Raw genomic sequence first — 288,358 nt, forward strand, 5'->3', positions numbered from 1 at the left:
AATATAGGCAGATGCTAAAAGGAAAATGTTGAAGTTGTACAGGTTAAATGTTAAGCTCATATCTCATAACAACAAAAACAGAGGTTCCTGTGACAGTAGGGCAAATTTCTGGTTACTTGGGTCTCCAGAGTTGCTCCCTTATTACCACACAGTCCCTGACAAGTGACTCCTAAGCAGTTTGTGCACTAGGGAATATCCATTTAGATGTCTTGGAGATGTGTTTTGGGCCCCTGGGCATATGACGTATTTTTCTCTCACTTGTCAGTACATGAAATCAGCCCTTCTGTATCAGATGATCATTTCCTAAGCATTTTCTGGAAGGAGGTAAATCCCTTAACTGCCTTGGAATAAATCTGCAAGACATTAGGCATCTCAAGGGGACACGGGGCTCCAGCTGTGCCAGGATGGAAGGCAGCGCTCCATCCAGGCTTGGCTAAGCAAGAAAATGGACAGACATCTTTTTACCTAAGCCTGAAGAAGCAAGATACAAACACAATACTGTCTGATCATCTTTCATTTTTATTTTTGTTTGGCTACAGCCCAACTAGTTTTTATTTGATATGATTTGGGTGTTGTTGTTTTTTTTCCAGTCTCATCAGTTAACAGGAATTAAACCATAGGGAAGGTCCCGTGCATTTGATCAACCCACCCACGCAGTTTTGTAAACATCCAGTGAATCTACATGTGGTATCACTCAGTTAATAAATAGAAGCTCATGCTTTCACCATCCCTGTCACTATGCAGTGTCCTGAAAGGCAATGTAGTGCACGAGCTCTGAACACGCAAGAAATAGGACGCTTTTTTTTTTTCTTTTTGTTCTTTTCTTTTTCTGAAAAACTGCAGCTAATGTAGAATTGGAGCTCAAGAGAGCAGAGATTGAAAATAATGATTTCATGACATCTTCGAAGACACCTCTGCAAATATGTGCATGTTTAGATTGATGCAGCAGTGTCTTTGATGTGCTTTCACCTCTCTGTTTCAGAGGCCACTTTCCACCCTAGATCCACCATGTCATAAAGGAGTCATATCCCCATTATCTGCAAAATCCTGAAGAACAAAGGAGCTCAAGGCTATATGGGGAAAGTTTTGCCTTTGGTTAGATCTTATACTGCTTGCAGCTCATGAGGTTCACTTTTGACTGCTCCATATGACACCTAGCTAAAAATACTGATTGCTTCTTCTGTGTTTGTTAGCTGGCATAATAATAACCTCTCTAAACATGTCATCCCTCTGCTGGCTGCACCTGCACTGCTCAATGCATAGGGCCCAATGAGCAAAGAAGAAAATGCCGGAACTCCTGACTCGCTAGTACAGATCTACTCATTTTCTTCAGCTCCCACATTGCAGGGCATAAATGTTCACATGGGTACAGATGAAGATTCAGCATAGTGTATTTCGCTGGATAGAACTCGGATAGCTGGTGCTGTCTGTATTTTCCTGTCCCACCACCTTGCAGATGCATGGTTTTCAGCAGGATCACTTGCAATGCTCTTGACAAAACACCTTTTCATTAGAAAATGCCAATTTGCAGAAATTCAAATATTCTACGTAAAACATAAAAATGTTTCTCCCAACAGTAACCTGATAAGCAGCTAATGTTTACAGATGTTCCCACCTCAGAGCTTCTACACGATGAGGACTTCCTCAGAGCTAAAAGCCAGGGATTTGAAGAAACACGGGAAGCTGTATGAACTCCAGCTACGCAGCTGGCTTGAGCCTGGGCCCCTGGAAAATCCCAATTTCCTGGCAGGTGGGCATGGATGCCTGTGCTCTCCTCCTTTGAGCATCTGGGGGTCTGCACAGTGGCAAGCATGTCAGCAGGGCTTTTCAAGTCCTCAGCAGGTCTGGAAATCCCATTTTTCTGGCCTTCTTACTATTTTCTGCCCATGGACCAGAAATTCCCTGTGGTCTTGAGAATCAGTATTGCCCCCAAATCCTCCAGAGTTGATCTGGAAAATGCTGTGGAATCCACAGGCAGATGTGCTCTTTTGTTCAAACAACAAGAAAGAGAGGGAGATAGATGGAGATAAATGTTTTTAAAAACTCCATACAAACTGAACAGAGAATAAATCTGACAATTTTCCATGTTTAACATCACCCCTCTGCAGGAAATGGACATTAATTCATATTTATTTTCTGGTCTGGAATAAAAGGTTTTTCCAGAGATCAGTTTGTTCTGACTCTTCAGGCTCTGAGATCTGTCCAAGCCAGATGAGATGTTTGCCTGTCATCCCTCTCTGAGACCCAGTGATGGACCTGAGTGGGCAGCACTCACGGAGTCAATGGCCTGGAAGTAAAGCTCCTCTGTGATGAACCCCAAACTTTATTTTCTGGCATGCATGTTCATTTCTAGCAGCTTTCTCATTGCTGTTCCTTTACAACCCATCCACTTCCACTGAGGTCTTGGGTTTGCAATGAACCTATTAACCTGCTAGCAGAGACATCACATTAGGGTGCTGGCACCTGTGGACCCCTAGCTGTTGGAGATGTGGTAGGCAGGCCCCCAGCTGGACTTTTCACTCCTTTGAGGGTGGTGGTGCCTTGCCCTTTGGCTTTAGCAGCAGCCTCAGGGAATATGAGCCCTCCAGCCATGCTTCCTGCAGTGCCCTAATCCTATCTTGTCTCTGCCCTGCCCTGAAGGACTTCTGCTTTCTACTCACAGCTGAGAGATGTGTGGCCCCCTTCTGAAAAAACAACCACTTAAAATGTTCCTGAATGGCAAGTTTCAGGCTGTGAAGATGCTGTCAGCACTAATCCTCATGGGTTTTGAACTGCTGCTTTAACATGAGCTACTTAAAATTGTGGTAAATAATCATATGTTAAGAATATTCACGTGTACCTGAGTGATGTATATTGATGGTATTCCATGTATCAGATTTTCTCTACTGATAACTGCAGGAGAGGGTATTACAGACTTTCTAAGGCTGTATTCACTATAGAGATTCTGGTTCTATCAGTGGCAAAACAAAACCAATACATCATGTATTTTGTACTCCCTGGATTGCCATTATGATGTCTAAATTATCAATAAAATCTATTTTGAGTTCCCAGATGCAGGCAGCAGCATTTCTATTAAGATGGGACAACCAGACTGACTCAATGTTTTTCTGTTGTTTTCAGTATGTGTGTGTATATATATACACACACACGTGTATGTATACATATATATCTGTGTGTGCGTGTGTGTCTGTTTTTTTTCAGAACTTTTTTTTACATGCAAATGTCAAACGTTCAGAGAAAAGGGTAGGGTCTCTGGCACAGGCCAGAGGAGTTACCCTGTGAAGAGATATGTGTTAAGCCGGACTAAGGGACTTGGCAAAGGGCTAGGGGAAGGTCCCAGCATTACAGAGCTGTAACGAGATGATAACAGGGATTATAAGTACCCATGTGAAAGGTGATGTCTCAGCCTGTGAAGGGCTATGAGTAGATACAAGCCGACCGCTTTTCCAAAGATAGGCCATGGGCTATCTTCCATCACTCTGCCAAGGAGCAAACACTTAAGCTTGTAATTTTATATAATTTGTATAATTTTATTCAACTCCATGCTTCCTGTGATGTTAAATGGGGACTTCCCACAGAAAGCTGAGTTACACTAGCGTGCACCTTTCCACAGGCCTCCAGCTGAAAATACAGCAAACAGGCCCAGGCCTAGACTAGCTGAGGGTGCGGCCACCACTAGGGCCTCCGGTCACACTCCCAGCTGCAGGCTCCCCACCATCTTCCAGTTTTCTTGTGGGGGCATAGGGTGATCCTTCCTTGCCCTGGCTGCAGGCCCTCACCCCCCCAACTTCTCTCCCACAGCCTCCCTGCTGATGGGCTTGGTACCGGCCTTGCTTGTGCTGCAATGGTACCGTGGGCCTCAAGAGTTTGTTGTGTTCTCTGCCCTTCGTCTGGCTCATGCCACATCACCGCAGTACTGGTGGCAAAAGCAGTCCTGCCTAAAGCAGGTTTCAGAGCCAGAATGCCAGAACCTATATTTCACCTACAGTGAGACCTAAGATTTGGAAAATACTGGTAGCACAGAACCTGTCCCTGTTCCTGCCCCTGCCTCCTCCTACGCCCCCCGTCCCCCCCCCCCCCCCTTTTTTAAACATTGTCCCTTTTCCTGTCACCACTGTGAACTATATAATAAAAATAAGCTAGATTAGAGAGTGATTTGAAGCTCTAACTCCTATCATCTCTCTTAGTTAATTCAAGAAAAAGAAAGGCTCTGGGGAGGTGGAAAGTCTTTCTGCAAGCCGCGGGAGTCCTCCTTCAAGCTCCTGGTTATCATCGATACCCATTGTAATGACACAGGTCCTCATGAAGCTACATTAAATAATCTTTAACAGGATGTTCTTTAAACAGAAAGTCAGCAAAAAGCAATGCACTCAGCAAACAGTATGAAAATACAGTGTTTTGCCAGTACCTGAAGAAATGTGTGTGAAATTTTTAGAGCTGCAAACAAATTCATTTGCGTTTACAGAGCAAAAACTTGCCAACAAAATCAAGTCATTTGATTGATTTTAGTTTATATTGTCATCCAACAATAGTCTTCATTTAAAATCCATTGTAATTTCATTTATTAAACATTAAAAAAAAAAACACATACAAGCAGATGCCATACTCCTAAATTTCTTGAAGCTACAATTGACTTGTAATAAAATCCCCCTGTGCATTACAAAACAGGGCTGTCAAGTTGTAACAGCTCTATTACAGCTTCTGCTTCAGTCTTTGCTAGTCTTTGTACAGACTGCCAAAATTTTCACCTACCCAAGGGAAGTTATATTCAACAACAGGGAAGAGGAAATTGTGCTCAAATGAGTTGTTCTCTTGCTGAACAGATTGCACAGGTTGTTCTCTCGTTACTAAAATTGTGAGGGTGGAGGACTGAGAGAAAGTGAGAGAAAAGCTACGGATTGATGAGCAGCAGGAGAGCAATGTGCAATTTTGCTTTTTCCCCACTTTGCGACTCCAATACTTTGTCAGTATGTTGTAATAATAACCTTGCAAGGCAGAACAGCCCAGTGGCAGAGGGATCAGACTGGGTGGGAATCAGCCATGATTCAGACATCAACATTAATGACCATATGAGATACTTTCAACAGGTCTTACTGTCTGTCTGTGCCCAGCATACCAGGAAAATGGGAAGGATGATATTTGTCTTTTATTCCAAGGACTTTTCAAGAGTTTGGGTGCGAACTGCAGTATAACTATGGGTCGAATCGGCCAGTCTGAAGCTGTAAAGACCCTGAGAAGATTTCTGCCTCTGGCCATGCCTCTGTTACACCAAATGATTTCTGTGACATCCCATTCTATCACCTCCTTGAAAGACTTTACTGACAGAGGCTTCATAACTGCTTTTGCTGCTGATTTTGTAGAGTAGTTAGTGTGCAAGTGAAAACCTCTGAATTATTCAGCGGCTACAGCCATCACTGTATTTGTCTTCCTGTTCGCTATGATTTAATGGAAACATTTGCGCCTTCCCTATAAGTCTGACCTGAGGCATGTTAAGAAGTTTGAACAGAAGGCAAACAATATCCACTTAAATTAAAAAGTAAGTAGGTCCAAGATGTTCAAAATACCATGAATAAACAATGAGAACCAAAGCTGTTGAGGTGTTTAGCAAAGACTGTGCTACTATCTTAGTTTGCCTCTGAAGCCAAGGCACAATAACCAACATAAAAAGAGAATGAAATCTCAGGGGCTTCAAATTATGAGCATTTACATTAATAAAGCATCCTACCACTGCTCACTATTTTGTATTGCCAAAACTGACAGTGCCCCAGTGAGGACTGGAGATTTGTTGGGCCAGGTGCTGGTAACCCACAGGAAATCCTGACACCAGGCTTCCAATTTTACAGCTTGAATGAAATCTCTTCCCTCACCACCACCCCCACGCAGCTGCTACTTTGGGCCCTTGATCCCTCCCCTCCCTGTGACAGAGCAAAGCCTTCCTACTGCCGGGAAGCTGGCTGGGAAATCCCAGCCCCAGCAGTGAAACTGCGGCCTTTGGCCAAGGCACCGTGGTGCATGATGCCATGTGGTGTGGTGACTGGGACTCACCACCAGCAGCAGGAGCCTTCACCTTCAGCTATGCTGACCTGATGACACAAAGGGGCATGTCTGACCCAAGAAGATTGAAATGAAAGAAAAAAAACACCCCAATATTATATATATATATATATATTTCCATCTGAGGGTTGGATAAAGTGCTCATGGTCTAAAAAGAAAAATATGTGTACATTACTCTAAGCTTATAATGGTAGTAATGTCTCATGGGTGCTTCTCCGAGTCACAGTTGAACTTTTACAATATACAGAACCCACTTTTAAGGCATCTCATTCTATTTTCTCACAAATGCAAAGTGCTAGGCAATTATTGCAAAGCTGGAAATGCCTCAACCCTTAAATGACACGAGAGTCAACATATTTTTCTTCCAAGAATCTTACACTCCTATGCTCTGCAAAGAGATTTATAACGCACTGTTCCCATTGCACATGCAAGACCCTGCAAAACATCTCTGGAGAGAGCAGTAACTTTAGCCCTGTGTCCACACTCAGCTAAGGCTAAATGAAGGAAACAGGAATGCTTCCCCTGAGTCCCCTACTTCTGCCTCTGATTTTACTGAGCTTGGTATTTCAGGTACTCAACCAGACTTTTTTTCCCCCCCCCACCCTCCCATTGGAAAATTAATCAGTTCTTCACAAACTGTAGGTGAAATTTCTGACAACTCTCCTGAGCTCTGTTGGATTCTTTTGCTCTGGAAGATATAGTTTTTCTCTGCATACTAGTGGCAATCTCTCCCTTAAGAAAAAGTGCTAACGTTCAGCCTAAAACACTAGGTGTATGTCATATGTCTGTTGATCCAAGCCTATGCCATTTTTATTGGGAGAATATTTTTAAAATGTTAGTCTCAGTATCACAGTAACACAGACTGCTTACACCTAGACATGCCTATCACAGCAAGCTCCATGTTTTACAGTGTGACAAGGACTGTTATTTGAGGAAAGAAACAAGTCTTACCTGTTTATTAAATGGTAGAAAATGAGTGATCCATTTTGAAAGTTTCTTTTGGGTAGGCTGCTAAGTCATTTTTGACCATCAGTTCATTTAGATTTACTGTACAAACACCAAGGGTATGGGCTAGGGAAGTGTCTGATCTGGATCCCACATCGTTTCAAGTAAGTTCAGGAAGAAAATTTTCAAGTTGCTTTTTTCACTAATTTCTCACCATTCTGGTTTGATTTGAACAGTATTTTTTCTTGTGGAGCAGGGTCTGCTGTGACCCACAAGATCTTGCTTTTGAGAGTGGTGTAATTTTACTGCTCTCCTAACAGGCGCTTAGCAACAGAAGGATATAGCCAAAAATCGTTTTACAGTCTCATTAGGAGGCCATATAACATCTAGTGATTGCCTATACTAAACTTAAAGATTTGGGCCAAGAAAGTAATACCGGGAAAGAGGTTCAAATAAAAAGATATCAAACAAATACCAGTGAAAACCATCAGGTCATTGAAGCAGGTAGATTAGGGGGAAAAGAGGGATTCTTTTGGTATCACACTTACCATAGTTATAAACAGATGAGATGCACACTATCAGATGTTTTTTGAAGCTTGGTCCTAAAGGCACTTTGGCCTAAGAGCACTTAGAAATCAAACAACACTAATCACAGAATCACGGAATCATCTAGGTTGGAAGAGACCTCCAAGATCACCTAGTCCAACCTCTGACCTAGCACTAACAAGTCCTCCACTAAACTATATCACCAAGCTCTACATCTAAACGTCTCTTAAAGACCTCCAGGGATGGTGACTCAACCACCTCCCTGGGCAGCCCATTCCAATGCCTAACAACCCTTTCAGTAAAGAAGTTCTTCCTAACATCCAACCTAAACCTCCCCTGGAGCAACTTTAGCCCATTCCCCCTCGTCCTGTCACCAGGCATGTGGGAGAATAGACCAACCCCCACCTCTCTACAGCCTCCTTTAAGGTACCTATAGAGAGCGATAAGGTCACCCCTGAGCCTCCTCTTCTGCAGGCTGAACAATCCCAGCTCCCTCAGCCGCTCCTCATAAGACTTGTTCTCCAGACCCCTAAGTAAAATGGCAGCCAAAGAGACTAAGCTGAAGAACCACTTGTATCCATAACAGTCATACACTTTATAAACAAAAAAGCAGAATTGAGTTAACAGAGCCCAGAGTACTTACCACAGACCTAGATCACCATTTAGCATCAGCAACTCTATCTAATTAAGCACTAATAGCAGAGGATAGGGTTAACATGTGGGTGCCATTAAATAGTGTTTTTTTTTTTTTTTAATACAAATGCATACTTCAATCAGCATTTGTGTGGCAGAAAATACACAGTCTAGAAACCACATGAGAAGGGTAAAACTGAGCTGTAGTTTTGCACATAAAGGCCAGCAAAGGTCTGTGACTTTTTTAGCCCTGTGCTTCATGGTGTCTTCCTTCTGCCTGGGGAAGGCGGCACTTACCTGGCCCGCATAAGCACCAGAAAAGTTATAAAACCATGTTACAGGGTACAGGGTTTGGTTGGCAGCAGGGACAGAGGTTTACTTTGATTTGACCTCTCTTTTATTTTATATTATTTTATATTGTATGTCTGTTTAAAGGAACCTAATTATTTCTTTGGCTTCCTTATGGTTCTTTATATAGTCCATGATGAGGTGTTCATGTGTTTTTGGTCCCTTTGTTATAGATGCTTTTACAACAAAATATATCCCCCTATATGAAGAGAATAGCTTATAGACGAGGAAGATGCAAAAAGGGACAGAAAAATAATTCCTCTGTGGGCCAACTCCTTCTATTTCCCAAAGCCCACATGCACAACGACAGAACGAAAGGTGGGAATGAAGAGAAAGAGAAATGAAACAAGTAATGACAGAAGAGAAAAAGAGCAACCAAGTAAAGCATCTATATCTAAACCTCCGAAAGAGAATTTATTTGTTCATATTGTTTCCTATTTCCATTTGGCTTCCCTGGCAGGTAGCCCAGTGCTCCATCAGTTAGAGGAAAGGAAGTTACAGTATCACATTGTTGTAGGGATTGAATTTTATTGCTTTGCTATTACAATTAGGCAAGTATTAACTGAGTTAATGAGGCATAACTTTTTTTAAAAAAGTATATACAACTGGGGATTGTGGATTAGTTCTTCACCAAAGCCCCAAACAAAAAACTTTATGAGAGCAAAGGAAAGAGATTAAAAATAGTGAAATACTAAAAGGTGATGCAACTTTAAAGGGGAACACTAAAAGCAGGGAATCATTAGTGTTGATTAGCTGACAACCAGCCTGAGGGAGGCTGCATGCTTTTGCAGTGACCAAACCTTCTAGCAAATATCCAGCTAGCCATGCAAAAAGACACCCAGATACCAAACAAGAGAAAGGGGGAACAATCGTGGAGCCATACTTTACTGGCCTGTGTGCAGGATACCTTTTCGTTGTCCAGATTTTGAACTTGGGATGCATTACCTCTCCCAGTAACCTGGATTTTTTTTTCCTATTCTTTTGTCTTAAGCATCATCTATTCCTACTAAAATGATACCTTTCTCTGGCTAAAATTATTATTCTACCACTCTAAATCCTAAGTGGGAAGAAATGTCTACACGGAACATGATTTATGGGGGAAACATTACAGGCAAATTTAAATGTCTGGTGGGAATCCACATAGTTAAACTTACATTGCAAGAGATCAGGAATGAAAAGCATAGCGAGGCAGGCAACTAACACGGCAACTTTTGAAATATTGCTTTGGTCATCTCCTAGCCTGAGTTCTGGATTCTCTGGCTGGTTGGGCTGTGGGCCATGGTGGATTGGGGGCCTCCATGGGGCTCGTGCCAGCATGGGGGAAAGGGGTGGGGGGAGGGTTGGTACGATGCTTGCTGGGTACAGAGTGGGATGGAGGCACCAAGAGAAGTCTGAAGGAGGAAGGTGTGCTTTGATTTGCAAAACATTTGTGGTTTGAGCCTACGCTTGGGGCCTGCTGCGCTGCTGAGGGAAGATGGGAGCTCTGAGAGTAATAAAAGGACTACGTGAAGGGAGCGAGCCACCCTGTGAAATTGCTTCAAGCTGTAAAATACACTCAAGGAGTCGTTCCTGCTGCGAAGAGGGGGACAGGAAAATTGGCCTCAGAGATGCTTATTTGAATCCCTGGCCAGAGTGTGGCACAAAGGTACCAGACCTCTAGTTTCTTTTTTTTTTTTATTATTATTATTACTATTTTTTTATTCAGACAAATCGTTTTTAGCATATATATGTTTTTCCTGGCTTCATTTCAGCTCAGTGCCTTAAAATTAAATGTTATACTCCGTGCTGTCAGTGAGACTAAACACTTGGTTTTTCGTCCTCATGGGCTTTGTGCCAGGAGGAGAAATCCAGCCCTGGGGGGTGAGCTGGCCTAGGGCCCGTGCCGTGTTTTGGGGTGAAGACCATGTTGCTCCCAAGGTGGATGTTGTTTTGGCTGGACTGTTGGTGAAGGCTGCTCAGCAGGTCAGAGGCACTTGAACTTCAACAGTTGAGGGGTAGTCTCTACATATATCTACAGCACAGCTTCTTCTGGGATTTACATTCAATATGTATTAAAGGAGCAGCAGTTTACACGCACAGGATGATGACACTTATGGGTGCCTGAGATCTCACACCTGGTGCTTTATGCCAAGATATGCTTTACTGCTGCTGAAATGGTAATTTCAGCTACATTTCATGGCTTAGCAATGAATCATATGAGCTCAAAATCTGCTTCCCTAAATCCCCCAATACCAAGAATGTTTCACAAAGCTCTGATTATTTCACACTGTCTTGCACATGTACACTTCTGAAAGGGTTAGAAGCCCTCCTCAGTATTAATTACAAATCCATGGTGGGTAAGCTCAAGTGGGTCACTTTACTAAAGAGATTTAGAAATGGAGCTTTCTAATAACGTTCGGATAAACTGAATTGAAGAGGGGCAGAGATAAAGGATATTTTCCCCCTTATATCAGCAGCAGTAGAATGAATTAACAGATTTCTAATGATCCCAGACAGTGGATCTCAACTACCTTCTGTCATGGTTTTGGCTGGGACAGAGTTAATTTTCTTTGTAGAGGCTAACACAATGCTGTGTTTTTGATTTTTTATTAAAACAATAGTGCTAACAGTGATGTTTGTAGTTGTTGCAGAGCAGTGCTTACACAGAGCCGAGGACTTTTCAGTTCTAGTGAGGAGGCTGGGGGCACACCAGGAGCTGAGGGGACACAGCCAGGACAGCTGGCCCAGATTGACCAAAGGCATGTCCCATGCTGCGTGGAGTCATGCTCAGAAATAAAGCTGGGGTAAAGGAGGAGGAAGGGTGGGAAGTTCAGAGAGATGGCATTTGTCTTCCCAAGAAACCATTCTGCATGATGAGCCCTGCTGTCCTGGGAGTGGCTGAGCACCTGCCTGCCGGTGGGAAGTAGTGAATGCATTCCTTTTTTGCTCTCCTTGTGCTTTTACTTTACCTAGTAAACTGTCTTTATCTCAAACTATGAGCTCTTGCACTTTCACCTTTCCAATTCTTTCCCCAATCCCACCTGGGGAGAGTGAACAAGCACTGAGTGGGGCTGAGCTGTCTGCCAGGGCTAAGCCACAGCACCTGCATAGGATGCTTGACTCAAAGTCATACAGCAGTGATGAACCTGACTGTTCAGCCTAAGTAAAAACAAATAAAGAAATTTGCTGATCAACCAGATGTTACTACATATTTCTTTAATGGCGACTCTTAGTTACTTTCTTGCTTGCAAAAGTTCAAGACACAAGCTTAAATCCTGGGCATGCAGTAAAAGCATTTGCCCATATGTATTGTACTTTTATTTTAGAATTAGGAATCCTCAGAGTCAGAACAAGTGATTGATGCTCTCAGGTTGTCAGTCTATGAGAATTACTGTAGTAAACTTGAAGAACTAGTCCAAGGGTAGCCACCGGCTATTCTTAGAGGTCAGCAGACTGGAGAGGAGCAAAGATCATAGCGACCTTTAAAAAGGGGAGAGAAGCAGAGCCAGGCAATTTCAGACTAGGTATGCTAACCTTGCAATACATTTCTATGCAGCTTGAGAATTACAAGGCCTTAAGAAGCCAACTAAGATTTCCTGTCAAAAATAAACAGATCATGTCAAACCAGCCTAATTTATTTCTGTGACGGGATAATCTAAAAACAAGTAGATGTGATTTATCTTGTCTTTTGTAAGACTTCTGGTGCTGTCCCACATGACGTTGCCATGAGCTAACTGGGGAAATATGGGCTATTATGAAATCACTGTAATGTGAACGCATAGCGAGCTGAAAAATCTTACTGACTTACCGAGTACTTATTGTTTATCAGAGGTTCTCTGGCCATCTGAAAAGCATAACAAAGAAGGCAAGAGAAGGCTCATCTCCATGTTTCACAGTTTGCATTAGTAATCAGCACGATGAGCACGTGTATGGTTATATGATGTGTGAATGAAACAAGGTTGAAAGAATTATTTCTCTTAGAAATATTTTAAAATTACAAGATTAAAATCCATTTAGAATTACACAAAAAAATTGGACTGAGGACTGAAAAAAGAACTGACAGCACACATACAAATGGGGTATTACTGGTGAGGCAGTGATAGCTTGGAAAGGATCTGAGGAATTACAGGGGCTCACAAAATGAAGGGAAGCGTGGATATATGTATTAACAGGAGTGGTATATGTAAGACAGCAGAAGTAATTGCCTGACTTCGCTTGGCACTCCTAAAGCTTTTACTGGTTTAGATAGGTAGGTCTGGACATCATCCTTAAGAAGGAATGCAAAGTGGAAAAAAAAAGTCACTTAGACATTCAAAAAAAAAAAAAGGTGTATCTGTATTTATGGAACTGATTATCAGCAATTTATCCACCCAGATTTGAGCTGAGATGGTGGTGGGCTGGAAGACATTTGCTTGTTCTGCCGCTGTTCATTTCAACATATCCTACTGTTATTTCAGAATTGGCTGTGAACACTAACACCATTTTGCAGCAAATGCAACAGTTATAAAAACGTTAATATCCACTGTGTTGTTGGGGATATAATGCAAACACAATGCATCAGGTCAGGCTAAAGGGACAGACACAAGTCACCGTAACACAACTGCTGGAGTGAAACCCATTTGCACTGCAAACAGTTTGCACGCAGTATAGATGGGACCAACAGAGCTGCGTCCCTGTCCTGCAAGTCGAGCATTTAAATCCCTTCATTAGGATTTAAAATGACACCAGATGTACCCGCTGCAGAACAGCGTGAGGCATGCTGCTGTTAAGAAGGAAAAGCGTGTTTCAATCCAGCTGTTGCCGTTTAAAGTTAAGTCCAATTTTTGTCTGTATATTCTGGGTAGCTGCTTTCGGTGATTTCCCCCTTCTGCTAAAGATACCAAGATGAAATGCCAAAACAAAACCCGTATGTTTCATTCACATCCATAAAGTTTATCAACTTACACACTCCAGAACAGGTATATCATTCATTGTTTTGCACCGGTAAGCGCAGTAATATACAAAAGCATGCACAATCATTTATGGTACAGAAAGATCCTATAACTTGAAGAGTAAAGTAATTTTAACTGGTTTTGGCAAACATTCAAACCACTCATATTTTTCTGGGAAGATAATTCCTGAGATGCAGAGCTGAGTTGTATGTTGGCATTTTCAAAGATGCTGTACTTCAGTGAAGCATACAGAAACAACTCGGTAGGGACACAACAAAACAGGAGCAAAATATTATCTCACACAGATACTCAGAGGCAAGAAATGATCATGGGGTTAAACTACTGTAAGCGGTGGGCTTTTTTATTTTGTTGAAAAGTACATCTATTACTGGATCCAACATAGTTATAAGATGAAAAGAGGTCCACTGGCAAGGGAAGAAAAAAAAGCTGAAGTTTGGAAATACTTGACACAACTGAAATAAATGACAGCTTTTTCAGTATCCCATAGGCAGGCTGTAGTAGATGATGCTTTCCTGTATCCATGGAGAAATAAAGTCTTTGACTGATGTAAGTCAGTTTAGCACAAATGCTGGTCTGTCTATTTAAAACCTGCACTACTTATTTCTTTTAATAGATAATATAGGCAATATCTAGCTTTCACTCTGAACCCATGCTTTAACACTCAGAATTTATCCATATTTAATTACAATTTTATCACACTTTTCTAATCAAATAAATTTACTTTGTCTTCCAAGCAATCACCTCAGTATTCCAGTATGTAAAAAATACTTTCATTATGTTTATTATAAAAATATAAATGTTTCCACTACAAATCATTTTACATTAGTAAGAGGCCATCTACAATTGCACAATATATAAACTAAATGAGTAAGTAATGCTTTAAAATACAAGTTAAAGTAAATACATATTGCCAATCAAATCACATCTATACATTGCTTATTGAATGCTAAGTAACAGCACAAAACTAGATATGTTAACAGAAATAAATAAAATGGAAACTATATTTAAAGATACAAAACCAATAATATGGTATGACATTTTATGAGCAGTTGCATTTTGCTTGATGTCAATAACCAATGCAAGTCCTGTACAGGAAGATGGCCACACGAATTCTAGTATCTCTACTCCACAATGAAGAATTGTACACTGCTATGTATACATATGTACACGGGGAAAGGGAGTATAGGATGCTTGCAACAGAGGCCACTTACAGTACAAATCAGCTTTTGACGGGGAGAAATAACTAAATGTATTTTAAAACACTCTACACTCCTAAGAGCAAAGAAAAGCAAAATTGACTTTCTTTTTTTCCCAAGCATCAGTGAGATTGGTTTTTTTTGTTTTGTTTTATGCTGAGCATGCTCAAACAGTGGGCAAGGAACATGACGTGGTACTATGAGAAAATCGAGAGTGGTTGGTGCAAATTTTTCAGTAGTAACCTAAAACTCTATGAACTGGTTCTGTGTTTTCGGAAGCATTTCTCAGATCTCTTCCCCCTACCCCAGCCCACTCTCCAGCATGAAGCTGAAGAGAAAAGTCACGAGGAAACTGTTACAAAATGCTGTCCCCACACATATTGTCAGCAAATGGATTCTGGTGAATTTTTAAATTCACTGACAATGTCTGATAGTCTCAAACAGGAAAAGAAAGATTCTGAATGAGTTAAGTAACTGAAAATACAGCTTTTGTATTTAGCACGTTGTATGTCAAGATAGATTGGAGTAGATACGAAGTGTTCTTTACTACTTAAGTGCTTCCTATTTTCTTCCATTTTTCATTTTTTATTTCAACTTACTTTAAAACCCATTCATTTTTCTTTCAGAAAACATTACTAAATATTATCCCGTGAGTGCATTTCAAATGCAATCCTTTACAGCACGTTCACTGCCCCTAATTTTGCTCCTATTTTAGTAATGTGTGATAAATTCTGTCTCTCTATATTTTATAAGTCTTGTACCCATGAAGAGCAATTTAAAAGCTGATTCAGCCACACAAATCCCAGGAACTGATTTCTCCCTTATTTATGTGCCCTATGCTAGCTACAAAGAGCTTCAAAAACAAGACCAACATGACAAAAAACACGGCTAGTTAGCTTCTTTTGCACACACAGCAGAAGGTGGCATGCCACACAGTCATCTGCCTCACCTACAGTCTTGGACTGCCAGGGACTCACTGGTACTCATCGGAATCAGGTTTAAACTAAAGGATGGGGAGCTAGAAATCCAGGGTGGTTTAAAATAATGGCCAGAGCCTGACAACACATCAAGAACATTAAGAAACTGACACTGGAAGTGCCTCACACTGAGATTTAAACCATTCAATTTCAGTTGAAAGAGCTGTGTCTGCTCAGAGCCAGGACAGACATGCTCAGGAGCTTAAGAGCTCACTATTGGGAAGATGCTGAAGATGGGGGAGGACTCAAATCCCCTCCCGGAGGCCTATTTTTCCACTGGGAACTGTGAATGCTCTTCTATAGATATGCTCTTTTCTGCTTTCTTTCAAGGAACCACACAGAGTTTACTCTTCTCTTTTAAAACACCACAGTCTGCCTCGCTCCTTGACTCACCTTGTAGAAGGAAGAGCCATCCATAACTACCTCCTGTGTGGAGCCTGGTGGTTTTGGTTACAGCAAGACACCTACCAGAGCACACCTGTGCACGGGCTGCAGTTTCTGGGCTCTCAAATCACCATGAGACAGGTTTCGAGCTTTTTAGCCCTGTTGAGACTGGGGTGGCTCTTGCCATGTGGCGCCAAGCACGTTCCCAAGGAACCTGAGCCAAAAAGCAAGGCCCCTGCAGGATCACAGCGGCTGGACAGAAGTATTCTGGATCAGACTTAGGCAAAATTACAGACCAAAGCCCCATTGCATGACCTTAAATCATCCTTGCCAGCTATCCAACTAACCTTGGCTGCAAATCACCATCTCAGTGGCTGTCTGCATGGTCATACAACTCCCAGTTACCAGCACTGGGAGCAGAGCCCATGAGACGGAAGACAGAAATGGGTCGTTCCTCAGAAACCACACTCAGTTCACTCAAGATGCACTCGCTCCTAACTCTTCTTATGTTTTCTAGGCAAATCTCCCACCTGAACAGCATCTGTGAGCAGTGGTCCTTGCTGTGCCTGACATGAAACCAGGCCTTTGGGAAGTAACGAAATGTATGTGCCTGATCAGGCCAGGCATTGATCAGGAGATCAAGGGGCACACAGTTCTGCCAGAATTCAAGCCTGGGTTAAAATACCACTCACTGCAATGGGAAGGAATCTCAGCAAGTCCAGATGCTTTGCCTAGTGTCAGACCTGGAAAAAAAGACCATCTTTCTTTCCTTTTGTATTTCATATATGATACTGTGAGCATAAAATATCTAGTAATTAACCCTCATACAATTTCTCAGGTTAAACCAATGAAGTTTTGATAACATTTGGCACTTGGCAATAATACAGCCAGGTTAAGGTATTTAAGCATAAATATAAACAATAATTGAAAAAAAGGAAATAAATAAGTCTTTTAAAAATGAAGACTTTTTTTTCTATTTAAATGAACACAATTAGGGAAGCTAACATAACGGTGAAAATCTTTTGTCAACTAACTGAAAGTCACTGCAAACTTTATTTCTGTATTCCTTTCTGAAGTTGAAATAGCATGTTACAATGACATTATAGTAAATATGGCCAGACAGGTTGTGAGGTATAGTCCTCTATTTTCCTTGCATTTAAAGAAATAAAATACCTGTTACAGATCTCTTCTGTATAAAAATACTGCAAGTCTTTCTTTCTTCTTGTTTGCTGTGTAGATCAAATACACAGCTTTTGTGTCCTTGGGTTTTTCATGTTATTCAGTCACTTAATATTCAAATGGCTCTAGGTTTTAGTATCACTGTTTTTACTTGGAAGGATTTTTTTTTTTTTAACATTTTTTTTTCCTTTATGAAATTTACTATCTGCATTAACAGTCAGTTAAAAGCACCCACCCTTTAGGATTAACAGATAGAAAACAAGTTCGCTCCTATTTTAAGGCATTTATACTCAGTATTTGAGTGTCTTAGTGGGTTTGAAATTTCAACCATTATGTTTCCGGAGCTGTTGCAAAGAAGTCCTTTAAATGATTCCATTTATCAGCCATCACTTTTGCCCTTAGACGCAACTTTTCTTTTCTGTCCTCAGCAACACCATTTTGGTACCTTACACAGGAACAGGGCTGGTCTTTGTATGAGTTTCTAGAGCCTTGATACTGCTGACAATCTTCTTTTGAGGCCCCACAACGGTAACGCCGATTTTCTTCGTGTCCCTGGAAAAAAGAGAACACGCACCAGGTGAGCGAGCATCCTGCCTCTGCGCTTCCTAGAGCTGCTGATGTGAGCACACAGCAATCAACTCGCTCGTCTTTTATTGCTGTGTTGGATGCGCCTCCAGGTATGGCAATACAGCTGAAACACAAAACCTGGAGTGACGACTATTGAGAGCTATGAAAACAGCAGGAGGCTGCAAAAAAAGTAAAATCTCATTTAGCCCTGTTGTATTTGCTTCCCTGGAAGCAAGGACAACAAAGCAGTGTTTGCCACCGGCATACGCACTGGGGCTTAGGGGCGAGGGGCCCACTTCTGGGCCAGCTGTAATCTTGAGCTCCTCTACCTCCTCCATCCCCCTATCAGTCTGATTGTTCTTCCTGACCAGCGGGCATCTCGCCATTATGTGCTGAGCCCTCTGAACAACTGCCTCCACCCAGGTATCAGCTCTGGGATTAACGGCTATGTGGCCAAGCATCCCGGTCTATTGCTGTTTTTCACCCCTTATTTCTGCAGGCAGCCAGTTCTCTTTGTTCCTTGTGCAACACAGAAGTGGTTTAACACTTGCCAAGGGCTCATTAACCAGTGGCTCACAGGAAATTGGGCATTCCTGGAGGATTTCTGTACTGTCCCCAAAGGGTAATTGCCATAAAAAACCATTATCAGCCTTTTTATAGTTGCAATAATACACTAATTAACAGCATTGATGTGTTTAATTATCAACCCTGCAGCTGTTGGCTACTTCTTCATAACTGGTTCTGTATCCACTGAGCCCAATGGGGAGTCAGATTTTTCTGTTCAGTAAATTCATAACTGTACTTGATACCTTTTCAGGTGCAGAGAACATCACCACACTCTTCCTCATCACGCTGCATTTGAACGTAATGAACTTTCAAGTTTTAAGTTTCCAAGCTTCGCTCGATTAAACATCAAAAGGGGAGGCAGGTGGGAATTTGGCCCCTGAATAATTATTAGTATGTAGGAGGAAAGATTCTACGTAGTGCTTGTTCTGTGTCACATGGGTTGATGGAATACTGGATGGGCAAAGAAAGAAAAGATCGGCACACAAGCCAATTGTGGGGAAAGAACCGATAAAGGGCAGATTATAAATGCACAAAGCAATTACTAAACGCTGAATGAAGGCAAGAAATGCTTGTGTACCAGACTATGCACAGTGTTACTGTATCAGAAGAAATTGTGATTTCCTTGACGTTAGTGAGAAAAAGATATGGGACAATGGCCTTCACAAAATCAACACAGGTTTCCTTCATGTGTATCAAAGCTACTACAATACTTTACAGTTATCCCTTTAAACATAAGATTATTTTAGCTAACAAATGTAAGCTGAGTATAAAAATGCCACTCATGCTTATTTAAATGTGTACCTCCAGTCGAAACTGGTAACAAGGGGCTGTGGTTATTTCAAACTTACTCTGTGGAAATCTTGGCTATTGTATCACAGGAGCTGTACTCCACGCCCGTGAAAATGTCTTTGCACTGTCCTGTCCGAAAACCATTGAGCCAATCACCTGTTGAGCGGAAGGCTGAAATGTCAACGTTACTTTGGTCCAGGAGAAGATTTGATGGCCTGAAATGAAAAAGAATATGATGAAAGTTATGGATCAAGTACAGGTATAGATTTATTTTGTCTAAACTTATCACTGGCAGCAGAAAGAGCTTCCATGCTACATGCAGCTTTTCTTCTCGTCTGTGGAATTTATCTGCCACTGAGGCCACATGCACTCATGCTGTCAGCTTTGACAAACACTGTGTAATCACCTCGCTTAAGAGCTCCAGCTTCTCATGCCCAGGTTTTAAATCACTGAAGCACCACCAATTCATGAAGCGCACCATTACATTACAATTTAATGTGTTTAAGCATTAGCAAAGACGAGCCTAATTTAGATTATGTTTATGTGATTCACCTAATCCCAAACAACATACTAGCCAGTACAACAATGTGCACTCTAAACTTCAAATTGAGTGTACTGGTAGAATTTACACATGTTCAGAGTACTGCAGCCCACTGAAAAATCTTAAGTGGTGCTATTAAGTGGTGCTATTTATGTGCTTCTAAGCACATAAAATAAGACACTAGGAGATCTTAAAAAAAATTGTTATCAAGTCTAAAAATGAAATGGTAAGTGAATTGTGAGATAAACGTAACCACAAAAGACTGGTATTCTGCAGCGTGCAGAGGCAGAAATGAGGTAATTTGTTATTACATACACGTAGCCAAATTGAAATGTAATTGCCTTGTCCAGTTTAAAGATGGTGCTCATTCTAAGACTGAAACTTCCATAAGGATATCATACAAATAATCTGAAAGTGCGAACTGAATTACTGTCTGCCTTTGAAATGAACTTGGTGCTCATGAAGGATGCTGAATTGACCTGACTTGCATCCAAGTTCTCTACTTAGAAAACAATCAAGAAATCAATAAGAAACAAAATCAAGTCAAGGAATCAAACAAAACACGTCTCCATGCTTCTTTGCCCATTTAAATGTTTTTTCCATAAGTGTAAGTCTACCTAGAAGCTATTGGGAAGAAAACACCCTTCTGAAAATAAAAACAAAGCTCAAATATGTAATTTTCTAACAAGGAGGAATATATTGTAGCTGACCCTGCACTTTGCATATTGCATACAGCAGCAGTGGCTGCTCCTAAAATTGATCCAGAAAATCAGTTCTGTCGTGTATGAGGGCTCTTGTTTTCGTAGTCTTGTGAGCCTATGGCGGCATCAAGGTTAAAAATAAAGGTCAGTCCTTCTCTGTAATGTCACACGAGTCAGTCTCAACCTCACCTTGTTTTAGCCATCTAGAAACACAGTGGCTATGCCCGAGTAGCTTTCTGAACTATTTGCTGCAGTCCATGGAGAGATGCACATATTTCCAGGCAGGGGATTCATCCACTCTGCAAGAGGCCTTCCCGGCAGGCTGCTTGGATGAGACATCCAGCTCTCTGTCCTCAGCAGCCTCTCCTCACTGACCTGCTCTCTTTTTTTTTTTTAGTGGTAAGGAAGCCCCTGAATAGCAATGCAATCAGTAACTTCTTTCTGCTGACAAGACACCTTACTAATTCCAATTTCCTTTCTCTCTCAGTGCTAATTAGTACAATAATGGCTTCCTCAACTAGTCAGATGCTATTAGAGACATCGACTCTATTTCTACATTTATTTCCTCCACTGACACACATATGCCAATACCAGGCAGCTTTTTAGCCCCCATTCAGAAATATGCACGCTCCATTTTAAGTCAAATATAGAATCACAGAATCATTAAGGTTGCAAAAGACCTCCAAGATCATCTGGTCCAACCATCACCCTGCCACCAATATCATCCAGTAAACCATTCCCTAAGCACCACGTCCAACCTTTCCTTAAACACCCCCAGGAACGGTGACGCCACCACCTCCCTGGGCAATCCATACCCTATAAGTACCTTATAGGTGTCTTGTCTCAGGCTTAAACCTAAGCATGTGCTTAGCTGTCATTTCCTGATGCTGCTACTCATGAGCACAGGAGACTGACCTAGAAGATTATTGCTACAACTTTACAGACTGTTTTCTGCCCATGGTTCTAGTGAATATCACCTGAAAAATAATTTGACTACAACAGCTAAATCCATCTGAAATTACTTTTGTCACTGGAAAAAAATGAAAATGAGAAGTGGTTAGACTAACGTATTTGAAGATCACGATGATGCAGAGTAGCGAGTAGGTTACAGTTCTGGTACTGGAGAACTGATCTGGAGTGTAAAACACACTCTTCACCCTAAAACCAACCTATTTCTGAGCACTGGAAAAAGGCAAAGGGAGAGCTTGTAAAGGCCTCAAAGAGAACCAAATGTTTAAATACCAGTGAATTTAAACTTCCTTAAGAAGCCTAGAAAATCCAAACAAAGCTTTTCTATCCCAATTCAAGTCTTTATTAGGTTTCATTGGGATCAGTAGCACTGGAATAACATAGTCTGGCAGTAGATCTGACTCGCACTGGGATAAGAAAAATGCCACGTCAGTGACACTGAGACTTTTACCTTTCACCTTGGATGAAAAGAATAATGCAGCCTTGCGATACAGCAGCTCCTGGAACTGGCTACATATTAAACAGCTCTTGATGTTTTGCCAACCCTTTCCATCAGCTGATTTCTTGGAGGGCCAGGAAATGATTTTAACACCTGCTTCCCTTCCGGGATGACATGACATGCCTGAAGAGCTCATTGGGTGCTTGAAAATTTTAGCTTCCAAATCACAAAAGGACACGCTCCGCTGCAGATCGAGCCCCAGCCTTCATCAGGTCTCAGAGCAGGGCTGTCGCTGCCTGGGCACCCTTCCTCACTCCTTGCTCCTCGGAGACCAGCCAAGGACAGGGGCTGCTGCTTCCTACAAGGGACTTTGGGGTTGCCAGGTCCTGCACCTCTACTGCTGCAGACAACTGCAGCCACTGACGCTAACTGCAGACCCCACGTCCTAGGAGCAGCGGTGGGTGGAAAGGAAGGTGACAGAAGACATCAGAAGCCTGCTCTGCCCCCCAAAACCCTAAAGCAGGGAAAATGTGGCAAGCAACACAGAACCAAAGACTGAGCTGAGGACAGATGATATAGTACACTTCATGTTACTGTTCTCACGCTAACACCAGATCTTATTAGGCACCTACATGATAGGCAGCTTTAAACACCCATCAATTTAAGGCTCAGGTTGGATAATCAGGCCCAAGATATTTTTATTCAGTAGCTGTAAAACCTGCATCTCCCCAACTACTGTTTGTCCCACAAAAAGCCAATGTTTTTTATTTATAGTTTTCTGGATATAGTGTCTGGAATCCCAAGACATTTATTAAGAGTATTTATGATGTGTTCTTAATGATAAAGCATGGAGATTTATTTTTTTTTTCAGCCCAGTATGCCTTTTCAACTTAAAACTATTAAAATAAGGCCCGACACAAGAATCATTAATTGAAAAAAAAAAAAAAGGCATAAACAAGTTGAGATAGAACAGGTCACCAGGATTAGGAATTAGAGTAGCCCGAAAGAGCTTTTATGTTTATTACTTGGATCAAAGTATCATCAGGACAAAAAATACGACCTAATTTTAATGTAAGTGACCTCAGAATAACCAGCACTGTAAAGTATCATTTTTCTCCTTGTAGAATGCCAAACAAAAATTAGTTACTTTCCTCCTCAGAGAGGACATCTGGACAGTTTATCAATGAACAGGAATTTGTCTCACAGCAAAGAGCCTGTGATGTCTCCTCGCATGCACCAAGGGAAAGCTGGGCTTTCAGAGCATCTGCACACATTGGTGTTTTTTTCCCCTGACCCAGCCCCTAGACAGAAGGTCTGAACATGAAATTTATGGGCTGGGTGATGTGCGCCATGAGCTCACACTTTACCAGACAAATTAGATGGGTTGCAATCCGTGCAGCTGTAAACGACGTCCTGCAGGGTTCCACCTGATCTTTTACAGCTTTTCATAAATCAGTACCTACTAGCTTCAGAAGAGAGTCATTAAAAAGAAATCATGGAAATTACATGTTTGCTCAGGGGAAGTGAAATAGAACATTTCCCTCTGTCTTGTCTTTTCTCCTCCCCCCTCTCTTTTTTTTTTAACTCTCTTTATTTTGTTTCTTTGACCAACGATGATATACCCCATTGCGTTATCTTTCAACAGAACAGAAAGACTTCCTATCCTGTCCATCCCAACTGTGTGTCTACCTACAGAGTTGTATTTACTGACATGTTGTGCCCTGAAAAAAAATCAGCCAGACTTGGGTTAGAGAGACAAATTTAACAGTGAGATGCCAGTTGCAAAATGTCCTGTTGCTGAAAGCTTTCTCTGGATGTGCCCATTATATTAACAGTTGGAATTAACCTTTGAGTCATTCGCAGCAGCAAGGAGAGCTATACTTTGTTAACATTAGCACAGCTTTTTGTCACAACGTGGGGAAACATTTGTTGCACCATATAACAAAGACTGCATAAAACATCATTAGAGCCCTCCTGATACAACCTCCTCTCTAGACTGCTGCTGTCTGGCTAGAAAGGGATACATTAACTTGTAAAATTCGAGAACCACGATAAAATACAAGCAAAATGTTCCATCACTTCTGCATGAAGGGAGGCATTCTGCGAATGCACAGAGGACATCTGCACGCATGAGCCTAGTCTTCATGTTGTAGGTCTTTCCTTCCTCCAAACAACACAACCAACCTCCAGCTTTAAAATCTGGACTTCCCCTTCCATAGTCAGATTTGTTTAAAAGGGAAAACATCTAAAAAACAAAGTAATTTCCTGTGGCAAACTTTAAGATGATTTTGTAAAGTGAAATTGCTCCATGGGGAGGGAAGCAGGCTTGAGCACAAATGCTACGTGCTTTATAATTATGACAATCTGAAGTGCAGAATTCTGGTCTAGCAATAAGGATATCTCCTATTTCAATAACAACAACAAGAAAACACATAAAAATGAACAGCTGGCGCACAGGGCAAAATCTACTTGTATCTTCTACAACAAACAGAATCATAAGTACACCAGCGTGACAACAGGAGACCAGGAAATAAATGACATGTTGAGGAGAAGTAAAGACCTCATGTTTACTTGGCTGTCCCTACAAGTTAAGGTAAGCACCTCTGGAGTTCCACCTCTTCAAGCCCATTTTTTGTAGTACCTGTAGCAAAATTTGTTACTTAGTCCCTAAAATACAATTCACATCTTAGGGAGGTCCATTTGCTTTTTCTCAGGAGGGCTCATATCATGTTTGCACAGTTTGACAGGAAGCAGGCTGTGACTCCTCTTTGAAGTGAAAATAGAGCTGGAGAAATAAAGAGGGGTAATACAAATAATCAACAGGGGAAAAGAATGCAAGTCAGGCTGCTGGCTTGTAGCAAAATGATATGTCTCTCTAAATGTCACACTGGACTTATTTTCTAGCTCCGTGCTGTCCACTGGCAAAAGAGCTGCCACAGTTTCCTCTAGGATAACAAGCCAATAAAATTTCATCTGCCCCAGATGTCAGCCCTCCAGTCTTTCATACTCCTCTGGCTGCCCCTCAGAACATGGTTTTCAAGGGGCTTCTATCTTTTTTAGAATCCTGGGGATGGGAATAAATCATATGCCTGGGTGTAACAATGCTCCTCTATTCACTTTTTTTCTCACCAAAACCAGTGAAGGCAAAAAATACCAGTGTGGTGCTGAAAGGCTTTTCTCTTTCCCATAAAACAGCTTAAGCTGTACTTTTAAGCAGCAGAAGTAATGTCACGCAGACATTTCCTGGGATTCAGAGCTGGCCCAGAGATGGACCCTTAACAACAACCAGTCATTATTGTTCGGACAGTCTAGGGGCTTTTCAAAAAGGGGAGAAAAAAATGCCTTAGAGAGCTTTTAAAATGCTTTTTCTGGCTCATTGTGTCTACCATTTGGTGTATATGACCTGCCCTTATATCCCACATTTAGCTGTGCTGTGAATTTCTGCTGACATCCACTATGGCCCTTGCTGCCGGCTTCGTGCCATTTCTTCAGCATGCCCATTCTCCAGCATTGCTATTAACACTAACGAGGGCTTCACATAGTAAACCCAATGCACTGAGCTGAGAACAGCCGAACAAAATTCCGCAGGAGCACAAGCAACAGCACGTGCTCAAAATAAGGTCACACGCTGATCCGTTCACATTTAAATTCTAACTACATAACTCAGCCTGCTGCAGAATTCGTGTCTGAGTTGCATCAGCAGCATCAAGCTAGAGGTGCGATAGATATTAGATAGATAGATAGATGTTTTACTGTATGTGTGAACAGTGAGCCCTCACAATTCTTAATTTGGAAGGAACAGTGGTTCATTCGTGTCTACCTCAGGCATTAGTCAGATGAAGATACTTTTTTTCTGTGTCTAACATGATAAATAACTGAAGTTCCTAAAATCTCTTCAGTTTAATGCCTGAATTCCACATGAAACCCAAATTATGATTAGACATCAGCAAGTACTGATTTGAACACAGTCTGACATTTTTCTGTGTGATTTGTAGTTTAGCTTCCCCCCCATCCATAAATTCAGTGTTTTGTGTTTAACAGACTTTTGAAAGAGAGCTATCATACTGGGGTTACAGAATATGGATTCTTTTAGAGCTTTTTAGGTCACAGACTATATCGTTGCTGTATTTTGAGCGTGGCTAAAAATTTTTCGTGGACTTCTGTTACGCGGCATTCAGCCAAACCCAGATCCTGTTTGTAATACCTAGACAAGTACAGAGCCTAAGCCCTCTCTGAAATGCTCAGAATTAAGCCGACAGCTCTGTCCTTCAATCCAAATGTCCCTAACAGGGAGAAGCAAGCAAGCAATATGACAGCAGGTCAGCAATATATTTAAAGCACCTAAAACCATCCAAACTGAATGGCAGAAAAAAGAAACTGTTCAATAAAATGTTCAGCCAACACAAACAGTAGTTTTGTTGCAAGTATTACTGTAAAAACAGGCCCAGAACTATGCTGCAAAATTGAGCAGACTGAATTTTTGTTTTGACCTGTTTGCTGCTCCTACTGAGCTTAATTTTCACAAATATCCTCTCAAGCTATCACACTAGAGTTTCCAGAGAATCATCAGGTTTTAAGTGGAAACAAGCTTTCTGAGAAGAAAACTTCAAATTTTTAATTGCAAATGATGGCTCTGTATGTTTAAGAACAAACACGCTTCACACCAGCGAGAATGCCCCAATGAGGGCCAACAACGCCAATTTTCTGATGCTAATGCTTACTATCAACTACTCACAAATAACAAATAGGCCAAAAGATGCTAAAGAAATTACTCCAGTGAATAATTCAAGGAAGACTTCAAGCTCAGGAAAATCAGGATAGGGATGTAAACAACTTGTTAACACATGAAAGTATGTATGAGGAATTATTCACGCACATTTTTCAACACTTTCAGATTTTCATCTGGAAGGCCATCTAACCTTGGCCTCTTGAATTTCCTGGACTATATTAAAAGAATTTCAACTATGCTTCTTCTGAAAATAATAAGCTTTTTTCTTTCTTTTTAGCTTGAGATTTAACAATACTAGCAGAACTCATACTTTAAATGGAGAACTCCTAATATGTACAAGAGATCTGAAACCAAATCTACTTTCTATGCTGAAGTGCACTCCAGAAATAATGCTTTTTTTAAAAAAATATATTTATATATATATATATATATCCATCATCAGGCATGCTGCTTCCTCTTCACAGAACTGCAACTTGGAAAATAATGTAAGACGTGAAATTGTCTAATAGTACTGGATATACAGTCGTATACCTCCTCTGTACCACTGAGCAATGGCCAGTTTCTTCCTTTTTTTTGTTTTTGTCAGGGCAGTGGAGTTACACAGACACACCTACATATTTTGCAAACTTCAGTTTCAGAGCCTCCCATTAAATTATAAAAGGTTTTATACGTGTATCATCATTGTCATTCATAAACACAAATAACTTCTAATTGCATATTCATTATTTAAAGCAAGAATAACCTGACTGAGCTTTATGAAGTACCTTTGGATGTATATCTATATTCTGGAATTTTTATTTAAGTTCTACCCATGGAAAAATTGCATAGTAGGAAGTTGCAAGCAGGACTTGACACTGACTTTCACTTTACCAAAAGGTTGTAGGAAAAAAAATGCACAAATACAGAAGCAAATGAAGTATTTGTCTGCATGGACTCCTTCCCAATTTTGAAATCAATCTCAGACCTGGTAGAAATTCAGAATTTCTGAATAATATGTGTTGGAATTAGAACATTTTTCAATTTTTTGAAAAGTGACTTCAGTTGGCTCCTGCATCACAGATATGAATGAACACAGCACCAAGTTCACCACTGCAGCTACAGGAAGGCTGCCATAATACCTGGGCTGCCTGAATCCCACATCAGAACCCTTATACCTAAACGTCACACCATCTTCTAACAGCATAATTCGCTTTGGGGCAAAGAAATGCTTTAAATATAATTCTAAATATACACCATATTTTAAGCAATCTTTTTCAAATGGCTGGGTAACGTAGAGTAAGCTTCATATACCTAAAATGATAATATACACTGTAACTCTAGAGCTATCATGTGTATATACATACACACACATGAGAAATGCTTTGTTCAGAAACCAATTGGAAATAATAAAAGAAAAAAGTTTAAATAGATAAAGACACCAAAGAGGTACGAGTCCATTTAAGAGTTGTAGTGTACACCAGATATTTTTCAGTTGTGTGACTGTTGGGTTATATTTTTTTCCACACAGCTGAAATGAAAACTACTAATTCCTTGTAGATCACAGCTTCATCAACTGGTTAGCAGGTGGGTGAAGTGACTCTGTCTCTCCTATTCAAGTTTAGAAAAATTTCCATCTGCTTTGTATCTGCACGAAATATTCACAAATGTGAAGCAATACACAGCGGACTGAAAAATAATAAGCTCGAGAAGAAAAATAATAAAACTGATCAGAGCTGGAAGAACTATGAACTCACTTCCACCCTAAAGATATCTAAACAATCTAAAGACTCTGTTATAAAAATGAACATAATGCTCAGAAAACAAGAAAGAACAGCAAGACATAAATCAAATAAAAATATCATGCGGTTGTGGCTTAGAAAACTGCATGACTTGTACAACTCAGTGTGTACCACATTCTGCTTCTACAGTCGTTTACAGAGCTGGATAATTCAAGGCTGCCTGAAGGACACAAAACACCCACGTGTCCGTAACCAGTGCAGGCCTTGTTAGGAAGAACTCAAGGCGGCCACCTAATTAAAAGGTGGATGTTGACAGACGAGAAAGCAATCAGCCATATTCTATACCTTGCAAGGAATAGGAAAGGGATTTTCAAGTGAATTCGAGATGAAGCACAACATGAGGAAAAGGTATCATGAAACATTCGCTGCGCTAAGGTTACAAAAAGATTCCTTTGAAGCAAGGTTCACAAGCACGTAGCAAAGTCTGCAAAGAGACAATCAATAAGGATAGAAACATCCTCTCGGGTATCAAGAAATTATTAGATGCCATGGAGTGGCCAGAAGGGATAGAAAACCAAAAAGGAAATGCAGCAGTGAAGGCTTTGACTCCTCTCCTGTATTCCTATGAGATATTAGTATAAAATGTGCTGGGGCTGTGGCCTTGGCATCAGACATACAGCTGAGCACATCCCTCAGTTGCAGGCAGTTAAAAGCAGCGTACCAGAGAACAGGGATATCTTATGTACCTCCAGAAACGTGCTTGCAAGTAGGACACAACCCTGCTGTGACTATTTTAAATAAACATCAACTTGAAAATCTGTAAGAGACAGACTTCACCTCTGCAACAGACATCATCAGGTTAAACATTTTTCCTGACCAAGTACATTCTGAACACCTAAGAACATGTGTTGGGCATAAAGCTCTAGCATTCTTCCAGTAGCAGTACAGACATGGGTAAAAGAGAGCTGGGACCTCCATAATTTAGATTAATTGCTTATATTGGGTATGGGGAAAGGTGCAGGGGGAATACTACAGCCTCAAATAACAACTGACAGCAGTAAGGGAAGGAGGGAAGAGGATAAAAACCACCTTTGACGTTCCCCTCAGAAACGTGCATCAGCCTGCCACCAGGAGCATTTTACTCGGAGCTCACCTAAAGCAGCTGTGAGAAGTCCCCTACGTTCCTTCCCCACGAGCAGCACGCACAGCATCGCAGCAGGACAGGGCCACCACCACCGCTGCCCGTGCCAGTAAAACAGATCACAACATTGGAGCAAAGACAGCAAGGCAGGAGAGAGCAATGCTGCAGTGCTCCTGTGCACTACTTGGACCAAATTTAGGCCTCGCAAAGGATATCAGCTTTTACTTGCTCCGAACTGGTAACTGGAAATGACAGTTAATATTTTCCACTCTGCTGTGGTTCAGCTCCCTCATTGCGAGGACAATAATCAGGGAACATTTTGCTGTTGTTTGACTGGTTTCTACAATCACAATCCCAAACCAAAATGGTAGTCGTGATTCCCTGCTCCCCTAATCCAGCGAACTGCTCCAGTATATCCCTACAAAATAACTATAGAATCATAGAATCACAGAATATCCTGAGCTGGAAGGGACCCATAAGGATCATCAAGTCCAACTCCTAGCACCGCACAGGTCTGCCCAAAAGTTCAGACCATGTGACTAAGTGCACAGTCCAAACACTTCTTAAATTCAGACAGGCTCGGTGCAGTGACTACTTCCCTGGGGAGCCTGTTCCAGTGTGCAACCACCCTCTCTGTGAAGAACCTCTTCCTGATGCCCAGCCTAAACTTCCCCTGCCTCAACTTAACACCGTTCCCACGGGTCCTGTCACTGGTGATAACGGAGAATAGGTCACCTGCCTCTCCACTCCCCCACACGAGGAAGTTGTAGACTGCGATGAGCTCTCCCCTCAGCCTCCTCTTCTCCAGGCTGAACAGGCCCCGTGCCCTCAGCCACTCCTCATACGTCTTCCCCTCTAGGCCCTTCACCATCTTTGTCGCCCTCCTCTGGACACTCTCCAACAGTTTAATGTTCTTCTTGTACTGCGGTGCCCAGAACTGCACACAGTACTCGAGGTGAGGCCGCACCAGCTCAGAGTAGAGCGGGACAATCACCTCCCTCGACCGACTAGCGATGCCGTGCTTGATGCACCCCAGGATACGGTTGGCCCTCCTGGCTGCCAGGGCACACTGCTGGCTCATATTCAACTTGCTGTCAACCACAACCCCCAGATCCCTCTCTGCGGGGCTAATCTCCAGCGTCTCGTCACCCAGTCTGTACGTATAGCCAGGGTTTCCCCGTCCCAGGTGCAGGACCCGGCACTTGCTTTTGTTAAGCTTCATGTGGTTGGTGATCGCCCAGCTCTCCAATCTGTCCAGATCTCTCTGCAAGGCCTTTCCACCCTCATCCGAGTCCACAACTCCAAGTTTGGTGTCGTTGGCAAATTTGCTCAGAACACCTTCTAGTCCTACATCCAAATCATTTATAAAAACATTGAAGAGGACTGGCCCTAAAATGGAGCCTTGAGGGACCCCACTAGTGACCATCCGCCAGCCAGATGTGGCCCCATTTACCACAACCCTTTGAGCCCTGCCCGTCAGCCAATTGCTCACCCATCGTATGATGTTTTTGTTTAGCTGTATGCTGGACATTTTGTCCAGTAAGATCCTATGGGAAACCGTGTCAAAAGCTTTGCTGAAGTCCAAAAAGATCACATCAGCTGGTTTCCCTTGATCGACTAGATGGGTGATCTTATCATAAAAAGAAATCAATTTTTGAGGCAGGACCTACCCTTCATGAACCGATGTTGGCTGGGACCAATGACTGCATTGTCCCCCAGGTGCACTTCAATAACTTCAAGGATCATCCTCTCCATAATTTTACCAGGCACTGACGTTAGACTGACAGGCCTGTAATTGCTAGGGTCTTCTTTCTTACCCTTCTTGAAAATTGGCACAACATTTGCCAACTTCCATTCCAATGGGACCTCCCCAGATTCCCAAGATCATTGAAAAATAATTGAGAGAGGTCCCGCGATGACATCAGCCAGCTCTCTGAGCACCCTGGGATGGATCCCATCCGGACCCATGGACTTGTATGGATCCAGGTGGAGCAGCAAATTCCACACACGTTCAGGGTTGGTTGGGAGTTTGTCCAATTATTTGCACCAAACATTTCCCAAATGGGGGTGTAAGATGTTTAGAAGAAATCTGCTTGACTGAGAAAACAATGCTTAAGGAACTTTGATTTTTTCCAAGCAGTCACCTAGCAGGAAACAGAAATAACTGCCTTGCTAAGCATGTTGGTTTAATGTATGTTAAATGCTCACCAGTTAAATTATTAAATATAATTACCGTGCAAGCAGCCTTCCCTCATTATATATTTCTAGTAGCAAAGCCCATCAACATAGCTGCCTTCCTCCTCCCACCTCTGCATTCCTTCTGATGCCTCTGGTGTGGCAGCAGGAGGCGATGAGGATGGCCAGCCTCTAGCTCAGGATGCAGCACAATGCTGGATATGGGAAAAAGAAGGCAAGGCCTACGCAATCTGCCCAGCAGCCCAAGTCCTAGTGCAGCTCTCCAAGCCGCACTGCCTTACCTCTGTTTGCCTCTGCACTTTCCCGTTAGACTGCTATGACAAGAAATGAGCTGTGCCAGACATAAAGGTCTGGGAGGAGTTTTGTTGCCTTCATTTGGAAGGCTCGCCTCATGGCAGACTCTGGTCTGTCCCCTGACACAGCCCTTCAAGTCCTGGATCTGAAGCAGCAGAGCAGATGTGTGCGCTTCCCCCAACTCTGTCTGCTTTGAGGATGGAGGATTCTTTTCGCTAGTATTTGTGCTAAAAATAATTTTACATCCCTTCAGATCACTGAAGTAGAAGTACATTTTGTGCATTATACAAACCAATTTACTTAAACCAAACCAAAGCTCTTATTTCATCACACCCTCATTACGTCCTTAGGTGTCAACACACTCTTCATTTTCTCTCAACGATATAATTCTTATCTCATCATAGAGATGTTCCAGAGTGTGTTGAATAACCAGGATTATAAATGAATGTTGTTAATGCAATTAGGAATATTGCATGGGTTGGAAATGAATTCCTAGCTAAGGCATTTATCAAACAAGGAATGTAACTGCATTTTTAATTTTGTCAGTCCTACTAAAAACAAAAAGATTATTCATATGATTAAACTTAAGGTGACTTGTCAGAGCAAAGTGTAAGAGTGTATGATATGTTTGGACCCGATTCAGAACAATACTTAGGAACATGGCTAGCTGTGACCTATGAAACACTAAGCACTTAAAGCACAACATAAGATCAGAAGAGGAAAAAGGAAGATCACATGATGACATCTTTCATCTGTGTCTCTCTCACAAACCTCTGCTCAGCCTTATGATGGGTTTCACAACCATAACATACCAGCTTTACAAAATTTGCATACATTTTAGTACATCATTAATACAAATAACAGCAATAATAAAATAATATTGAATAATTCTCCAAACTGGACAATTAGAAAGCTTCCTGTAGCCTTCCAGATCGCAAATAGCTATGGTTAGAAGTTGAAGAAGTGGGTGAAGAAATTAAACAAATTGTAATTATGGAAGATGAAGAAATCATAGACATTTAGTCATGTGTAATGTAAAATCTAATATGTCACCTTGCTGCCGCGTTGGTGATTATTTTCAGACTGCTGGGATTACGGATCAGCTTATCCAGGATGCTGACAATCTGCTCGAACTTGGGTCTGTTGTTTCTGTCTTTCTGCCAACAGTCCAGCATCAGCTGATACAAGGCAGCTGGGCAGTCCATAGGAGGTGGCAAGCGGTACCCTTCATCAACAGCCTTAATTACCTGCACAAGGATAAAAGTTTTTGAGAACTTGGAGGCACTTAAATCAACTTGTTTTTATCAGTTCTGTGAACTACATTAACGTGGACATTCTGTGTTTAAACAAATGTGTTTATTCACTAATTGTCTTGCAGTGCAATGCTCTTGGTTTATCTGCAAAGTAAACCAGGCAGTAAATTAGGCATACAAAAAGGGCTGTAGGAAAGTTAAGATACAGTATGTGACTTTGAGGAAGTTGAGACTCTAAAAAAGATCTCCAAAACTCACATTTGATTGAACTAACTCTGTAAATAAAAGCTAGTTAGTAAGCTGCCTGCTTAACTATGCCAAACTTCAAAAGGTCTTGAATGTCACTGATCCTTAGCAACACGTATCCCACACTCTCCAGTGGACACTGCATGCTGCAGAAGATCAGCCAACCTTCTCAAGGGAGTCCTTGCCCTGCAAGGTAGGAAGTCAGTTACAAAAGTGAGTCTGTAATTAATCTCAGTGTCAGAAAATACTTTAAAAACTTATCATGAGGTAAGTATGTACTTCCTATTAGGAAGTAGCCCCATTTTCTTTGTCATTTATCTAGATGCAGGGTCAATGAGATCAAAACCATCATCTGACAAAACAAAATTTAGCCCAGTATTTACAGTGTTATGAAACTTTTTTAATACAAGCTTTTCACAAGAGTATAATGCCTCTTGATTAGTTGTACTATATCTTTTGCACCATGAGTCAAAAAAAACAACATATTCTAAGTAGAAAATGATAAAGGACTATTTTGTTATCCTTTTTGCTTTATCTGGATCAGTTAATCAAAAAAGCAGGGAAAAACTATTCTGAATCAGAACAGGGATAAGAAAAAATCCACAGTTAAAATGGTCACAAAGCCAAAACACATAAATGGATAAATATTTCTGTTTCTGATTTCAGTGTGAACAGCTACTATGAAAGGCATTCCCCTAGTACATCAGCCTTTGTAACACAATTCATTAATCTCCACCAACAACTGTAAAGCTTTCATGGCTAATTAAAAGAAATATAGAGCTTGCTGCAGACTTGCATTCCAGAGGTGCTCATTTCAAAGGAGAAATATATATATATATATATTTTTTTTGTATTTCATATAAAGTAACATAAACAATGTATGACTACAACTATGATACTGGCTTTCTTGAATATAGTACTAGTAATGATATATGCCAACCCTTTGGAAAATCTGTATATGTTACTGACTGTACTACAAAAAAACTTGGTTCATAACTCCTATGGAATAAATCTAGGATTAGTGAGGCAACAGAAAAAAAAAAACACCACCAAAAAACAGATATAAGAACTTATTTCAGGAAATGTTATGCTTCTTACAGAAATACTGTGAGAGATACATTAATCGTTTGGATTGCAGACTTGGACTGTTCACTAATGTTGCAAAGAAGCCTTTATTGGAAGTCTTCTAATCAAATAGTCTACTTCTCTATTTTATCCGTTGATTATTTCCAGAAGTATTTTGGTTTTATTAAACTCTTAGTAGAAATGCTCTGCTCCTCTTTTTCACAGGCTCCAAGAGCAATTTATTCTGTGTATTTGACATTTATGGAAAACTTCTATGCAATATTATAGAAGTGGAACCAAAGGGCATCCACAGAAATTTAGAAGGGTTTTCTAACAATAAGCTAAGGAATGTAAAAGGGAATGACATCATTGCAGTGGAACTGTTTGAATCATCCTATAGAAAACCACCAGAGTGATAAAATCCTCTTAGTTTGCTCCTACAGAGATCCAAAATACCCTGTTAAAAAGATGTTAGCTTTTTGTTAAGTTCATTTTACCTGACCAGGGACATGTGGAAATTTTCATTTCTAAATCATCTTCTACGTCAAAAACTCAGAGCCACCTGGTTTCATTATGCTTCACTTACTTTCACAGTCTGATCCTCTGTTTGAGAACATAACTCAGATAACACCATACTCACATCCTGGTTGGACATCTCCCAGTATGGTCTTTCTCCATAAGACATCACCTCCCAGAGAACAATCCCATAGCTCCACGCATCACTGGCTGATGTGAACTTCCGGTATGCAATGGCTTCTGGTGATGTCCATCGGATAGGAATCTTGCCCCCCTGGGAGCAAAATCAAATAAAAAAGTCCATTTTTACTGTGATACAATGAATAGAATTTTGTATGATTAGTTATTTTAAATGTATCTCTGAGATTATCATTATATCAGTGTAAAAAAAAAAACACAACAGCATAAGGTGGAAAATGCTATTGCCATTTGTTATGATAGCATCTTGGACACTCTACAGGGTAAAATACATTACAGTGCAAAACCTATTGAAGCTATAGGTATATAGTATAGTATACATACCGCATATGCATGTACTTCAGTATATACACATATATTTATATAGAGTATAATACACAAAAATTGGAAGTTAACTATAGTTGATTTTCAGTTATAAAGTGTTTGGGAAATGTTGGTGAGACAGTCATACAGAATTAAGGATGAGTACATTGGTACCAGGTCCTTGCTTACATCCTAGATCCCTTTGCACTGAACAAATTGCCCACTCCAGGCAAAGCCGGCAGAGAGTCACAGAAAGAGAGATTCAGATGGTGTTGTTTGTGCAGAGAAGAGTATGAAAATGCCATCTGAGGAAGTGGTTTTAAGCTTTTTTTTTTTTTTTTTACAGTCACAAGAGAAGCAAACCATCATTAAATGATTCTAAACTTGAAAAGAATTAAAGCTACCATTACAATTAATATTTTAGCTAGAGGAACCTCTCTCTCTGATTATGGCCAATATTTGGTGCCGTACGTCAAATCAGTAAAATGCACACAAGCAGCCTTGGGCTGAGTTTCTGCAATCTAAGAATTAGAAGGAATAGCCAGTTTCCAGTGGGGCCAGATTTGACATAGGGCTTTAAGACTCTGATTTGTGGGTCACATAGGAGAAAAAAAGTCCTAAAAGACAGCAGTGCAAAGCTTCCTACTTGGCAATCTGAAGTGAATATATTTGAATGCGGAAAATGGTGAGAATTTAAAGTTGTTTCCAGCTCCAGGGATGTACAACATATACAGAGATATTTTCTGAAGATATCACACCAGCCTGTAGCTATTTGAGGTACCTCTGCAAACCCCTTCATACTACAGTCAGATCACGCACCTATCTTCACCATAACCTGTGTGGGAAAGGAGTGCTATTATTTCCACTATTCAGTGGAAATATTCCACTAAGCAGCAAGAAATAAAGCATAAAGATATTAAGACTTTGCCTACACTTCCATAAAATGTACCTGCACTGAGAGCAGGCATACACTCACCAACTTTAGTTCAACTAGCCTGATTAACAATAGAAATATGGACATGAAGTGTTCATTAGAAACCTAAATACAGCCCATGTTGGAGCCTAAGCATCTGCAATTTCACAGTTAATATTGCACAAATTAGCTTAAATATAGGAAACACAGGTGCATTTTGCTCAGGCTGCAATTCAGACCTCCAAAATGTCACCAGAGATGTCTTAGAAGCTCGACAAAGGTCAGAAAGAGGATCCAACCTGACATACACCTTTTTTTTTTTTTAAATTCAAACCCATGCTATTTAGCAGACTCCCTTCCTTAACCAAAAGGACAAACCTTCATTTCACACAAAATCATTACCATTAGGTAAACACTGAATTTCCACGTTACTTGTGGACCAACAAATAGGACAAAGAAAATACACAGGGGTATTTCAAAACGCTGTTCCGTCAAAGAAACCAGGCTGGAGAGCCCGATGTCTGTCTCTTTCAGACTGGGAAATCTATAATAAAATGTCCTTTAGTCACAAAAAGCACATTTTCTATTCATTATATGTTATCCATAATTCCCAGTGCTTCTGTATAACAGTACCAAGAGCATAACAGTGATTTTGTTTTTCTCTTACCCTATTGAGAAACAATGCTATATGCATTTTACAAAGGTCCAGAATCCCTCAGAGATGTCCAAGGTGCAGCTGAAATTGCAAAACTCTCCTGTGTGCCAGGGTTTTAACAAAAAATCAATTTGCCCTTTAAGATGTTGGAATGATAAAGAAATCGGTCCCATTTTTTCAACCTTTTTTCTATGTGTACTAGTAGACTGAACTTTGTTTTCTTCTCCAACAGGTCACACAATAAGGAATGCGAATACTAGGGGGAAAACCATATCCTAAACTTATAAGAACAAAACCCCACCACCACAAACAGGAAGAGCTTCCAAGGCAAGAAAACATCTTCCACTCATCCCACAGGCTCAGAAGTCATCTGCAAGTCTGAGCAGACTCAAAGTGCAGCAGAAAGGCTGAACAAGCAGCAGGTCATACAAGAGGAGAACAACACTGATGTTTAGTTGGAGAGAAGTTTTGACTTCCTGGTCAGGTGGAGATGTGAAAGAGAGAACTGTTGATCCTTGCTGCTGACATGGCAGTGGTGCAACCTCCAGACAAGTCCCAAGCCTTGTCTCACCTCTGTTGATTCCTTTCCTTGTGCCCAGAGACATCGGCACTGCTGGGAAGCAAACTGTTCCACCCGAATGGACAGAAACTGAGATAAAGGAACAAATATCCTCAGTGGACCCATGGCAATGTAAGCCAAGTTGCGCCTCATTGTCCAGCAATTGCTTTGACTACATTTTCAAAAGAGAGATGGCAGAACGTAAACTTACAATGTTCCATGTAAGAAAGTCCTTGAGGCAGTGAATAGTGATGCTGTTTTTCTTACATTGGCATAATAGCTGGTTTTCTGAAACACAGAAGTATCACTTCAGAATACTCAGAATCCTACTCTCTTGAAATTTGAATTTCCACGGGTGGCTTCAGGCTCACTTTTTCAATTTTGTGTTAAGATGTGAAAATGGAACCTTTTTTGCTGAACCATAAAGAAATAATTGTCAGATGCCACATGGAAAAATGTGCTTGTGGCCAGAACATGAGCACTTTGTGCAAGGGCAGGAAATATCATTTTTGATAGAAGGCCTTTATAATCTTGTAGGAAGTCATTTATACAATTGGAGGAAAACATTTACACAAAGTGATGTTAATTAGTCTCCAAGTATTTTAGAACTGCCTTATTGCAGGGTAAGGAAGATTATAAGCTCAATGAAACAAAGTTCTTCTGGCTGTGTTTGTTTTAGTTAAAAAAAAAAAAAATGAAAGTACATCAACCCTATGCTCCATTACAAGGAAATACATTTTCTTTGCTAAGTCTTAGCTGCAACTCTATACAACTCTGCAGACACATGTAGCATTACCATAAACAAGAGTAAAATAAGAAGAGTATTAAAACGTAGCTAAAAAAGAAATCAACTGCCACTGATCATAGTATAAAAACTGTAATTTTGCTATTCTGCTCTCCAATTTGTCATAAAAATGTCAATCTTCTCTTTGTATTTAAAAGGGGACTTTGTTGACTCATTTCATGAATAATTCAAGAGCAAGAACAGCAAGCAAAGTTCTGGTAAATATTTTTTAGACACATAAGCATTTTAACACAAAAACAATTCCTCCCAAAGGACTATGTAACACACACATTTTAGCAGATGTTCAAATATCAATATATGTAGAAAATCTGAAGAGTTGTATCAAACTAAATGCATGACATTCTATCACTATTACCTTTGAAAACGTTAAGGCTTACTGTGATTTAAAAAGTCTATTTGCAATTCCAAAAACATGTGGTCATTCAGCATTAGAAAATCCCTTCTCACTTATCTCCATCATCTTAAAGAAATACATATCTCATTTGAACATGTAGCACCTCTTCCATTTTCTTCTTTGTCAGGATTGAAGATATCTTACATGAATTACCATGCATAAATAAAACTGAATACTTTCTCCTAGACCACATGTTTGGAGCTAGGAACACTACACTTTGCTACTTGTTTCTTTATCCGTCTCTTGTTTGGTACACCCTTTCCCCAGTCTCTCTATATTTAAAATGAATATGACGACTCCTACTCTACAAACTGCTGTAATGAAAGCGCTAAGAAACCCTGCTTACATGTTTTGTTACACGATGTGTGTCCATTAGGATTTCGTACAATTTAGTCTTCTTTATCTATATGGCCTCACTAAGGGCAAATCATACTTGATGATTGGGTTACAGCATTGGTGGTTAAGGGAAGATCAACTGATGTCATCTACATAGACTTGTGCAAAGCATTTGATACTGTCCTGCATGACATCCTTGTCTCTAAAATGAAGAGACATGGCTTTGATGAATAGATCACTTGGTGGATAAGGAATTGCACTCAAAGTGTTGCAGTCAGTGGCTTGATATCCAAATGGAGACCAGTGACAAGTTGTGTCCCTCGATGGCCTGTATTGCATCCAGTATTAACATCTTTGTTGGCGATATAGACAGTTATATTATCTATATAAGCCTATATATATCTATTTATATCTATATATACCTATCTAGGCTTATTGCCTAGGAAAAAGGTTTACTCACATTTGTTCAAAATGGGCTTATAAAGAGAAATCTATGTGTGCGCGAATCATTAGCTAGTAGCAACACATTTACTGATTATTTTCTGAGGATAAATGCAAGTTGTATATATTTTTGTCATGGTCTCCCTTTAAGGATATGCTTAGCATGAGGGCAGATAAGCTGCCTGAATCTGAGCAGAAAGAAAGTCTTGGTATTAGAGATGGCTGGAGTTTGTTATTACAGCTCCAAATCCCAGGCAGCCTAGGTCAGAAAGCCACTCTCAGGGTTTGAAATTAGTAAGCCAGCAGCAACTGAAGGTCTTATCTGGTCTAGATGGAGCTGTGATTCCTACAGTATCTGGCTTTTCCGTGTAATTTGTCTCAAGCCAATGAAGTCCCCACTTCTTTTGTCGCATGCCTAGCACACTGTCACAAGGCAGCTGATTCCAGGCCTTCGCACCCCTCCCAGTACTGTGATTTATTTCCTGTACGGTGTGTCTGCCGCAGGCCCAGAAAGAAAAGAATCAAGAAAAATAGGTTCTAACAGAAAAATTAGAACATTTTTTGCAGGAAAACCTAAAGATAAAAGCCTGGCTTTAATTAATTACCTGAGGACTTCGGCTATTCAGGAGACACCTTACTACTGCTGAGCAAGATGGTTTCACGTGAGTGAGATGAGCCTGGCTTACCCTCATAAGCACCTGAAAATTACATGACCTTACTGCTTCATCCCTTTCTAATGAATATTTTATCTTGAATCTACCTCCCTCCTTCTGAAGTGGTAAATGGTAACAGAACATTGCTTCTCTCTCACATGCTTATCAGGGAAGAGAATTCGAGGTGTTTTTTTTTTTGTTTGTTTTTTTTGCGACATTCCTCAGCAGATTCTGTCTGCATTACAGTGTTTGCACATTCAGAAAAAAAGGAATGAGCCACAAATAACTTCTAGCAAAAAGCGGTTGCAATAACAGGTGCAATGCAAGGACTTTTCTCAACAGAGCACTTCCTTTGGCACACCAGAGAGCAGTGCCTCGCTGTGCTCTCCCTGCTCTGTCACGGTTACCTGGGGACATGGTTATCAAGGTACTTGTCACCAAAGCACAATACTTCTCGAGTCATGCAGATTTAAGGAGAAGTGGGTTATGCATGCAAACATAGTAAAACTGGACAGCATTTTACATTGAAGTGCCATGAACACCACTGATGTGCCCAAGGATGAACTTAAATAGTCTAAATTCATCTACTGATTACCCAAATATTATGCCTCTGAGAGAGATAATTACAGTCCTTCTACATGTGTGATGGCTTAAATTTATTTCCAGTTCATACTGTATGATTAGTCCACCCACTTGTCATACAGACATCTAAAAATAATAAGAATAGAAAAGACCAATTTGACAATGACAATTTTAATACAGCCTTGGCCTTTCAATTAAAATCAAATAGGTATGGAGAACATAGATAATTACAGTACATCCCCTCTGGCACATTTAGTCAGCCTAGCACAGACGCTGGTTTCTGCTTCTGTAAGCAGGCAGACCTCAGGCTGCTGAAGGCCTTTTGTGATATGAAAGCAGTGACAGTAATTCAAGAGCTAAATTATGACCCTGCCAGGTAGAAAAGTTTTCTTATAAATCCTGATTCCCCGTATTTCATAGATACACCTGCGATCTTCGTACTTCAGAGCTCTTGTACAATAGCACGAATATCATGGATTGTGTATTGAAAAAGGACACGTTATATCCTTTAAGCAAAACTTCAGACACAGCTTCTGAGAACAGAACAAAGTAAAATTTCACCCAGTCAATGTTTTATGAAAGCCTAAATGGCTGACTGGGCTTTTTTGGGGTATACCAATCCAGCACTATGCAATTATGAATTAAAATGATGTAATCGTTCCCAGGCTTTGACATTTCCAGGTAGAAAGTAGGGACAGAAGAGGAAGCTAAATACATAAAAGATTTATCTTCACGACTATGTCTATAAATTTGCCTAGTACTTCTGACATTAAACAAAGAACACCATCTTTAACGTTTGAACATTTGGAAATGTGGCTATATCATGCTTTTGTTTTTCTCTCTTCAAAGATCCTACTGAACAGTAGGTACCATGAATTGCCCAGCTTTCTGCCAGTGACTCACAGTGCTGTCTCACAGAGAGCTTAGGGCAGCGGTCAGAGGCAGCTGAGCATCACTAGGAGGTACAATGGGAACAGCCCAGGTCTTAAACACAGTGAGGACATACCTCCACTGAGGGGAAATGTGCCCTGTGGAGTGCTTTCACGACCATGATTACCAGTTTTTTAAGCTGGGGACCAAACAAACCTCAGGGACACACTACCTGGACATGTGTATGACATTCACTTCAAAGGACATTTGAGCAGAGAGACAAGCAGCAAATACCTTTGTCCTTCTCTCAGAGCCAGGACGTGGCTGAGGTATATTCAGTGACTACTTTTGAAGGAAATTAAATTGCCCTAGGTTGTATTTGAAGGTTGTAATTATCTGAGCATCTCCCTGCAGCAGTTTGCATATACACCATAAATGCCAGATGGAGTTTACTGAACACAGATGAATATACTTCACAAAATAGTTTCTTCCCATCGCATTTCATTATCTAAATGTAAATAGGAAGGTATGCTTAGAAAATAGGTGTCAGAAAGAGAAGAAGAAAAAAATTTCAACACTGCACTTGGTCACAGGAAATTTAGATGTAACATTGGCAGAAAACAGTGACACCTTGTGCACCCTGGTTTGTTGTAGCCCACCCAGGGGTATAAGCCATTTATGTGCACTCCATTTTTATGGAAGTCCACCTCTCTTATACAGCCGTATGCTACGCAGTTTTTTGGGAAGCCAGTTTTTCTGTCTATACAACTTTTTTTCATTTAGGTTAACTAGGACTCAAAGGTATCCTCAGCTTTTAATGTGAGTACACAAAATGCACTCACTAAATTATAGATCAGTTTGCATGCCCAGATGAATTTTGGAACATGAAAATTTACCTTTGAAGTCTGACAAAGGCATGTGTCACAAGGTTAAGTTGCGCTGGGGGTGGGAGGAGAAATACAGAGTCCTAAACCCATGGAGATACTAACAGAAATTGCACATGCATGAAGCAAGAGATAAATATGCTATGCCTGGTGCTACGGATTGATTGTATCCAGTTTTGGGCATTGCACTTAAGGAAAATGTAAACATGAAAAGAGTCTGAACAAGACCAGCAAGAACAGTCAAGTTCGCAAAAAATGCTTAGAGAAGAAAAGATTGGAGGGATGTGTGTGAAGAGCATGTCAGTCTCCATGCACGTGAGTGGCTGCTTTAAAGAGAGGATTGATCACTGGCCGATGAGCAAGCATACGTTCTGGGGGAGGGAGGTTAAATATTAGACTACATGTACAGTGTGTCTGAAGCTGTTTAGCTTGGAAACACTAACACATTATTTTCACAGGAGGTTTTTAAGAGGAGGTCAGGCAAATATATCTGACAAAGCAACAGACCTCTGTGGTTGAACTATAGATGATTTTCTTTTAAGGAACTCCTCTGTTGTATTAATATTTAACTGTGGATGTTGCACCTATACTGAGCATGAAAGCTGCTTTCTCCTACTAAAGTCTCTTCGTATTAACCATGTGAGACCTCTGTGAACAGTTTTTTAAAGCAGTATACATTGCCTGCTTCTAACAACACGCCAAAGCTTATCAAAAATCCAAGAAAGCACAGAAAGGTCAAGTAAAGAATAATGCCATTATATGTGGTAAATTATGAAGATATGATTGATAAATATACATAAACATGAATATACATGTGCATATATGTATGGATATATGTGTTAAACCAAACAGATAGAGTTTCTTAACTTGTTTTTCACCTATTTTATTTCAGTCATGAAGAGGATAGCATGCACACTGCCACAATAATTGATTGCTCCTGTCTGTGATCAGGAATGAAGGAAACCCTAGAAAACCCATATTAAGATTCCGCTGATACATTCTACTCTAATCTGGTTGGTACAGTGACGAAGAGACTATTACTAGGCTTCAGTACAAATTACACTCGAGTAAGATACTGGATATTAATGACACTTTTTCTGAAGTTAATAAAATCCACTTGCAATAGCATTAAGCGAACAACTGGGCATAATCCCAGTGTAATATCGAGATACACAAAGCTAAATGTATGCCTTCAAGGTTTTCGCAACAAAACAGACAGAAGTGTTATTCAACTGAGAACAAGAGGTGCAACAAAGCTGTACTTAGAAGACAATGTGTTTTTTTTCTAAGGCTCCTGACTAAGCAAATAGAGTACCTTCCAGGTAGCTTTTCAGTCAAGATGAAATCCAGAAAGAAAAAAGAAGCAGGCTACCCTATGGGGTAGCCAAAAAGAAGAAAGCACAGGAAGTTTAATTATATCGTTAAGGAAGACTTCTTTTCTTGTTTTACTCAAGATTTTGCTCAGTTAGAGGTACAACAGCAAGCATGACTGATGTACCCTTTATAGAACAGTGATCTCAGTACGCTCCAATCAAGACACACATCTCATCATACTAGAAGATATAAAAACATAAAGGGAAAAAGCTTTTTTTTTTTTTTTTTTTCTGAGTGGGATTTTTTTTTTTAAACTGTGTAGGAGTCGAATCACCAGTGTGACAAAACCTGCACACATCAAGTCTTAGATCACTGTGTACTGTTGTGGTATTCTTTCCTTGACACACTCAGCAGAAAGAAACCAAGCCACAAATTTTGCACACTGTAAGAAAAATAATCTATCAACACAAACTGTGTTTTTTGCCTTCCGTCTTCCCTGAGACATGACTACAAATATAGCTATGATATGTTTATGCTTTATCGAACACCTCTGGCCAAGAAAGATTGGATAGCCTCTGCAACACAGAGTATAAGCCTCAGGGACTCCCTCAGCTTTCAGACTAACTTTGCCACAACAAACAGCAATGATTTTAAAAGGATAAACACAAACTCACCCTTGTTGTGTACGCAGCTTCTGGGTCATCTTCCAGCACACGAGAAAGACCAAAATCGGAGACTTTGCACACCAAGTTACTATTGATGAGGATATTACGAGCAGCTAGATCTCGATGGACATAACCCATATCTGACAAATATTTCATGCCAGATGCGATCCCCCGAAGCATGCCTACTAGTTGAATGACTGTGAACTGGGCATCGTGTTTCTGGAAAACATTTGAAATGTCATTTCTGAGATTGTGCTCCTTCTTGCACAGGATTTTTGATAAGACCCCAGAAATTCCTTGGGTGAAGAGCTCAAGTCAGGGATCAAGAGTTAAATACCACACATTGAACTACTTTGATCTGTAGAGAATAATCTTCCCATCAGCTGAGGGTAAAGGGGCACATTTTCAATTCAGATAAAAATTCAGTTTTCATGTTCTCGCTCTCATTAGAATTTTAATTTCCTAGATGGGACTTGTATATAAGTGGCACATAAATCTCAGTTGCGTGTGCCCCTGAGACTGGAATGTCAGGACATTAGGGAAACAGATGTCTGGTTTCTCTTAAAGGCCATAGGAACTGGTAGTGAAAATCCCAGCCTTAGCCAATGGCCTAATGAAAGTTTTCTATTGCTTTTTTTTTTTTCCCCAATAGTAACAAATGCTGTTTTGATTCATTGGTTTTCAAACGCCCCTCAAATTTCAACTCATTCCTCAAGATTTTCCTCAACTTCATGAACACAAAATTACTTAAGCACAATGTGACTTAGCCTAAAAACCAACAGATGCACAGATTCCTAATTGTATACTTCTAGACATATGTTTTAAATCTTCCAGCTCTTACTAACACTGTTTGTTAACACTAAGCATTGGTATTGATATATGGATACATAGAAAACAAGACAACAGTATGACCTACAACAGCTCTCAAATGAATCCCCCATTGCCATAAATGTATCATCATGGGCAACTCTCCAGCTCTTCCTGCTGCTTCTTCCAGAATTTTATTAAATACATTAGAGTTGGCTCTGCCATGTAGGGTGAGCTCACATGAATCAGCCTGCAAGACTGATTGCATTCATTTCATTTCTGATTAATATACTTAAGGGCAATGTTAGCACTGTAAACATTAGATAAATATATTGCACAGAGGATGCTTAAAGATCCTCTCAGAATTCTCTTTAATGAAGAAATTTATTACTATTAAAGACTCTTAGCAATTCTCTGCTATGAAACTGTCTTAACTAGAGCCAACACAAGACGGTTTATGTAGGCCCTGGAAAAGATTTAGCTAGGAATCACAAGGTTTGTAATCATGAAAGGAATGAGATCCTGAGATAGCCTTTCAATGGCAGTGGGGAAGGCAAACTAACTAGTTTTAAGAAGCATTTATAAGGTGGGTTACATAGCCTGTGTTGCCTTTGATATTAATGAGTCACAAAGTTCTTAATCTATGTTTCCATGCCACAACAGCAAAAAAAAAAAAAAAAAAATCACACTCAAATGACCGAACAAGCTGAACAACCGTTTCCTACAGTCAGAAATTATTCTCCTGTCCTCAGAGCTTTCTTCAAGGATTTCTAGCCTAAACAAAATATATATCGTTCAGTATAGGTATATTTCATTCAGATACACTGACACATTATTTATATATATTTTACATGCTTCAGTGGACTTCATAACATATACAGTACATACTGAAACTAAGGTTGACAATATGTCCCCTTTTGGGGTTAAACGTCTAGTTCAGTGTTATGAATTTGGGGGATAATGTCATTCAACCGTGGCAGAACCAAAGCAGTCTCCCAGCGACAGCTGAGTTTGCCCTAACAAATTAAAATTAAACTAGTGTTTCCCCTCAGAAGGGATTTCATTTCTGCTACACTTCTTGTTTTGCCACAAGTAAATCTTGGTGACACAGGGAGCGTTCAAATTTTTTTAGGCTCGCTACCAACTTCGACAGAAAACAAAGATAAATCAACAACAGTATCAGTATGCCTAAGGTTGTGGAAAGAAAACAGGCTAATAAAGTTTGCTAGCAAAACATTTCAAACACCCCCATGTAAGGGCTTATTCCCTAAACTGTTCACATTTAGGGAAATGGCCCTTGGTTCACTATTACTGGTTTACCAATAACATTTCCACAAATTCATTTGCTTTGGAAATCACTTGTAAGACATACGGGCTGCCAACCAAAATGCGCAACGGCATTACAGTGGTAATTCTGCCCTAAGAAAAATAATCTTCATTTTAGTGTGCCAGATTTATTTTAATAGAAATGATATATTAATAAAAAAAAAAAAAATCTAGTTAATTTTGGAATAGTAGCGACAACAGTCAAAACGTAACAGCAGATCCTTGCCTAGCTTTCTGAGCAGATCACAATGCACACAAAACCCAGTGGAAATAATGAAATATCAAGCAACAAGAGCTCATGATGCATCAGAGCAGAGTGGCTCCACATTCATAACAAGTTCAGAACAAGAGACGGTCATGCCCCACGTAGTTATCTATTGCGCTTACCCGCAGAAAGCTGTCCAAGGAACCATTTTCCATATATTCAGTAACAATCATAACTGGTTTACCTGCAAAAACGTTACAGGGGTCAGGTATTTAAAATGAACACATGAATACAGTAAAAAAGGCATTTCAGAAAGGTGTCCAAATTTACCAAATCCCAAGGATAATTTTACCTTTAAAATAGAAAGCAAAAAGATACATGCGCAAAAATTGCTGTGCACACCATGTAATGGTGATTGCACTGAAAAAAAACAGAAATGCTTCAGCATAAGCTGATACTATTTTTAGCAGGTGAAGCATCCTGCATTTTCAGTGCACTGTGCCTGATCCAGTAGTTGTGCAGAATGGTTGCATTTATGCAACAAAGCAGGTGTATTCTGCCAGGCTACCCAACACTTCTTCCAGAAGGGAACTGGGCACAGGCTATGGAAGAGCCACAGCCAGAGCTTCTCTCCACAGGTGCCCTGGTCTGCACAATGGAGGGACAAGGGCTGTACCCCTGGGACACAGTCAACACATTCCCCACATTATGAGGTACCTGAGAGCTGCAACACGCTCCCTAACGTAGCAGCCCTGTGTCCCTGAAAAGCCTCACGTATCTGAAAACTCATTTGGAGAGAGTCAGATCAGTTTGTGAAACTGCTTCATCTACCCTAAGTTATCTTGTAACATGCCCAAGGTTTTATATACAACTCTGACATGCTGGAGAGAAATGAACACAAAATTAATGTGATTATGGTGAAGTTTCCACACAAAGGTCATTGCCCTGCTAATATTTTACTCATCATGTGGATTTTATTATTTCATAATATTTTCTAAAGCTTTGTTTATTTTCTCTTTGTGGTAGAGAGAAAGGTGGGTAGGAGCATGAAGTTATTTAAGGAGATGAATTATTATTTCACATATAATACAGGAAGACTTCTGACCATAAAAGCATGACGAAGGCCTGCATATTGTACAGCTGGTGATACTTAGCTTCAAAAATCGAACAGCATGAGACTTGAAGAAGTACCCAGTATAATTTAAGAAAAACATTTAATTCAAAGAATTTGAAAATTCTTTTAAGAACTTTTAGAAGAAAATCCCATGTCCTCTTTGCATGGGTTACGGGGTGAAATACTTTTCTTCTGCTCTGCAACTGATGCACTATACTGTGGGAGACATACTACTGGGCAACCCACTGTCATCCATTAAGTAGTGGGAACAAACTCTTTATTCAAAGCATTGATCTCAAACTGTATAAGATATGGGACAGATAAAAGAACTAATGACGTACAATCTCCAAAAGAAATTCTGTTGCTTGCTTACTCTTGTAAGCAAGAAATATGCAGTGCTCTTGTACTCATCAGTACCTTACGATGTACATGTAACATTAGCCCCAAGGCATTTCTGGTAATGCATAGAAAGTGCTGCTGGACCTTTAAGGTACAGGACAGTGCTCTAGTAGGGCTATCCAAAACTTTCCATGATAAATCCATATACTTAGAAAACAAGAGACAGTTGCCTGGTTTCTGTATAAACTCAATTTTATGACACACCAGAAGACTGAAATTAGAGTAAGAAGATCCGTCTTTCAAATTCTTAGGAAAGCATCCTCCTGACTTGCTCACTCATATTAAGAAAGCCCTAAGTGCAGGGTTTTGCTCACATCCAGTTGGAAATGTGTTCATAATAAGAAGCATGTGCTCTGAAGCAACACTGTGCACTTTTAAAAGCACACTCTGCATTCATTTATCAAAGCACAGCCGTTCATACACGATAACAACTTGTGTCAACAGTGTTGCCGAAATTTATTACACTAACAGGCTACAAATTGCTGTAAATTATTAGTAAACTAAGCAGAACATGTGTGCTGGTTATTAGGACTACTGCCTAGAGCGCGCCTGGGAGACCAGCGTAGCAGGAAAACTCAGAACCGAAATCAAACTGTAGTCGTATCTGGTGAGTGCCCCTCTCTCTTATTGCCAACGTGTCATCAGGCAAATCACAGCCACCACAGCTGGAGAACTTCTCATACCAAGCGGTCCTGCTACAGGAATCGTGGCCATTGCAGCTACTATGAGTTGCTTCAGAAGAGGTGCTTAGTATGAGTAGTGAGTTCACTGCTAAGGGCCACCTGTCAAAGGAGTTTAGTTAATGAAGAAAAGGTCATATTGCCCGCTTATCTGTATTGGGAGTGATCCAGCAAATGCTTCGCAGATTTTCTCCAAACTTTGTATATAAATCAACATTTCTGAGTGCGATTTAACAGCCATCATAAAAAAAAAAAGAACACTTGATAATTTGTTATTACAATATACTGGTCTGGTTTAAAAATAATAATAAAAAAAAAAAACAAAAAACACCAAAACACAAAGAACAAAACCCACCTTTTTACCCTTCTATCACCTTAACGAATGTTAGAGAAAAATTGATGATTACCGTTGCTTGCATTTATGCCATATAATTTTACCCAGAAAGTACTTCCAGAACAGTTTTCTCAAGTCCCATATTGCTATTCCAGCTATCTGGAGAGGGGGATGAATCCCTGATGCCTATATTGACTTCAGTTGGGAATACTTAGACCTTGCTCTCTCATACTTGAAGGTGATAGACAGCTAGCACTCCCAAACACCCCTGAGACAGATAGCAAATATGCTGTGAGTACAGCTGAGGGGCAAACTTACTAATATTCTTCTATAGAAGAATATATGAATACAGAATTAGCAACGCACATTTAAAAGCAGTGCAAAGAATCCTGAATGCAGAGCAGTAAATCATTTTCTGAAGTGCCTCAGAAATAGAAAATGTAACAAAACAGATTTTAGCTCTGCTGTGTACAGACTGACATTGGTGTTTCAAGAAATTCATGGATTGTAAATATTATTTTGACTGTACAAAGCATGTGTCATTAGAAAGCAGGAGATAACTTGAATTTATACAGGCAGATTTGGCAGCCCTTTCCCAATGGGAACTGTGAGGCGTAAGTTGAATAATATTTTTTTTAATCTAAATCAGCAAAACAGACTTGCATGAATAACACCTAAAGAAAACATTATAATTGTAACTGTTTCTTCATAACATATAGGGCTTTACTGCACTTTCGTTAGTTATTATTAAACATATATGCATATATATATTTCTTTTACTTTGTTGCACTAAGCTGTGAAATTCTTTTGTGCCTTTTTTGTTTGTGAAACCTTGAACCACCAATTTTAAAAAAACAAGATTCTTTAGAAACAACAAAACCATCTACTTAAAAACAAACTGGGGTATACTCTAGTTAAACTGAAAGTGTCCTCAGCGCACTCCAAGGAGCTCTTCATTCTAAAGACCTGTTTTAACAGCAGTCCTCTGGGATGAACTAGAAAACGTGCTACGCATTTCTTCTGCTCCCCTGAAGAATTTCAGAGCACTCCTGAATCTTTTTCATTTTTCAATTTTTTAAGAATAACTCATATAAAGTTTTATTGATCTCCTACTTAACAATTACTACAGGACTTCGCTCATTGAATATATTGCCTCGTGCTGCAATGGAAACAATGCAGATGAAGTCTCTGAATTTATGTCTCTCAGAACACGCTTAGATGTCATGCCTCTTTTCTAGTACCAACTATTTCTGTCTTTGCATCCCAAGATAGAGGCCAACCAGCAGCACAAGCAACGAGAGCCAGAACTCTCCTAAACAAGGCAGCATCACAAGCAGAAGATCCCACCAGCTGCTTGTAAGATGAAGGGCATGTGGCTCTTGGCAGCTGGATGGAAGAGGCGACTGCAGCTGCCATAGGAGAGCTTGCAAGAGCTTTAAGACAAACAGCAGCATTCAGGAATGCCTGTTACAACATGCTGTTATCTTATATAAAGTGGTGCTGGAGATGGTTCTTCAAATAGATTACCGTCCTGGACAAGTAATCTAAGTGTGGATAGTTTTCAATTACCATTTTGTCTCAGAAGAGACTGAGTTGTTACCATAAACATTGACAACAATATGCTTTAAAAACAAAACAAAACACCCACAACCCAAAGGCAGATTTATAAAACGCCCATTAGCAAAAATAACAATATTAACAAAGAAATAAGATTAATTTTATTACCAATAGCTTAAATCTCCAAGATGTTTTAGGTTTTTTACTAAGGGGTATTAATTCTGGAGGACCCATGCTGGTACATATAGAATATCACACAGAGTATTTTTCCTGCATGAAAACCATGCCGGAAAAAGGTTGGACTTATATACTAGCATTTGTTCTGGTAGCCAGGTAGGCTGTTCATTAATTTGTGCTAATGATAAAGTCTAATGATTTAGTGGAAAGCAGGACATATTGCTTCACTGCAATTAGGGAACCTTAGGACATCAGACTCCAGAACTCCTAACAGATTATCAGCAAGTGCCTCTTGGCCACTTTGCAGCAATTTATAGCTCCAGAGTATTAAATAGGTTCCTAAAATCTGCCAGTTCATTAGTTAGCTGCAATGTTCTTCAGAAACGCTCCTTTTTCTCCACATTATCTATATCGTTTTCAAGCAGAGTATCTTTATTCCCCATTTTTCCCTATCTCATTAACCCAGGGTGCTGTTTTTAAGTCCTTAGCATCCTGAGAGCAGCAAGGCAGAGAAGGTCCTGCAGTTTCACTGCAGGCAATTGCCTCTAATACTGCTCTTTATTGGATCCATCAGCATGAGCTTCCACACGGGTAATTTTTTTCCCTGCTTTTGAGGAAATAAAATACACATTGCAAAAGTCAAGCTATGTGTTTCCTTTGTTATCTCTTTTGAAGGATATTTGGTACATATTATCAAGGTTAGGACAAATATCTCTTGAAGGATTTGCAGAGCATAAACACTGATGATTCATTCTTTTCCTCTCTTTTGCTTTTTCTCAAAAGATTAGATGATCACAGAAATAGTATGGATTGGAGGGACCTTGGGAGGCCACCTTGTGACACTTCCCATACTAAACAGATGCCCCCCTCAAATCTTACTTTTAGTGACAACGCCCTCCAGTCGAATTATATTAGGGTGGTCAAATTGTCCCATGATGCTTGCTTCTCCCAGGAAATCCCTCCTCTGTTTTTCTGTGTAGCCAACTTTCAGGGTTTTGATAGCCACTGAAATTTCCTTTTTAGAAGGCAGCTTTAGGCGCCCACTGCACACTTCTCCAAATTCCCCTAAAAAAAAAAAAGTGGAAAAAAGACAAAATATTAAATGCAGTTATTTCATGAGATTTTAAGAAAGAATGCACAATGTTCAGCCAAAGTCCCTGAAGTGCAATGTCTACTGAAAGGCCACAGACCTGAGCTCAGAGGAGGCCTTCAGACCACTCACTACTTAACATTTCCAGGCTTCTTTTCTCTGGCTGTTACACTGGACAATGTCACTCATTTACACTGCATATTTAGATGACTGCAGAGCAGAGGAATGCATTAATGTCACTAGAAAATTCCTTTTTTTTTTTTTCTCCAGTTGATGCACTTTGAGACAATAATAGGAGGTCAAACTGATTAACAGAAAGTATCAGAACAGTTGTGCATTTTTGTGAACGTCATACTAATTTCTACCAGAGACAGTTCAGTTCCCAATTATTTTTATTTCAATTAAAGTAGCAATATAATTTATAAGGAATAAATTTGTCTACACAAACGCCTGATGGTAAAAGCAAGTCATACAGATTTCCTTTGTTCCATCATTATTCAGATGGATCTGTGTAAATACACACTGTTGCTACGGGTCTATAGGACATGACAGTCCACCACGAATAATTGTGCCCACTATGAATTGTATGAGATCCTTAAATAGAAAATGGCAGAGATTACCAAATGCCTACTTTTATACAATGTGGTTTATCCTTTGCTATGCAACAGCAAAGAGGAGACAAGACTTATCCTAGCATTCAAATGAGCATGTATAAAGCATGTTAACAGATTGCTGGAAGAAAACATCTCACTTGGAAATTTCTATATTTACTTAATGACACCAAGCATGTAAGAAAATTTCAGTATCTCAGAAAACATTTGAGCTGCAACCGACTTTTGATTCCCAATTATCCACCCCCTCATCTTAGATTTCATATAATAAACTGCACAGAGCAACCAAGTTAAAATAACATTAATAACTTTTTGATTCCTTGTTTGAAAGACAAAATAGTTGAAATAATGAAAATACAATACAAATGGAGAACGGATGAAACGTACAAGCGATATGAGTGCAAGAATTACCCTAAATGTTTATTTATAATTAGAGATAAAAACAAAACCAAAAAACCCTAGACAATAGAGGGTGTTGCTGAAGGGTTTTAACCCTCATTTTCTGTCAATTAATGGGTATTCTGTGTTTTTTTTTCTTCAAAATATGTGAGATCTAAATGTAAATAGCCCTTCATATGCCATACTGTATTTTGTCAAGTGGTCTCGTGCAGAAAGTTTGACTTGGAAAGCAACAAGCCCTATAAATCTAAATCTAGGCAACATCATTTTTATGCAAATTGTGAATGTTCTCTGTTTTTGTCAGTAAAACATAAAGGAAAAAGTGGTTACACTTTTTATATACGAGCTTTTTCCCAACTTTATGCTTAATAATCCTAAATGCATTAGCATTGCTTTACTTCTAAAGAACAAAGGCTTTTGGAGTTCCATGATACTCTCTTTACCTGTGCAGCTGACTGTTTACATTAAGCAACATCTGTGAAAAATAAAAATATCCCAAAAGCATATAAATAAGGTATTTCTGATGAGCAAATTGAAATCACATTACTCTTCATGGATTTAAAGCTCAAAAAAGTGTGATGGATTGGCATCCCTCTATTGAAATACTCCTGCACTATTGACTTCAGAGATGATACCACACGCGATATGTTTTAAAATTTACCTTCAACCCATTTATTTATGGATTATTGTACTTATATGTAAATTGAAATTATTCTTCCATCAATTTGCCACCTATATGTTTGGCATTAGAGTCCATGTCCCATCAGGAGTACTGCAATTTAGGAAGGATGAAGGGAATAATAGCAATGACCAGAACCTTAAAAGCCAGGGCTGTGTATTCCTGTTCATAGCTGAAGAAATTGGGGCTGTTTATTTACAATAAGGACTTGAGAAACGGGAGAGATGACAATGGTTCTGGCATATCAACATAATGGCTCTAAGATGGGCACTGACTCCTTTTTCTATACATGAGAGGGAAAAAAAAAAAAGAGTAGATGTAAATTAAATTACGGGAAAGGTAAGTTAGATCAGGAAAAAAAAATCTACCACTAAGGACACTTGGACAGCAGATTTTTTTTTTTTTTTTTCTAGGGAGGCTATGAACTCTTTTATCTTGGAGATTGTAAAGAATAAGCATCTGTCAAGAAAAGTACCTAACAAGATCAGTTTTGGGCAAGGGCACAGACTTAATGACCTCTCGAGGTCACTTTCCAGCTTTATTTTCTAAGGTTTCTCTGTCAGACAGATAATTTAACAACAACAACAACAAAAAAAAACCTGAACAAATGTGTCAAAGGGCAACAACCTTTCTCTGCTGGTAACCCATGCTAGAGTTGAGTCAACAATAAAGTGAAAGTCACCATATCTTATTACCAAGTTTGCTGAGCTGCTTCGTTCTTCAGGCATGATATTGTGCTATTAATGTAATAAACCCAAAATTAAAAACAGGGCATATCTTGATATAAAATTGCACTTACATTACATCCGCTATTTCTACTGTTATTTGTAATTTCAGGCTGCCAAGACAGGCGAATGCTCAGAGAATGCATGATAAAATCTACTACTAGTACACTAACAAGTGTTGAGTTTCTCTCAGACTTCTTAATTAAAAATATTCAACCTGCAAGCTAAGATGACTGGTATGCTCTACCAAGAGCAAACACTTCTTTCGTTCAAACACTAATCCCAGCTCTATCCTGCCAGAACACAAAGAGAAAGACAAAAGCACATATTTAAAACAGGAGGAAGGAGAAAAAAAGTATTTAAAATAAATCTTGTAATGTTCAGCTTTGTATTCCCTTTTCTCTATGCTTTAATGGTACAACAAGCTGTAAGTCTCTAACCTCTTAAAACTGTTGGTCAGTTACTGTCAATAAAGAGTGTATCTGTGATTGCAGCAAGCAGTCTGGGCAATCAATCCTTCATTTCAGTCTGGAATCATAAATCTGGTATTTGTTTGGCTTTTGGGAAGGAAAAGGTTATGGCTGATGTCCATCAACATGGTCCCATTTAGCCATGGCTGCACAATTTAGAGCTTGGGTGATTAATCAGATTCCACAAGTGCCTCAAGGCCAGTAGATGCTACAGGAGACTGAAAATCAGACCCTTCGTAGCAATGAAGCTCCCTGGTGTCTGGGAATATGACATGAGTTTACTTTCTTGGGGAAAAAAAAAAACAACAACAAAAAAAACATAATTCTTCATCAACGTGTAAATATTACCTTAGTTGTCAAAATTTTGAGAAGCATAAACTACTCTGAGTAAGCTGGAAGAAACTCAGCAGACAATCTAAATATGTTTGGTTCCTTCATATACATGGCCATATGGATGCAGCATAAGTTTGTCTGGCCAACACCCATAATGATATGCACTTATACTACATTTTTTTGCTGAAAATCGCTACTATAAGGTCCCAGAAATAAATGGACTTGGGACATCTGTATATAAAGAAACAGTATCTCATCAGATATTGTTTGGGGGGAATAATACATTGTGTATACGTTGGAAGGTGGAAAAACTGGCACTGAGTTTAAGAGATGACGTTGATGGCTTTTTACGTAAAGCCCTTCTGAAGAACTCATTTTTAATTATGCTACGCCCATAAACATTGTATAGCCTGTCCTGCAGACTGATGAATCTCTTTATATGTGGAAAACAAATAGATATTATTAGGAGGGCTACTTATGATATAAAGATCTCCAGATTTATTTTTTTTTAATGGGCTGCTTACTGCATCAGTAAATGCTATTCGCCATGCATTTAGACCCAGGGGACAAGGAAGAGATGAATCTGTGAAATTGGCTGCTCCATTAACTTAGCTTTGTTTTAAATACTGATGGTACTGCTGTGCACAGGACTGCCTCAGAATTGGAGGGACAGCTAAGCTGACTGTTCACAAACCTTGTGAACCTCAGAAATATTACAGCAGTACACCATACGACCTGAGACACTGTGAACCCTCGTGATAAGGTAACGCAGCTGGCCCCAAAATATTAGAAATACTTAGACCAACAAGATGCCACACTACAAGTATGTTTAAACTTTGAAAGAAAAACACATGCATGCTCTAATGTTCAGCGAAGTACAATCTTATGTCAATTCCAAATCAAGAAAGCATTTTCCATAGTATTCTCCTGTGATCCAACTGGATTTAAAGTTTTTAAGTGGTTTGCTGAACTGGATCCATAAAAACAAATGAGCTTTTTTTAAAAGAAGGAATTATTGTAAAGAAAAACCTGAAAACGTGGCTCCAGACCTCAATTTTATTATGCTTAGCCTCTAACTAAAATCCCCTGTGTTTTTCTTGAGGTTCTTTTGGACAAGAGCATTTCCTTATTGCATTTGAGCATGTTCTGAAAGCTATGTAAGCTGCCCTCTGTTCTCTCAGAGAGTTCTGGCTAAGGCTGTGAAAAACTATTTGGGAAAAAAAAAAAAAAAATACCAAAATTACTTCTCTTGCTTGAAGATCTCATTACTTCTGTCACACTTGAATGCAGTTAAATGAATCCCTTCCTCTCAAATCTCTATCTTTTTATAATTTCATTCACACTTTCATTTGTAAAGGAGAAGGCAGGAAAAGAGTCCTTCACTCAAGTACGTCATTGACTCAAGTAAGAGACAGGAAATGCCTTTCTGCTTTGTGGGAGGAAGGAAGGTGGTGCTCCTGCAGAAACAGCCTAGGAGGAACTCACCGCTGTTCACGTGTCTTCAATAGTGCTCCAAATGCATGAGCTACCATGTGCTGAACATGAGGTCAGCGCGAAGTGATGCTACAAATGCATTTTGGAAGATCCCACCACTGCATAACCCACTTCTCATCCGTGCTTCCCCTTCCAATTCCTATCTTTAATGACCATTAATAGGAAACACTAACTGTAATGCCACATGTAGAGTTTAGGCTGCATGAATCTGAGCCATGGGCTCCAAACAAACAGCTTTGTAATGTATATTAAGTCACAGCTTCAATGCAGAGGACCTGCAGGTTTCGATGTTGAAGCTATCAACACTGTCACTGGAGTAGAGCATAGGGACTTATTTTTAAACCACCTGGCTCTTTTAGAACATTTAGGACTTTTAGGACAGCTTTTTTGAAGCTTCTCAGAAAACTATTCCTCCATTTTCAGAGCTCATATTTGTCCAGCTTCGGTTTACCTCTCATTTTCATGTGCACTCGGAGTTAAAAATATGTCCAAAAATGAGTTATAAAGCAGGATATATTGTTGATTCTTAGAGATTTGCTTTCTGCATTCATACACTGTACAACACAAGTTTAGGAAGCGTACATTTGTGAATGAAGACTCCTTAAAGACTCATAATGAAATATACTGCTCTTGGACTTAGCTTTTCAATAACACCCTTCTCTATCTATACTCATTCTCTATTGTGTGGTAAGCAGAGCTTTGCTGCCTTTACTGAAGATGATGGAGAACAGTGCACTCTTGTGGGGCAAAATTAAAACCAGCAAGAAACAAAACTACCTTTGCAGAAAACAACTTAAGTTCCTACAAGCAGCTGAGTAGCTGCAGTAAGAGAGAGTGAATAGTGTTTCCTTTTACGGGGCTATTCAGGAGATGCACTGAGCACAGAAGCTTGCTTCTACATTTTTTTTTCCAAATGAAAATCTTTTGCTGTGCACTAGGAGTCTGTCTCTCTCACATCTCATGATTTTAATTCAAACAGTAAATTTAGAGAGAAGCAAAAAAAAAAATCAATAATAAAAGAACTACTAATTTTCAATGGATTAAAAATCAATAGTATTTCTCTCATAAATGCTTTAATTTAGCAGGAAAGCTAACACTTCATGATCATCTGGCTCAATGAAACAATCTGCCACTTCACTTCAAGGAGCAAGCACGCATCCTGTCAAGAGCTCCATGCTGCATTGCAACATGGATAACTCGGTGTGACGAGGCTTTCTGTAATCTGGCTCCTCTGCTATAAAATCTGCTCATTTCAACAGTTTGTTTTCAGTAAACCCAACAGTCTACGGCGTCTGCATGGCCCAGACAATCGGTTATCAGACAGACAACCCTTTCCTGCTAAATCAATAATTCAAATCCAAAGCAGTGATCAAAATCAATCTAATGGCCAAAGGTCACTGCAGTCTGATGGATGTGTGGTGACTGGTATGAAATGAGTTTGTGCTTTCACTCAAGGCATAATAGTCACCATTCCATTTAAGGAAAACATAGAATGCATCTTCACAGTTGATACCTTTTTCTGTGCTGACAGATTTTAAAGAGAAGCACAGAAGTGAGGCTGAAGTCTCTTTTCACTCTTAACCATACTGTGTCCAAGAGTGGGCTGTGTGGTGTCATTTGAAAAATGGTCTAGTTATCTGCTTTCTTTAGGAAAAAAGTAGATGTGTGTGCCACTAACTATTCATATGTACAGAAGTCAGATATAAATATGATCTAGGAAGTTGCAGACCTGAGAAAATTTCCTTTCCAGTCATAAGTATAAAGTCAATGATGTAAAACAGTACACACGGTAAAAAGATATCTTCAGTTCAATATATCTGATGTTTATTACCTGCTCCGACAACTTTATCAATGGATATATTGGAAGCATCTAGTTCCTTGGCAAATTCATGCACAGCTTGATTGGGATCCTCATATGTATGTGGATCTACATAAGTTCGCAGGCCTGGGAGTTTTACTGTGTAAAAAAAAAATCAGAGAGAAAATGTTACTTAGACTTAACTAATCCTTCTAGAGAAAGCAAATGAGACAACAGAAATCAAATCAACAGCAGAAAAAGGTATGCTGCTAATTCATATCAAACAGCCTTTGATAAGTCTCCACAAATCTTAATATAGAGTGAAACCAAAGACACTGATGCAGTTATTGCACAGAAGTTTGAAAAACACTGCACTTGCCATATCTAACTGCTTTTCAAATATTAAAATACTACCTGCCCCTCCCAGCTTGCTCTGTTTAGATGTTGCCTGATAGTATTTTTTTTTAAAGAATTGCAATGAGACATGAAACTAAATGGGTGATGCCACAGTCAACCTGAAAAGTTCTTAGGAATATACTACGGAGAGCACTTGAAATCACACTTTTTCTTTCTGATTCCTCCAGCAAGATGCATAAAAAAAGAAAACTACACATGAATAAATGCGTGCCCCCCCAGTCCCTATGCTAATGCTGTACAAGGATGGCATCCAATTGTTCTTAGCATTAAAGTTGGGATCTAGCGCTAAGTCACCCTAGCATCGATGCCATTATTTTGTCCCCTTGTACAGTCCCCTGGCCAGAGGTTCCTCTGTTTGCCAGAGGCAAGCACTAGTTCTAATGACTGAATGATTTTAAAGGCAGTTTCAAGCTGTCCACAACTCCTCCTCCAGCAGGATTGGAAGCGGAAGCATATTATCATTCCCAACCCTTCTCTCCACAAAGATGCTGAAAGCAAACCATTCCACCACCCCAGTTCAAGCCCATGCTTGTGCTCGTACCTGGTAACTCATGTGTTTGCCTCTGAATTCATTTTAGAATGCAAAGATGTTTCTCTCTAAAAAATAGTGAAACACCCATTACATCTGTCTTGATGTTTGCTGCTTCTACCACAAAACCTGAGCTCCTGGCTGGACACGTATTCTGGCTTTTCCTAATTGAATCAGTTGGTTGTGTAAAAGATATTAACTCCTCCTCCAAACATAGCCTTAACCCACCTAGTAATATCCTTTCCAGCTTGGCATGATTATCCTGCACCCAACTGTTGAGTGCTAGCATACTTAAACACAATTTGCTATGGCTTGACGGATGGGAAAAAAATACCTTTCCACCATTAGTTATAGCTTGCCATTGTTTTGTCACACAATCCCAAGTGTATGTGAAAAAAAAATCCATTTTATGGAGATTTATTGGCCTCAGAATTGACAAAGAAATAATGAAACCGAGTTCCCAAGCTAATTGCCACAAAAAACAAGGCAAACTAAGAACCCCGCTCTTAACAGAAGGGCTGCGTGTGCACAGCATTAAATGCCGAGTGTGTTTCCTTCAAGAGTCTGATGATTACAGAATTACTTGCAAGTAAAACAAAAAGTAATTGGCTGTATATTGCTGTTGGTTAAAAACCTTGTAAATGCTCCTTTCCGTCCATGCTGAATGTACGTTACCGGCTCCCTCATACCCCCAATAAAAATAACAACAATTAAAAGCTTCTGCTCTGTGGGGATTTTGGCTGCAGATTTTTAATGCTGACCCCAGAGGTTCCCAAGATCAGGTGATGGTGACTGCAAGGAGAATAATCCCTTCACACCAATAATTAAGGGCAGCCTGTATAGTAACTGGGTTCTGTCATGAAAAACAGATAATAAACACATGCACATGTGTTAAGCTGTACTACTTTACAGCTCATTCTGTGCAAACATAATAATTTACATTTTCATTTTACCAGCATGAATTGCCCTAAGGGTAGCAAAAAAATAAAAAGGGTCTAGCCAAAGAAGGCAAAGGGAGAGGATCTGAGGAGGTGAAACACATTTTTGCTCCTTTGAAGTAATATTATAGGATTTGTAATAAGGCTGCAGGGAATAGTTCATGGCTGGAGCCTTTTTTAAAGTAATTCAGAATAAACTGACTGAAATAAACCAGCTGCTGTATTTGAGATGCTGAAAGTTTACGACAGCCAGGGAAGTTACTTGACCCATTTTTAGTTCATAGGAGCTATTTTCTTGTTCTTTGAGGAAGACAAGTTTAGCAGAATAATAAAGCTTCAACAGCCATTGTATGCATACACACAAATCCTAACAGATAAATGTCTGCAAAATCAATAAATCATTTTCAAGAATTTCTAACAGAAATACCAGATTCATGATCAGCTCTGCTCTGACTACACAGTGTATCAGCATGGTGCTGCTCAGAAAACAGTACATAAATATCTAAAGCCAAATTAAAAGGAATTTAATCCACAGGAATTTAACTGCACTGACATGTTTAAGAATAGTGATTGCAACTTTCCATTGTGTGGGAGTAAGGAGAGCAAACTCTGACCTGTTATTTGTCTTCGACACTTTTTTTACTGGCTGCTTTTATTTTATAACCTCATTAAATTTGGATGATGAAGCATTAATTCTATGGGCCACATGTAACCGTACAGATTTTTTTTTTTCAGGCTAGTTGGTTAGCTGTTGATGGGCCGTACAAGGCAAACCTGTGGCTATAGCTTGTGTATCCCTTGACAGTGCAGGGGAAGGAGCACACGTTTGTGGATACAGCTCTCTGGAGATAAGGAAGGGCTCCAAACTTAAAATAATATGAACAGTCAGAGAACAGTTATTCCACTGCCACTGGGATTAGGAAGCAGTTCTCATTTCCAACTACTGCTGGTAAATCCCTTATTAAAATGTTAATTCAATTATATTTGGTGGGGAGGCATATTTGGGGGGTTGGGATGCTGATACCAACGGCTGTCTTCTTGAGGATGGTACAGAGTCACTGTCATGTGCAAAAGGATATGCACGGAAGGAAAATGCTTAAGCATAAACCACATTAAACTTACAATATGACAAATAATAGAAATACACAGTTCAATGTGGTTTACATAGTATAGCAGGGTTCTTGGCTGGAGCTGAAGCAGCTTTAAAGACAAACTGATGCTTCTTGTTAAAGGCATGCTCATTAGACACCAAGAATTCTGTGGGTGGAAAAAAAGGAGTTTCCAGTCCTGGTGTTTATGAATGGCATTGTCTGCTCTCTGCAAAGATGAAAAAAAATCCAAAATTCATGTTTTTTTTAATCACTGCATTTTCCCCCATTCCTAATCAGGAATTTTAAACCATCACCTTCCTCTCCCTTAAACTTTTCCTCCAAAATTAATTTATTCCTATTTTGAAGAGGTTATGGGCAGAGCTTTGATCATGACCTCGCTTTCACAATCCACAACTCCTCTGCTGTGGAAAAGCACTTCTGGTTTATCCACCTCGCAGAGCTAGGCATGGAGAGGAGCTGCCATACTGCAGCAAGACCTCTTCCTCCAACTACGGCCATAGCAAGTGACTTCTTCTTGGTAACCACAAATCACTCCTGGGCTCAGAAAATCAGTTCCTCCCTCGAGCACCTCCTGGATGGGACCTTGTTGCACGCTGTTCCTTTCACAGGACACAGCCAAATGACCCAGGAATGAAGGGACATTTAGCCTCAGTAAAAATTGGTGTGAAAACATCAAAAATGGATATGCTTTGGGTTTGGGAGAAGTTTCAAGAGTAACCCAGATTCCTCAGGATGAGCATTAACTATTTACATTTTTTGTGATTCAAAGACAATATAAGTCAGCAGAAAGGCTCTCTTCCTAGCTGTGGTGAGACCCACAGACAGCACAGAGATATGCACTCTTGCAAGTGGAAAATCAGGTCTTGAACAAAGCACAATCATAAAGAAAGCTGGATTAAGAAATCCCATTAATTTGTGGGATGTTTGTTTAGTAGTTATTCTTAATTTAAGAAGCTACACCAAATCACTTTTCAGCCTATGCTTACAATAATTCCCAACTAAATTTATTATCAGGTCATCTTTGTTAAGCAAGCAGTTTTCATGGTCCCTTCAGCAGTCATCAAGACCCGTTTCATTGATTTTATATTTAGCTTTAAGAAAAAAATGTCTTTGCTTAGATGCTATGCAGTTGATAAGGAGGAAGTTGAAGTTACACTCTGCATTTCAGTAATGCACAGCAGAATCAATATCATACTGCTAACCACATGCTTTGTTTGAACATAGACTGCAATGTTTTGCTCATTACTAACCTGAACAAATGAATGAATCTGAGGCTAAGACTGATTGTTTGGGGAAAATCTGCTTACCCACAAGAGAAGAGATAATTCTCTTCCCAATTTCACTTTGGTTTAAGTGAGTTATGGCTTTTTTCTCCCCACCCCCCCCACCCCCCCCCCCCCCCTTTAAATTGAAAAACAACAATTATCTAGGGGATGAATTCAAAAGATCTGGAAGCATTAGAAGGCTTCAGTAACTTACAGTGGCCATTCCCAAAATGTAGTCTTTTCTCATCAGCCCCATGTTTAGACTTCTTGTATCCACAGAATCTAGAAGCAACAGAGGGAAAAAAAAATGAATATAGAGAATTGTATACATTAACTGCAGGTGGAAAAAGAATAAAATGTTTTTCCTCCACAATTAAATGCCTGTTTGAAAGTTTAATGATATTTACATTCTCCGTACCCTATAGAGGCATGTTATGTTCTCAGGGAATTTGAGGAAATTGGCTAATGAGAGGATTTGTTGATTTTTGACCCCTACAGTTTAATTTTACAATTGCCTAAGAATGTGTTTATAGCATTTTTTAACAACTGCTGCATGATTGGGGTTGCGAACGTTAGCGGGCTCATTACCAAGCATAAAGCAGTGCTCAGAGCTCCGGGGGCAGCAGACAAAGGAGAAGGTGCAAACCAGCCACGCTCCCCCTGACGATGCCTGATTTGCCATGCTCATCAAGGCCCCACCGGGAAATGCAGGAAGGAGTAAATGTGCAAAACAGAGGACAAACTAACCTCCCAATCAGGACGTACACTACAACCGTGAGGAGAATGATGGCAACTGCGGCTGAAATGGCAATCATTACCACCTGGCTATTCTCACTGGAAATGGAGAATGCTGGAAAGTTAACACAAAAATATATAAATAACCCCCCCACGCACAAAACATTAATTACACCACAATTGACAATCATATAGGGAACAGACAGATTGAGTCATCACTATATAGCATTTGGTTTCCCGCCAAATATTTAATCTGCTATGTAATTTTTCATCAGACAAATAAATACAAGGGAAGAAAATGAAAGAAATATTTTCTTTGAAAATTTACATGAGTTGTTGCTCCTACTGCTGATTTTTACTATTGCTGATTGTAGTAACAGCTGTTAAACTGATTCTTACACATACATATATACACAGAAACATACATACCATGACACACACATTGTTTTGTTACAGAAAATAAGGAATTTTTCCTCTGTAAGAAATCCCAGCCAGTCAATAATAACCAACCTTACTCTCACTTACATGTGATGGAAAGTGCTTTAATGAATTAGGCATTACGATTAAGCCTAACAGTATCACTGAAGTACAGATTCTATCCACGTATACAAGGATTAACTAGGTTAATCAGTGCCTACAGAAGAAAAGAAGGGCTTTTTTCTCCTTACAGTGGATACTTCTCTGCAGTGCCTAAGCCTGGAGTTTGGGCCCACTAGGCTGCCATAGACTGGACACCTTTAGATCTTTGGTATGGTGAAGCATCTTCAGTAGACACCTATCTATCTTCTCCGAGTAAGCAGAATTAGGCACCTCACCATAACACTTCAAGTTAGCTGTCCACAGTGAGGTGAAAGATAGCCCTCCTGTTCCCCACAAATTGGGCAGTTTGTCTGTGTGACTGCCTGGAATCACACCTGTCCCCATGGGGAGAACTGCACTTGCGTTACTATGACATGGCAGCAGTTAACTCAGTTATGTGAGTTGGTGTTTATCTGTATAATTTGTATGTTCTTTATTGAGATACATGCAACACTGTCTGCTGACACCTTCCACATTTTTGGTTAGCTACTCTACCTTTTCTCCCTTTTTCTTTTATCTTTTCAAACTCCTATTTTAAAATTGCTTTAAAAGCTCATCAACTTCCAAGTTATGATATCTTTTATCACAACAGATTTCTTCTCCTTGTACTCTGTCCTATCATGAGTTTCATCCATTATGCCAATACTGCATGTAATCATAAAAGTAATTGTTAATTTTTTTTTCCATAAACAAGGACCTCATTTGATTATTTGATTTCCAGAAAGCTGAGGTGGGGGAAGAATAAGGGGAAAATGAAATACTTAAAATATCTCAAAAATACGTAGATGTTAAGTGCAAGACCAATAGGCTCATGCTTCTCTTCTTAGTTAAGAATTTATTTTAGCAGAGCATTTCTCACACCATGGGTTCTCAAGCCTTATCATGAGTACATGAAAAAGCCTTACGAGTCCATATCAGAATTATAGTCCTGAGTTGTCTTACAACTCTAAACAGGAGATACAACTCTGCCTGTCTTCCAAATATTAAACAGTCTTTAATTATGCAGCATCAGCCTACATTGGTAACCGGTTAGCTAAACAAAGGCAGACTTTTTGATGCATTAAGCCACTTTCACCTTCTAGCAAAGAGAAGGTCTGATTTACTATGTAGTACGAAGTGATGAGAATGTAACAATTAGGATGAAGAGCACCATTAAAAATTTTTCTGATGTAACAACAAAACTTGTGAAGAATACCAATAAGGTCATCAGGTAAGCAAGTGCTACTATCTAGGCATTAGAGAAAAGAAAAAGGCAAGTAAATCTAGCAAGAGAGAGAAGGGAGTTAAACCACCCAGCTCTGGGACCAGCTGCTTAACTGAACGCATTAGTTTCACCTGAAGGCTGCAGAGGAGACATCAGCTGCACAGAAACGTGGAGAATTACACCTTGACCCACTGGAGTAATGGACCAATATAATATTAATTCTCTTGGGGCACAGGGTTTAAAGTCCATGGGGTCCAGGCCACAAACTGTGAATAGGTATTATACCTAGCCCTCCCTCAGTGGGAGTTGCAGCCTAGGAAGGTATTGATTCTGGCATCAGGCTGCAGTAGGGTACAGACTGGAGGAAAATACCACCTGTGACATTTGTGGTATATTCTTTACAGCATATTTCAATTTTAATGATAAAACATAAAGTTATATAGTAATGCTACCCAGAAAGACACATCATAAATAGTTATGAGGTGCATTTACTAAACCAGAAAGGGAATGAAAAGAGCCACTCAAATCAGTCAGAAACTGGCCAGGGAGTCAATTTAAACCATTTGAACAAATACATACAATCTGGACTGGTTTCAAATTCAAACTTGCGGCTGTTTGTCCCATATCCAGCTGCAGTTCGGGCTCGAATTTGGAAGACATAGGTGGTATCAGGTTTGAGGCCGCTGATAGTAACGTTGGTGCCCTTAGCTCTCAGAATAGTATAGCTTGTCTCTTGCTCCTGCTTTTGGGAAAAGAAATTATCAGATTACAACCACACCCTAAGAAACAGAAACAAGAGGTGTTTGGTACAAAACGACTACAAATCACCCGGAGAGCACCGGCATATTTTTTGAATATTTATAGCCTGACAAATGCTTGCACAGCCATTCATTTTCAATCAACTAAAAATCTGTTGATTAGCAAGAAATCTAAATCATTAGAGCTCCTACGGCCTTGCACTGTAAATCAAATCCTAGACATGCTGAGCATAAGACATTTCGTTAAATGGCTTTGTACCATTTTGTCCATACCCTGTAATACAACAAGAAAAATGAAGATTACAATTTTATTTAAAAACCATAAAACAGATTTGCCTACTGCACTCAACTGGAAGTTGTAACAGGCCAATTTAGAGCTTTTAGGGCCCTGCAGAGCTATTGCAGGACTCAGTTTTTACTGCTTCGTGTTTTACAAGACAGTGTGTACCCTTGTAACAGTCAGAACAGCAGTCTGCCCAGACTCCTTAGCCGAGCTCTGTGAACAGGCTAATATAACCAGTTTACTATTATGCCATAAAAACTATGAGCCTGATGCGTCAGTCCTCATTTGGGCGAAACCCCACCGAACTTGTTCCTGAACACGTCTAGGACTTCAGTAGCCAGGAAGGACACGCATGTTTGCTCCATATGGTTTTTTGCTGAAGAACAAGGAGAGCATCCAGTACAGACGATATCCTCACAAATAGCCACGTATTTCTGACATACTCATTTTTTATATTAAATAAGAAATAGAGGACTTCATAACTTAGTAAGTTTGGATACTTTTCATACTGTGTAAAAAGCTAATTATGACAAAAGTATGTCTCAGTCCCCCTCTAAGCGCATAGTCTAAAAAGTTAAGCATGCATTTGGGGCCTGAGGTATTGCTTATTTTATTAAAGCCATTCTGTACCAAAAGAGCATTTTTGGCTTTCTGAAAATGGCAGCTGGAAGTGCCTCAGAAAGACTTGGATAGTAGCCACACGTGGGGAGCCACGAGAATCTCAGTTGTTCAGGCTTGTGACAAGGAATTTCTTTATTTTAGAGGTGATGGGGATTTCATCTGCTGTCCATTTACTTTGAACACTCTGAAATACACTCAGATTGTTGAGTTTTGCCTGGGTGAAAAGTAGAATGTGAGTTAGGTTAATGTATGTTGAACGCAAAGAATCTCACTCAATTTCCGCTATGTTTTATGGTATTGTCTTAGCTTTTAACTTTGGCAATGCTGTACTGAGGCCAGGCAGGTTGGAAAACACTCCACTTACTCTGAGATTGTCAAAGCCAGCTCTCCTTTATGTATGTGAGCAAAGTGAGTGGAGCTGTTTTAGCCTGTTTGCTCTGTAGTACTGTCCAGAACAAGTTAGGACTATTTTAAGTTTGCAGTTTGGTATCAGAAATTATTCCCCTCTTTGGTGCTACAGAAGTCTAACTAATTCTTGGAAATCTTTGACAGAGAGAGAAACAGAGACATTTGTACCATAGTTAGGGAAACTGCCAAAATTTTTTACATAATATCCAACATTATGCGCATAAGTATTCACACTGGGGAAAAAAAAAAAAGAGAAAAAAATGCTAAGCTTCTGTCTAAAAGTTACCATCCAGAATCAAAACCTCAAATAGGATGAGCTGGACCTATTCTTGAAAGACTGTCTATAAAAATGTTTATCATGGTCTGTTTTCTTTGCACCCTAAGTATTAAAAGGAAATCAGCATCGGATTTTCTTGTGGTTTTCTGATACTTCTCTGAAAAAGTTTTTGGTTATAGATTCCAGGGAGAAAATAAGGAAGACATTCTAAAGAGCTAACAGGTTTGCCTAAAATATGTATTTTTGAACTAACAAAGGCCTAGTATTATAATTTACAGTCTTATCTCATCATTCAGTTGAAATTAAAGTCATTGCCTACATTCAAAGACATAATAATCTTGTCTTTAAAACATAAGATCTTTTGTGTATGCTGTGACTGGACATTCATTTTGATCTCACTTCAGGCTGTTTTTATGAAATGCAAACATTTCCCTCTTGTGCAGATACATATGTGCAAAGGAAAATATAGTCATGGCCTTGTCTGTTAATAATCCACAATGGAACTTGGAAAATAAATGTTTAAAACAACGGTATGGAGGATGTCATGGTATCTTAGTTTATGGCAAGCTTTTTACACACATATTTTGAAAGTCATTTTTTATGTTAATAGTAATCAAATCACTGAAACACCACATAAAAGCCCAAGTTTATCTTTCCTGAGGATGAAGTAAAACTTCAGAGATACAGTGCTAGAGTTGCCATAAGCAGAAGGGATATACAAATGGAGAGTCACTATTTGCCAAGCCGAACTTTAATCAAACACTCTGTTTGATGATAAATTTGAACTTGGATGCAGAACGCATATTCTTCTTGATCATTTCTACATAGTTTATGAGACACAATCTTTACTGGGAAGCAAATCCCACTACTGTTAGTGTCTCATATGCAAATGAAATTTTATAATTATAAACTATGCTTCACAAAAGACATTTTTTGGATCCATTTAGCATTTATAGTGGCAGCACTAGCAAGAGTGAATGGTATGTTCTTTTCAGATAAGTACAGTGAGTGTTTACACTACATGAGGAAGAACATTTTCTCTGTTGGCAGCATGTACGCAGGAGAGGCCAAACCCAGGCTGCACATCTTTGGGAGGAACCCTTGGTTCCAGCACTGCCTCCTCGCATTGCTGGAGACAACTGTTTGTCAATATGACAGCTCCTACAAAGCTCACTGAGTATACATGGCCTGCCCTTAAAGCCCTAACAATAAGAGTTTAAAAGCAACTAAGTGCATTTGCATTTAATTTACTTCTTCAGCCTCAGAAAGATCACAAACTGGATATAGTTATTTGTTTGCTTTAACCAGTCTACTGAGCCTTGATTTCAATGATAGCAAAGGCAAATCCAGTTTAGCAATGTAAGACTGCAATTAAATTTCACTCATTGTTTTGAACAGAACTTCACCCTTACAAAGACTGTGGGATTTATTTATCACAATTATTACCCACATATTTAAATGAAGCAATTAATAATTTTCATGGGATATTTTGTCTTTGCATGATAAAGCACTCCTTTGAGAGAACTTAATTAGGTGAGCAAGGACAAAAGGAAAAAAAAAAGTATCTGCTTGTGTAAGAAGAAAATTTGACTTCTGTTATATGAGCACTTTGTTGGCTGACACTCTCAAAATCCAGCACAGCATTATATATGGACGGACTAAACTAGGGTGTCATTTTGTACCTCTAACGTACCATAAAATATCATGCCTTTCCATAAAGAAGATGAGTAGATGTTTCATATGGTATTCATTTTTATACCTGAAAGAAGAATTTATTTCTTTTAAATGCTTTAAATAAATAGTAACTGGTCAAATAACCTCATAATCAGGCCGTATACGTTTTTACAGAAAATGCAATTCTCTTCCAAACACTGAGTATAAAAACCTATCATTCTCTGTTCATAGTGTTAAGCATAAAACCCCATAAGTTCACTCCAATATAGTTTCCCAGAACTGCAATCCTAATTTCTCTAGAAACATCATACAGAGCTCTATTCTTTCTTGGGTACACAGGTGAAATCACTGGTGATAAAAATGGAAGAGATTAGTTACATTTTCTGAAAACAAGTATTTTCCACATACTTTATATGCCAATAATGCATTAGAAAAACTAAAAGATGTAATCATTTAGATACAGGAAGCCCTATTTTTCAATCCAAATCTATTTATTGTAACACGCTGAAAATCAGTAACATTTACTTACCCCAAAATATCACTTATTCTTCAAAATATATCAACAACCCAGCAAAGTCAAACAGAAATTTGCATGGTCAAAAGTGCATGATGGAATTGGGCTGACTCGTAATAATCTATTAATACTGTATATCTTAATTTATGAGAGGTATTGTGAGTAAAAACAAGCAGGAGGGAAAACAATGGCTCAACATAAATCATCTATCAGCAATCATGTACGAGTTGTCAGCAGAAATACCCAGACTGCTAACTGTGAAGGGTTTATATCCTAGCAGCTGCCACTTAACAACAGTGTTTTTCTATGAGCACAACCAAGATGACTTCAAAAAGACTGGGCCATTTTAAAAAGCAAGCCTTCTTTTCAGAAGAGGAGAGGAAGGGACTGCTCAGTGATCTCAGACTGAAAAGCAACATCTCCCCAAGGGAGGACTGAAATGTCACCACCCAGCACCGGCTGGCCCAGCTCTAGGTAAGTTTAACCTGTCTATAGCAGTAATTTTCAACATTTTCTGATTTGCAGACTTAAAGAGGGCAATGGATTAAAGCCTCCTGACTACAGACTTGCTTTTCTTCGTTAACTTCCATAAACCCTGAGGAATAGGCTTCTGACTCCCAGAGGGGCTGCAGACCACACATTAAAAGCAGTGGTGTCGGAAGGTTGTTTTTTTAAAGCCCCTTGGCTCTGAATGGTCTGGCTCCTATTGTTAAGCAATTGGCTCTTTGGTTTAAGAAAGCTGTCTGGTGCGTATGAACGCTTGATCACAGACTTCAAAGGGAAGAAACACATGTGCATGATCAGCCTCATAAGGCTGGTTGTCTCATGAAGCTGTCTTACAACAAGCAGTTGCTCCACAAGACTGGATATACACAGCGGGAATAGCAGCCACATGCCTAAACTGTGCGTACCCTTGTACTGAAGGGTGACAATTTTCTTGAATAAAACAAGCCAATTTCAGTGCAGAATGATCAAAACACCAAAAAAAAAAAAAAAAAAACCAAACACCCACAAACACCCCACAGATACACAAATATAACTTGGTGATAGTTCAAATAAAATGAACTATATGCTCACAAGGAGAAAATTCTTTCCCTTCGGGACAGCTAACAGCAAACAGGTCAACCTTATGCCAGGGCAAGCAACACACCTGAGTGTCACATCCCTTGCCCCACGAGACTTGAGAGAGCCACCCAGTACAGGACTTCCACTTGGAAAGGCTGGAGGAGGAGCTGAGATGGGGCTGCTGCAGCTCTTGGGAAACAAGGGGCCAGCCAAGGGCAGCAAGAGCAGCCAAGGGCTCAGATGAAATTCAAGTTAAGCCTACAGGCAAATAACCTGGCCTGTTCAAAAAAAAAAAAAAAAAAAAGGAAGTTCCTGCATGTTTGTACTGCTGAGGGTGTACTGTACAATTAAAGACAATCTGATGTATGAACTGGTGCTCTTTTACTTCTCCTCAAGCCCAGGATCTGGGCTTAATCTTGTTCCCATTGAAATTAACAGAAAAAAAAAAAAACACAAAGTGAATGTTTACAGGCTACTGCTCTCTAAGATGAGACTGAATGAAGATGTTTAAGAAGCTATCTTTTTATCCTTTTATCTGTAATACTACATATGTTTAGAAATTTACCAAAAAAACCTCACCACCACCAAAACACCCCAAAATCAGATGGCACGCTAATTTGGGAGAAATCTGTTAAGAATATAGACTTCCACTCCGCATTCTTTGGCTGAAAATCAGGTGTGGACTATCAACACCCCATTGTCCCACTGGAAAGCTCCATGAAGAAACTTTCTAAAGCCTAACCGAATAGCTGTGGAATCTTTTCAACACTAGTTTCTAAGTGGATACTGGCACCAAGAATTCCCACGTATGCATGAAAACTAAGCCTGATTTCTAGATATGAACACCATTAGTAAATACTATATTAAACCATTATTCCTGCCATTTTTTCAAAGTTTTCCCAGTTTCAGTAGCAATATATTCCGTCAGAAGTCCTATCTGATCAATCTACAAATGGCCAATACCATTCTTCACAATCTTTGCAACAATTAATGGTATTTTCAATTCTACCTGCAAGATGTAGAAAAAACTATTTGGTTATGAACATTTAATTTTTTACTAAATCCAAATCTATATATGAGGTAGCAATAAACAGCTGTAAGTACAAAAAAATGTTTGTACAGAACATATTTAATGGCAGATTTTCTTTGGTTTGCAGTTATCTACATATAATTTATGAGAAATTCAGTTATTTATGAAAAGTGGGAACTTTCACAGTGCAAAGCTGTCCCTGAAAGGATAGTCCATTTCTTTTCCACGTTGTCTTTGTGTAACAGAGGTTTGTGAAAGCACCAACACACGGATGCTGACAAATTACTCTATGAATATTGACAGCATAATAGAACTCAGTAAATAAATTTTACTTAAGACAAAAAAAAAAAAGTATTGCACCATTTCAGAATTAGTCCACATTTGTTCTGATGCATTTAGGGATGAAGTTCATAGACAACATTACTTAATGGTTTCATTTCATATTTTTATGATGTTCTGCTTCCCAAAAACAGAAGGGTTTCATCACTACTGAGGCAGATAGTGAGTGAATAGGGGTGTCTCTGAACCCTTGACTTAAGCAAGACTTAATAACTACATCACTAGCATAAGAACCTCCCCGTCAGTGTTTCTTCCCACCTTTTCGTAGTATTTGACCTCATAGTCCAAGATGATCCCATTTGGATGCTCAGGTTCCTGCCAAGACAGAGACACGCTGTTCCTGGACGTCCGGTCCTTCCTTATCACTGTGATGGGGGATGGAGCTGTATAGGGGATGGGGGGAGCAAGGAGGAGAAAAAAGCAAACCCAGGTTATCTCTGTTCCAATCCTTGGCAAAGAGTACTGTTTCCATTTGAAAGACTCATGAGCATAGGTCTGGACTTGTATCAACATTCAGCAGCTGGATTATCGTCCTGGTACACATGCCTTACAGTGCGCCGGCCTCAAAGAAAATGAGCTGAGATTTTCTGTTAGACTGGCTGACTAGTGGCAAGACGGCAGATGGTTTCAATCTGCTACTACAGTGTAAGCAATGAAATACATTTGATGTACTAGAAGAGAACAAAACAACAGTACTACCTATTTGTTGTAATGCTGACGTATTATCATTACCAGGCTCTGCAGAACTATGATATTCATTTCATAAGCAAGTGTAAAACAGTGCTGGGATGCCCCATGCACCACTGCTAACTGCTTCCTGCAGAATAGAGCCTCTTTTATAACATTATTTGGTAAGTTCTCCAGATACAAATTGCTCCCATATACCGCTTTTCCTTTACCACACTGCTTTGAAAATGAAATCTGAAGAAAAAAAATACCTAAACTGCAGAATAACCTCATTTCTGATCTGCATTAATCATGGTTAGGCATGACAATTGGTTGCATGCTACAGAGTCGCCCACCACCCAAAACTTGGAAGTACTATCAACGTCAAGGAAAAAGACGATAATTACCTAAGATCCTTTAACACGGGTTCATCTTCAGACCACCCAGCTCTACGGGCTGTTCCAAGACCAGGCCTAGGTTTCCTAGACTCACTGAGAGCTATGCAAGTTTTTATTTATTTATATTTTTTTTCCCCCACTTCTCACGGGTTCGCTTCCTACTCCAAATGCCTCTCGTCCGTGGTTTTGGCCAAAATTCATCAGATGATAACTTACAGATCACACATTAAAGGTTGTAACTGTCTTTAAAAAGAAAAATCTTTTACCAATAAACAGTCTTTTATCTTAACATGTAAAACAAATGTGTTTATAAGTTCACATTGTGCTATCCTAATAAAAAGGCTATAGCTGATCTAAACAATTCAATTTCAGCTGAATCCTATGAAGTTTTTACTGTTCATATAAAACTGGTTGCACTTTACAGGCTTTACACATTTGCATGCATTAGCCAGTGCCCTGTGTGTTTGGATTTTCATCCCCCCAAATTCATGCTGTGCTTGGTTTTGCTAAACTTCCACTAAAATGTACCTCCTAGTCTTGCATCATAACCTAACAGCCTCCTTTAGCTGAGTAGAGCATCAAGGAAGCTGCATCCGCCCACATAAGACATATCTATATACACACTTTCACATCCGTTCCGGGCTGAAATGCATCCTTTGGACAGCATTTTTACATACCACATGGTTCCCAACAGCTTCCTGACAAGACTAAAAAGTTGCCAAAATCCTTTTTTTTTTTTTCTCTCACTAAACACGAAGAATTTCTCCTGAATTTAAATTATTGAAGATTATTTATTTATTTATTTTTAAAGTGCAATGGGAAAGAGTCTCTTGATTTTACTTAATCTCACCAGACCCATGCTAGCTGAAGAGCCAAAAGGCACTAGTGCAAGGTATACAGGACTGGCTGGTAATGAACATCCTTCAGCAATTCCACTCGAATTTCACTAGGGCACAAACCATCGCTGGAGCCAAAACACAAAGCAGCAAGCTGGCTGGACTGCTCGGCCCTAGCCAGCTCTATGCTAACTCATAGACCCACGCCTGCTGCTTTTATGCTCCTGTAAGTCATTTTTATATCTTCTCTTTAAGTCAAACTACTTATCTTTTTCTGTGTTTGAATAGAGTGCCAAGCCCAGTACCCAGCTGGTAACACTTCCCATTAAGGTAACATTAATACAGATTTTATGAATAATTAATATATGATTAACAGAAATGGCTCTTCCCCTAATAAATTATGGTAATTTGTGCTATAACACACTCTCAGGGCAGGCTGAAATAATCTTATATGCACCAATACAGATGTGCCTTAAAAAAAGCTTTCTTCCAACACAGCATTAATTATTTTAAGCTAATTTACACACATCTTTGCAGATGCTACCAGTAACTTATCTCACAGCGGCTTACTAGAAAAGCGTCTGCTCTGCAGTTATCAATAACATTATAAAACATTCATACACCTCTTCTGATCCCTAGGGTTCTCAAAGCTGCTTAGAAATCACACATATACAGTGTCTGAAAGAGACAGCATCCCAGAGCACGGGTGGGTGGAGGGGAGACTGATGATCCCAGGGAACAAAAAGTTTCAGGGCCCTTCAGTCCCACACACAGAGCGGATCTGGTTTCTGCAGCATGGCGCTGCACTCCACCAGCTGCTGGACTGTTGAGCTATGGAAATTATGTATATAAACACACATATATATGAAATATATATATATACACAAATCTGTTTAAATCATCATCTTAACTATATGTGTGACAGAAGTTATCTAGATTTACGTAGCCTTCAGTGCATAAAGGAACAGTTCCCCCAGGTAATTTTGTGGTGCATTATCTGCTTCCAGAGGACACACCACACTATTTCTATTCAGAGGGAAAGATGTTTGTAATTTCATTTTTAATTTTTTAATCGTTTTGTATATTATCTTTTCATTATCTTGTTTAACCACCTTATACATCATCTGAGCATTTTAACTTCGGAGCACACACGATTTTGAAAATAAAGACTCAACGTCTGGGTGGGGATTTAATTTTCCTGCTGTTCCCATCACCTCTATGTGTTCACATTGGATTTCACGTGCAATAGTTGACTTTGGAGTGTCCCCCTCATCTCTGCCGCAGGAAGCAGAGCCCTGGAGAGGACCCCCCTATCAGGGACCTCTCCCAGCAGCCAGACAAGCTTTCCCAACACCAGTCTTTGCAGCAAGCTGAGATGTAGGTGACCTGGCTTCTGCTGCACCTGCTGCCTTGCATAACATGTGTCTCTGTCTGTACTTACTCTGTTTTTTACTTGGCAGTTATAGGTCTAGCTCTGTTTCCTCCACTAAAACAAGACTAAGTGAAGAACACATACCAGTTATCCTTTGGTTTGACCAAGTTAAGATAGAAAGCAAAAATTACCACCACGGTTCATGGTTCAAGCTTCCTTTGCTTGTCTGAAAGAGTCTGAACTATTCAAGTTTTAAATCTCAACGCAAACGTTTTTGGTTTTCTGCTGTATCTGTTGCATAGGTAGGTTTGAAAGTGTTAGAAGTCCTTCAACCCTAACATAAGTAAACATCTTGTTCAGACCAATTTAAAGTTTATGCTTAGATCTACTGTAATCCATGGATTTAAGATGTGGTTAAAGTTAAGGCAACCTCTAAGAATGTATTGTTCTGCATGGGGATAGTCGTGTGAAAACACAAGTGCCTTTGCCACCTCATGCTCAGGTCTGGGGTGCATTTAGAAAGAATAACTTGACATTTGGACCATAGAATTAATTTCATTTTTTGTACACTTCCCTAGAATACAATGCTATAAACAAAACAAACAAACATCATATAAACTGTGCTCTAAGTAAGTGTCTTTTGATATGCACTTATCTTCTTTTTTCCCCTTAAGTGTTCTTGAATATACCCTCTGAAGCAGAAAAGGACTACCTCCAACCAAGCCCAGGAAGCTCTGATAACCTCAAAACAGCCATTTCTGGCCCAAAGCAGAAGTCAGCCTTAATTTCCATATTGTAAGACAACTAATCCTCCCTTCTCACCAGAAAGGCTCTGTGTTTTATTGCCTCCTCTGAAGAGACTGAAGTTCTAGCAAAGAGACAAACTCCTGTTGAAGGAAGTCAACATGATAAACCATTAAACAACAGAGCTATCACCAAGAGCAGTGCTGCGTATTAGTCTCTTGGATGAGGAAGATAAGAGACGAGTTTCTTGTTTCCTGAAGACCATTAAATAGCTACAGTAGGATGAGACAGAATTCAAAATCAGGTTACGGAAAGGAATAGAATTATTCCATACTTAAATTCTCCATTTTTCATTGCAGTCTCAGGATTTTCCTTTCTTAAAAGTGAAAAATAACGACATAGTGCAGCAACAAGAACACTAGAACAAATCTTCTAAATGGCTGTTGCTCCCATTGACAAAATCAAGGTTGTTACTACAGGATAGCAACAAATGACATATTATAAAGCATTTTTAGATAAGCAGAATTTTGTCAGAATAACGTTAAAGAACCAGCATCAACACAAAGATAGGTTGAATTAATTATCACTTAGAGAACATGAGTTTCAAAGCAAAACTTAAGGAGAATACTTTTTTTTTAGACTGAAGATTTGAATAGACAGCATTTCAGTGACTGTTGGATAAATCCTGTTGATCATAGGCCTCTATGTATTTACATTTTTATTGGTGTTGTGATTTACGTATTAGCACTCCTTCACTGGGTTGTTTGTTTTGCTTTTATAATTAACTTTAGGCGTGTGTGGCCATGCATGGACAGGTTATGTCATTTTTTTCTTCAGCAAGAAAGTGTTTATTCTCAGTCGTCACATGCAACCTATACAGGGACATTTTTATGCATCAGATGGTTACTATTGCTCCGGTACTACAGTCTAACTGGTTTATGACTAGTTTAAGCAGTTAATATGAACATTCAAAACTCCCTAGAGCTACAAGGGGAAATGTACTTTGAGCGCTCAGTACTGTTAGGTAGCATTTGTGACAACTGGGAATGTGGATGTTGAAAAGGTAACGAATGCAATGATCCAGAGAGCTTAGGCTCACAAGTGTAAAACCCTCCTCACTCACAACTATTAAAGGTGCAAGCAAATAACATGAAGGATCTAGCAGAGAGGACAATAAAACTTTGCTCAAATTGATTTCCCAGAGAAACTGACCCCAACAGATCATTTGTTTTCCTCCAGTTTAATAGCAGCTGTATATAAATCTCCTTATTGACTTTTTCTTATTCCTTGGTTATTGTTTTCATATGTGACTGGCTTACAGATGTATATACTGGAAGCAAATTCCCTGTCCTGTGGCAGAGAGAACTCAGTATTAACTTTGGGAAGCCATGTGTGTACAACTGCTGAAATATTTAGAGTCGCATTGTTTCTTGCTTAGGTCTCTAGATCACAAATTAAATTTTTAGGGAAAGCCTTGTAGAGCTCTGCAGGATTTCATTCTATAAATGTCTGTGGTCTGCTCACTTCCAGCTTTTGGTTGCAACCAGCTATCAGTATCAGACAGTAAAATATTCCCAGTTATGCTGAGAGATAGTGATCACGGACAAATCTGAGCCAGCAAAACTGACTGTATTACCCAAATTGCAACTTCTTCTGCACTGTTGAATAAGTGGAAGGCTTGCTCCTTTTTCTTTCTTTAGAAAACTGTTGATTTTATTATCTAATCATACTGCTGTCATCTGATACAACATATAAATTTTCTTGAATGCCCCTAGGAGGTAATGTGGAACCAGAACAGTAAATAAAGATCACAATCTCAGAATGAGAGCTGCAGTCTCTGACAGTAGGATCCACTGGGATCCAAACCCAAATCTGTAAGTCTTAGAGCACCAGTTCCAAACCACAAAACCGTCATACAGTGCCAAGCATAAAGACCAAGGTCTGAATGAATAAACCAATCTCTCGCTTAGAGGCAGTTTCTCTCAAAATCTGAAGTCACATCCACAAAGTGAGGACGTGTGGCAGCACTTACCCAGCTGCAAGCATCGTGTGCCCATGTTCAGCTGGATCCAGCACAGCCAGACACCCTGCACGTACATGCTACCTCCAAGCAACAAGAACCCAACACCTGGGTTTTTAAGTATTGCCTTTCTATCTTCAGGTTTACCCAACCATTCCACTCTAAAACAGCATTCAGCCTGTGCCAGAGACCAAAGTAACAGACTCATTGCAAATCAGTACAATGACACATCTCCGTGATATGATCACATTATGTTTGTATGAACTGCTGCACTTACCCTTGGACCCTTTACATCTCCAGCGTCTAGCCTGTGGATTAACATCTAGGTAGTTTATTACAGAAGACTGCTCACAGAAAGCAGCAGTTGCAGTATTTTAAGACTTGTTGGATTGCGCTACTACTATTTACTTTCCTCGCTGAGCACAGTTACACGCGCTGCCAGCCCCCACGCTGCTGTGCTACAGCAAGTAGGGATGGGGCTGGTCCCACAAGCATATTCCAAAAAGGCATGGCCAGAGTGGGGTCCCCAGGGGCTCCCAGGGCATGGGGCAGAAAGGGGAAACAGCTACACTTTAACAACATTTTGGAAACCTGCTAAACCCGCATCCTCCTCCTCCAGATGCAATTACCCACCTCTTGGCTGGGTGTGCAGACACAGTCCTTTGCTCTTTAATCTCCAGGGCACGCAGTTAAACCAGCAAGGTACGTTTGCATGTGCTCTTGCACCTTTTGCTCGAGCTGCAGCAGACTCAATATAGTTTTATGACTTGCGCTGTAAAATGTCATCTGATTCTGCAACATCGTTAGGCGACTGTCAGCCAGAATGCAGTGCACCTTTCCTGTCACCAGAGACGAGGATTTAGTGTACCTATCCATCCCAACAGCAAGAGGCCTGTGGCAGCATACAGGGCTGTTTCACCGGATTCAGGCTGGATCCGAGTAGCATGCAATCAAAGGTTCACCCTTTATGTGAGAGGGCTACCAAGACCTGGGCATTTACACAAGTCAAAATGAGGAAAACATGAGGAGAAAACTTTTAGGGTAAAATAGAAGCAGGTTAACTTTGAATGAAACAAAGCAGTGTGGGGCAGCTGTTTCTGCCAGAAAAGGGATACAATATTTTGGAGACTAACTGGTTTGTGATTATTTTAATGGATGATTTCCTGCATTGTGGCTGAAGCACTCCACTGCATCTGGAAGCTGGTGGACTCTAGCCTGTGGTTACAGACTCCAGAGCGGCTGCACGCATCGCACAGGTGCCACGAAGAAAAGAAAGCAGGGAACTGAAAAAGGGAGATCGCTCAGCTTCAGCAGGAATTGCACTAAAAGGCAGCTGCTTGATTTCCCTCTCAAGTGCAGAGAAAGGCAACCTTCTGGGCAGCAGCTGTCACTGGAAAAGTGATTGTCAAAGCTCATTTCTCACTCTTACAAATAAATTCTAAATTAAAAGCAAACTTCATTAAGTGGTGCACATTCATGTTCTCATCTCTCCCCCTTTTTATTAAGAGAGATAGCAAATGCCTTCCATAGAGCGAACCAAACGTTAGACTTACTCATATGTTTAACACGTGTGTAATAAATCATGGAAACGCCATGTCCATTTGGGAAGTATCAGACTGCACAAGGCACTCGCCTCAGAAACTGAAAATTATGGTGCCATGGCGCTCACAGCTGTTATTTCACAGAGGAGACAAATGCCGTATATGCTTTCACAAGGATTCGGCCCAAAGGTACTCAAATATAAATGTTATTCTTTCTGTTCTCTGTTTGAGATGGTGATGGTGGGAGCTTATCAATACTTCATATTTTTCACTGTATGTGTTTAAGAGCATATCGGTTTAAAATAAACAGTTTTGCTTTGCCTTTCCCACCCCATTGTTACGTTACTTTATAGGATGTTAGCATCTCAGGCTTCCTGGTGTGCAGTTTTCAGAAAGAACAATTTATTCCCCATGACTGTGATGTCAACTGTCAGATGCGGAGTAGGCTTTCCCCTTCCAAGGAAGTTATTACCTCAACCAAAGAAATGCCACTCACCATTTAAGAAGTTTATTTCAGAGCCATCTCTAGAAATACCAGTATCCAAAACCACAGAAGACAACAATTGTATTCAGATAAGTAATTTCTGCTATAAAATATTTTTCTCCTTTTAAGTAGCTACCATGAGCTCTTGAACAGATCTGTCAGTAAGTTCCAAAGAAATCTTTTCAACCTGGTGAGAAAACACTGAATGGGAAGAGTATTTCTCAAATCCCTGGCCCTGTCATTCCTTGATAGTTTCACAGTCAGCCGGAGACGAAATGATTTTGTAAAGGCTAACCAGAACATGAGAATCTGATGGAATAGACCTGAAAGGTGATCACATCTCCATTCACTTTCTTTTGGAGTTTGGGATGATTTTACTGTTATCTTTCTTTTTAACCAGTTTTTTTATATGTAACAGCATACTTTACTAGAAGGATATGTATTCTGCTAAAATTCTTTATTTTAAAATGCTTTTAAAAATAAATATCACATAAATAATTCCCATTGACAGGAATAGTCCCCAAACCTGAAGAAAAAGCTACCTTTTCTTTTCAGCTCTCACTGCCTGCAAATTGTCTAGATGGAGGAGCTTCAAGAAGCAAGGGGAGTTGACAGCTTTGCTTACAGTCAAGAGGGACAGAGATTATTTCTCTCTGTGATCACTCAGAATGCTAGCACAGGTAAAGCAGAGCCAGGAAACTAAGGAATTGTATTTAACTGAGGTCTAAGTATCCTGTTTATTCGCGTTTTTCTTTTCATTATTTTACCAAACCAAGATATTAAATGAGAACCCACATGTAGCCTCACATTAAAGACTGATAGAAGTGGTAGAGAAAAACATTATCCACCATTTCACCATGACTTCTGAAAAAGGTAAAGTGGGTTGCTAAAAGCACAAAAGGGGAAAACACTGCCTGAGCCCAAACTTCACCTTTGAACTTCCCCTAAGGTCACGAGCCTTTACACAAGGACCATGTTCGCACAGAAGAGACCAATGTATGTCAGAGACTTTGAATCCTCAGCATAGTTTCCTCCACATCCAGGGGAAAAGGGATCAAAGGCTTTGCAGGCAGAGCGTCTCTAGCTAATAACAGGCTATGCATGGAGTGACATTGTTAAAACACTTCCCTTTTATATCCCTAAAGGAGGAATTTTATTGAGTTAAAACGATCCTTGAATAGCCTCTGGGCTGAACTGTAAAACACATTTGAAAAGCGTAAAATCTTTATTTATGCCAGGAATGTTTGAAACTCAAAAGATAAATGTCATTCAAAAAACAAGCATGTCCTAGGTATTCAGTACGTAATGGGGCACAGCTGTAATAACAGTCAATGAACCAGAGACTCCCTACATCATGTCATTAGCTCACTTTTAATAAGTCTATCTTCTTATCCTTTTCATAAGGACCATAGGGAAAGAAAGAAATATATCATGCACCAAACATCTGTGGCTTTCTCAAATTGTCTCTCTTCAAAGATATATCTACTTAAGGGACCTGTCTTGGGATATAGATTGTAAAGTGCACACAACCCTTTCTAAATATGGATTTTATTTAACCAGGGAGCATCACACGTCATTTCTAAGTTGTGGAAGACTGTGCAGTCTAGTCTGACAGAAAGAAGGCTGAATGCAGAAATAGCGTCACAGTCCTCACAATCAGAGACCCATATTCAAATAAAGCTTGGTGCCCAACTTGGTGTTGAATTTATTCCCTTGAAGTAACAGATTTCAAGCAAGCAGAACTCCAGTTCTGAGGAGGTTTGAACAGCTTTCCCCGGGAGCCAAGTAAGTCTTTGCCTTCAACAGACCCGAAAACTTCTGATTTCTTCTTTATTTTAAATGTTTTTCCCCCAAGGTGAAGCTGAATAGATGGCTTGAAATTTTCTGTCTACAAATGACACACATAGATCAAGATATTACAAACCAGCTACACCTACCCTTTAAGACACTCCTCCCAGCAATCCTAATTTCTGTGCCTAGTGGCCAGTTTTGTTCTCAAAGCTTTTTTTTTTTTTTTTTGAATATTTGTTGATACTAGCCCCTCACAAGAGCTCCCTTACTGCCTCACCTGTTACCTTCTTCTTTAACTAGCTTATCCCTGCTGCATTTGAAAACTGCTACTTTTGGCAGCTAATACATTTAAGGAAGAGATAGAAAGAGGAATAAAACTAAATTTGATTAAATATATGTAACAGAATGGTCTGTATGTTTACATCTGAAGTAACTATCTGGTTGCTGTGGTTTTATCACATCGTTATTCATTAATCCAGAATGAATGAGAGAGAAAACTGGATTAGAGTCCTCTCCCAGAAGCGATACTGCCACACCGAGGTGCACAGGAGCAGCAACTATTGCAGCCATCTGTTTTCCTGCACCTTTTCATGCATGGTTTTAAGTGATTAAGCAAAAACAGACTAAAAAAATTGTTCTGCTTTTTTTTTTTTTGAATGAAATATGAAAGATAGAAGGAGGAGGTTTCTGATAATCAGTCCACTACTCTTTTTGGAAATCCTAAAATTATATGTGGGGTATCTTTTTATTATTATTCTTTATGCTGTAGATGTGCATAGATGCCTCAGCTTGGATTCAGGAATGGTTTAAGTTTCCTGTATGAAGAAACCTGTGCAGAGGAAGAAATAATCATTTCACAACTGCAAAACTTTACTGTGAAGAGACCAAAACCCAGGTTTAGGCTTTGTTAGTCACTTAATGGAGGAGCATAATCACTTAATCATAAACACAGGTAGAAGTTAGCCCACAAAATATGACGGCAGAGTCTGAGGAGGTCTCCTGTCAGGACACATCCCCTTTGCTCCTCTCCTGATGCTAGGATGCACAGCACACAAAGCTTGTTGGATTTGATTCAGTGGTGACACCAGCTTCTTGGCACTGAGCTCAGCTGCTATCGCCGGCTCGCAGCTGCACTGTGGAGACTTTGGAGGTTTACAAGGCCTTAACTCCTTAAGAACTAATCAAACATAAAACTACCTCTAAAGCTGTTACGCTGTGCTTTTAGTGATTAAAAGAAAACAATCTATTTTATTATCAAGCAGGCACATAGTAAAGACACAAGGTATTAAAAGCCAAATGTTTGGGCATCAGCACAGGTTTACTTGGAAAATACAAAAGCTGTAATTATTGACAATGAACTTGCTTGCTAATATTATTTTCCAAGAATCCTGGACTCTCTGAATCTTATTGGAAATAATTGAAGGAAAATACACTTAGAGAGTTTGGGTTTGGAGCCAGAATATTTAGCTTGACATGCAGAAGCTGCTGGATCCACAAAACCGCTGGTGCAGAAAAAAGGCCATAGGCAAAACCTCTTGTTCCCACCTACCCTCTACAGATTTTTGACTTCGTTCTCTTTTCTCTGTCCCTGTGGCCCCTATGATCTAAACTGGACAACAGGATTTGCTACCTACTTGGTGACCCAAAGCTATCTGAATACAGTACATGGAAAATAAAAATATAACTGCACACAATCTCTCTTGGGACAACACTTCAATTTTCCAGACCTTAAGCAGTTCTTGCAGCTAGGAAGCCCAAAGACATTCTCAAACATAAATTAACTCTCTCCTTAGTAAAACTGTACTAATGTAATGTAAACTTGTTTATAAACCAACTTGATTAGACCAGAGCAAATCCCACATTGGGGCACTCTTGCTGTAGAAGTTCCCAATTAATTTAACATTATAAAGTAGGAAAAAAATCCTTCTTGCACTAAGTGGGACTATGCAGAGGTTTGCAGCAGTTTTACTGGAATGCTCACATGGGATTTAAAACTGCTTTTCCCCATTATCAGGCATCCTAATATTCATGTGGGGAAAGCTAGTTAGTGGAAAGTAGGTCTCAATTTACTCCCTGCTGACTCTAAGGGGGGGAACCATAGCTGTTGAACAGAATACAACAATGATGTACAATACACTGAAGAGTAAGAACGGATACTGAGGGGTCTCTGATGAAAACGCTTAGGAGGGAGGCATTAACCCACAGGCAATTTATCTAAATCAAATCTCCTCCTTTAAAGCTATCTGTTCTTATAGAGGTGTTCTGCAGAGTAATCTAATCCTACTGCAGTTTCTCCTGTTCATATATGCATAAACTTTATGTACTATGACAAATGGTAAGAGATTTGAAGTTATATTTGCTAAATAGCAAAACAAATGATTCAGTAACACTCTCTTGAATTTCTTTGAAACAAGGATAGAGGTTGACAGCCCCTCCACACCCACAGGCCTTACTCTCTCCAAACTGAGTACATGTATGTGGAGTTTACTCCCCCCAATTTCATTGAGAAGGCCTAGTTCTATGAATGAAAAGTTGAAGGTGAAAAGACAAGGACAATTACTGATCAGTCCCTTCCAGCTGCTGCTATCCCCCTTTGCACACAATCACAGAAGGACTGAGGTGGGAAGGTGCCTTGCAGAAGCAGGGTCAGTTGGAGGAGGTTGCCCAGGTCCCCCATTAGTTGGGTTTTGAATACCTCGACAGATGGAGATGCCACCATCTCTTTGGACAACTGTTCCAGTGTTTAATCACACAGTAAAAATGTTTGTTGTCTATGCTTAAACAGAATTTCTCATATTTCAGTCTGTGCCCAATGGCTCATCCTGTCACTGGACACCACTAATAAGAGGAGCCTGGTTCCACCTTCTCTACACCCTCCCATTAGGAGTTTGTACACATGGATAAGATCCCCCTGGGCCTTCTCTCCTTCAAGATAAACAGTCCCAGCTGTCTCCACTTCTCCTCACATGGCAGAAGTTCCTGTCCCTTACATGTGTAAGGGACACATGTAAGGCCCGTCTCTGGGCTCGCTTTGCTCTGCCCACGTCTCTCTTTGTACCGCAGGTGGGCCAAGCTGGACACACCACACACGGCCTCACCAAGGCTGAGCAGAGGGGAAAGGTCACCTCCCTCGGCCTGCTGGCAATGCTCTTCCTATTACAGCTCCAGGTGCTGTTGGTTTTCATAGCTGCCAGGGCATGTAGCTGGCCCATGGTCAACTTGGCATCCATCAGAACCCCCAGGTCCTTTCCTGGAAAGCTGCTTTCCAGCCAGTTGGCCTCCAGCATCTCCTGGCATATGGGGTTATTCCTCTCCAGGTGCAGGAGGCAATCAGCTACAGAAATGGGGACGGCACTGGGACACAAGGGACAGAAAAGGCTTCCTAAGACCTACCTGACAGATCAGCATCTGCTAGTGATGCAGATTTCTGCAGGTTCTGCAAGTTCTCCTTGTCTCCTTTGGATTGCAGAGATCACTGCAGATTATATGTCTATTTAAAGTGCAGCTAAGTCAATTAAGTACTTGGTTAAAATATCAACATTTTGCTCAGCATTCCTGAGTCAATTCGCATGACACTATGTGATACCATAAAAACACTGACATGGCAGAAAAAAAACATTACTTTCCCGTGCAGTATCAGCAAAACATGTTCAGCACAGGTATTTCCCTGACCCACTGGCTGTGTTTTGCATTGGAAAACCTCCTCCTTCAGTGCTGTAAAATGATGATCTAGTAGCATGACTGTGCTCTCCCTACCAAATCTTAGCCTTTCTTGAGTCAGTTTCACACCCTGTATCCCTTTAAAACCTCTTTGGGCTCCAGTGGGAGTTTTGTGCTTGCTACAGCCCAAAGCCAGTAAATACAGCGCTGCCCTGACCTGGAATGAACAACTTTTGCCATTGGGTTCTTTATAACGCTCCAAGGAAGATTCCTCTTTCTGGTTTTACAGATACTAAAAACCAAACAAACAAAAAAGCACAAACTGTGACCAGAAAACCTAATGAACCTATATCTGTGCACAGGCACCTGATCACTCCAGCAGCAAGCCAGGCAGTGTGGCACAGCTGTCAGTCCCCCTGCATGGCACATTCACAATTAGCACACCACCTCGAGGGACACTGAATTCCAGACAACCTCCTGTAGCAGTCAGTGACCCTTTCTAAATGGGGTTGATTGGTATTATTAGGAGATAACATCTGTGTGGTGCAACATACTGATGTGAGGTGAGAGCCTCAGAGTGCTTCAATATAATTTGGAGGAGGCCTTATCAAGCAGCAACTGAAGGCATGTATTACAGTGCAATCAAAGAGGATGATCAACAAGCTAAATTAAATAGAAATGTGTGCCCTTTCTCTTATTTTAGCTCCAAGGACAGAAAGACTTGACAGGATTAGAAACATTGCAGTGTCATGTCTGTCTGTCTAGCCATATTTTGCAAGATACTTTTTCTTTTTTTCAGACGTGTCTGCTCATTCATTCACCTTCACTGGAAGGAAAGGAAAACAAGGTGTGGTAAAAATTATGACAGACAGAAAGAAGAAAAAAGCCCAATCCATTTCAAAAAATGATTTTGAATTTCCCTCAGTGCAGGCAACTAGATCTTGGTTTTACACCAGTTTTGTACTGTAAAATGTCTTAACTTTCTTGAATTTTCAATGCCAGCAGAATCAGAGGCTGGATGTTTCAAACGTCACCACCGACAACAAAGAACACCTTTTCTTTACTTCCAGATCAGGTTTGAAACTCTCTAGTAAAATCTTGCTATGGCTTTTAGCTACAGATTCTAGAGTTCAGAAACACTGCATAGGCATCAGAGATTTTTTCAGCAACATTTAAAGTGTGTATCTGCAAGCATATGCAAATTACAAATATGTGCATGCATGTGTGTATATGATGTGTTTACATTTAAAAATGGAGCTGCTGTGAAAGCTGACTGACTTGTTAACATATCAGCTGAATTTACTTTAACACACACTGGCAGATCTCCCAATTGCCACATTACAGAAAATTAGTATTATGTATATTCTGATCTATTAAGCTGGTGATGAATGCGTAGGAAGAAACACCCATTTGTACATTGAGAAGCATGGAGAGAAAGGTTTGTTCACTTTTCAGTGGGACTTTGCAATTCAGAGACTCAGCAAACATAATACAGCTGATATGTCTCTTGTACAGAGCTTGTCTGAAGATGTGCAATGTATGATTTTTACCTCCAAGAGAATTGCCATAAGCATCTCATTTTTGTCATTAGAAAATCTAAACCATTCTCCAGGTCTGCCTGTGGCTCTTGGAAACTCATACACTCAGATGACAGTGTTTTATGAGTGTGAAGATGTTCTGCAGAACAGTTTTCACTAAGTTGGGACGGACCCTGACAGCAGGTGAAAGAAGAACATGGATACTGAATCTCCAGCATTAAAACTGTAACTTCATCATGTCCATTGCAAGGGCACAGGGCTCTCAAATCATGGCTGGCAGAAGATAAAGAGCCTGGATTCAGGAGATCCCAGAGAAGAGTTATGGACCTTCTGTACTTCAATCCTCTCTGCAAAATTCACAGCCTGCTGACTAACACCTTTCCCTCCCTGGGCTTGCCATTGGCTCTGTCCCCAGGATCTGTCTGGCCATCCTGAGCTGCACCACCATGTGTGATACCCCATCCACACAACAACTCCCAAAGCAATATGCCCCTTCTCCTGTCTTGGGTCCAGCACAGCGTAGCTATTTAACCAAAGTTTTATCCAACTAGTAGGTACCTCTGTCCTTGAAAGAAAAGTACCTCTAAGCCAGACAGTACAAATTACAGTGCTGGAGTCATGACTGGCTTTCGGGTCTTCTGGTTTCTTCCAGATCCAGCTCAACAGTGCTTTAAATCTTTTTTTGAAATGCCCCCTCAGTTAAATGTTATATTACAATGCAGTCTAAGATGTTCAGACTTTCTCTCCCCCCTCCCAGTTGTTTATGTATAACATGAACCAAAAATATGCCTCAGGTGTGTCCCTTTTATGATCTAACCAGGAAGGGAATGCTAGAGAAATTGCGTTCTTTTAATCATGCTTAGAAAGATGACTTATATGGGTATTTAAGGTCTAATTTTAGCAACTTACATAACTTCTAGTGGAAATCTAACAAAGTAAATCAATCATCACGATCAAGAGACAGCACAATTAAACCTCTAATAACCTACATCACCTAAAAGTACTTAAAGCAAAAATGTGTACAAATAGAAAACAAACAACTTGCTTAACCAGTCCGTAGGTTGCATTAAACAAAATTGCTGTTGCCAGAAAGGCATTGACCCTGACAACCATGTCACAGGAGTCATGCATTCCAAAACAAAATCAAAATCTACCTTACATTGTAGTGCAAAGGCAGCCAGCTCTGGGCCCTAGGGAAGCGCATTGCAAAGCAGAAGACCTTTGCAGAGAAATACCTTTCACGGATCCTAGAGAGTTCGTTTAATGAAGTGTCCCCAGGTGATTTCTATCTGCTACAATGATGAACAGGCTGAAAGGCAATATCTCTGATACAGAAAACAGAAGCAGAGAGAGCAACTAAACAAAGGCTGCTCAAGGCACTGACACAAATATCCCCCAAAAACAACATTAGCAAATTATTTGGAATGGACATAAAATGCATGTTTCAGAGCTGAAGTCAATGTCTAGATGAGAAAGAGATCACGAGAAGACAGTTCAACTGGGTAGATTCGCCTCTATGTGCCTACCGCATAGTTAGACAGTTCTCCAGAGCATTTGGAAATTTACTGACTGCTGTCAGAAAACCGTCTGTTCTCATATCTTTATGCCTCCCACTAGAGCAGATCTGTGATCTCAGGAGAAGAGACATAGCCTCCCTGGCGAAAAACATTGCGATAACATAGCTTGCTGGGAGAACGTCTACTTAGAATGATGTTAACTTGGTTTGTGCTTTGAGGAAGACAGAAGTGTAGGTATTTTAGGGATGTGGTGTGGGATGGGAGGAGGTGGGAGCAGACTTATCTCATACACACATGCTTTTAGCACAAAGCTTCCTGATGGTGAACAGCGGGAGTAGGACTACTGAAATTTCAGCATTTAGTCTCTCTCTTTACTGGCAAACAGGGCTCCAGCCTTGGTATCTAAACAAATGCTAGAGAAGAGCCTAGATTCTCCACATCTTTCAGATAAATGAAACCTTGTCAAAGGAGAAGCAAATGGTAGAATAGCACAGCAGTGACAAAAGCTCTGATCCGACAGTCTGGGCAGACTGCTGTGCTCATGCAGGGCCTCAATGACTTTAATAAGCCTTCACAGAAGCAGAGCAGTCCCTTTGCATACTGTCAACCACGAGCCCAGGACCTAATTCAGTATGCAGCTCCACACCCCCATCATGTTGGCAGTAAGTCAGAATTGGTGAGACAACTTGCAAAGGAAAAAAAAAAAGCAACATTTTAAACCTAATTTAATGTTAGCTTTTGATGTGACTAATATCAAAGCATTTTTTCACTTCTATTTAATCAAAATTAATCACTAAGATTACTACAGTAATTTATGTTGGAGATTATTGAAATGAGTGTTTTATTAAAATCTGGTTTTATTAATAAAACACATTCTGGCTATGGGATCGTACAAGTCTGCTATTAGAGACTATTAACTGGGGACTGGGAGTTAATCATAACAGCCATGCTGCCAGGTCCTTTGACAGCAACACACACTGGGTTTGTTTCTGCTTTTACTTTTACTAGCATATTCAAGGCAATTAGTTACCCCAGCACAAGAGCAGAGTAACTCCTGTAAAGCAGGGAACAGAGACAAAGGTACATGTGTCTCAGTAGTTTTGAGCAAAGAAACGGTAATCAGAAGGAGACTCACCAGCCTGATTAGTCGTGATGCTGACAGCAGCAAATTGTCTGGAAAGTGTACTCAAGTCGGATACCCCATTGACTGCATCAATCTCAAAAGTGTAATTAGTATGTGCCAAAAGGTCCACTACTGTCACCGTGGTGTTGGTGAGGCCAGTCTGACCGGGTAAGAATCGCACGTTGTCACTACATGGCTCACACAGCTTGCTGCTTCCTCCACATTTTTTGCAAATGATGTTGAAAGTGACATCTTTCCGACCTCCCGTGTCAAGGGGCCAGCTCCAGTCCAGGATAACAGACGTCTCATTGATGTTAGAGATAACGTTTCTTGGAGCAGAGGGTGGTCCTACAAAAGGAAAGCAAAGGCATGTGTTTTTCTGTAGTGTGCGAAGATGGGGGTAACAAGGATGCAAAAATACAAAAGCAAGTAACATAAATAACCAAGCTCCTCTAGTCATTCCTGTAGAGACTCCTGTAATACTCCACTGGACTACAGGTCTAGACTCTCAAGGACCATGTTTTGGTATACACAATTAGTACTCTTAGAGAACAATTCAGGAATAAGGGCTGGTCTACTAGAGTTGTGCAGGACAGCTACTGGTAATTGCACTTGGATTTTGCTGAAGATATTGCGAACAGTTGAAAAATACTAGCTCTCCTTTTGGGGTGAGACAGAGAATAACGAGGAGAAAGTGAAAAGAAAAAGGCATAAATCCAGCCCAAGAATCTTTGGTAGACTGTCCAACACGTAAGAAAACATGGGAGGCAGTGGATGGTTGACTGCAATGGAACATGAGAGGAAGCAAGCAAGCTGCTCAGATACAGATGGAGGAGCAAGAACGACAGCCCCGAGCACAATGATGCTACTCACTGGTGCAAGCCATGGATGGAGGGTCTTTCTCAGAGCGAAAGTAATTCTTTTCACACCTGCAGTTCAGAGACGCGTCTTCATAGGTAGAGCTGTGAGGTGGGCACTTAGCACACTTCACATTGCCAGCAGAGGCTTTGTAGAACCCAGGTCGACAGGCTGCAAAATGATAAGAGTGGAGTTTTAAATTCCATGGATATCTCCATTTTAACAGGTGATCTAGTTATTATCCTGGAATCTATCCATATGTAGATCACATTCTGTGGGTGTTTATGGTCTAAAAAACATAGAGTTTTCTCATAATGAGAAAGCTGATAGAAATAAAACCTCTTAGTAGAATGAAGCTCTTCACAAATCAACTTAGATTTGTATTTAATTTTCCCTGTATAACAAAACAGAATATTGCACCTCCAAGAAGCAACGTTTTCTGTATTGCATTATGAGAACTTCACTTTTTTTTTTCCTCCTTCTCTTCTGGTTAATTTACCAAAACATGGGCCCTGTCCTGCATAAGAAGCTAACTTTATCCTCTCTCTGTTGCCAAGGTTTGCCAACAAGGGGATGCTAATTATAACCTATGTCTATTCAGTTCAGCATGACTAAGCCAGCCAAAAGGAAGAAAATAACCTAAACAGTATAAAATGTATTCCGTTTCTGAAGGACTATGCATCAAACTCAAAGAGCTGCTTCTGATCCTGATTGACTATTGGGAACTTTCATGGTCTGTACTATGAGGATGCTTTTTGCATTACCCAGTTCTCTAAGGATAGAGCTTGAACCCACAAATCTGCTTTTGACAAAGCCCTGGTAGTGATGTTTCATTAACATTTGCACACACCCTCTGTTTTGGCTCCTGTTGCATTTCAGACTGATTCATTGCCACATTTGCATCAGATGAAAACAGCCTTTGAAATAAGTTACAGAAATGAACAATCAAGTAAATAGCTTTTTATGAAAAACTCATGTAGTCAAATAACATGGTTGACTTCTTTCCGCTAAGATGATCTCACCATCTGAAAATCAAAAAAAATATATTAAACCCAAACCAGATAACACCACTCAGACTCTACTGTTCAGCTGCAGTTTCTCTCCAAGGCACGCGTTCTTCTCCGAACAGCATTTACCCAGTACAGTCGCACTGCTGACACCGGTCACCCTCAGGTCTGTACCCACAGCTACAACAGCAGCACACAAACAGACGACATAACAGAAGTGAACACATCTGAAAATATGTTCACTACGTTTTACTACGTTTCTCTTCCACAGGAAACACTGCCTAATGCACTATCATGCTAGGAAAACTGCTTTTTGTGTCTGGGGTCCAGACAGTCAAGCTTGAATAAAATGGCCCTGGACCTGTCATTGATTTAAATGTTCATTTGAAGCCAAAGGTCTATCATCTTAGCATGAGGCTAAGCAGGCACACCTTGTTCATTTTTGCTTATGAACATGAGCTGATTGATAAATGTAGTATGCAGGATCGCATTCATTCATGTACTGCCCAAAGAGAAGAAAAAAAAAAGTTCAGATAAGCAGTTTCAGGTGAAAAAATACCAGAATAAGTACCCCAACACCTTCGTAAGGGATGGAGGAGAGAGAGAAGCTACAGCATTAAAATGGCCATTCAGCTTCCACGTCACCATCCATAACTAAATCCTAACTGAACTTCTGGGCTAAGCTAAAGCTAACTTGGTCATTAGTTCCCAGTGCCAAACACCCGAGTGGAACACGCTGAAGGGAAAATCAAAACCCAGCGCAGCCACACGTCCTGTTCTGATACATCTTAATAAAGAAAAACCTCCTTGCACGGCACCGAGCCTGGCTTGAGGAGTATGAAATGTTTCACAAAGAAGCGCTAATCTCAGCCACCCTTCAGCACCTTCCCAGTCCTTGCAAATAGATTTTGCCTGGCTGCAGCTGCTACCTCCTACTGCCACAGTACTGAAACAGCTGAGAAAGACATCTCCCGCTTCACAATCTCTCCTGCAAGCCCTAATGAAATAATCCCCAGGTTCAGCCTCTGATGCGTGGTGCCACCAGGCAATCTGTGAAAGCAGAATTGCTAAAAATGACCTCACAGCAGAGTTTGCAGAGTCTAACACCAATCTGTAGGATCTGGCACAGCCTGCCCTCCTTCAGTCAGGGCTGTTTTTGTTTCCATCTCCTCTGACGCTGCAAGGGTCTTTGGAGACTTTTGTTTGCTTAACTTGAGAAGAATAAAGGAAACCTTGACCCCTCTTAAACACCTCCGCTAGGAGGAAATACAGCCGAAACCAGAGTTGGCTTCTGGGGTTTTGTTGCTGTAGTAGTCCTCAGATCTCATCCCCTCCCAGCTATTGCCCCATGACAAGCAGGTCACACTTAGAGCAAGTCTCTATTCTCCCTCCTGCTGACAGAGGAGCTTCTGATTATTTTATTGCCTTGTGGCACAGAATGGCCGTTCCTGGCCCACAGAAAAGAAGCGATTTCAACCCCGTCCTTACCAGCACCACTCACCGAGAAAGGACATAAAAAACAAGCATCATGCTGCCTCTATGTATACATTCACACAGCATGCCCATCAAAACTTCCTATGGAAACTCAAAACCAGTTATTAAACACTTAACCATATCTACTTAGCTTGAAGGGACATTTTTAACTCATGGGAAAGCATACACCAGACAAAGACGTATTTATAAGTACATACAGCATAAATCTTATTTTTTTTCTAATAATCGTATATACTAGCTTAACATAAAGACTAGAAAACAACTAATAACGTAAAACTGAACCTTTGTCATGTGCTTGGTCTTTCTACAAGACCCAATTTCAACTGCTTATGAAACATAATTTATTCATAGCATTGTTAACACCTGAGCATTCATTCATGGAATGCAACTACATTAAGATCGCTTATTTTGGGACACATTCAAAGCACCACCAACATTTTAATATGATAATGAATTAAACATCAGTAAACAAGCTTGCACAAGCAGTAGACTTATTTTGTGGTGTAAGGATGAGAAAGGAAGGAATCAAATTGCTCCATTAAGAAGTGGCTCATATGAAAACCTGCAGAACCCATTTAAAAAAGTTGGTGGTTGTGTGGGGAAGGAGAAGAAACAAAGAAGCAGGAGTATGCAGGAGGCATTCTGCTTGAGCCAGATCAGGCTTTTTCTCTTCCAGAGGGACAGAGAGGTCCCTGTTTCAGGTTGCTGCCACCACTGCACTGAGCGAGTAGTTGGGTTGGTGGGAGGCGCTGCTTGAACCCTGCCGTCCCTGCACATCCTAGCGAGGGCATCCCAGTCTCAGAGCTTCCCCTCGGGCTGTCTTGTGCTTGCTGTCTCTGTCTGTCAGACTAGTTTAAGATTATTCAGCACTACAGCCCACAGGAGAAAAAAAAAAAAGCAATTATATTTGAAATTGAAGCCTGGAATGGGGCTGTGCCAATAAGAAGCCATCTCAATGCATTTACTATTATTATTTTCCTAATAATTTCTTATTTCTGGTATATAAAAGAGCCAAAGTCTTTAATTCAAAAGGCATTCCTCTTTATGTTAGAAAAACTGGATTACATGAACTAATGGAAGAAAGTTTGGCTTTTTTAGGTGAACAGCTTCGATTTCAGTCAAGTTGAAAATAAAAGCACTAGCACACCAAGTCTTCACTGAATCTGTAATTTCAGCATGGGAACCAGTTGTGAGAAGCACTTGATTTTCCTTAACGTTTTCTTTTAGAAGTCAAGGAATTTTTCTTTCCCTCACTTCCACGTTGTTTTCAAGTGGAAGACAAAAATGAGGCTATCCATTTCTTTAGTTGCTTAATATACTCAGTTTAGTAACAGGTTAGTGTTTTAAAAGAAAAAAAAAATGGGGGAGGAGGGCACCACGAGCCTATATTTGTGTGTTTTTCATGTCAAGCATTCAAAGCCATCCAAATTCTTGGTAGCAGTAGTGTGGACACAGGGCTGGCAGAAGAGCTGCTTGCAGCTGACTCTAGACCCTGGTGCTGCCACCACTGCTGTGGCCCCAGTGCCTGCTCCCTTCTTCAGAAGTGTTCAGAGCAGGGGGTGGTGAGAAATTGTCTCCAGGGTCCTTCATTGCCACTGCTGGGTGGTGTGGAGGAGAGCAAGGAGCCTCCTCCCCACCGCCTGCAGCTGTCACTGGTGAGAACTAACCTCCAGAGCAGGCTGGTGGAGGGGGAAGACATGAGAGCAAATATGAGCAATAGGCCAGGAATAAAAACCTCTCAAGACACCAAAAGGGAGTAAAAGAAAATTTGAGGGTCTCTATATATGCGATGTACACCATACAGCAAGGCTGTTTGGTTTTGCTTCTTAAGATCTCCTCAAGTCAGATGCCCGATACCTGTTGGCACTGGTACCTCCTGCGCTAACTCCAATCAGAAATAATTTAAAATTGTATTTGGTCTGACTTCAGTCTCTCCTGCATGAGTGAGAGCTACACTGGCATCATTGAAGCTGCCTGCTGGTAAGAGTTTCAGGACTGCAGTTGTCTTCATTAATGTGTAAAAATGAGTTCCCTTAAGCTAAAGTTGATAAGTGTCTTAGAGACCGGGGAAAGTTACTTCAGTGAAAGAAAAATAAATGTATGCAGCAATCCCTGGTAGTTACTGCTAAAAGAAATGAGACTGTCTTTTCAACAGCCAGGTAAGCTTTGCCTCTGCCTGATGTGTTTGACTTAGAGAGGAAAACACGTTCCTAATTAAAGGTTAAACGATTGGCTTCAACTTGAATTAACTTGAAATTAAAATCTAAAGCCGTCAGGGGCATTTCAGCATTCAGAAATGCTCATGAAACACCTCATGGCTCTACCGCACCAGCCCTGGAAGGGCCCCTTGGTAGGCACAAGGGCACCACAGCTGCCCCTTGCTCCTCGTGTCACTGGGCCTCCCTCCGCTCCTTGTGCCAGGAATGGAGGTGCCAGGCTTCGGGGCAAGGCCTAGGCCATGCAGCGTGCTAGAGGTAGATATGGCTGCGGCCACCAAGCGATCAGAGTTCCCCTGTTGTTTGAGAAGACAGCCCGAGGGCAAAATGCCACTGTGGCACTGAACCACAGCACTTGGCATGTAAGGGAAGGTAAAGCACCTTCACACCCATACACCTGTGTGCGCACAAAATGAGATGTGACACAGCTGTCAGCTTGTGAAAACGGATGACATAACCAGCAGCATAGATTAACCTTATAAAACTCTTAAAACCATTTTGTTTTCCTTGGGCAAGTCATCTCTTTCCCTTCCTGCACTTGTTTATACCTCTGGTAAACAACAAAAAGATGAAAACCAGGATTAACTTTAAATGAAGACGACTTCACAACTGCTCATTTCACACTTCCATCACAAATTATATCCAGCCATATGTGTCGTTCATGCCCTATATTAAAAATAACACCATGTAGATGTGCTATAGTTCTGGCTCAGATATATGAGGAGTAGGAAATGAAGGTAAAATTCTGCCTTGACTCATCCCATCACCAGTTTCTATCACACATCATTCACTACACGGAAAATGTGTCATTTTCTCCTCCCTTGCTCATTACAGCACCCTGCTTAGCAGGAAACACTGCATTATAATGTAGATTTCCTGCAAAATCCTTCAGAGCAGGGAAACAATCTTCAGCAGATCTCACTGTTCATTAGCATATGAAAAGCCACTTAATCTATGACATTACATAGGTGCACATCTTTTCTCTTTCTGGGCCTCTAGGTATCTTCTTGCATAGCTACATAACCCAGACAGGTTTCTAAAAACTACAACATATTTTCAATTCTTATTTCTATTGGACTTAAGACAAGCTTTTTGTCATTGGCTCTGAATAAACAGTATGATACCACTTAAGGGAGCAAGCCTCAGAGCCAAGTATTACACCTTACAGTAGGAACAGAGGCAGAGACCTGAATGTCACTGTTCCATTGTACATCAACAACTCCCTCTACCTGCTGAGGAGGAGGAGAAGGAAGAGGAAGAGGGAAGGCTCTCCCATCTGGTGGGGATGCCCACTATGGGCTGCTGCACCAGCAGCGCATGTTTTCTCTTTGTTGGGCTGTGGTGCTGGTATAAACTCTGTGCCGACCATTCTGCTTGTTGGGGAAATAAAATCTTACAATTATTCTTTCACCAAGACGTAACAGACACCATCTTTGCTGCAGCCTTCGCCATGCTATACATAATACCTGAAATAATTACAAAACTGGCCAGCAGAAAAAGCAACCCAGCCATTTTTGTTAAGCATTATCAGCAAATCAATAAAGTCCCATATTGTATTTTCTGTGCACAAGACATACATTTTACTCTGAAAATGCAGACAGAAAATTAAGAGTTGCATTTTAAATATTAAACTGATTTACCAGCACTATTTCCGTTATTAGCTTTGCAATAGCTCTGGAAAAATGCAGCTATATATTACTATAACTTATCTTCTTGGGGGAAGACCACTGCAGAAGGAAACATGGATCGTGTACGCTTGCATCTGTTGACGGAAAAATACAGGAATCACAGCCAAAGCTGTTGGCAGATGTGAAAAACTACTTCAGCTGTCCACAACTAGAAGAGATCAACAATTAACAAGACCAACACAATTCCTTTCCTATCACTAGACCTCCTCCGACAGCAAGAGGTCCACAACCCGAGGGTTCAGGAAATGCTCTCTTCTCTCCACCATTTCCTACCCCTTCAGACCCTCTCCCTGTGCATGCAGCAAGGATTCGCTTCAGTGTGACACTGCAATGCCATGCAATGCCTCTAGAAAAATCATCTCTGGAATGAGCACTTTCCTTTTTTTTTTTTTTTTTGCACCTGAAAGCTGCTGCCAGCACAAAAAAAAAAAAAAAACATATTCAGTAGCATTTAATCTTACTCATGAGTAAATTTCTGCTTTTTCCTCCCCACTTCATATTTTATAGTGATCTGTAACCTTAATGTATTTTAATCAGATGCTTTTTAAATTGGCTTTACTCCCAGGTCAAGTCATTCAGCAGAAACAATTCCTGTTCTTTGTTTAATAACTGTTACTGGCAGACATATTAATTATATGTACATAAGAGATAGCTTTATCCTAAGGGAATAACACTGCACCTTTCAACCACAGTCTGTAATAGTTTCATGTTATGCCTTGCAGGCTTTTGCATCTCTTTTTATGAAGTGCATTACGGCCATGATTGCTACCAACAGTATTGTTAGAAGTGCAACGTCAAAGATAGTCGGTCTTAAATGCAGCATTACAGTACAGATGTACTTGGTTGTGGGTACGCAAATATCTTGCTCTAAAATGCATAAGACATTTCAGCTCGTTCACAGGCATTTTTTTTTTGAGAAAAATAAATCTTTCATTAACAGGAAAACACTGAGAACCACAGCCTTGATTCAGAATTTAAAGAAAATAAACAAAGTTCTACCTTAATTCCACCCATACTTAGTGAATCACTTGAGCAAGTATTTAAACAGAGAATTTAATAAACCCATGTTTATAAGCAGTGTCTTTCACTTTCCCTAAACAAGATGTTTTCCCGAAGCAGAGCCTGGACATGCTGAGATATATTAAACTGTCATTTTGTCAAACAAAGAAATCCCATGTTCTGTTTCTTTAGAAGTTAATTTAATCCACACAGAGATGAAAAATAACTTCCTAATTAAGAAGCATTTCCCCCCAAAAAAGTAAATTAAAGAAATACCAGAAAAAAATACCCACCATCAGCTTCAATGGGGGGAGGGAGAGAGGAGGTTGTAGAAACACACACACACAAAGAAATCTGAGAGTTTTAAATGACCATTTGGCAAGGATAGAAAGTCATGAGATACTTTTTCCTTGAACTAAAATTACACTATGGACTCCTCCAAGGCAAAGGAGTTGTAGGATCCCAACAGCTTCAAACAAGGAACATTTCTTAACATCAGCGTATGAAATACAGGCCCCTCCATGCCACAAAAGGCACAAGCTCTTGGAAAGATGTTTCCTTTCCAGCTCGGTGGAATTGGTGGACACTGCACACACATTGCTCTTGTCAGAGAATGAAAAGCAAGACAGTGCCCAGTAAACCTCCCAGACTAGATTTAGGTAGTAAGTGAAAACCAACTTCGATCGCTTTACTTAGTGATGTTTAATTGCTCTGATCCCAATCTGGGCCAGGTTAACAGGTTAGTGATACGAATGTTCAATGAATGTTGAATGTTGCTGAAATAATAAATGAATTGCCAAACAAATTACATCTAACCCAAAGTCTTATCCTTTGGCTACCTTGCATCTAATGGTAGTATCATATGAAAGTGCAAGAGAAAGGAAGATACAGGACACTCATTTGTCCTCCCTCTTTTTTTTTTTTTTTTTAAAACTCTTATCACTAAAGCCTAGGTTATCATTTCACAGTCCCAGAGCAAAAGGTTCAATAGAACCTCTTATTTAACAAAGATTAATTATGATAACCCTCAATATTACTGTCCTACATATAAAATAGCCAATGTTTTTTTTGCTAAATCTTGGTCTCAATACATTTTTCCGACATTCCTGTCCAGTTGTTCACGGCAATATACATATCTTGAGCCAAAACAGCTCAGAAGTACAAAAAGTCTGCCTTTTCTCTCTGGGATGGAGGGAAGATGAATCTGCATTTTCCAAGGCTGAATGTTCTTTTGAAGCCTTCCACCTTTGCTAACACGTGCGGGGGAACATCACTGTCCCCATTTTACAGGTGAGGAAATTAATGCCAAATAGGCTCTGAATCCTTTCTTCCACTGACACCTCCTAATCACAGCACTGCCTGGTGGGTTGTGTGATGTTAAGACAAGCTCCCAGATGACACAAGTCCACTACTGCAATTAGCATGAATTAGTACTTTTGTTAGTAGTCTCAGCAGAGCTGTCAAATTAATTGGAAAAGAAATTTAACAAATATCTTTCCCCTTAGAGATACTCTTTCAGGTCAGGGTTGAGGCATATTGATTGAGCAGTGTGGGGGATGCTTATGTGTCACATGCCCTCACCGAACCTGCTTTGTTGATGAAACAGCGGACTTTGGCTTTGGGGGCTGTTAATCTGGTACCTGTCACAAGCAGTACATGGACACAAAAAGAGAAAACTGATTGTACAACCCTGAGAAACAGTCCAGCTGATGGTAAAAATAAATTAATTAAGAGGCTTGATTAAGGGACAGTGGCTAGAATATATATACATTTGTTTTTGGCCTAATCATGTTTTCTTATACCTTAGAGTTAGTTCTTTCCGTTTATCTCCAATTTACTGAGGCACCCATAAATAGCGCACTGTTTCCCCAATTTTAAACAATTTCTGAATTCAACCACTGCAAGCAAAACATGGCTAGTCCCATACAATCCATAAGGGTTAGGAAGCAAGCACTGGAAATGGCATACAGTTCTTCCATAACACACTCACACCAAAAAAAAAAAAGGGGGGGGGCATTTTTAAGCACTCTGATTAACAGGAGACCAAACATTAAAATCATGTGTCTACGCCTCATTCAATGACGGCTACTGAATTTCTTACTGTTAGTTTCACTGCCAGTCGTTGACACATTGCTGCTTGAATTCATGGAGAGGTGGAGCTGGGAAAGGGAAGCTCTTAAGAAGAGAAATGGTGCATCAACAGCAGGAGCTGAAAGCTGTATGAAAAATTTCCTATGGTTTAAGTTGCTGTTATTACTTGCTGACATAAGTTTGGGATGCAATTTAGTGTATCAGAATGTACTTGTAATTTGTAACAGCATGTAAGAAATTGCCCTTGCTTTGCTGGTAACGCTGTTAATGTCACTTAATGGGTGCATCTACATAAGCATTTTAGTTCAAGATTTGGAAAGCATTTTTAAAGCAAAATCCCAGTTGATCCTTCATGTTGTGATTTGTTTTACAATCTTCTCTCTAGAGCATGTGAATAGGTCAACTGGAAGGTGCTACATGCATTCTACATGACCAGACTAGAGACAATCTGGAGTAAAAACCAGCAAAATGGGTATGGTATTGGTATAGGTATATATATCACATCAACTGCTTATCTCTACAGATCTGCTCCTACTGGGCCACACTACCTGCTAATGTAGACATAACTCACAATTACCAGCTTTCAAATATCTCAGTGCAGTCAGCATTGCTCAAATTGTTAGATATTTACATAACAAAGATTTAAAAAGCCCTGGTAATGAAAAAAAAAATATGATTTTATTAAAGCCATTAGGCATATAACTACAAACAAACACACATTATCTGCTGTATTTTACCACATTTACTAGGACATGGAATGGGCACAAAGGGAGATTTCAGTGATTATTAATGTAAGGTTTTAACCAGAAGAACAAGACATTACGGCTTCATCATCTTCACAACCACCTCTCTTCTTCATGTGCCTTTTTCACTGACTGCAATTTCATCCTTCCATAAGAAACTCTGAAAATTAACCAGTTATGGCCTCTGGGGACATCTGTGCCCTAACAATCTTCTTCTCACAGCTGAAAGGAAAAGCCCAAGGCTTTTGCAAAACTATCTTACCACTCAAGTGCAATATTTATATATTGTATGCTTTAGCTTTTATCTGGACTTCCTTGGTATTTTGCCATTTTAAAAAACTCTTAATTACTTAACATGCATTTTCTATGCACGTATTAAAAAAATGTCTAGCTTTGCAGAGTAAGCAATTATCTGCTGAACAAAAACCCAATTAAATGTAAATGGAAAAAAAAACAGTTCAGCATTTTTATTCGCTCACCTGATACCTATGTGAATATAAGGAGGGTAGGAACTCAGATGTTTAGAAAACAAACCATCTGATGCAATGCTGCAGAACTAAATCTCTTCCTGTAGTGGGGAAGCCTTACCCATGGTAAAAGCAACAAGAACTCAATATTCCTCAACAGCACTCACTTTGCAATGTGGAAAATTAATCAGAAGGAAAAGGGAACTAAGTTCTCAGTCTTGCATTCTGTAGATATTTACTCCAGCAAGTGCCACTGTGTGCTAGTATAAAACACCACCTGTTTAAGTAACAGTTCTCAATTCTACTGAAGCTCGACACTAGCAGCAGGTTGGCACCACTGTACACTATGGAGAAAAAGAACTACAGAACAGCATTAAAATCTATTTCATGATTCTGCACTGCTTTATACAAAAGCTTTTGCTGTCTAGACGTCATACAAGTTTTTGACTGAAGAAAGAATAAAGATAAGGAGAAATCATAATAATCAAAGAATTTAATGACACCATTGTTTATATTTTATTTTTTTAACTTCTTGCTTGAACAACTCAAAAGCAGAAATCAAGGAGGCTGAAAGGACATACAACCCCCTCACAAGACAAAAGCATTTAGGCAAATCCACCAGGAGATACGAAATTCTGCATCCATCAGTCCCCCAAGTAATGGAGAAGAAGGGTTGTAGTGTTTTGCTGCTGACAGCTCAGCCTTCTAGAAATATTCGCACCTACTCCCACTACAATCCCATGGATTTGACTGGGAATCTTGAGCCACACAGTCTGCAGTTAAACTGAAATGATTTTTCAGCTTTGTATTGAAAATAGGGAAGTCATGTTATGGCTGGTTACATTTGCTTAGCCAAACTCAAAGTTATGCTTCTATGAGATCTCTTTTACTTCTGATCAAACCAGACCATAAAACCTGATGCCACTTTTGTTATCAAAGTAAATTATATGCTAGGATATTGAACCAAAATTGGATCTTTGTAGGTCAGGGCAGTCCATTGCTGTCTTGATTATATGTGATATACCATCACCTTGATGTATATAAAACACAGGAAATTGTTGCATATTAATAGAGCAGTAGTTCAAATCAGCCCTATGAACAATATCCAATATATTCAAGCACAGACATATTTTGATCTGGTTGTAAAAATCGTGAAAGGACTATATTTTACCATTTAATAAAACCTTACAACCCTTTTAGTACGTGCAAAAATTAAAACATGTTACAGCCATATAAAGTAGAGGAAATCTCAAGAGAGTGAAGAGTGCATTCTTCTTTCTTGGCTAAGTTGCATATTCAAAAAGTGTATATATTTATATTATTTTAAAGAATAAAAAAAATCACCTGGAAGAAAGCACTCTGCACTCTCTAAGCTTACAGCCAAACAGTACAAAATAGCACAAAGAACCAAAAAATATCATGTGGGACTGGACACAAAATATGTTTCCTTGCAAACCAAAAACATCTTGTTACACAACTCCATCCAGATAACAAATATTATTACTTTCAGATTGCTTTTAGCAAAGCTATAAGAAAAGCACCCTTAAGTCCTCTATTCTTATTTCCTCCACCACCCTCCATGCCACAGATCAACAAACCCGTGCCCCTGCCCTGCTTCTCAAACGTTTCCTTGCCAAACCTAGGATTCAGAACACAGGCACCAAGACCTCCGAGTGCAGCCCCCCACTGTATGGCACACTCTCAGCAGTCCTTCCTGCAACAAGTGATGCTATGGAATGGCCGTCCCCAACACCATTTAATGTGGGGCGTATCATGTATTTCCAACACCACCAAGGATTATGCTGCTGAACATGAACAGACTAGCTAATTTCTCCAATGAAAACAACCAGGTAAAGAAAGACTGATCTTGAACAATACAGTTATGACAGAAAAATCTGATTATGAACATCACTTCCATTTTGACAACTGGTTTCCAGCATACACAACATCATGGGCTTTTTATCAAAGAACATTACATTTCCAAAAATTGCCATTTGAACATCCACTGGTAGACACTGCTGGACAACGGACAAGAAAGTCTCCTTCCAGATCCTGATTCTTAAATCAGAACAACTCCAAGACAGATGCAACCAACCAATAAGATAATAAAATCCCAGAGACAAACGAGCTCCAAAGAATCCCTGTTGTCCTCCCAAGCTGACACAGAAAAGGAAGGGGTAAAAGTTTCCCTTCTGACTAAGTACCTGCTTACACATCCCACACCCATGACTAACCATGCACATTTCTGAGAACCCTGGACCGACAGATCAAAACCTACAGCTGAGGAAAAGGCTTTGCAGGTTGGTTGGATCATACATGACCACCCTGGTCACCACTGGAGCTCCCAGGCCCATGCTGGGATGTTGCTGGTACCACTACAGGAACCAGCTGCTGAGGCAACCTGCTGCTCAGGTGGAGCCGGTGCAGAGCCTGCTCCAGGATGCAGCTAGGGATACCAACAGACTATTAGGAGAAGCTACATAAAATGCACTTTTCTGCCAACCCACGGTTCTGCAGCTCATGAGCTCTCATTTCATAAGCATCCCATATGCAGGTTTTCTCCTACATAAGTGGCTCTGTTCCTCAGCCAGATGAATGCAGATAGCTGGAGTAAAATAGAAACCCTGTAACAATAAATGGAAAACCATCTATAAACATGCTCTACAGTCGATAGAAACCTTGGTGTCCATATAAGTCAGTAAAGCATTCATACATTTTCTCTTGCTCCTCTCCTGGCTGCCAGTGCTCTGTGTCAGATTAGATGTACAAGGCGAGCGATTACGATAGGCAAGTATAGCTGTTTATTTTGAAGGTACTGTCAAAATGCATTAGCGAAATGCCATATTGGAGCATAACTAATCTGAAATGATCTTCCACTAACATGAATGTCATTAATGCTGCGGTCTGCTGTGCTGACATCATGAAGCAAGATTAAGACAGCTTTCCACAGTCAGAAACCCGGCCCCCTAGATCCAAGCTGATTAAGCACTTGGATCCCCACCTGGTGCCAAGAAAACGGCAAGCACAACCCCTAGGTTTGGCTTGTTCCCATCCTACGAATTAACTGCGTAGGAACCTCCTTTGGACTGCCTTCTGTACTGACAAAGTGCTGCTATCTGTGCGACGTGTGGCCAGCCCGGTAAGAGCAGGCAGTTTGCTCCAGTGCTATTACAAGTTCCTCCGCTGCTCCATGCCACCTGGGACAGGGACTATGAGCCACCGTGTTCAGGGACAGATGGCTCAGCTACAAACAGGGATAAGGATTTTCACCAACTGGGAAAAGAGTCACTTTCAGATACAAGCATAGTCCACTTTCTACTGCCTGCCTTCCTAACAAGGAAAGCTTTCCTACAAATTAGGATGCACTGTTAAGGAATGCTCTGTTCTTTCCCCACGGCTTCTCTTGGTTACACCAAACAGTGGGTTTAACGTATGGACAGCAGTGACTTCAAGTACACTCACAACAACTAGCCTCATTAATCCCAATGGACAGCGCAACTTAAGCCTGTAATACTCACAAACTGATTTAATAGCTGCCAACAGTCCCAGCTGAGCAAAGCCTGGGCACCCTTCTTTTGCTCCACCATATCCACAGCCACGGTTCTCAGCTTCTCCCAGGTAGAAGATCTAAATCTTCTACTGCAGAGACTGGCAGCACCACGATCAATTCAGCATTCATTTTGTCTCACCCAGTTGAACAGGTGGCCACTCCTGGAGTTCAGAAGCCAAGGTGACACTTGGTAGAGCAGCGAGGGGAAGAAGGAACAGTGTTCTCCAGAGCCAGCTCTTGTAATGAGCACTGGACAAGTGGTGCAGTTCCTGCACGTCCTACAGTTTCTTCCCTTTGAATCCACAGGGGGGAAAATAACTATCTGAAAGTCGCCAGAAGAAACATCCAGCTGCCTAGGAGCCAGGGACAGGAAATTCTACACTTGTGCTTTTTAGGACGATTTGTACCTATCAATCTTTGTATATCCGCACTACTGACAGCTCTGAAACAAAACCTAGTTGCACAGAGGCATGACTTCTTAGAGAACTGAAACTGCTGGTACTAATTCTTTCTACTCTATTGAAAATATCAGAAGATCACATTACCAATCCTGGATTTACATTTTATATTGAAAAATCCCTCCTGCCCCCCTCTCTATACACTCTCTGAAGTCTCCTTAAGATTAGGAGTTTAGTTTTATCTCATTCTTCTTACAAAGTCTTTTCTCCATCTTTTACATCTCCATTCACAGATGTTGTGCCACATCTGCAGCACAACTGTCAGGATAGGAGTTAGGGCTCAGCTAGCAGTAAAGGAAAGTGTTTTATAAAAAAAAACAAATCTTTCTCCTAAAATTCGGAGGCATGAGTAATGTCTAAGAATAGAGATTTCATCATGTATGGCTAACGTTTAACTGTGTTTAAGAAAGTTGTAACTGCAGCTATCATCCAGCAAAACCAATCCATTTTAGCCTTGCATCTGAAAAAATACAGAAAAGGATACAGCAGGTTCTCCTTCCCTTTCTCTACCTTTTGTCTACTTCAGTTTTTCTTACAAAGAGAATTTTCTCACAGATAGGGTATAAAAAGGATTCCGTAGCCTTTTCCCAGGCTGATTCTGATGGCAATTTCCCCCCCTTGAAAAGCATTGTGCGGTCAAAACTATTTCAAAATGAAGTCTGCAAGCAGACATAAGGTTAAATCTTTCTCTGTAACTGGAGGGAAGGAAATATTTGAGGACCAAGAATAGTAGAAAACAATCATAAAGCAACACCAGTAGGAGAGGCTAATTTTTTGTAATTAGCATTTTGCCTAATTTCTATTATTTTCAAATAAACCTACTGCTTCAATGCTCATTCACATTACAATACCACAGTTCAAGTTAAAAAAAAAAGACTGTAAGACCGTGCAATATCTAAGTGGTACCCTACCTGGGGGGGGGGGGGGGGGGGGAGAAGCTACTCTGATATTTTCATAGCCAAATCTTCCATGAATTCCGGATTACTAAAATAACTTAGTTTTATAAGTATCTTGAAATGGTTCCAACTCAAGCAACAGCAGAGGTGCCTGGATGAGCTGTTAGGAATCCATATGATTATTCAGTCTTCACGCTCACTAAATTTAAAGTTGGCTCTTTGGAGATGTGCTCCCGGACAGGAGACAGAAGAGGGCCAGTCAAACACTGCCAGGTTCAGTGGTGAAAACCTGGGAGTAACAAGCTGGCTTCCTAATTGTTAGCAGCAGGCAGCAGCAGTTTTAAGTAGCAGATTAATATGTTCGGGGGTTACGCAAAGCAAAAATAAATTTACAGCAAATTAGTATCCAGAGCATTTGTAATCAGACATGATCTGAAAATCTTGAATTCCCATTAAAATAAATTGGAGTTAGATTTGCTTCTACCTAGCCCGATTTTGACTGCAGGAACGTTGAGTAGTGAAAACAGATTAGTGAGGGGCTGGCTTTATCTATAGACTTTCTCTCTCTAATTATATGCTCAAGACTGGCAGAAAGAATACATGAAATCACTGAGAAGTTATTGAAAGGGTATTATACAGGTCAGCCTTTTGCTCTCATGTGGAAAACAGAGGCTAAATCCAAATACAAGAGATCCCAAATGAAGGATAAGCTCCTGAAGCAGAGATTTAGTTCAGGAATAGATGAAGAGAATAGAAAATGTAACAAGGAGAAGGAGGGGGAGGAAGGGGGGGCAACCCCTCTCCTCTGGAAAATTTCAAAGGTTGTTTCCAATGGTGACACCAGTGAACGGGAACATGATCACATTATAAATGATAGATAACCAGTCGGCATGGAAAAGGTAGATAAGGCTGATCTTGCCTCCGGGGAAAGACCTCTTGGGACCCCTGCGTGCCCATTTCTACGGCCTGGCGATAAGGTCCTTTCTCATTCTTTCAAGCAACAAAGGACAGACAGGAAATTCTTTAACAGGCCTTGAAAAGAAAGAAGCACATTTGCATCATCACATAGTCACCAACAGAAAAAATTGCCAAAATGGGACCAGATCAGGAGGATACAAAGATGAGTGCCGCACACAACGAAGGCCTCTGGAGTCACAAGGAGGGAGCGAATCACCGTGCTGCAGGGCACAGGATCTCTTCTGCAGCGAGGGGGGAGCTTCAGCTTGTTTACTCTAACACAAAACCAGAAAGGTTGCTACTTATTTTCCTGTAATTTTTATGGCTTGTCTCTCCAAAACAAGCACCTCATACTGATCTCCATCAGAAAGAGGAGACAACTAGAAAACAACTTATCTCCATCCATTCTGCATGGTGGCTCCTACATTTCACAGAATTACACTGCTGTAACTGGCAAAGGTATCTTTTTTTCTTTCAGTAATTTCTATAGAATCTGTTGCATATCAATATTTTTCTTAGCTGTATCTTCACACTTCAGTCTATAGCTTTACATTTTTATAGCTAGCAATAACATCAGATGATTCCTCCTTTGTGGCAACTGAAACATACTCCTAATGGACACATAACAAGGACTACTCACAAAACATTTTTTTTTTAAAAAAAGTCTTAAAAGCTCATCTCAAAATCCTCACTTATTTTTATGTTTGGCTTAGGCTATGTTTAGAAGTAGACAACAGAATTCAAACACAACACACAGTAAGAGGTTACCATGAGCAATAACAGTAACTGCATTTGTACATGTTCTTCCCCTGGCATAAAAAGGAGACTAAAATGCACCAGTGTAAGTTCTATCATCGTTTGCTATGGGCTACATGTGCATCAGATCCTTGCCTTGCCTCTGCACAACAGCCTTCTGGGCTGCAGTAACTCAGGTGCATAGCTAAGCTCCAGGAGAACAACAGCAACCTGTATTAAACCACTGCAAGCAGCTTCAGCACATACAAAGCAATTTAACCATGCATCTGTGCCCTGTGTGGACACATTTAATACAATTTCTTTTGGTTTGCTGACACTAATCAAATTTCAGGTAACTACTAGAGAAAGATGGACCACGTAAATGTGTGCATTAACCTATTTTTGTTAGAAGGCTTTAAATCTCTCTGCACATCTTTTGCTTAACAGTCATTTATATCAGCTTATCTTAAGTAGCTTCTTAATCAATTCCAGTTAAAACAAAATTAGCCTGAAATTAAGCCAGGATCTATACAGGAGTTGCGCTACCTTAAATCAATCAATTTCAAACAGCAACCTCGCCTAAAGCTACACAGCTTGCTGATGCGCTAAACAAGAGCATAAGCACTAAATTCAAGTAACAGTTTCTTAAATCAGAATAATGCACATGCATACCTTTGCAATTATCTAATTAAGCTGTTTTCACTAATCAAACATCAGTATATCTAATGGGAAACCTTGATGTGAGGCAACAGGATTTGATAATAAACATAGATCTAAAATCTAAGTTAAAATACGTATTGCAAATGACTGGTTCTGGCTTTTCTAATGTCTCTGGGGAAAATCCCAGCAAACACTTGTAAAGAGGCCAAAACCATACAATTTCTACAGTGGTAGTTTAATTATTTAATCCCAAAATTTTTAGGACAAGACTGTTTTTCTGTTCTCGTTGTATCCTGGGACTTCTCCATTTTTTCCACCTTTCCTTCTTTACTTAGATGACCATTTATTGACTCTCCTTCTTCAGCTCACACCCACGCTACCATTATAGCTTCTGTGATGGCTCTCACTTGGGGGCATCCCACATATTTGAGCTTTGTTAGCTGGTCACCCCAGTGTGCAAAATAAACCACGCCAAAACACCACAGTTGTGTTCTCATCTTCTCTTTCTCCTTTTACCTATGCTATTATGTTACAAGAATAATTTTCCATGATTTCCTGCAGGGTTATTATAACTTACATAGAGCAAAGGATTTCCCAGCAGAGGACTTCATCTGCTCAGTTGCTTCTAAAGTGCAAGCCACCCATCCAGCGTTCTTGCCATGCTCACAAAGATGACACACAAAACAGGTGACAAAACACTGAAGGGTAGCAACTTGCGATGACCCTAATGCTGACTATACTCTGTGTGGCATCATCCCTGTACTAAGCACTGCATTTCCTTTAACATCCAGTTTTGTGAACGTTGCCATTTCTAAGGTAACCTCCAGTTTGGACAATGATTGCTTTCTATTTGACTAGATCTATGATAATTCAAATGATTCACAGAATCACAGCATTATAGGACCATTCAGCTTGGAAAGGACCTTCAAGATCAAGTCCAAATGCTAACCTAGTATTTCCATGCCTACCACTGAACCATGTCTCTAAGCACCACATCCACGTGTCTTTTGAATACCCCCAGGGATGGTGACTCCACCACTTCCCTGGGCAACCTGTTCCAATGCTGCACAACCCTTTCAGGGAAGAAATTTTTCCTAATATCCAACCTAAACCTTCCCTGGTGCAGTTTGAGGCCACTTTTTTGTTAATTGATATTTGCTCAAATATGGATGTGTATATAAAATTAATTTATATATATATATAGATGTAAAGGAGAAATGTTTAAGCACTAATAAATAAATACTGTAACATTACTTGTGGGAATTTCTTATTAGGAAAAAGAATACATATATTCTATTATTCACTATTTTATTCCTGACCATAAAACATTAGAAACCTAACACAACTATTTTCAGTATTAGTACATTGATTTCCTTTAGCTCTCTGCTGTTTAATCAAACCAAACATTGTTGTTTCAGTAATTGAGATTAAGTAGAGTTGCCACACATTAGCGAGCAAACTATGACACTGCGCAGAAATTAGGTTCTCCTCCAGGTGAAGCTGCTTCAAGCTGCAGACTACACAACATGTACTTATTTGGGTAAGTGGATCCCTGGAGGTGTTCAAGACCAGGCTGTGGTATCCCTGCCCATGGCAGGGGGTTGGAACTGGGTGATCTTCGAAGTCCCTTCCAAACCAAACCGTTCTATGATTCTATTTCAGAATAATCCTTTGTTGGACTTCAAGATGTCTATTACACAGCCCTCAGAGAAAATGTCCCTGCCATGTGTCAGCCTGTTCCACCTCCACCCATTCGCCTCAAGGCCCAGGAGCCCAGCACCTCCCCACAGAGCAATGTTCACTGGTTTATTCTACTGATGAGCTTCAGTACTTGCAATGAATGACATGAAAAAAAAAAGCAAAAAAAAAATCACAAGACGATCAACAAGCAGTTGAAGTTTCCTTCAAGTAGAAAGGATTGAATGTGTCATCAAACGAAAAAAAAAAAGAAGGAAAACTGGCTTTACAAAAGTATTGCCAGAATATAGCATAAAAACCCACACAGAAAATATTTCCTGAGACAAATGAGTATGTTAGCAAAACAAGCACACACACTGACTAATGTGAAAATAAATACAAACATGTTCAAAGACATACTGGAACATCCAGGCAGTACCTGAACTTTCCCAAGGACTGTGAGGCAATTCCAAGAATATTACCCATCCCATAAAAAGTCCTGGGCTAATGCTATTACTGATGTGGCAAATGGAGCCCACAAGATTAGATAAATGGATTTAAAACTTTGGTCAGTCTGTCTGGGCATTTCAGAGAAAACAAGGCTGCACAGAGAAGACCAGCTAACCGAAAGCAGACAGTACTAAACTAAGGCCATAAAAAGCTGTGCAATGGGATACTTCCGGAGAAGAAAGCCCATGCCAGCATCAGTATGTAGAATGATTTGTTGCTTCATGGTTGTACTTTGAACTTCACCCAGTACCAAGAGTGAAGCTACAACTGGAACATCTACCATTCTTATCAAAACTTTAAAAAAATAAAAATACCGTCATATTAGGGAGAGGATAGTGAAGTCTCTCTTAGGAACTGATGAGAGCGTACCATTCCAGTTATGTCCAATCTTTCTCATCCAGTGTGCTGAGAGAATTTGGTACATCTACGTGTTACTTGGTGCTGAAGTGCCTGCATATGGTATTGAGATCACAGAATCGTCTAGGTTGGAAGAGACCTCCAAGATCACCTAGTCCAACCTCTGACCTAGCACTAACAAGTCCTCCACTAAACCATATCACTAAGGGCTACATCTAAACGTCTCTTAAAGACCTCCAGGGATGGTGACTCAACCACTTCCCTGGGCAGCCCATTCCAATGCCTAACAACCCTTTCAGTAAAGAAGTTTTTCCTAATATCCAACCTAAACCTCCCCTGGAGCAACTTTAGCCCATTCCCCCTCGTCCTGTCACCAGGCACGTGGGAGAATAGACCAACCCCCACCTCGCTACAGCCTCCTTTAAGGTACCAATAGAGAGCGATAAGGTCACCCCTGAGCCTCCTCTTCTCCAGGCTGAACAAGCCCAGCTCCCTCAGCCGCTCCTCGTAAGACTTGCTCTCCAGACCCCTCACCAGCTTGGTCGCCCTTCTCTGGACTTGCTCGAGCACCTCCATGTCCTTCTTGTAGCGAGGGGCCCAAAACTGAACACAGCACTCGAGGTGCGGCCTCACCAGAGCCGAGTACAGGGGCACAATCACTTCCCTAGACCTGCTGGCCACACTGCTTCTTATACAAGCCAGGATGCTGTTGGCCTTCTTGGCCACCTGAGCACACTGCTGGCTCATATTCAGCCGACTATCAACCAATACTCCCAGGTCCTTCTCTGCCAGACAGCTTTCCAACCACTCCTCTCCCAGCCTATAGCTCTGCTTGGGGTTGTTGCACCCCAGATGCAGGACCCGACACTTGGCCTTGTTGAACTTCATACAGTTGACCTCAGCCCATCGGTCCAGCCTATCCAGATCCTCCTGCAGAGCCTTCCTTCCCTCGAGCAGATCGACACATGCACCTAACTTGGTGTCTTCTGCAAATTTACTGAGGGTGCACTCAATCCCCTCATCCAGATCATCAATAAAGATATTAAAGAGGACTGGCCCCAGTACTGAGCCCTGGGATGCCACTAGTAACCGGCCTCCAACTGGATTTGACTCCATTCACCACGACTCTTTGGGCCCGGCTACCCAGCCAGTTTTTAACCCAACGAAGCGTACGCTAGTCCAAGCCAAGAGCAGCCAGTTTCTCGAGGAGAATGCTGTGGGAAACGGTGTCAAAAGCCTTACTGAAGTCAAAGTAGATCACATCCACAGCCTTTCCCTCATCCACCAAGCGCGTCACTTTGTCATAGAAGGAGATCAGGTTCGTCAGGCAGGACCTGCCCAGAAAAGCACCCAGAAAACGTAAAGAAAAATAAGTTGTGTTAGTTTAGAAAGGCTGATTTTCTAAAACTGATATCAATAGACGGTGATTTCTAGATAGAGAAAAGGAAAAAAATGCTATAACTTAACATCATTCATAAAAGCCTAAGAGGAATTCATAAAAAGTGAGGCAAGTGCAAGAGAAAAACGCCTGCAGTCAAGAACTAAAACTAACATCTTAAAAGATGAAAAGGAAACTACTAAAAACAAATAGTGTAACAATTTGGCAGAATAGGTTTTGAGTTCACTGTTTCAAACAGGGGTTTCAAGGTTGGACGTGACAATGAACTGCTGTAGAAAACAAGCGGTACCATCATGTAGCAATCCAGAGCTAAGTACAAAATAACTCAAGAAGCTCTTTTCAGCCTTAATATCTATGACTGTTGCTTTCAACCTTTGCCATGATATGATTTGGTTGTAAACAAAGAAGTGTAGTGACCTTGCTCCCTGACAGCCATTAGAAAAGCAAGCGTAAGCACCAACCACTGAAATGTGGTTACGACCCACATCTTGAGAACATGTGTTCTGGGACCTTGGAGTCTCCCCTTGCAAAGTATAATTTAAATGACTTGAACAGCTTTGTTCTTACCAGCTACAGCTCAAGTGCCTTGGCAGAGCGTTTCAGCAATGTTGTTGTAGCACTTCCCCGCGCTAATCCTGGCAAGAGCTACTGTTGTTAATCCTTTATTTTCCTAAGAACGAAATTCATTATTGTTTTAAATAGTCATGGCAGACGCTGAACTGGTGTTTTCATGCACATGAATCAGAGAAATGAGGGGCCCCCCCTTTGTCCAAGTGATGCAACTCCATGGAAAGTTCAAGCACATCCTTTAATCATAATATTCTCATAAATAAAATACATTGGACTCTTGCCAAAAAGATGAAAAACTTAAAAACATAGTTAAAAAACAAGGAAAGAAAAAGATATTTTAAAAGTAGATTTCAGACTGAGCAAAGCATTAACTATGGTTCGCTATTCATATTTTCATAGAGGACAGCGAAACCCTTCAAAGTCTTGAGTACAAATATTAAAGTAGATAAAAACAAGTGCAAAAGATTATTACAACAACAAAGTAAATATAATTGCTGTGCTATGAACCACATGATTTACACCAGAAATATTTGTTTTGCTGTGTCCAGTTTTTTTCTCCCTTTCTCTGATTTGGTTTCAGAATCCTTAAAAGAAAACACAAACAATCCAACCTTTTCAATTAAATCCCTTGATTTTAAGTAATCATTCTCAGTAGAGACATAGAAAATTCATTTTCTTTTTCATGTAGTAATTCTTTATCACATTGTCACAATACTTTAGGAAGAAGCTGCTACATCTTAAGCACCAAAATAGGACTACTTTTGAACCAGCAATATGTAAGCAGATGGGATGTAATTCTTGCAAACAGGAGAAGAAGAAAAGCAGCTGCAGAAAGCAAAAGATGAAGAACAATTCACACAGACCCCTAAAGGAAAGAAGAGCTATCTTCAGCAAAAAAAAAAAAATGCTATTAGAAAGATGAAGATGCAATTCCCATTCTAAAATTGAAGTGTTAAATAAAGCTGTTGTTCACTGTCCCATGACAGGTATACAGCTTACTTTTTCTCAGAAACCATGCAGTATCTTTTTGGTGTTATTAAAAAATGAACAGATTTTTTTTTTTTTTAAGGAAGCTCCTTACCTTTTAAACACAGGAAAAGGATCTTCTTATTATACCTACATCATAACTATGCTAACTTCTAGGAACACAAAATCTAGAAGTTATACTTTCTGCCTCTGAAAGAGATTAGGCAAAAACTCTACCACAGGCAAATATTTTGACATTTCTGAAGAGTTTGCAGGGGCCTGCTGGCAATTGAGATAGACATTCATTTTGACACGTTAACATGCTGTACTGATGTCTTCCTTTAATTAGGATGCTTTCTCCTGCGAGCGAGTAGCATCCTCTTGAGACTCTTGTTGTACTCTCTGCATGACCTTTGGGATGATGAAGCCACAATCTGATGAATATCTGGACAAAAATATTGTCTAGATATTTCTTGTTTCCCGTGTCGCCTTTCCAAAGCTTAACTTGAAGTTACCCCATCCACACTGAGCAACATCTTAATCTAACAGATCAAAGGCTTCTCAGACACAGAGCTACCTCTCTGACTTAAAAAAAGCTGCCACAACTGAATGCCCAAACTTCGCAGGCAAGAGGCATGCTGATGGGAGGTAATAACTTGCATGGAACAATAATGAGTCACTGCCTATTACTGACCAAGCTACACAAAATCACAGAGTAGGTGAATGGCAGAAATGCCGTTGACCTTACTGTGTGTCATTTAACCAGTATTTTATTTCAAATAGCAGTTTTTATGAAAGAAACATAGAAAAACTGCTGCCTCCAAGATGCAAAACTGCTGACGGATACTCAGCAGAGGAGCACCGCAAACAGACTTAGCCGGGTCCTGTCTAAGATTTGGGGTTCAAATACCCCTTTGTAACAGCTAAAAGAAGAAGCGAGCACAAACGAAGTGTTGCACCAGGTTGGTCAGACACATGCACGAGCAGAGGCAAATAGGTGCAAAGTAGAGGGCCAGTTAAAAGCCAAAGGGTCAGTCGCTGCTGTCCTGGTTCCCAGCCCAGCATACAGAGGAGAAACATCTGCTTTAAGAGAGTGGTAAAGAAGGCAGGAAAACGAGGCTTAGGGCTTCTCCTTTATTTTATCACAAGTTAGGAAAAATTTAAGGGTTGAAATTACATGTGGAAGTAGCTTTCTTTATGATAATAAATTAACGGTACTTTGAGTGCTGACTGGTGCTATAAGATAACCAGAGCAATTAAAACAGAAAAAATTGAGAAAATTCACAAGGCTTTCCTTCGTTATGGCCACTCATTCAAGCACTGGCAGGTGCCAGTGGCAATTCCTCAGCTTGTTCTTTGTTTAGTTTCAGCAATCAGCCTGCTGAACACAGCTGAAGAGAAGCAATGGTGCAGGCTGCAAAGGCATCTGAGTTACACTAGAGGGAAACAGAAGGAAAAGTGCTGACTGCACGTACCAACACCTGAGCCTGTTGTGCCAAGAACAACAGCGAGATGAAAACTAGAAAAGCCTCTAACAGAAGCACGAGTACTGACTGAGAAGAGCACTGATTTGTTAATTATCAGTTAATTGACAATTAAAAATGCTCATCTCCTGGGGCTTCTGGAGGAGAGGGACCTCAAGTGACGGCAAGTCTCAGCATCCACCCAGGGCCAAAAAAATCAATCGCATCGTATGCCTGTGGTTCAGCTGGGATGTCAGCACATTTGTTAAGGTTTCACTGCCAGCCAGCCCTAATTTATCTCCACTGCCTGGGCACTGAAGCTGTCATAAAGCAGAATGTAAACCTGCTCAAAATACATCAAATTTCTTGCGAAACAACAAGAAGTTCATCAGGAGAAGAGATGTTTTCATATATCACACCAGACGGGCACCCACGTCACATCAATCAGCCCAAAGTTTTAGCCATGCAAGACAAAGTTTCTTCCTTTTCGCTGTCAGCAAGCGACAGAGTTATAAAGTGCAGGAAATGATCCTTGCACGTAATCTCATGCAACACTGCACTTCGAGGACCTCAGTTAGTGGCTTAATAATAACTCTTCAGTTTAAGTACCTGAATTGCCTAAAAGGTATCTTCGATGTGCCATCTCCTACTGATCTCATTATTCAAATACTCAGTAAAAAAAATCTCTAGTTTCCTCCCCTTTCTTCCTGGCTTGGGCTTCTGTTCAGGATTAAAAGTGCAGTTATTACTTTCCTTAAGCATCTCTGCATACACGTCAAGCTGCTCTACATAATTAGGTTCTGCGGGTTAGGAGCATCATGACTTTTCTCAAAGCCAAGCATGCCTTGCATGTCTCAGGAGCGCTCAGGAGAGCAGCTTCTTGTGTAAGCTGGCTGTCTGCAAATGCCCTCTCCTTTAGGAAAGGTGAGGAAAAGTCTCAGTACTGTGTGCCCTGTGAGAAATGCTCGTTGCTGAGCACCGGAGAGGAACTGCTGGAGACGGCTGCTCACATCATGGGCTTTTGATCACTCCCCCCCCAAGGCCAAACAAGTCACTGCAGGAAAAGGACAACAAAAAGGAACTTGACTATTTAGATACAAATAATGACAATAGTTATTATTGAGGCTCTCTTTGTCACTGACTCAGGGCTGGGTCTCTAGGCATGCCATCTTGATCATCCATTTCCCCACTTTCAAACAAGGCCTGCAGATGCCTCTGAGATGTCGTGTCCTGTTAGCAGGATACTTTACTATTTCCTAATATTGAAAGAGCTTATCCGTGAAAGCCCCTCCTTGTGCATAAGGTGCTTGTTAAGCTATTAACTTCCATAAGAAATACTTGGATTTATTTTTACTCTCCTAACCTATGTTGAACAGCATTCACTTTCATGGTCAAATGCCACAAATTGGATACTTTCATGGATGATGCAAAAAGGATATATTCCCTTAGCTTTTTACCACTTTGCAAAGTTACAGAAATGAGTACCATCCTGGGTCACAGAAAATCAGGCAGGCTTCCAAAAAAATAAAAGCTCCCAAAGCAAAATGTTGTGTCAGTAGACTACATTCTGTGTCACACTCTATTCCTTAAAAAGCGAAAGCTTTGCAAACTTCAAGTGGCCAGAAGTTGAACTTTGAAAGAAGACACGATCCTTTTATACAAAATGACTCTATCAAATCCCATTTGATCACACTCATTTGCCCAAAACTGCTGAAATGTATCTTATGTACAGATAAGATGATGTAAATTATACTCGGGTGCAGAACAGAAAACCTACCCCCATCACTGAAAAACATGCCTTCACAAATTACAGGAATAGTTAATTCAAATCTAGCATACATCATTGTAGGAAATAAGGATGAGCTCTTCTGTACAAAATATGTTTTTGTGTATAAATGAGCTATTTACCTGGCATACTAGGTAGCCAAAACAGACAATGAATTTGTGAGAGGGTGTTTCCATGTGTGCAGGGGAAGCTCCTCATTTCTGCCAGACAAAGATTAAGGTAAACCTTAACAAACTGACCTCTGCCCTCACTGCCAAATTAAGGTTATAGGTAAGAGAAAAGGGAGGTTAATTATGGTATTTAATGCAGAGCTATTCAGAAAACTACTTTAACGAGGAACTTTCAGGGGAAAAAAAATAGCTTCAACAACACAGTGCTTTAATGAAATGCAGTCTATCTACACAGCCAGCCTAATAGAAAATGGAAGGAATTCATATAACAGTCACATGACATTTTCCAATTAAGATTTTCTGTATGAATTGAAAAACACTTTTTTTCTAGTTTTAGGTGTTCATTTCTGTATTAAAAAGTTAAAGATTCCCATTGAAAGCAGACCTTTATCATAATTAAAGTTTTTATCACGAAAAATATTTTTCTGCTGTGAACGAGCTCTGGAATACTATTTCTAAGCAGCAGTAGCCATATCTATACGGGTAGAGTTATAGCCACGTTGCCATGTATGCATTTCCACAGCTTTGCAAGTCCCATGTGAAGAAAACACAGTCTATGTGTTTTACAGCTGTTGAAAGTAATGGTCCACGCCTGACTTCTCACCGAGTTCGCACCCTATGCCCATATCCTTCCTAATAAGGAGAAAATTATTATATACTTGGCCCTGTAAAGGCACGGCTGCATTTCAGCAGAAAACCAAAAACCCTTATCTGCAAACCAAGCATGACTCACGATTTAATACAGGCACATCCTTTTCCCTTTTTTTTTTTTTAATGCATTCATGAGTAGGTCCAAACTGATCAAAAATAATTACCTTTCTTTCTAAGAGAGTTAAGGTGGTGCTTTAAAAGAAAAGAAGAGGTTAAATGCTTTTCCCTAGTCCATACCAACCGTCAATGGCAGAAACTAGTACAGCCCCCTTGGTACCATGTATTTTACATCTGACACAAGGACAACTCTGCTGATGTTTCAGCTGAGGACTTAATTTTCCATCAAGCATTTACATCAGAAAGCCCCTGGGGCTCTCTAAAGAGCCGGCTGGAGCAAGGCCATGTAAAATATATATTCAAAGCCTTCTAAAACATCACAGTTTCATTCCAAATGGCTTTGCTGCTCTGCATATACCTGCATGATAGCAACCCTCTGGGTGGCTGTAGGGTGCTGTGCACGCCCACGGAAAGCAGTAAGATCGCCAGCACACCCTCCCACAGGAAACCATTGCATGGCGAGCTACTTTTTGAATTTTTATTTTTGTTTTTTAAACCAACATCGATTTCTCAGGATAAGGTATGTGATGACACATGCACAGAAAACGTGTGAATGATCACGCTCCAACTAATTATCAGCTACTGAAATAGAGTTTCTGCCCAATTAGGCCACTCAAGGGGAATCCCACTGAACTGTAACCTAAAGTCATTCATCCCAAATTGATGTAGTCTAGTGAGGGGATAAAACGCAGTGCACTGACCCTCCTGTCTTTGTTACACAGAGAGACTGCCAACGCAACAAATCATGCAGTGTGCTAAGATTTCAGGTCGTGGTGCTGAAGGGAAAGAAAAGTAATGAAACAATATGCATTTACAAAAAGGCCCCCACAAAAACTCTGATTATTTTTCTTGTTTTTCCTCCCCTCAGGGCTGTATTACCACTCTGCTAACATAGGTCTTAAGCTATACCATGCATACACACTGACATGCATGCAATCCACAGCAAAATAGCATCCTAACTTTCTCAGATTTATAAAGCAATTTCAATTAATGAATGATACATTTTTCACAAACAGTCACACGGTGAGAGGGATCTCATTCACAATATGCTTTTCATTCTAAACATCTGCCGAAACTGATGCCAAACACAGCTTCTGGATAGGTTAAATATTTAACTGGTAACATGCCTTCCCTGACACAAATGAAGCACTGTGGTGTGGTACCATGTTGGCATTTACAGCCCTTTTCATAGACCATACTGAATAGCTTCAGAGCATATCAAACCTACTGTAGTGCAGTGCTTGAATGCAGCCAAACACAGGGGTCTTTATCTGATGAGCACTATTATATTAATAGCTGTTTGCATTACTAACATTTATTAGACAAGGAACTGAGGGACAAACAGAAACTTGCACTTAATGCAAGTCCAGTGGAAAAGACCTACATCTGTAGCTGAACAATGCTCTAGTATCACAAGCCTGAAATAACGTCCTACAGCTCCCAGTAAATGCCACTTTTGCAGGCCTCTTCACACCACGTAAGCATACCAAACACAACCCCACTGTAGTAGTTACAACCATATTGACTGTTAGGGACTGTTTATAAATCTGCTTTTATCAACCAACGTGCTGAACTTGGGTCTGCACATAACTGCTTCCTCCGAGGGGTCCCTCCCTAAGCCCTACTCCAACGCTACCCACTCCTGTCAGTCAGGAGACAAAATGCTCGGCTATCCCCATTAGGGATGAAGCACCGAAACCCTCAACTCAACATCTTCTCAAGCACACAGAGAACATTAAGATTTGAAGCCCTGCTACCACAGGCTCTTAACCTCTATTGACTAATACTGGCCACTCCAAACTTGTGGCAAAGAATGCACCCAGTGGAGGGCAACGGAGCTGGTATGAGGGCTGGAGGGCATGTCCTGTGAGGAGGGGCTGAGGACACTTGGGTTGTCCAGCATAGAGGAGAAGGAGGCTGAGAGGTGACCCTGCTGCTCTCTGCAATCCTGAGGAGGGGAAGCGCAGAAAGAGGTGTCAGCCTCTGCTCCCGGTCACTGATGACACATTGAGTGGGAATGGGATATCATATAAGTGCAGCTAAAAACCATCTCAGTTCCAAGTTAGAAGTGTTTTTCACTAGTGCAACAAACACATTAACATTTTGGCTTCTGAAAACGAACATAACACCTGCACAGTTACAGCTCTTTCTAGAATCATAGCGATTTTTAAGAAGCTCTGTAAGATAGCTAGTGCCAGGACAACTGGTAAATTTGCATTTCATATAAACCACTTATGCAAAGAATATGCTCACATATCCACAGAAAGAATAAAAAAAAGAAAAGAAACAACCCCATCATTATACATCATGTTAAACAGAATTCAGTAACACCACGATTAATGTTGAACCCATCACCATCCCCATGATATGAGAGCGTGGTGCCACAGACAGGGGACTGAGGAAGAAATGGAGGGATTCAGCTCTCACACAAGGATCCAAGAGAGACAGAAAATCAACCACAAAAACCCCATCTGGGGACTTACCCATAAGACTATTTCTTCTCATCTTTAAAAGGAAAAATGAAAAAAAAAAAAGATATAGTAATGCTGTTATTACTTTGATCATATAGCTAGCTAAATCAAAATAAGTATTTTTTCCCCAAAACGTCATCTTTACATCGGACACACTTCTTGTTAGACTCTTGAACAAACCACTTCAGAGAAACAAAACACAAAAGATTTACTCTTTCATGAATGAAAAAACCCTAATCTGAAACATATTAAATTACAAAGGATGTTCTTAAATCGAGCAAGATGCCAGAACCAAATATTCAAATCTATCATCAAAAATGCCTAGAAAGATGTTAACACAACTTTCCCACATTCTAAGACAAGCCTGAAAAAGTTTACAGTTAGACAACAGTTAGAACTACTTCCTGCTTTGCTTTTCAGTTCCCACAGGACAACCTGGAAATTAAGTTGGGAAGATTGTGGAATGCATGCCGACAACCAACTACATAAAGACTTTCAAATTAGCTTAAAACTATTATTGTTCAATCCAACTATTACTTACAACTCCAGTGGTCTAGTCTTTACAAAACTAAAGACAGGACTTGCAAAAAAAAAAAGAAAAAAAGCAACAAAAAACCACAATCAAATAAAAAATCCCCACACCACAAAACCAAACCCACAAGAAAAAAAAAAGACCACAAAAACCCAGCCCCACATTGACTTAAAAGGTACGCTTCTCACTCTTCTGGAATATTTTGTTAATTGGACCACTTACCGAAAACAGAGGGAAAAGATGTTGCCCAAGAACAAGAGCAAGTGATAACATTTTCAAATAATTTTAGATGATCCTGTTTACAGACAATTATAACTGACAAATGTGTTAACAGTACTTAATCATCCACTAAAGACTGTTGAACATCACTGGAAAAGGTACTGGCATGTACACTTCCTCTAAGGCAGACCACCTTCGAAGCAGAGAAATACAAGCCAGCGTAAATGCCCTCTTTTCAACATGCAGAAAGAAACATCAAAGTCACACCAAAACTTTCTCATTCCCAAAAGAGTATATTGAATATCAAAATGGAGACTCATCAAATCAAGCTTTTTAACTTTCTATTTTTAAAATTAAGCATCAAGTACTATTCTATCGTAGACAAGCTTCACAAAACATTCGTGGAAACTTTATTAGAATATTGAAATCCTAATACTATCTTATCATATTACAGAAGTCAGAAATGAATTGGAATTACGAACAAAATATGCTTCAAATAACTAACTTATAGGAATACTGGATTCCATATATATGGAAATATATATTAAATATTCAAATAAAAGCCAGAGAAAGTACATTTATTAATCCTCAGGATTTGCACTTATTTATAAGTGCACCCTGTTCTGCTAGTTATTTAACAAAGACTACATACATGTATGAACTTCATGTCTAAATATCATCTTACTACCACGAGTAACAAACATTTATGAATATGTTGTAATAACAATATTTGGCCATATGTAGTGAGGCAACATCCAGGAGATGAGGTTTTAACACTCGTAGCAGCAATCCTGGGCATCTCCTTCCACTATGGCAGGAATGGTGTGGGATCTCTGTGTGTCCCTCTAAACCAATAGTGAGTTTGTCCCATACAGAGCTTTTTGTATACGGTCACCTGCCTCTCTCTCTCTCAAATTTGTGTCTATGGAGTGATTTCTTACCTTCAGCTTTTTACTGAAAGAACTTTAACTGCCTGAATAGATATTTCAAGGCAGATAAATTCTGAAGGAAGGTCAGAGACAGAATGATTTGAATTGCCATTACAGAACATCAGTGAAGCAGCAATATTTTTAGTTATTTGTCAGCAGAGAACAAAGAGACCATCACATGTGTTTTTGCACTGAAGACAGTATGCTCATCAGAGCAGCAGAGTACTGCTCAGAAGGCAAGTACCCCGAGGCTGGGATGAGGCTTTCAAACCTGCAACAAGACTGCAGATAAATAAATGGGAAGCATAAATAATATCACTCTGCATTTTCTGTCACTTTTCATCTACACGTCTATGATAGATTGATGCAACTGGGTATTGTTCTTATTCTGTATCCGCGCTAGCTGAGACATGGAGTGGATGAATTATGAGTCTAAGGTTATGCAGTAAGTCAAAGATGGGGCAAGGAAGCCAAGAAGTCTCTATTCTCACTTGCCAGCTGCAACTTAACTTTTCACCGCCTTCTCCTCCTTATCACTTGTATGTGCTAGAGTTTAAACTGAATTTTGGAGGCACTCAAAGCTAGCTACACTAACCACTGCCAACAGCTTAACTTCAAATGTTTGAAAATCTAACGAAAATTAGCTTGGTGCACATAGGAAAAATGCCAAAGATTATATGCATTTAATACAAGTACCCAGGAGAATTGAAGCACTTGCATAAAGGCAGTAAATTTACAATAATAATTTAAAAAAATAATAAAAAAATAAGACTGTTCTGACTAGAACTGTAACCTACTGACCTTGGAAGGAAAAAAAAGAAATGAAGTCTTTCATGTCTATGTCCTGAAGGCAACATTTTACCACTGCCACCCATCAAAACAGACATGATTAGTGGTACAGACCGTCCAAACTATGAGAAATACACTTTGACAGAATTTTGTCTAGTTTTAGCACACAGGCTTTGTTCATAAATAGATGTACTGACAGATTTCCTCCTATGCTTCACAATTCAACAGTTCCTACATGCAATTCCAATGATGAGAAGTGAAGAAGAAATGGTGTCAGTCACACACTCCATTTCAGCCATTGTAAAACTTGCAAAATATATGACTATCAGTTTACTGTTTTATCGGTTACCAAAACCCATGCAGCAGGATCATTTCTGCCTAGTGTCACAGGTATTTTCACTGGATTTCCTGTGCTGTATGACACGTAGCAATTTAAAACAGTGCAAAATGAATGTAAACTGGTATAAAATACTACGAGTGTCATACTTTTCACTCTCTCTTCTTCTTCTTCAAGTTAATAACTACATAAAATGCACGCTACATGAATATCACAGTCCCATCTAGATCTCTATAGGCTAGTAATGTTTATTTTCTGTTCATTTTCCTTAAAGCAGGAATGAAAATCCTGATGACTCAGGCACCAGATGACTGAGCAGTTTAATCACGAACAACAGATCTGATAATTTTCAGTTCACTCTGGCCCCAGTGCAGCAAGAACATTGTAGAAATGTTTCGCAAATTTCTCTGTTCTATGTGGACAAGTTTCCAAACTGCATAACCTACCAACACTTTAGGTAAATAATGTTCATAATGTTAAAAAAAAAACAAACAAAAAACAAACAAACAACAACAAACAAACAGAAAACAACTAATAGACATAAAAATGCTTCACCATCTGATTTGTTCTCTCGCTGAGCCGTAGTTGAAGCCTACCAGTATTGGCAAATTTCACTTATGAAATATTAACTAACCCCTTAAATAAACATGGGACCACATTCTTCATGCTTATCATCAAGCAGGAAAATAGAAGAGCAAATCTTCCTCACCAGCACATTATAACACTCCATATTATTCCTTTTCAAAATATGAGAAATTCAACAACAAAATTGCAGCTATTAATTTAAACAGAAAATATATTAAGATAACGGGCAGATATTGCATAGACTTCTCTTGTTCCATGGGTTAGAAGCTTGTCCCCCACTGGTGAAACTTCTTCAAAGCAGATGCAGTGAGCACAGCTGCCCGGCTGCCCCAATCCTCTGCAGTAGCTGCGAATGATTCAAACAGCAAGGTCTGAATCCGATAAGATCTTATGGGATCCAGCTACTCCAGAGAGCTGCAAGGAGGAAACTGTGCCAGTTAAGATTTTCATTCAGTCACTATTCAGCCTCAGTTTTGACTCAATTCAATTTTTGTTGGAGAAGAAGAAAAATCAGTTGAAAATATGTTTGGTTTGCCATCCTGGAAAAAAAAAAGATAATAAAAACATCTGCCTACCAGCTTTTCCAGGAATGATGAGGCCAGCTGATCTTTTGGGGTTAATCTCCCCATGCACCCTCCTGCTGGGAGCAGCTCCAAGGGAGGAATACTCACTTACTTATTTACAATATGAGACTGGGCTATAGAAGACCACGATAAGGAACAAGACCTCTGCTGAAAAATGACCATCTGTTGAAACAACCAGCTGGTATAGGCTGGCATATGGCCTCCAAAACCATCACAGCTTCACAGCTTCCCACCTTCAACTTGTGCGTGTTGCTTCGGTGGCTGGACCCTTAACTTCTATAAATTTATCTTTGGTGATTGTGATGGGCATGTCTGCCTTTAGGCCACCTGGGAGAACCAAGGGCCAGGCTCACCAATGCTCAGAACCCACCTGCAGCTCCCACCCAGTTCCCACAGAAACAAAGGTAGTACCAAGTCAGACTCCAACCATATCAGCTGCACTGATGGAGCTTGTACCATGTCTGAAACGCAACCACAGGACACCCGACTCTGAAAGACAGTGATTCCCTCCAGGACAGTTCACTCAGCTGCGATCGATAGGAATAGAAACATCACTTGTCACCGCCCAAGTGCTTTGATTTATATGAGCTGTACGACATGCAGCTGAGACAAGATGACAATGTGTCCCCTGGTTTCCTTCACCAGACCCTGGCAGCCTTCGTATTGATCTAGTGTTAAATCTGAGAAGCTCTCCCTACACCACTGCCATGAAGATGCAGACAGGCTGACTAACACAATCCTTAGCCACTGTAAAAAGGTCTCAGCTTTCTAGACCTATTTTTCTCAATTTCTGAGGAAAAACCTACCAAGACTTCTGTGAAATATGACATTGCACTGAAAGAAATTCAGAGATTTTTCCAGAGACCAACTGAATAATGTGTAAGCCTGATGCATTTAATCCCACTGCATACATTTGTGGATCGTGGGTGCCCTTTAGATTTTTCTGTGCCCTGTACTTCCCCAAAAATGAATCACAATAGGACTAGACATCTAGGCTTGCAGTTCTCACCTTACTAGTTTTTTTTTTTAATTATTATGAACTCTTTATTTATTAAAGATTTATTAAGTCTTTAGGGAAGTTGAGAAAACAGCAGTTATTAATCACTAATTCTCAAATATTAGAATACAAAAAAATAGAATAAAATAAGCTAGATATAATTTACATCCACAAAACAGTATTACTGTAAAGAAAAAGTACTCGTGTTGCTTTATCAGGGATTATGTGCTTTTATTGTATCCAAGCTGTATGTTCTCCTCCTTTTAAAACATTCCAAAATAGATTCAAGAGAGGTTATTTTTCAGTCTTGCATGTAATTATGCTGGAGATGCTAATCGGTACTGCTTGTGGTCTCATTACTCAGTATTCACATGTTGCCATCTTATCTAGTTTTAAAAGGCTTTAACCCCAGGATAAGCTAAAAATTAATGAGGAGAGGATACAGTAAGTGAAGGGAATAACATGCATTTACCTTCAGTATACAGTAGATGTAACAAACATGCATTTTTCTAGGACACTACTGAAGATGCATGCACTCGTGTAGGAACCGGGGGCTAACACTTGTGATCAATTAGTCAGAATCCTATCCATACAACTGGCCAACACATCAACTGATTTCACTGAATACTGAGCAAATTGAGCCATTTCTCTGAATTTTCAGCTCCATTTACCCTAGGCATTTATTAAACAAACCTTTAAGCCGTTAACCAATTATCTACAGACAGCTGCTTAAAAGTATAAAATTAATCACGGATAGCTCATGATGTTTCTTTTATAAATTAGATCTTATCTGGTACTTTATCTGTAAATATTACAGTACAGCAATTGTACCTCATTGACCTTTTCCATCTTCTCCACCAAGACAAGCGGAGTGCAGCTATTGTATAAGCCAGGACCGCACAACCTTTTAAGCATATTTCTTAGTGCTCAGAGAAGAATCTACACCTGACTGATAACTGTTTGCTTTTAAGTCAGAAACAGCCACTTTTAGCTTAACAGAACATGATACTTCTCATAAGGAAGGACACTTTTGGGTTACAAACATAAATAAATATCAATACCCTGCCCTCTTCAGAAACCTTCTAAGGGATGATTTTTTCCAAGGTGCAAAATGCAATGAAGATGCCTAACTCCTAATGAATGTCCATGTCAGATGAACACATTTCCAAGTGCCCTCAAGAGCCTGTGAAAATAGTTTGTTTTTATTTTTGATAACGGTGCTGGCAACAAACTGGAAAATATGGGAAGTACCAAGTGACAAGCACTTGTGATAGGAATGACTTCCCCGATCGTGTTGCTGCTGTCGCAGAGCTCTTTGATGGCTATGCTACGGCAGGCTTATGCCAGATCCTGCAGTCCCACTCACTGAGAAAGGACATGATCCTGAATGGGGATGTAAAAATAAGGGGGGCAAATAGCAGTGAACCAACGATAAAAGTAAACAGGTACCAGATTTCGGTCCTTTGCTGTCAGTGAGTGGAATTTATCATGACTGGGGAGCTCCTCCAACCTGGAAAGCTCCTGAGCTGCTCATAACAGTGAAGGACAGCAACTTCTGGAGCCAGAGAGACCCTTTTCATCAAACCTTGCACCGTATTCCATGCGGAAGATTCCTTCTGCGGACACAATTATTTCGGGCTGCAAATGTCACATATCTAACTGGGTATCATTACTCATTTTCTGTACTAAAATATCTTAAGGGCAACTGTAATAGTCTGATTGAGATATTCTGTTACACGACAGCCTTCCTCATTTTATCTAAATGCCGCTTTGTGCATATACCCAACAGCGAGAGAGCAAGACAAAAGAGAACTGACAACACAGATACTATACGTGACACCAGCGAGATCACAAAATGACTTTCTGGTAGAGGAAATCAACGGGAAATCTGGAATGTCCTCCTGCTGGGTCTACACATGGTATTCCACTCAGCGAATGAAAAAATGGATTGTTCCGCTATACCAAACACAGAGAGCAAGGGGAACCCAGAGCTACAAAAGTTTTCATTTAATGAACTCTGCAAACTAATCATGTTTCCATAACTCAGCCTGACAGGTTGATTTCCCACCTGAAAGAACGCAGCTTCTTCGACCTGAAGCCACCTACAGAGTGCACCACATGCTCGCAGCTGCCTCTATTCAAGAGAGATGACATACTTGCATACCAATACCAAACCATCAGAGTACCAGAATAAAATCATGCAATATGCCTTGAGTAATGCTCCGGTGTACTTGGGCTTAGAAATACATCTTCAAAAGGGGGAAGGTGACCAAGTAAAATTATCAAAAATGTGTCTTTGGGGTAATCTTCATTCCGCAGCAAAGCCACTAAAGTCCATTTTAAAAAAAAGTTTCAGGGGAATTAAAGAGGTGTTATTTCAAAGGCATCTCGTAAAAACTACAAACTCATTGCGAAGCTTCTAAAAGCAAAGCCAGAGATCATCTGTGAACCTCTCTTTTTTTAAATATATGCACAGTGAAGCATGACCTGCAACCTAATAAAATGAGGTGTTGCCAGCCTTCTCACAAACACGAAAAGCCTTGTCAGCTGAGTTGATGTCTGACACAATTTCCAGAAGCAACGCTGTTTGAATATCAATTGTATTTAGCTAGAGAAAAATCAAGGTGCACTGACTTTCTCCAGCTTGTGCTTAGATTTATCAAAAGTTCAAGTTTATAACCTTCTTCTCAACTCCAAGCTATTTCTCAGGAAGGAGACATTTTCTTCCCCATTAGAAAAAGACAAACAGAAATGTCATGTACCAAAGCTCGATCTAAGCTTTGAAAACATGAACCGGCATGACCGGCTGTTCTTTGTATAACAGATGCTATTCATACTTTAAACAAAAAAAAAAAAGTTCCCTTTGCTCCATTGACTTTATTGTCTCCTTAGTTTTCAATTTTTCTTTCAATCTTTATTGTATGTACTATAAGTTTTGCTTTCTGTAGGAAAATGTATTTAAAGTATACTTTAATTTAAGCATGCACCTATATCCTTTGGAGTGAGGCATATACTCAAGTGCTTTCCTAAATAATGCCTTTTCTCCCTCGTTGCCATTTTTATCCCCTGGAGGGACTTCGCAAGGTAAAACACAGGTCCGATTGTGTTCATCCCACTAATTTAGGGTTGATTCACAATGGATCAAGACTATTATAAGACTTACTGGTTCAAAATTTTCCTTCTACCACGTTATTACTAAAAATTAGTATCAAGTGTAGATGAACTAAATTCATATTCAGCAATTTTCATTGTTAAAGGAAGAAAATGAAAAAGGAGACCCTTTTCAACATCAAGTCCCTAGAAACTGGGAAAATAAAGATCCGTATTGATATATGAAGTGGTAAGAAACAGTAAAAAGTTGACAACTTGTTACTGCAACACAGTACCAAGTTCTGTCTGAAAATCTTAAATATAATTGGAAAAGATTTTGTGAGTTAAGCATATTTCCTGGAAGATAATAATTTTAAATTGAACTATTTAATAGCAATATTAAAACTTCCTGAGATGCAATCACACTCCTGATACCATTAGCCTGACAAGCATATTAAGGCAAACACTATTTTAACAAATCGTTGGCTATTTCTTCAACTGTTCCTATTTTATCTTTTAATCAGAACCTTAGTACAAAGAATAATACAACAACCAGACAAATATTTGACCTCTCTGATGTGGCTCCATTCTGTCCTTTCTGCTAAAGACATGGATTCTCGTATAAGTCTATGCTACATACAGTATGTCTGCTCATTTTCAAGATGTTCAGTTCTGTATCTTTCCAAACTAAAGAAATGTTGCTTAACCACTCAAAAAAAAAAAAAAAAGGCACTTTTTTTTTTTGGTGGAACACTTCTTTTCAGAATTCTCAGGAATTAAACATAGCCTAGGGCTATTTTTATCTATTCACATTCTTAAGAGGTCGTTTCTATTATGAATCTTCTGTTCAATGATAAAGACACCTTAACTAGAGAATCAACAGTGTGACTTGTCCCTTAAAATGTAAGGGCTTGGTCTTCCCAGGAACAGACGACCCTGAGCTGCCAAGCCTGTTGCTTGCATGCTGTATAGCGAATTCCACACTATAAAATTTTAAGGGGAAAAAGGTCATTTCATAGGACAATTAGTTAAAAAATGTTACAGCATTAAAAGTTTCTAGCTTAATCCTACAATGCGATGCTCACTAAATGTAGGCAGAAAGAGCACATAGTGAAAGAAGCTGCTTTTATGGTTCCAGCCAAACATGATCTTCTGGAATTTCTGTAACAATATATGCTCACATTTTGTAAATTAAAGACTATGAAAGTAAGCTTGAAATAACGTATCTTATATTTTAGTTTCTATTGTATGTGGAGGTCAGACCAGGGACGGAACATGACTAGCGACTGTACAACTGTGCCCACAAGAGAATAGTAATCATTTAAGAAGCAAGTTTCTCAGACCAAACACTGTACCACATAAAAAAAAAAAAGGCGAAGAACTGTGAGATGGCAAAAAAGATGAACAAAGTTTTTGAAATATTTATGCATTGAAATATTCTCCATAAAGCAATGGAGAAACAGTTTTAATCTGCAATTTAACAAAATTCTTTTCCACTAATTGTCTTGTCCGAATCTTCAGTTTAGGGGGAAGACATTTGGCAAAGATATATCTAAGTCCATCTTTGACCTTATTTTCTATTTTTACAGCAAGCAAAATGACAGTGGGCTGGAATACCACCACAGCTGCGCTCTCTCAGCCCATCAGTGACTCACAGATATGCCTTTCAATGCAGAATGCCTGCTTCAGTGTTACAGAAAAATACACCATTTCCTGCGCGCTGTGGGAACTTTGGCTTCCTGAGAGCAACATTCAGCTTACTCTCATAAATCTTCCTACCAAACGCAGAAGGCTCAGTAAAACTTGCTCTCTTACTTAATCAAATTTATTTCACAAGGCTTTTTCAAACAACGTTGAAGTAGTTAAACTAGCTCTGTACCTTTCTCTGCTGCTTTTGGCTCCTGTTTTTTTTTTTTCTTATTAAATTTATACGCCCAGCTGAAATGGCTTCATTAGAAATAGAAGACAGCAAGTTATCTTTGCATACGCTATTATTCAGGTTTCAATTAGGAACAAAGGATGCACAATAGCACGCTCCACGCAGAAAGCCAAGTGTTTGAAACCTTTCTTTTCAGCCACCTCTCATCCTGCCTGCACACAGCAGCCGGCAGCAGGAAGAAGGATCGATAATATACGAGGGCAGGCTGCAAAGTCTCCGGACACAGCACAGGGCTCCTTCCTCACACAGAGGGCTCGTTTGAAACTCATTAAGCTGCTTTTCAGATAGCACACCATTTTCATTGCTACAGGTCAGGTTGTGTTGGCGTTACCATTAGAAAAGCCCATTTGCAGTAATTTTGGATTTGCAGAAGCAACACTAAAGAAACTTAGGACAGTTAGCTGACAGCACTGTTGGCAATACATCAGAGCTCCGCTGTTCCTGATGCGAGTTCTCCAGCATCACTTGGGCAAAACACCGTAACCTGGAATAAGACAACTCCCGCGAAGACACAAGAAGGTCACCCTCTGAGTCCTCTCATCCCTCTGTGAAAATTTGTCAGCTATGAAGATTATTCTGCCCTGCTTTGTGAGGTTCAGACTGGAACTGCACTGAAATCAACATTGCATATGACAACTTTCAACACAGTTTATTTAAGCTAACAAACATATTTTAAAATAGCTTTTTTTTTTTTCAGACTTAGGCTGCCAAGCAAGTCAGAGAATTGTATGAGGGTATCAGGAAACTTATTCAAGTGACTCAGACTGATTTTGCTTAAAAAAATGAGAGTATTAGCCAACAGTAGTTGTCTAAACAAAGTTCAGTGCTGTAAAAGATATATGAGAACAAATTTCTAATGTTGCATGATTTAATCCTCTCTAAGTTTGGCATGAAACAGACTTTGCATTCTTGCTGTGCTTCTCAAGCCCCTTAAATAAATAAAAACAATACAACAACAACAAAAAACTTATAGCTCATTATAAACAATAAAAAAAAAAAAGATTTTTCACATTCATGTCCAGTGGTTCTCAATGGAATTTTCATGTGACTGGAAGTAAGATGATAACCCATTTTAAAACCCAGTTAAGGTATGCTATTGGCCCTTCGGAAGCCCTGTTAGGACTTCAAACAGGCTGTGCGGTAACATGTAAGCATCGCTGTGCAAGGGCTAAAGCTATCTAGAAAAATTCTCATGTTGCTATTTCACTTCGCATCTGTCTTGGTCTATCAGGTTAAAAACCCAAACTTTTTAGTATCAGAATCACAAGCAATGCTCTATGAACACTGATGACAAAAATGATAAAGAAACAACATTTCATTTACTACACAGAACCCTTTTTAATTCTCACTCCCAAACATGGTTTTCCTAGAATTTTACGGGGAGCCAAATCTTACATTATTCAGTACAAATGACCTTACAACTTTTACTTTCCAACATCATGTTCCCAAAGAAATATCCCTATAATTTATTCCACATGCCCTTGCCCCGGACAGATCACAGTTTGTATTTTCCAAAACAGAGCACATGGCTATGTGAACAAAGAAAGCATCAGCAAGCTGCCACACATACAAATACAGGAGTAGCCTGTGTAAGCTTTGTCAACTCTTTCAGAAAATACCAGGTTAGAAGACAAGTTTTCTTGCAGGGGCGCATTACTTGTTAACATTAAAGGAGACTCCTGAAAAAAAAATGTTAAAATAGGTTTCCTCTTGACTTCAAAACCCAAGAACATCACTCAGACTTCCTCTTCTAACTCGGTCATTATTAACTGAAGGAAGTATCTAACGCCTAGATGTTTGTACAGGAAAGAAAGAAAAAAGGAGCAGCGACAGACAGACAGACCGACCGACCTTCAACTAACCACAAAGAAAGCAGCTCAACCCCTGGTGCAAATATGACCAGTGAGAGCTGTGGTGCAAGACGTGGCAAGCTCAGGAGGCAAGCTCACCTCCTCAAGGAGGTGAAACTGAAGGTGATGCAGTGAAAGGCAGGAGGACAAGCACCTGCCCTGTTCCAGCTTCAGGCTTACGAATTACACATGACACAAAGCTGAAGGATGCTGCAACAAAACAAAAAAGCATCTGATGGCGGGAAGGTCCGCGGAACAGGAACCAACATGTCACAGACAAAAAATGGGGAAGGAAACAACATGGACAACAACCAAGATAAATCAACCTTACAGAAGAACTACCTTTATCAATGGTTTATCAAAACCTTTTCCTCCTTGAATCCTCTGAACAGCTTTATTTGGGCAGATGACCAAGGAATACTGCTTAGTTGTAGTTACACTGGAGAATCAGTCAATCGACAGCAGCTCTGATTAGAAAATGGAGGCTGTGTTTGATTCAGTATCCCATACTCTGAATTACTGCCCAGTCATATTATACACTCGAGACATACACAGCTTCTTAGGTTAAGAAACACCTCATTTCTGCGGCCATGCTCTTCCGTATTAACATACCCTAAGCCCTGAGAGCTAAATGCAAAGAGCAGCCATAAGAAGATGGGTAAGTAACTGCAAAGGAAGAAGAGGAATGATAGCACCAGCAAACACCACAATTGCAACACAGAAAAACTATAGAGAAAAGGATCAATCATGACATGACCTGGTCATCCATATCATTTAAAAGTTCTGCAATCTTACATTTTCCTCCTGCTCTGCTCTATGTGAGAGGCTCAATATGTACCTAACATATACCTAACAGTATATCAGACACCAAGAAAATGAAGAGAAAGAAAAAAAAAAAAAGTATTAACTGGAAGCAAGGGATTGAAGCTACAGGGAAAAGATTTAATGAGTTCCAGGGGAAAGAAATATATATATGAGACTGACATCTGCTAGACCCCAGAATAACTTCTCAAAAGAAACAATGGAATTCAGCCCTTAGAATCTATTTAAGGTAGGATCAAGCAAAGCAGAAAAAGGCCTTTACTGCAGGGAGCAGTCAACACTGAAAGACAGAACCAGTAGGTCTTCTATCATCATTAGCTTCAAAACTTCTAAATTTATCAAACTTTTGCCATGGATTTCCAATTTTATTTTGGATTAGAATGACTGTGAAGCAAGGGAAAGTAAAATCCTTAATGCTATAAGCATGCTGGCCTGTTTCTGAACAGTCCTCATAGTTTCATTTCATTTAGGAAAATATTAAAATGTCTTAACATAGTCTCTATGAACGTATTATAATCAAAATAAAATCTTGGCATTGCTTCTTTAGAAAAGTCTTAGCATGGTAAAATAAATAAATTCTTTGAAAAACATTCCTCACCTGCTTTAACAAAGGGGAAAGCTGATCTTTGGAGAACCTGTGTTCAGCCCTGAGTAGCTGTTAGAAATAAGGTTGTGTGAAGTGCTTCTGTCTAAATGCAGACCATATAAACCTCATGCCGTCAGAGAGTTTCTTCAACCTGGTTTCTGGTTTCATTCAAGGCTCAGGACTTGGAGTATTTTTATGAAAAGATCTTGAACCTAGTATAATACATGACTTCACATGAAAATCATGCCCTACTTTCATACCTAAGCTTTTGCATAACCACTGATGTTGGAGAAGCATGATACAGGTGCTGAACCAAGGCGTACAACCAGTGAAACCTTAACACTTTGGCTTCTCCTATTCTTAACTGTGGGCAACTCACTTTCAACTGTAAGAAGAAATCAGCCAGAGCCCAGAAAAACTCAGAGTATTGCACTTAGGGCAAACACAGCACAGTGGCAGGTCCTCCCTCCCCTGCCAGTGCCACAGGGCACCCTTGGCTAGCAGGAGGACATCTCCCTCTGCCTGCCCCTGGGCAAGGAGGTAGACCAAAGGAAGGTGAAAGCAGGGGTTATGTTCAGCCAAGGCAAGAAGAGGAGAAAGGTCAGCATCCCAGCACAGCGTGCTACCTGTTCTGCTTTCCTGGAGTGACCTGTGTAGACCTCTCCCCATCAGAAATGGGGACAGATCCGAACCACAGGGCAGAGCAATGAAGCCTTAAAAAAGTACACAGACCTCCTTGTAAGGTCCAAGGTCACAGCAGGGAAAGTTTCATCAAAGCTGCAAAACGTACAAACCAAGCCCCACGGAACAGGCACAGCCAAACAGAACTGGAGATGCTCGCTAACAAATCTCAATCACAGGGCAGATCGTAAGGGTTTGATGCCACAGAAAGGTGAGACGAATGAGAGCAGAAAATATCCGCATTTTCAACGTATTTGCCTGTTATTTGTCATGGAAACTTCTGAAAGCATTTTGGATCTAGCCAATTGTTGTGGTTTAACCCGGCTGGCAGCTAAACACCACACAGCCGTTCGCTCACCCTCCCCCCTCCCTCTCTGGGATGGGGGGAGAGAAACGGGAAAGTGAAGCCGGTGAGTTGAGATAAAGACAGTTTATTAAGACAGGAAAATAATAATAACAATAATAATAATAATAGTGATAATGATAATAGTATTAACAATAATAATGTGTAAAAAACAAGTGATGCACAATGCAATTGCTCACCACCCGCTGACCGATGCCCAGCCTATTCCCGAGCAGCCGGCCCCCCCACCCCGGCCAGCCACCCCTATATATTGTTTAGCATGACGTCAGATGGTATGGAATACCCCTTTGGCCAGTTTGGGTCAGCTGTCCTGGGTCTGTCCCCTCCCAGCTCCTGCTGCACCCCCAGCCTGCTCGCTGGCAGGACAGAGCAAGAAGCCGAAAAGTCCTTGGCCTGGTGTAAACACTGCTCTGCAACAATTAAAACATCAGCATGTTATCAGCGCTCTTCTCATCCTAATCCAAAACATAGCACCCTACCAGCTACTATGAGCTACTTAACTCTGTCCTAACTGGAACCAGGACACCAATTCAGGTTAAATAACGGTGTCTAGTTGACACCCTTCCTGTGACTGGTGCACCAGCATCTGAGCCCAGCATTTCCTGACACTTTTTTTCATCTTGCATCACTCCTCTCCCTGATTTCCAGAGGGAACTGCAGTGCGGTTGCTCACTCTGTACATCTCAGCAGGATTTGCTGACTCCTCGTTTTTTTAATGAGAATATCCCAAGGCCCAAATAAGCCTATTTCATAGATTCATAGAGGCTGTAGATGGAAAAGACCGAGGTCATCCAGCCTGTGCCACTGCTTCCCCTCTCTCCTTTCCCATTTTGCCAGAGTGTGAGTTTTTCCTATAATATATTTCTTTCCTACAATATATTTCTTTCCCGTTTGCTGGCCCAGTAACGTCTGATTTATCCACTGCATAAAATAACTGCAGATAATTAATTACATGGTTTCAGTGAATCTACAGTACACTGTCTATCCTCAACTCAAGCTCCCCCACCAGCAGCCGGCCAACTGAATTCATTCACCCAGCAAACAATAATGTTGTTCACCAGCTCCTTAAGTTACTTCTGGAGGCCTTGAAACATTTTCTGTAGCTTTCAGAATTTGGCTTTCTGAGGCTAAGGTTACTTTTTCCCACTGATCCAGTTCGATTTCTGCTAATTTTTTTGTTACATATTTTATTCAGTTTCACTTCCAATTTAGTTACGGAAGAAAAAGAGCACAGTTTTAGGGGCTTCCCCCCCGCCTTCAGCTTCTCCCAGCAAGCTTGGCTGCATTCTAACAGCCAGAGAGCACAAAATGTGTCCATGCAATGAATAACGTCTGACAAAAAAGATGTAGGGAAAAGAGTTTCACTGAAGAAAACTCTAGTTTGGCATTTTGTTTTAAATATTTTTTTTAAAGGTCGACTACTCTTGAAGGACTTTAAAGGTTGAGTAGGAGGATCTCAATATCTGAGCACAACAGAATATATCATAAGGTACTGAAGCAGTGCAGCAATGTTATGCATGGGGAATTTGACAAATTACAAGGTCAGTGATCATCATACTTCGCCTGCTTCATTTCTGCACTTACTATTTACATTCCCTATTCCAAAAAATACACGATCTTTTCTTACCTCTCACACAGTTCTCCTTCTCTCCCGTATATATATTGATCAGGAGTACCGAAGCCACTGTATTTTTTACTCACCTGCATTTGCTCCCAAAGGTACCCCAGGTTTCGAGAGACAGGCATCTCTCCCTCCCTCAAAGAGGCAATGGAGCAAGCGTTAAATAGGGCAGTTCAGCAAACACCTACTCGAACCCCTCATTTTTGTGGAGCTTTGCTCAGAGCAGGCACACAAACCCTCTGGGGCTGGCATGGAGCTGATAATCCTGCGCACAATTCCCATGGAATTTCCTAGCCAGTGGCTGTCCCCGTGTCTCGTTCCACGCCCCAAATCTTGCTACATCCTCTACTGGCCCTTAATCCCTTTCCTGCCTTTTCCCTACCCACCTTCTCAGCCTGTCTCAAAGACAGCACAAGAACAAGCAGGTACACTGACATACATGGGACAGACAAAAATATATAAGTAAATTCTCCTCTCTCTCTCACAGTTCCACCTGTGCTTGATTTTCTGAAGACTATATAAGTAAATAACCCTCTGAGCTATGCAGGCACTGTGGAAGCTCTCGCAGTGTAGCCACTTGAGGGACTATGTGGGCAACGTGAAGAGCAAGCAGAGTGCTCTCAAGCGGGCATACATGATTCTCATTGGTGCATCCATGAACTCTTCCTTTAAGCCGCACAGGATAAAACATATATGAAACAAAGCATAACGCAAAAGGAAAAGGACAGTCAGTTGACTGACAACAGGCTAAGGGATTGGTTTCTGCAGTGGTAGACAAAGGTCTGTTCTCAACAGGCCTCTTAGGACTTCAAGTCTCCTAATGTAAGCACCTCCCTTTGTGATTAGGGGACTAGTCTGTTTCCTATTAAAATTAAGCTGTGTCTTTTGCTTTGCCCTTCAAACCTCCAAAAGGAGGAAGAACTAACTGTAAATTATGTTTGGCCCAAAAATTTCCCTAAAAAGACTAACAGAGAAACACACATACAGTGAACGGTCTCTCTCTCCCACTCTTATTTTCAAGGAAAGCATTTCATAGCTTTGCATACAGGCCAGTGACAGTTTAAAAAAATGTGTCTTTCTGCCACTTGGCCATACAAAATATGTCAATACCTCAAAGAAACTCAGTGCAGCTGAACTTCCCTTCACAAGCTTGTTTCACTCAAATCTCCTAAAGAACGTTTCATATCCCGCTCTGAAGCTGCACAGCACTAAGCCTGCAAACTGTTATACATCAGCACGCTTTCGACTTGAATAGGGAAGGACATCTGGAGGGTTTAGGGGCAATGACACAGCCACTGCCAGCCTTTTGGGGGGAGGCGGGGGGGTCCACAAGCCCCTGTGATCTTCCCCAGTATTTCTTAATAATATTTACTATGTGCAGGCTCTCATTGAGGACAGTCTTGCTTTTGAAATAACTGAGCAGCAGTGTAGGATGACTGCCTTTTTTTAAAAAAAAAAAAAATGCTACTGGAAAGAGCAGCTGAAATGCAACTATTTCTTGAAAATATGCACCATACTTCATTCCCCAAGCAGACACACCAAACTTTTACGATGCACTTGATGTTGTTTTCTCCCAAGAATCTCCCCGCTATCAGCAAGGGCTTTTGAAGCTCGTTCAAAACCACAAGTATGTGGAAGTGCAGGCTGTCCTCTGCTAATCAAGGTAAGCACTTATTTATAACATCGCTGCTTGACTCAGTAATCTCCCCCAAATCCTACTCCTCTTTTCTTTATATGTGAGAGCTGAAACTGGCCTTTATTTTTAATACACCATGAAACCAGGACCTGATCTCTCCCCATTATACATGGGGTCATTTCTGACATACATTCTCTTTTTGATGAATACAATACATGTTACAGCTCTCAAGAGACCAACTGAAGTTAGAGCATAATCATAGCAATGAAGGCTTACTCTGAGTCCTTAAAAGCTATTTCCCTGCCCCCCCCCCCCATTTGGACAAGATTTTATAGTTCCCTTCTTTCTTATGAAAGCAGTGGTTAAAAGAAATAAGAAGTATTCAAACTATTGTGTGACGGTAATTGTTCTTATTTCATAAGCCTGAAAATCCTCTTTTTTCATATACTAATATGCTTTCAGATCATCTGAGCACAAATGTACTGGATTAACTTCTATTATGCACCTCAGGAATCTACAGGCCAGAAAAGGTGACACTAGCTTCCACAAAAAAAAGAGTCTCCAGAAAATAATTTATAGCTATTCACCAGGGGAAACTTAGCAAAATCTTCCAAAAATGCAAGCAGGCCAGCAGCTCCTGCTGGGATCAGGAGTATCACTTGCAGCACTGCTTTAACCACTGTTTCACCTCCACACTTGTCAATGCATAAATCTTACATTATCGCTGGGAATAACTGAATGACACCTGGGAACAGCACTGAGGAAGGATGAAAAAACACCCTGAAATCTCCCACGTTTCCTTAAACCAGATGAGTTTGAGAGGAGACTTATCCAAAATATGACAGTCAGATTCATTTCAAATATATTCATTTTATGTTCAGAGCATTCTTGAAAACGGGATATGAGATAAAGAAGGCCATGCCCTACAGGTAGTGAACACAGTATCATAATTTATATAGACCAAATACTCCATTAGTGGTACTGAGAGCCCACTTACAGAGAAAACATCGCTCTCACATCAAAAGGTATTTTACCTCTATTTCTAAAAAGGAAGAGATAAAACTCATTAATTTTCAAAAACTAGCCTAGAAGTTCAGTATGGTGATTTGCTAGAGGCAGTAGCTGATACAAATGGCCTTGGTACCACTGTGAACTTCACTGCGCTAGTGTTTAGGATATTAAACGGAATTTAGGAACAGTAATCTCATGGCATGGTTCCATCTCCTTTCCAACATGTCATCTGAAGCATGTTTTGCAGGAGATTATCTCCTAACTACTGGGATTATATTGGAAATCTCATCCAAATACCAATCCCATACTCACAATCAAACCAGGCTACTTTCCTCACCCATGTAAAAGTCCTGCTTATTTAAATCATTGTCACTGCCTAGCACAAATATATTTTAAAAAAATCACAATAATTCTGTTCTCAGGAATATATGTTAAACATACAGTCAAAATCTAAGAGTATCATAACCTCACTACTGTCAGCTATCAAACGTTTAGAAAATAGGGTCTAAAATAAAACCATTTGAGTATTTTATGCATTTTGTTTCAACCTATAGTTCTTGTACTACTTCTAAGATACTCTGCAAAAGTTAGTCAATAAAAGCAAGCCCACAGCAAAGATTAAATTCACTACACAAACGTGCTTTTTCAATTAAAAAAAAAATCAGGATCTGAAAATCCAAACATGTTGAAAAACACTAATTCACACTGTTGCCAGATTTCTGCATTGTACAGAACTGGTTAAAAAAAAGACTTCTAGGATGCAAGGTGATCAGGGAAGCAACCTGTGCCTCTTGTCTGCGTTGATAAGCTATCTGTTAAAAGTACACCAAGTGTCAAAGTTAATAAAATGATAACTGTCATTGTTGTTAACGGCAAAAATGTTACCCTACCAGACAAAAATATAATTTACGTTTCTCAAAGTAGATCAAAGATGTGTGCCTTTGCATTTAAATAATATATGGGACATTTCAAGTGCATACCTACTTGCAAGCCACCCTATTAGACCTGTGATGTGTAACGATGCTGACAGATATTCACCAGGATAAACCTGTAAGGGGTTTCTAACGAATGCCCTGTGTGTGTGCATTGCTGGTCTTACTTTTCATTTTTATTGAGGTTCAATAAGTATTTTTCCTTACAAGTGCAGGCAACAGATGGAAACCGAGAGGGTTACCCTTTGCAGCTCTGTGTACCCAACATCCCCCAGGAGCCAGCACCAACCAATTCCCACACGCCTGCCTGAATGGTATTCCTACCCCTGCTGGGTCCCACTGCTATAGTTTGCTAAGCTGATGGCTGAGCATAAAGCTACTCCACCTGGACAAATTTGAATACAACAATTAATCATTTTAATAAGCACACCACTATTGGCTAAGTTATGTGTATGCTTAGGGGGAAAAAGTAAATCCACCGCTCTTTATTTTTAATTACCTCCAAACCCACATTTTGATATTTCATTTAAGTATTTGCTGCTGACTGAATGTTCAACTCAAGGTAAAATTTCAAACCTGCAGATTTATATTTGCCATCCTTCGTTACAGTTAAGTCAGCATTTATGGTATAATATGTTACTAAGTACTTCATATTGATATCTTTCTGCTTTTCACGTACAACTCTAGAGAAGGAAAAATATTTTTCTTTTTTTTTTTAAACCATTTTGCTCCATCTAACCTACCTACCTTCAATAGAAACAAAATCTCACAACATTTTTAGATAAATTATTCTGAGTGCATGTGGATACTTACATATATATGTGTGCACACGCACACGTGTACACACTAGATGATATTTTGGCAAACTAAGGTATTTCTAACGGTATGCAGCATGAGACTACTCTGCTCTTCTTGCTCTGTCCAGATTCCTGAGTAAATAAATGAACGTAGTACAGTATGAAGACAGGAGAGAGGCTTATTAATACAGATATTTGTCCTGAGCCTTCAAAGGATTAAAGTGACCTTCAAAGCTGTTCAGCTAGAGCCATGGTCATATTCCTACTGTCCACAAAACCAACCTGAAAGTTTAAGATCCCTGCCAGTTAGATGTACTTCTTCAACTTCTATTTTGATCAGAAATATACTGCACGACTGTGTGCTATTATGTATGAACTCGATCCCCAACTAGATTGATTTAAGTTTAATTCAAAACAGAGAGCCAAACCATGGTCTACTGGGAGAAACAAAAATCAATGGAAATCTATCCAAGAAGAGAGCAATAAATAAGTGAAATACTTATGCACAACTCAGAACTGCCTAATATCTGCAGACTGATACAGACTAACACCAGCAGATATTTTATCAAAGCCAACACTTGGTCAACCAATGAATCAATATTTGGTCAAACATTGCAATGACACGTTTGTTCCAAATCCAGTTGTACCTTTTTGTTTGGTCTAATCAGGCTCACCTTGGTTCATTCCTTTTATTTCATCCTCTTGGAATTTTAAAAAATATTCCAAGAAATCACATGGTTTAACTCAGCTACTACTACAGTGAAATTTTTGTACTCAAAACATACAGCCATCTCTTCCTGCAGCTTTGTTTCCTGAGCAGAGCAGAATGGCTATACTCCACAACAACACATCAGAACCCAAGCCACATAAAAGTATGGTGAAAAGCATGTGGGGGAAAGGGCTAAACATAGAACAATGGGCCAAGAACATACCTTTTTGCCTTTTTCACCTGTTTAGTGGAGGTTGAAAACACTTTGTATATTACCACCTCAGGGTCTAATTGCTCATCTTGCATTAAAATACGTTACAAAGTCTTTCAGAAAGCAATGGATATTAAGCAATGCCCTGTGATAAGTTTCTACCATTTTCTTCTTCTCTCACAGGAAAAATAGAGAGGGACTGATGAAGAACTAGTGCATCATGTCTTGCATGTTTCCCTTTGACAGGAACAGCTTCCAGTAAACAACCTCCCTACAACACCAGAATTGCTGTGAAAGAGGTTTTTTTTTTTTTTCTTGATTGTTTTACAGGGTGTATTCAGTCACGTCAAATTTATGACTTTCCTCTACAGAACGCCTCACATCACTGAATGCTTAGGCGTCCTTTTACTGTTGACTGGATTGTTTTTAGCTAGTTTGCCATGCAAGAGGCTGTAGCTTGTGCAGGGAGGACTCCCCAGCATCCAAGTATCTGCTGCAGCTCACATAAATGACTCACCTGACTTATGTTGACTACAAACATACCTTTCCTGAAGAGGCTTCTGAAGCGTGCTACACACCACCTGCAAGCCACAGCAAGAACCAAATTATTCACTTCAAAAAGCCGATGACTTTTTCAAATGTTTCAGCCCTCCAGACCAGCATGTTAGCTAGTGCAGTGCTCCCAGGTCTTCAAAGCAATGGCATCATCCCTCAGCCACTTAAGTGTGTAGAGACATCTGCACCCCAGAGGGCCAGAGCAGATACCAAAGATGAACACTAATGACTACTCACTGCAGATTCCCTCACAGCTGTCCTACTGATGTGTTATTTCAACAAGCTGCTAGGCTTTCATCCTTCAACTACAACAAGGTCAGGAGGAACCTAGCCCCACACTGCCCTCTGCTCCAACCTTGTCCCGATGCTGGTTTTGTCTGCACAGCTGCCCTGGGCTTGGGGGGAATCAGCTGGCTGCAGGGGGACAGGCACAGGCCTATTAGCATCTCCACAGCTCAGGCCAGTCTGCTTGATTACAAATTCATTCAACTTAATTAATTTTTAATTTCACACAACCTCAGCTATTATAAATCAGGCCAACCAGGCCGGGGAAACGTCTGTAGGAACAGACAACTGTCTGCTGAAACAGTGCCTGATCACAGGTTCAGCTTCAACGATCTGTCACCTGCGAGATGAGAAGAAAGCAAATTGCTTTTCACAGAAATTATTAGAAAATATTGCCTCAATTAATTATGCTGTTTCAGAAAGGGAGGAAAAATAAAGAAAAATCTGCATCAGTTCTGAGCTCTATAATCCAGGGTTTGGTATTGCAGCCTGCTGAATTGTTTAATCATCTAGCAAATCTAATTAAAAGAAAAGACAACAAAAAAACCCACTTTTTTTTTTTGAATGAAGGAGTAAGAATCCCTTCATTAAATAATGAAAAAAAAAAACATAAAATATTAACACCCCTGTATCTATGGAAACAATATCTAGGCTTTTCATAGATGTTTCTGTCTGTCTGTCCTTAGATTTCTCTGCCACAGCTACAGGGAAAATAATCTTAATGTAGATATTGCCAGATGATAAAGATTCACTTGATAGACTTCTCCCTGCCTTCTGGTGCTTTGTTAACACGAAACAGTTATTTACCAAATGCATCTGTACAGGAAAATCATGTATCAGTTCCATCAGAATTACATCTCATGCAAGACACACCACTTTCTCTCATCAGCAATCTTCAGGGAAGGTTGTTGCTTTCTTTCTAGTTTTAAAGTTCAAATCTACTGTGCTGGAAGTATAAATTCAAACCTTGGTTAGAGCTGGACTGACCCTGCTGGAATAAACAGAAGAGTAATTACTTCCAGAAACTCAAAACATGAACCTGAGTGGGTCCAATTTAATATTCATGTACTGAGCACCACTAAATAATATCGTAACAAATGCAGTACAGAATATGATGCATCGTGTGCACATAGCTAATTTTAGACAAACTGTGGCTGAATCCAGAAATTTCCTACACAACTCCTTTCTTTTCTACTCAACAGGCCTGCTGCATTCCCGTCTACATATTAGCGCTGATTTGCTACAAATAAGGATATTTTGCTTCTAAAGAATAGAACCGTATATCCAATATCTTTACAATTGTGAACACAAAAACTACTGTACCAAGTAAGACCAGAGCTCCACCAAGACATCTGTCCTTACTGGAGACCACCTCTCTAACTGCTTGTGCCTGAGATGAGTACAGCAACAGGACAAATGTTTTGATAACTTGTGTGTGTGAAGAAAGAAGTGATTAAATACTTTTTCTTGTTTGGTATTAGAAAAGTACTCTGAGGTACGTTCGTTTCCAGAATGCCCTCCTGGTAAAGTATGGGTGCTTCAGTCTGTTGCTTGATGTTCTTTTTAAGCAACTATCTGCAATAAAAATGTTCAGCTTTGTACATCTAAGATGCAGTGCTCTGGAGAATACAGTGCCTGAATCAAAAATACCTCTGATTTGACACAACCTCCAAAATCAAGGTCCAGTTAATGCATCTGCAAAACCACAAAAGGTGAGACCCTTGCTAAACTTTTATCTTATTTTGTAGAATATCACTTAGGAATAGCAGTCATTACATACATACATAATACACTGAGCAACTAAAGCAACGCCTCTTCTATAAGTCACCAGGCAGATTAACTATAACAGGCAAATGTGCTAACTGATCCCAAGGAAAGCAATTTTAGCAACAGCAAAGCCAGCTCACTTCTGCTATAAGGGTGTTTTCTCATATGACCTCATCCATGCTGATGCTGCATTTAGTCTCTTTCATTCCACAGAACAAAAATCTCACTTCTGATTTGTTTCAAGCTAGATGCCTTCCTCCCCTGAGAAGGTTTAAATACACATTACGAGCTCGGTCGAGTAATCACTCAAAGCAAAATTCTGACTCAAGCCCACAAAAGCTTTGTCTGCATAAGGACCACAGGCTTGGCCTCTTGTGAATACTTTCACTTAATACTGAAAGGCTTCATTGTTTACTGTATTACCAGAACATGTATATGTGCTTATAAATGGGAGGCATTTATCATTCTCAAGCAGTGATGAGGTGGCCGTGGTTCACGAAGCGAGCAGAGAGATGAGACTCAAGAAATCTGGGTTCTGTTTCTCACTGGGTGACAGATTTATGCGGCCAAGCAACTGCATCTTCTTCTTTTTTAGCACTCTATTTGTAAACTGTAGATGAGGCTTGATTATGCTGCAGAGTGCTTTTAGATTAATAAATTAAATTCCCTGATTGATCATTAAACAAAGAGATTTCTTAGCAGATATAATCATCAGCACAATGAAATATGAATGAGACCATTTGATGGGATGCCGGGGATGCAAGAAATCTCTCATTTTAGTGGAGCTAAAATTGTGTTTTAGTCCAGTTTTGCTAAAAGACTTTTTTCTGCAACAAACAAATTTTGCAGCAGCCCTTAAACAGAAGGCCAATTTTACTGCAATTACTACACAGAGAGAGAACAGACGAACCTTTTGGCACATAGGATGCCAGCTCCTCTTCAAGCAGCCGTGCACATCAAGTCGTGGGAGCTCACAGAGGATTTTCGCCCGTGCCATGGGTCGCACTACCGCTGCCACAGCCCCAGCTCCTCTGCCCCAGGGCACAGCTGCAGGGCACCTGGGCCGAGGCGAGCACACGGCAGGACAGCACATCCAACAAGACCTCCTGCTGCTGAGAAGCAACTTCTCTAGCCTGCCCCTGTGAACCATGAAGCAGGCAGCCTGAAATTGGGTCTGAAAAACAGGCAAAGGACTGTTTTGTGGCAGGAAGAGCCTGCTCTCTGAACATGGATGGACGTTTCACTACAGTAACCTTTGTGACACACCTTGAACAAAAAGAGCACAGGGCAGAGGAGGTCAGAAAGTACTCATCAGCCTGATTCTTGGAGAGTTCTCTTCCTCTGAAAGAGCTGCTGGGGCTGCATTCACCAGAAATGCTGAAAGAAACGATCTTCCTGAGTGAAGAGGAGCAGCTGCACACTGCCAAGCTCTGAGCTTGATTTGAATCCAGGTGGTAAGAAGAGGTCGTACCATCAGCCAAGAAAAATCATGCAGTATAGGCTGGCTATGTAACCACTGGGCACCGAAGAACGAAAAAAAAGAGAATGAAAATAAAAGAAAAAAAACTGACTGAACTATAAACACAAGGAATGAAGGCGGGAGGCATATAAAAAGTAGGTTATGAGAGCAAGTCACGGAGGAGCCTACAGGAGAGCCCAGGGGAGCCACCTTGAGCTGAAGGGGGGAAGTCAGGTGAGGAGGAGGAAGAGCAGCAGCAGCACCTGGTGCAGCACAGGAGCACAGCACCTGCAACTAGTGGGGATTGTCATCTTCAGCTGTGTGGCAACCCGCAATGTGCTATACAGATACTGGGAACATGTTAGAAAGGGTGCCTTCACTTCTCCCCTTTTTTCAAAAAGGGATGAAGACACGTATAAACCTTGCTTGCACTAGGAGGCCAACTGAAAACATCACAGTGCCAGAGGAGACGATGCTACAGGGACATCCACCTCCTCAGCTCCACACTTCAACCAGAACACATCATCTGGGGAAAATACCTTGTGTTTCTGAATGCCACTGCAACTTAAAAAGAGAACGTTTCAGCTCTCATAATACCTTATGCTTGTGAGCAAAGCTGAGAAGACGTGAAATGTAACATGAACAAAAGCCATTCAGATGTAACAATTTATGTCATTAGTTAAATAATTATTTTTAAACAGCCCTCTATAATAAATTTCCTCAGGGTAAATGAGACCAAAACAGCTGTTGCGAAGAGCTAGTAACCGAATCACAGCTCAAATTAAGCCAGGCAAACAAACACTTTTTTGGCTGCAGCCACTGAGGCTGCTGGAGGGTTTAAACAACACTAATACTTCATTTCCGCATCAAGTTTTGATTCTTTCCACTGCATGCGCCTTGGTAGCTAAGTCTTTGAAATGGAGTTTTAAAACAGACCTCCCTGATCTAAAAGCATTAATTATTATTTATGTCACAGCTCGCCTCTGTACATTAATTCTATTACATTCATGTAAACCTGAAATCCTGCCTTCTTTTTGCATTAGCGCTATGCGTATCTAAATGAAAAGTGTAACGCTTGTTAGTCGCTTTTTAACATACCTTGTGTTAGGTAAAATTCCCCTCTGGCAAGCTTGGCTGCCTGGCATTACCCACAGGGCAATATTCAGCACAGGGCGGCAACGGCGGGCGATCCCAAGCAGCCCCCTGGCCACTGGGTGCCGAACCGGTGCAGACTGCCAGCCCCAGCATGGGTCACCCAGACCGGCCCCAGCAGCTCCTGTTTGGGTTCAGAGGGAGCGCCCCACGCTGGGACAAGCAGCCTCTCCAGGCTGCACCCCCACCGTTTCCATATGTTTTCAAATAAATCTCCCTGTCTTGCCTATTATAAATGGCTCTCTCAAGACGTGCAAAGCGAGTAAAGGCCAGATTTCAGTTCTTCTCTTTCTGGGATGTATCCATGTATGTATATATATCTGTACAGGGATACATATATGGCTGTGACAGAGAGAAAATATATGTCAAGACAGCAGGAAAAAGGACAGTTTTTCTGTTAAGGCACTGAAAGGACTTACTTGAACCAGAAGACCAGTCCCAAAGCCCTTAGGCACACTAAAAGTTCAGTTCTATGAACATAATAATTCATGCAAATTTCTAAATTATAGGGCAGAAGCATGACAGTTGCAAACTGTTTCAATATATTGCTAATTGAAGCATTTCTCATGCACACAGCTCTAGCTATAGTGAAACTATGATCAGGAGGACTCTGTAAAATAACAAACCACAAGCACTGAAAACAAAGCCCTCAGGTTATCATAACTCTTCTGCAAAAAGATACATACAAGCAACTGGTGATACCTGTTGTAACTGACAAATATTATTTTTTTAAAAGACTGGGTGTACAAATATTCCATTAAATTTCTTACAATTACTTAGCATGCAGAAAGCTGGCAGAACTGGGCCCTGAGTGATTAGAGCTGTAAAAATAACAGAGTATGCAGCTATCTACATCATAACCTAAGTTTTAGCCGGACCAATTTACATCCACAAACACACGGTTATTGCAAATAGCTGTGCTGGTGAAACTCAGCTGCTGATTTATCAGTAAGAAGCTATTTTTAGATGGAATATTTGCTACAGAACCTCTTTAAATGTGTATTTTTTTTTTATCAAGTTGATCACCCGAAATTTTGATTCCATCTATTAGTAAAATCACACAGCTAATTGCTATTGCTTTCTAACTGGATAACTTACACACTCAAATTAGCATCACACAGACATTATACAGTTCATTGAAACGTTTATGAGTACATGTTCGCATTAGTTATAGAGGCTAGCCAACTGGAATCTAAAAGAACACCACCTGACTAATATTAGCACTAACTGTTCTGTATTTTCAATTGCAATTTAATACAAAGTGGTTTTGAATAACTGGCAGAGCTGAAGATCTTCACTGGGTAAATTGGCTAAACAATTGATTCGTTCCTAATTTTGCAAACTTTATAATCTGATTTGTAAGGTATTTCAAAATACAAAAGGAAATGTGTTCAGTGATTTATTGTAGTGCTTCCCCTAACTGATGCGTTGCTATTTAAGAGGAACAGCATTTTATCAAAAAGCCACATACATTCTCATCCGTACAAGAACTTCTTGTTGTTAAAAATGCTTGGCTCACTCCCATCATCACATCAATGGGAATTTTGAAACTGATCTCAAAGACAGCAAGAGCAACCCCTCGCTCAGAGGCTTTGTATGTAAAGCGTAAAGACAAAAAATACACTCCACCAGGCAGCCATTGCCCAGCTCCCCACCCTCAGAGAAGGTGAAAGCAAGCTTTGCTGATGAGGAAAGCATTCCTCCTCGCCCGGGCCACTGCCGTTTCAGCTGACAGACTCCAGCGTACCATCATCTGTCTCCGTCACAGGTTCCACCGAGTCCTGCTGAGAGCCAGCGAGGAGCATCAATCCTCAGCCAAGCAGCCTGCCAACTGTTTGCTCTGGGAAAGCTGGCTTCCCCTTGCCCGCCCGCTCCCTCTTACCAAAACAGGAACGCAGTAGACAAGGATAAAAAAAGTAGCCTGTGCAAAGGTCTGCAGGTCCGTCACAGCATGAGAAGGTGAAATAAAAAGCTACATCAACAACAACAAAGAACAAATGAACGCTTTGATGTTATGAATAGCTGCTGATGCAGAAGGTGAGGCCTGCTGCTTGCACCCTAACTCCTTCCTCCTGCCTTCCCCACATCTCTGCTCCTCAGGGAAAAGCAGCCAGACAGCCTCTGGCCATTTTTCATGCTTTTTCTCTTCAGCTGAACTCCTCTAGAATGAACAAACCTGTATTTCTTTGGAAACTGCAACTTAGAAATTATGAAAGCTGTGCAAGCATGATCTTGATGACTTTCCAGTGGGACTCATATTCTCCTCACAAAACTTTAAAAAGCAATAATACACAAAATCTTAACCATCATACCTCTTCAGAGGTTATCAATGTGATATTAAGGAGCCTCCTGATGGGACCTTGGGGGAACGATACCCCACTACAACCAAAAGTCTCCAGTATGTAGCAGTCAAGATCCTTTGACTCCAAATTTCTTCATAATTACAATAGGAAGAATAGTGTGTTCTCTTCACCAGCTAGAAAGTTCCTCAGATTACGAAGGACATGACTGCCATCCAAGAGTAAGTGTTTCTAAATTGGTTACAGAGGCAGTACGTAACCTTGTATTTATTGTTTGTTTTGTTTTAAAATCAATCCTTCTTGGATACAGCCAGATTTCCAACTCAAGGAAACAGTCCACTGAAAATCAACAAAACACATCATCAAGCACTACAAGACAATTTGCAATGCTCCAAAACAGATTTACAGTCCACAATAAAAGACCAAAAGCCACAACTGTATCAAAAACACATCATCTTTGAGATTGGAATTGCTCTTGACTAAGTCCTAGATCACAGCAGCAGCAAAGATTTTTTTTTTCCAGAGTTCCAGATGATCCTAAAAAAAAAAAAAAATCAGACATATCCTGCAGTACTATTAATACATACGTTTGAGTTCAGATGTTTGGGGATCAGATAGACTTGGGCAAAACGACACAGGGAAAAATCCCCTTCCTACACTTAAACCTTAACTCTGGCAAGAAGATTGATGTAGAGGGCAGGAGCAGAACATGGCATCCAAGGTGCATAAGAGATGTCAACACCTGGAGGAGCAGGAGCAGCCCTGAGCTACATCTGATCACTGTGGCTGATCCAGTGGTTCAGAGGAAACTGAAAGTCTCAACTCAAAATCAAAATCCTAAAGCATGGCATGAAAAAAACAGGCTGTAGATAAACAGTAACTTATGAAAAATTATATGAACCAATATCCTCCTCTACCTTTGTGAGACATTTATAACTAAGACCTTTTTTCTCTAGTAGAAAGAAACTACTTACACCACCACATATGTAGTCATAAAATGCATATGCTTATTTTGTGCATATATATTAGAATATTTGCTGCCCTTAAGAGAGACAAGAAAACACCTGTACTTTGGATGATTATTTCAACCAGGTGGATGTGCAATCCACAGACTGATGCACAATCTGTGGATGCACATCTGTGGATCTGACGCTAACATGCAAGTGTGTGGTAACAGCTTGACTGCTGTTATTGCAAGACAGACAAGGAAGCTTCCCAACAGATGGATAACTGAGAGGCTATAAGATAATCCCTAATTATAAAAGAATTTGAGATAGATGGCATGCCTGAATTTTAAGGCAGTAATTTAAACACATTGGCCCTAAAAAACAATTATTGAACATGAAAACAATGAACTCAATTCCAAAGAAGCCCTTAATCCATCTTTAAACAAACTTTCTACTAAACAGACTTCTGCATGAACACCTGCTTTTACCACAGAATTTGGGTTGCGGGCTTTTTTGTTTTTTGTTTATTTGCCCATGTGCATGTTTCTCAATTAAAAAATACATTTAACTTCTAGGGGAACAACAAGGTCTACTCTAAGCTAAGGAAGAGGCTGAGAATTACAAGGTTGGGTTGTTACCACACTGCAGATTCATATCTGAGACTGAAATCCCATCAAGTGAAAACTAACGCAATTGATACTACAATCCCATCTCGGATTCACTGTGGATTAGAATGGATCAGCATCACTGGCTACAGTGTGGGGGCAAAGACAAAAGGGTAACTATATACACATGTGTATGTACATAGGTGTATATAAATATGTGTATATATAACCATTGGCAAGTCGCTAGCCTCATGCCCCTCTATTAAGTGCTCTGCAGGCTAGGGTTAAGTCCACTGGACAGAAGGAAGCTCTTGGGATCTCTTTATCAGGAAAATGCAGTACTCTGAGCTCAGGACAAGATGCAGCCCTTTGTCTTTGAAATCATTACCACAATTTCTGAGACGCCGCTAGGTACTCAGTGCTCTTGAAAATTCAGCAATATAAAGCAACATTAAGGAAACACTTAAAATTCTGGTCAGTACCTTAGAAAAGAAACAAAGGGACCATTTACACACACCTTCCTCTGAGGAAAAGATTTCTGAGAAAATAGCACATCCCTTCTAGACTACAACTTCATTTAGACAACCTTTATTGAAACATAGATGTATGTGTCTCAGTTTACTGTAGTTCAGATAGGATTTAAATCTTCCAGTGTAACACATTCATTACTATTATTTTATTATCATCATTTACAAATAATTCCATTCAAGACTCGTATCAAGTGACTACCATATACCCAAACACAGACATCTAACAGCCAACGTGATTATTATTTTTTGTCCTGAAACTTGCACATCATCCCTAGCAGTTAGGCACGGAGCAAAATTACATGGAGATGCTTGCTTGCCTTTAAAGACACCATAAAATCCTACTCCTGTCTCAACTCAAATCAATATGATTTCCCTTCTCATGACAGCTTTACTTTCCAAATTTATTTATGAATACTAACAGCAGCATTTAGATTTTAATAGAAAAAAATACGTAGGCACATTTTACTTACCCCAGTAAGTTATTCCCTCCTTTCTTCTCTCTTCCTGTTTGCTTTTCTGTTCTGACCTTTTTAAAAATACTGTCTCTGGCTTTCTTTCTCTTCCACCATCTGCTGGTACTCAGTGCAGGTAGAGAAAAGATACAGAAATCGATTCCCCTTTTACAGTTAATTTCATTGCCAGTTCATCCTCTCACACGGCAGTAGAAACAAGACCTCCATCGCTTATTAAATGGCGCACAAGTAGTAATTAAATGCCTTTCTAATTCCATCCCAAGTTAACAAATACACATTCATATGGCCTTGAGGTGAAGGCTCTGGACGCCACATCTTATCAGTCAAACTTGGCCCTGAAGTCACAGAGGTCATGCACCATATAATGGCAGTTTAATGAATGGTCTATTAATTTACGAAATAGAAGGTTCATTAGCCATGGTCAACTGAGATTTCTGAATGCTTTCTTCTGCTAATATGCCCTGCTTCCTACCCAACTCTCATTTTTTTCAGGATGAACGCCAGTTTTAGAGCTGGAACGGTGATCTCATGTTCATGGTTAACACACCTTGACTTCACTTCAAGTCACAATCCCACAGCCCTGCTTTAGTTTTCCATGATTCTTATGAGAGCAAAACCTGGAAATTCCTAGAACAGATCTGAAGAGCAGCCTGTTAAAATAACTGCCCTTACCTGTCATATTGGTATTAGGATCGCATTACTGAGGGGAAAAAAATAAAAAGAGAAAAATCTTGTTGGAGTTTCAGAGAATTCAAGTTGTTTTGTAATCTGAAGAACACTAAAGCAGCTAGAGATGCCCCATTAAACTGGAACTATGCAACATTGAATAATTTGCTTGTACTTCTTTGTATAACAATAATGACTAAATTATGCCATTCAATATGATAGCAAAGGAGCAGTTCTTATTGCATCTTATGGCATCCTAGGAATAATATTAAAATCTTGTTCTGCAATACACTTATAAATAAAACAATTCTATAGATGCATACCTAAATCTTAGAATTAGATCTACAGAGATCGAGGGACTCTTCAGGTTAGGTGAAATCTCTGTATAATGTTGCAAAACATCAAAGAACATATTTAATAACTGACTTTAATATAATGTTAGCCAAACTTTATGGCCTTTCTTTCTTCAGCTGGGTAACAGATGACCACTTCAACATGTTTTACTGCTTTATAACAACCAGCTTAAGAGATTTTTTTTTCCTAAAAGATATTTTTTTTCTTCCTTAAACAACAAGTTTGTTCAACATATTCCCATTATTTAGCATTCAAAAAAAATAAAAAAATGCATTCTTAGACATAAGTAGACTGTTGGTGGAAGATTGTTAGTTGCTTGTTTACTGGCATTTCTTAGAGCTAAAAGCTGGGTACTTCCAAGTACTTTCTTCTGTTGTTCTCCTTGCATTAAAAATCTGTGCCAAATCAAAGTGAACAGAGCCTACATATTATACTCAAGACTAATTTTTGTGAAAAGCTGTTCTTTCAGATTGGAGGATTTTGAACTCCTGATGACCACCTCACTCCAACATACGAACTGACCACTACTGATGCTTATGCTAACCATGAAATTCATTAGGTTTCCCATTATTCACATGCCCAATTTACTAGAATTAAAGTATACGAATAAAGGCAATGTGACATAAGTGAATGCTTAAATACTCTGTTAAAAACAAATGAACTCATGAATTAATCATCTCCCCTAACAAAGCATGTCGTTTTGGTTGAAAAACTTTGAAGGAATTGTACTATGAAACTCTGATATGTTTTTACAGCACAAAGAGTGGCCTAGACAGAGTTATAAACAAACTTTTTTTTTTTTTAAGCCTACAACCCTTTCCTGTCTCTTAATCATGATTGTTACTCAAAAATATTATTTTAAAATATCTACAGAAGAAATATCACAGGATAAGGTACGATTCAAGAAAAAACAAGCGTAACGACTGGAAATACCAATGGCAAGTAAAAATGCATTACTTCAACTACATTGTTGAAGAGAACTGTCCTGTATCACTTCTACAGTTATTCATGGCTGGCATAATGTCAACTTTCACCATATGTTTTTTCTTCCCTTGTTGAAAGTGAATCTTTCTGTCAAAGAGCAGCTGTTCTAAATTATCACATCAAATTTTAACCTTACAGTAGACAACCACTGAACCCACAGATTCACAACAGCGAAATAGTTTGCCTCCTTGACCTATGAAGGATTTGTCCTTGTTTAAGTCTACTCCTGCCTTAGCACAACAGATATGCCAATTGTCATGGTATAAGATGTGGACAGGTACTTAGAGCTGAAACCACAAATAAATTCTAGACAATGAATTTCTCATCTTCTATTCCTAAAAAGACTGTGTGAAGTCCGAGTTATTACTGTTCATGTTGTGCTATCAAGAATAAAAAGCAATTTCAATGAAAAGAAAATGGGACATTAGGAATGCAACTCTTGTTATTGGGTTTGTAATCCAAAGAAACAGACATTTCCAATACTTCTGCAGTCTAAGTGTTTCAATAAAGTCTGATATCAATTACTGGTTATTTAGATGTCTGCTAACAGCATGTTTTGACAACATCCTTCACGCTGAGGAGCAGCAGACATATATATATATATATATATATTCTTGTCTTCCTGTACTCATCTTTCAAGATGGTTCTTACTTTAAGAGCGTTTTTGTGGAACATTATCAAAACTTGCAGTTCTCACTACAATTGCTCTCTATTAAAGTCTAGTGCCAGCTGTCAGTTGTAATGCAAACCCCTGTTAGCCTTTACAAGCTCTGCTCTGGAACTAACAAGCGATTGTCAAATAACTATGCACAGGCACAAGTGGCAGATAAACCGATGGAAAAAGTGCTTGCTCAGTGACTTCACACTGACAATGCAATCTTCGTGCCACTCCAAGCTAAGCTTCTACTCAAAGTCAGCAAAGATAGTAAAAGCAAAACATGTTCAGGATGATTCTATTAATTTAGCTTTTAATCTTCTGAAACCTCCAAATAAGCAAAGCCATTAAAATTAAAAGGTTAAGAAAATGCCACCAGCATCCCTTAAGATTCTTGGTGAGATACTTGAAGTAAAATCCTGCGCAAAAATTCAACAGTAGTGGTTTTGAGCATATAAGAATCTTTGACAACATAAGGTGCAGATTTCTAAGTTAAAAACCAAGTACATGTCTCACACATACTTGTTGAACTGTGGAGAATCTGGATCTGTATCGAGTATATGCCACAGCTTTATTTATTTTTTTTGCTGCTGGAAAAGCAGGTGAAGGAGATGAGGAAGGAATTATGTACAGTGTGGCTCTTAGGCACGGCAAGTGCCACCTCTACACCACCAGAGACCTGCACTGAACAGACAGTGAAACGATATTAAGTTGCATTTTGCCTGTTATTAACATTTTTGCAATTATTTTATTTTCTGACCACACATGTCCATTTCCAGACTTGTTTCAAATACACTCTGAAAATTCATTTCTGAATTACCTGCTCATATAACATGCTGACAACTTGGAGAAAAGTATTAGAAAGCTTTTTTAAAGAACACTAATACTAGGTTTCTAATCATTGCATATTAAAATAAAAAAAGAAGGAATAAAGATATCTGTAAACAAGTGTTTAAATATTCCTGTCAAAATCTGCAAGAAATTAAAATTTCTTTGCAGGTAACTACAGAGCAAATGCTTTCTAACATGAGAATCTGTACAGTATCGTACAAAAAAAACTCCATTCTCGTAATTTCAGAATATATATATATATATATATAAATTTTTGGCTTGTTTAGGATATATGAAAAATGTGTTCACAAACCACAACATTGTGCCCAAGCAGTTTTACCTTAGAAATCTGCATTTTTTAATCTACCTAGTTTATGATATACAAATTGGAGATTTTTTTCCAAATTTGTAACAGAAAATATTACATATAAAGTTGGCTATGATCTTTCCAAAGTGCTCAGAGCAGAATTAATTTTGCCCATATGAAAAATCATTTTTGTATCTCTGAGATAAATTTTGTAAGATTTAAATAAATTCTAAGAAAAAAGGTAAATCCTTCATTGTGTGTTCTGTTTATGTACTTATAGAATATAAAGTGAATGAAAACAATGAATATTTTACAAATAATGTGATTCATAATTTATAGCTGCTGTCATTTTAAGTTTACTAGCTTGAGAGACTGAGTCCTTTAAAAGTAAAAATAAAAACAAAACATCTCTTCCTTTTTAAAATTGGAAACATACTTCAAATCTAAGGAAAAAATACACCTCAAACCTCTGTTTTAAAAAATAGGAATCCATATGCTTTTTCTGGTTTAATGTAACAGGCAACTCTCTTAACAGTTATTTTATATATATATATATATATGATCTTCATATGACCAGTTGCCACATTTAGCAAAACTGTTCCTATACAGTGCTAAGAGTTAAAATCACACACTTCAGTACTATAAGCAACACATCCTGACTCACTCAGCTATTTCCAAGGGAAAATGTTATCATCTTTGCAGTTGCAGCAAGCATGTGTGCCTTCCGTCTGTTTTCACTTGCACAAAGCTAAACAGTTCCTCGCAGTACCTTTGTTCTCTTCACGTGTAAAGTTGTCTTTTATCTACTGCTACAAGCAAGTGAAACGTATATTTACTTATTCAGAAACAAAATGATTATTTAAAGCACAGAAAAAAAATGTTTTCCATCCTAAGTATTAATGTTGTTTTGCATATTTTTATCTCAAGTGCAGTATTCATTCTACTGAAAGAATCAAGCATTGAATGCAGTGGTTCAGATTTAGCAGTCACAGATGGCATTCCTTTCATATCTCTAGAAACTCACAGAGAGAGAAATATGATTTGGGATATGCTCACTATACAACTTAAAGCATTGAATAATTTAGTGTTAGTAGAAATTTCATGAAGTCTTTTTTGCAATAACCAGGCACACTTCACCTCTCCATCCCTCACCCCTTACTCCCTTTCCTTCCATTCAACCCACCTGATTAATTGCTAAAAGTGATATACATAGGGAAGGGCCATCAGAATAAATCCTCTCTTTTTCTTCTAGCTTTGTCATAGACAACATGTCAGTCACTTGTGGTTAAAGCTTACAATTTCATTACATACTTTTACAAGGAAGTTTACAATTTGGACTTGCCTAATTCCAGCAACTAAAATTTAGAACTCCCCCGAAATGGTAGTACGCAGAAAATGTAATTTTGTGCTTAGAGTCATTCTTTTCAGGCCCACAAATTTCATTTTCCTTTTGATAACTGGAGTTGCAAAGCTTTTTTTGGTCTCGAGGCTCACCTGTTAACACCACTCAAAAGAACGTTCAAGCTCACTCATGCTTCCACGTGGATATACGATTGTACGCTGCCTGCTTGCTAATTATCATCATGAAAAATATCATTCTCCATGTCCAGCTAGGCTTTCTGAAGCACACGAAATAAACCAACAAAAGAATAGACACGTTTGGGATGGAAGAGGTTTATTAGTCCAACCCTGCTAGTGCAGGATTTGCTTTGTCAGCTGGTTACTGCATTTTTTAAAGAAACATCTCCTGAACGGAGTTTTCCACCATTATTTCTCTGAGGAAGCTTCCAAATTACTACAGAACTAACAGCAAAGACGTTTCTTCTAATGTTTATCCTACATTTACCCATTTATTTTGATACTGTTACCCCAATTAACCAACCTTCATATCATTAAGGCTGTTGCCTTTGTATATCATTCAAAACTAAAGCAAGCCTAGCTTCTCCACATAAAAATTGCTCATGGGACAGGTGATGTGAATGCTCCTTTCCAAACATTATGCCACTGCATAAATTCCTGGTATACTTGCAAACTGACTATTACATGCAAGCCTCATTGCCCTTTTCATAAAAATCACAGTTTACTTTAAGTATCTACAGAGGCAGTCACAATGGATGACTCAGTCAAAAAGGATGAGTGAATGTATGGAGAAATTACTCTGTCCTCCAAATAAGAAGACACTGAAAGAGAGGGAGAGCCTGAAAAATAGACAGCAGAGATAACAGACGAGAGAGATCCAGACTCACGTTAATAGAGAAACTGAAAAGGTAGCAGTTATGTATTATTTCTTACTATATAAGGATATGGAAAACCTTACCCAACTGACTTAAAACAGATGACAAACACATTAGAAGGTATGTTTTTTCACACAGGACAAGTTATGGAATTCACTGCCATAAAACTTACAGATATAAAATATACTTGAGTCAAAAAGGTAAACAAATTAACAGATGGCAGGTCACTGATTCCTATTATATATAGTTTTTCTTACAACATGTACCTTAAGGCTTTGTAACTCACTGGCTGATTGGTAAAAGCCAAAGAGCACACCCAGTAAAGGAGTGCTTTATTCAGTTTCTTATGTTTTTCCTTAAGAATCCGCTCTGAGATTTTGTCAGAGAAAGAACACTAAGGCGCATAAACCTGCTTCGATCTAATTCACTATAGCTGTTTTATGGGAAACAAATGGAAAAGATGAGTTATCCATGTTGACTGCAGAATCAACAGAAGACTCTCAGAAGGTGTTTAGTGTGCAGTTCTAACCAGATTTTTTTTTCTAATCAAAGGTTAAAACAGTAATTCTAAGAGAAAAGATGCTATAAAGATGTAGTTTGGACAAGATGGCATGAAGACAATTTAGAAAAGACATCGTGAGGAAATAGCCTTATTTAACCATGAAATATTACATAAAGATTGAATAGACAAAATCACTATGACGCATGTGCTGACAAAGCTCCAATAATAAACAGTGTACAATGGATTAGATATTCTATATTTAGTTAACTACTGCATATTAGATAACACAGATAAAAAGTATGAAAGAGTAGCTTCTCCAATGTAACACAAATATGACATCTTACCTTACCTTATGCAACCCTACTCCCTACAAAATATTTAACAAGTGCCAAAGTCTTTGCTAGAGGAGGTGTTAAATCTTAAATGTTGTTAACTGAAGTAGATTATGAAGACCAGCATTCCTTGAGCTGATGTATACAACTGCCTTTTGAGAAATTGTTTCTCCACACCCTCGCAATAGTGAGGACGCATATGGTCACAGCAAAATGAGCCCTGATTCTTTATCTGACTGACAGGTGGATACCATACTGCTCAACTTGTAAAATGTTGATCAGCTGGTAGAACTAAGAACAGAACAACAATCTTACCTATGAGAACCAAGACCCTCAATAAACCCAATAGCCCAGTCTTGGCTTTTCATGGGGTATGTTTGTATTACACCAGTAAGAAAAGAGGCTTGAGCCTTATGTCCTCTTTTCCTGGTTAGACAGAGAAAGGGAAGCAGTCTCAGAAGCATGTTGAAAATGGTATAAATTGTGTTATTTTGAGGGTGTGACTATGCCTTAATATTTTGCCAAGTACTGAGACAGGATGTTCTCAATAAAATTTAAATGGGCTGATTACATACCTTTAGGGTCCTTCATTTTAATCATCACAATGACACTGTTTCGAAAAATAGCATTACTAAAGCAAACAAATTAAAAATAAAATACAAAAAAAAAAATCAGAAACTGTCCAAATACAGAATCAAGTAGTGATGGCCATTCTAAGTCAGTGAATGCTTCCACCTACTGTGAAGACAAAAATTTCTATTCATTGCTATTCCAAACTTCATCTGAGCATTTTTTTCCCTCAATTATACCTTGATTCCAGCCCATACTTGCAACATCATTTTGAATGTTCTTCACACACTACAATCCTGACTATATGGTTCTCTTGCTGACAAACAACCAAAAAAAAACCACACGCACAAAAAAAACACAGAAGGATTAAGAGGACAGAAGAAAAGGAAAGGAAAGGTGCAAGAGCAGCCTTCAGCAGGAGGTCAAAGCACATACTTAAAACTGAACTTTTTCCAAATCGTCCAACTCCTGCTGAGTTGCTGATGCAGACAAATGGAAGGTTTTGGATTACTGACTGCCTTTAGAGTGCCACTTCAATCACACCACACTGAAAATATTTGATAAATATGACTTCCAATAAAAGTTAGCAGAACATTATATGTTAAATCAGAATAAACCAGAACGACCTGTCACTATTGTTAATGGTTTCATCATGCATCACTCCCTTGATCAACAGTTGGTGAGGAAGTTAGGAAAAAAAAAAAATGAAGAAAGAGAAATGATAGTAGTTCCATGATCTGATTTTATGCCTTCAAAATCATGAATGATATACCCATACACGTATGTAAACTCACCCTAATCTCTGCAGAATGGAGTAGGAGCTGCCTGGCCTACCCCAAGCATCTGACAACCTGTTTTTAATAACAGGATTTATTTTATTTTACTAAGCTCAACTCTTGTTTGCTCACTTGTTTGACACTTTCTGCAGTGACTGTCTTTTTGCGCTCATGTATAACTGAGATTGCAAACCAACTGCTCTCAACTGTCTACAGGGAAGCAAGCTCTATAGGTAGCAAGATCTTATACAGCGATTAGAAGAATATCACCAACATTTCAACATTTTTAAGCATAGCTATAGGAGGCCCTAGATAAAGCATTCCTGCACACCAAAATAATCTCTCCTGGTTTTAGCTCTTAGCAGAACAGTTCAACTCATTTTTCCTAATATCTGTAACTAACTGCATACATAAAAGCTCAGGTCCCCTGTTTATTCACTGTGAGGACAAAAACAATTTAAAATCTACTTAAAAGCAAAACCAAGTAAAAGACACTCATACACTCCTCCAAATCCTCCAAGGCAAGACACCATTATTAAAGGAACAGGTTTCACAACTACTGTGGCTATGCCTACTCTTGTTTGGTGAGCTCCTAGTAGCCCCCCAAGACTTGCATGTTAACTTTCATTAATTTGCTTAACTAAAGACAATTTTAACAAAGCCAGCACCCTTTCAGGCACTCTGCAAAAGGAGGTTAAAAACTCAAGCGTCACAAAATCCAAATTATACTCTTTGAAAAAGCAAAATGTAGATCAATGTTTTGATTAATACTGAAGTTAGATAAATATTTTATGCATTCTAATATCATTAAAGAAAACATTTCTGGGAAAAATCAACATCTCTGGTGTAAGTCTGTTCTTGGGAGCATTCACATAACCACAGTTTGCAGAAAACAACGGTTTGCAAAAAGCGATTTTGAGTTAAATGAAGGAGCCTTAATGAAAATACAATTTTGAAATTCAAACATTTTCCAAATATATCTGCATTTAGGGACTACATTGCCTGAAATAACGCTATTTTTTCTGACCAACTCCAACTAATCAATGCAGCTCAGCAGCAGATACCAACTATTTATACACCAACACACAAAGTTAAAAAAAAAAATCACACAAAGAATAAAATATTTTGACATAACATATTTGAGAAAAGTTTAACCTACTGAAAGGAAACCCAAGAGCAGTAGAGAGACTGTATTTGCTACATACTGTATTAACTAAAAATCAATTTTTCAACCTTGTCAAATATTTTAAAATCAAATTACATTACTTACAGAGATCAAATAAGCCCCATTTTCACGGCAATTTTATGGACTAATTTATTTCTCTCAAGAATTTGCAGAAAATTAACATGACCCAATACACAGAGTAGGGACATAAAGTGAAAGCCCTGTTAATAATCAAACTGTGAACATGAAGTGCATCGTTACCTTGGCAGGCAAAGCCTCTTTCTTCATAGCCAGCATTACACAAGCACTTCCCTATGGGCACTAGCCATTCTCCTTCTGTACTGCAGTACATCTTGGGCGGCTCTTCCTCCTTGGAATGGTTGACACAAGAACCCCGCACCTCCACCAGTGACTGGGAGTCCATGGGAACCGTATCTGGAAACACGGCGAGGTTCTTGACAGTGAAAGGGCACTTTTTGAAGTACACTCGCACCGAGACTAAGGCAACACACGCACCTACATCTTGAAAAGCCAAGTAAAAGCCTTTCCTGCTAACAGGCCCCACCTCACGGACTTCTGTATTCAGCTTGAGAATTCGGTCCCCAAGATCCATTTGGGTGAAGCTCTCATCAGCCGCAATGGTGTCAATCTTCGTAAACTGATGTTCTCTGAACTTCACCGAATGGTCATCATCGGATTCCATGTAATACAGATTGAAAGTCTCTTTGCAGGTGCCCAGAACTAGAGGAATACTATTGCAGTCCCTCAAGGTAAACTTGAGCTCCACATATATCTTCTGAGCTGAGTTGCGTGGAATCCAGTTTGTTCGCAGCCAATTGTTTTGACTGTGATCCATAACATTGCACACCTGGTAAGTTCTGATTGGAGTATAATGCTCATCAACACCACTGATCTCTTCCCACTGGAAGAAACAAAAAAGAGGAAAAAAAGGAGATATTTTAAGATTAATGAGCATACTAATAAAAATCCCATTTAGAGACAGAAGCTGTGAAAAAGCAAGCCCAAATAGGTCTAATACCACTTTGGCCGTTACAATAAAATAGTCAGTAAAGTCTGGCCCACCTTGCACTTACTATTTTTCTATTAAAACTTACAAACATCTTCAATTAACACAGAATTCACTCGTAAGAAGTCAGGTTTTACCAAGTTATTCCAAGCTGGCATGAAAGGTACTACAGCTGTTTTACACTTACTGAAAACTGATTTCTTAAACTAATGGTAAATGTTTACTATGCAGTGCTTTTGATTGTGATCCCAATGTGTCTTTACTACAACCACACTCACCTCAAACGGAAGAGGGTCCTCTCTAGAACACCACATTTGCACTGTTAGAATCAAGTTGTACTTCAAAGACTCAAACAAGACTCAGAGTCCAGACATTAAAAAGAAATAATCCAATGGCTCCTGCTGAAATTCCACATAGAATAAAACTTTACACGCTTTAAATTTCTTCAAAGCATGACAGTTGATTTTGCTAAACATATAAGTCTTCAGGACAAGTAGTCCAGCTTAGCTCACTTTCCAGATTTATTAAAATTTACTATCAACTTAGTATCTCATTTACTAAATTCTTGCGTATACTCTATAAGCTATAATGCTAAAATAGATTTGGAAGAATATGTTGTCATTGTTTGGTTTGGAGTTGACAAACGTACTTGACCCCGATAGGGAAAGAATGGGTTTCTTATTTGTGAATGGCTCATGGGCCAATCCCACCTGGATTCTGAAGTCAGTTACAGGACAGGAATATTTGCCATTCACAGGAAAAAAAAGAAATCCTATAGGGGTACTTAAAAGTAAATATTTACCATTAAGGCATTCACTATACACAACTGAGTGAATTCATATGCATCTTCCTTTGCTTTCTCCCCAAATGGATGACTATGACCACTTGTTTGTTTTTGTTTTGTTTTTCAGGTCACAATTTTTCAACTTTTATCCACACAAAACCAGCAGCTGTTCTATATTCTGAGTCTTACAATACAAAATGAAGGAGCCTGACCACTAGAACTAAAATAATCCTTGCCATGAACATCACCTGTTACAGGATTACACCATCATTTAGATCAAAAGGGACCCCATCCACCCCAACTCCCTGCTCAAGCAGGGTCAGTCAGAGCAGGTTGCTTAGGATCACGGCCATTCAGGTTTTTGACCATCTCCAAGGTTGGACGCTCCACAACTTCTCTAGGCAGCCTGCACCAGTGTTCAGAGTACAAAAGTTTTTGCTTGTGTTTAAATTTCAGTTTGTACCCACTTCCTCTTGGCCTTGCACTGGGCACCAGAGGGAAGTCTGTTTCCATACTCTTCATGCACTGCCATCAGGCATTTATACACACTGCTAAGATCCCCCTGAGCCTCATCATCTTCTTTTCTATGCTTCAAACTTAATTACACAATAAAAAAGGCCAACTCCTATCGTGATAATGAAGTGTATCCCAATAGAGCATATGCCAGCACAGCGACTACAGAAATCCCTGTTTCCCTGTCACCCACATACACAGCCTCTGCAAAACAAAACAAACAAAACAAAACAAAAAAACCCCACACACCCACAAATACTGTCTCACAGCAGCAACCAGATGCAGTGCACCTCGGGAGCAGCACAGCGTAAAACAGAACTACTGTGTGGTTCAAGTACGGGTGTGAGATGTGAAGTAGACTGAAATACATATGTTACGAGAAATCACTGCCACCCTCGGAGAACAGAGACAAAGAAAAATTTCTTCCAGGAAAGCATTTTCTCTCAAAAATCAAGTCACGTCAATGCTATATTTAAGATCTCAGTCCAAGAATTATTCATTTTACATAAGCACCTTTTGCTGAAGTGTCTTCAAATACTGCAGAGAAAACACTGAGAAAGGATTATTCCCACTTAGCAGACAATGAAACTAAGGTGCAGAAACAGCAAGTGCCTTTAGAGAGTCTTTGCTTTGCAAGACACTCTTATTCCACCCTCCTCCCCTCTCTCTCTCACACATGGAAGAAGGGAAGAGAGAAAGAGAGAGAGGGGAACAGCAAGAGGGAGAAAAAGAAGTTGGCCGTATCACAGTAACATCTGAGAGTACTCAGTCCCAACCCACCAACGCAAGGATGTTTTGGTATGACTAAGAGCTGCTCTGCACAATGAAATTGTCCACACACCACTGAAGATCTGATTTTAAATCATGTTATTAAACCAGAAGATAAAAACAGTGTAAATACTCTTCCTTTAATTGAAACTAAGTTTATTTTAGTTCATTTTAAGGAACTGACTATATACAAGTTTTATCTCTTCCTGCCTGCTTTGGCAGAGCTAAAATCAAAGTCTTTGCATATGCACATGGCAGCTGAAACGCTGCAGCAAGCCGTCCGTGCCACACTGCGCTGCCGGAGAGCTAGCGGTCCTGGGGCTTTGGGAGCCAAGTCTACTGCACCAGAGCCCATGGTCACCGAAGAGCTGGGTGCCCCGTGGCAGCCCATCGTACAAGGACCTGCCCTCAGCTGCACGAGAGGCATCTGGACCCTAGCTCCCAGCCTCAGCTCTCAAAACTCACTGGAGGACCTTCCTCTGATATCCGTCCTTGTACTAGTACAGCCCCCTGAGCCAACAGACTAACCTCGGTGCAACAAGCCATTCAGGTGCCATCATTGTTTCACAGGAAGATGGATACACCTACTTAACTACAGGTCCTACCTAGACAAATAAAAATTCACCTACAAAGTTCAACTACTAGATGAAACTAGGTAAGGTTATGAAACAGCATGTTATGGACGTTTAAAGCAGCTCACAGTGATCCATAAGTGATCTACTTATTATCTCTTCCATAAAATTTTCTCATCAGTTCAACGAATTTTACACATCCAGTGGGAGATAGAAACAAAAGCAGAAACTTGCAGCATTTAAAGCATCTCTACAGCAGATGTTATTTTTCTGGACAAATCTCACTGTAATTTTTGTTCATAACTTTCTTATCTGGCATGCCTACGCAGGGAGCTGAATTGCATGATAAAGGTAGCACCACATCTATGTTCTTCACCTACAAGTTGCAACAAGCAGTTATCACTTCATTAATTTATAATGAAGACAGAATTGCTGGGAAACAATTGCCACCATGTCATTGCCACTTGCATAAACAAGACTTAAAATCTATCATTTAATGCTCAAGTACTGCTGAATGGAAGGCACACTTGACCAAAATACTTAAACTGTCACAAAACTATCAAGATTGCAGCTAATGCTTTAGAAAGAGCTAAGGTGAAAAGTAAGTCAGTGAAACTACAGGAAGAGTTCCCAAATCAGAACGTTTATCAGATTCACACAGGTTGACGACTTTGATAATTCTGATAATCAAACTAAAGAAACAAGCAGTACTACATTTACATTGTTCATACATCACAACTTTTCCCAGTAAGCTATCATACTGCCATCCCCAAGTGATCTTAATTCTAAACAGACTAAGAGGCTTAACTGCTCTTCATGACTTTTTTTTTGAATACTACCAGTGGCAGGAAACAAGAGACTGCTTTCACCAGTAGAAAAATATCTCTCTCTGATATTCCCAGTAAATCCCCAGTAACTTGTATGCTCAAGTCACACTGACTGACGAAGTTGGGACAGAATGGATTTTTATTTCTGGAACAGATATATTGCAGCGAATATGTTTTTATGTTTTTGTTTGTTTGTGTGTGTGTGTTTTGTTTTGTTGGTTGTTTTTTTTCTTCTTCTCCTTCCCTTTTCTTTACAAAAGGGAATGTGGAGAAGTGGTTGTAGTGCATTTCCTAGGATGCCACACTAAAACGTTCCTTGCAAATATAGGAACCTCAGGCACAAGTCCTCAATTCTTTCACTCCTCCTGTGGCATACTTCAGTTTTTGTGGCCTTTACCCTTTATTATCAAAAATCTTAAGTTTGTATTAAGAAACTGAGGGCTATTAGGTGATTTACAGTGCAACTCATATGCCACTGCATGATTCCAATGAACTAAATCCTATCTTTCAGATTCTCATTGCTATAAATGACTATAAAACTCCTAAAAATGGTGTTTGATTATTTTTCAAGGCACCTACAGAATTCAGGCAGCTATCTTCTCCCTGAGACTCCATTGATGTTCCCAGGCAACAGTCTAATAATATCTATCTACAATTATACTTTCCATCAAGAAATTTGGTGTGATGTTATATTTGCTAAGATTGACAAGCACCATTTAGATACATCCAACTGTTCTTAAACATAAAAAAGTAATTCTGATTGTGGCTGGGTGGGACGCACCTTGAACTACACAACCACTATGCACTCCAGAATACAGGTTGGGGGGACATTGCTGAGAAATCAGAACAAACGTGGTAACTTGGTGAAATGATTTCAAAACCTCAGAAAAACATCTTCATGTGCTAAGACGCCCCAGCCTTACTAAGAAGAGCAGTCAAACCATTGCTTGTTTCTAAATGAATAAAACACGTGATATTTTTCTTGTCAGTGAAATTGCTTTTTGCTATCTACGAGGTGTTCACATAAGCCACCATTCAAACCCTTCCCCAAATCACTTTTTGCTCAAATACTGAAAACTGACCCTGCTATCATTTGCTGGCTTTTAGCATTCAGTACAATTTCTCAGTCAGCAAAAACACCATCTTTATTACACTTCGCTCAGCAATGACAGAAAAGCATGCCTTCCCATGTACACACACTTTCTGCCTTCTGCTACTCATTCAGGCAATTCCCTTTCCAAACAAAAACATTACGATAGGAATCTCACGTTTCAGATAGAGAATGTACCCAACTTATTAACATTCCACTGACAGAATACCCACTGGCTCCTAATATCTTTTCTTTTCGTATTTCCCCCTTAGTTACCAGGCAATTACAATACAAAGAGGTAAACAAGCACGAAGCCTGGTATCCTACACATCTACGGCTCATGCTTGGCCTCCAACATGGATTCTGCTGTCTAACAAAAGATGAGTGCGAATAGAAGTCTTTCTGATTGGGAGCATTAATGCACTTGTTTTCACTCTCTCCCTCTCTGTCCCCCCTCCCATTGCTTATTTTCATAAATCTTATAGGAACTTGAGCCCTCTCTGTCCCCCCTCCCATTGCTTATTTTCATAAATCTTATAGGAACTTGAGTCTCCAGAGACCTCGGCTCCACTGTGAAGCTCTGTGAAAATTCACCTCCGGGTTCAAAAACCATTACGTGGCATCATCATCTTCTTCCTTGTATATACACACAAGTAAGTGCATGTGTCTCTGTGTAGTTCCATCTCCTTCAGAGATCATGCTAAAAAGAAGGCAGATATGGGCCACAGTGCTTAAAACAGTCAGGTTAGTGTAGACCCTGTTTATTTCTAAAAATAAAAAATAAAAATCTGTATTTGCAAGCAGAGAATCAAAATGGTCAAAATGTTCTGTTCTGAGCTGAAGTTAGACATACGAGGGCTTCATGCAGTACTTGGAAATGCTGAAATATTCCAAAGCTGCATTATACAAGTTCAGTTCCATCAAGTACTGAGATCACTGACCAGCAAACATATGAGACATGACACTATATCATACTAATACTGTTTGGAATTAGCGTTTGCCTCAGTGAGTTTACATTTACATGAAATTAATAATTTTGGACACAAGGACAAAAGTTACAGCTGACAATTCAGAAAAAGACTCCTAATCATGAGCATAGTAGAGACATTTCCCACTAAAAAGTTATCTCCATTGAAACTACGAGATTTCCATCACAAAGAAGTATTTGACTTAGTTTTTTCCATGAAATCATTAAAAAGGTTGGATCCTAGAACTTATATTTAACATCTATGTGTTTGTGTCACAAAAAAGTTCGTTTTCTTGTCATGGAAAAGGGAAGTGCTACCAATAAATATATTCCTAAACAAACAAATTCAGTTCCTATTACATCTTTGTCAACTTGATATTACAAGAAAGTTGTTTCATGTATTTGTCACTGAAAAAGTTAAGGATCCTTCAGCATTACACAGTGCTCTGTTATTTATCTTAAAGTGTGGGAAATTAATCCTCACTGACATAAATCTTTCATTCACTTGTTGGTCTGTGCCTGACACTTGCCTAAGAATCCATAATCCTGCTTTCAAGGGAAATCAGCAATTAACTTTACTAAGAGCATGAGCACAGCCTGAGTTGAAATGCTCAAATAAAACCCCAAGTATATCCTGTGAAAGATGCCTTGTGATAAGCAAGACTTTCAGAGAAGACTAAAAACTGAAGACATACTTCTGCTGGGGAAAAAAAGAACAACAAATCTTTAAGCCCAGCCATTACCATCGTAGACACCTGTATCTTTAGGAAAGATCCCAAAAGATCTACAAGTCATTTTCTGACAACTTTCTGCTTCTTACCTTAATTAAGTGAAAAGATAATTCATGATAAGTATGAAACATCAGACACATTCTATACCATGACAACATAGAGGGCAAGATCAAAGGCCTCAAAGCATGGGAATATTCACCACTCATCTAAAGTTTTTAAAAACAAGCTGTAAGACTTTTACCTAAAAATCTTTCAATGTGATAAAAGGTAATTATATCATAACATATGCATAAATTAATTATGATTACTTATATATACATATAATTAAAATATGTATTTCAGTCTAACACACTTTACTGCACCAAAGTTTTATTCCAAACGGGTGGGCCTATTGAAGCACACATTTGGTAAATTGGTATCAGGATTTACGACAAGACAAATAACTGATGCCTCTTTTGTTTCACTACTTAGATATTCTTACTTTAGTGCTTAGATCTGCAGACTTTTTTTTTTCATTTATGTTCCATAAATCCAAATTCAGATTGGTAGAAGAATGAGATTTTACATATGTTGACCATGATTCTAACACGTTCTACTCAACTTCATAGCCAACACACAAAGAAAATCAACTTTTTAGCTACTTGAAAGAGAAGTATTCACAGAGAGACTTCTACAAACAATGGCCAAAATGTTGAGGAGTGAGGAAATCAAACAACCAACATAAAAATTAACACACATTTAAGGAGTAGCTGGAGACTAGGAATGAAATAATTACTATCTAAATGAAAAGTAGAACCTTCCCAAAATGTTGTATAAAAGTTGAACTGAACAGTAACAGGAATCAAGAGCTCTGAAAGCCTGTGCTTAACAAAAACCCTGTGATGACCATATCAGAGTGGAATGCAGTCCGGACCAGCTCATCAGTATGAAAGGCTGTCTTCATAACACCACTCAAGGCATTGATACAAACCTCACAAATACCAGTCAGCTGAGATCAGAGGATAGATAATGATCAGCTTTGGGAGTTTAATAAATTTGGGAAGGACCAGAGTAATTTTCTTCTATGTTTAGCATTCAAAAATCAATGAAATTACCTGCTGGCACTGAGATTCCTCCAGCTTCTTTTAGTTTTATCTAAGTTAAAAATGAAGAAGAGGAAGTTGAATTGCAAGACGTTTCCAATTAAGTTACACAGAGTGAAATTATTGCCAATACATAAACCTAAGACACAGATTTGATACACTTTTTCCTAGTGCTTTTTTAACAATCTATCACGTTACATACCTGTTAGTCATACCTGTTAAATGAAAAAGCTTCACTGGGGTACTAGAGAAAATGTAAGGTTGAAAGAAAGCTGTATTGGTATAAAATTACATACAACGATATTTGGTCTAAGATCCACCTAGTATTCCCATGTGTTATTCTCCCCTTCTGTTCTGTTATCCACTATTCTTCACATTTACAGGAACAGAGGAAACAAAGGAGATTTTTTTCATAGCTTCAACCTAAAAGTTAGGTTTTCCTTATAACTAAGTAAAACAATTTTAGAATTACTACAAAATTCTAACAAGAAACCTTAATTTCTTGTCTGAAGAGATATCAGGTGAAATGAGAAACTCTTTAACAGCATCCAGACACTCAATTTTGGCCAGCATAAACTGAGGTAAAGCATTTTGCCTTATGAAGCATAGCTTAAGATTTACCCCCATGTTATCCAAAATAGAAACAAGTCTAATGGAAAACTCTTATGTAACTTTTTGCCTGCTTTGTTTTTTTCGCTTTTTTTTCCCCCCCACTACTATAAACTAACCCCCCAAATCATAGAATCACAGAATGGTTTGGGTTGCAAGGGACCTTAAAGCCCATCCAGTTCCAACCCCCTGCCATGGGCAGGGACACCTCCCACCAGACCAGGTTGCTCAAAGCCCCAGCGCCATCCAACCTGGCCTTGAACACCTCCAGGGATGGGGCATCCACAGCCTCTCCGGGCAGCCTGTGCCAGTGCCTCAACACCTTCTGAGTGAACAATTTCCTCCTAACATCTTATCTAAGTCTCCTCTCTCTTAGTTTAAAGACATTATTCCTCATCCTATCACTACACTCCCTGACAAAGAGTCCCCTCCCCAGCTTTCCTGTGCACCCCCTTTAGGTATTAAAATAATTTCTAAGTTTCATTAATTTCAATTTTCTGTTATTTAAATGAACAAAACAACACAAGAACAACAACAAAAATAAACAATCCAAGCTTTATGCAATAAAATGAATGTCGTATTTGTTCATCTCATAACAATGCTGAGCAATGTTGAGCAGCTTGCACATAATGTTACAATGGTTTCTAACAACACTCATATTTTGGAGGGATGTCAATAGAACAGAGATGCTTACCTCTCTTCCTTCCCCTGATATTATTCCCCTATTCTTTTCTATCCTCCACGTAACCCCCACAAATAGTACAGGCCATCCAAATACTTGAATGCATCTCACAAGACTTGTGGGTGACCAGGCAAGGGACTGGAAACCAACAGTATCCGAGGAGGTGACAAGATGCAAAGGAAGGTGGAAAGAACCAGAGCTTCTTCCCTCTACCTCCTACAGCTGCATCATCCTCTGCTACCTACAGCACAATATACATTGCCACAGTGATCAGAATGTCTTCCAGTGTAAATAAACCTCATTTCTCCAAGGCATAACAAACATGCATAATTAAACACAAGTCCTGACCCTCTTCCTCTTTCAGCTGGTAAATGAAAGCATCAAAATAACAAAAAAAGGTGTTGGATGCACTCATGTCTCCTAGTTTTTTTTTGTTTGTTTTTAATTCTTCTGGGAAGTAACAAATATTACAATGAATAGGGTTAAAAAAATAGTGCAACTGTATTTGTAGGTGCTAAGCACATATTAACATCCAGTATTTGAGAAAGTAAGGGTATATACCTCATCATGGCAATACTAGACTAATAATTAAACCGAACTGCAGAAAGAGGAGTCGAGTCATCTTTTTTTCCCCCTCTATCTCTAATTGCTAGACAGCTGAGTACCTGATCATCAAACTTGCAAGGACAGCTGATTCTCACCCTTCTGCAAGCAAAATTCCCGGAATCCCAAGGAGGTAAAAAGGTCACTGCAATGAGGAAAACACCTGACTTTAACTTTCTACCAGACATCTGAACGCAGCATTCAAATGCCAGTTCAGAGCTTGGACAAGCAAAACACTCACAGCTTTATTTTCTCAAGGCTGCACGTCTCCTTGAGAAACAGATTTCAGTCTAATTCATCTTGCAGGTTACCCAGATTTGCTGAGTTCCCCACACCACAGTCCCCACGGCTGGAATCTGTACTAAACTACCACTCACATAAAAGCGTCTTTCATCCACGAGCATTGTACAAACTAAGGAAGATCCACCCTTCAAGCATAGCTGTTTCAGAGATGGAAATAAACAGCTGTTTAGTACAAATGGACATTTCAGCAAGCAGAATTTTATCCCAGATGGAATTTACCCAAGGCTGTGGACATGGCAATCTGGTGAAAAACTGTCTTGAGTACAAGTAGAGATGATTTTACACTTCGTATCATGCATAACTCTCCCAGTCATACAGCTCACAACAAGCTCCTGTTATTAATTAGAAATATTATGCATGAAATCATTGAGTCCTCCAGCATTACCTTCTGCTTCACCTGAAGCACTACCTGTGGATGTTTCCAGACATGTACTGATGGCAAATCTTTACAAAGAACTGACCATGGCAAAGTGATTCAAGAAGGAAGCCAGTTCCTCTCCAAACCAGTATTTGCTGGCTAGGTAAACCCGAAGACAGCCCACATCCACACACTTATGTCTCAGTTTCCTAAGATGTACAATAGGAACAAATTAATAGTGGGGAGATATAGATAGATGCATATAATAAAGGTAATTATTATATTATTATTATATCTTTAAATCTTAAACAATCTAATTGTTGTTTAACCACATTTTAGATTATGCTGTAATTCCACCAAAGAGCTCATTATTGTAGAGTCAGTGACTAAGTTTGTTACTATTTTAGTTATCACCTGGTCTATAATAAGAGAGTGATCATACCCATATATATATAGACACACACAAAAAACACGTTAGCACATGGTTTCAGAAGCAGCAGCAAGCAGGAATTTCTAAGCATGAAACCACTACTTAAATAGGAAAACACCACAGCAATAGAAAAAGTGAAAAGCATGTGTGCCACAGGAACATCTAAAAATTCATGTCTGGAAAAAAAAAAAAAAAAAACCTCTGCACTTCGTTGCTTTGTATTTGCCAGCAAGATACATAAACACCAAAGTACTTACATCAAAATGCACAAAACAGGTGCATAATCTATCATTTCTTTGGTACAGCCGGTCTTTCAAAACAATGTATTTTTACACAATGGCATTTCCTAGAGAAATCCCAAACCACTCCATGTTCTCCTATTGTCATTAACACAGCACTGAATGTACAGTGAAATTCAGTAGTGTTGTGCTGAATGTAACTGTAAAAAGCACCAGCTGGCTGTATTAGGAATGGCATTCTTCCAGGTCTCAAATGTCTTATTTATATACAATGGAATCTTGCCAGCTGTTTAATATTTAGGGCTAATAAATATAATTGGCAGTACTACTGCACGAGGACAAGTAACAAATACACACCAAACTACTTCTCAACAGAAAATCTGATTTGTTCTTTGACAATTAAACCAAAGATGGATGCAGAGTTCTGAGCAAATTTTACATAGCTGTTTTTACTTCTTTTTCTTTAATCCAAACAGTATTTGCTTGTTTTCTAAAATGGCAAACTGAACAGAAAAAAATGCTAGGCATATTGATGCCAGCTGCTCTGAGACCAACAGAGCCTTCAACCAGTGTTTTCCACAGACCATGAATAAAGAGAAATTGGCAAGGAGAGCATGCTGAGGTGGAAAGAGAGGAGACAGGGCACGTTTTGGGGGGGGGGGGGGGGGGGGGGGGGGGGGCAGGGTGTTTGCTGTTCATCCCACAGAAAGCAGTGGATCACCCCAGAAGACAGTGGGACAACACCAGCCAGCCCAGAAGCGATATGCATTCCTGCAAGCCCTTGCTTGAGTACAGGCATCCGAGATGCAAAGGTAACAGAGCTGCCCTATGGACAGGCCCTAAAATTGTGCTTGGTATTGACAATTTTCTGGCAAACGCAATATTGGCAAGGGCACCACATCATTACCCAAGTGACAGAGCAGTAGATGACCACTGTGCATAGCAGTCTTCCCCCACATCGAGAGGGTCAGTAAGAGTTGAAGGAGCTTGGCCCCTTTTGCTGGCAGCCCCACAGGCTCTGTGGCCTCCACCAACGCAACCGCCCCCAAGCTGGCACCATGGCTGGCAACAAAAGGGAAATACTGCGACGACTTCTGTTAGGCCTTGGTTGCCTTGAAACTTTCTCTGACTCCTTGGCATGACCTAGATGGAGAACTAATCTAGAAATGGGGGAGCTTAATTTGCGTGAGTGAAGCACAGTTAATGTTTCATAAATTCATGCGAGAGAACAATTTAATCTGAAAAATCAAACAACTTCCATGACAGATGGAGCCCACAGTCAATTCCATAAAAGGCTGCCTAGTGTAATTACCATCAGTTAGAGGTATTTGTTTTGCCTTGTTCCTTTAACTTAGTTCACATGGCAATGCTCTTTTCTGACATTCCTCAGCTAAGCTGAGTTGCACACTCATACACCTCCATGTTCCCATCATACCTTAACAACTTGAGGAGTCATTCTTTCCACTGGCTGTTTAGCACTTTCATTTAAAACTGCGTTCTTAAGTACAGTTACTTAAACTACAAGGTTCGCTATCATGTCTACCAGCAGAAAAATGTTTAAGAGGCATACACTGATGTCATCCACTTAACATCCACTTCTTCAGCTCAGCTGGTATGAACAGCTAGGGCAGCCCGTTGCCTAGATGCCTCCTCTCACACAGATCTTCACTCAGTGTCTAAGCCTACCCCTCCAACATCCCTGCCACATATTTCAGCTGTGGCAACATCCACAGCCTATACCTCCTCCCTTCCCTTCGCAGCACAGAGAGCTTTCTCCTTCAGCCTTTTTATTCAGGTACTGAGGACGGATCGTATTCAGAACCAGCACTCTTGCCTGCAGAGAGAGGCTTTGGTTCTGGTACCCACAGGGTTTCATGGAAGGGCTCACCTCCCTGTGTCAGCTTATGACCAGCTAGTTGAAACTGTGACAACAGGTTAACAGAAGTCAATCAGCAGCTCTGCTGTTCACAAAGTATGTGTCACCCTACTGTGATCACCCTACAATAGGTCAACAAAACTCAACATTTTTCCACCTAAGACTGCCTTTTTCCTCTTGTAGAAGGCAACACATGAACACAAAACCCTCTTTTCTTACAGGAAACAATGTCTGAAATCCTGTCTGTGCTACCATACCTTCCCTTTAATGGGGATAAGCCAAAAGCAGTTGCAAGATACACCTGAAAAGAACTGATGTGGTTTCCTCCAACCCCTTGCCTGGAGATTGCTGCAAAAAATGGAAATAAATAATAAAAAATAGCAAAGGTATTACTTTTTAAATCTAACTATCACATGGGGTCTTGAAAATTAAGCACACTGAAATCATACAAGAGTCATTAGGCTTAAAATGCTAAGTAAGTAAAAAGTACCTCTAAAATGGTTATTATTCTTTTGTCAACTGCTGGGTCAAAAGAGTAATGATAATTATTGCATTTTTACTGTAATTCTATGGAAATTAATTTTCTCACCATGCAATTAGGAAAAGTTAGTGCTGTGTGGATATTTCCATAGTTATTTTAATTGAAAAATGTTTAATACAGAAACTCATAACTTGACATTTCATATTTTCCAAAGATAAATTTGCTTCAGTTCAACAAGAAGAAAGTAATTAGACTGGGAATTCTGGAGATAGTCCAGATATCTTCTCAACCTCTGGCTAAGTTGCTCTTAATTTCTCAAGGCTCTGAAACATTATTAAACAATTACTTTTCATATGTCAAGCTAGGGATGAAAGAGGGACTCATGCCTAATTTAATATGAGAAATAAACAGAAGTATCTCAACCAGGATTTTAACCAAAGACTCTTGAGGAGCTACGGCATTAGCTCATCTTCATAGTTCTACACTAGAGCGGTACAGTTGGAGATGCGACATTTTCTAAAACCTTTCAGTTCATTATTTGATAAACTGTACACATTGGGAACTGCAAAAAAATGTGTCAGAGAAATACATAGTTTTGCATGTAGGAAAAAAAAAAAAAAAACACTTGACCAAGTACTATCATATTTTAGGGAAGCCTCACAAAGAATCTCAAACCCAAATCCCATTACATAGGTATATTTACATACATGCTGTGTGGGAGGTTGACAGACATCAGCAAGAACACAAACTCCTGACCTATAATCCTACTAACAAAATTCCTCCATAAGGCCATGTATGTAAATATGAGGCTTATATTTCATTTTCTAGCTTGCTATGGTGTAGTGGAACGCGATACGCTTTAAGACATACACTTCACTAATCATTACCATTACTATCAATACCTTACTGCAGAGATGAAATATGATATGGAGAATTACCCTAAATCTAAACAGTGCTCATCAGCTGCAATGCTGAAAATATTTCTGTAATTTACTTTTATTTACTCAAGCTTCATTTCTTTGTCATAACTAGCTTGGATATAAACATACTCAACAGTGCACTGCAGTTTTTGCATTCAAATATTCAAATTGCTTCATTTCCAGGTTCTGTATAAGAAAAAAGTTAACCTTGCATCGGTCTCAGTAAGGGACTGATTACATACTGTGACAGGCTCAAAATGAAAACAACTGCACACAGGAGAGGTTTTGTTTTTGTTTTTACTCTCCCCTCCTCACCCACCAAAAAACCCACAGCACTAAACAAATGAAAGCCTGCTGGGAAGACGTATCAATAAATGTGTGTTTGACTCTGTCCTCTGAATCTGTGATTGTGGAGGAAAAAAATCAGACAGGGATTTCACTGTTTTATTTATTTTGATGAATTGTGGCTCTAGAGGTTAAAGTTTACACAGAACCAGAACACAATGAAACCCTCTATTCGTCCACGAGGTAGCCCCACAGTAGTAACCATATGGTCTTCCATATCATCCTGACAATGACCTCAAAGCTAGTGGGGGAATCACCACTCAAAGGATAAGACACAATCTAACCTCCGTGCTATCTCATTCCCCTGGGCTCTTCCTGCCCAAGGGTCAGGAACCGAGTTCCTGTGTCAAATTATTTATGCTTCTGATAAAGAAGACTCAATCTCAGGACTCCAAGATAAGACCACCACACATTTTCTATTTCAGTTGAGTCTTTGAAGTCCTATAAACCAGAAGATAAAACTTATATTTTAATATACTTGGTTAGAAAAGCTACCATATGTAGATAACTGTCTTTTCGATCTCTGGCTTTAGTCACTCACTTCCCAGTGTCCATCTGAGCATGTTGAGAAAATGAAATTCAAAACCCTCACGTTTCTAACAGAGACCCTGAGCTGTCAGAAATCCTCACCACTGCTGGGACCAGAACTCTCTCGTGTAAGATAGATGGCACCTAGTGAGAAACCCATCACGCGAAAACACTTGGAATGTGCTACAAGCCACAGGAAACAGAAAAAAATCAGTATCAATACTGATTTATAACCCATGAAATACAGCTAGTAACGCAGATTTACTGATATGCAATGAAGTTCAAAAGTGCATTTCATAGTTGATTCACATGTCCCAGAGCCAATGTCTCATATCCCAAAATGTTGTCTAACTGGCAATGCTTTGGGATATGAGAACTACAGCTTAGACCCCATATGCCACTTACAGCTTACAACAGCTGAAAAAGAGAGGGAGGAAGCAGGAGGAAGCTAATAAACCTACCAAGCAAAATTCCATTATTCAGAGGATAACCAACAAAATTATTACCAATGAACCTCTGAGGTGCAATATCCAAAACCAAAATGCGTCAGGCAAAAAATACAACATTTCCATCATGAAAATAACCATTATCCCCCAAACAGCCTGAAAATACGCATTTGTTTGTCTCCATTTCATTTTGGCAGGAATTAAAGAACTCATTAAAAGAAATAAATAAATCAGGATTTCCAACTAACAAAACATAACATTTTTTTTTAATTCATGGAATTATTTGATGCAGGTGATGCTAAATACATACCTTATGCCCAGTAGTTTTAAAATGTATACATTAAAAAATTTGGAATACTAAGGTCTGCTCATTTTAAATGCAATCTTACATCTCATACTAAACGAAAAACTGTTTACTGTAATGACACTACACCTATTTTACTCCAGAAACAAGTATCCTTGAAACAGAAAAATCATTCTATTGCCATTATGGATAAATCAGCAAATATTTACTTAAATGAAATGTAAAATGCCAGTGAAATAATAAAAATGAATAAATAAATTATGCTTTGCCTGTCCTGAACACAATTTATCCAGATTTAATTTTAATTCTTCATTCACTATATGCAGAGGTTTTGGAAAAAAAAATAAGAAAACATTACTTATATATCTATTTACATTACAGTCTTCGAAAACAAGTATCACAAAATACGACAGTGTGGACAGAGAAACCAAGTAGCTAAAAATGATGTTTTTTTTCTTTAAATAGTGGGGCAACATTTTTCATTATAAAAAACCCTTTCTATATTCCACATATACCTATTTTGTGATGCAATTTCTGTTATTAAAACATTTTTTTTCACTCAGTGAAAGAAAACTTTCTCATGAAAAGTGAAAAAAAAAGACAAAAGCCTGTGCTTGAAGAAACACGACAAGATGGTAAAAGCACAATGTAGTTATGATTTATACTAACTTCCACATATGCAGGTTCTTGAATACGAGTATAAAACAGTATTTTTGTTCTTTTTCTCACTAATGAGTAGAGTGTACTTAGAAAAAAGGCCCGCACTCTTTGTAACTCTTGCTGCTCTTGTTCAGGGGTTACATATCGGTTTTAGGAAAGGTATTACCTTATTTCCTATAGGTATAGGGGACAGACTGGAAAAGCAAATGAAGCAGTTTTCTAGGTAGATGTTTGAAGGTTTTTGTAATCTTTGCAAAGAAACAAAAACATCAACATGCAGTGTAGGTGAGTAATCAGGCAACACGTCACCATGAGCCTAGCACAAGCTGAAATCTCATTAAAAAAATCAGGTTAAATTTATGAATGATCCCAGTTTTTACAAGTGATATATAAATCTAAATACACAGAACAATTTGGAAATTGTTTGTATTGCCCTATCTCAAAAGACAAGGATATTTTTTTCAAGCAGAAAAAAAAATACATATTTCAGGAAACTATAAAAAAAGTTCTAAAGAAAGGTAGCTGAAACCTAGATGTCTGGGATTGTGAGAAAGAAAATTGAGGACAAAAGCATGTCAGGCTTACAAACCTTAGCAACAGAAAGAGAAGGACGGTTTAAGTGACAAGAAATGAGAAAAGAATCCTGCTTCAATCAGAAAAGGGAAAAGAACAAATGATAATCCGATACAAAAGTGAGTACGACTCAAACAATTATGGACAAAGGAGGCAAGGAAAGCAAGTTATAATTGAATCAAGGGAGAGATTTAGACACAAGCAAAGACTGAAAGTTGGGGAAAAAAAAGCAGGCAATGCAAACATTAAGGTGATAGTGCAAACACAAGAACTACTCCCAGCCACTTGGAGGTGTGGGGAAGAAGCAGAGGGACCACGTTCTGGATCAGCAAGCAGATATAACAAAGACCACAGAGAGAGGGTGGAGAAAATTCATGCGGCTTTCCAAAAGCCAGGAAGGCAACTTCAAATTAAACCTGAAGGCTGTGAAGGTTACACAATACAGAGGTGATGCATTCACGTCCTTTGGAGTCAAACTGTAGTCTGACTACAGCAAACTGGACACCTCCACATGCACAGCGTGCAAATTCAGATAAGAATAGAAACATTGCAATTTTCAAGAGGAGATGTTTTGGACATTAGTTTGTTGGGGTTTTTTTTGTTTGTTTGTTTTTTTTCCCAAGACGGTCAAACACAATGTTCTAAGGCATAATTTTAAATTCACTTACTGCCAAGACACTGTCCTTCAGAAATAACCACTGCCTGACTAGTCCAACAGCAAGCTGACATTAAAAATACAGCAAAATACCTTGCCAAAACACTCTTCAGCTGTGAAGGGTACAGAAATGTGCATGTGACCTCTAACCACCACATGGAAAACTGATTTAACTTGCACAGTATATAGGTGAGATCATGGCTCTATAACAGCTTAACTGCTGATCCTGCTCTGTCTACTCCCTGAGCACTGAAGTGGCAATACGGCAAGGTGATACAGGGAGAAACCCATCCAAACCCATCCTGGTGAAAAGACACTGAAAGCAGACCAAAAAGAAACAAGCCCCAAGACAGGCTGTATAATCAACGATCAAAAGTGACCAAAACACCAGTTCTAAGGCTAGGGCAGGGAAACAGGGACCAGGAGTAGGGAGGACCTGAGCAACTATAGGCCGGTCAGCCTTCATGCCTGGCGAGGTGACAAAACTAATCCTGGGAACCACCACGTCCAGGCACATGAAGGACAAGAAAGTCAGCAGGAAGAGTTAGTATGGATACACCCACGGGAAGTCATTCTTGACCAGACTGATAAACATCTACGATGAAGTGACTGGCTTACTAGATGAGAGGAGAGCAGAGGATATTGGACTGGTCTTCAGTAAGGCTTTCAACTCCTGTCTCCTGTAAGATCTTCATAGACAAGCTGTTGATGAATGGGCTGGATGAGCAGTGAGGTGGATTGAAAACTGGCTGAATGGCCAAGCCCAGAGTGTCTGTGGCACAAAGTCTGGTTGGAGGCCAAGATCCACTGCATGTGCATGCTCCAAGTAGGGATGAATGAAACAAGACCACATTTAACAACAACTCATCCACAGCTCTAGAGAACAGTACAAGAGTGCATGTCCAGCTGTTCTCCCAATTAAGACAACTTGGTCGTTTATCAGATTTCTGTGGATATCATCATATATGGGGTAACTGAAAGATGTAGGAAAGTGTCTTTAAAAAGACAAAATGAAATATTTCACAAATACAAAGAGATGTTCCCTGCAGAACACCAAAGGTGAAGATCAAATCACTTTCAGTGATCGCCAAACTCATGCCATCAACAGCATATACAGCCACCTGTTTTGACTGAGAAAAGTATAGTGACAAAGGTTGAGATAGCCCTCTAACAAGGAGTAGAGTGCTACTCATTTGGGGGTGATGTAGCTGAGGACAGTATTTGAGAAATACACACCTTTTTTTCCTCTTTAAAGTGAGGGAAGAGAAAGATGGTAACCAAGTCAGCATGACGGAGCTCCCCTCAGTAAAACAGAAGTGTGACAAGTGGAAAAGGAGTCAGAACATAAGAGTGATGGTCATGTAAGAAGACTGCAAGCTAACACATGCCCTATCATCACACTCTTCATTCTAAAACAGCTAGCTAGTTGTCTCACAGACAGCATGTGAAACTAAGAGCAATACTCAGCAGACCTCAGCCCTGCAGAATTCCTATCCAGCAAGTAAATCACTTCAAAATCATGAGGCGATTGATGGCATTTCCTTGCAGCAAAAACCAACCCCCCATCACCTGTGGCACACGGTGTGCAGAGGGCTACAATACACCTGTGCTGAAATGGTCCTTGCATCAAACCTTGGAAGACCCTGCACACTACACACCTATACAAAAACAAACAAACAAACAAACAAACCCATCTTGCTGAGTTACTGCAACTTGGGAAATGAGTAATGGCAGTAAAGTAGTTTGAATTACCTGCCTCATACCAACCTTGGAAGAGAGCAGAGTATAAAACAAGCCGCTAAAACTGCTGGCAGGAAAGCAGCCTATGACATTTTGCTTCAGGTTGTCTTCTCATTATAAAGTAAGCATTATTTTCCCAAATCACTACTGAACCACGTGGGGATCACTTTCCCTTTACTGCAGGTCTTCTCGAAGAGTAGCAGATAATGAAGAGACTGAAAGCATTTTTCCACTTCAGTACATTATTTTTAGGTACTCAAATAACATTTCTTTTGGCATATACCAATTGCTACTGTGCTTTACATCTTTTAACAGCTGAAATAACAACCAAACAGATCTCCTGCAATGAAAAATGTAAATTCACTATCCCAAAACTACTCTACTTAAACTCATTTCTAAATTTCAAAACAATCTTATTCTCTGTTTATGAACTTAAACACATATATGTATAAAAATAGTGCCTTCCAGAAATGACCTAAGATCCACATGACTACTCCTGTTTTACTCTCATAAAATATAGCATTAAATTAAAATAAAAGATTTAGCTACAATTAAAATGACTTACTACACACCAAATGGCAAGAGAAACTGAAATTTACACAATAATGAATACAGACAGATGGTTGTGGAAAAAAAGAAGTAACTGTAAGAAGCATCTACCCTAAAAAGTAGGTCATAAAGGGGAAAAAAAATCTTGAACATTCCCAACAGTGAGATAATGGCACTTTTCTTCTGTGAGATAAGTTCAGAGAAAAGTATTTTTACTGGTACATTTATTACTTGAAAAGTGGTAGCACTAAGAAGGAACAATCCCATTGTGCAAGGCATAACAGGAATGTGTTAGAATGACTGCTTGTCTCTGCCCAAAAAAGCTTTCAGTCTGAATGGTAGATGCTATTTTATAGCATGGATTTGAGAAAGAGTCCCATGCCTTTTTAAAGTGAATTATCACAGCAAGAAGTATACAATGTATCTCAAAACAGAACTTCAGGTTTTATCAATTTAGTTGTCCTGCTTTCCAGTTACTACACAACAGAAAGCTTAAGCAGGGCATTTCTGTAACATTTGAATGTAGATACTTGTACATACAAATGGGCAGTCAGCTTTCATGCCACTGTTTTCTGAAAACTACCCAACAACTTAGTTAAGAAGACATAAACTGGATGAAGTTTGCATAAAACCTTTCTGTTTGTGCTACAAGCATTCATCAACTAGCAATACCCAGCTAGCAGAAAATACACATCAGAAATAATCTCAGGAAATAGGACAGAGTGAAATTGTTCACACAATTAACTTATTGGTAAAAACAAAAACCTGACCTTGTTTTGGGGCAAAGAAAAAACAGAGACAGATTCAAGGAACCAGTTTTGGCAGTGATAGCAGAGAGAAGTTGGAACGAAGTGTCAGAAGAACACCTTGTGAAAAGCACTGTCTGTCTTCATTGCTTAAAAAAGTACGATACAAAAACATTTGGTGTTTTCTGTCTTGATAAGAAAAATATTAAACATAGCACAAAATTAAGACTTATGAAATGTTAATTTATACCATCTAAGCTAACCTGTACCTTTTTGGGGGGGGGGGGTTACTTTAGCCAGAAAGTTTTGATTAAACATCCAAAATCTTACTACTCTTGTCCTGTAGAAGTAAAACGCATTATTCAGCACCCATGTGAAAAAATGAAAGCACACAATGGACAATCTGAAAGTCAGTCACTTCTGAGCACGGTATAGTGTATAATACAGAATATAATACAGGAAATATTTCATTGCTTGAGAACTTCTTATCAGACCGCTCTCTCGCCATTTTATTTTCCAATGAAGAACCAGCTTTCTTAACAGTAACTTCTTTGGGTATTCTGTTGTTTTTATCTTTGCTTTGCTTCTCCTTGGATGCTTTCTCACTTTCTAAGGAGGGGAGGGTGGGACTTGCACAATCCAGCAGCCCTGAAGTGATACGAAACATTTGCCTGCTCACTCCGACAGCAAAGCTCCTTTAAGTACACTTCACATAAACAGACCTCTAACAGCCTTGCAATTATCAGCAATTTGAATCAAGTGACCAACACAAAGGTTAACTTGGAGTAAAAGAAAGCTTGGCAACTAATTAATATGTCAAAGTAGCACTCTCTCTTCCAAAAGAGTTAATGAAGCTTACAAAGGACACATGCGTGCCTTTTGGCATGCAGGCCAGGCTTTGGAGCGTGGTGTGGCTGAGGTTGGTTCACTTGCAGTTTACTCACCAGCCTGCTGGTGGATTAAAAAAAAAAAAATAGAAAAAAAAAAGAGAAAAGAAAAGAAAAGGGAATTAGGGTTAGTGTACCACAGCTCTGGCTGGCTCCTCTGCACTAGGAATTGCTGAGCATGGCTGGCCCCACAGCGAGCTCCTCCCCGCTCACCAAAGAGCAGGGGGATGGACGATAAAATAGGTGTATCCACTAAGGAGAAAACCATTTCATAACCACCTCCTCAACAGAGTTTCTTACTTACACTAAGCTTCCAATCAGAAAGAACCAATACCCAGTTCCAGGCTGTTGCCTCAGAGAAATTATCCTCTCTGCATTTTGCTTTTTGGGAAATGAGTACACTGTATGATAAAAAAAAATTGTCTAGTAACTTCAAATTACATGGATGTCTACACCAAAATGTTTGCCCACAGCAAAATAAAACCACGTGAACTACTGCTTATAGATGCAAGTTAGGGAGAGCAACTTTACAAGTCAACAAATCAATTACTCTTGCTTCTATGACTGTATAAAAATCCAGTCAGTTTTAGGACCACTGTATAGACTTTGAGGACTACATTATTTACTGAAGTCTGCTAATAATCCCCACTTTCATTAAACTGATTTTTTTTAATGGCTGCAAGAGAAATAGTAATTTCTCCCAGACTTAGGGTTTAGTTTCTCCCTCCAGAAAGCAAATTAGGGCTATAAAGAAGTTCTAAGCTGTCAAATACTTTCAATTTCACTCCTTGCATAAGGAAAAAAATAGAATTAAACATCAATTATTTTAAGTGCAAAAAGCACCTATTAAAAAAACCAACAACATTCTTTTACAGTAGGTCTATTACTACTCTGTGTGGCAGCCCTCACTTCACACACACAGAGTTCCCTTCCGATCATTTTCAGCAGTTAATTCTGTTTCCACGGATGCCTGCATTTACCTTGGGACACCATGACATTGAACCTGCCAGGCTTCCACCTGCAAATACATTACTCAGGACAGCATGCATTTCCAATATCATTTTCATGCTTCAATTACCAGAAGTATCAATTCATCTTATTAATCATCAGCTGAGAAATCTAAATTCTCATGATTTTGAGCCATTGATAGATTAAAGAGAAATATTCACCAAGACTCAGCTCGTACTGTGCCAGGTGAGCCTGCTATGAAGATGTGCCCAAAGAAAACTGACTGAGGAACACACCTACTTAGAATCAAAAGGCTCCTCAATGGTCTTTTTTCCTAGCTGGGATGAACAACAGTAGAAGTGAACTGTTATAAAGAAAGGCACCAGGAAGAGAACAAATCTGAACTTTCTAAATTCCCAAGCCATCCTTGGGACAAGTCAGACAAACTGCATGCTTGACAGATATCCCTACGCACATAACACAGATCAGGAAAACACTACAAAGGCTTGCAGCAGGGTTTGCTCCAGGGGGTACGCATTTTCTCAAGTATGCCTCCAAAGAACATACCCATTGCAAAGTGTTTTTAAGCTTTTTCACAAGATATTTGCATGTCATCCAAGCTCAAGAAAAAGGCTAGGGTGTCTAGAGAGGTGACATTCTAGAAGCACAATATACTCCACCTAACACCTACATTGTACACATCCTACTAGAACCTCATCAGGCATTTAGGGAGTAAGAAGCTACATGAAGTGGTTTCACACATCTTTCAGTTCAAGTCAGATTTGCATGCAAACTGACACTTGTGTAATCAGACATAACACACTTTGGAGAACTCTGAATTCACAGACCACTAGACAGGATTCAGCTATTCACACGACTTCCTCTGCAAAAGACAGAAATAAGGGTGTTGTAGTCTAGTTTCCCCAAGAAACGAGGCTTAAATAATTATGCCAACCCCAATCCACACTGCCCCCATTAACTTTGGAACCTCTTGGCCAATTTCAACTAAATTTTAGAAGATTGGTGTCTCGGCTGTCTATGGGCTTTGTGAAAGCCAATGGACAAGTATAAGAAAGAAAAACAGTGCCCCTTTTAAAGGGTAAGGCTACAGCGTGCCTGGACAGCTGCATGCTTAGCCGGCCATCCCTTTAGTGTGTGCACGCACATCCACACTTTTTGGAGCAAAGTCCAACAGAGGTCTGTCTAATGCCCACTGGCATTCATGAAGGAAGTCTTAAGTGAGGAGCTAGCATATATGGGAACCGATTTGAAACTCTGCAGAAGGAATAGTGATGGATGCTAGAGTAATGGCACTACTATGAGGGAGAGATACCACAGGACATCTGTAGGCAGGCAAGGAGTAGGAGATGAATCTGTAGAAAATAAAAATGGCTTTGTTCTGCCACTTGCAGACCAAGCTGCTAAGTTTAATTGTCCAGGTGTAATTCAGTAACTCTGACAAAAGCCTGAATTTCATTATAGTTTAAGCCATTGTGCATAAGAAAGTACAGTTGAGTGAACAGAGGCAGGCATTAGCATTTTGCAACATGTGGCAAGGTTTTCAAAAGAGTAAAAAACCTACGTCATCTTTGTGATTATAAACAGCTTAAACAACTTAGAAGTGTCCATAACCTATTTTTTTTTCTTATTCCTTTTAGTTTGAAGAACCATTCATCCAGTGCTCTGAGCATTACCTTTTAGAAATTACTCCACCATCAAGTAACATTTTCGCCTACCAAGAAATAGTCAGTAACCTTGCTCCATCACCCACGTAATGCCTGGTGGTCCTGGGAAGCATGGATGAGGCAAGACGCTTGGCTTGCCCTGCAGGTCAAAAGATCCTGATGGTGTAGAAGACACATAGTAGGCTGAGTCCAGAACTATTAACGGCATAAAAGATACTAATGTTTACTGAGCAAAAATATCTCCACTGATCCTTAAAAGACAGAACTTAAGAGAACAGCATCATTTCCTCTTGTTCTTCACAGAGACACTGAAATGCCAATCAACTGTATGCTCCTCAAGACATGGAAATCTAACTCTGCTCCGCTGTGCATATGCATTATGATACAGCCTAATTAGGTGATTACACATTTTTTCCCCCCAGGACCTTCGTGTTCCAGGAGAGTGCAAAACCACACTGAATAGCAAGATCTGGTCTGGATTCTGGTACTTGTGGGGAGCGCCAGTTTGCAGGGCAACCAAAAGCCGTGTTCCGCGTTCTGGCCGCAGGCCAAGACGTCCCTGGATTTGATACAGGGGATATGGAGTATCCACCCTGACACACCCTGGAATCCCTCTGAAGGGAGCCAAGGCTGCAGAAAGACAGAGACTGAACGGGGTCAGGGGCTCACCAGCCCAGGGAGAGGCAGAGTCCAAAATGAAGGCACTGAAATAAGGCTCTCAGCAGCCTGCCGTCACAGAGTCCTTGCTCAGGTGTTCACCTGGTAGCCTCTGGACCGTGATGAGTTTTGCTTCCAGGATTCTGGCAGCCAAAAGGATATAAAATGATTCATACCCATTTAACATTTTGCCTCACTGAGTGTACAAAGTGAATGGTGCTTTTGCAGCGAGTCAGCACTTAGTATTTGGGCCTACTTTTGTTGTTTAAACCTTCTAAACCTGTTAAGAGCTCTGAACATTCAATATTTGCTTTCCTTCATCACCTCCCACACTACTAAACAGCACAAAGCAGATCCAGAGGCTACTGAGACGAAAGAACAAGCAACCAGCCAACCTTTGGGATTATTTTGCTTAGCTAGGCTCAACATTTCTTTGCATCCCTTAACGTGGCCACACTGCCTAGGGCATTCACAGCACACTACAGCTCTGTTCTGGCCACTGCCTACACAGGTATAAGTTCCTGAGGAAACATCAGGATTCTCATCACCGTAGTATCACTAGTTGCAGACAGAAGCACAAGCTAGAAGATTCACCAAACACTTCCTATTTGAGCCTGCATGGAGTTTAGAAAGCAATCAAACGCTTAGGTGTCACCAATAAACTCCTTTAAAACAGAGGACATGCAGCAGTAGCTGACAAGCTGGAAAATTTAAATCCTCATTGTAACATCTTTACCTGAAATACCTAGAAACAAGAGAAAAAAAAACAGCTCAGCTCCCAACTTGTCAGCTCTTCTGTCAAAGTTTAAACTAGCAATTTGGCCTCAAAAATCTTTCTTCATAGCCACACTTGTTTCAGAGACCTTTACTCCCAGCATTACACCTTCAAGGTAGGGTCCAGAAGCTGGTCTACACAGAGAGAGACCGCCCAGCCATAATTCAGGCACTGAGTCACAGGTCTGAACGCTGCTTTGTGCCCTCTTCTTGGTTTATTCAATTTGTTATTTTGCAAATGAAAACCTACTAAGAGTTCTCTCACTTGTCCAACAAGAGAAAAATGAGCTATCTTGGGCGCACTAATTGAAATGTGTTGTTTCCCCTCTTCATTAAACACTTTCATTTAAAAAGAGCCTCATATTCATCCTCATCTACAAGCACGTAAAGTCGATTACCTAGAGGAGAAATGAAGCACTCAAGCCAGAAAAAGAAACAAACAGCCCTGAAGACTCCAGAAGCGTTGTTAACTAAGTTACAACGTGCAAATCAGACCGGAATCTTTTTGTTTCTGCTTTTACTTCTCCCTGAGTAATGACATACAGCTGTATTTACGCTGCTAAATATTTATGTAAAATGGACCTGCAACCTATGTAAGATAAGCAATGCATTTCGCTGCTGGAACATTAACATTCAGCTTCTCTGCCCTGTGTGCTCAAAACGTTCCGCCTTAATATTCCCTTCATTCTCTTTGCCCTGAATATTTGCACACACAGTCTGCAGAACTGTTTCGTGTTTGCAATGCTAGAATTCCTAGCTGCACTTTGATCAGGGCACAGTGAGTGGTAATTTTCTACCTTGAGCATGTCAGCCTAATAAAATGAACAAACTGTTCCCAGTCGCAGAGATTTAAAAACAAAAAATCCACAGTTGCCAAAGTTATCTGCTTCTTATCAAGATCCATGTTTGGCACCAGATGCATTTGATTCATTCATCATTGTCAGGGCACTCGCACACTAATTATTTCAAATTGTTTCCTCAGGCAGAGGTCTAGGACAAATGCAAGCAAGCCAAAAATAGCAGTTATGAATAATTATGCATAATTTACCTCAAGGCCTGGGCCAGTCTATCTTGCCACCTGTGATCTGGACTGATTGTGGACTTGAAATTAGTTCAAGATTACTTTTTTTTTTTTAAAAAAAAAAAATACAATGCCAACATTTAACCTTTCTATAAGTAGTTTTCTGATGCTTTAAATATTTCTAATGAAATGCCGATAGGATTCCTCTCTTTTTTTTTTTTTTAAATTCCTTTCCATTTCACAACCCAACAAATACACTAATAGTAAAAACTTCAGAGACAAGGTCAGCACATGCAACCTAACGGTAAGGCTGGGGAATGAGGTACTCAGCAAAGCACAATTCTTCCTCTGCAATCTTCAAGTCAGCTCTGATGCTCCAAAACTAAACCTGTTTCAGACCCTAGAAACTTTCCCTGTTACCCCTTACGGAGAAAGAAAGAGAACTATCCTAACACCGGTGTTTCAAAAAAAAGAAACAAAAAATGATAGATGAAACACTTGCTCCTGCAAATTTAGAAGTATATATTTAACTCTATAGATAGCAAACTCATTAATTTCAATGGGATCCAAAGAGTTGTATGATGCAGGTGTGGAAGGTTTTTCCAGAACCTTTTTACCTTCTTTCACTCATTCTACTGAATATACATTCCACCTGGGTGTAGCACTTTAAGCATCAAAGTTGTATGTTTGAAACCAGCACAGCTGAAAGAAAACCCACCCTAACGGTTTCCTACCAGGAGAAGAAACACGTCATACCAGAAACTGAGAAGTGTAGATATCACCGGTAATTCAGAAAGACTACTCCAGTTTGGGAACACAGTACAGATGTTTCACTTCCAGAGATGACTAAAAATATGTAACAGCCAAAGCCATCCATGCAGAAATCAGAGGTATCGCTTACTCAGGGAGAAACATCTATGAACTCCTCCACTCAGGTATGAACACACAGACCTCTCAGGGAGGATAAAGACCCCACTGTTGAATAAACAGCACAAGACATGCAGGAACCAGTCCAGCTATGTTCTAAAGTTGTTTACGCTACAGATGCGCTTATGCATTTTCCTGATCCTAGACAACAGAAAAATAACAAAGTAGAGAAATATTAACTAAAAAAAAAATACATTCAGTAACAAAGTTTAAGATATTATTAAAAAAGGCAAAACAAACAGAAAAATATGCCTTCCACCTGTCTTGAGGATATCTCCTTTTTTCAAAGCATTATTCACTAATAGCTCTTCTATTAAAATCAGGTATTCATAAGATATTAATGGATGAAGTTCACACTGTCTGAACAGCTCTGAAGCTTGACAGGAGACAAAACTAATGCGTTTCAAGTTGGAGCTTACTAAGTTTCATCAACAGGAGAAGGAAAAACAAAGAAGTTTGTCTTCCTGTCACCATACACAAAATTTGCAATTGAAACGCACATAGAAACTAGAATCTAATAAAGCAGAAGAACAAATATTAATTTTTAAAAGCTGTGCAATGTAATGCAGAAAAATCTGTGACACAATTGAAACGACAGAAGATGAATGTTCTTAAAAGGAACTTTTTTTTTCTTTGCCACACAGTGATTTTAAAGCAGTAAAACTAATGAAAAAGGTTATTTAAACCTTAATTTGGCTTAATCTGGTTTATATGGAGTCACATATTTTAGAAATGTAAGGTTAAGTTTATAATGGATATTAGCTAAAATGTTTATAAAAAACATCTCATGGAACTTCCTTTTGTTCACTAAATCAAGTAATCTGGAGCCAGACATAACCAAGCTGTGAAAACCCAAACTTAGAAGGGTTCTTACATCCCCCGTGCAAGGATGATTTCCTTTGATGATATCAAAATATGAAAACAAGTATTTTCCCCTCAAGTGATAAATAGTGCCTAGCACTTCCTACTATGTTTTTTTCCTCCTTTCAACTATTTCCAAACTATCAGAGTTCGGTGTATGTTCAGTTTTATGTACAAACAGGATGCAAGCAACGAATGCATCGTTAGTGAACTATTACTTTCAAAAAGAACAATCATTTTTCAAACACTTTGGATTCAATTGAGACCATCGAATCACTAATTTCACTTCAGCAATCCCACTGCAACCACTGTTAATTCACACATGCCCATTCTCACAAATAGTCACTTGACCTTCACTGCTGATCAGCACCTGCTTAAGTGGAACACTTTTTAGTCTCCTTCAAATGATAACTACACTTCCATCAATTCAAAACTGACCAGTGAACTTGCTTTTGTCTGTTAACAGAAGAGGATCAATGCTGGGAGAGAACCAAAAGAAAAAAAAAAAAAGAAAAATCAGGTAGACTGATCAGAGTTAGAAAGCTATTTTTGCTAAACAGAGCAAAACCAAAATGTTCACGCAACAGCTAATTAAAGAGCAAACAAATACAAAAGGAATTATTTCCTATGATTCACTAGGGTAAAATTCAAAAAGTACTCATTTAAAAGAAATCCCATTAAGAAATAAAAGACTGATTATTAGCAAATAATTCATAACAGGGAGACGTATAAAGCAGACTGCAAGAAGATCTCCCAGAGGAAACCCCATTAGCTGGAATTTTAAAATTAGGTTGAACAAAGTATTAGAATATGTACTTGAGGGATTCAAGCCTGCTCATCTAGGGGATGGAAAAATATCCTTTTATGTCTCTAATTTTCGAGGGATTCAAGCCTGCTCATCTAGGGGATGGAAAAATATCCTTTTATGTCTCTAATTTTCCCAGTTTAGTCAGGTTTAGTTTGCTTTTGTGTGTGATACCTGGTTAGAAGGTCTGAAATGAAAATACCTATCCCTATAAAAAAGCTACAAAGCAGTCTAATACTATAAAAAGCACCCCTGACCACAATTCTTACAGGCCTATTAACTTCTCTCTGAGAAGCCCACAATAGCAAGCTTTAAAAGCATTAAAGAGGACTATTGAACATGTAGATACTAATGCAATATCCACTCAGCTTACACCCATTGCTGCAGGAGCTCTAGCTGTATCGAGGCAGAACTACCAGCAGTCAGTCCTGAGGGGAATGGGTTTGCTGCTTGCTCGCCATCTCCCCTCCAACAGGGTGTCCTATAAGGCTGGGGTACCCAGCTACAGCCTTGGCTATTTTAACTCTCTTCTGCCTATAGCATTCTTTTTGTGTACTTCATAGATCAGATAAGGGGAGAGAGATGCAAAGACAAGCTTGAAGACATATTCTAGACTGTTACTTTTTGAGGGGAAAGTAATGAGCCTTTGTACCAATCCCTAAAAAGTACTTCTGCTTCTGATCCACCTGTTCCCTTTCAACCTAATTCTGTGTCTTATAGCTCTCCCAGCACTCATTTTTAGTACTAGAGTTACCTACAAATATTTTCTCCCTATTTTATTACATTCAGATATTGTTTAGGAACTAATGAAATCTTACCATAAAACAGTTTAATACAACAAATTATACTCTGAGCTCCATCATAACATCTCAGTCACCTTACATAAATGACACTGACTACTGTCAGGGCATTTCACCAAAACAAACACATTCAGTTTGTCAGCTGTGGTGGCACAAATACTACCGGACTAGTTTTCCCCCACATGCCTCAGTTTTTTCTCCACACAGTGCTCCTCTCAAGAGGCTTTAATTCACATCTCTTCAGTGCTACTCCCTCAAATTCTTTGTGATAAAACATCTGCTTTGAGTAAACCAGTATTTATAGAAGAAAATAAAATCCTGTTCATTGCATTTGCACAAGCAGGCTAAAGACAACAGGACAATGAACTATCAGGTATTTATGACAAACTCTGGGACAAATTCAGAGATGCTGTGAAATGCTGTGTCAGTTACCCAGAGCTAAATACGTAAAATTTAGGGTGAAGAGGTGTGGCTGACAGTGAGAACTGCCCCAGAAAAATAGAACTGGGGGCTATTTTATTTCATGATCTTAAAACAGTCTGCAATTCAGTTTTCTGGGAAAGCCTGGGAGACTGTGCATCCAATTCCACATTGCACTGTTGCCTCTACCATGGCCACAGACCCAAATACACCTCAAGAATGCCTGAGGAGAGGACTAAGGAAGTTTGTCTCAGCATTCGAGACCAGTGGGAAGTAAGTTCAGAGAGCAACAGAAAACCAGAGGAACTAACAAAGCCCTGTCTCTCACTCACATGCAAAATTTGTCACTGTTTGACCTTCAATTGTATTGAGTTTTTTCTTTTTCTTTTTTTTTTTTTTTTATCTGCAAGTCATTTCCAGGCTAATTTTCCATTTTCATTTTTCGACATCCGTGCTGCAGCTTCTGAGTACAGTAAATATCTCTTTTTTGGATATATAATCTCTTTTAATATCCTGTCCTCTCTTATCACACCGCAGTCCTCCCCTGTTGAATGTTGTCTGCGAATTTTTCATGATATAAGCTTTAACAGCTATGGATGTGATTGAAATACAATGTTAACTACTTTGATCCTACAAAAACCTTGTATGGAGGGTCATGTTCATTCTTTATACTTACGCAAATTTAAAAATGGCAAGAAAATTATTTTAGTGTCAAGCTGCAAGTCATAAAAGACAACACCAAAGATGATCCTTTTTCTGTTTTCCTCTGATGTATGACATACAGTTACTTGACCATGAAAGGAGATGAATAAGCATTTTAAGTCAAATACATGCAATAAAATGCTAAAACTCTAAAATGTGTTGTGTCGTTATGACAGCTGATAAATATATCAGCCATAAATGTATCATGGGTGCACAGCACACAGATCACGTTTCGCAAATGAAAAGTAACATTGAAAACAATTTTGTAGAGAATTGCAAGGTGTTACATAATACTGAACAGCCATCCTCAATCCTCCATGATAAAACACCTTTTTTCTTCCTAAAATGAGTCCCTCATCCACTGGAATGGAATTTTTGCTACTTCTTTCAGATTTTTGCTGGGATAATTCCACCAAACTCCAACATTTGCATTTCCTGAATTGAAGCTCTGCCTTGAAAGAATTCCAGCTAAGCTTACACGTGCTAAAGCATTTGTGGTATCTTTTGAATCTCACAACTTATTTTTCCTGTCCCCAGGTTCCAGGGACCACACTATTCCACTCTGTGATAAACTCTATATAATGTAGACAAATGGTCATAATTGCTCACAGAAGCTCAAATACATGGATTTTGCTGCAAGTTACCCTCTGACATTCTTGAGGATGCCTACGGATATAGCTCACACAAGTTTCTGCATTTGTAGGTCCAATACCCTAAGTTTATTTAATATGATCCTGGTGAAGCATCCTTGAATAAGTTTACTAGTTAATTTTAAACAAAAACGCCTACCTTAAGCTCTTTACTGGTAGCCAATTTACTCTTTGAAAGTGATAACATAAGATTATCTTGTAGTCAAATGTGTCAAACCACACTAACAGAAAATTAAAGAATTTCTGCTCAAAATCACTTGACACAAAATCTGAGAATCAAAGTCCAGGGAGTATAGCAACAACGGTTATACAAGTTATTTATTTCCAAATATCAAGAATCTCCACATTTTTGAAACATACAGTAAAAATCATGCTTCAAGGTATGAGAGCTCAGATTAAAATTCCATATCTTAGTAATTTTACTTCTTATACCATTTGTTTAATTTTCACTCTTATTTGATACTGCAGCAAGTGGCACAAATCACCATCAGGAAACAAAAAACTATTTTCTCCTTGACTTTCCTATTCACCTTGTCACACCCCACCAAAAATTTTGTTGTTGTTGTTTGGTTTGTTTGTTTTCAGCCAAGGGCTGTCTGGCATTTCATTTCTTTTTGCAAAAAACAAAAACCATACTAGTGAGACACTGCAGCTATGCAATGAACAAATTCTCTTGTTATTACCACTAAATAATACAGACTACTCATTTTGGAAAATGATAGTATTTCACATTAACCACTGATGTGCCTGTGCTTTAAAAGAAAAAGGGGGAAAACACTGGGGGGGGGGGGGGGGGGGAGTGAGAAGGATGGTTCTTAGTTGCAAGAAACCTGCAAAATTAGCCTGACACAATGACGTGCTGTATCAACAGCACAGCTTTATTAAGTCAGGATTCTAGATAGATTTGCTCACTTCTGTGTAGTGACTGCCTGAGAAGAAAATGTGATTTTATTAACAATATTCTAAAATAAGCATTTATTCTCTTACAATGAGGAAAGCCTGCCGTAAAATAGAAGAAAACCAAACAAAACCAGAACAGCTTATATACCAGTGTAACTACAGCATATAAGAGCTGTTCCTCTGAAATCAACTGAGTAATGTTATGGTAAAAGGTAGTATAATTGAGATCAGACTTGCACCCAGTGAATTTCCTATTAATATTTAAATCAACAAAGAAGAAAAAAAAATTCACTAAAGCGCGCATACACATTCAAAACCCTTCAGACTCTATGATTATAGCTGCTATTGAAATTATGCTGCAGCCCTGGAAAAGCTCATTGCAAATTACCTGTCAGTCACAAGCACATTCTGTTCTCATGACTTTGATATCCTAAATGGATTTACTTCAACACTACCAGAAGACTCCATGACAGGAGTTCACAGAACGAAACCAAGCCCCATACACCAACCCGTAGCAGGACCTATATAAGAACCACTCTGTGTTATACTGAATCGATTCAGATTAGAGCTGTTAAATCAATGCCACTGCAAGTTACTAGTGTACAAGAGTAACAGTTCCTTCTCTTCCCTCAAGAAATACTCATTTTACTACACTTTACTGCTAGAAATTAGAATTTGACCAGGCTTAAAATATGGAATAACACCCTCTGTTTCTTAAAACTAAGTTGCCATGATCAGAAGCACTATGAATCTAAACTTGATAAATTTGACTTTTTCCCAATGCACACCATATGCCTACATCTCACCTGAAGCTATTATGTGGTCTGAAATGCCTATTATTTTTAGGAAGAAAGTCCAACCCCAAAAGGATTTTGTACAATATGTGACAATATGATAGACAATATTGTGTTTTTTTCTCCTTCACTATGGAAGTGACACTGGAGAGGCATTTATATGTCTATTCCTTGCAGCCATTCCTTGCAGCTATTCCTTAGAACAGATCTGAATGGATCAGGGAAATACCCAAAAGCTCTGAACAGTATCTAGAACAGTTTTCCTATGCCTACAAGCACCAAATAGCTAGAGGTAATTTTATGAAAAACTAACATTAAACTGAACACTGTTGTGATGTCTAACTGCAGCCTATATGGCAATTTAAATTGCAAAGTTTATAAAATAAAACACACTTATGTGATTTGATGATTTTTCAAAGAAGCGATTTGAAACTATTCAGAGCCATGAAATGAAAGCAATAAACTTAATGGAAATAGATCAGTGAATATAGAGCAAGTAAAATGATCCAGGCAAAGAAATTTATCACCCAGATTTTACCTCTGCATACATGGTGAGACTTTTATACATATAATCATGAAAAAAGTCTTATTTTGCTATGCAGACTTCTGAAGTGAGGCATTTGATGAAGACTTACTTTTTCAGATGAAAATTAAAGGGAAAATAGTCCAGAGCAAATCACCTAACACCAATGAAGCCAAACAAATTGTTCACAACAGTAAGGAGAGCAAGGCCAGAATGCTCACTTCTCTCTTCACATTAAGAAATAAAAAAGTCAAGTTAGAAGGAATAACCTTTAAGAGCAATAAGAAAGCAGTCAAAATCTGGAAGACAGATATCACATTGCACATTGTCAATACATTACAGTACGAGATCAATGCCTATTAGGTTAATTTCACATTCATTCCAGAACCATAAATCATAAAGAACATGATATCGATACACTGATCTGATCTGCAGCTTTCATTTGAATTAAACTGAATTATTTTAATACTTAATACTTTCTTTGGGAATGGTACAACTTTTTTTTTTTTCATTTCCAGTAAAATAAAATTTGGTTTCCAAGACTTGACAGCAGTTCCTTCAGTTCACATTTGCTACTATTGACTACTCCGCTACACCAACACACTGCTTAGCGCTGCAGGTTCTAATGTAATAAACATTAGTTTATGACAAAATATCCATATTTCATGGTCTTTTAAGAGATTCTTTTTAAAATTAGTTTGCATATACTTAAAATCCTGGACACGTTTGCATGATGAAAAGACAAGATTTGTATAGCAACCTGTAACAATAAATATCCTTGATCTGTAAGATATTTTTATATTGAGTGCCATATACTTCAGCTAATAATTTTAACCAAATGCCATAAGCTATTACCAGGCTCCCAGAGCTGTTGGCGGGGGAAGAACATTATTGCTGTTTTTAAATGACTGGTAACAGTTCCTACTCCAACCAGGAATTTCTACTCAGAAAGTAGAGCTACCACGTTAGCATCTGGCACTAAGCATCAAGACATCAGTCCATCAGCAGCAAATCCTTCATAAGGCAGACTTTCTGCAATGGAAGTGATGAAAACACTCTATTTCCCTGTTATTGATTTAACCAAATTACTAAAACATGTAATACATACTCCCTAGAACTTACCTGTATCTCCAGAGTAGGAAATTACAACAATGTACTTATCTGCTGCAACCTGGTAGCAATGTCAGGACTTTTTCTACTGGCTGCCAGTCAAGGCAATCAGCAACATGGAGAACAGCTTTTCTTTTCACTCTAATACTACTACAGCACAAATGAGAGGCAAAACAAAACAAAACTTGTCCTCAAAAGAATTCACAAATTACAAAACTGCCAGCACCTGAGACTCCTCTTGAATGGTAACTGATACCTGCTGGTGCTACCATCCTCAAAATGCAAAGCAAGACCTTATTCCACAGCTGAGAGAGATCTTCCACAGCTTAGCACATCAGAAACAAACACAGAAGGAACTAAATAACATCACATGGGAACAAACTCTTCTTCCATAAAATTTGTCTGAAATGCGTGAATCTAAAGTCCTAAACTGATACATCGCATTCACACACACACGAAAAAAAAAAAAAAAAAAAGAGCCCCTTACAGATCAAAGTATTGATTTCTCCAGAAAATCAACAGCAGAAACTTCACCTCCGTTTCTGTCCTGGGGGACTAGGGACAAAAAGCAGAAAGAGAAGATGATGAGGGAACTTTAGTCTCCATGATGCAACCACTTTTATTCAGGTTTAAATCCCAAAATACTGCTTTTAATGAAGGGGTAAATCCCTCTCACAAGTGCACGTACATATCATAGACATCTGATAAAGTAAAATTCTTCAGTGAAGTAACTGCCACAGCACCCAAACATTAATACTCTAGAAAATTGCCTAAATTCCCTAGAAAAAGCAATCTGCATGCCATTAAACTGCGCAGACACTTTCCCTGCATCCTCAGTTCTCACTCACCCCTTTCTTTTTTTCTGCTTCCAACACATACATGGAGGTCTTTGCTCCCTGCATCCTTCCCTCCTTCCAGTACAAGCTGCATTTCTGGCGCAAGAATATTGCTCTAAATGAGCTGCTAGAAACCTCTGCATGACAAGTCATGCAAGCTAAAGGAAAAATGGCATATGCCTCAGTTGGAAGTCTTAATAAGGAAAGCAAAACATGTAGAAAGATGAACGGACAGACTGAAAAAATACTTGCACTCAGAAAAATGCAAGCTGACATTTAAAGACATAAGTGAGAACTAGACTCACTTTTACTAAGCTCCCTGACCTGCTGCTGACATCTGATTTCACCTTCATACCACTGGATTTTAGGAACCCTCTGAAAGTGGTGCAGTTTCTTTTGACAGATCCACGGGGAAAGGAGATGTAATAACTTTTATGTTAACCAAATGTTTTATATTTCTTCCCCAGACCCAGAGAAAAGTCTTCTCTTATGCAAAGCAGAAAGAAACCTAAAAACCCCTTAAAGAATACCAAAGCAACAATTTCCCATGGCCAAGTGGACTCAGTCAATTCCTGCATAGACGGACAGATGTAATACAAGTTATACTGCACACACACATCCTACATCATGGTCTGACATCCAGTCCTTCTACAACTGTGACTATATCATCCTTTTGTCTCTGCCAGAGTCAACTGGGGCAAAAATTTAATTTTCACAAGATATACATGACATTTAGTTAGCTACTTTCTTCTAGAGTTTTCTCTTCAGCCTTCCAGAAACAATCTTTGTGAAACTACGGCTGAAAGCACCTGAAAATCAATTCATGAAACAAACTCATTATAAACCAAAACTGTCAAGATTTATGCAGCTCACAGATAACAAGCATGTGCTGTAAGGCTATGAAATAGGTATGTGTTTGTATGCTGAAAAGGCTGCATATAGTATCAACTATACACAACTTTGCACATCCATCATCTGCATTTTCAAGTACTTCATCAGGCAAAAAGGTGAGTGTGTGGATGGATCATAAAGTTATCCACATTTATGTGACCTTCAGAGAAAGAAGACCACAGAGAGCTTCTACTAGGTTCAGAACAATGGGGATAAAGAATAAAAATTTTGCTATATATGGTAATATTTTTGGACAGAATTCTATACTCATTTGACCCATTAAGATATCTGCTAAACCTTGGAATAAAGTAACTGTAAAAAAAAAAAAAAAAAGTAGAGAATTCCCAGCAGTAAAACAGTGGTTTCAAACAGCACAGGATATCCCAATTTTTCATTTTTTTTTTTTAATCACACTTTTCACTGAACACCAGAGAAACAACAGACCTGCAGATACAGAGCAACGCAGACTGTTTTAAAACCACTGATAAGCTTTTACAAGCACTGTTTATTAAAAGTCAGAGCTGATGGCAAGTTTATACTTCATCAACTAAGTCAAACTTCTGAAAGCATTGGAGAGGGCTGCTACGGGAAGAGACACTGCTCTGAGCACAGCCCCCTGGTTATCTCCACCTTTGGGGAGCACGGAGAGCCCTTTGGAGAGGAAGGACCATCTTGCCAGAAAGACCATGGGCATGAAGCACACGTGGATTCTCTTCTGCTGGTTTAACAAACAGCAGGAGAAAGCTGCTGGCTGGCTTTTTCAGTGTACAGGTTGCTCATACATAGCTGTATATTTTAACGTAAGATTGCTTAGACAAATGCAAATGCTCTATGATCTCTTTGGCTTGAAGCTTGTCTTTTGTTCAGAACCCAAATATTTCATATAGTGACATAGTACATTTCTTTTTCTATTTTCCATCATCTTTTCTGCTTCATCCACAAATATGGATACTTCATTTTGCTTTTTCCTCCATCTTCCTGAATTTACTGTCTGGGGCTCTTCTTCTCCTTAGTTCCATCTCCTTCTGTGCAACATTTGCTGTAGACATCTATTACATTGCTATAACCTACAGCATCTGTTACCTACTGTTTTTCCCCCATAGTATTCCCGCTCTTTTCCATGCACAAAATGCCAAAGGTCACCGAAACAAGCTAATGCTAAACCATCCCCACAGTCAGTTAGCCCAATATGATCTTTCTTGCATTACTCTTGGTTTACACATTTTTAGAAATTTGTGGATACAGAAACAACTCTAATTTAATTATGGTTTTATGCAAATTCTATGTTAATCAAATTATCCTGGGTTATTTCTAAAGATGCTTCACTATTTTTTTTTTATTGCCCTGTTTCTCTCAGATACTACAATATGTCTTTATTATTTATTTTGACCTTTTGGCAGTCTTACTGTATTGTCATTTTAATATTGTCATTAACCATTCCATAACCTTTCCAGTCTCCCAACACACTATGGACCTTGCTCACACAACCCATCGGTGATTACTTATTACATTTCTGTATTCATCCTCTCTTCCACAACAAAGGCATTTAATAACCGTTTTGAACCAATGATTTCTCTTCAGACACTTAGTTCACCTCTGTCCTTTCCAGACATGACTTTACCCCACTGAATGTCATGTCACAAAAATGTGCTGCCAAATTATAACAGTTTATATTCATTTTGGTACATCACGTTTACAAACCATTACTCACATTTAGGATGACAGAGGTAGGAAATAAAAAAGGCATTATGCAGTCTCTGGTTCAATGCAGGAGCATTACTTGCACATAGCTGTGTTTTACTCTTAGTTACAATGTAAATCCAACAATTCCTATGACTAAAATGGGTTCATGGGTAGGTTAACAACAACTTCAGTACACTACAGACCTTAGAGCTTTGTCCAGCTTTCAGATTGTCCAATGTGACAGACTTGATATGATAAAAGTAATTGTCTCCTGCTAAGAACTAAGTTTAGGCAATTTACCTGGGTCACTATTCTAGACATCCTTTTCATTATTCCTCTTTCATTTTTCTATATAAACCTTTTCAACTACTCCACATTGTTAAAACCATACAGATGGGAAGTTAACTATGTCAGCTATCAGAATGGTTGTGGCATTGCTTGTGAGGCCACAGAGCAAAGACCACCTAACATCATCTTGTCATCTGACATATTTAACCTGAAAAAGTCTTCTGTTACATATATATTCAGAAGCAGCTGGGCACTTCCCACCTCCACCTCCAGTATTTTAGTCCTGTAACACTTTCCTCTGTATCGTTAATAGAAGATATTGCAGAAGTTCTGCCCGCCCCCCCCCCGTAATTTTCAAATGCTGTTAATACATTTTTGTTTGTTTTGCTTTTTTTTATTGGGATGCAGAATCACATTTTGATGGAAAATACAGTAAATACATACACACATTCCTCTCAAATGCAGAATCACATGTTTGAGATGTTCACAAGGATTTTAATTGCTAGGAACATAAACACTGACTTTCAAGCATACACATACTTGTAAGGCCTTTTAAATTCCAACCAAGTACTATGGTACCACACCTCAGAAACCCACCAAAATCAAAGGAAGTTTGCTAGAACAAATCATTTCTTTGCAAGTGAGAAATGAGCAAGTCTGACTTTGTGTCTTTTTTTTTTTTTAATCCGGTGCTCCTCTGACTATGCTTAGGGATGCAGAGCTTTATCTAGAGGCTTTTCCTGAGTTGGACATTTTTAATGGCTGTCCTCCACGTAGGTACTGAAATCGTTAAAGTGGACTACAGCTTGAGTGGAGCAGCTCAGTGAAAGCCCTTCTCACATGACCCATGTAGGAATTAAATGTGGCAGGATGCAATTCTAACACTGTAACTGTGTAAATTTTCTTTTTTTTTTTTCAATCATATATTTTTATAATCATTTTTAGTAATGCAGTGCATGTGAGCATGCATCTGCATACACACAGATAAAGGTCCCAGAGCTGCACACCAACACCACATTCAGAGAACATCCCTGCATTGTCGTCAATCTCCCCAGGATCTCACAAGATGACTTCAAACCAGGTGAACCTTTGATAGAAGGCTGTCAACAAATCAAGTGAAGAATGCTTGTGTCTCAAAAGAATAGCTAAGGTATACAGTCATATACATAAAATTGTTCCCCCAACTTTGAGAACACACAGAATTAATTCTGTGCAATCCATAGCAAAGCACTGGAGAAAACCTCTACACTGTTCCCATCCTTTTTGGGACTTCAGTAGATGCTCGGTCTGGCATTTAACTGCATTCCGCAGACTCCTCCCATGCAGTTGGTACAACGTGGATATATGAAACAAGACGACAAAACAAGTTGGACCAAAGCATTTGCTGGCAAGAAATACGAGAAGATTATTGTGTTTTTCCTGTAATGGCAAAGGAGGGAAGTTTAACAGTAAAAAGGTAAGTTGAATGGAATGCTATCACGCATAGTTTTGTTTTTCTCCCTGCTTTTGTTTTGTTTTATAAATAAAAGGAACAGAAATTGTAAGCGGACTGATTCTTGTCTATTTCCTAGGCCTCTTCCGGATGAGGACCTTTTACTGAATTTGAACACGAAAATAAGAAGAAAAGGAGATGCAAGGTTTTAATTCAAAAATCTCTGTTTTACAGAAGAATGCAAAAGGAAGGCTTGAATCTGTATATTTAAATCAGTTTTTCCAAACAAGGCATAACCAAATAGAAAAAAGCCAGTGCCCTTCTTACTAAATGAATTTGATTTATAAATAAAACACATTGCAAGTGGCCATGCCAAAACTTGTTTACATTTGGTCACAGTACTGCCTTTAACTCAACTAGTAAACTAGGTTAAACAAACACACATCACATTTGACCAGTGTTTGTAAATAATTCTAACATGCACCAGTTAAAATGCATATGGTTTTTAAAAAGTTCATTTCCAAACATGTCAGAAACAATTAAATATAAATTTTATATATAACATAAAATAGGATGGCAGACAATCCTGCAAACTTCTGTATATCAGTCATTGCAAAAGAATCTGAGGGCATACCTTCAGTTCAGATGGTTCCTTGCCCCTTTGTTGAATTCTTTCACTTTCTAAAAGGACAGAAACCTGAACAGATTATGTACTTAATAATAGATATATAGTCTTTTACACCGTGTATACAGAGATCTGCCATTCTTCCTATTAAAACAAAACTCTCAGTCAAGTAAAACCTTATTTTCTTTGCTCAGTCCTCAAAGTCACCACTTTTTAACCTACACAACACAAATTGCAGATCTTTCAATTTGCATCTCTATTAATAAGTGGTTTAACAAAATAAGTTAGCTTTGAGTTCAATGCTGCCCTCCACCTTCTAAATTAAGACACTGCACTAGTGCAGTCACATGCAACTGAATTCTCAAGATTTAGTATGCCACACATCTATCAGTTTTCCTAAAATCTTAAAAACACCAAAACTCCGCATTTACTTTCTACTTCCATAATTTGCTCAGTTTCTGCTTTCATTTTAGTTATCAATGCTTTAAAACCACAAACTCCTCAGAGGCTCAGAAGTGGGGTAACCCACAATCCACCTTCTATTACAGCATTAGAAAGACAATGCACAACCGCCTCTTAAAATAGCATGTAAACTGAAGATTTCACAGTACTGAAGTTCAGTAACCGGTTTGTTCCACGATTTGTGAATTGTTGTTGGGAACTCCGTGCTTTAAAGCCAATACCCCTGTGTATTTGCATGCGTTAGTTTTCAGTCTACAAAACAGAAATTATGCAGAAGTCATATTGTCCTAGCAAATCAGTCACGCAGTTCAGTTTCCACCTGGGCTGCACGTTCGTTTTGAGCATAGACTACTTCTCCACCCATCTGTCCTTCATCTGCATAGTACTGTTCTACCAGTCTCATTAATGTTCACCCCTCTGGATGGTTTCATTGTAAGAGGATGTTCTAATCTGAAAACCATTTACTTTTGAATATACGCTGCTAAATTACAGTGCCAGCAGGAGAAGCACAGCTCAGCCTCTCCTCTAAACATTTAGTCAGGCTAAAACACTTCGACATAAATGCTGTACAGTTCAAACATTTATTACCAGGTTTCAGAGTAAAATTAAATTACTGTCATGGATACATTACATTTATTAATAAACTGTCACAAGAATATTAAAGAAAGTTAAACAGGTAACACAAGGATATCAGGGAATATAAACGCTCAAGTTCCAGTAGCAATGTTTGCTTTGCCAGGTTACACATCCCGTAAGTTTGATGGAATGCACTGCACATAATGTATGAAACTACACAGCCACGAAGAAAATTAACTTCTGAAGTTCTGGTTGGGATTTTAATTTTGTGCTCTGTGAAAAGGGGAAAAGCAAGGATCCTGTTTATTTGAACTCCTAGCAAATATTTACACACAGGTTCGGGAAGGCAGTGTTTTGAAGAGATGACAGGCACAAACGTCACTGCAGTTTGAAGGAAGGAGTCAGAGGGATGCTAGCAGTTAACCCAAGCTCTCTCCTTCAGAAGCAGAAACCAAAGGGTCCTGCCTTGCCTCTGGAAGACGAAGGCTGTTGTGGTATCTTCTTTCCCATGCAACAGTAGGGAATAAAGATCCATGTCTTCCAGATTGAAGGCAGCAGAAATAGCTCCACCAGCAGTTTAAATATGGGTTGCTTTCTACAGATTTCAATCTAGAGTCTTCACTCGCCCTCACACTTAACACCTCTCTCCACATATGCTTTGACTGTCATTCCACCCAGAGATTTCATTTTCACTTCAGTTTAGCTTCCATTATTACCTCATCCCTCTTTTTTTGTGCCCTATTCACCCTCAGGAAACATTTGTTTGACTTTTTTTTTTAAAAACAAGCAAACAAAAAAACCAAACCACTCAAATCAAAAAAGTATTGTCCTTAAAATGCTCCTGGCCACTGAATCTTATATGAAATCTCCCCTTCAGGCAGAAAACACAAGCTTAAGATCCTCAGCTACCATGGAAAATGTTTGTCAGATTGGAAAAGAAAACATTCAGATTCTAGACAAATTTATCTTCCCTCACAAGAGGTTTTGGAAAACAAGCTAGTATAGGACAAGACTTCTAATTTTTAGGAACTGTGGAGACCTAAGAGACAGTATGCTGTTACTATCTCTTCCCAAGAAATCTTAACTCCTCCAGAACCCATTTTGGTTCTACTTGTCAAACCTCTGGGTGGTAAAGGGTAAATACCTAAAATAAAATGTGATGTTGCTTGTAAACTGTTTCTAGACTGAAACACCTAATCAGTACATAGACAAGGTATGTACACTCCTGCTTCATCCTGTCCTTGGATCCTTTCTGCCATTCTAGTAGGCATTGTCCGCGTGTTCATCGGTAAGCATAGCATTACAACTAGTAAGACTGCTCAATACCAAGACAGTTAGGGGAGAAAAAACACATGAAGTGAGGAAGCAGGGCTTGTTCAGTCTTGTAAAGGGAAAGCCAGGCAATGATCTAATTGCAGACTGCAAAATCTTGAAGGGGGCTTAACACAGCCAAACTCTCCTCAGTAGAAGCAGATGGTATAAGAGAAAATGGCATCAAACTGTGTCTTGAGAAATGCCAACAGGTATCAAGCAGAAGCCTGTCACTCAGAAGACTGCAGCATTGGAACAGGCTGCCCGCAGGGCCTGTGGAATCTCCACCTCAGAGGCTTCCTGGAGTCCACTAACACAATACTGTAGCTGCATTAGCAAGGGTCCTGCGTTGAGCAGGAGGCTGGGTGGACTAGGTGGCCTCCTTGAAACTCTTCCAAAAGATTTCTTCATTTCTCTGATAACCTACATGTCTGAAAATGAGACACATTTCAATATCACAGTTTAAGAAAAGATACCAAGTGAAAAGTAGATTCTTAATTACATCACTCTGCAGCCTGATCCACAAACAACACTGACATTTTCAACCAGTAATAATTATACAGCACAATCAGACCTTGAAGCACTTAACCCACCAGAACTTTTTGTCCGTATCAGTGAAGTCTAAACAGACCCTAAATAAAGATTGTTCATTAAAATCTACCCAAAATGCTCTAAGTCAAAGAACTGATAAAGTATATATATATTAAAAAAAAAAGAGAACCATATCTCCTACCATTCCCTAGCATTTCTATACAGAAAGCTCACATCTAATTTAGAAAGCTTCAGTAATACAACTACTGCAAGCAATTATTGTCCTGTAGATTTAAAGATTCACTTTGGGATTTTTATTTATGTCCTTTAGAAATGAGAATATAGACAGAGCGATTCCTCTTTTTCCCTGAAGCCTGACTAAAATCAATCACCAGCCCCTTGAGGAAGGATGACATTGACTGCCCCTACTTGTCTAATGCAATGGCACACAAACCACAGAGCAGCACAGCACTGGCCCATATGTACACGTGCTAGCAGGCAACTATCAACCGTTCTGCATGTCTTAAGTTATCCTTTTCGGCCTCTGCAAATCCAACAGCTGAAATGCAGTTCTGGTCTGTGGGACATGGAGGAATAGCAGTTACGAAGGGCAAAGCGACACACGGACAAAAGGACCAAGTGACCCAAATAAATCTCCTGAATTTAATCACTATGTTATGCCTAAGACAGCATCTAGGCACAGTGCAGAAAGCCCGTTTGGGTGGTAGTGGCCCACGGGTGCTGACAGGGCGGCAGCCCGCCCGTCACCCCACGGCCATTCCCTCAGGCCACAGCCCGAGGTTCCTCACCAGCCCTCAGGGCTGCAGCTGATGGATGCCGAGGGGCTATGTCTGGGAAGGACACTTGGTTAGGAAATCTGCAAACACAATCTTTGGGCTGTTTTACTAAAATGTTTAATAAAACAGCCTGAGGTGTGGGGGGTGAATTGATGTGTGCCTCTCCTGCCTGCAGACTGCTGCAGTCTCAGCCTCATCCTTTCAGCATGAGACCCAGCAAGTCATCAGTGCACTTATACCTTTACTTCTCGATACCTTTCAAAAGTCATTTTAAATTTCCTGCCAGAAAATACTGTACTACACGATGACACTCACTTCATGTTATTTTTCAGAAATCTAAAAAAAAGAAAAAAAAAGACCTACCAAAAGCATCTAGACTGTAAAAAATAATGCACAAACCCAGGAATGCTATCTGGCATAAACATTTTTGTTCATTTTAAAATGGAGATTATAATTAGCATTATCATCTAGATGTTGTAAAAGCAGTCTTAAAACCAACTGCAGCGTGCCCCTTTGATAAATATTGTAGCATTCCATGACAGTTACTCTATTAACTTTGTTTTATTCTGCTTTACGCGAATAAATTCAGCACAACAGAAAATGAACAAAATTATAGAGTAAGCATTTCTTTACAAAGGGAAAAATATCTAATGGTGATCAAGCCATTTGAGAGAACTTCTCACAAATGGCCTGCATTTATGCTGACAGGACTGACAGAAATAAAACTCTGCCCATGAGGGGAATGATGCCGTTTCTAAGCTTTGAAAGCTAAAAAGAAAAAAAAAAAAAAGCTGAAGTATCTGCAATTCCAAATCCAAATACAATCTTTAAAGTCTGGGAATAGAAGCCAGAACCTGCTTTTTTTTTTTTTTATTGGAAACCACAGAAAACTGATACCCAACCTTCAGCAACCCATTACCAGTCAGTAAAATGACTGATGAGGCTAATGAAATATGTTTTTTTTTCCCTCAGTAATTATCATTATAAAAATGGAACAACAGCACTGCACTTATTTTACATTTAGCTGTGGTTTTTTTTATTGTTTCTATTTCAAAAGAAAGGAAAAAAGGCTCTCCCCCTCTCAATGATGACATCATGGAATCTTTGTTAATGTTAATGAGAAATTAGCACACTTTTCACTTTATGTTAAAAGCTATTTTTAAATTGCACCAAAATGCAGTATTGTTATGATCAAACCGAATTTTTCGAATGAATAGACAAGAGACTACAATTTTCAAATCAATATGTATAAAGAATATTCCAGTGCACCACATCTTAAAACCACATTTCTTTCTCGTAACAATGACTGACAACTTATAGCAAGAAAGTTGTAAATATAATTTTGAACTAACATTGCAATCTCAAACTTTTTCAAAGCATTTCTCCCATTTGTTCAGTCAACTCCAGCTAAATTTTTGCATTTAAACTTCCCTTTCAAATGCATGCTTAATGAAAGCAGCTGAGATTGAGCAAAAATCTAACAAAAGTCAAAGCCAGCTAAAGTATATCTGAACTACGTTCTTATTCTGGAATACTCGTGTACTGCTTCTGTAGGCATCGAAATTTTCATATATTCAGAAAGCAGGACTGATCAATGCTGTCTAACACTATTCATATAATTAACATAACCATCTCACATATCTCATAGCTTTAAATTACTACTAACAGCAGCTATCAGAAAGGGGAAAAAGTACGAAACAAATACTTTTTATTTTTCATCCATCACGTTCAGAGTTAGTGTAAAGGAAGCATCCACGGACTCAAGTATTCTGATTTGGGCTGTGAATCTGAATGAACAGATTTTAGTACAGGCAGATTTCTAAACACCTCTGCAAAGCTAAATCATTCACTTTATATCTTATGAATAAAAATATGTTCAAACAGTTTTATCAGTAGGAAAAAAAAGTCTGTAAAGGACAAAGAGCATTTTTGATTACAGGAAATCAGAGGTGAAAGGAAGAGTTTGTGAAAAGTAAAAAAACAATCCTTTAATACACTTTTATTATTCTGAAGAAAGAAGAATAAAATGAAAGGAATATACTTTCAATGTAAACCAAAAGCAGACATTTAAGTTAAAAAAAATCAGAATATATTAATGAAAAACATTTTCTCAATCAGTTATTCAGAGCAAGACGAAACAAAGTCGATGACTGACAAAAACAGAATTCCTAGTGGTTGGTTTGACTTTCAGTCACCAAAATAGTCTGCTTAAATTTCAGACCTGATACACAAGCCCTGAAAGGCAGAGTGACAGTAGGAAATACATGAAGTTGTAAGGAGACCAGACCTCAGGCAAAACATACATAAATCCTGGTTTTAACAGAATGTTAACAGAAGTACTAAGGAAATTCCACTGCTAACGAGTAGGAAAAAGAAAATGTATTACATGCCCATTTTCATTTTGGAAGCAAAGTACTTCTTTTTGCATTTTATAGAGATATTTTTCAGTTTCAATCTTTTGTCTTACACTGATTGTTTGATAATGTTTTTAGTACATTTTGAAACACATTTTCACTACTACCTTGTGAGTCTGGTAACACTCCCCACTTCAAATACAATATCACTTAAAAGTTGACAAGATTGGTGTCTCAGACAAAATATATATATGTGTGTGTGTGTGTGTATATATATATATATATATACATATACATACACACAAATGAAGATATCAATCAGTATTGAAAGAAAACTAGATTTAGGTGAGTTCACAGATTTTTGTATTTGTTGGCCAGTTTCAAGTACAACTTAAGGCTGAGCTGTCCTAAGATTCTGCAGGGGAGTGAAAATCAAGGACGTGTAAGGTAAAGAAACTTTCTGTGTACCCAGCTGAAGGGAGGGCTGAAGCATGACACCAGGAAACCCACCCGCAGTAAGGACCTACTGCTAGAAAAGCTTCAATCACAGGACGCAATGAACCACAAGACGCAAAGCTACAGGGAAACAAGCCTCATTATTTCCAGTACTCATGGAAGTACTTATTAATCTTGAAAACTTCTGTCATATAAACAGAAAAACTTTCTGTTCGTAATGACCTAAATAACTGATTCCTGAATGCAGTTTATCCAAGCGTACCTTAATCACAGGCAAAATGTAACTGTGACCAAATTTTTCTCTACCTTCATCTAGCCACAAGCAATAGCCAAATGCTTATTTATTGAGACTTTTCTTCGTCTGCAATATCACACAAAAAAGGGCCGAAAAGTTTTTACTGTGCCACACATTAGCAGACTATTGCATCCAGAACAAATGCAGCCAGGGAGACTCGCTTTGCTTTCGTGGGTAGGCAGTAACACAGTCTAATGTGACAAACTACTTTCAGGCTTTTGAAATGTAAGAAAGGAGACATTTTCCTCATTTGCACTTAAGATTTTTGATTCTAACCCAATTCTGGTTCATGGAAAAACTCTCATCAATCTCCATCATGCATGTTCTGGCCTTCCTCGCATAACACAAACTATTACAGAAACAGGGAATGTTATCCTTCCCTCCTCTAATACTTACTAAAGTTTCCATTACTGAGATCCACGTCTTGCTTTGTCCAAATGATCATGAGAGCAAGCACTAAGAAAGAGCAAATTATTCACACCAGATTTTCAAAACAGTTCAGTGTACAGTCAGCAGCTGAAATATGTGCCCCAAAGTTTACGATAATGAGCACACCCAGCTCTTGAGTCAGACGGATCTGAAGAAACTCAGGGACCTAAAAAACTTCTCTCATAATTAAAGGCTGTATCTTTGTTTCACAAGCAGTATTTTAAAATTTTGCTCACAATTTACTAACTGTGATCATGTATAGATAGGGTTTTGTTTGTTTTAAAATAATTATCTATTACTTGATAACAATAAATGCCAGAGCATTCTTTTCTCTAGCTACAAGGAAGAAATAAATAAATAAACATTTATTTTACTTTTCAACCAACTACCCAAAAAACAAGCACCCAAGAAATTTCAAGTCCATAAATACGTGATAAACATGTAAATATCAAGTCACAACTTGGGTGACAGCAGAACAATGCACTGCTATTATGTCAAAGACATTTTTCCAAACTTCCCAAAGAACACGGAGATAGATTCAAAGTACAAACATCTTTCTTACTAAAAAAAAAATCATACTGAAACCAATACAACGACTCACATGAATATGCAGAGCAGGATTTAGACTCTACTCTTTTTGTCCTGTATGAATTATCCATCACATTTCTATTGTGCATTATTAAAGTGACTTGCTTTTTTATCCTCCCAACCCCCACATCTGTGCTGCTGTAATTTACGTGAATTGCAGTTAATGATCACTTGCGTTATGCTTAATCAGCATATCAATAATATACTCTACACAGACTAAGTAGCTCTTCTTTCTTTCCCCTTTAATGAAACCTATAGAAATGGAACTGGTATTTGACTGATTGGCATTACAAAAAGGTTGCCTAGGCAGGTGCTGGAGATGGTAGTACAGGATACAGGCCTTGTGACTGCTGCCAATCATGCTCAAGCCTCAGCAAAGCCAGCTATTATATTCTTAATTGAGTATCTAGAGGGGCCGATGTTTGTTACTTAAGGGATTTTAACAAGCTTGACCAGATCGGTGTTCCTGACGCCAAGGCTGTGGCTGTGTGGGATGGTTCAAGGAGAGATCACATTCTTACGGGGTGATATTACTAAACCATGGACTAAAACACCGCCATCAGAGTGTTCTTATGTGGGACACGGAAATCGTTGAATACAAATGAGCTATAAATCTTAACATGAATATTCAGGAATTTCTGGAAAGCTGTTATTATATATACCCAAGTCAGACCGAAAAGAAGAAAGAATAGCCATAGAATGCAGAAAATGACAACCATCCAATCTGGGTCGTTTTGCCAGAAATCAATCAATATCATGTATAGATCAGATAGAATGATTAGCCTAATAAGAGGTTTATTAAACACTTGGGCTAGATTTTTTTTTTCTTTTTTTTTTTTCTGTACGTCAGCCTCCTCAACATATTGACATTTATGGCTTCAGATGAGAACACTGCTGCACGTTGAAGAAGAATTGGCACAACACCAATACTCTCATTTGTGAATCACAGCCTCAAGAGTAGCTCTATTACCTTTACCTTGTAAATCACCACTGTGCTATTAGCAATCTTTCAGTGTGATGTGACAACTTTATTATAATGTTTTTCCACTAAAGTTTAAGTTCATATTTTAGTTAGCTTGGAGACTGATGCAGACATATTTACCAGGTTTAATTAATTGACTATAAATAATGGGCTGTAAAAAGAAGATGTCTCTTTCTTATGATGTTCAGGTTGTCATCATTTTACAGAATAACGCCTATTCAGACAGGATACATGCTGGTGTTTTCATACTATATTTCATTACATTTCACTATGCAAGCTTAAAATTTCACACTACTTTGAGGGCTACAGTTTAGAGTCTTAGTTCTCTTACAAAAACACAGTACATGATCTATATCAATTTACTAGTAATTAATTTTAACTAGGAATTTCATTAACTTCTAAAAACATCGCTGAAATTCCATGATTTTCTTTGGCTTCAATATACATGGACATTACAGTAAACAGGAATGGCACGCACAGACACAAACAAGTTGTGCTGGATTTACCTGACACAAACTTGCAGAAGCTAATAAAATTGTTTTTAGAGAGCTGGAGACCCTTTCTGGTGGGGTAATGCAGCACATCTGTTTTTCTTATAGCCCCCAAGATACTGTATGTCATTCCCTACCAACTGCTTTAGGCATCCAAGGCAAGAGAGGCACAGCTGCAGGGAGCTGAGCAGTAGATCTGCACAGCTGCAAGGAGATGAGCAGAGCAGAAAAGTAAAGCAGAAGAGGGCAGGGCAGCTGAGAGAGAAACAAAAAGAAGATTTTGCAAAGGAAAAAAAAAGTGCAAGTGAAGACAAAATACTGATGAGCTTGAAATTGCTGGAGAGTTCCCTCTTGGACATCCTGTTTACAAAGGTTTCTTATTGGGAAAAGTCAGCAGGAACAGCCACTAGAAAGAAACTTGAACCCTCTTCCTACCTCTTCCCCTTGAGAATGGAACAATTTGTTCAGAGAGAGAGAGAGATCTACATATTAACTCAGAAAATAAACCAAGCCTTAATCCTTAAGTACTGCTAAACACCCACAGAACAATTTGTATCAATACGGCATGACTTTAATATTAAAAACTGAATCCCACAAGGCATATATACAGAAGTACTATTACTACCAATATCTGTAAAAGTAATAAAGGCCAAGTAACACCTTGCCCAAAGCTACAGAATAGTCAAAAAGTAAATGCTCACAATCCTACAAATAAGCAAACACCTGCCAACACTAAGAATTCAAAAAGAAGTTGGTTTGGAAAAGCAATGGACTCCTAGCTAGAAACTCCTTGCCCTTATCAAGACTAGAGACAACATTTCCCGAAGACTTACAAGGGGCAGTGTGCTCTGGCAGAGGTTTACTCATAGGGAAGGAGACTGGCTGAAAGATACACAAAAGCTTCTAGGAGTTGACATTGAAAGTTACGGACCTGAAGTAAGACTTCTCTAAGAAGAAGGAAACGAAGCACCATTGGGGTGGCACAAGTGAAAGGGCAGCAAGAGAAAAAGCCACAGGTCTTTGAGCGCCTTAGGGCTTCAGCCTACTAAGTAGGTTTTTTGTTCAGGGGACAAAATGTAGGAACTTGATTTTTCTTGCATATCTGTGCTATGCAACATAAAAATAAAGAATTATGTGGTGGTTTTTTGTTTGTTTGTTTGTTTTCCCTATGCACAAGCACACAGAGAAACAATAAGCTGGAGAGTGACTGGACGTCAGTGCCACCGGACAGCTACAAATTGATATTCAGACGGCAAAAATGGTGGCAAATGCTATCTAAAAATTACGGCATTAGCCAATGTGAAAGCATAGAGGCTCTAAAACGGCACTTTTCTAAACAGAATACCCAGTTTCTTTACTTCTGGATACAAGATAAACAAACAAACTCAAGAACATAAAACATTTCTTTCATTACATTCCAACTAATAAATAACAGTACCTGAACAATTCATCACCCAAGTTACCAAATGAGTACTTACATCACCCGCTTACGTCCACAAGTTTTTCACCTTCTGCTATTTCCATCTGAGTAAGTAATCAAGTAATACTATGAAACAGTTCCATGATATCTTTTAGAAGTACACACTGGAATAGAGGGAGGAATGGTGCTTAAAGACAACTTTTTTGTTCAATGCACCTTTTGCTTTCATTTTCTCCAATAAGCTCTTCATGGGGATTACGTGCATTGTGATATATGTTCTAAAGAAAAGGGAGCAGAACTTCATAAGCCTTATATTTCAAGTTCTGAGCAGACAATTTTTGAAGCTCCAAAGGTCCACAGCTATTGCACAGTGTCCTCTGAAGAGGAAACAATGGTTAAATAGCACATTGGTCTGTAGCACCACTTTTCCATTTCACAGTCTACTGAACTCACCCCATGTGACGGGTAGGAGATCCAGCCCAGCTCCCCTTGAATTGTTTTTGAATCCAGCAGATTAACTACAAAAAGACAAAATGAAGAAGAATGAGTTTCATTTGCCTCTGCCCAGTTAACCTCAGTTACCCATGCTAAAAGATGTGTTTATTTGAGGACCTTGTGAAGCAGTTGATTTGTTCAGGTGGCCTGGCAGATAGCTACAAAGAAGAAAAAGACAGACAAATGAAAAGGATTGCCTTGTTTATCTTAAAATGTGGTATGAACAGCAGACACGGGAACTTTTCAAAACAAAAAAGTGACAAAAATAAACAATGGATCTCTGTCCAAATTAATTACAGCAGGGGGTAGGAACAAAGCAGTTCCATCAGCTGCACAAACTACAGTGTTTTCCCCTTGGATGCCTGAAATTTGGGTCAATGCATCTAACCACATAGGTGAGATCTGAATATTTTAATCATTATTTGATTAAAAGCCTGTATTTGGCATATATAATTTTCTCAGAATGCAAGAATAAATAATGAATGCTGATTAAAGTCTTTCCTTTATCTCCTTCTTCCTTCTGATCTAATTTGTTCTCAGATTGTCTTGTAGTAGTGAACTGTTTTCTAAATGTCATGTGTAATACCGTAGATACAAAAGTAATTATTTACAATGCTTCAAGTTCAGACAAAGCTACTTAAAGAGCAGCATCAATTTGTATTTAATCTGGCCATTATCTTTTTTTTTTCTTCTTAAGAGGAATGTACCAATTTTCAGAGGAAGAATGAAGGTTTTATTTGTAAACAGTCCAACATAGACATTTTCCAGCCAATCCAACCACAGTGTTTTTATATCCATTTTAAAATGTGATGTAAAAAATAAATAAATAAATTGAAGGATATTCATCCTTGCTGCTTATGCATTTTTGCCGAACACAAAAAATAAATTCAGTTCCTTAACATGGTCATAGTCTCCAAGTGCTTAATCAAAAAGGTTCCTAATTAACCATTTATTACCATGAAGCAGAACAGGTGAGAACTGATAAAAAGCATCATGAAGAATCATCTCTATGAATGCAATCCACTGAGGTATTAGTATACAACACAACAACATTGCTTATGGTGCTCACAGAAAACAAAATAGATAATTTCCCTCATTTTCCTTTCCTATTCTTATCAATCTGCTAAATTGACCTATTTTTATTATATTGGCATTGACCTTTCAGTAGCTGTTTAATTTTGGTTATCACTTAAAAAACAAACAAAACATAACAGAGCTATCAAGGCTTTTTTTTTTTCCTCTCCTCTCCTGTTATTGGGATGTAAAGGAATACAGAAATATTGGGATACACAGTAGGGAAAAACAGGTATACAGTATTAGAAACCAGGCCTCGTCATCAACAACCACAAATACATGCATCTGCGTGTGTTGTGTGTATGTATATATATATGCACACATATATACATATGCAGTACTATACTACCATGAATGATCTGCTTTCTCATATGGGTGAAAAAAATTCCCCTGCAGTTATACAACACTTTAAAAGACAACAACAGCATTTTGCATTTTACCTACATCAATAACCAAAACATTTTTATTAATCTTACATAAAGAACATAGCCTGGCATTGTATTTGTTGACCTCCAATTTTCATCAACAATTCAGTTTTCAATCATCTACACAGTCAAAGAAATCAGTCTTTTATTGAGTGCATGGGGCCCTACGCAGACTATCATGAAGCAAGGTTTGCATCTATAAAAAGGAAATACTAATAAGAATTCAAAACGAAAAAGTGCAGTTCTGTGGGAATTTGTAATCACAAAAGCAAGATTATGGATCTCCTGGGATAAGACATACATTTGCTGTGCATCTGCAATACGTGGTGGTGAAGGAAGTATGACTTTTGAGGCAAATTACTTGGCAATATGTTGCTAAGGCAAATCACTCAGGAAAAAAACCTTAATATATTTATTTGTTAAGAATGAGCTTCTTGAAAACATGATTGCAGTCACCCTGAAATTTATGAATTTAGTCCAAATTCATCAGTCTCATCTGGAAGAATACACAGGAACAGAGTCACAGCCTGGTGCTAGTTCTCCTCTTGGGGCTTACCAAGCAACCTAGCAGTGAGAGCACACCCTTGAGGGACACAAGATCAGCACTCAACATCTCTGTCCACATCTCCCTGTGCCACCTCAACAATGTCAGAGCCCCGCTGCCTGCCTAGCTCTCAAAAAAGGTTCACCAGGTTGCCAAGTAATCTAACACTCGCACACATTAAATAAGGCTGGAGGGGCAGTTCAGTGGAAGCCACATGTGCCTGTGAAAGGATGGGGTTGGTTTAACACCAGTAGGTAGCGAAGCTCCACCACTGCCCCACAAGAGCTGGATGCCCCCACTATAGGGCTAGAGAGCAAGTCGTCATGCCCTTCCACCCCTCTAACAGGGGAAGCTTACAAGTGCACGGGACACAGACCGGCAACAAGCCCTCACTTCAGCAGACTTCCAGCTCAGAAGGTTTCAAAACCAGAAAACAAAATTCAAGCTCTTTCTTTTCACGGTTAAGGGCAAGGAGTCTAACCAGTCTTGCTCCCCAGCAAAGTAACTGAATCAGTAAGACAACTCCTTCAATCCTCCTTCCCAAAGCTGTTCTACTTGGGAACAAATCTTTTATAGCAAGAGCAATTTTTCGGCATCTCCTTCATTCCACCTTCCTCATCACATTCAAAGTGGCACCACTACACAAACTACTTTGCCATGTTCATACATATTTCACCACATTTTAAAAATACTAGTTCCAATTCCTTTGAGGGATGTGTGTGTGGATGTCACATCAAGAAATAGAAAAGACATGGGGAAACAAATACTCAATGAAAGAAGACATTGCTATAGTGACCCCCTAGATATCTGTCACGGCCTTGTACCTTTACTGTGTGCCTAGTGAAAACTGTATTTTAGGCAAGCAGAAACACACACTGAGTGCTCAAATTCTTTAGAATCCAAATGAAAATCATGCATACAATACTTTTTCTCTATTCGTTTTTTTTTAAAAAAAACTTTTCATCAAAAGTGTACAGTTTTTTAATAGCGTCTGAGATGCAAAATATTTTTCTTTTCAGGTTGACACCTGATAAAAATGACTCTGCCCTCCACCCCTCAAAAAAAGCTGTTGACACACGATTTTCCTGTGAGTTCAGGAGAAAGCTGTATGCCTCGATACAGAGCAAACAATACAGATCTTAGGGGCTGCAATATTCACGGTCCCTAGAGAAAATAACAGGGAACGGTAAAACGTTACCTTTTGACATTAGGTGTCATAAAAATACCTACTAATCCAGAAATTGAAGGAGAGAACAATTCCCTACACTAAAACTGAAGAATTGAAGAAGGAATGGATTAGATATTAGTTGTCTTAATTTTTTTTCAAGGATTTGTGGGATTAAGTGGAAAAAAGTAAAATATTACAGAAGCAAGTCATTCATAAAATTACTCATTTCAACATGTTTCAACTCTGATATATCCTCTCGTGTAACAAAAGGCAACATTTGATTCACAAAAGAGATCTTAGCAATTCATGAAAGGTAACATACACAGGTATTCTATCAGATCTTCACATCAGCAGGCACACACCAGCGTGACCCTGACAGATTTTTCCCCACACACAATTAAATTTAAATGAAAATGTTAATGTTTAAACATAGTACAGGTGCTGATAGCCATGTATTTATCAGATAAAAAAGAGAACTAGAGAGAAAGGAGTTGCAGCCTCTCTCTTGGCACTGTCCTCTGCTAGGTGCGTACCTCTAGCCATACTAACATGAATTGTAGGACTTAAGAAAAGTCCCAAAAAAGAGGTCAAACTATGCAATACATTTTCTTCCATCGCATATGTAACAACCAGGTACTCCAAAATACCTGGTCCAATGAAGCCCTTGGCTGTGTAAGCAATCATAACTACAGGTCATATACGGTCCTCACTTCAGAGTCTGATTACCCGCAGCTCTCATGCACTTGAATAGAATACTAGGGAACAGAAGAAGTGGAAAGTCCCAAAAATAAAATCAATAATTCTTTTTACTTCCTAATTATTGCCACTTTTGAGATGAGATTAGAAAAGTAGTTTTAGAGGTCAGGCCACATGAAAGAGAATCAGGACTTGCAGGCTCTTTCTGAAGGTTAAGTACCACATCCTTCCTCCCACAACTCAATTGCACTCCTTGTATTTCCTCCTCCGGCAAAAATGTGTGAGCATCACTCAGCTAACTCTTACAGAGACCCCTGAGGCTGACATGTTGATTACTAGGGTAATTCTTAAACTACCTGAACAGTTGTGTTGCTATCCCCAGCTCTTTTCCTATAGAGCATCTTGAGCATCACTGATTATGGTAAGGAGACGCAGAGGGATTCTCACAAAATAACATTAAAAAAAATCCAATGCTGTCTAACAATCTCAATGTACTGCATGGGTCCCATCACGTAAATAACACTCTTGAAAACTAGTGGTAGTTGTTGGCGGGGGATTTGCTATAGAGACATTGCAGTGCTGTACAAACTGAGCCACCACCCATTCTGGCTCTGGAAATGAGCAACTTGGCACTGCCACGCGTCAGCCTTGCTCGCCGTACTGCAGCTACTTCTGCCAAGCGGCAGCATACCGGCAGCGCGTCTATTAAGAACATGTGCTCTTCCTAGAAGCTCCCTCTCCTGCCTGACTCTTCTGGTCATCAAAACTTCACGAGACAGCATTTTTCATTTCCTCAACATGCACTTGTGCCAAGGGGGTAAAGATGAGCGCCTTCCCAGCAGCCAGAATAGGCAGCGGGATGCGAAACGCAGAGCTCGCTCACTCTTCTTCGTGGCATCAGGAAGACGACGAATGAGGGCTCGAATGGAATCTGACGTGCAGGCCCGCTCACACTATCTGAAATTGCTTCCAGTCTGAGAGTGATGGCAGAGGGCCTGACTCCAGGCTCACTAACAGCGGGCTTTATCAGAAGCGATGTCAGTGAAAGAAAAAGAACTGTAAAACTAACGAGATACCTGGATTCACGCTGAAGGCAGATCCAGAAACACATGGGGCAGTGGCTGGACAAGGAACTGAACACAGTATAAATACACTCCCAGTAAAAAAAAAATAAAAAAAAATAATAGATGTTGTGCTAGGTAGAATTATCCTGAGATAATCCTAACTACCTAAGACCTGGGGAGGAAAGCCTGCTAAGAGACAGCTTGCAATAGCGAAAGAAGATCCTACAATAACTTCCCCACAGGAATGTATTTCCAAATCCTATCCTATACACGGAAAATGCGTAACAATAGCCAATGAGGTAAAATATATAAAGCACTTTCTCAACTGATTAACATTTCCAATTAAAAGTTAAAAAAAAAAAGAATAAAAAAATCATGACTATTTTGTCTTTTCTTCTTTGGCATCGAACTGCCGGCTTAGAAATATGCTAGTTATTTAAAAATATGCTAACAAATGGGAAAATTTAAATTTGCTCCACAACCAAAAAAACGAGTGAATGCCCATAATTGAAATGTGTCATATAATTCTGAGCAGCAAAGAAAATACTTTGCGGCAGGAAGTTAGCCAGATCTTGGTTTTGGGGTGGGACAGAGTGGAGTCAGTGCAAACACAGATACATTTTTAGAAGGGGGGCCTTTTTACGGCAAAGAACACCAGCACCTGGATTTCCGTACACCTATGAGCACAGATCTGAGTACTCTCAACCCTCCCTTCTCCCAGTTAGTGGGGATAGTGAAAATAAGAAGGGCTGCAGCAGATCAGCTTTCGTTTATCATCTCTGGTTTATTCTGAGGCTTAGAGGCAACACCTACAGATAGACAGGCTAGGCCAATGTCTTGATGCACTTACCATAATTACCAACTAGGATCTTGCTGATAGAAAATCTGCTAAGGTATACCACAAAATCTTTGGAAAGAGGGAACAATTAAAATCAGCTGATGAGAAATGTCTCCACGAAGCAACACTAACCAATGCACTACTTTTCTCATGAAACAGTGTTCACCAATGAAGCCTGCTTCCAAGAAGCAGACCTGGGACCTGATTGCTCCTTGCTCATTAACAAAAAGTCAAGTCTCCTGTGATGTTATGGTCCTGCATTTCCCCTCAAGTGTTGCAATGAAGACGTAATTATTGCTACGAATGCTCAGAAGCAAATGACCTCAGCATAAAAGACCTGCTAGGAGCCCATGCACCAAGCTCTGCCTTTCCAGCTTTGTCTCCCCCAGCCTGGGGCACCCTAGGAAGCAAGGTGACACTAAGCTACATAGAGTAAGCGTCCTAAAAACAGCCAGGACTAAATCCTTTGTAACGCATACCCCATAGAAGCGCCAACAAAGCTTGGCCCACTTGCTAGACGATTCTTTTCCACATGTGAGATTTCTCAGGGAGATTTCTGGTACAACTCAAAGCCAGCCTATAGTCCTCTGAGAGGCACAACACTGTGAGGTCTGCACTTTCAACCTTTCTTGCCTATGCCATTATACTGTACAATGCAAATATGATTTTGAGCAGAACATTCCAAATTTGGCAACTGTCATGTTCAATCTGTGGTTAAACTGCTGACTGAAGAACTCCACCAGGGTGGGGGCAAGAGATGAACAAACAAGGGAAAACCAAAATGAATTTAAAAACAGTTGCACTAAAACTGAACTCAGGAATCTTCACAAAAGGCCACCGGATAGCCCAAGCCTCCCTTATTTTCAGTAAAATGTTCAGTAAATAATTTATAAACTACTTCCAAAATTAAAAGATGGTTAAAATTTTCAAATAAAAGACAAAAGACTAGCAATATGAATCAAGTTACCTTACTGATTATTTCACCTATAAAACGTAGAAGCCTTCTAGGTTAACTTGGATTATTTGATAAATTCTATTCTTACAGCAGTCGTCCTCAGCTCTACAAGAGGAAGAGTTTCATTTTCCTCCCAGATCTTGCTCTCTTCAAACGCACTCCTTAAGAGCATCTGAGGCCAGATCGGGGTGCCTCAGTTTTTCCATGGGTTGAATACTGACAAAGTCAAAACAGGAACTTGGTTGCAAGTTTTTTATAGAGGCTGCCATAAATGAGGGAAGACAGCACAGCAACAAGCAATACAGGAATAAACAACAGCACAGACTGCAAACACCAAATGGAGCAGATCAGGGAGGATCCATGACCGTGCAGCAACCCTCTCCCTACTTGCTACGCCCAGAGGAATCCCCATAGTGCTGCTGGAGGGAGACCAGCCGGCTCCTCGCTCACCTGCACTCAATGCTAAGGAGAAGCTCTCTGGTAGTCTTCCTCCTTTCACTAGGTGTGCAGCCTACAAACAGGAGAGGAACAATGCCACCCTAAGTCTCCTGAACATGACTATCGGGTCCAAAAATACAAGCCATGTAGGAAAGGTTTCAGAGAGCAAACAGGCAGAGGTACACTGTTCCTTAGCAGGCAAAACGGGAACAAATTTCACAGTAGAACAGAAAACTGCTGAGCATCGTGTTGCTGGAAACCTTGGGAGTGTTCAGGTAACACCAACAGCCTTTCCCCCCACCCTACCATTGAGGGAACTCGAGCAATAGTTAAGGCTGGGTAGCACAGGTAACAATCAACCTTACCCTGTACTCAACCTGCATCAAGTCTCCAGGTGTGCAGATGCACTCAAACCTCCTAACATCACACCTCAGGGAAGTCATTCTGGCTACTGTGAAGAGGAAACGACCTGCCATTTCTGCACAGATGACGACGTGTGAATTAGCAGCTCCTGCCACAGGAGTGGGGTGGCAAATCTGTACGCTGCTTTCCCTCTGAGTACCTGTCTGCATCATCTTGACAACTGCCCAGTTTGCAGGAGAACTTCTCGTGGATGAACACAGACAAAACAGATTTTATTTCTTTTTTATTAGTTTGAAACATGAGAGTCCTCTTGATATTGTTAAAGTGGTGTAAAGCTCAATTTCCAAGTATGCAAAAACATATGACTGGTGGGTTGGAATGCAATGTTTATCAAAAGGGCCTAATAAGGTTTTGGTTTTATTAGGCTATTTCCTGTAAGTTGATATGTGCCAGTTCTTTTCATTAAGACAAGGATATCAAAATTAAAAATGGATTAACCTAATGGGTTCCAAATTATTGTGTTGCTTTCATATCTTTGCATCCTGGTTTTTAAACCAATTCCAACTTTTTTTTTTTTAGTATCTCCTACAGGATATTACATAAACCCTTAGATATCTGAATTATTGTTCAACTGAACCTACATTCAAGTCCAAATGCTCTGAATCTCATTTTAATCTACTACTACAGTGTTAAATCTGACATGAGTGGAGCACAGCATTAAACACATAAACGCAAGATGAGGGCTACTGTGTTAAAAGGAAGTTTAAATGGCAAAACCTAAGTTCACCTTGCTCAAGAAAAAAAAAAAAAAGTTAGTGAGATTCGATTACCTAAACACAGACACCTCACCTTTTAGCAGCCCAGAATAAGCAGGTCTGTCTCTCATGGGATGTGAGAACAATCCTGTTGGGTTCCCCAAATCCTGAAGCACCATATGGCTATGTATAGGCAGCCCAAACCAAGAGTAAACATTACTAAAATCATTTTAACAAGCTCTGAAGCACTTCTCAAAAGGGCTTAAGCATATTGCACAACTCTTCCCTTGGGAAAAAAAAAATAATACTCAGTATTCACTAGTTTTGCAGAACTGAGCCCCTCTGAGGATCTCATACAGTTGAGGTCTACTGGAGTTTCACAAAGAACCACGTTTGGAAAGGCTTCTAGGAAATTAAAGAAAAAATATATATATGTTGCAACAGTGTCCGTGTTTATTTAAGGTGAACTGAGAGTTCAAAAAGTTGTTAGACATACTTAGTTTCTAGTTTAGACACCACAAAGTATCGCAAAAAAAATCTGACCACATGCAGCATCCATGACTAAAAAACCTTAAGAACTTCCCAGAAATTTTCCTGCAGTTCAAAGACTAAAAAACAAACGAAAACCAAACAGGAAATAATAGTTCATTGATGAGAAATTTTTTTTCAGACAGGGACTTGAGCACAAGTCCTGTGAATGACCACTCACGCATTTAAAAAAATGCTGTGATACCCCCAAAGTGAATCATCTGGCTGCATGCCAAACCTTAGGGGAAAAAACTGCTTTTAAGAAATTTCTCATATATTTTTTTTTCCCTGTGCCCCATATATATATATATATAGTTTTGTTGTTAGGTTCAAAATACAGAAATCAAGATTTAATAAAAAAAAAGTTTATGAAAATCCTGAAATACTACATGTAGAAAGAAACCTACTCAGGTATGCCCTGATTGAGTTTTGTCAACCTTTTCTTCTCTGCTCGCAGAAATCGAGGGCTCCAGCTTGCCCAGGCTACAAAATGTTTGGGTCCTTCCATAGCCACTCCACAGATAAAATAAACCCACAGAACAAATGACTAAACATCTCGGTGCAAACTGGGGGAGTAAAATGCCAATAGCATAAGAAATCTCCTTGAGTGTCACGCTGAGAAAATCAAGATGCTAAAACCAGTTCTATTTTCCAATACAGTGATGTCACCAACATGATATTTTCATTGTTTGCCAGGTTAACAGAATTTATGGAGGTAATTAATGCAGAACATGTGTGCTGAGCTATCCATATGAAAAATGGAATTGCCCCTGACTTCATTTGCTGCCTTTGCAACCAAAACCCTGCTAACATCTTTTTTCACTATTTCCATATGTGAGAAATACAAATATTTATAACAAAGGTAAATGCTTAAATGACTCTTCTATTCCCATCTACCCATAAGCCAGTTTTTCAGGCCCCCGTTTTCTGCTTATTCTTCCACTTCCATTACCTTCCCACAAACAGCTCAGGTTTCCATTAAGTTGCACAAACTAAGCATGTGCCTTTTCTCCAGAATTGGTTTTCTCGGTTAGAATGGAAAACTTCTCCTACAGTTTCTTGAACAGCCTGTCCAGCTTTAACGTGGCTTTCGGGATCAATGCAACCAACTAATTAGGGAAAAGGCATCGTCCTTAAACGTATAGTTCTGTACCTTTTCTCTGTGCACCTGCAGGACTGCAGCATCTCCCTTCTCCCAGTAAACATAATTTGGTAAGAAGGAATGGACACGTGGTTCTCAGAGTTAGTGGGGAAGGAAAAGATGTTTGCCACTTTCTACTCTGCATGGCTCAATGTCAAATTATGGGAGGGCAGGGAAAGAAGAAAAAACACATGCATATGAGAAAGGCTCATGGCACTGTGCACAGGTAAGGTGAGAACAAAGGAGACCAATGAGGTTTCCCTACAGCTGGGTTACCCCTAAACAGTTTGGGTGACCATATTACATCTTCCATAGCTGTAACATTCTTCTCCAGGAAAACTGACCTCTCACCATTACCTAAGACATTTGCTCTCTGAGATAAATTATATGTGGCAGACAAGTTTTTGCAGGATAGGGCCCTAGCATTCTTTGAACATGTTTCGATGTACGTGTCTGTGTCACGAACATTACAGCTGGACAGACAGATATTGCCTTTTCTTTTTTTTTTTTTTTTTTAAAAGAAAAAAGAGAAGCACCATTACAAAAAAAAGATTAAATGGAATGGTAAAAATGCCTCTGCCCCTCCTAAATTGCAGTCTCTGTTGAAATTCACCACTGGTAAATCACAGTCATGAAGCTTACTAATGTAAACAAAGCTTAGACTTTCAGGGAGGCAAGGAATTTCTTAATTTGTGCTTTGCTCAGTGTTCAAATCATTGTCAGCCCTGAATTCTGGGTTTCTAACTCTGTTAATAATTGGAGAAAATTTGGGTTTGGGTCTGATTTTCCTGCGATTCAGATCAAGCTTTCACTTCATGCCTGTCTACATCTCTTCTTCCTCAATCCTTCCCTCCACTCTAAAAGCGAGCTCTTAACAAGCCTTTGCCCCTCAAAAAAAGCAAAAGTCCTCTAGGTGCTTTCTAGCTTCTCAACAACTAAATCAAGAAACACAATGTCACTGTTTGTTATTTGTTACTGCAAAGTTTCTGGGATGACTACCATGGACCAGAAGGTTTTTTTGTGTTTTAATTATTATTTATTTAAACAGGAACTCTTCACTGTAGATTTTCCAAAAACAATCTCCTTCCCGAGTCACAATTTTAAAAGATTTTTTTTTTATTTGAAATTATTGTACTCATATGTATGGCAGCTGTGCTTGAGGAGTTTTTTCACTATCATTATTAATAATAATAAATTTTAAAAACCACATCAACAACAGATCAATGCAACATGAACTTTTCCATCCAAATAGAGATATAAAAATGGTATGAGAAAGAAGCTGGCAAAAAAAAAGAAATCACCATTCCCGTAGCATATGACACTAAACTGCCCTGACTGAACCTTACTATTCATCCTATTGTTCCCCTAATTGCTAGGAAGTTTCAGCCACTGTTCCTTCGCTCTGCTATTATTCTTTCATCAATATTTTTCAGTAGATTAATGGGATTTTCCTCCATATTTTGCCTGGAACAGCAGGATGCAGTACTTTACAAAAAAAAAAAAAGGAGCGTGGTGCTTAAGTTTCTGCTTACAGTGTGTCTGGTTTAATAATGTCTCTGCAAATTTAAGACTGTACGCTCTGGCGTTTCATTCATTCCGCCCGGCACTCTCACAGGCTGCAACTCTTTTGTCACTGTCCTAAGATTTCTTTCAGGCAGGATTATCTCTATTTCTATATCTTTATTTCTTCCATTCATTCGCAGCAGAAATTTCAAAGGAATCTTCAGTCCAAGGGACTGAATTTCAATTTTACATCAGTTTCACACTGCAAAAGAAGTCCTTGTGCTAGGAGTTATCAAGCACCTAAAATCTAAGAAGAACAAGACGACCAGTGGGGAATACGGTCCTAACCCAGCAAATTACTGCCATGTTCTGTTTCCAGAATTACACCACCGGGAGTTCACATCTCATCTTCTGAATTAAACTATTCCCCACTGAGCTTTGTTTCTTACATAGAACAGTTTAAACATCAAAAAAAAGTAAAATAAAACCTTCTACTATAAAAGTTCATGGAAATAAGAAAGGCTACATCACTAAAATGATTTTTAGTAAAACATGATTTTTAGTAAAACTTAGGAGTCACATGCATTTGTATACAAAATCTTGCATTTCACCGTATAAGTTCTTATTGCAAGTTTTTATCTCCCTCATAAATATATGTTCAACTATTTTCGACAATGCTTCAACAAATTAGGCTCCTTTTCATAAGAAAGCAAATGATTAAAAAAATAAAAGGGGAAAGGGGAAAAAAGAATCCCTACATTTCACTACAGAAAAGCAACTCTTTAGATGCTGGAAGTATCTACTAGAAAGGTGATGGGAAGAGATGCCTCTACCCCACCTCTTAAGTTTTACCTAACACTTCTGGAAAGGTCCAGTCAATTTTACACCTTAGGGTATCAATCTGACCTTTTGGGGTTTCAGTATGAGCTCCACTGAGCACAGCTTTGACCTTCAACAAAAAATAAGGATACAGTTCCATCTCCAGTTATTATTAGTAGTATTTATATATTTATTTGTTTATAAGAAAAACCAAACAGCAGCTACAAAGCAGTGGTACCTCTACAAATCACAGGTAGCCCATGGAGCTAACACAGGCTCTGCACAAAAAGCGACCAACTATACTGTTGGATTCGGTAACAGCTCTGTAGTGACCCTCACTGGTGATAAAATCCAGAGCTCTGAAAACAAGGAAATGAACACCTGCATCTGTATTTCCAAACTTTCATCGGGTGGGGATTACAAGAACAAGAGCTGTTACACGCACTCCTGGAGGAAAACTTACAAGTTCTGAAACAAAATCAAAAGTAAGTCTACTAATAGCAATTAGCTTAACTCCTGCAGATAAAAATAGTAATAATAATAAAACTAATTTGCATGTTTTTCCAGACAGGAATGAAAAATTTAAGTTCCATCAGAACGCACTCCCAGTTTGCAAAGATTTCTTGTAAACAACTGTTAAACTTCGCGTGCCTACTATCTGCGCAGTGGTTTTCATTCCGGTAGCGCCCCAAAGCCTGACTTCCTATGGCTGAAAGTACAGAAGAGAGTTTTAATGAGCATCTATGATTTGACTGGTTCGTTGGGTAGCAAATATGTTGCATCCAAACTAACTGCAATAACAATTGCTGTGTCCAATTTGAACATCTCCCTGTTTCAAACATCTGCTTTAAGTTTGCTATAGGCAATACGGTGATTTTTCTTTTTAGTACACTGTATTGAAATCAAGGGTAAAGTGAAGACAAATTTCAGCAATAAACAGAAAAGAAACTAAATTATTCCATGTGTGAGAGTCAGGTATCAAAAATACCGAGATAAAATGAGGAATTTGCTCAACTTCCTTCTCCTTTTGCACAGCTTTTTAAAAACATCACGGTGTGAATTTTAAAGCACGTTCATTATTTGTCTGATCATACAGCTTAGGATGAAGCACAGCAGCTTTGAGTATATACAGCTGTACGAAAAACAGCTCTCTAGACCCACACGAGTTTGAGCTTTCTGAAATTAAATTTTAAGTGGCATCATATTCAGATTTCTAAGCCTACTTTTGATTTCTTTTACCGATAAACACTCAACAGCGAGCTATAAGAACCACGAGGAATTGTGTCATGATACATGAAGACTTATCCTGACCTAATGATACCTGACACACAGTAAGGCAAGATTTGTAAAAAGCATTTCCCTGTGCAATCCCTTTTGATCCTACTGAGAAGTTTCCAATATTTCCAGCCTTTCCCAAAATGATATGCGAAAGTTGGTCGGGCATTTTGCTCCACAGGCAAACACTGAATTTCTCAAAAACATGCCAACAGCTGTCACAAGGCACACTAAGTTGTCTTGAGTGACTGTAAGTGTTAACAGATAAAATGGTAAATTTAAGTGTACACAGTTCTGAGACGATAATGAACAAATAAAAGATGAAACCACATCTCCAAAGCCAGCACAGACTGAAAACAGCGGCTGATTGGAACCTTCTTGCTGTTAACCAAAACAGACACTATTTGAAACCAAGTACGATAAGCAGATTTACCGTATTGATCTTTTGGTAGCTCTGTTCGCAAGAAATTAATTTTATGCTAGATTGAGAGGTTACAAGAAGTTTCCTGTCGGCACAGTCAAAATATTATTGAAGCAATTCAGGTTGTCAGTAAAAGCTTAAACAAATTTGCTGATAATCCTGTTAATGACCTAGGTCAAGTGTTAACTGTTGTGGGTTATAAAACAGTGAAATTAAGGTTGCTGGTACCCTCGGGCAGGCAATATAGTTACCGAAGAGACTGAGGAAAAATTATTAAATTACTGAATGATATAGCTCATTCAATTTCTCAATACCATAGGAATTATTCAAAGAGAAATTGCGTCCTTCTAAGAAGAAACCCACAATCCTCCCCAAGTGAAAAATATTGACTGGAACGGAATAGCAGAACATGTGGTTTCTCCACATACACAGGGTTCTGCTTGTGACTCCAAAACCCGAAAAATTAGACGTTAAATCTTCCTGACATTTTCCTTCCTCTCAGAAAATGGCACACACTTTGCCACTGTACACAGATAAGTCTGAACTTTACAGAACCTTCTTGAACCTCCGTGATTACGTAGGTAAAAGGCACGCAGCTTTGCAATGAGCACAGCAGAGAGTTTAAAAATAAACTCAGCGGAAAATTTTATGTTTCAGCAAGAAAAAACTCCAAACTTTTCTGGGATGAAGCAAATTAATAAACAATTATATATATATATATATATATTATATATATATATATATATCTCCAAGATATATATTAAAAAAAAAGGGGGGGGGGATGATGGACTGCACTTGATAACACAAAGTGAAGTAATCGACAACTTGCCTTCAGCCCCCCCCCCTTGCATCCTTTTCTCCCTTCCCATCCACTTCCACTACAGAAGCATCAGTTCTGGTTCAAATGCTTGTCAGCTTTAGTATTAACTACAAGCGTTAACTGAAGATGTTTTTTAAAAACAGAAGTAACTCTTTCAATCCAAATAAATTTAGGAAATATTACCAGGAGCCCTGAAGGCAGTCCTGTAACATATCTATTGCTACATTCACATCCCCCAGAAGTTACACAAAGCTACATAAACGCACCAAAAATACACTTCATTCTTTGTTAAAACAATCCATGAGATTTTCAACAGTAGCTTTATATTAAAGTGCATGAAGAAAATGCACATATTCTTATCCATAAGCCTATATTAACAATCTCCATTCAAAAAATATATTTTAACTTCTCAGCGGTAGAGAAAGAAAACTTTTCTAAATACCCCACAGAAATACAGTAACGCCTAAGTTCAGCTTTGGGAAAAAAATAACGGTAACAGCAGCAGTGAAAAAAGTGTAGCAAGAAAAACATCATTTAAAAGAAGAAAATCTTTTGATGCTATTTAATGCTTCAAGCTAATGCCTGATTACCAAACAAACTAGCGTCAGCAAATTCTAATTTGGATTTTCTCAATTCATATCATCAGCCTAAGAACACTGCAAATGAAGTAATTACTGAGCTTCCCATAGTGGAAATAATTAAAACACTGATGTTGGTCGCATTTTTAAAAGAAACTGGGGATGTTCCTTTTTTTTTTTTTTAAATGAGTAGTAAAACACATACTTCAGAAAAAGTAAGCATGCAAAAGCAGGTTACTGTCCAGTATTTGTATCTACGTTGTGCCTTTTCACTAAACATTTTCAAAATGCTACCCTTATTTTACAAGTTTTTGAAGCTGAAAATAGAGAATAGGAGCAGCATCTACTGAATTCTGACTCAGAAAAGATGCTTAATGTGCTTTCTATGTGATACTGATTTTTTTCTTCCTTTTCCAATTCTCAGTGATTTTAAACAAAGAAACAAAAAGCATCTTTTGCAAACCTGAAGGGTCTAATATCTTTTTTGCATAATTAGTCTCAGCTTTCAGACTGCGTCTGCCTGCCACTGCCGTGGAGGCAGAGCTGCTCTGCTGACTGACTGAACTACACACGTTTCCAAAAAGCTTTTAATCATAGGGCAAGAGTAACCCCTACTACCGCTCGCGTTTTCATTTCCGAAAACGATTTGTGAAGGATGACAATAGGTACAAAATAGCGTGTATATGGAGGCTTAAGAGCTAACCAACTATTAAAAGTAACCTGGGAAGCAATGCCTACGTAAAATAAATTTACATCAAACGTACAAGCAGATGCCACGTTATTCTTCTGGCACGGTGGTGCCACAGCTTCTTCTCAGCGAAGAAAACAACGATTTCAGATTACCCAGGATTTGTGGAGTTTAAATCTTCCCTTATTTGATGCGATTGTTAATTCCTTTCGGAAATCATTTCGAGTGGCTACCTCACTGCCGTATCCCGCCAACAGCCCCAACACCAGAACGCACTCAGCATCATTCGCAGGGGAGCAAGGCTAATTGTAACGGCGTCTCTGCCCACTGCCCTGCGGATGCTGCAAGCGAAGCAGGTGCTAGCTCTACGTGCCGGGCTGACACCCCAAATTCCTCGCACCCCCTGGATGTGTCCCCAAAGCGGGCTGCAGCGGATACCCGCTGGCACCGGCTGCGGGAGGGGGCAGAGGGGGCTCTGCTCTTCTTCTCCGCGGGGAAGGGGCAACCTTACCTTTTCCAAAAAAAAAGTATCTCAGTTACTTTTTTTAAACGGCCGTCGTGATTTCTCCCTGACACCTACCACGCGTCCTCACCAAATGCCAGCTCGGAGACCGCCGCAGCGGAGGAGAACAAAACGCTGCCCAAAACTGGGGCGCAGGCACGGTTTGACCGGGATCCCAAACCCACACCCAAACGCTCCGGCACCCCAGGCGGGTCGGGGCAGGGCAGCGGGGCCGCTTTTTAGCTCCGACTGAAACTTTGGCAGCACCAAATATCGCCGCAGCCCCCACCACCGCCGGCCCGGAGGTAATTAGGGCGAGCCCCGGGGCTTGCTCGTTAGGGCGCGCCCCCGGCAGCAGGGACCGAGCACCTTAAGGAGGGAAAAGGAAAAACAAAAATAATAATAATAAAAAAAAAAATAAAATAAGAGGAACGAGATAGGGGAAAAGAAGGGGAGGAAGGAGGGGAGAAAAAGGGAAGAAAAGGGGGAGAAAAGGGGGATAAGGGGAGCGCTCCCCCCCCCGCCGCTCACCTTCGTTGCCGGGGCGGGCGCTCAGACGCCCGGCGGCGCCGAGGGCAGCAGCGCAGAGCAGCGGCAGCAGCGGCGGCAGGCGGCGGCGGTCCATGTCGGCGGGGCGGCAGCGCGCAGGCAGAGCCGCATGTCTCCGCGCCGCATGCCACCTCCGCTCCGCGCCCGCTCCGCGCCGCGCCGCCGCCGCCGGCACCGGGACCATGCCCCGCGCCCGCCCGCCCGCCTTCGCGCTGCGCCCGGGAGGGGCCGCCCCCGCCCGGCCCCGCCGCCGCCGCCGCCCCGGGTCCTAGCGCCGCCCCCGTGCCGCCGGTGTGCTCGGGCCGCCGCAGGCCGCGGGGCGGACGGAGGGGGCTTCACGCCTCGCCCCCCGAGGGTCGAGTACTGCAGCGATGCCACAGCCTCAGCTCATGCAGAGGGGTCCCTCAGCGCGGGGGTCTTCTTCTCCCAAGCCACCCGTCGCGAGGAGCCAGGCTCGGCAGAAAGAGCCAGGCACCGTGGTTCTGTGGAAACAGGAAAATATTTCAATAATATTAAAGTCAGATCAATATTCTGCCCCGAACCGCAGCTCAGCGTCCATGTAGGATGAGGTGCTACGAGCTGGGAAGGAGAGAGCTGTGGGCAAGGGCTGTAGGACCACCAAACGACCAAGTGACTTCTAACTTCCTTGCCACCACAGGAACCAGACCCCCACCACATCTCACAACCCAGTAGTGTTGAACACCCAAACAACTGAATGTGAAAAAGGATTGTCCTGTGTCCCCTCCGGGACACCACTACCAGTGGGACAGCTGAGGCTGCCTCAGGAGAATCAGAGAATCATTAAGGTTGGAAAAGACCTCCAAGATGATCTGGTCCAACCATCACCCTACCACCAATGTCACCCACTAAATCATGTCCCGAAGCGCCAGGTCCAACCTTTCCTTAAAACCCCCAGGGACGGTGACGCCACCACTTCCCTGGGCAACCCATTCTAATGCTGAACTATGCTTTCTGAGAAGAAACGTCTCCTAATTTCCAACCTAAACCTCCCCTGGTGCAACTTGAGGCCATTCCCTCTAGTCCTATTGATGGTTACCTGTGAGAAGAGGCCAACCCGCAGCTCCCCACACCTTCCTTTCAGGTAGTTGTAGAGAGCAATGAGGTCTCCCCTGAGCCTCCTCTTCCCCAAGACCAAACCACCCCAGGTCCCTCAGTCACTTCTCACAGGACTTGTGTTCCAGGCCCTTCACCAGCTTCGTTGCCCTTCTCTGGACACGCTCAAGCACCTCGATGTCCTTCTTGTAGTGAGGGGCCCAAAACTGAAGGCAGCACTCGAGGTGCAGCCTCACCAGAGCAGAGTACAGGGGGATGATCACCTCCCTGGTCCTGCTGGCTGCACTATTCCTGATACAAGCCAGGATGCTGTTGGCCTTCTTGGCCACCTGGGCACACTGCTGGCTCATGTTCAGGTGAGCATCAACCGGCAGCCCCAGATCCTTTTCCTCTGCACAGCTTTCGAGCCACTCTGCCCCAAGCCTGTAGCACTGCATGGGGTTGTTGTGGCCACAGTGCAGGAGCCAGCACGAAGCCATGTTGAACCTCATCCCATTGGCCTTTGCCCATTGACCCAACCTGTCCAGGTCCCCCTGCAGGGCCTTCCCACCCTCCGGCAGATCAACACTTCCCCCCAACTTGGTGCCATCTGCAAACTTACTGAGGGTGCACTCAATTCCCTTATCCAAATCATCAATAAAGATATCAAAGAGGATGGGTCCCAACACGGACCCCTGAAGGCACCGGGCTGGTTCCAGGTCCATGCCAAGGGGAGGTCTGCCCTGAACAGCACTGCACTGCTGCCATACCCCACACTATCAGGTTTGGCCCAACCAGAATTTCTGTTTCTGGTCAAATTTCCAGAAGGAGCAAGAAGGAAGCCCAGAGCTCGTGAGCAAACACCTCCAGGGGCAGAGAGCAGCGCAGGGTACTCTGGCCATACAGTTGGTGGTCTGTGGCCCAGAAAAGGCTCTCTGCTCTCCTGCCTCGCCTTCCTCAGATCTCATTTCATTATACCTATTCATTTATTTGACAACTATACGTTTCCAGAGCAAGATGTCCAAAATGCCCCAATTTCCTCAAAATGTCACTCTCCCTAGTAATAAAAACTCTTGTTGTACCCCTTCCCCATACCTTTTCTGGAATACAACTGTCTCCTTGAGTTCTCTCTTAGAGTAGAGGACAATCTGCTACTTAAAACATTACTAAATTCTCAGGACTACTAGTTTTGATCTCTACAGAACCACATCCTTTCTTTTGTGACTTTAGGTTAATACATTTTTAAGGTGGAAGAAAAAATGTGCATAGATACCTCTGGGCAAAAGAAATACATATATTTCTGTTTTCAGTTAGTGGAAAAAAATATTTCCAAAGAAAGAGATTTTTGTTTTTCATTCTTCCAGTTGTGTATATATAAAACATCTGCACCTTCCAGCTGCAGCACCGTGAGAGAGGATCCTGCCTGATTCCGCTTGCTTCCCCTCTAGTAGCAGGAGGCTGAGCACCCATCACAGCTTCCCTCCACAACAGTGGTTTTCTGGAGGAGGAGAGAGGAGACGCAACCATGTGAATCTGCCAAACCTTGTTTTTTCTCCTCTTGGGAAAAGCAGCTGCAACCAGCGTTTCCCTTCCCATACTACTGCTTTGTCAAGGAGGAGCTTTTACAACACACAGAAGGTGGAGGTGGGAAAGGTAACTCCCTGGAGTCTGCAAGAAGTCAATATTCTCCAGCAGGTTCCTGACAACAAGCACATCGTCAAAGGCCAGGGTGTGGCTCTCCCCTCCTGCCAGAGCATATAATTCTACCAAGCCTGAGCCTCAAATTAATGTGGCCACATGGCTGCTGGTCACAAGAGGCATCCTGCCAACCTTAGCCTGCCAGGGGGGAGAAGAGCTCCTCGAAGGAATCGGGGGCAGCAGTCAGTGCTGGAGCCCAACCTCAGCATCATCCCGCATTTCATCACCTTTCATCACCCTGTGAAGTTTGGATTAACCAGCATACTTCTAGGTTGTGCACAGCACCATCTCAGCTGCTTTTGAACTACTCCCAAGCTGACAACACTAGGACTGGGATTGTTCTCAGAACTCACACAGGAAGCCCACATTGGAGAGAAACCACTTTGATCTTCTCTTAGCTGTGGCAATGTCATTTTCTACAGGTACAAATGCAAGATAAGGAAAAAAAAAAGGGGGGTGGGGGAGAGGGAATGGGGTAGAAGCATAGATCTATAGAACATCTTGAGTTGGACCCCAGGAGAATCATCAGCTCCAACTCCTGGCTCCACACAAGACTACCAAAAATCAAACCATATGTGTAAGCGTGTTGTCCAAAAGCTTCTTGAGCTCCTGCAGGCTTGGTGCCGTGACCAAGAGGCAAGATGATGTAAAGGAGCTAGTAAGAAAACATCATGGAAAAGATAATGCAGCGTACAAGCAACTGTGCTCAAAGCATTAATGTCACTACTATCTCCTTCATTGGTTGGTTGCAAAAAAAACCAACACCAAAGGGTGGAAATTAGAAGTATCTATGTGACTTTGTCCAAGATGGCAATGTGGTTACCCAATAAAGAATTTGTTTGAAAAAGGTAAAGGGGGCAGGTGAAAGAAGGGAAGGAACAAATCAAAATCTATGCAGAAAGCACCAGATTCTAAATCCCAAATCTGCCTCACAACAGTGTGTGCTTACTTGTGAGCACACACTTCAGATTGGTTTCACCATCCATGCAGCAAGGGATATTTTGGGGCCTTTTTTCCTCCCTGTGAGAATTAGAAATGCATCTCTTAGAAATAAATGAAAGATCATATTTTTATATAGTATTGTTAGAGAGCTGTTAGAGAGTTTCATAAGCAAATAGTGAAGTGGCAACACTGAAAATAGGGCCATTAACACTGAAGATGAACTCTGCAGAATTTTTTCTCCAAATTAGAGAAACATTACTTTAAGCAAATATTTTGAGGTTATTCATAGCAAACACATTGTGAATTCATAAATGTCTTAGCACCAGGGAAGTCATGCAGGAAGAAAGGAATCCCAAACAAAACAAATGTGACTCAGGTTCTTAATATCAAACCTAATAGCAAAGGATGCCTCTAAAACTAAAAGGAATAGCAGAAGTAATTTGAAAAATTTGAAATAAAGAATGCATTTCAGAGGGAGAAGAATGCAGAAGAAAGGAACAATAAAATTCATTACAAATTTTTCACTCCGCTTTTTTCTCTGTGACACACAACCTGGAATGCGTTGTGCTAGTTTTGTGCAAATTGCATGTATACTCTATTAAGGGTAATTTTGTGTTACCTTAAAGGGCACCTTTGAAGAAAGAAAACAGCCTCTAGTGGCATTTCTACATAACTAGAGTGCACATGGTAATATCTTTGCCCTAGCATCCATAAAATCATTCTAGAGAAACACATAACCATGATTTATGATTTTCTGCCAACCTTGGACTTTAATTTCTTTAATATATTGAAGATAAAAATCCTTACTAAACACAAATTTTATCTCTTACATTTTTCTTTCATAAACAAGGAAGTGACACATTCTGTGATTGCATAATGGAAAAAAGAAATCATAACACATGGGTAGAATGCTTCAGATCTCATGTTTGCATACTAAATAGGAAAACAACTTTCTGTCTAATGAAAAAATGTTACAGATTATTAGAAACAACCACAGCAGTAATCAATCAATTTATCCAATGGACTAGGCCACAGTTTGCTTTCAAGAAGGCTTTTTCATGTTTATGGCTCTGGAGTTGCATTGTTTAATTAATCAAATCACATGGAACTTCTCCTAATCTGTGAGATTTATAGATAAAATATTTTATTTAAAGACAAAACGAAACAAAGAATTAACGATAGGTTCACTACTCATAAAGAAAGGTGGCCTGGCAATCCCCTGTTTATTCAGGGAGGAGGCAACGTGAACAAGAGAACAATGCACCCCATCCATAGATGCCTCCTCTGTGACTTGATGGGATTGTTCGGAGGCGTGAGAACATTTCCTCCTCAATTTATGTTACTTATTTATGTAGGATCTTATTTGTGATGTCAGTCTCCCTTCATGGAGACCTGGACTGACATGACGTTTCCACATAAATCATAGCAGGGACAGCCTTCTGAAGTAGTTCGGCTATCCCTTAGGCCTCAAAATAAGTGCCTGAGAATATATCGGCATATCTTTTTGGATTGACTGCTAAGTGTTGAGCTCAAAATATCACAACAGGAAGTGTTGCTGCTTGAATTCATCATAAGGCAACAGACAGCTGTTGGCCAGTCTTGGAAATGGTGACCAAGTAGGAAAATCTCTATCCGATTACTCTCCTACCAGCCACCAAGTAAGTGGTAAACATTTGTTCAGTTAAAGCATTCTTGGGATGTACTTTATAACACAACCTAATGTTCTCCTAATGCACAACACTGCCCTGGAAATGCAGGCAGATGAGAAAATAGAGGAAGCTGAGAAATAGAAGACAGGATGCAATAAAAACAAATGATAAATGAAGTGTGAAAAGTTACTTTAAAGAACTCAGTTATTTAAAGCTAAGCTATAGCTTTTTCTAATCAATACTTACGCAATAATTACGTGAAAATCCAGAAAAATGGATTAACAAGGCAGCATAAGAAATTCAGCTTTGAGCAGCAACATAGCTGCAATTGTAATTATGAAGTGACTGCACACCAATTCCATAATGAAAAAAGGCATTACTTATTATGGAGATGGAATACAGTAGAAAAGCATGCAAAATGCAAATGCAGTTAGGCTGCAAATTTTCCCCATAAAGGCTGAATCATTTGTTAAGGATGCAATAAAAAGGTGACGTTCCAAGCACTTAGACTGAATTTACCTATTTCTAAACAAAAATCTATAGAAGCCATAAAAGAAAAGCTTCTCTAGCATTACTGCCAGTTTTCAGAGAGAAGCAACATTTACATGCAGAAGAGAGTATTACTGTATCATGAACAAGCTTGCCAAATTTCAGCCTGGACTGAGCATTTACAGAGGAAATGTATCAATCCTGTACAACTATACTGAATTATGGAGATATCAGCAGACCTCCCGTAAGATGCGTAATGACAAGTTTGATTAGTTTCTTTCTTCAGATCACAGCCAAAGGTTTAAAAAAAAAAAAAAAAAAACAGAAAAAAATACTCTGTACTAAAAAAGTCACTGAGAAATTAAATGATTTATTCTCATGTACCTCAACTCATTGACTTTTTTTTTTTTTCCCTTTCACAAGATTACATCAGGCAGTATTGGACAATAAACAGGTAAACGGGGATACACATTTTAAAATAAATGCTGCCATATTTCTAATACAGGGGATCAGGATCCAATTTAGGGAATGCACTTGAAGAGTGCACAGACATATTTCTGTGATCTGGCTGAGCTGTATTTGAAGTGTTCCCTTGTCTTTTCAGAGCCAAGTATGCACACTTGACAGTGAGGCAGGTCATCTATTTTTGCTAACTAAAAAAACTAACTGCAGAAATATTTATTGTAAATTGCAAATTGAAATAACAATGCAAATAATTTGAAGAGCCAGCACACACAATGTGAAAACTCCTTACAAGCTTAATTTTTACTATGCGCTCTTCACATCTGACAATTGATTTGGCATTTATTGCACGCTTTTTATCTATAGTAAAAATAGAATAGTTAAGTTGGAGAGGACCTGCAAAGATCAAGTCCAACTGCCTGACCACTTCAGGGCTGGCCAAAAGTTAAAGCGTATTAATGAGGGTGTTGTCCAAATGCCTCTTGAACACTGACAAGTACGGGGCTTCAACCACTTCCATAGGAAGCCTGTTCCAGCGTTTGACCACCCTCCAAGTAAAGAATTTTTTTCCTAATGTCCAGTGCAGCTTTGTGCCCTTCCCATGTATCCTGTCATCCATGACCTCCACTTCCATCCCTCAGGACACTGCAGAGAGCAGCAGGGTCACTTCTTAGCCTCCTTCTCTCCAGCCTGGACAACTCAAGTGTCCTCAGCCTCAGAACCACATGCAGTATTCAAGCTGAGGATGCACCAACGCTAAATATAGTGGGAGAATCACCTCTTTTGACCAGCTCTCTGTGCTGTATTTAACACATCCCAAAATGCCTGAGATCCCACGTTTGAATTTGATCCATTTACATTTTGTGTGGATTAGCTATTTTTCCCCAAAAAGAATTCTCACCTCCTCCCTCCTAATCAAAGCTAGGGTTTTCTCTTCTTTACCCTCTTGGAACAGACGCTGTTAGTTTTATTCATAACCAACGCAGCATCTGGGGGTGGAATAAAATTGGTAAAAGGCCATAAATAGCATAAACTTAGGATGCTCAACTTTACATCTAGCACAAAGATATGAAGTAATTTCACACCTTTGCTTAGAATGGCACTATATATATATATATATATATATATGATTGCATGGTGTACTCTTAATTAGTACTTCCCAACTAAATGCCTCCCCCAAGAAGAAAACCATAATACTTAAGCAGACAACCTTTTTCAAAAGATTTGTTTCAATTTCTAATTACTGCATGGAGACAAAGAGTTACTACTGTGCTTCAGAACTGCTTAGTTCAGGTCTCTGGGGAGAGATTGATTAATTTGGAAACTGAGAACAACATCATATATGATGAACAAGAGCTATGTAAGTTCTGAACAAATCCTTGCCAGAGTACACATGTCTTTCAGAAGTTCTTTGAGGGAAGGGAATGTACATGCCAAGCTTTTGCCCAAATTACTGAGTGTCCAATCAAAATACAGTAGGAGTAATACCATAAAAATCTAGGAAAACCCCTAATCTTAGACTGCAAACCAGACTTGCCCTCCATCATAGTCAGCATGGTTTATGTGCAGAACAATTTGACAGCAGTCTTACCTGCAACACTGAATGCTTTCAACTTCTGCCCCAGGCTATGAATCATCCTTATCCTGGGTTCATTTGCAACTTATCAGCTGACCAGGGGTGTGCTGGGAAGCTCTTAAGTCTTCCAGTGTTTTCTTCTTGATGATAATGAGTTAATCACTTTGCCAGAACTGATGAGGTAGCTTTTCATTAATCCTCTATGGCCACTTGGGCAATGAAGAATTGCAGTTTCTGCAAAAGACTGAGCTAACATTATCTAAATATTATTCTTCATCATATTATTGTTAAAATTATACAACACATGCAATAAGTAATTATACATAATTAGTATTCTCCCAGCACAAGTGGAAATGACAGACCTGTAGCAGGACAGTCTGTCAACCTTGGGTCAAGCAATTTTTATCCATTAAGGAGGATATTTTGCAGATATAATTTCCTCCCCAGTTCTGTGGCCAACAGCAGCTCTGTTGTGAAGGATGCAGCTCCTCAACCCATCTCCAAATCTCAACCCAATCTCCTCAAACCCAATCTCCAAAGCCCACCAAATAGGGCTGTAAATGCAAACATTTCATATCCTCTACTGCAAATATGCTGTTTGTCTCAGGAAAATGTAGTTTGAAAATTTGTTTTCCTGGATGTGACAAAATTGGCATTTCCCACTACAACATCAGATTTGGTTGATCTGAACTAAATTTTAAACCTTTAAAACACCATTATTCAGAGTTATTTTTGTGTACATGTAGTCCAAAAATTAATTGGACTCTTAGCTTAAAAATTTGCTTAGGCAGCTTTTCTTTTTTTTTTTTTTTTGACCCGTCGCAAACACATGGAAGGTTACTACTGTTATGGTACCAGAAATGGAGAAAGTACCTGCTTATTTCTCAGTTATTTGTATTACCAAACTACAAAAAAGTTGCTAGGAAAAGGTATATCAAAGTTGAAATTTTGTTTCTAAGGACTTTAAAGAGAAAAATAGAGCACCAAGTATTCACTCAATCCAGTCAGATGCCTTCTGCATCAACTTTGGAACTGGGAAGTAATAGCAGCGTGAATAAAGAGATGTGAAAAATAATTTGGACAACGTGGTCAGTCAGGGGAAAAAATGTATTACAAATTGCTGCAAGATTTTCCTAAATGAATGCAATGTTCTAGCTCAACAGGCAGCTGTAGAAAGCATTCAGTGAAGGAATCAGAATTTAGAAAGATTCCTGAAAAAGCTGGGGGCAATTACTAGAAGATAGTACACATTTGGATTTCTAAGCTGAACTGACACTAACATCATGCCAAGGTAAAGAGAAAAAAAAAAAAAAAAAAAAAAAACAGAACCACCAACCACCACCACCAAAATACAATAGTGGAGTCGAAGAGTCTTTCTTGAGAAAAGACGACACTCATCAGAAATAACATAAAACAAGAAACTGACATAAAATTAAAGAAGAAGATGCTCTGCAGAAGGTCTGTGAAAAAAAATCCGGGGGACTTGCCAGATCTGTGGAGGGGAAAGTTTTATTGAAACACAAGATATGGACATAGTGTACTCTGCCGTTTTTATGGACATGCTTTCTCCAGCGTGACTCCACTTTAAATAATACTTTGCTTTAAGAAGGCAGTTTGGTGACTTATTACTGTTGCCCAGAAGAGAAAAGAACTGCGGCATATACAGAAGTAAGAGCTGCTGAGATAAATCACAGCTAGTGCCAAGACTGTAACCTCCGTCGCCACTTAAGAATGGAGAACCACACAGACTCCTTCAGAGGAATGTGATAGCCTGAGATCTGCGACCCAGAGGAGACAACGTTCACCGAAAGACAGGAGATAGGGTCAGACCATCTATAGAACAGGTCCAGATTGCTGTTGCTCTTGTGGTTTTTGTTTCTACTTTTAATTAAATTTGCAAATTATAACATTACCCATTTCTACGTTTGCTATTTTGTAAATTTCAAGGGCATTTATATATTAAAGGGCACCTGCCTTTTAGCTTTCCTTAGGAAAGCTGTGAAAGATTCTAGCGAGTTTTGGAACAGTCAGATAATTAAGGCAGCATCTTCTATTATTTTATATAGAATCAAACATTCTGCCTCAAATTAAATAATTGAGATTTTGCCATTTTTTTAAATTAGTATTATTATTTTTTATGAAGCAATCTGAACTGGATTTGTCAGATAAGCAAATATATTTATATTCCTTTCACATGTTTAATTTTAGACCTTTTGCGAAGGAGACAGATAAACTTCTAAAGCCTCTAAGAAACCTAAGCTCATGACCTCCAAGCTTTTACAAGAGGAAACAAAAGGTTGCTTACTAAAATGTTAGGAAGGGGACTCCATTTTTAAAGGATGTTCTTTGCACTGGAGTTATAATGGAGCTATGCCACACCTACTTAGAGACCAGGGCCAAACACTGCTCTCAGTTACAGCAGTTTAAATCCTTGGAGGCCTTTATTACTAGGAAAATGGAGTAAGATTTCAGTAAAATCAATTTTTAAAAGCACTAGGAGTTTGCTGTTGACCTCAGTTACAGCAATCTCTGCAGCTTTGCAAAAACATGCTCTCTCTCTCTTAAATCTGGCTGACGCCATTGATGAATTGTGCTGTAAAATTTACTGCTTCAGTCCCTTAATACACAGAAGCTTCTGCTTATGTTTCTGGATGGTGAAGTAACCTGTGAAAAGAAAGAATATTTCAGGCAAGCGAGCAGTCTTTCGGAACTAACTGCTCAAATGTTTGAACAAAAATACAGGTATATTGCTAGAGTCTAGCCACTTCTCATCTCCTTCGGCATTAGATTAACCCAGAGCAGCACTGGAGATTTCAGAGAATGACACGGTCTTAAAGGTAGCACTGGACCACTTTGTACACAGCTCTATGTCTTTTCAGGCTATTAAGCAAGCAAAAAAAAAAAAAAAAAAAAAAACCACAAAACTTGTTCATTCTCATGCAACTGGAGACGAAATGACTACATTACCTTGCTAAGCAACATTGTCATATATATATACAGATACAGTCATTGGGTGCATTATTTCTCTTGCTTTATATGTAGTATTTTAACTCTGGAGTTTTAATTGATAGTTTTTTGTATTTGTTTTATTTATTTTATTTATTTTTATTTTTTTTGTATTATTGCATAATGGGATCCTTGCCCACAAATAAAACACACCATAGTATAACAGGGTAAATCAAGCAAGAACTATTTCACTCCTTCAAACACTACTTGTTCTGTGCATTCTCAGAGGCTTTCAGGCTTTCTAACTAATGCGGAGTGAAATAAATCTGGCTTTCATGGCTTTCCAGTGAGGTAATATTATTTCCACAATATCAATATATTTACATTTTCTCTCTCTCTTTTTTTTTCTTTCTCCTGTAGCTTTTGTCTCCATAAAGGATTGTCCTTGATGGCACCTCATACCACGAGGGTCAGTGATAATACTCAAATATCTTATCCAATACACTTATATCAATACTGCATATCTGAACTTCCTAAGTCTTTTTATTTTTATCATGTCTCTGTTTGCCATCAAATCATCGTGTGCCCTCTGACCTGCATGCTTGACACACTTTAATAGACAGAAGGAGAAAAACAGTTCTTTCTGGTACCATCTGGGGTTCTTTTTCAGTTACTTTCCTCCTAGCTGCCTAACTCTCGATTCTTCTTTTTTTCACAGCATCTCCCTGAGCTTCCTCACTCAGCTTCAGGTTTCTTCACCTTTCAAGCCTCTACCTTTGTCACGCATTCCAGACAATGCTGCTGTAAAGCTCAAGAGAGGGATTTTTTATTTATTTATTTTGCTATTCTCATTCTGCTTCAAGTGCACTGCAATTACAACAGGATATGAACTATCCTCCACTGTTATAGATGTGTTCAATTTTCTCTCTGTTAGTAGAAGTCTTTTCCCATCACTTTGGCCTGACAAACGTGACATTCACACATTGATTGTATATGTCTGCTTTACGCAGCATAGCTAATGACTTTCCCTTATCCTGACTTGAATTTTAGATGAGTTTTTTGCACTACTGAGTATTCCATTCCATCAATAATTGCAGAACAATTATCTCATTTGTGATTTTTTCCCCAACTGCTGAACAAATCCATGGATCTTATGGTATATGACATAGTAAATGTAAGGTTTTAAACTAATACATTGTTCTGGAGACGTGCCTTGCTGTGTCTAGCAGTCTGCACACACACCAATGACTTCCACAGGGCGGCAAATTCTCTAAAGGGAATACAGTTCGTCTTCTGCATTATCAACTACCGAGTTTTATCTGAAAGTAGTTACGTGGTTCTGTGACACTAAATGTTACAAAAATTGAGTCTTAATCTTAAAAGCCAAGATGGAAAATAGATTTCTATCATAAAACCTCGTCACTGTCTCACCTGATTCTCCTATCACTTGCCTTACTACAAAATGCTTTATAAATCATGTTGTTTTCGAGAGGCAAAGGCCAATCATATCACAGAAGATTTTCCTTTTATCTTAGGGGGATCTCAAACATCATCTCTTTTGTCAGCTGCTATTTTGGGCAATGAATCATGGGTGCCATTTACTGTATCACACAGCTCTTCATTTTGGACTTTCGATCTTGAGTGTAAATATCAGGTCTCACTTGAACTCACTTGTCCATTCCTGCCATTTCATTTTATTTTTTTTTGTAGACTTTGAAGGCAAAAAGAAAATGGTAGTGCTACCAGCCTGATTTCAGATATCAAAGAAAGATGGCACAGAAAGTTCTTTTTCCCAATCTGTAGGCCCTGCTCCCTTTCACACGCTGAAAGACTAGCCTAAATTCTTCTGCCTAAAGAACTGCACAAGCCCCTGAACGTTAAGAGATGCAAAGCTATCTTTGACCTGTGCTTCTTGTTTTTGCACCAGATCATCCTAAGCCTGAACAGATGATCTGATTTACAAAATGAATATGCACAAATCAAAAAGCCAGCCTACCTAAAGAATACTTAAGTGTACGTGAAGAAATATTTTATATATATCTATGTATGTATATGTATATATATATATATTTTTTTTTTTCCTGAAGGAGATTATGATGTCAAATCCAGGGCATATAACATCAAATTTGAGGCCAGGAATATGACCTCGGTGTTTCAAACTCAGGAGACATGTTGGTGTTTTTGACGGACATTTTCTGTATTTCAGTAGCCTTTTGTTTTTGCTTAATTCATCATCCATTGTATTAGATTTTATGTACATTGAAATAAAAGTAGATTAATAATGAGACTTTTTAAATCCCGCCCCCCCCCCCCCCCCCAGTACTGCTAAAAGTTGCAAGAATTTACTGAATATACTGAAACTTAGTTCATTTTCCTCTTTTTACACATAAGAGGAGAGGAAAACTGAGTTATCCATGCATTTCTTTTTTTTTCGTATGTATACAAAATTGATCTCAGTGAAAGACTGAGGCAACTGTAATTCACCGGACATTTTACTACTTTGTGGTCAACAGAAAAATGTGTATAGCGACAATATGACAGAAGGTTTTCTTTGTGTAACACAAAATAGGGAAATAAAGAGGTATGACTGAAGAAAATCTGGGTTGTTGTCTCTCAACATGTATTTTGAGAATTGTAGCCTTTGTAGTTTAAGGTAGCCATTTCAATATTGAGGCAAAACTTACTCTCCAAAAGACTTTAACGGGTCAAAAAGATAAACAAGACTTGATCAGAAGCAAGGAAGTGGTTACAAATCCACAGTGGTTACAAAAGTTAAAAGGCGCATTGGAACCAAGAACAATTAAAATACGTTTCCTGTGAAGTGTGGCTGTATTTCACATTTATCTCCAGTGGAGGTTGCAGACTGATATAAATATCTACGTGTTGTTTCTCTGTCTCACTCAGTTTTATTGTTGATCAATCACTGAATACTCTTCATGCATAAATATATTTCTGGCAGTGCTTTAGCTATAGATTTTTCCATTATTATTTTTCAATTCCTTCTTGTGCTACCTTCATATACCTGTCCTTTTCACTGTGCTCCCTGGAATTAAATTGGTGGTGTCAGATTTTCTTTTTTCACAGAAAGGAATAACTTCCTTTCATAATGTTTTTATCATTTCACCACACTGCCCCATCAACACATCCCTACAGGTACAAACATGAATATAAACAGCATATACAATTACTCTATCCCCTTTTGCATTACAGCAGTGTCTAGAGATACCAGCCAAGAACAACATCCTTTGGAGCTGTGATCTCTAAGAATATAGTCCTCAACCATGAAGTCCTTGCTATCAACCTAATTAGATATACAAGGTGCACAGAATAAATGAAAGAGAAACAAAAGCACAAACACTAGTTCATTGCTAGGTTGCAGATGGAAACTAGATTCTTGAAAATCCATTCCTCTGTCTCTTTTGGCCCAATCCATTACTAAGCACAAACCTGTTAAAACACTCACTAACCACAGAAGCTCAGGTTAGGAACATTCTAGGGAAAACGAAAACAAAACAAAACAAAACAAACAAAAAAAAAAACAGTATCATAGACAATATCAAGAGGGAAAGATACCACTTTGATAATGTCTCTCAAAACAAAGAAATAAAGACTGAAATTTTGATAGCTGTTTATAGCAAGGTTCTGCAAGGATCCCCAGTTAAGCATGGGAGGATCTGGGGAGATGGTAGTACTCACTGGGTACCAAATATCATCTTTCAGGTGATGACTACCAAAGAAATAAAGTTTTGAAATTTTGGTTGGCAGTAGTTTTTTATACATACAACAATATTTTTTTAAAGCAAAACTATTACTATTCTATGAGGGGCCATGACGGGAAATAACAGCTTGATGTAAAGTGTTTTTTTATTTTTGTTTTCTTCTACTGCTTTCTAAGATCTGATACCTTTCACTAGCAAACAACCCTTGTAGCTATTGGCAGGATTGTGAATAGTTTCAGAAAGAGTTTTGCAGGAAAGATTAAATGGGGAGCTACCTGTTCCTGTACTATTATTCAATTTACTCATTTGCTTCTTTTAAATATCGTTGAATCTTTTCAGAAAGTCCTGAGCTTTCAAAGAATAGGTTGTTTAAAGATCACATTTTGAGAGCCTGGCTCTCTGCATAGTCACTCGAATTTTGCAAGGCCTCTGAGAGAGGTTGCTGGAAAAAACTGAGCCAGGTAGGCTGCTGGGCTGAGCATCTCTGAAATGCCTGTTAATTCCTTCAATAGCCACTGGGAGGCCAAGAAGAGCGCACAGACAGTTGGACACATGCGATGGGTGCTGGTGCAAGTTTGTACACCACGTAACCATCTTCAACAGGTCGAAATGAGCAACCCTGAAAGTGTACCATGCACATGCCAAGCTCTCTTGCCCCCACAACAACTGCCTTAGGAAAAGCAACACAAAGCTGAAGCTGCTATCCCATTAGCAGTTAACCTCCACAAATAAGGATTTACTCTGCAACATGCCATGCATGGGATTTTTATGTAAGTCCTGCGGCACAGCTGTTAGGGACTTGGCAAGCATGACTTAGACCAATTTTGCAACACAGTAGAATTATTCTGAAAAAGAACTGTGGCTAAAAAAAAAAAAAAAAAAAAAAAAGGAGAGAGACAAAAAAGGGAAGAAAAATGGAATATCAAATTGAAACAATAACAGGTATAGGAATCTTTCTGGCAGTACTCTTGCACCTTCCCTGTTAATTTTTGGTGGATCACTTCAACTGTCATTCTTGCATGATAAGGTGTAGAAATAGCCAGTGTAGTAATGCTGTAGCAAACCAGTGTCCTACTGAAAATGCCTGCCCTGCAAAAGTTTTTTTTTTAAAAAAAAAAAAGTACTTTTAATAGTGAAATGCAGTTAGCCAGGGAGATTTCACAGCTGTAGCAAAAAGGGCTAGAATTTCAGCCAGTCATTACCACTCAAAGCCATCAAAAAGCAGCCAGCTAACTCCAAGGAGCCAGCTCTGGTCTGCTGACATGCGTTTCCCAGAGAACTGAACACCTGTGTCTCCATCTCATTTGCACTAGTGAGTACCAGTCAATCCAGTGAAAGCAATACCCCAAGAAACCCATACTGGGAAGCAACACAACCATTCATTCAATGCCCTGTACCTCCAGTCCTATCAAGCAGCCTGCCTGTGGCAATACTGTAAGGTGCAGCTGAGCCTGACCCTGTGCTCCCTGTAGGCTGCTGAGGAGTCAGGACATGGCTAAAGGGTATCCTCCAGCCCCAAGCATGTGAGATGCTCCACAGGAACTGACTGCTGGGCTTCAGGCTGGCTGGACATCTGAGCTTATCTGTGGCTGAGCCCGTACTCTTCCTGGGGTTGTCAAGTCAGATCTTAACATCAAATCCTCGATCTACACTTCTGCTATTTTATCAGCAACATATGTACTTGTTAGGGATGGGCACCCAAAAGTGAGCCTCCCTGACAGGACACCTTGCAGACCTCTTGAATAGCCAAATCTGTTTCACACTACTTCTGCACAGCTTCAAACACTCTTTTGTTGGACAACTTGAGAAGACAAGGACAACCATCTATGGACAGAATCTCAGACTACACAGATTTACTGAATCAGTGCCGTAACGAGTCAATACCTGAAATGTTTTCCTTGAGAAGATGAAAATGAGATGAAAATCCTGAGGTTTCTGGCAGGTGGAACAATTTTCCCTACAGGGAACAGGTACAGTGAGCTTGAATATGTATTGCTGAAATACAACAAAGGTATTAAATTAATTTTCATAAGTCAGTATCAATTTCTAAACTTCTATTGAGATACCATAAATAACACTTTGCAAGCCTATTAATTTAATAGCTCTGATATTCATTCTATTTCATCATGTGTTTCCTAGGCTTTTATTCATTTTGATTTGTTTTTTCCTCCTCAAATATTATTTTAAATAGCTTTCACTAAATTGCTGCATAATAAGTGAACCGTTTTGTTCTTATTCAAGGAAGCTCAGCAAAAGCATAACAAATAATAAAGCTGATAAAAGGATAGATGAAATGCATACCAAAATCCAGGGGGTTATTCTGATATCAGCACCACTTAACTTCAAGCTAAATCTCATCAGACAGCTTCATACCAAACTGTTCGCCAATGGATTAAGGCCAGCATCAAAGCCTAGTATGTATTGAAATTCTGTTTTTACCCTCACCAATCCCTCCTGTCTGTAAGTGTGTAATATGTAATTTTGTTACGTGTTATTGAGCCATGCAGCTCTGAAAGGTAAGAGGGCCATTTTATGGCTTTCAACTTTGCTGGCTGAGCTAGAATTAAAATTAATTGTTAACAAGAAAACAGAATACATAATGATCAAGGCAGAGTTCAAAATAAATTATGATGTTTATGTTCATGCACCTATATTTGGGAGAGTGAATGTGACTGAACAAGGCAATTACCTTTAATTTGGAAGGGCTAGGGTCACGTCCATCACAGCTAGTTAACAATATTGATTAACAAGATAAGAAATAGAATAAGCCATTCATCCCTTGAATGGGGTTTTTATAGATTTTGTAGAAAATTCCTACAGCATATTGCAAAAGGAAAACAACAGGACTGGTGGTGCAATAACTCCAACCAAGCAAGATTTCAAAAAAGCTATTCTGAAGAACATTCCTCCTCAATCAATCTGCTTTTGTTAATATGGAATAATTGTTAAGCTAAGTAAACATACAAGAACATTCCATAAGTGTGTCTGACATACGCAGGGAAAACACTCTTTGATCTTTGAAGCAAAGGGATTCCAGGCCCAAACTTTGCAGGGCTGAAGAAAAAGACAAATTAAAATCTGATTGACTGCAAGTGATTAAGGAAAATGCAGATTTGCCATAAGGAGTTCTGAACTAACATCAAAATGGTTGTCTAAAAATGACTCAACGTAATCCCTGGTTTAACTCAATAACAGTCAAAGGAATCAAATTATGAATTATTTTGTCTTTGAGATATTATGAAAGAGAAATACAGACATACATATGTTTCCCCTCTCTCACTTGCTCAGGCTTGCTCCTCCATGTTTCACAGTAGACAAGTTCTCAATCTGTGAGATGTCCTACTATTTTCAAAATAAAAGTCAGTTTTTAACCTGCTTCTCTCTCTCTCTTTTTATTTTTTATTTTTATTTGTACAGTCTCACAATACAGTGATTGATCCCCAAGTTTAGTGTCAAGCAACCAAGCGGATATCAAACATATGTGGTGCTTCTGAAGCCCCAGAGCCAAACTGCAAATTGGAAATGCGCTCCTGGTTACTCCATCAACAAAAGAGATCCTTGATGTGCAATTCCACTCATCATTCCTCTTAAGTCATTATCAGACAGCTGAGATGAGACAACAACGAATGAACATGTGCCTGATTGTTAACATGTCAGACATACATTATTAAAAACAGTAGGGGCAAGAAAAAAGATGAGAGGGAAGGCATTTACTACTTTGTTCAGATGTTGGAAAGCTTATTTTGGAAGAAAAGCATTCTAGGACTCACTGACAAAGGTATAAGGACTTTCTGCAATGAAGGCACCCAAAACTTCAGCACATTTTGGATAATGAAGTTTTCAACTATCTTCTGTCCTTCATTAAATGAATATATATGCTAGGCTCATCTGAATTAGAAGTGTACTCTCCCACTTGGGGTAATTGTTCCTACATCCTAATATTACTTTTCGTTTATTAAAAAAAAAAAAAAGCAAACTTATTCTGACCTTGTCTATAAAACACAAGTTCTAGGTAACGTTCAAAATCATCTCATGTTTGCTATTTTAAAAAAACGAATGCAAAGCCTTAGAGTTTTTAAGGTATAAAGCAACCACAAATTGTTAATAACAGTATTTAAATGGTTCTCTTAATGAAAACATTTACCAAGCATTTAACTGCATTGTTCACAACAAATAAAGCTATGGTTGGGTTGATAATATCTGCTAACCTCATCGAGCAAAGAATTAGACCCTCTCAGAACGTGTGTCTCAGGCCGCAGATACAGTAGAACAAATGCTAATGGAGGAAAACCCTCTCTACTCAAAATGCACAAATTTTTCTTTCCCCCCTCCATTAAAAAGGTGTCTTTTTTGTTTTTGTAGATCCAGGCAAATTCTTCAGAGAAGTTTACCTTAACAAACACGTATATTTTTGACAGTATATAAGTAAAATAACAAATAATGTGACCAAGATATCCAAGTGTGCAACACTAAGACATGGTATGTTTGTAAAGCATTTTACAAGGACTGTCAAAGCCTAGAGAAAAAATGAGAACTGACTTCTGTCAAACACTGATGCTGTTTTATACATACAGTATGCTGTAAGTTAAGGTTTGGCAGCAAGTTTCCCAACACACCACTTCTTTGCTTATAAACGTAAACTTCTAAAGACAATCAGTAAAATATGAACTATTTTAAACATACTAGATTTTATACTTGTAAACATTTTTACAATGAAATGACATCTCAAAGAATGGTGCTTTTGACAATGGTAATGACAAAATTTGCAAATGCCAAAAGCATCGAAGGGCCCAGAAGGTAACTCTCTAAAGATGCTTACACTGTAAGGACAACTGAACAAGTGAAAGTTTATGTCAGTGCCATGAAGCTTACAATGTAGACACAATGTGAATCTAAACATAAATCATCACATACCTTTGTCATTGAAAAACAACAACAACAACAAACCCTCAAGGCAAAATTACAGATGGTTTCAACACCTGGAGAAGTTTGGTGCCGCGTGTTATCTATGAATTTCTAGAGACTCAAATTTGTGAGATAAGACATTAAGTTGTTAACATTCAGTTTTTAAATACATAACTTCCAAATGACTTTGTAAGCATCTTTAAGCCTTGAAATTATTTTCAGACAGAAGAAGAGACATACTGAAAACCTCTCATGCCCCAATGCAATGTTATTTCACAGTTTCAACAGTTGCTAATAGCCATTGTTAGATATGTTCAAGATACAGGGACACAAAGCCTATCATGCATTCAGTGGTCCTCCAGCTAGGATTTGGCTTTACATGAGTTTCTCAAACTAACCCTCTTAAGTGTTTATGGACAGTAGGAAGATAAAATTGGAATGTAATCTATCATCATCATTTTTTGGTATCTACTCAAGAACACGTGAATTGAGATACCATCCCAGAGTCACTTCAGTGGAATGACTCCTGTTGATATCAAAGGCTATAGCTGAGACTAGGTTCTCATCTACCAAAAACACTAAGTCCCTATTAAAAGGTAGTTCAACCAGTGAAGAACTGTAATCAGAGAAATGGTGATCTCTGTGAAGACTCCTGCGTGCACTGTATTAGGCTGGGGAGAACTTAGTGACAGTTATGGGTGCACATGAGAAAGGGGAAACATTACCAGAACACTGGGAACTTTTGGAATAATTCTAGGAGATAATTGTAACACTTGATTAAACCATGCTATTGTTTATGCATCTTAATGCTTTCAACATTACCAAAAACAAAGCAAAACTTTTATTGTTTTTGTTTGTTTGTTTTTGCTAGGCACAGAAAATACTGTTTCTAACCAGATTAGTTGAATGCCAGAAGATATAAACTACAGTGTAACCACAGCATTCTTAAGTTCACAGTAGATCCCACTTGCTTTGAATTTCCCAGGGCTGGATACTCTAGTGTTGACTTCTGCAGTTGAAATCAATAAACCGTCTCCCTTTCTTGTTTGCCCCTCTTCACAATGCTTTTGAAAAAATCTCTTTCTAGTAAACACCCCTGCATTCTTTTAGCTACCAAGTCTTTCATGCTTCTGTCAACAGAGAGGAGCTTTGAACAAAATCAATTATGTCAAGATTTTTATTCTTATTGCTAATATTATTTATTAAGGGACAGCAAACTGTAAGAGACGTTTCTGCTTTTATACAGAGGTGGTACATTTCATTCTAGCCATGTGGCACAGGCTATTTGTGTCCATGTTGCAGCTGTCCTGCAAAATCAGATTTACAGAAAAAAAGAAGAATTTCTTCTTTTAGATCTGTTAACCAAGGTTTTGAGTAAAGAAGCTGTGGCTCAGTAGGTACATCTGCATCCAAAAAGAACATTTGTACATTTGCTTTTACTGGCAGATATAACAGAACCCATAAACTGTGAAGAAAGCCTGTAAACTTTGTAGCATGGGTACACAAAGGTCTGTGCATTCCTGTATCAAGGGGTACAGGTCTTCGCCTCTCTGAAAATGTAGCTTTAAGATCCAAAGAGGCATTGGAAGAAAAAAAAAAAGTGGCGTATTAAATAAATTCAGTAGCATGCCAGCCCTGTTACCTATCTCATGATACTTCTTCATAGATTAAGTAATAAGCATCTTGTTAGGTGAGTGCTTATCTGCAGTTGTCAGGCTCTTTAATTTTCATTTATCAGGCCCTCTGCTTCTTTTCTCCTCTCCTTCATTGTCTTGCAATGTCCCTCCTGTGCTTCTTAGAGGCTGTGGCATTTCACATACAACACATGCTGGTGACAAACTACACACTACACTGTTCTGCAGTTATTCTTCCAATCTGTTTCTTGGTTAAAAAACAGTACTAAATGGTAGTAATCTCCCTATGCTAAAGCAGAGTTTGTCATACTTACTTCTGACTACTGACATACTGTTCACTGTTTACATCCCTGTTTCATTTGATTACAACAGGGAAATTCAGCCAGGTGTAGGAGTTGGCTGCCTTAAGCAAATGACAGCTAGACAGTCCCAATTAAAAGTGAGTCAGCATTGCTGAAACGTCCACCCCCTTAATAGAACCTGAAGAGAAAAAAACGGTTTCATGGAGAAAGAACTACTATACCTTGACTATCACAAAGGTTAATCCAGCCAGCTTACAAAGCTGCAGAACTCAGCAGTTATCCATCTTCATTAGGTCCCAGATGCAGGACTGCTGGTGCTATCTGAAGTACAAGGACCAAATGAGAGTTTGCTTAGGAAACAGAGACGCACTAGGCTTCTTTACAGTACCAGAATAAGCAGGAGCTATTTGACAAGCTTTGTGAATGCTGTCACAACTTTAAAGATGTCATTATAAGCAACCAGGTAATCAAGGCAAATCAACAGGCTTAAAGGAATCTGGGGCACTGGCCCAGGGCTACTGCAAGGCAGAACATGGCTTGTGGAGCTCTGAGAACCACAGGAGTAGGTTTCCTAATTCTTTGCTGTACCCCTAATTCTTTGCTGTACCTCTCCCCTAAGTGAAATAAAGGATTCTGTTATCTTGAATCAGGGCCATCCTTTGCACCTAGGAACTGACTGTACCCATATTGATAATTAAGGACGTGCTGATTGAAATACCTAGATAATGCATACTGCTATACATTGGTAATATAGTTTTGTAATTGTAATATACAATTGGTAAATATAGTTTTAATTAATTAGAGCCTAAATACTTTTTAACCTTCTCAATACTAACCTGGATAGTTTCAGTATTTTAATAAACACTTTGGTTCTATTTCTACCTCTTTAAAGCTGCATTTAATATTCTCCGCAGAACAGTGGAAAGCAATCACGCTTTCCCCTTCCTGCTTTACATGAATAAAAAAGGTACCTGCATAAATAGTTTAATTCACAGTAAAACCATGACTCTTGTTGTGAACACAGTGAAGTCAAATATGCCCTTAGAGCTCTACTGCTGAACACCTCCCCACCAGTATTGCACAGCAATGAGGAACGGAACGATCCTGATTTGCCTTTACACATTGGATTAGTTCAAACACAGAAGCCAAATAAAGGCAGGGTACTCCAATTAGTGCATTCAGTCGCTCAAATGCACATTTGCATTGACCCCAAGAAGATTATATTCCTTATGCCACAGCTCACAATTACGTTAGGAGTTGCCAAGAGAGGAATAAGAAAACATATATGCTTAGGACAGGTATATATATAATTATGTCACATTTATTTCACTTGCTACAGCTAGAGTCTGCCATAAGGCCACCAAATTCATTATGATCTCTGATTACTTCATAACATGATGAGAGGGAATAGACGTGTGAAGGATCTTTCTTGTCCCAAAAGAACACTAACACATATGACACCCATGAGGAAGACTTTGATGGATAAAAGCATCAGTTTGCTCTGAGGTGGAGAAGTCAAATGTTTTTTGCTTGTTATGATTCCTCCATCTCTTTAAAGCATGTTTACAAGATCTCCTCATTTACTGCTGACAGTTGCAAGGCTTGGGTCCTCAGAGAACCAGGCAGCTTCTGCTGAGATGATGTCTTCATCACCAACTCAGTCTTTTAATTCTTAATCTTTACTTGTCATTCTTAGTAACTAATTCAGAGCTCTTCTAGGACTATGTGCAGTATTGCCAACATCACAAGTCTTCAGTCACACTTCCCAAAGTCCTAGAGACTGAGGCTCCTCAACTATTATTAAAAAAATCTTAAAGGCAGAAGCTTGCAAAATCTATTGTCTAGGTTTGTTCTTTATTTTACACTCTGGAAATATGTAGATGAGCTTTCAGGCTTTTTTTTTCCTGCAAGTTTTTTTTTTTAATATACATGTACTTCATGAATTTAAATAAAAAGATACAAAAATAACTTGGAATTTAAGAGGAAAATATGTTAAGTCTCATAGTATCAGAAGAGTCATCAAGACTGCAATGAATTGTGATCATTCATGTTGCTAAGTCAGAAAAGCATCGTGAGAGCTGCATGAGATGCAAACAATGCTTCTTTAGCAGTACCATTGTCTCTGTAACAAAATAAATCCATTTGAAATGGTTATCAGAATGTTATTTCATTAGTATTACAGATATCACAGGCCAACATCATCACACACTTTCTGTGCTTTAGAATAATGATAATCTAACACAGTTGATGGAGTGTTCTCGATGCAGCAATAAGTTTATGTCACCTGGAGCTGGGCAATGACTGATTTCACAGTACAAAAACTATACCAACATTAAGACACTTCAGGCAGAAGAACAAATTAGCTCTTGCAGAGATCCACATCCCACTAGTGACAATGCTAATTATTACGTGAGAGCGTATTTAAAGCTAACATTTAGTTACACAGTAGTGTCATTGATGAAGTTCTGCAAAGGCTTCTGGGGAGTTTAAGACTTGTTGAATCAAAACAGCTTCCACGTGCTGAGATGGGTCCAGGTAACCATCAGCTCTGAGGTGCAGCTGTTAGGGACTTAGCAAACATGATTTAAACAAATAACAGAAAACTTGCTTGAAAAAGAACAGAAGAGAACCCTTGCTAAAAAAGCAAAATCCAAGAGAAAAAAAGTATTCAGGTAAAAAGAGAAACAAAAAAGAGGGAAAAATGAAATAATGAACTGAAACAATAACAGAAGTGGGGCTGTGACTAACAGTCACAGTGATTCCCCCTTATTGGAAAATATTACATGTGAAAGGATTCTCACAGAGATGTTTCAAAACTGCTTAAGTAGGCAGTGCCATCAGTATTCCTAAATAACTTTCATTCAGTCTGTCTTTTCTCTTTCATAACTCCTGTTGCCTACATTGAGTTAGGTGTGGACAGTTCCTGCTGTCCTGAGTGAAATCACTCTGCAGTTGATAAGATTTCTTATCCACAGATTAAATTTATGATCTTGAGTTGGCATTTTCAAATACATCCAAGAATAAGCATCTAATTCCCCACGGGATTTTTCACAGAAACTTCAGCATACGTTCAGTTTGAACCACTGGATATATTCAAATCCACTTTAAAAGAGAAAAAGAAAAAAAGCAATGTTCCTATTACTTCATTATTTCTGCAAGAAATAATCTTTCCCAGCACTGATTCTACACTCTGTGCCAGATTTGACAGTGAACACAGAACAAAAGAAGCTTCTTTTAGAGCCGATTTCAAGCAAGCACAATCAAATACGAAAACAAAAGCATATAAATAGATAGGAGAAAGAAAATCACCTGAATTCTGCTTTCAGGTATATATATTTTAGCAGCACAACATTTGCTTTGTCATTTGTTTCTCATTACTATTAAAACAACATTAAACTTTAAATTGTAATTCCACACAATAATTGCAATCAGTGTGTACTCTGGATGATGTCTCAACTTCACAAACACAAAATATGTAGGCTTTGCAGAAAGGAAGATCTATACATACTAAGAGTGATGTCTTTTTTTATATTTACATTTTTCCTCTTCTGAGTTCACATAAGAATTACTAATTTTATGATACAGGTGTAACAGGTGTTCAGCTAAAATTTTCTCCTCTCTGGAAAACCTTAAATCACAGTAAATATTGACAGCTGTCACCATCTTGCATGTCTCTACTAGGTAGAAGGACAGCCAATAGTTGACATGACAACACCACTGAAAAACAGTAAACTGTAAAACTGAATGCATACTGAATCTGATGACAACAAGATGTGAAAGGGTAACAGCTCTGACCAATTAAGAAAAATCCCCTCATCTTCGTGGTCATGAAGAACAGTTAATATTCAGTGCCTTTTTTATTTTTCCCTTCTGCTTTTCCCAAGGAGAGTAAAGGAAACTTACTTGAAATAGCTTAACTTGTTTTTTAACAGTTTTAGTTTAGCCTTCCTCTCTGTTTACTCCAGCTAAGAAATGTTTTCCATTTAAAATCAGATTAATTAATTTAATTTAATCCATTCTATATGCCTAAGGTTAAAAACATCACATTTTCATTTATTTATGAGTTATTTTTCCCAGATCCTGAAACTGGTGGCAAAAAATTGGAGTGGAATTAAGTTTGAAGAAGCATCTGATTTATGTTACCCCTTAGAGCAAAGCCATCTCCTTCCCATGGCAAAGGCTGCTTTCCCTGATACCTCCCATCTGCAAGAGCAAGTGACTTTTTTTTTTCTCCTCCATTTGAAGGGAAAGTGTTCCCAGTGATCTCTCATTTTTACTTTCTGGAATATATATATATAAAACTCTTAGATGTTATCATTTTAAGGACTCTCACAAGCTTTTGGATATGTTTCCCTGTCTGAAGGCTCATAATCTACTATATCTAAACTAACACTGGTAAGGATTTTCTGTTCTTTTTAAAAAGGAAACAAAATATGTGTTGAGCTACAATCTTAAACTGGAAGACCAGTTGGTTTAAGTTTCTGCCAGTTAGGAATACTACTGCTCTGATTATTGACACAGGTGAATACGGTTCATTTGGATGTCCCACTGCGTTTCCTCATCTCATTTAGATAATGCTCCTATTACCTCAGTTTCCTTTTTTTTTTTTTTTTGTCACAGATTGCCTGTAGAAAGTGTAAAGCCAATTTAGGTATTACATCACCCTCAAGTCACCACAAAAATCAAAGTACAGTGTACAAGTGTACAGCTGTTCTTAGTAAGTTTTCCAGGTAACACCACTGCTTAAACTAAAAAGAGAAAACCCATGATAGTTTCTGTGTTGATGGCCACACAGATAGCACAGATATGTGGGTCTCCCTGAAAGTGCTGTCTTTAGGTTTCAATTAAGTCAGAGTTAAGTGAATAAACTAATAGAGATTGGATTCTCTATCACTTCACATCCAGCTTTAATTTCACCAAGCACCACTGTTTTAACCGTCCTAACATTTTCTTCAATAACAACGTAAAAATGGGAGTCCTTTCTGTATTTCAATTTATTAGCCAGGGTGAAGCTATATAATGGACATTAGACTCAGCCATCAGAAGTGATATTTTGCATGGCCCTTGCTCATGGTAAAACAAATTGGTGAAACCTGACTTCAACTAATGGCTCTAGACATGGATTTGAAACTCGAGGGCTTGCTTTGCTAACTGTCAGTATCTATCTAATACTTGTGTGGAATGAAGAAAAACGTCCTGTTCACTCACAAGTGTTTTCACTTTGGGTATATCGCATATCTTAAATCTCAGCTATAAACAATAAAGTTAGACACATTATAATTCATGCACAAAATATTTGCATTTTTCCATAACTGTTTCAAATTTCAGCTTGTGCACTTCAGTCTGGAGGGTATCTATATTCTCTCAATCTCATCTTAAATGGAAAATACGCACATTTTCATTTTTACACTGCCAAGCTGTTTGCCCACTCCAACATTCATGCTCAAATCAGCTGAAGTAATTTGTCAATTTACATCAAACCAATTATTTATAGTTCAATTGCTTTTAAAGGAATATACCTGTTTCATGTCAATTGTTTTTAAAAGATTTTTTTTAAGTTCCTACCTTATTTTTCAAGACCATAAGTGTTTTTACATTAGTCCTTATTTAATGAGAAAGTCAAAATATTTCTTTTAGGTAATTACATACTTCTGTTCTCCATGAAAAAATATTCACCTTTGTTTGAAAATACTGCACTTCAAATACATCCTTACTTCGAAGCTAACTTTCCTCTCAGCATGTATCACAATTCACTCTAGATGCTCTGCAACAGGAAGTAACAACTGAAAATATGGTCAGATCCCATTGGAGCTGATGACTGTTTACAGCACTGTAATGGTTAAGCAAACCTTCAGAATGAAGTAATGAATGTGTTATTTTTCTTTTTTTCCAAATGTGACATTTGATGTTAACGATTTGATTACTAAAAACAATGCTTTTATGCCTGTAAATTGTAAAAGAGTCCTTGCTTTTAGAAGAATGATGACTAAAATACTGAAAAGGCAAAGTATTTTTTAAAGGTGACACATCTCTTGTGTAACTATTAGTCACTGCTAACAATCATTCCTTCAACTATAAATTGACAGTTGCCAGATAGAAAAGAGATTGTCTTTTGTTCAAAAGATCCTGTATAAATCTGTGAATTAAAAAGCAACAACAACAAAAACCACATCATTTATATCTGCTTAAGGCAGACAAATACATTTCATTCAATCATTTGCTGATTGGCAGACATACCTAATATAACCTATTCTGTATCACAACTAAGCTATCCTTCACTTGGCAAAGGCTTACTCTTATAAATTCTTTTGTCCAGTTGCCAAAAGATACAAGCAAATGAAATTCCTTTAATTTCAGTGGAGCGTAACTCCAGTGCCTGCTAGAAAGAGCCAAAGCAGCAGTTTCAGATGTGTGAACATTAAGCAAAGATGCCAAATACATTTTGGGATGTTGGAGGGAAGTGAATTAGAAATGAGAATCCAGAGGTCTGAATGGGTAAATTTTGTACTTTAGCAACATTTTTCCTCTTAGAAGTCGTAAATTAATAGTATTTATTTTACAGTTGTAATTAAAATCTGTAAAGTCCTCCCCTCAGCTAGAAAAGCCAGAGAAATGGGAACGTAGCTGGAAGAGAGACTACATTTAAGACCAGTCCAGCCCTCTTTGATCAGTCTGCAAGGAGCTCCCAAGATCCCAAGAGGACTAAGTGATTACTCATTCATGAGAAGGAATCAGGGCTTTCTTGAGAAGCAGTGCTTATTCAAAGCTTCCTCAAATACTTCTGCGACATCAGTATTTCCACACACCGTAGTAGGAAAAGGGTCCTAATTTGATTTATTTATAAAAGTGGGTGCAAATGGATGTGGATGTCGTAATTTCATGCCATCTACTCTTTCCTTTGTCTTTTTTTGACTCTCGGAAAACACACAGGTGTTACCTGAGAAAAGAAAGGGCATTCACATAGTTCAGCAGTGAGCATATTATCTCCTCAGCTAAAAGTACAAGGGAAAATCATTCTTATTTCCCTGGGTTAGCCAGGGAAAAATTACCCAATCTTGCCAAATTTCTTGACTTTTGCTGCCAAGGAGGTGAGTAAGCTGAGTAGAATGGAATCAAAATCCAAGCAAGTACGATGATGTTTCAGCAAGAAGGCCCTGGGTCCCTGGTTCTTGCAATCAGATTAGCAGCTTTGGATCAGAAACCCTGCAGAGGCAACGTGTCTGCCAGAGCCACTTGTCAGGAAATAATTTTATCATCATTTTCCTCTCTGCAATAAAGTAAGATAAGGGGGAGGACCCAATACAAACAGTCATCTCAGTTTTCTACAGTCTCAGGGCTATACCTAATCAGTATTGGCAGCCTTAGGCACACGCAAATACTGAGACTGGCTTAAACTGAAACACACTGCCCAAGAGTCCAAGACAAAAACTTTGTTTTCCCTGCCTTCAGCTTGATTTTACACTACCAAGTCTTTCTCTGAAGACAGAAGTTCATTTGTTTAAACGAAAAGATGAGATTTTTCCACTTAACGAATAGACTCAGAAATATAAATTTTAAGGGAAAAAAATCTCCACTAAATTTATATCACAGCAATGGTAACATGCATAACTTTTGCACAATAGTCTTTCTAAATCTCTTTTCATATTCCAGAGGGCAGGATATCACATTTGATACTTCAGCATTTCTATAAAGCTACTCTCACACTGCACATTTTGGTTTGTCTTTAGAAGCATTAAAAGCTTCATTCTTTTTCAGTCTGCTGAGTGGTATTTCAGAAAGCAGAGGATAGAAGGCACTGAGGACATGTCAGTTTATATTCTCATACCCACACCTAAACTGGTGAAGACCTTCAGAAAGATCTTCAGACTCTTTTATGGGATTTATTTACTAAATGACAATTACAGTGGCCCTGAGCCTTGTCCAGGATGATTTTTCCAGATGTTATCTCTATCTAAAATGCAGTGGGATGTGATGATAGTGCTCACCGCACCCTATCACAGTCAGTAACTCAGTCACAAGGAGCAGATATCCTCCCACCCAAGCTGTGCTCCAAAGTGAGTGACTGGAAAGCGGCAGTGCTTGCTACCACACGATGGAGAAGATAGCACTCCCATGTATTGCTGAAAGTCCTCTTTCACAGTTCAGAAAGAGCAGTGTTCCACAGCTCAAACTTTTTATTGTATTTTATATAAAATTTTTTTTAGTTTCTGTCTACTGTTTGAGTCAAACCCATACAAAGGGTGGTAGGCTCTGAAATATAAGACCACCCTCCTGGAGGAGGATGGCTGTTAGGTAAACAGACTGTCTTAACCAGATGCAAGAGCATGGAATAGATGCACTATTAAAAGGGATTCAGTACCACAGAGCCAGCACTTTTCTGTGACAGTCCTCAACTGGACATGGACACACACAAGATAAATAGCTTTAAGAAGCAGCTTTGACTCAGCTCATTGGCCACCATCCTTTGTGTCTATATGGAACAAATTCTTGCTGTCTATATGAAAAAATAACCTCTGCCAGATCATCTTGCAGTTTCCTTTAACTCCTTTGTACAGTAATTCCACTGCAGTCAATGATGTTCCGTATACATGAAAAAAGGCCCTGTGATCTTCTTTAGCTCTGAATGCACCAGAAAGCTAGCAAAGTATTTATCAATTAATGCTCTAAATTATCAAAATACTAAGGTATGAAGCCATTCACATTTCTGTGATAAAGCATGTTCTACATCTTTTGTAATTTTTATGAAGTTATCATACTTCTGTTTGCAGAAGAGGGTTTAAGCACAATACTTTATCTGAATTTGGAAGTAATTCAGATAGTTAAACCAAATTTATCTCATACTTTCATATTTTATCATGTTATCTAAGTGGTCACCACAGCTTTAACTGCAAAAACATGAAGTGCACAGAGCCTAAAGAATACCTTCTAAAAAGCTTTGGGTAGGTACCATAAAGGAAAGGACAGGGTAGCCAGTTATTTCTAGGTGCTAGTCTCCTGATACGTGAAGGCTTCTTTACGTTGTGTCACAGTAAAACAACCTCAAAGTGATCGAAGTTTATAACCATATTATTTCAGGAGTGCTCTATGTTTCCAGAGCTAAGCAGTATAAAAAGGGAGTGTAGCGTAAACAAGAACCAAAGCTCCAGAATTCTTCAGTATTATGGCTTTCCATTTCTCTTCCCGGCTATTTTTGAAATATAGCACATAGTATTAAACAGTTATATCTGCATATTACAAGCAATTACTGTGCAAAATGATTTTCTTTGTTGAAGCCAATGGCAAAACTCGCATTATCTCCAGAGCAAACAAATGCGGATCACTGTGTACACTGTAAAAGTGAAGTGTGTTTTAAGAAGAAAAGGAAGACAAATTACATAAAGTAATTTAAAACACGTGCTCTTAAGAAAAAAGAGCACAACTCAAAGATTCATATTAATATAATAAAATCTGACTTTCCTTCAAAGAATGTGTTAAAACCTTTACACATCAATCCACGGCACTAACATGTGGTAGAATACTTAATTTATCTCAGCTGTAATCCATACTGTCACAGACCCTTAAAGGCTTATTGTACTGTTACTGAAACCTGCAAGTTGCCCAGATGCAGAGAGCATCTTTCTGCACCAGACAATTGAGTGCAAGGAGGTTATTAGCAAATGCCATGACACAAGGCACATGTGTCCTAATCCATTTTTTTCTAGGAAGCTTTTACAGTTTCTGATCTTTGTGGTTTCTAAGAACATTGTATGAGCCCAGTAACACAGGGGAAGACATTTTGGAGCATCAGAGTGTAGTTTTTAAGTCTCTATAGTTTTTTATTTAAGGTCTAGGTTATAACTGTCAGGGATATACTTGAATCATAGATAGTAAGGTTGACTTTACATCTATCTCATTGGTTTGAAAATAGTGCTTCACTCAGAAGGTTTACAGCCCATTAAGACCATGTGTTTTCCTTCTAATATCCCCTCCTGTGCAGTACTAATTTCATTTTAACACTATGATTTGAAAACCACACATACAATTAGTTTCTATCAGGAATGAAAGCTCTTTCATTCAAGGTCAAATTATAAAAAATCTATGAAGCAGGATAACAAGACAGTTTCAGTCCAAGAAAAAAATAGTCAAAGCTCTATTGTTTCATTTTTTTCCCCTAATTCTGTCTAAGAAAAGTCTCATTTCAGTCTCAATTTTCTTCTGTTAGTGTCATTCCTCTACACATATTGGAATTCAGTTTTAGTGAAATTAACAGAAACTATCTACATAGAAAATTAGAAAATATAATGAAACACTGTTTTAGAACTTCACCAAAGAGCTCTCCCAGTCACTTCATGAATATTAAATAGCAGTGATGTAATTAGTGTGGCATAAAGCACTCTAAGAGAGTACTGAGCATTTTGTTTTCTTTTTAAGAAAACAACAACACAAAAAAAACCACCCTCCCACCACAACAAAAGTTCAGGTAAAATTATACCTGCAGTGACAGCAGAGCTTTCTGGCTTGTTTCATTTGTCAGCTAGTCACTCATTTAGAGAAGTAAAGAAAACATTCTATAGGAACTTCTAATTCCTTATTTTAGAAATCATTAAGTTATTAAATTACCACAGCAATTCTGGAAAATAGACATTTGTGTATACATCCTACTGTGTTTAAATTTTCCTGAATGAACTGTCATCTTCACTTTTAATGTTTATCATATATCAAATCTTTCCAAGTCCCAACAAGATGAAAGGTTTGATCACTCTCTTCCTCTTGATACATACAATTAAGTTTTAAAGATGTATCTCTGATCTTCCTGAAATAGGAGGGTATATGCATAGGATACAAATGCATGTTGCTAAATTCAGTGCTTCAAAAAAAAAAAAAAAAGTTTTTTTCTTCTATCTACAAACCTATGACATTTAGAAAATATAGTTAGAAAATAGAAAAAATAAAGGTTTCTTCAGGTCTTTAAAAGATGCAACAGATTCAAAGGCAAACGTGAGGCCAAAGAGCTGAGACAAAGCTGAGACAAATGCAAGCTGGGAGTATTTCTGAAAGTCATTTAGTACCTGTAAAGTAGAGAAGAATTTAGAAGAGGACAGTGGAGAAGGATAGGGAAAAAATGACTGGGGGAAGGTAGCATGCACAGTATAGGGATTTTAGTGGTACGAAGAAAACAGGAAAGGACTGTAAACCCAGATTGGTTCTGTTGTATCAGTAAGTACTTCTACAACCCACTTAAAAAAAAAAAAAAAAAAAAAAAAAAAAGCATCTACCTAATTCTACATGTATTTATTTTTATTTATTTATTTTTTAAAGTAAAATTATGTAAATTATCTAAGACTCTCTTTAAAACCAGGAAATAAATATATTAGCTGCTTTGCATCCTTAGAAAGTATTTTTCTCTTAGGGCTAAAGAGAACGAGCACTGTAGCATCCTCTTAATCAACAGTTTATAATCATTTCCAGTTGAGGTGCATAGGAATGGATAGGAGCTTTCAATTCACTCCCAAAGTTCACAACAGTTTAGACTGAAGGAGACCAGATGCATATTAACTACTGGAGGACATCTGAGAAAAGATGATGAATACATATGATCCTGAGTTCATTGAGATAGAGGCTTTCTTGCATCTATGGTGATATTTTAAAGCATACTATAATTGTGTCTATTATGATTATTTTGTTCAAGGTATCGTTATTCAAGTTAAATAGGACCTTTTTTTGATATAGATAAAGATTCTTCGATCTTATTTCTGCCACAAAGACAGCTCTGTTAACCTAGCTATCCACATACTGGAAACCTTATCAATTTGCCATGTATTCAAGAGAAAGCTAAAGTACTAGATCTCAAATCAATGAAAGTCCTATTGAGAATTTTAATATGTGCTTTAAAGAGTCACTTGTCATTACTGAAACTGAAGTTCTACTTCATGCCAAATTCCAATGTTTGCATTCATTTCAATGAAATGAATGTTAAATTCACACTTAATCCTTCAAATGGATCATAGAATCATTAAGGTTGGAAAAGACCTCCAAGATCACCTGGTCCAACCATCGCCCTACTACCAATGTCACCCACTAAACCATGTCCTAAAGCACCAGGTCCAGCCTCTCCTTAAACACACCCCAGGGACTGTGACTCCACCACGTCCCTGAGCAAAGCAACCTGGGATTAGGCAGCAAGAATTTTTCAGGATTAAATGTAACTGAGGTGCAGTGGATTTTCAACAGTAAAACAACTCTATGGTTTCCCCATTAACTGAAGTACTAAGGAAAAAATATGAAAATAACCTTGCTCTTCTACAAAGCACACCATGCATAATTCAAAGAAGTGCATAAGAGTGGTCTGTATAGCCCCAATTTAATGTCATATTCTGATGGCTATAACATCACTTGATTACCTTCTCATTGAAAAGCTCAAATGGGATCAGGCCCCTGTAATTCTACACAAAATGCAAATTTGCATTATTCTTACTGTATTTGTATTATTGCTCATCAAGTCCAAGTGAGCTAGCTTTTATAAAACTTTATGAAGTGCATACCTGGGAGTGGGACAACATACTCAAAGCTGAAGCAGAAGAAATAAAGAGAATGTGACTGTACAGATACATTGTGATTTGTAACGGTGACCTCCTAATCTACCAGTGGGCCATTTTCTGCTTAGGGTCCCTTGCCGTTGTAATTACAAATGTCAATTGCACAACATTCTCAGCTGACTTACCACCATCTGAAGTGAATCCCAGCCTTTTGCTTCCCTTCCTGATGGCACTGCATCATCCTATTTTCTTGCTTGTGATTCAGCAATGGGCATGCAGGCTGTCAGCCACTGAGTGAATTTCACATTCAGTTCAAAGATACAGTATTTAAATTTTGTCTTGTACACCTTTGTGGTACAACTTCCCCTTCTTACTTTGGAAAAAACGGTGGACATGTGCCTTATTTCACCTTTCCCTGTGAATGAAAAATAGCATGCACATTACCCACTAAGTACATGCCTGCAATAGCAAAATACATTTCATTAATTGCAAAGTAAGAAGACCTATAGTTCATGTCTGTTCTGTAGTTAATACATGCAGTGAATATTCTGTTTTACCTATACTGAAGATAAATAATGCAAATTAATTTTGGGAAATATCATAGTTTTTTACATGTATTTTTGTACACTTGCTCTCTTTTACATATGCCCCGTGAGCTCCCTGAAAACTGCTGTATACTCACATAGTCAGTCTGTAAGAATGATAAAATGTGACTTATCTGATTAACCACAAATATGCATTATGGTTTAAATTCAGAATATTCATGATCAATCAACTCAGTAAATTGTATCTAGGAAAAACTATTAATAAAAAATATTTGAAGAGATGAGCTCAAGGAAATTGTGATCTGTTTGTGGTTATTCTGTAAGTAGAAAAGAGGGACTAAAATCATTCAATATACTACTCCTGTTGGATTATTCGCTCTGCTCCACTGAACACCCATAAGCACATTCAACTATTAAATTAGCACTGCTAAGCTGTGCTATTTGTGTTGGCTATTTTTATACACAGCAGGCAATAATCATTGCTTAATGAAAGACTAGGCTTTAACACCAGGTGTGATTTTGTTGTTAGGAGATCTATTTTTCCTACTTTTTGTAGTTTTCATCCAAACCAGTTTTCATCCCCATCAGTACCACCTACTTTTGTCCCGAGGATTGCATGTTGAATGCTGATTCCAAGCTCAGCATGGTGTGCGGTACTTGATTTGCACTGATTGTCATAAAATGTAACACATAGCGTTCTGTGGAGATGTGCAAGGAAAGTGTGATTTTTGTTATGTACCTTGAATTAGAGATCACTTCTAATTTTCAGTCTCTTCTATTATATTTCAGCTTTCCTTTGCAAGGAAAAGCAGAGCTCTGTTTAAAATGTTGGTCTCTCAAAAATGCACCTGTAATAATGAAATAAAGGTATTCACAGCATTTAATGCCAGAACACTACACAAGAGAAGCAAACATTTTTTCCTATAGTAACGACAAATGTTCAGCATATAAAGAGCTTAATTATATGTTATAAATGGCTGACTTTCTACTTTGCTATTCAACTATTCAAGCAGAAAGAACGTTGTAAAATCTTTTTTTTTTTTTTTTAAATCAAGGAAGAAAAACAATTCTGCACACTATACAAGAGAAAACCCTGTTCTGAGATAGTTACAAGATGGACATAAACTCCTACTACAGGCATTTTTGGGCAAGAGACAAATAAACAAACAAGTACTACATATGATTATGTTTGCCAGACTGTTGTGGTTTTTTGTTGTTGTTGTTTTTTAACTTAATGAACTTAAGTACAACCAGATCGAGCAAAAACTTGCATTCTTTTTTCCAACAAAACACAAGCAGATCCAATTCCTTTCGAGCGAGATTTTTAGCCCAACATAGAGCAAGTACAGAGCACAGCCCTAAATATTCACTTTAATAAAATACCTTTACCAAAAACAAATACGAAACAAGCTGGGAGCATCACTTCACCTGCAGATTACACATTTCAGACTAGAGTAGCAACAATGTAGAATTGACACCAACTTTAAATATGTAAAATATAATATTATTTCTAAATTGAAAATCTCATCCAGGAAGCTGAAGATTAGTCAAGGATGTGGGATAATTGTCGCACTTAGAGAACATCTCTTTCAGAGAACGAAGGAATAGCTTTGACTGTAAATAGGGAAATTTGTTATCTATTCCAAAAATTCCAGATATGGAATTCCAAAGTACACATAGGACTTGAATATTTGAAAGTACTGGTCCAAAAAAAGGAGATATAATTCAGACTAGCATCTAGTGCATTTGATCTCAGTTTTCATCTTTAGAGTGAAGAAGGTATGCCTCAACTATTGCAAAATAATAGTATGTGAAGTATTCACGTTTTTATGGTATATAATACTCACAAACATCATCAAAATGTTAAAGATAGGTGCTGGCTAACGCAAGAATTAGTATTTTCTGTCTTCAAAGTTTTTTGTTGCTGTTGTTTGCATTTTTCCTCTAAAGTGTCATCTGTTACTCATACAGACCCAAAACTGGGTAATTTTCCTGGCCTCCTGTAATCAGATTGAGAGTGCTAACAACCTTTACAACATGGGATAATTTAGAAATAGCTCTGTAGTAATATGATAATTTTATCCAAAACTTACAAGACTGGTTAGTGTTCGTAGTACTAAAAATTGCTGTAGAATGCAAAGTAGCGCTTGCAAGATGTGATTGCACAGAATCCTTAAGTTCTAAATTTGAATCTATTGGTGACCATTTTTCTCATTTGTTCTATGCATGCTTCTAAGCTCATGAAAAATAGATGGTTCCTGTTCCAGTTAACATCAGAATCCATACTTGAATACGTATTTTCCCTAATTAACAAACATAAAGGAAGATGAAGTACTGCATCAATACCAGATCAGGAAACCTCAGTTTAATCAATTTGCTTCTACAGCATACCTGGTTTACTTTCACAGCTGAAGCATTGTGGATTCACCTTTTATTGCACTTATCTCATAAGAATCATATGAAATTAGTAATCATCATCCATGTAGCTCTTAAAACCCATAGCGAGTTATGTAGAAAAACTATTAACAGTCACTTAAATTAACTATCTTGTTGTGCAATCAAAATTTCACATTCAGAAAAAAAGCATTCAGAAAAAGCAAGTAGGACCAGAATTTCAGGTCAAAAGAGAAAAGTAATCATATGATTGAAAAATATTTGCTATGTGACACTACAGAATACATATCCCCATTTTACAGCGCCCACCCCATCCCCTTTTTTTTCCTTCTAAATATTCAAGGAAGTCCAGAGTTTCTGTAGAGATACCCAGATAATGCATATATTTTCCACCAGGCAAGGGAAAAACGACATATTTTGCTTTTTCCCCATCAAAATAGATGATTAAAATCTCCGTGTCGTGCTAGAGGCACACACTCATCCACCCAGGTAACTATCACTACTGCAGAAGAAAGTGATCCAACTATGCCTGCAACATGGATCACTGCACATCCTCACATCCTGTAATACTTCAAATCACACTGTTTTCCAGATGAAAGGTACTAGTAAAGTCATATTTGCTGAGGAAACAACCACATTTCTCTTCTATATATTGGCTTCTACTCTGTGTGATCCAAAAGCAATATAAGAATATAGCCCATTTTGACAAATGGGAGTTTAATGTATAAGCAATTGTTCTCTACTAAAGTTTTAGCTGCTCATCCAAGTTGTACCTATGGCTTATTGACAATGCTTTCTACTGCTATGCATAAATCACTCAGACAAGTGAGAAATGTGGCTGTATCAAAAAGAAAGCATTTCTTCATCAACATATTACGGGTCTCCATGCATCTATGAAAATTAAAACAAAATACCCAAATTCTCACTTTTAATTGTACGCCTTCTTTCAGGCTTGCACAAAATGACTAATCAGGAGAAACTAATCACCTGGTTTCAGTTTGATTTATAGGGCACTTTTTGTTGCATTTTTCTATTCAGAGAGATGTCAGAATGTCCATTCTTAGATGACTAGACAAAGCCACAGCTTAGTTAATCTACTGTTAGTGCCAGTCCTGCTTTGAGCATATGGTTGAACCTTTATAGGTCCCTTCCAGCCAACGTTTCCATGATTCTGCTTTATGAAATAAGTTATATACCAACTGGAACTTAACACCACATTTTTTATGCTCTTTTCTAATGCAGCACAGTTTTCTTATCTGAAAAACCTTGCCCCAAAAAGATTTCTCCTTTCATGCTTGCCAAGGACACCCTTGTACAAACATTAAGTTACTATCAATCCTTCTTTCACCAGGTACCTAATCCTGGCCTGAAACAAACAAACACTACCCTCAGAAGTTAAGCAGAGTTGCTAGGTTGAACCTGTAGTTCTGAGCACTGCTTAAATCCAACCGCTAATTTAGTGGAAGAAACCTCTCAATGTTTCAATTCTCTATTACTTATATAGCCATAGTACTAAGCATGCATGTCTGCATAACCATGCATCCCCTATGCATGGGATGCACAGTTGCACTGGCAGATACTGTAAAAAAAAAAAAAACAAATAAAAAAAAATAAATCCAGAAATCCTTTGAGTAGTAGATAACATGAAAAAAAAAAAAAGAGTGACAGCATGATGTATTTCTGATGAAATTATTGAGCTGCCATGAGTAGCAGCATTGGAAGAATCATAGAATCATAGAATATCCTGAGTTGGAAGGGACCCATAAGGATCATCTAGTCCAACTCCTGGCACCGCACAGGTCTGCCCAAAGTTTAGACCATGTGACTAAGTGCACAGTCCAATCTCTTCTTAAATTCAGACAGGCTTGGTGCATTGACTACTTCACTGGGGAGCCCGTTCCAGTGTGCGACCACCCTCTCGGTGAAGAACCTATTCCTGATGTCCAGCCTAAACTTCCCCCGCATCAGCTTAACACCATTCCTGCGGGTCCTGTCACTGGTGTTTACAGTGAATAGGTCACCTGCCTCTCCACTCCGCTTCGCGAGGAAGTTGTAGACTGCGATGAGGTCCCCCCTCAGCCTCTTCTTCTCCAGGCTGAACAGGCCCAGTGACCTCAGCCACTCCTCATATGTCTTCCCCTCTAGGCCCTTCACCATCTTTGTCACCCTCCTCTGGACACTCTCCAACAGTTTAACGTCCTTTTTGTACTGTGGTGCCCAGAACTGCACGCAGTACTTGAGGTGACACCAGACCAGCTCAGAGTAGAGCGGGACAATCACCTCCCTCGACCGACTAGCGATGCCGTGCTTGATGCACCCCAGGATACGGTTGGCCCTCCTGGCTGTCAGGGCGCACTGCTGGCTCATATTCAGCTTGCTGTCAACCACAACCCCCAGATCCCTCTCTGCAGGGCTGCTCCCCAGCGTCTCATCGTCCAGTCTGTACGTATAGCCAGGGTTGCACCGTCCCAGGTGCAGTACCTGGCACTTGCCTTTGTTTAATTTCATGTGGTTGGTGATCGCCCAGCTCTCCAATCTGTCCAGATCTCTCTGCAAGGCCTTTCCACCCTCATCAGAGTCCAAGAGCTGAAGGCGGGACAGAAACCATAAGCTTAAGGGTTTTCATTTTTTTTTTTTTTTTTTTTTTTAGGACCAACTCAGCAGAGGGAGAAGGAGGCTGTAACAGAAGTGAGTGAATACAGAATAGCCAGCCTGGTCTGACCTTTAGAAGCTCTGAGTATTTAAAATGTGGCAGTTGCATTGATTTCCTATGTATACCCTACTGTATTTCTCCTCCACTGACAAACAGAAGACTGGGCTGATTCATGAGAGTCACTATTTGCATCTTAAGTTTATTAGCTTTCTCTGCTACAGCTTCTGTCAGTAATAGTCAACAAAAATCTTTTGACAATTTTTTCTCCCTATTGTGTTCTCCACATAAAAGATTAAAGACAGCAGTTATATGTACACACATTTTTGCTTTCTCTGCCCTTACTACTTTATGTTTTAGCTATGGAAATTGGTGTCCACAATTTTAAGAAAAATAATGTGACAGCCTTTGAAGTCTCTGCTGATGTATCTTTCTTTTATCATCATTCTCTTTATTACACTGGAGAACCAGTTCTTGATTTTCTACTTCCTATAATAAAACACTGGTTTTCCTCATGGGACCGTTTCTTCCCTTTGCATTTTAGTTCTTGTCCCAGTAGGACATATTACATCACTTACAATATGGCAAGAGGCATGCAGTCTTTTCTGGTATTAAAGAGGGGATGAAGGGATGGGGAAATCACCTCGTGTAAGGCTTGTAGAGTGCTTCAAAAACTAAAAATGACAGGGCAAAATTCTCTCATCAGATAAGCTTGCTTTTGTAACATATTGTAGATGCTGAACTTTACAACATCTCTCCAAGGGAAACTGTCTTGGTTTTTCCCTATATCATATGCAAGTCAGCCAAAAGAGGGATAGAGGTACTGCACCCAAACTGCAGGAGGAATCAACGAGGCTATTGCCTTCTGAACTACTTGGAGCAGAACCACTGGGAGTGTGTGTAATAACTGTGCTTTGCAACAGTCCATTATTGACAGAAAACCTTTGGAGCCTCTGAAATGCTGACAGGGTAGTTCCATTTGCACAAGCGTGTCTGAAGCAGCAGGTCAACCCTGCCATCGCTCTTGGGCACAACGGCAGGCTGCCAGAGTGACAAAGGTTGGATTCTCTTCCAGCAAGATGAAGGTGCTGCATCAAGAGGATTCCTTGCACTCTAGCAGCTGCTGGTCCCTTCTTTTGAAAGCCACTGCAGAATTGATAGACCACGTTGGTTGCACTTGAGCCAGGTTTTCCACACTTTCCTTATAACACCAGGCAACAGAAAACATTATTCTGAAGTCTCAGCTTACGTTTGCAGCTCCTTTAAGATAGTTGTTGCTCACATAGCTGTGCGGTTCTGTCTCTACTGTCTACAATAAACTTGCTCCTTGGCTCCCTGGGGCATTTTTGACCAACGTAACTTGCCTCTCTGTTTTCATATAGCTGGTACCATAAGCTACTAACAGCCATTAGGTCCACCTCTGTATCTTCTTAATCACTGCCAAGGCAAAGTGCATACACCTGGCCTTCTGTAGCAGACTTATGTGATTATTCCCGTCAGCTCAACTGCACATTGATAGAAGTCACTCAAATGTTCAAATCTGTTTATTGTACTTGCTTCTTCATAGGACCAGAGTGTTCTATTTGATCTTTTCCACATATCACCTTTTCAAATTTTCCTAGTTTTCGTTTTCAGTGTTAGTCTTCTTCGTAAGCATCCTCATTTTCCTATGTGGGAAAAACAACAACAACAACAAAACACACACAAAACCCCCAAAACTATGTCTTTTATGCTCATTACATAGCCTCACTAGTACAGGGCTAAAAATTTCATCCGACAACAGTTGAGTAGGAGTTTCACTTGATTTATCTAGACTGAATTTCCTTTTTTGAACTACTGCTTCTCTTAACATTCCCAGAAATGTAAGCTGCCTAACTGGTTATCTACTTCTACCTTCTGTTATCTGAAGTATCTAAGGCACTACAAAGAGCTAGCAAAGATTAAAAAAAAAATCCTACAGCAAACTGTTCAAAATCAAAGCAAGAGCGAGTTAAATAATTGAATGTTTCACTTCAGTAAGTTCTTTAGAAATTCAGCTTTATAACTTAAAAATTTATTGTTTCTACAAAATACAATGAAGTAATAGAAACTGTTACAAATTTTTATAAAGATGGTATTCAGCTGCCTAAAGATATGTATCTAATGCCATTTCACATCCTCTAAGGTGTGCAAGAGATGAATATTTGGACAAAAAGCATGGCTGAGGCCCTCCACCATTCTGGAGCAATACTTCATGTCCAGAGGTAATTGTGCAGAGTTTCTAGGGCACAATACTGGATCTGTGCTATTTGGTAGCTGAATCACTCCCTAAAAATCTAATTACTTTTTTTAAAAAAAAAAAAGTCTATATAGTAAGTAACATTACAATTTGGAAATAAATAGTATATTGTACAAACACAATTAAGAATTTCAAGACTTCAACATCATAACCTAGTTTATGGTAGAAGAAAATTAAGACCAATATTCCCCATGGAACAAAAATCTCACATGTGGCTATCCCCTTCAATATATTTATGTTATTATACTAAGATAGAGTCATTAATCAAACTCAGACTGCAGACTAGAGATTCCTTTCTTTGACACAAAATCATTCCTTTTAAATCACTGTCCTTACAAAATGTTTCAAACTCGTACATTGAATCCACGTCTTTCACTCATGTTATATTATAATATTTAAAGATTTAAGTTAAGCAACTACATATTCATAGATTTGTAGTGTCAGAGCTGCAGAGAAACTTCAGAAGCTTCTCCAAGAGTGCACTGTTTTCTGAGATATTGTCCGTTGTGCATCACTTTATCACTTTCCTTTTTGACAATATTAGGATTTTTTTTAAAAATATATATACATATATATATATATTTAGTGATTATGGTAAGCTATAATTACTTAGTAACATTTGTGAGTTTATTGAACTGGTCTGCTCAAAAACTTGCAAACAGGAAAAGTTATTTCAAACTTGGCTTTAAAGCTGGATGCAGTCACATAATTGGACTCAGTATCAACTCATGCTTTCATTGCAGCTCTTAGTAAAATTTAATTAATCAAATAAAAAGATTTTAAATGTTCATCTGAAATATTACTAATCCCTAAGTAACACTCAAGCAATACTAAGTATTTGAACTTTAGGACTCCCCTTTCATTCTCAGCCAGATCATGACTTTGGATGACAAATACAACAACAACAGCATTGAAATCACTGAAGTGTAAAAAGTATGAGATCAGAATCACCCCCATTTATATAGAAATAGAAAAAGAAACTTTCAGTTTAAGACGTCTTTCACTGCTCCCATGAACAAACAAAAAGTCATTACCAGAGACAACAATAAAACACAAACCTCTGAATTCATTCACATTTTACAGAAAAAAACCTTACTATTAGCATTGCATAAAACAAGCATATTGCCTATATAAAGCACAAGTTTCTTCAAGACTATGCAAAACTTATCTTAATGACTGATGCATTCAAGTACTAGAATTATTTTTTAGAGATTACTGTTATTTTTTAAATGGATTTTGGTAACTCTTTAACAACATGACTGATGACTATGTTCTAACTAGATAGCCTTAGAACAGAACCATATATGAATTTCCTACTGGAAACACAGCAAGGAGTACATTGCATAGAAGTCTCCTAAGTTTAACAGTCCTTTAGATCTTGAGAAGGACATGGATTCTAGGCTACATGGATCACTATTATGATCAATGGCATTGTAAGTGAAACCTTATTTTTACTTTTGATTCTTCATGTTTTAGATTAACATGGATTAAAAACTTATTATGCATTTGTTAGACTTTTAGTAAGTGGAAAATTCTCACTGGCATTACTCTAATGAAGCACACTAAGTCAGCTGCTATAAATTGTGAATGTGGCATATAATGAGTATATCATGAGACTTAAATTCAGGGAACATTCCATAATAGCCCTTTCTTCATTTTTAATCAACTTATGCCTAGCCATTTTTTCCTCAGATTGTAAAATTGCAGCCTAATTTAAAAGGACCAAGTTCTCATGAGTTTTTGAAAACTTACCTATATGTAAGGATTTTACACAACCAAGTCAACTGTTGTTGCCATCTTTCATCTTAACAAAATCCATAAAGATTCGCATCAATTTCCATCAAATAAAATGGTTACTATAACAACTCTATACTTCTCTCTTCTGGAAGATCAGAAGTTCACAAATAGTAGCTTTTGTTAATAGAAACACTCATTACGCAATGATATCTGAAACAAATCTGTGCAGGTTGATATACTTGAAAGTTAGGGTCAATTAATAAAAACAGGAGAAAGCAGAGATACAGACTAGTAAGTAATCTCATCCACAGATATTACCCTGCAGTGACAAACAACAACAACAAAAAAAAACCACCCAGAAATCCTATGTGTGCTTGCAATACAGTGTGATGTATGCTGACTTGTAAGCAGCTTATACTTTGCAGAGATGTGGCTAAATAGTGACGTGTTGCTGAACAGCAGCAGCAAAATGAAGAAGATAATGATAAAAAGTAGATGCAGTCATTAGTTTTTCTATTTTCTATGCCAGGAAACCTTGCCTATTTCTCTTGAGAAATAAAAGTCATAAGCTATGCCTAGACCACAGTCAGAAGCATGACTTGCAGGAAATGTATCCTTACCCAGGACAAATTGAAGACATGTAGCTCAGATATTAGCAAGAGAAAAAAGCCTCACACAAATACATGGCCTAATTATCCTCAGTCCTTGCTGGAACCCTCTTATTGATACCTGAACTGATTAACTAGGTTAAAGCAGGACTTAAGTGTCTTCCCCATCCCATCAAAACCAGCAGGACTACTTTAAATTAGAATCCCACTCTGAACTAGAAATAGCTTTTCAGTGCTGTATATTAAAATATTCTGCCCTGGTTGTTTGGCTCTAAATATTGACCTCTTGCCTGCAAGAATGTCTACTCAGCTGGGTGGCAACACACAAGCATCACGGGCTGGAGGCTAAAGATAACAAGGCAGGTACATGGACAGAGCCCTGTGATCATCCCAGCTGCAATTCTGTCTCCCTAGAATTACAGGGGAAAGGAGAACAACATTGCAGTTGCACATTGACATCTTGACATCTGTCCCAGCAAACTGAATAGATCCCAACAGATAAAAACTTGCCCTTGTAATTAGACAAAACAGTCCCTATGCAGACCATCAATTAAATCCTTTTATTACATAACTAATGATCATAGTTTCTCATATAAATGTTCTTCTATGTTCTCAAAACTGAATTTAAATTAGAATTTATCCATTAGAAAAATAATGCCTTTATAGCTGAAGACTGCTTATCAATTTAAAGGGACACTGAAGTTATACCCACTCAAGTGAATCTCACCAACATCGTACAGCTTACAAATCACTGGCATCAAAGAGCTTACAAATCACTTAAACTTAAAATTAAGGCCTATGCTTGTTCTCTAGGCAAATGATGCAGAAACATCGATACTGAAGATTTAGAAAACCGTATTTAGTCCTGGTGATGCAAAATTATGCATCTCCTCACCTAGTTCATTTTCCTAGTAAATAACCACCTTAACAAAAAATGGTAGCTACCTATTTTATTTTCTCTCAGATACCTCCCAAAGAAAAAAAAAAAAAAAGACAAAAAAAAAACAACAACCAACCAACGAAAAAACTTATCTTCTTGAGACAGGGGGCAACTTCAGTTGCTGTAATCTCTTTTCCCTTGGAACAGGAATACTGCTCTTCCCGAAGGAAGGCTTACCTGCCATTCGGCATGACAGCTTTCTTAAGGCTGGGAATTACAGTCCTGTCACTAAATGGCTAAAATACACTTCTGGAAAGAAAATGTGCCCCTGTTTATATTAGCATGCTTGAACTGCCAGCAGGTTTTTTCAATTAATACCGTCACTTGGCCAACCACTCATGAAATTTGGCAGAAAATGTTGATTCACCAATCCCATGTGAAATTTGTCCCTGGAAAACACAACGCATAATAACAGTCATGACAGAGAAATGCCAAAATACACAAGGGTTTGTAGAATTCTCAGCACTGATCAATAGTAGCCGGCAGAAAATAAAGCAGACACAGTATGAACTGTTAAGCATATTAAGCTCCAAATGAGATTACTTTGGAGATCTGGTAAACTTAGAGTATCCTAGAGCAGAAATAACATGCAAATAGACATTGATTTTCTTGGTTGTTAAGTACCAAACTAATCTTTCTATTTTATTAAGCCAAAAAACATTCTGTTTGTCCACCTCAGGAGTCCTAAAAATATTAAACTTAGTGGCCAACTACCAAAAAATAAATAGTGTAGGCAACTAATGAAACATTTAGCAAATCACCCTGGCTTCAAGCAAATTTTAACAAGGGAAAGCAGTACAAAAAGGATGAAAACCCCAGACAAACATGGAATGACTGCAGTAGATGAAACACCTCTAGTATGTCCAGTTAGAGGATTTCACTCTAATAACGTTGAGAAAATAAAAGTCAACAAGTGACATCCAGTAAACAGATAATCAGAGAATGCTTAAGTGACTTGGGATTTGAAAGGCAGTTACTTTAGGAATAAGTTAACTGTTTATGTATCTGAGCTAAAAATATGTTAAGATTAGGGTGTAGAATGACTTGCTAGATGTCTTTGGTAATAATCCAGCAGGTACCACACAAATAGTTTTGTTAGTATTGGCAAAACAAAATAAACCCTGAGGAGAAGTATGATTGGAAAAAGCAAACCTTGTGGTATAAAATAAACATGTATGTCAAAATCAAGTACCAAGTTCACTCAGATTCCTGACAGGAGTCTAGAGCAACGAATTGGCAGCCTTACTGTTTATACTGCTCTAACTCAAGTGTTACTTTAAAGGAAATTTTCTTTAGCTAATGCTGAAACCTTGGGGTAGGAAGATCTCCATCTTACTGAAAATCAGCTGTAGAAAAAATAGCTTCTCATCCATTGCGTACCTCATCCTATCTTATATTTCACCATTGAGGTCTGTGTGATAAAACAGATTATGATTCATCAAACCAAACATTTTTCTTGTAGTTGATTTATACTTTAAAACACAATTAAAAAAAAAAAAACCCTTTGAAACAGACTTCAAAATTCTAATTAAAAACATACTAGAAATACAGAAAAAAAAATAATGAGATGAAGCTGTCAATTTATATGCCAGCCTGCAATAATTTAACCATACCAAGCCAGCAGGTGCAAATACTGAAAGTACGGGGAAATATACATTCAGGATTTCAGCCTTACCACAAATTTACGATTGAGTCTTGTTCTGACCCAGGTATTCGAAAACTTTCTCCTGGCATATTGGTTTTGTTATCCAGACACTAATTACAGGTTTTGTAGGTATTTGAAATGATGGATGGTTTCCCAATAGATCAGCGTAAATGCTAGGGATTTTGCAATATTTGCTGGGATTCCTGAATGAAATTGATGCTCAAATGCAAAACGAAAATAGACATTTTGTGAAAGTTTACATGAGCCAAGGCTATATGAGATGCGTGAAATATTTCCATTGGCTTTATTGGAACTCAATTTGGCCAAATCAGAGCAAGTAAGTGTCAAAAAGTCAGGCAAGCTGCCTTCTCATCTTCTGCTGTGCAAAGAGACAAAGATCAGTGTGAGAAATAGCATCCATCCTAATACAGTTATTATGTCTGGTAGGTGACTCACCCTCTCTCTTCTAAGACATACTAGTAATGCCAGTAGAAATTATTGACTAAACCACATTTGCCAAGACTTACTTGGATGTTGATTGTATTGAAAGGCAATTAAAAAAAGATATCCATGCAGCCCTTGATGGTTGAGAGTAATTTTTCTGGCTCAGAAGTACATATAGTTGTGGTATGGTTTGCATCCAGGATGTGGTTTCACTGTGTCTGGAAATCTAAATTAAAAAGACAGTCTAAGAGCACCCAACAAAATCTGAGCACATTAAAAGTACTACGTGCTCGACAAAATGAATTTTTACTAGTTAGCGTTATTGACGTCTTTTACAAGGAAGTCTGTCTGCATTGCATAAATGATTTACATTCAGAAAGTTCTGATTAGATGTGGATCTCATGCTCTTGACTAAGTTACAATTTCTTAAAATATTTAATAGCCACTATGAATAGATTAATCCTGGGTATTGGACAACAGTGGAAATTACTGCATAAAGATTACATTAATCGTGGAATCTTCAAGCATTAATTCTACCAGCTACTCAAGAGACCGATAGTTCTCCTTTGTGATTAGAGAAGGACAGTGGAGTTTAAGTTTATCATCAAGTTGAAACCCAAACTGGGACTAGGATATGTGGACCATGCCATCCAATCAGCTTGAAATTTCCACACAATTCAGTAATGGATATTATATAAAAAAATCCATGTCATACAATCCTAAAAAGGAAATAGAGCATTAAGCACCACATTTGCCTTCACCACCTTGGCTACACAGAGACTGATGAAGTTTCTCAAATGATGTCTATGTTTTGTGAGTGTTCCTTTGCATTTTTATGTCTACATTGAAGAACTAAAGTATTCTAGCTTAATTTAATGCATTATTTAATTATATCAACTTGTTTTACCTAAGTAAGCTTTCCCAACAAATTCGGAAGGCTCATATCCTAAAGACAGAGTTAATATTTGTTATGCCTCTCCACCAATTTTTTTTTTATTATTTTTAATACATGCACACATATACTATAAATCTTGCATGAGAGAAGGCAATCCAATAAGCTACAGACATTCATTCTTTCCCTGTGTTCTAGGTGACTTTAAATGAAGTTCTTATATAAGATCAGTACAAGTTTTAGTACTGAATGAAACAGTAGTTTATATGCTTAAGGAGAGCAAAGCCAGTCAGAGACTACTCTGGAAGATGGAACAATTTTTTCACTGAAGACTTCTTTTTGATACACATGGGTAATTCTCAAAGTGTTATGTTAAGAAACTATTTATGTTAAGAGGCCCAGCATTAAGAATCTGGAGCTTAACCAGTCGCTTTATGAAGCAGATTTATGCCGTATGACAGTAATTGTTCACACCAAAGAAGCAAGCTGGTGCACCATCCAAGCACAACTCAGAATATGGGGAGAGCAAAGTTATTGCTATTAGGTGAGGTTAGGGATCTAATAATGTCTGATTTTTACAACTAGGAAATGGCTTTACATTTAAATAAAAAAATGCATACTATACACAAACAGGCACTTGCTTATGTAAATGAACATAAACACTGGCATTTCTGTTCAGCTTTGTTTCTTAAAGTAACTTGAACCACAATAAGCATGGCATACTTGCTCCTCTGTGCTTGGCTTTGCTTGGTTCTAAATGAACTAATTAAATCTAAATTTAAGCCATTGTGTTTCCTGAGTTTATGTGCTCATTTTAAATGAGATAAAAAGAAATAATATAAAAGCAAGGAAAAGTAAAACATCTGTGAGAAGGAAAGTAAATCTCGTACCTGTAAATTGCTGGATTGGGATCTCTGAAAGGGGCAAAGGCGAACTCTGTGCACTCAGGAAGTCAATGTAGAAATTTTAGTATAAGATTATTAAAACAGGAAAAATCAAAAGTTTTCCTAAAAGTAATAATAACCAAAAAAAAAAAAAATGGCCCTATCTCCCTATTCTCTCTCATTTCCTGTCCCATTTTACATTTCAAAACTTCTTCAGTTGCTGCATGTCTTCCCTCAGAAAAATAAGTGAAAAAATAAAACAGCACCATAAAGTATACTTGGTCTGATACGTTTTTCAGGTTTTGCTTTGCCAGTAAATTCAAGCATGATCTGAATGGTAACAGCAAGTTTATGGGCAATGAGTAATAGCATGACATAGCTAATTAATGCTATTTCAATCCAGACCGTTTAAACAATCAAGCCTAATTGTGCTAAGCAATGTGATGATTTTATACGGACACCAGTGAATGAAAAAATCCAACGGCTAACTAAAGGTAGAGCCTAACTAATTTATGCTATATGAGTTTAACAAACTCATCCTGGTACCTCCATTACTTGCAGCTCCTGTTGGTTTTCCATTTTTTTGTCAAAAAGAAAAAAAAAACACATGCACTTTGTTTGGACACTGTTTCTATTGCTGATTTAAAACAAACAACAACAAAAAAATAGGTGCCAACTGCTATATAGAACAGCTCAGCTACTGCAGACTCTTGAACTATGGCTGTGGGTGGCAGCTCTTCCTAATCACCATGTGGCTGATCTCGATCTGATAAAGTATGTTAAAGCTCTGAATTCTGGTTAGCCTTCATAATGTGATCAGGTCTGGATGCACTAGAGCACTCCTGTCACTTTCTTTAAATAAAGAGAAATCAAAATAATCAATACCAATTGCTTACAAGAAGGACAGTTTAATTTTATTTATGTCAAAACAGCCAATCCTACTGTGCCCTCCAAAGTTTCCTTGATAAAAGGGAAAAGTATGACAGTCGAGAAATACAGAACAATGACATAACTGAAAAGCAAAGAGCAGTCAAAAAGGTTTGCATTCTCCTCACCTCCACTGTGAATTCCTATTGTTACCTTCCTCCCTGCCAACCATGCCAGCTTTTTGACTACAGCTGCAGGTCACAAGCATGTACCTTCGAACATTACCACTGCATTTCTTCCAGTTCAAGTTTTCAGTCACTTAAAGATGTGTGGTGGTCCTGGTACACTTACAAGGGCATACCCTCTTACCAGGCATTTCAAAGTGCTGCTCCTTGTGCACTACAGACCCACTCAGAAGCTGGCTTCTCCGTCAGAAAACAAGGCAAAGGAAGTGTTAGACAATCAAACACTTTGAGCAACAAAATTAATAGCTAGGTTTTTATTAAGAAGCCTTTTTTTACTGAGTAAACCTGAATATCAGATCTGAAATAGACACTTTTTACCATACAGCAGTCTGTAGCATTCCTATCAACTATTGTTGTATTAAAGTACACAACACTCCTACAAAATACTTCTTATTGCCATAAGAGTTTTATTCAATATTTACAGAGAATTATTACCTCTACATTATTTTCTTTTTAGTCAGTCAGTTTAAGCACAAGTCTAGTTACCGATACATTTAATCTTCATTATATCAAGATAAAGCTGGTAGTAATTGTCATTCCAATTAAACCACATTACAGTGCTCTGCAGGATTTCTCTTCTGCAATATTCAAGTTGGCCAGCAATTTATGTCACTTTTGATACTTGGGTTCTTCCCCATAATGAGGTTCTTAAGTGTTCTACCTGACATTTACATTTCTAATGAGATTCCTACACCTCTGCTGGGGTCCATAATGGCCAATATAATAGCTCAAGCTGTTTGACTAGATTGAAAAAGTTAGAATTTACTTTTATATTATGGCCAAGTATAACAGTGCTTTGCAGTTCAAATATACTTTACACACAGGGCTATAAAGCATTTCATGATTAAATACACTAACTTGCCCACAGTACAAAAACACTATTACAGTTGTGGAGTATGTCTGCAGTTCTCCCTTAGGAGAACCGAGAACCACAAAAAGCTTCTTACCGCAGTTACATCTGGCCTTTTTTCTGTCCACTGCTTGGCTCTCTGTTTCTTCTCTTTGGTGCTGTCTTTACATATATATACATCCCTGAAGTTCTTTCTCCCAGCTCTGGCAATAACAAAAAAACACTCGGTTTACCACAGTTAATCCAAATTGCGATACCCAAGTCACCACAGGGTTTTGTGGGAGAACACGAGGTGGTACGCAGGGAAACCAAACCAAGGCAAGAGCCAGAGGCATGCTACATAGAGCGGTGGCAAGCCAGCAGAGGAAAGGCTCTTGTCTTTCCCCCTCCTCCCTGCCTTTTCTCCTTGCTCGCTGAAAGGGGAAGAAAACTGGGAGGACCCAGGCAAGGTGGAGGAGAGAGGCCTGGGGCAAGCCAGGGTGCTTGGTGTGTGCAGGTGGTGAGGTTATAAGGTAGATCAGAAAGGTTTTGAAGGGAAAAAGGTGGGCCAGCCTCGTGCTTCTCTGCTGCTGCCTTGTAACATATTCCCAGAAAGGAGTTTCTGGGTATTACTGTGAGGAAAATTTATCTTGTTCAACCCAGATGCTGAAAGAGAAGGGAAATGTGCTGTATTGTCTGCCTAAGAGGTTTTGTTTGTTTTAAAGAGAGTCCTTCAAACTGAAAAGAGATGATTACTCTTTTCTGGTTATTTTACAAGTGAATGAACAAAAGCACAGGGCAGGGTTCTGCATTATCTCCACTGTTTGGTCACTCTACAGTGCAGAGGGGGTAGATAATTCTGATTTGATAACACTTTAGTACTCATTTAGTCAAGAACAAGTGGTTTCAAAACACTGATGATTCAGACTTCCATAATTAACTCATTTTTCAATCATCATGCAAGAAGTGTATTTTAACCTTTAGTAACACTAGAGAAACCACTGAAATCTAAACTGAGCAAGTCTATGATACTTATCCAAAGATTTTATAATTGAAGAGAGAGTCTTCATAGATCCTGGAACAAGCTTAGAAACAGAGATGTAAGGTCTAGCTTAACAGTCTGGGATTTTAGGTGCATGATCTTTTTACCTGCTGCAGTCACTTGTATGTTCTGATGGAACTAACGGATAGATACACATTAGCAAAGTAGTCATCACCCCACTTTATAATTTCTCACCTCTATGAAATCACTGTACATAATTTGTTTCTGTTTACATGCAATATTATAATGGCACAACAGCTTAAGCAAATGTAGCATATTTTCTGAGAGCTAGCCAGGAGCTGGATGCTTTCTGCGATATTAAGCATCAATCCTTCATCAAGATGAAAAGTGACAAATATTTTTCTCGTGATAGAATTGATTTTTTGCAAATGGAGTTTGGTTAAAGTGGTCTAATAATCTGTTACCTTTTGCAGTTGCTCAATGCACAGTCTCGTCATTCAGTCATAATCAATTGGGTGATAAAGCATTCTTCCCATCAGTGAAAAAGGAGAGCTGAGAAATGCCTTGTGTACCTGTTATCAGTTACCGTCATATGTATTTAGTTGGTTAATAAGACGTTATACCTCTGAACAATCCTAACTGCAATAACTCCCTTAACCTTTTGAAAACATAGCAAATACACCTATCTGCTTCAGAGATTTCATTTCCAGATTTCTGGTAACGTAGATCTTTTTTGCATGCTTACTCCTCAAAGATCATTGTACAACTGTTACTATTAAGACAAGTTCTCAGTACAAAAGCTTGCTAAGGAAACTATACACCCAAGACTAACTTCCCTGTTGCAGGGAGAGAAACTTACAGTTTCTGCAGCTTATAGGATGTAGTTTTTAGGAAGATCACCTATCCAATAAAATTAAGAAATTCTCAGACTAATTTTTAATTAAGAGTAATTCTCACTTCTGAATTGCAGTTCTATATTCCTCTAAATAATGGCAAAGATCTTGCTCTTTCTTAAAAATCAGGGCATGAACATTTGATACATATAAGACAAAGATGATTTTTTTTTTTCCTTCCAAGTTTGCCAGGTTTGGTACATCATTCCACCATTTGAAGCTGGAACGTTAAATAAGATGTCTGCACACCATTTCATTGAAGCTAAGAATATATTTCACTTTGGATTTTCAAACTCTGTAAATTTTGTCTCATTTTGTCACTTCAGTTCTTTTTCTTCCTCTTTCCTGAGAAGTTTCAAGACTGTTTTAGAGCATGGGGTACACCCATTGTTTCTTCTGAGAATGAGCTTTCTGACAAAATTCATGTGATACATCTGTCACAAACTAGTAATTACTAGATGGTGTGTATTCTGAAAGAACACTTATTGCTCAGCAGCTGATCTGTTCGCATGGCTGAAGCAGGTATGCAAACAACTAGTCTTGGCTAAAAATAACTGTTATTGTCCTGTAAGTGCTGACTCCTCACTGCACACTAAACGTGGATCTGAATGTCAGATGCTCTGATGATAACACATGTGCACAGTCAGCTACGTCTCATTGATTTCTGGGTGTCGGACAGAATACACATCAGTTTTCTTGTAGCCATCCCCAAAACAATTGATCCAGGCAACGTTTTTCACCAGATCACTAAGTGCTAATTCAATTTGATGGGCACAGCAGGCAATAATATATACTACAAGGAACTTACTTTCAGTAATGTACAAAGTACTTCCTTTTCATCCATACACATTGTTGATGCAGATCAAATGAATTTTCATATAAAAAACATCATTGGTTGTCTTTCTATAAATCAGCATGTTGTAGCAACATTATGATTTTCCTACCAGTTCTTTTGTAGTTTTGGCATGATAATCTAAAAAATATAACAACACAACTACCGCAGGCAAGCCATCTTTTACACACATAGTACAGAAAGCTGTACTGGAAAAGCCCCCGATGAATTAACTTGACGATAAAATAGTGTATTTAGTAAAGGAGAAGATAAAAACATCTGCATTGCTCTGCTCATAAAGGCAGTACAGAAGCTGTCCAAAGAGAGAATAAACTGGAATTGTTCCACTTTAGCTCAGTCTGGGGAAGAAAAAGGGGAAAAATCAAAAATCAAATTAAATATTAGACTCCTATAAATATGGAGGTAGTAGTCCCCCATGGAAGCTGACAGAAATCTTTCTCTGAATATTACTAAACTGACAATTAAATAAATAAAAACAACATATGAAGTCTGCAATTAGTAATCTGCCATTGAACAAACCAGGCTGCAACAAGAAAACTGCTATTTTTAACAGTAATTTCTATTGATAAGAAATGGCCATCATCTCCATAGGTTTAGGCAAACAAAGCAAATCCAGTAGCGTGTTATCTTTTCAGTCCTTATAAATACTACTTTCCATAAACAAAATATGAACATTCCATGAAAAACCACAGAAACTATTACTTGGAAGCTACTGTCTTAATTTCTTTCTGTTTTCAGAAGAAAGAGAAAAACTGCAGGTTGGAAAGGTGATAGAAAATGGAAGAATTTCTCTTCTTTTTGAGCCCACATGCTAAATAAAGTGAAGTTCCTGAGAATGAAGGGGAAGGAGACATTTAACTTCACATTCATCTAGGGATATGAACTAACCAGAATTGGGGAAAAGCTAAAGAAAGAATTTCCAGATAAATTCTTTTTGCTAAAATCTGAAAGCAAGGAAAGCTAGAACAATACAGTGGGATATTACAAATGATGTAATGCACATACAATTAATAGCTCATTATAGATTATTAAGGTTGTTACATTAGCTGTCCTTTAATTACAAGGACTTAAGATGTTAATGGTCAAGGAAAGAAAGAAAGTGGCAATATCCTCCCTTCTTCCTCTATACCCTTTAATGTTATAAGTATATGCTTTCCAAACATCTACAAGGCCAAATTACACATTTTTCTTGTGAATTTAATAAGCATACCACCTGAGAAATACAAAAATTAATTTGGAAAAAAATTGAGGGGGCAAGTGCATTATAATGAAGCGGCTAAAGAAGAATTTAAAAGCATTTTAGAAACACAAAAGTTTTTCTGAAGGCTAAATCAGTAGCCCCTACACAACCTGTGATGTTAAGAATTAATAAGCTGTAAGTCAGAGAAGAAGATTCATTTTGACCAGATGCGGTCAAGGCTAGCCATGCTTTACCTATGCCCCTTCATATTCTATACACTTAAAAGAATGCAAGTTAGGGTGCATTTTAAAGGTATTTTTGCTCAGTATCAGAGTTTTAATGATTTCTAGGTCATCATGAGACCAATGACCTTTTCTAAAGAGCACAAATGGAAGCAAGGCCTTTCTAATACAAGTTTGTGAATTCTTCTTGGCATCCTACAAGTCACATCTGACAATCCTCAGTCCACCTAGAGACAATAGGGATGAGCAGTGTCAAGTCACTCTCTGTACTCCCAAATGTTTTATGTTGTTTTCACGTGAATTGTTACACCTTACCTCAACTCGCATTATAAATCCTTAAACAGGAAGGCAGAAGAGGGAGAGATGCCTTTTATCATTACCATGACTGAGAAATTTCAGAAATATTCAGAAATATCATTACCATGACTTAGATTTTCAGAAATATTTCTGAGAATCAAAACCAGTGGAAATCACACTCTGAGTCAAAACACTCAATCTTAAATGTTAAGAACCTCTATCAGAAACAACCTGTGAGATGATAATCCCATGGAATACAAATCCATAAAGGTAGATAAAATGCAAATGGCATAAAAGCTTTACATAAGGAAGTCTCAGAATAGCCTACTATATATATATATATATATTTTTTTTTTCCTCCAGAAGTGCAAGGAAAGTTTCAGAGCACAAAACTGATACAAATCTGGGACATCCTCCTTGCAAAACTGCTGCATTTAGACAATATGACATCAAAGCAGTCCAAGGTAAACCATGCAGACTGAATTACATAGCTGTCTTATCTTGAAGCAACTGAACTATGGAAAACTAAATGTGATTCACACCTCCGGCTTTCTAGCCCAAGGCAAAAGACAAAGAAAAGTTTTCATGCAAAAAGGGTATCCAAGTCCATTAACTGGCTTTGTAAAGCCAAACCAAAATCTGTTGGTGATGGATTGAACTAAGTATGTAACCTACATCTCTTGTAGACACTGATTATTTCAGAAACTTCAGGACAAAAAGTAGTAGAGATCAAGCTTATCAGCTCAGCTGCACCACAGTGAAATCCTTATTGCTCATATATTTCAATCAGCTATAAGCAAACTCAAAAGTTCTTCCATGTTTACAATTATGAAGATGAATTTGATAAACACAATGATGGGAAGGTAAAGATTTCATCATGAGTCTCTACCTTTGCGTTTACTGAGAGAAGAATATGAAAGCCACCCCTTGTCTGTAAATGTCCCCACAAAGTCTAAAGGAACAAAAAAGGAAATAAGTAGAAACCACATTCTACGTCTATGTCCAGTTTCAAGAAACCTGCTTGTTTCATTCAACCTGTAAAAAAATCAAATAAAAAGTAGTCCTAGAAACAGCTGGATGAATCTTGGGTGACCATTCAGCTATTTAAGTTAATTATACTGACCACAAAGAGCTTTCTGTGAAACAGATGCAGTCATCTCTCCAAAGTATGCTAAATGTTACACCTATTGTTTCTCTGACACTTAAGGAAAAATATTAGCAGTAGCAAGCTGACCTAAGGCCCAACCCTGCAAGCATACATGTAGCTGACACCATAATATCTCTGTGATGATTACCGAGGACTTTATTCCCAACTGTCCTATTAAA

General features: G+C 39.1%; 1 protein-coding gene and 1 long non-coding RNA gene across 5 annotated transcripts; both read right to left on the reverse strand.

Annotated features, from left to right (window-relative positions):
* Positions 1–13,762: 13,762 nt before the first annotated feature.
* Positions 13,763–231,922, reverse strand: EPHA3 (EPH receptor A3). 4 transcript variants are annotated; one of them, XM_048071647.2, is made up of 17 exons: positions 231,699–231,922; positions 214,531–214,595; positions 162,020–162,680; positions 91,006–91,161; positions 90,145–90,480; positions 72,701–72,825; positions 66,053–66,212; positions 63,703–63,805; positions 63,170–63,237; positions 58,728–58,853; positions 51,975–52,160; positions 47,017–47,078; positions 44,506–44,715; positions 35,049–35,198; positions 32,898–33,091; positions 19,176–19,331; positions 13,763–17,745 (listed from the first exon to the last, which is right to left on the reverse strand). In XM_048071647.2, exons 1-17 carry the CDS (start codon positions 231,898–231,900, stop codon positions 17,640–17,642), a joined length of 3,066 nt encoding a protein of 1,021 aa, XP_047927604.2. In that variant the 5' UTR covers positions 231,901–231,922; the 3' UTR covers positions 13,763–17,639. The 4 variants fall into 4 exon arrangements, with proteins under 4 accessions (XP_047927604.2, XP_047927603.2, XP_047927605.1 ...); XM_048071646.2 differs by having other exon boundaries at positions 66,053–66,215; positions 231,699–231,921; XM_048071648.2 differs by lacking the exons at positions 214,531–214,595; positions 231,699–231,922 and adding an exon at positions 197,643–197,779 and having other exon boundaries at positions 66,053–66,215.
* Positions 231,923–253,334: 21,412 nt separating this feature from the next.
* LOC136789744 (uncharacterized) lies at positions 253,335–267,000 on the reverse strand. The gene is made up of 3 exons (XR_010828670.1): positions 266,891–267,000; positions 265,792–266,021; positions 253,335–253,412 (listed from the first exon to the last, which is right to left on the reverse strand). It is a non-coding gene; the product is annotated as an uncharacterized lncRNA (long non-coding RNA).
* Between the last annotated feature and the right edge of the window lie 21,358 nt (positions 267,001–288,358).

This window comes from Anser cygnoides, chromosome 1, assembly GCF_040182565.1.
Source record: "Anser cygnoides isolate HZ-2024a breed goose chromosome 1, Taihu_goose_T2T_genome, whole genome shotgun sequence".
NCBI lineage: Eukaryota > Metazoa > Chordata > Aves > Anseriformes > Anatidae > Anser > Anser cygnoides.

Excerpts from the sequence above, each read along its gene's own strand:
- EPHA3 (XM_048071646.2), bottom strand. The coding sequence starts at position 231,900 with ATGGTCCCGGTGCCGGCGGCGGCGGCGCGGCGCGGAGCGGGCGCGGAG. Across the intron at positions 52,161-58,727 it reads TGATAAAGTTGTCGGAGCAG|GGGAATTTGGAGAAGTGTGC; the intron begins GTAATAAACATC and ends TTTTTTTTTTAG. Across the intron at positions 47,079-51,974 it reads GGAGGGCGTTGTCACTAAAA|GTAAACCAGTTATGATTGTT; the intron begins GTAAGATTTGAG and ends ACGTTTTTGCAG.